This window comes from Zonotrichia leucophrys, chromosome 1, assembly GCF_028769735.1.
Source record: "Zonotrichia leucophrys gambelii isolate GWCS_2022_RI chromosome 1, RI_Zleu_2.0, whole genome shotgun sequence".
In the NCBI taxonomy this organism is placed as follows: Eukaryota; Metazoa; Chordata; class Aves; order Passeriformes; family Passerellidae; genus Zonotrichia; species Zonotrichia leucophrys.
Window position 1 is genome coordinate 65,882,517 of NC_088169.1, and position 288,358 is coordinate 66,170,874.

General features: G+C 37.5%; 2 protein-coding genes across 16 annotated transcripts; both read left to right on the top strand.

The window, feature by feature from the left end:
* The first annotated feature begins 43,044 nt into the window (after positions 1–43,044).
* On the top strand, positions 43,045–174,770 carry TRPC4 (transient receptor potential cation channel subfamily C member 4). 3 transcript variants are annotated; one of them, XM_064715684.1, is made up of 12 exons: positions 43,045–43,184; positions 43,611–43,896; positions 94,190–94,594; positions 113,673–114,191; positions 137,720–138,056; positions 149,827–149,966; positions 157,773–158,086; positions 159,814–160,009; positions 161,637–161,831; positions 170,004–170,045; positions 171,817–171,906; positions 172,195–174,766. In XM_064715684.1, the coding sequence occupies exons 3-12, from the start codon at positions 94,217–94,219 to the stop codon at positions 172,909–172,911; spliced, it is 2,928 nt and encodes a 975-aa protein (XP_064571754.1). In that variant the 5' UTR covers positions 43,045–43,184; positions 43,611–43,896; positions 94,190–94,216; the 3' UTR covers positions 172,912–174,766. The 3 variants fall into 3 exon arrangements, with proteins under 3 accessions (XP_064571754.1, XP_064571746.1, XP_064571755.1); XM_064715676.1 differs by lacking the exon at positions 43,045–43,184 and having other exon boundaries at positions 43,361–43,896; XM_064715685.1 differs by lacking the exons at positions 43,045–43,184; positions 43,611–43,896; positions 94,190–94,594; positions 113,673–114,191 and having other exon boundaries at positions 137,914–138,045; positions 172,195–174,770.
* An 18,019-nt stretch (positions 174,771–192,789) lies between these two features.
* On the top strand, positions 192,790–223,932 carry POSTN (periostin). Of its 13 annotated transcripts, none has more exons than XM_064715700.1 (24): positions 192,790–192,929; positions 194,400–194,498; positions 198,303–198,367; positions 199,588–199,745; positions 200,357–200,521; positions 201,333–201,479; positions 202,360–202,501; positions 203,085–203,297; positions 203,449–203,583; positions 205,023–205,171; positions 205,636–205,772; positions 206,554–206,684; positions 208,286–208,416; positions 208,580–208,682; positions 209,060–209,127; positions 209,717–209,762; positions 211,859–211,906; positions 215,017–215,112; positions 215,686–215,775; positions 217,332–217,409; positions 217,808–217,888; positions 220,006–220,092; positions 222,153–222,194; positions 222,698–223,932. In XM_064715700.1, exons 1-24 carry the CDS (start codon positions 192,808–192,810, stop codon positions 222,736–222,738), a joined length of 2,574 nt encoding a protein of 857 aa, XP_064571770.1. In that variant the 5' UTR covers positions 192,790–192,807; the 3' UTR covers positions 222,739–223,932. The 13 variants fall into 13 exon arrangements, with proteins under 13 accessions (XP_064571770.1, XP_064571787.1, XP_064571797.1 ...); XM_064715717.1 differs by lacking the exon at positions 220,006–220,092 and adding an exon at positions 220,409–220,428; XM_064715727.1 differs by lacking the exon at positions 220,006–220,092.
* The last annotated feature ends 64,426 nt before the right edge of the window (positions 223,933–288,358 follow it).

Below are 288,358 nucleotides of genomic sequence, written 5' to 3' on the forward strand. Positions count from 1 at the left end.
TAAAATATCCCATGGCAAATTTGTCAATAATGCTATTACAGAGAAAAAAAAAAAAAAAGGAAACAAAAAAAAGGATGAAAAATAATAAAACAAAAACAAAAACAAACAAAAAACCAAAATAAAAATAAATAAAAATAGAAAAACAGATAGGGACTCAATTCATACTCACTTTTGCAAATCAATGTGATAACATGGACCCCAATAAAAAAATAGTTTGTTTTCAAAGTATAAAGAACATGCTTACAAGGACAATTTAGAGTGAATTGTTGGAGCAAATCAGTTACTGGGCAATTAGTTTCTAAGTTTCTTCACCTTCTTAGCTGTATATATTTTCTACATAGATTAAGAGTTTTTTTCTCTTAGGGGTGTCAGGTCTGGTTTTACAGTGGTTTTTAATTAAGAACTTGTTAGTCACCATTTTCAATCACTTCCCTTTGTAAAAGTGCAAAGCAAAAGCAAAAATGAACTTGAAGTTCTTTCATTCACAGTCTTGTACACCAAAGCTGGTGTATGAAGCCAGCTGAATTTATTGCATGTAGCACATCTCTTCCCACACTTTAGTGAGTGAGCAAGGCACAGTAGAAACAGGGTGACTCATTAGTGAAGGCAGCAAACTGAAGCACATTTTGACCAGATAAAATTAATGAGAGAGAAACCCATAAAATAAATCCAGAAGTAAAACTGTTCCAAACGGATAAAATATTAGATTTTCTGATTTTTGGTCATCATGACATATGTCTCAAGGTGAATACATAAAGCAGAAGATAACAGTTTACATTCCACGCTACAGTATGTGGGGTGAGATCCAGGCACACAAATACATGTGTCTACTGTCATTTAGGCACTGTGGGGAGAGCCTGGCAACTTCCACTTGAAACTGGAGAAAGTTGTGAGCTGCCTGTAAATACCTGTCATCTTCAAGGTATCTTAAATCAAAGAGGACATCCAAACAAGTGCCAAATGCCTACAAGACAAGTCAGGCTAGTCCTAACCTTCTTTGCTGAAGTACCTATGTTGGTGTGTTTCCCTGTCTGTACATGCACACAAGTATGCAGCAAAGTGCCAGCTGAGTCCAGAAAAGGCTCTCTTTAGACTGCTGCACCATTCACACCTTCTGTAAGTCTGGACTTCTCCCATGGCAATTAATATACAAATGCTTTTTTAAAGTTGCAGAGTAAACACTTTAGGGCAAGAATATTCTCTTTTTATACTTCATAGATGACCCGGTGTTCTAAAGGGGCTGACAGGTTCTTCCAGAGAAGTGTCAAGCACCATCTGTTTTCACAGACAAGTTCCCAGTCACCACTTCCCTGTTGTTGAAATATTGTCAATCATTTGCTGAGGTCTAAGATTTTTAATAGCACTGGAGTATTTAAAGATCTGCAATTTCTTCTCTGCCAGAAAGATTTTTTTCTTTTTTTCTTTTTTTTTTTTCTTTTTTAAACAGATAACATTTCAGTAAGGAAAAAATTCACTCCTCATTACTGGACATATCTCATTCCTGCACATAACTCCTTACTCAACAAAGATCACATTCTGAATGTGTGAATGCAATGAATGTGTGCATCAAGTGGGAAGCATAAAGGGGCACTCAGCTCCTTGCCACAGGTGCTGCATTGTGTTGATAGCAGCAGGGAGATGGCAATGACTAATCAAGGATGTCAGCTCCCTTCTCCTCTCTGCTGGGAGTGAATTGGGCTCGGTCTTGCTGTTTTCCTCTGTCTCAGAGTGCTAGACAGTGTGCTTGGTTTGATGAGAGAGAGGAATTTAAAAAGCAAGGGAACTTTCTTTTGGGAAGCAGGACTGCACTTTCATAGAGTAAGGAAAAACAGAGTCAAGACTCTGCTTTTGGAGTATGAGGGCCTTTTCCTGAGGGGCAGTCTCTGAATAAGCACATGCAGACTTATATGTAAACTAATATGTTCACTTAAGAATTTCAAATGCATACTACCTTCCTTTTAATAAAAACCCTGACACACAGTCATACAAGCAAATAAGCATACAATGATTATAAATACATATTGATTTTATTTAGGAGGAATGATTTGTTCTTCTTAGAGAGAAGCACTGTACAATAATTGGCATTTCTCTAAGGCTTGCATTCTATAAAAAGCCAATTAAAAAAACCTACATGTGGAATGAAGGTAACATTTAAACTGACACTGTTATTTTATTTCACTAAACTACTGTCTCAACAGAAAAGATCTGTGTAATGATTGTATTTTTCTACAGGTTGTGAGGAATGTTGAAAATTTTGTTTTGTATTGCAGTTCTCCCTGCATCAGCCATGTTGCATGGAGTCTATTTCAAATAAGTGTTATTCACCCAGTTTAACCTAATTTCCCTGGATGGCTTGGAGCCAGATGGGCACCCACAAAAGACAGCTGAGCCAGCCTCAACTGTTCAGCATCTGTGGGATGAATTCTCTGATCACACCTTGTAAGTAATAAACAAGGCATGAATGGCAGTTTTAGAAGATATGTTTAAATTTTATGTAGCTGAAGTTATGCAATGAGAACCCCAGCCTGGGTGTCAATCTGACTCAGTTCTTTGTAGCACTCCGACTTCATAATTTCATTTATGTCTGTATTGAGTTTGCCTGACAAGATTTTGGTAGTGTGGGTTTTCACATGGGTGGCTTCAGAGAGAAGCTACCAGAAACTTCCTTCATGTCCACAGAGAGAGTGGCAGAGGTGTCCAAGACAGACCTGATGCTGGTCAATCAGTCAGTCCATCAGAGACAGTGGTGTTTACTTACTTAAGTGGAGATTGCAGAAAAGGGCTAATGATGCCCTCACAGTGCTGCTCAAACAGAGTACCTAAAAATAGAACAATTTGGCCAGCATCAGTAAATACAGGAATGGCTGACACTTTGTTAATGAACAAATAGGAAAATGATTAATGCTTCAGGAAAACCCGTTAGATCTTTTCCAAGTAGTTTGCTCTGTTAATGATCCCAGTTTGGTTAATGAAGGTAATGGATGGTGGTGTAACAAACCGTCACTTCTGTAATGATCATGACTCAGTATTGCTTGACATTTTGATTAAGAACTAAAATGATATGGTATGATATGAGACACCAAGATTGTATTAAAAATAGACATGGCATATTTCAAAACTAATGGGAATCAGTCATTGCATTTCATAGGGACTACAAGGATCCACAGGAGTTGATTCTTAGCTTTATTAAACATAAAACTCTTTCATAAGATTTATGAAACATCAGCTCTTCTGAACAACTTAGAATAAAGCCAAACAAAGCAAACTGATCAAGTATGCTGATGGCAGATATTTTTGAAAAATAGTAAATAAAAAGGAAAGGATAAGTTCCCAATAAAAAAATTGGATAGCTTCATCTGATGAGTGGAAGCAGACAACAAGCTTCTTTATTCCATCAGTGGCAGTATAATATCTGGAAAATAGGTGTCATTGAGAAAACAGGAGAACTTCTGCCTGTTGGCAATGGAGAGAACTATTGTCCCTTGAGAGGGCTCTGGAGAGATGCAGGGGCAACACTTGAACCTCTTGCAGGATATCTGTAAGACCAATATACAGATATTGGTTTTTGTGACTACATTTCCTTTGTACTGACGGGGCTGTGACTGTCACCACATCCACATATACTGGTGACAACTTATGAGGTCTGTTTGACAATCTGGAAACAGAAACCAAAAGTCATGCCTTGTAATGGCACCCTGGAAGATGAAGCTATTTAGAATATCAATCTAACTCTAGAGGAAGTGATAAAGACTTCCCTTAAGTACCTATACTGAGAGTAAAACATGGATAATGCGTACTTCAATCCAGTTGCAAAGGTTATAACTACATCCAACCCATACTGAAAATTAGAACGCGATACTCATTTTTAAAAGTGAAAGTCATCTAAAAATCTTGTTAAATGTTCCAGATGATGCTATACACAGCCAGTATTTCATTCTAGAAACTCTTAGTTGAGCTTTTTAAGCAGCAGTGAATCAATTGAGTTGGACAATGGATGCAGGCACATTTATTCTGGAAAATATTTAAAAATCTTCTTAGCATCCAGCATTCAGACACTTACCCAAGGTCATACAGAACCTGTGAAGAGGAATCAGAAACTATCTTATGATCTGCAGTACTCTCAATATACTCTTCCTTCTCACCATTTGGAGATCATTCTAATTCAATGGTGTCCCCATTACAAAAATTATGTATTTTGAAAATAAGCAACAGAAATACAAATGCAATTATTAAAGCTCTTGTTTCTGATTCATTTTCAAAGCATGTTTAAGCAGATAAAACAGACTTCAATCTGCATCGGGTTCTATGCATGATACGGTTAACTCAATTGAGGTGGGGTTGTAGAAGGTATTACTTGAAAATTAATTAGCTACATCTAACTTCAAAACCTTTAGTTTGCATGCTTTATGGCTCCAATTTTTGTTATAGACCTGCTAAGACATCCTGCCATGCAGACTATCCTATTTTACCAAGTACCTAAATTTTTTTGTGCAAACATTTCCCTGCCATAGCAACAGCCAACACCTCAGTCTCCAAAATGGTCCATGAAGCCAGGCCCAGAGCAGCACTCTTTATCTTTTACATACACTTTTTTTAGCTGCATTCTTGGCACGATGTCTTTATTTTAAATATAAGGGATTGTCATTCCTTGAAGGACAGCATGCCTTCATGTATTATATTTGACTTGGACTCAAATCCAGGCATATGACAAACATAAAATAAAATTGTATGTAGAACTCAGAGTTTGAGATTTGGGCTAAACAGGACGGTACACAAGGTCCTTGTGGCATACCATGACATGCCCTGTCAAACACATGGGCTTGGACAGATGGCTGGCACCACAGGAAACTGAGACAAGTGTGCAAAGACAATAAAATAAATGTAAAATTGAGCTTTAATGCTCTGTTTCCTCAAATCCACCTACACTTCAGATGCTCAAAAAATAAGGCCTCATACACCCTAATTATCTATTTGCCCAGATACAATCATCCATTTCACAGGATCTTTTTGGTACTTTTTTAACCTCAGCTTTACTCTTTTCATTTTTTTAAAAATGAGCCATTTTTCCTAACTGAACTTGAATGAAAACTTGAAAGAAAACTTAAGTAAGCTGTTTTAGATGTTGAGAGTTTTTTGGTAACTTCCTAACAAGTGGTAGTTAAGAAAGAAAAGACAGTGGTAAAAGAGAAGAGTGGGACAGGAACCTGTTTTTCAGGCATATATAAAATGCTCATCTGGTGTAGGTGGTAAAGATGTAGGTGGCTGAAATCTGTTAGTTATGCGGTAACCCAGCAAGAAAAGGTTACTCAGGGTCTTTCTTCATGTGGTGCAAACATAATTGCTCAGCACTTTAAAACATTACCTCAAAACATCCTAAATATTTGTGAGTGTGGGTGTTTCCTTCCCCATGAAAGTGGGTTCAAATCAGAAACATTCATCCACAGGCTTCCTGACAAGGGAGCTGGAGACATGAGAATCCATGTGTTAGCCAGAATGCCAAACAAATCAGGCTCATTAGGATGGGTCATATACATAAAAAAAAGGTCCTTATTTTTTGCTATCCCAGACCCAATCAACTGAGTAATTTTTTATTGTGGCCAGGAGGGCTTTCATAATTTAGGGCATGTTTTTTGAAATTTCAATCTAGCACAACATAATCAAAACCTACTGGCCTCATTTATTTTATCTTCAATCTAAGCCATTACGTTGCAAAAGCATTACAGAGATATAAAACTCTTTGGGATCTGGGGGCATTGTTTGAAGTGCAGGAGACTGATTGTGAACATCCCAGAGCAGAGTTCACATCAGTCCATCTTGCTTGTCAGTGATGTTTCCTCTTAAGTTCTTAAGTGTATTAGTCAAAGCAATGCTTTCAAATGTTCCAAAAATACTCAGTTCAACCAGGGGCTGAGACTTTGAATCCAGAGCCACCACCTTTGACATTCCATGATCTGTGTTACCCAAAGAGTGAGCCAGCCCTTCACTTGCCCAAGAGCACCTCTTTATAACCATATCTTTGGGAGCACAGCATGGTATGTCAACTAGTAGCTATTCTGTCCTTTCACAGACATTTCTATCTCGGCAAGAAGCACTGAGGAAGGAGATTGAATATTTCTATAATGGAAGATGGGTTTTTTGGGGGGTGATGGGTTTGGTGTTGTCTTATTTTACCAGATAAGAGATAGGATAACAGAAGTATTGTATAGTGTGTGTGCCTTTGCATCCACTCCTAAGGCACGCCTACTTGCAGGGCCCACATCCACTGCACACTTTTAACAGCTGAGAGCAGCAGCAGTGAAAGAATTAGGGAAAAAAAAAAGTTATTTTCTCTGGGAAACCAAGTTTGAAGCAGTTCCAGGATCCCTTGCACTTGGAGACTCTGATGTTAGGTGGGGCTGAGGCTTAGCCCCTCACTCGGATATGTTTTTTTCATGCCTCAGTATTTTAAAGCTGTCAGTCCTGGAATAATCTGTAGCTATGCCAGTGTCAAAACCCTGTCATTCCGTCAGACTTTTATAGGTTTAGGAACATACTGACTCCACAGTTTTAAAGCAATTAATTTTCATTTCCAAAGCAAACATGCCAAATGGCTTCACACAGACTAGAAACACTGAAAACACAAAGTTTTTTGTAGGGAAGTTCATTAAGGATCCAGATAAAAATACTTCCAACCTGACATGGTAGAAAGTAAACATTTCAGGCTCAAAAGACTAGAATTTTCTGTCAAAACAGATTTATTCTTTTTTTTTTTTTCCTACTGTCTCTAACATTTTAAGTCATAAACATGGAATAAATTCGCAACTCCGATTTGTCAGCTAGGAGCATTTCTGCAGGGCAATCAGTTTCCTGGGATATCTGTTTCAGTGGACAACATATAACTTGTAAGTAGATACTTAGAATAAGATTTGAATAACTGAGGCCATAAAGTTCTATCTGTTTATAAAATTCTTGTATTTTTGTCAGTTGCATCTGTTTCCCTTGAAATGTTGTGGGGGTTTTTTTTGGTTTTGTTTTTGGGTTTTTTTTGCTGTGTCTGAGAAGCCTATGACATGCAGCCAACAGTACTTGTGGTTTAAATATCTTCCTTAGGGTAACACATTATCCAAACTAGAATAATATGGAAGTATATCACAGCAAAAGGATCACTAATAAGTATTCAACATCGGAACAACAGGGTTTATGCAAGATTTGTTACAGAACCAGACTTCAAAGCAGCCTCCCTGTGTGCCAAATCTCCTAATGAAAACAATTGTTCATGTTACTGTATACTGTACATGATCTAAAGCCCTGAGTGTACTTCCAGAAGATTAGAAGAGAGTCAGCCATATCACGTGCTGTGTACAAAAATAGCAGTGCAAAATGACAAGTCCCTAACTCATAAGATACATGTGAATAGTTCTGACACAGCAGCAAGGATGACTTGCTCTGGGTTTGTAACCTGACCTGTCTGCCACCCCAGTGAAGACAGAGGAATTGTTACTGAAACTGCTCTTCTGACATGGAATTTTACAGAATGTTTTTAAAGCAAAGCAGCATTGATTTTGAAACTACACCCTTCAAACTGTGGCATTTACAGAGACATTTCACAAGAGTCAATGGGCATAGTTAAGGCAGCAAGAGGACCTGAGAAGCAAAACCATCCAGCTGTCCCACTGTCAGCAGGCACCAGTCTTCAAAAGCCAGACCTGCAGTGGTTTTAGTGTGATCACTGCACTTCCACACTGGCATATTTAGATTCCATATTCTCATTGGATCTCTTCCCAATCTTTATGTTGTTACAGACCAGGTTTTCATTCCCAGATTATCCTAACAACTACAGCACACAGAGCAGATTTTTATTACCAGATTATTTTAACAGCACTCTGAAAGTGCCATTTGCCTCTGTACCACTGCAAAGTAATGCAATCAGAACCTGAATTTTCTTTTTATTTTAAGCTGACAAAGGCTGTCCCTGGCAATGGTATCCTTTCCACAGACTTACATTCCCCTGTGTCTCAGTGACCATTTTTATGTCAGCCCTTGGGATTTTTTATTTGGTCTGGAAATGGTATATCCAGCAGATTTATTAGTTATCATTTTTAACTGGCCCACCTGACACTCTGCCTAAATGACTAACTCAATTCCTTGTGAAAATACAAGTTTAGGAAATGAACTCAGAAAAACTGAATCTCTAGATTTTTTAGGAGCCGAAAGTTTATACATTCATATCTCAGAACAGCCTCAAATTATCAAAGTAACCTTAAGCTGCTTTATTATTGCATATTGTTCTCATGTACAAAATAAGTCACTTGAAAAAAAGAAAGGAATTTTTTTGTAGTTGAGAGTATAAAAGACATTTCCAAGGGGATAATAGATGTTACAAATTTGAACACTTGGACAAGAAAAGTCTAGCAGGTATTGTGGATGATGATGACCTCTTCTCTAAAACCTAGGCTCAATATCTGAAAGTTTTTCTTTTCCTGATTACTTTTTACATGCATTAGTACACTGATCTTATCACTGGCTTTCACAAAAACAGGTCATGTTGACTGAAATATCAGGAAAAATGAAGATAAGTAATATAGAAAATACATTATTCTGGTGTTTGCATTGCCCGACTGGTACTTACTTGGGCCTTCAATTATTTTTTAATTATTGCTAAACGGAAAGTGCAATTTTCTGGGTCTTGATATTGTATGTCCTTTAAGAAACCTTGATTTCTAATTAAAAAACCAGTTAACAAGGAGTTTATAAAGTCTGACTGTTTAAAACTGAGTCAAGGAGGACTTTTAAGATTGAACTCTGCTGTTTCTATTGCATTGGTGACAGCTGAACTCTGCTTCAACATTTTTCAAGCCAATAAGGAGTGACCCTCTGGACAGGGTAATACTGCAGAGTGGTGATCAAATTTGGAGGCAGGTTCTCAAGACTTTTCTTCATACTGGAACAGCTGGAGATGCTGCCCAAGGAGGCAAACCTTCTGTATTCTGTCCATCTGGAACTCACAGACACACACCGGCTGGCCATAATTTCAGTATCCCTCACCAAAACAGTGCTTTTTCCAGTGAAAAAATAAGAAGTCCCAAACTTACACATCCAAATGTGGTTTAGGATCTTTTCCATTGCATTTTCTAGCTGCGTGTAAGTAATTGTCTAAAAAAATATCCCATTTTGAAATATGATTTTGAAACTCTCTGACTATAAAAATTAAAAATTTATTCTTGCTAAAAATTTACAAAGTAAAACATATTTATGGATTAAATGACATTCGAATTTGAAGTTTATTGCTAGATAATGTTCAAACCCTCTCCACAAATTTTATGTTGCTTTAGTAAAGAGCATTCATCTAGACTATAATGAAAAATATACTGTCATTAGAATTTCTCCACTGCCAGAAAACTTAAATAGAGAGAAAAAGAGAGGATTTTGAATTTCTGAAAATAAAATACTAATACACATTTTGTGCAGAGGTCTCCTGTAGTCTCTAGAAACAGCCTGGGTTGTAACTTCTAAGATATCTGTTTTAAATTGAAGAGAGTAAAACTTTGAAAAGCAACAAGTTTGAGAATGTTTAGGAATCATGGAAGCATTTATAACAGAATTTCAAATAAAATTATTTTTTAAATGGCATACCTGTGGAGTCAAAAATCTCTTTAGGCTGCAATGCAATCTTTTTGGTTTTGCTCAGATGGTTCTGGAAATTTATTTAACTAAAAAAATCCTTAGAAACACAACACAATAAAAATAAGGAAACCAGAAGAAATGAGAATGTCAGAAACAAAATAACTATGACATTTCTACGTGTCTTGAAAAATAAAAAGACCCCTTGAATGAACAATGCTACTTCTTTCAAGGTGATAATTTGCTGGGTTTTAGATCAGTATAATTTCAATTTAAGAAAGAAATGGGAGAGAACTGTATTTCTGGCTCATGGGAAATTATCAGTTGGCTTTATTTTTACCTTCTTTACACTAGAACAGGACCAAAGAAACCATTATGCCTTGTGAAGCAAAATTCTGATGGAAAAAATAAAAGTTGCCACTTTGGGCTGATAGCATTCCCTGCCCCCCCCCCCCCCACTTTAAATTTTCTCACTTCTTACTTCAGATTAATTTTTTAAAAAACACTCTGCCAGTCTGAATCATTCATAAAGCTCAGCTCCCATCATCCAGAGATTCAAGGTAAATGCTGCCTTCTTAAAATTACTCTCAGTAAAGGAAAATCTTTTGGTAAAAAGGATAGAAAGAAGACAGAGAAAAGAAGATCAAAAGGGAAGGACAGTCAATAAATAGAAATTTCCAACAACTCTTTCCAGAAGATTACACACTCTCTATTTTTGTTACTACACCTGGTGGAACAAGCCAAAGTTGCTCACCCATCTCAAAGCTGCTTTGCCTTCTACAGAATAATCTGAAATGAAGAAAGAGGTGTTTTCAAATTCTCAATTTATATTAACCTCTTCAACACCCTCAAAATGAATCTGGTGCTTTTCCTACTAATCTGTCACCCCTACATAACTGCCTGTAATAATTCTTAGCAAAATGTTTCTTCACTGAAGTACTCTGGATATTTATGTGCTGCTATGCTCTGATTTTTATTCTTTGAAATACAAGTGCTTCATGACAAAAATCAGGCTCACAAGCTTGTTGGTGGCACACAGCTCATTGTGTCCTCTGCACACAGTAACTGAAATCTTCCAGAAAAAGAGGCTTTTTGGTCTTTCATCTCTCAGCACTTCATGATGCCTTTTTTGTATCTTCTGTCCACTTCAAGGTATAAAGGCACAGAAAGCTGAGAGCCTTTGAGATCTCTGCCTATTCTTGAATCTCCAAGGAGTAATTTCTGCTGAATTCCGTGGTGTGGAAACATCAACATTTCAGTCCAAGGCAGCCTGCTGTTTCTGTGCCATCTGCCCCCCACATGATCCACCCCATTCCTCAGCTCCACGCTTTTCCAACACAATCATTGCCTGACCTGTGGCCCCAGTGAAGGAGAAGGCAGGAGTTGCTGCCTGTAATTCTGATTTCTGAGGACAGCTCCCCTCCTCCCCATTCCCTTCCTTTAACAGAAGAAACATCTGGGGATATTGAAGTTGTGGGGACCTATTGCTACTGTCTCTTGCCACCACAGCCAGCACTGCCTCAGAGTTGTTCTTTCCAAGGCGGGTATTTGACAGTGAAGTTGCAACTTGGCAGTAGTGTTGCAACTCCTTCAGTAGTGATTATCTGTCTGGGGTTTTCCCAGGAATTTTATCCTGCAGTACAGAGAAATATAAGCCCAATACCAGAGCAGAGGATTTCAGAAGTGGAGATGAAGGATGTGTCAGGGGGTTATGGGAATGGGATGATAGGAGATGGGGCCATGGAGGCACTGGAGGCCTTATGGCTATAAACATCCTCGAGCGGCCACTTACAGAAATATAGGACTGGATTTCAAGTGAAGGGGGCTACACAGAGAACAAAGTAGTCACTAATAAACTCAGGTGAGACAGAGCTGCGCACCAGGCAAGAAAGATCATGGTGTAAAAGTGTATTACCAAGCACACAAAAATGATCCTGTATGGATCCTAGAGTGAGGAAGAAGAAACTGTCAACATGGGCATCCCATTCTTCCCATCAAGGATTGTAGATGCTGAAAATTTCCTGCAATGTCCTCACTGCCAACACTAGGATGAGACCAGCAAGTTTATGACCCTGAGGAGCAGAAGAGGAGTGAACAGAAAATCAGGAAAAAGCATTGAAAATAAGAAATATCTTCACAATGATTTTAACTGAATTATTATAACTACTGGTCTCTTTCTCCATAGATGTAATATTTTCCTATCTCCAAAAATTACTCTTGGATTCACAATGATTCTTGAATTAGACTGTAATGAAATGTAATAATTTTTAAAATATTAACAATTAACTTTTGAATTAAGGTGCATTTCCTCTATTCTCCCCCCCCCAAAAAAGTATAATTCTGGGTCCATATTGCAATAAAGTGACAAAAGTCAAATCACAAAATATGCTCATATGCTCTCTTGGAAGGGAACCAGACACCCCAAGAGTCACACCATGTGCCTGAGGACATTGTCCAATGTTCCTTAAATTCTGTCAGGCTTGGTGCTGTGACTACTTCCCTGGGGAGCCTGTTCCAGCATAGGGGTCTGCAAGATATGAGCAGTGAATTCAGCTCATTCCTGGATTTCCATGCCTACCTGGATGGAGTGTAATTTCTTTTCATAGAGAAGAGTTTCAGAACCTATATTTTGAGGTTTTTTACTCTTAAAATGTCCAGGGTTTAAAGTTATCAGTAAGACTATAATTTAAAATTCTGGTGTTTCTTGAGTATGTGTAGACTCAAATAAAAAGGTTAACTCTATTAAAAGAATTAAATTTAAAGGCTATAATCCATTACTCCTTAGAGTCATCATCTACTATAGCTATAGCAATTTTTAATGTCAGAAAAAAATGGAATTTCTTGTGTAAAAGTGACCATACTGCCTTAAGGAGCAAACAGTAGTAAACCAAGGAATAAACCTAATTTTTTTCTTTCCTTGGTCACTATCAAAGGAGAAAAAAAAGGCTAAATAATGTTAATGCGGGTCTGCAAGGGACATAGCACATCAGTGGATGTCAAAGGTGGTGTGCAGCATCTATTCTATTGATCTGTGAGATAAGACATCACCAGTGATTAAGGACAACTGGTCCAGTATTGGAGTATTAATCCCAATATTACCAGTTAGATTGTGCCTGGGTCAGTGTGGTGCTCGCTGCTGAGCCAAAGGCGGCTTCTGTGGTGCTTTACCCCAGAGATACCTCGGCTGGTGGAGATTGCAGCAGGGCACTGAGCAAGTCCAGGCTTGTCAGGGACTCCGTTTACCTCAGGAGAGAGAGCTTCTGGTGATGGTGAAGAGAAAAAAGGAGAGGATTCTGCTGGAGGGTTATATCCAGATGTTTATTCCATGGTTACAGAGGTCTGAACCGGGACAACTGCTCCAACCAGAATAGAGGCCGCATGGTCTCATTAACCTTTTAAGCTCCGGGACAGGGGAAGGGGAGGGAACAGGTGAGTTACCAACCAGGTGAAAGGGGCAGGGTCTCAAGGGACTAGGGACACCTATCCAATGTCCCCCAGGCCTGAGGGACCAACCACACGACGCCTTGCTGGTATGTTAGCCTGATTGACAGGGCACACTCAGCAAGGGGCGAGGGGGAAGGGAGAAGGTATAGGCACACCTGGGAAGGGACCCGGAAGTTTAAAACAGGACATTGCAACACACCGCAACAGTCCAGTTGCAAATGAATTACATTTGCTGATTCTCTGAGCTTTTGTGTTTCAGTCTGAATTGCTGCAGGACCATTACTTTAGATTGTGACACTGAAAATTCATGCTGCAGAAGTGATCAAGTGATCCTCACTATGCTCCCTCTTTTAAGGTGTTCATCACAAGGGTAATTTTCTTACCTCCACTCCTTTTAGGCTATTCTATACTGCCTCTGGTTAAGCTTAAATCTTACAAGTGTAAAGGACAGACACATTTCCAGTGAGAAAAAAACAAACCCAGTCTCAGAAGATATGATTTTCACGCCAGATTCAAACCCATACTCATACTCAGTTCTATGAGTTCCATACTCATAAGCCCCTGTGAGTAATTTCAACTTTTCCACACAGAAAGGTAAAAACTAAATCGAGTCTTTGATTTTTAAGTAGATCTTACTTCAATAAAAGTAGGGGGAAGTTTAGGCATTTTGGCAACCTATTTGTCAGAATACATGTTAGGACATGTAAGCAAAGGCAATAACTTGTTCTGTTTCCTATGTTGTTCCTTGATCTGGGGGAGGAAAGGCTTTCAGAAAGCAAACATGACAGGCTGCCCACTGGAAGGTTGGTGCTGAAGGGAAAGCACCATCTTTTTTTTCACTGAGGAGAATGCTACAACTGGTATTTCTCAAAGTAAAATTCAACCTTTGGGCCTTTAAAATAAAAATATAAAGAAGTTCATTCCATTTTGCTTAAACAGATAACCTGCTTTTTCAGGTCTACCACTGATCCCACTGTTTTGCTCACAGGCTCAGTTTGGCTTAGCTGATGAATGGCCATTAGCATACATGACTATTTCAAGGCCTATTATGGCTCTAATTTGGCATATTTTATAGGAGATGGTCGTCTTCCTTTCATTGTCTCATACCTCATCTTCACTAGACCTCTCCAGGAGCCAAATAAATTCACCATAATGTGAAAATGGATTTCTTTTTACTCTGAAAAGGATTTCTATTCCTAAATATAATGGATTAGCTTTGCTACAAATCTTTTCTGTCATCTAGATGAATTTTTTTGGAAGGAGATGAAAATCAAAGATTTAATGCATTTGAGCTGCTGTAGCCATCAGGAAGGATGGTTTTTTATGGTGAAAATGAATAATCCTTTTTTCCCCTTTTTCAGGATTAATACTATATAGAAAAGGGGCGCTGTGAGGTGAAACAGAGCCAGTATCATATTGACAGAAATGTTTTTGCCTTTGATAAATATGGTAGGAAATCATGTAACATTATCAACATTACCCTGTGAATGAAATTCACAGAAACCTTGCCTAACTTCAGACTTTGTACATTGTAAAAAGCTATGACAGGCACAAAGGCTTTCTGATTGCAGTGCATCTGTTCCAAAGAAGAGACAATATTTCATTTATTTTAGGAGTTTGGAATGGGCTTATTTTGGTTGGTTCTTTTTTTGGCTTGGTTTCATGTTTTTTCTTTTTTTGTTGTCATTTGTTTTGTTTTGTTATGATTTTGTTTTTTCATTTCCAACTCTACGATGGGACTTTGTGCCAAAAAAAATTTGTTTGTTTTTTTAACTGCATCAGTTAGTGTAATAAAAACCATCTCTTGTGTGAAAGATTTGATGGATATAAATACTGAAGGTTACTGATACATGCATCAAAACTACACTTATGCAACTCAATAAATAATCAATACATTGGCTGAGCTAAGTTGATATAGCACTTTTTACCATTTCTTACCTCTAATTTTAAATATTCAGTGCTACAATGCATACAAAAAAGATAATTAATAACTGAATATGATATGAATTATCATTTTACAGAAAATAATTGCTCCCATATTACTCATTTTCAGATATGAAGACAATCTGCCATATGTCTAAACTAGCATCTTTGATTTTACACTGTTTAAGAATAAACTGTATTCTAAATCAGTTTTTTTAATCCTTCATGTATAATTGAAGATCAAAAAATCTGATAAACAATCTTCTGATGTTAAATTTATTCACAATGATAAATAAATGTTCTGCTTCTTCGTCTGTTCTGCCAGGAAGTGAGAAAATAAATCTGATCTAACGATGAATAATTTGAAGTATTTGCATGTTTGGAAAACTATTAAACTTAGAGAAATTGATTAATTTGCACAGTGAAAAGGAAATATTTATATTCCTTTTAGAAGCATGGATCATTTTTATTCCAGAACCTAGGAGTTTGCCATTAAAATCAGCAATAAAAAATTATTGAAAAGACTCATTTTGGGAGAAAAAGTATTTCTAAATTTACTGTATTGGGAAATGTGAGAAGTCATCATGTTTTAACTAAACTTAAATATAACTGTGGCACTGAAATCAGATTGCATGATATTATGGATGCATGAAAATGAGTTTAAGGGGTTAATAATTACATTTGGAAACAAAATAGTTACATGATGCAATTATAGTGTTAAAATACTGACTTCCTTCAAATGTCTATAAAGGAGAAGAAAACACATGTGTTCAGAAGGTTTTTTAAACATTATTATGTCTAGTGTTGTCTAATTTGATTAAGGGCTCCATTCTGGTAACCTTCCTAATGTTAATCACTTTATTAGAAGGGACTCTTCCAAGACTGAACCTTTCAGCCTGGCTGAAAGCATTAGTTTACATTTTGCAGAGCATTATGATCTAATTTTGTATTTGTCTGTATTGGTCTTAAACATTAAAACAATGCATTTTTCCATCCATATATTTGTTTTAGACACTTTGTACTCTATACTATATTTTACTCATCATTTCAATGCCTTGTATTAACATTTAAAATTAGAGTAGTGTATCTCTATGAGAAGAAAATTAAGTGCAAATGGAAATACAGATAAATCCAGCTAGAAGTTGAGTTCAAGCAAGCAAGAGATTGCAGATACTGGGGGTTTTTAAATCATGACTGTGTAATAGAAGTGAGAACCTTTCCTAATTTGGATGTGCATGCTCTGATAACATCTCACATCTCAGTCTCCAAGGCAGAGACATCCCATTATTTACTGTACTCAGAGACCACAATTCCAGGGTGTGTTGCCTCATCCATCAGTCACTAAGTACAAGAGCAATCTATGTGACTAGCAGGAGATGCTCAATTTCCTTGTGGCAGAACTTAATGTTCTAACATAAAACCAGCTTTCAAGACAAATTCAGCATTGGATCTGGACAACACCAACTTCCCACAGACAGGAAAGCATATGAATCAATGAAATTCAGATTTAAGACTACTAAATACACTGAATTCAGAGCTATCATGCTATATACCTTAGTTCATAGTGCAGAGCAGCATTATAGTAATAGTATATTGCCCTCGTGAGAACACAGCACACTGTTTGAAAAATAGATCTAGACAAATCTATAAATTTCTTTAAAGATCTGAAAAAACAGTCTAAAGAATGAAGAAAAGACTGGAAGTGTTTTGCCCACATCACAGCTTGTCTCTTACAAGCACCATTCCAGCCTACACAACAGCTGTTGAGCTTTTGCCCTTCTGAGATCTAAGTAAAACATTTCTTCTCATTTGTAGGAGAGTGGCTGCCCTTCTTTACCAGATGGTGGCAGAAAGAAGAAGTAGAGATGCACAGAGACAGAGAGAGGAAGGCCCAAATTCGCCCCATTCCTGTTAACTATTAGTGGTAGTTGTACCTAGTATTGCACGCTTTTCATCCTCCAAGTGCTTCTTTCAACAGATTTTCTTCATTAAATCAACTTTCTTAGGAAGTTTATGTTGAAGTGAAGGGAGTCGACCCATCTTAATTGATCAGCATCGAACTCTAATTTATTGATTCAACCAGGCGCATTTTATAACCGTGTTAATTAAGCTCATACATATTGCAAAACCCGAGCTCATCATTGGTCACAGATTACACATTAACCCCTCCTTTTGTTTTCAATACCTGTGGTTTGTTATTGAAACCAAGATTTGTGTTCTCACCCTGATATGAATGGTTCTCAAAACTTACTTTTACTTTCCCAAAACAGCCAAAGATAGAATGTTTACCTGTTATGAGAAAACTGCCTGAGAACTCTGCTGTTTACAGAAATGTGCCTAGGAAACAGGCTTGGTAACTGCTGCTTACAGCTGCCTTTTACTTTTCCATCAGCTGTATATTTTCATGGCCTTTTTTCCTTCAAGCCATGTTTGAGCAAAATTCTCCAACAAGTTTACCAACCAGAGGATGAAATGAGACACCACTTTACTCTCAACACTGCACTCTCAGCCCCCTCCTCTGAGAGGAACTTCCCTCAAAGGCTTCTCCTTTAAACAGGTGGACACCAACACCTGGGATTGCATCGGTTGTGCTAGGGAAGTGCATCACTGAATTTTCCTTGCCCTTCCTTCCCCAACTGCCAACAGATAGGCAGGCAACCAGGAAACTGAACTAAACTTAATGGGATATGGTTGGTTACCTTTTAAACTGGATTGACACTGAAAAAGATGAGCCTGTACGCCGTGGAAAAATTATGACAGGCTGTGTGACCTAACTTAATCTCTGTTTATGTTCAAGTACATCTATGGGGAGCAGGTATTGGATTCATGGCAACCCCCATGGCAGGGAGAAATGATGAGGAGGACTCCATGATATCAGAAGGCTAATTAATTACTTTATTATACTATATTATTCTATACTATGTTACACTACATCTAAACTGAAACTGCACAAGCACTCAACTCAACTGAGCAGAATCTCGTGCCTGTCTGCTGACCGACTGTCTGCACACGCGCTTGGCCCTGATAGGCCAAGGAAACAAAACATTAAAACTTTGGGTAAACAATCTCCATGTTGCATTCTACTTTTGCACAAGCACAGGCACAGCAAATGAGATAAGAACTGTTTTGATCATTCTCTACTCTGCTTCTCTCACTGCTTCTCAGGTTCAGAGAATGTGAATTCCACAAGCATGCTCTTACGTGACATTTCCTTACGACATTTCCCTCCAACCTGTTTTGCTAGGACTTTCAGCTTTACTGACTGGCTAGGTCCAATGTGAGCCCTGTCAGTAAGATACTGCCCTGACTAAATCTTTGTTGTCCAGGGTTGCCAGGAAAAATTAGCTGAGACTGAGACAGTGCCAGCTGGTATGAGATGCCATCAAAGCAGGGAGCAGGCTGACTCCTGCCATGGTGGGTGGCCTATAGACAATGTGCAAACCCACACCCCAGCCCTGACTGCTTTATGATGCACACACACACTGGAATTTCTTTAAGTGTTTCCTGTTCTAAGATTTCTGGTGATAAAACAGTGATTGAACAAAAGCTGTATCCATCAGGTTTGGGGTGACAGTCTAAAGATGCAGGGAAGGCAGGAAGGCAGGAAGGCAGGAAGGCAGGCAGGCAGGAAGGAAGGAAGGAAGGAAGGAAGGAAGGAAGGAAGGAAGGAACCATGCCCTGAACACCAATGAATCTCAGGGCAAAGACAATTATTTGGGATGCAGAATTCCACAACCACAGAGATTTGAGCACTTAGGACTCAGTTCATATCTACTTTTTTTGTGGAAAGCTTGGAGATAATTTTTTTTTTTTTTAATCTGGATGAGAAATGGGAATGTTTTTGAAGTCTTGAAAACTTTAATGGGCTGCGAAATACAACCGTCTTTGTTCAATAATTTGCCCAGCACAGGGCCATTGACATATGAGTATTGCCTTAGAAGATATCTTCCTGAAACCTTTTAAAGCCATTCCTTTAATTTTAAAGTTGTAAAACTCCTTGGTTTTATCTCCCAATTCAGATGTAAACAGTGCTTTTAAAATCAGAACCAGGCCAATTTGAAACATTTTGTTCTCATAGTCAGGATGGACTAAATTTAAAAGTGCTAGTGAGCCAACACCTGCTACAAATAAAAGAGAGGCTCAACTTCATGCTCCAAATTTATTTTTCACTGCATATGGGAGATGTGATAAACCTCCAATAGGCTGCTCAGCAGTTTTAAGGGGAAAACACAGATAAGCAACAATATTAGGAGAACACAGCATCATGATATGGAAAGAGTTATTCTTTCAATGGCTTATTGCTGAAGGTCAGTCTACATTTGCAAGCATTTTGAGAAGGAATTTCTTTCTACACAGCCTGATTAAATTGTAGACATAAAGAGCATAAATCTGCTTCAGAAGAAACTGAAAGTAGAGAAAGAAAAATCAAGAGGCTATAGCAATATATTTGATTTAGAGACATAGCTGATGAGATCAGACTTTTATTTGTACTTCTCAGAAACAGCAAGGGATAATGAATCATTACATTTTGTCTTCTGATGATGAAATGTACATTTACTTCTACTGTACATCCAGAATAAGATTTTAAAGCATTGTGTATGCTTTCCTGTTTTTCTCCTTGCATGAGTGAATATCTCACTAAGAGGACTGACTCCTTGTGTCAGTGACAGGCAAAAAACCATATTTTGCATTATAATTTGAAATGTCACTGTTAAATAAGTGATTTTTCCATACTCAATTATTTAAACTTTTCTGTAGTTTTAGGTTTTAATGTTACATATTGTTGTATACAGGACTCCTACAGTGTGTCACAGTCCAAAAAAAAGACAGTCTGAATAACAAATCCAGCTGCATGCAATCACACTGCTTTATTATCCTTCCTAGATCCCTTCCCGAAATGTTCTCTGCCAATATGTCTGCCAAAATGAGAAAAACTAGTTAACAGGTTTTCTATAATCACTTTCATCATGCTATTGAGTTAATATTTATTCATTGTTGTATTCTCCATATACATTTGAGTTATCTACCTGTGTTCAGGAAACCATACTCCAGTCAACTTTAATACAGGCATGATGGCACAGACATCAGTGAAATCTCTGGAAGCATAGAAAAAGTCCTGGATACATGCCTACACTGCAAGTGTATGCTGAAATCGATAGTGAACATCATTATTGCTATTGTTTTGAGCGCTAGTTCTATTGAGATGGACATTGTTATGACAAAATGAAGCATAATTTTGTGTTTTGCTCCACTGTGAATATAACCTCTGAGTTATTCTTCAAGACAGAGGTAATCAATTCCTTAGGCATCAGCAGAGAATCTAGTATTGACCTCCAGGAATCACAATACTACTAGGAGCATCACTGCTACTACTAAGAAGTACATGAAGATGTAATCTTGTAATCAAGAAAAGGTAACAATGCAAATCCACCCCAAGGGCAGCAGGGTAGTGCTGTCAGACTGGAGGGAAATTATCAATAGAGCTTTTCATTTTATTATAGTCTCCTGACAGCAGTTTCAGAAACCCCTGGAGTTGTCTCTGACAGAGAGGTTTCTGGATGGCATCTGTTAAAGCAGTATTGGAAATAACATGCATTATTTGTTTTATTGCTATTCTAACAATGGCCTTGACAACATGCAAATTACACAGTTTGCAGACCTAATAAAGCAAAGCAGATGTAGATGTATCTGTCCTTTTTCTGTTTTCTTGTTGCTTATACTTTGCAGACATGTAGTTAATGATCCCGAGCCACCAATTTTAAATTATAAGGCTCCCTCTTTGTTGGGAGCTGTTCTTCATCATTATCACTCTCTTTTGTGGAGGTCAACAAATAAAACAGATATTTGGTTTATAACTGAAGTGCTGAAGTGATACTTAATGCACTAGAAACTTAGAGTATTCCCCATCAAATAGGGAAAGCCAGACAATGACACTCCTATTTCACATTCTAAGTCCAGGACAGACTTTTTATCTTGGCTGTCCCTTTCCACCAATCATTTTCCACCAATTTTGCTATGGCCTGTTTTTTAGGAGGTTTCTAAAATCAGGCTTAGATAAAGCTTCTCAGTTAGAGTATATTAACAGATCCCCTCTAATGGAATTTTACCATGTTTTCAACTCAATTTAATCAGACACATTTTAGGTTCATATTTCACAGTGTTATTATAAATAGGCAAACATACTGGTTTCATAGGGTCATAAAAAAGCTCTCAGCATTGGCTCTTTGGTTGTAATTTTGGTTTATGGGAGCTGTTGCACAGTTTGGAAAGCTAAATATTATACTTTTCCTCCTGACTTCTAAATATCATGGCATCTCAATATGAAGAACTAATTCAAATGGAGAAATCACCTCTCAGCTACCTACAGAAATGTCTGCTTTGACATTCTACTTTGTAATGCCTGGATTTCAACTTAGATGACAATGACATGCTGTCTAAAAAATATTCTCATGCCTTCTAAAATGCATAATTAGAGCTGGATTACCACAGCTGCTATATATTTGGGCTTCATTCATTCCTGTATGGATAAAACATTCAAAAGTAGAAATTTTGTTTCAGCCGATATTGATGACAACTGTTGTTCCCCCTCATAACAACTGTTTACATTTAATTGGAAAATCAAGTGATGAAAATACTTAAAAATTTGAAAACAGACTTTTTAATACAGAAAGAGCGTGACAGCTTTTACCCCAGCCTGATAGTAGAAGCAGTTCAAATGCTTTCTGTTATTGCCATCCTCCATATGACAGATTCCCTGGCTAGAATACGTTTTTCTGTAATGCACTATTGCCTCCTGCTCCCGGGACTTCTATCTTTAGTGAATCATTGAAGGCTGAGTCTGCCTGGGGAACGCAACCAGAAGGAGAAAGTAGTGATAGCAGGAAATCACACTGTATCTTCTAGGACAGAAGCATTCCTAAATGGAAATACACATTTTCAGTGAGTTTATATGAGGTTCCTGTATGAAGAAATCAAATTTTTTTAATTAAAACTTTTCATGGAAGCGTGTCTGGTTTTAAGAAAAATAAACTTAATCAAATGTCAGTTTCCACTAGGAAGATAGAGGGCTTGGTTGTTCAGGTTTGTTTTTCAACTACAAAATGTAGATGTAGAATTCAAGGAGAAAACATGGCAGAATTGATTTGAAATTTGCTGAACTATGCAGAGGCAAAACAAGTGTAAACCATTTTTTTTTTACACTTACCTGAATCCTCTTTCCATGGCAACTTATTTCCAATACATTTCACATCCTCAGCTTCCACAAATCCTACAGGGCATGAAATCCCTTTAGCTTATTCACTATTTTAAGAGAGATAGGACTTTGCAGGTTTTTATGGTCATAACTTTCAAGTAATTGGAATTTAAAAAAGCACCCAAGACTTATTTCAAAAGACCTGCAAGAGATGTTTCATATCCATATCAATGCTTCCTACTTTCCAAATAAAAACCAAAAAACAAATCAACCCCCCCCCCCGAAAAAAAAGGACCAAAAAACCACAAATAAGCCCCAACAAAAAAAATTATAAAATGAACTTTGTATCAATTTAATTTAAGGGAGGTATTTTTAAACTGAAACAGTATGATTTTTATTGGTTTTTTTCCATTGTTTTACTTTTTCATTGTTTTCTATATTTAAAGAAACAATTAGGAACAAATTACCACACTGTTTTGTCATTAATTTGAAAATACCAAATTTCTAGTTTTAAGCCAATATTATGCAATTCACACTCATTCAAGTGATGAGTTCACAAAAAGTAATATTCTCCTGCTTTGCTAACTGAAGCTCTTACCACTGTTGCGTATTCCTCTGACTGTTAGAACACTGATTTTTCTATTAGTTAGTGGAATAAAAGCATTTTTACCAAACTGTGTAAAAGCTAGTCTGTAGTGTAGTCCTGAATCTACTTCAAGAAGATTTGTGTCAGTAAAAAAGTCTGTTAGCCTCTGTGGTCTTTGGATCAGACTCTACAGAAAGTATGGCATTGTAGATTTTCCTAGCACAAAAGTAATAGAAAAAAAAAGCTTATTTTAATAAAACACTTGTACTCAATACCTTTGCAAATACATTATTTTTATTTCAGGATAGGATGGTAGTTGATTGTATCTGAATTTGAGGGGGTTAAAATACTTGTGATCATCAACATCTGGAACAGAATGAGCCAAAACCTTCTCTAAAGGATTGGACAAGACACTTCATGCAGAAGCTGAAAAAATGGATCAGGCTTTTGCTGGTTTAGATCTGATTCTGAGGAAGTGATTAAGAATATGAAGACAGACAGCAATTCACATGAAAGAAGTTCCAGTAGAACTGTTTGTGACTGTAAACAAGGAGAAAGAAACCCCTAAACAGCAATTTTCCAAAAGTTCATGAAAATGTTGAGAGCTGAGATGGTGTTCCAAAGGACAAAATGGTTCAGGTGAGCAAGCAGATTTTGGAGGGAAGAATCATGTCAAAGGGGGGAGTTTCCTTGAACTCTTTATATTTGACATTTGATCAATCTATTGGTGCCAGGGAAGTCAAGACCCTTACACCCAACCAGAGCCCTGTTGTGGGGACCCCACTGAACAGCCCAGTGAATCACAGAGTGGTTTAATTAAATCTCTTCAGGGTCACACACCAGCAGCATCCCCACCCTTTGTGGATGTATTACCAGTTTTGTCAAGTTTGGTGTCAGTCTATTGAGAAAGTCCTAAGGCTGCACAGAAAAACCTGTTGTGAGAGAATCAAGGAAAAATGAAGTACCTAATGAAAAATACAAAGAATCCTATACAATTAAAAGGTGAACAAAAATACATAAGAAAGGCATAGGTCTCTTGGTAAGGAAGACAAACAAGAGACAGAAAGAGAAAAGAATAATAGGTAAGAAAGCAAGATACCTGAACAAAGCATGGATGGGTTGCAATTTTGTGTGACTTGGAAAAACAACCAGAAGACGTGAATATGTCTTTGAAGAGAAAATGATGATGGGTTATTCCATCTGTTGTGTTCCTTATGGTCAGGATGAGCTGTACCAACTTACTTCTCAGTAAATCTGATTTAGAAGAAATATTATTAAAATTAGTAAAAAAATCTTTCTGATTTGAGGCTAGCTAAAGCACTTAAGCAAACTGCATCACAAATTCAAATAAAACTGTGTTTTCAAGAACTAATTAAGCAAATATTTTGAAGGGTATCATCATAGTATATACTTAATTCTCTCTTAAATCTAGGATGAATTGCAGAGCTTCCTAGTCCTCCACTTTTATTGCTATATATGTATTGAGCTTCAACATTGAACTTTTTCCCAGCTACAAAACAATGACCTAAATGTCAAATTACTTATGTGGATTCATGCTAATGTAATCAGCTAGATAACTGGCGTAGCTCCTGATAAGGCATAACATGGGCAGGAAAAATAATTTAATTTTGACTTTGGGTTTGATACTAATTAAATGCAAAATATATGCACTTCTCAGTATTATGATTATTTATTCCATCTGCCTTCTAGTAGGTAAACATTCATCTTGGAGATCTGAGGGCTATTTGTATTCCTTATTCACAGTATTCAGAATGAAATGAGAACCACACCTAATTTCATAATAAGAAATAAAATAACGATTCCAATGATTTAAGATTTGTTCTTTCATTAGTCTTTTCCTTCCCTGCTGTTTTTGTCAACAGCAGAGGGGAACACCAGAGCATGGAAGAATCTGAAACTTCAACCTTTCACAGACCAAACAAAATCAAGACTGAATGACAGAGAAGTCCTGAGTGATTGTTTTGGATTTTTTAAATTATGACTCTTTGGAAATAATTAGATTTCTAAGCCACTATCGCTGATATTGAGATATACTTGTATCACCAATTCAAATATACATTCCTGTCATTTGACTGCAAATTTAGAAACAGAATATTTAAACTTACCTACCACAGTCACTAAGACGAAGTCATAATAATTATTACCAGCCTAGTAAGAACTTCTCTCTCAGTAAGTGACAGAATATAACAAGGTGTGCTTTGTTGATCTCTATTAAAGTGCATTGACTTGCCAATAGTTACTGAGAGACTTCAGGAGGTTTTATTTCTTTTCTGTGTATAAGTTGAAATAGCAGTTTTAATAAGTTATTGAAACTCTTTTGTTCCTTTTCTCTGTGCTCATGCTGGGTCCTAACCATAACCTTCCAACGCAATTTAAATAATCAAAAAAATATGACACCTGCTGCTACCAGGGGAGGACATGCCAGGGAGGCGTTGTGGTTTCCACTGGAAACCTTACAAAGCTCTCTAGTTTTATATGGGAACATAAAATATTAGCCTATGTTTTCCTTTGAGTGTAAAGAGCTTTATGAAGCAAAAACTCCCATAGTGAGCCTGAGGAGCAAAAGAAAAAATTTACATGAAGTTTAGGAAGCCATTTGACGATTGCCACACAACTCTGGTAATGAGTACTGAAGTTTTCAAGACCTTGGATGTGAACCAGTTTCTGCCAGTCCACATGTATTTTCCATTGGTATCATTAGTGTTGGAAAGAGGAGTGTGGAATTCCAGTTATTCCAGTATTTTAACACTGCACGTGTGATCCGTCTTTTTTCCCTTGGTCCTACTTTTCCTTCAGAAACTCAGATGAGCAAATTTGTAGAGGATTTTTGTTGCAAGCAAACTTAATTCATTGGCTTCTGTGTCTTCTGTCTCTAGCAAAGAACCCATTTTGTGAAAACTTGAATACCCTAATTTCTAACCATCATACAAATTCTCTTTTTCTTTGGAAAAGTGTAACACTAGTGCAATTTAGGAAAACTTTCAGATGGGGTGAATTAAGCAGCCTTCGCCTTCACCATTCTCTTGGATGAGGAGCACCATCAATGGATCCTGGATCATTACAAATTTGTTTTGATGACCCATAGTTACCTTCACAAGAAGAGGTTTAGGTTTTTCTACCATGGCTGTGCAATGTATTTCATCTTGCAACAGGCAAGATGAACACAGCTCATAGAATACTCTATGAGCTCCACAGCTCACAGGATGCTTTGGAGTATCAGAGATGGGAAAAGGACCCACACATCACGCAAATGTGAAGATAAATTCCTGCTGGTTTATGGAGTGAAAGCACCATTGTTTGAGAAACAAGCAGATGTAGGATGCATTGTTGTAAAAACTCCCATCAGTGGAACTGTTCATAGCAGTGGGATGACAGACCTGATTGGATAATTGCACTCTTCATACCACAAATATCTTTGAGGTTCAGTTAAGTGAGATTCTTCTCACCTTACTCAGTCAAATATTAGTTATGTTCTGTTTAATGACTGTTTAGCTCCTGGTTTTAATACAGACATTACTATTTTATTGGTAAGAAATGGTTTTTTTCTCAGTGAATTTTTGTATAGAAGCCTGAATTTCATTAACATGTGAAAGCAGTATATTTTTTATGAAAGGTAAAACAGAGTATTTTGTTGCTTTGTTTTGCTTCTCTCCCCCCACCTTTGTAAATGAAGGATTTCTTATTCTTCAACTAATATTGTTATATTTAGTTCTGGAATTTCTTCACCAAATATAAAATAAAAGTAATTAAAAAAAAACCAGTGCTCAGTAATGTCTCTACTTTAAATAAACAGAGCGGTGATAAGCAAATGCTTCCAAATGGAATGATGGAAATCATGCTTAATAAATTAATGTATTCCTCAATTCGTTATTTTCATATTTTTTTTAGACTAAAGGGGCAGGAGGCCAAAAAAACAGCTGCAGTCATAGATGTGTTAAGAAAATCTTTCATTTTTTTTCTTCAAAGAGAAATTAGCTTCTGCAGAGATCCTTGCCCATGGCAACAGCAAAACACGTAGCCCCAATATTTCAAAAGATACAAAGCATTTCCAGAAATCTTTAGCAAAACAGCCATGGAGATTCTTTGAATATGATCTTCATCAGCAGTCTTCAGAGCTATAGTTCTTTGCAGCACCCTGCCTGTACCAGAATGAAAAGCACCATGCTTCACCAGTCAGCAGACTAGAAACAGAGTTAACAGACCGGTGTAACTCATGCTTGGGTCAATGACAAAAATACATTCACTAGGAAACAAGCTGACCCACAAAGGGCAGGCCAGTGCCACAAGGGCAAGCAGTGTCATGTGCCTGGTGTTGCACAAGGGACTGGGGAGACCACTAAACTCTGGGCATGAGTTACCTAGAGAGAAACCATGCTCACTGTGATGTCCCCTTCAGGTTTGGCTGATTGCCTTCAAAAATTTCATTCTAAATATGTATTGAGATGCTGTCTCACAACTTCACACAGGCTTAAGTTTATGGATGATGACCCTTTGTATGTAAAAAGCTTTGAGCAAGAGGATTCCTTTCTTTTTCTTAAAAACCACCACTCAGATCTTACCTCAGCCCCTGCAGTTAACAATCTTTCACAAATGTAGGCAAAGGCCTCTTGTTACTGCTGTCAATGCTCAAAATTTTCATCACTAGAAAATTTAGAAAAGCTGATTGTTTGTTAGAAGGAAACTGAACTCAACTCTGCAATTCTACAAAACTAGGAATTATTGTACATCAAAAAACGATTAGAAAATAAAAGAAATATTAGTCCTGAGAGCAGCTCAGCTATAAAATTTAGTCTTTCTCAGTGCTGCTTACCATTTCATCCTCGAGCAAGCTGCCTGCCTGTGCCTCTGAGAAAGAACTTGTTTCTATTTCATTAGAAATACCTTTCATCATTTAAGAAATACCTTTAAAATTTTCATCATTCAAGAAATACCTTTAAAATTTTCATTACTATGGTATGTAGTTGTGTTTAATAAAACATTGACCAGAAACTCTACAGTTTTTATCCATTCTTGGTTTTGCAAGGTATCACCGGTTCCTTCTTTTCTTTTTCTCTTCCTCAGTATGTTATTTACTGTAGTTTTCACTTTTTCCCTGAAACAGCCTTGGGGCTGATATTGTCTGCCAGACAGCCCTGTTGTGTTCTATACAATTTGCCTGGGGCTAGATGATGATCACTTATTCTTTCCAAGTTTCTGTCATAATGTTTGTTCTTTGTGCTGAGCTAAATAAATTATTAAGCGTGACTGGATTATGCTCTCTACCACATTTGAGTGAAAGGCCTCAGTTCCCTCTGCTTAATACTATTAAATAATAGTATTTGTACTTAAAAGATATTGCATCAGCCTTCTCACTGTCCTCAGCAAGGCTCTAATTTAACCCAGTTGCTGACATGCTGACTGCTGCACAGCTTTCCCTGTTTATTTTATCCTCCTGTCTTTCACTGGCATTTTTAAACTGGCATTACTCCCCAAATACACAGATGATGAGACCAGAGGGTCTGAAGGAGTGCACAGGGCTCCTGCGGTGGCTCTAAGACTCTCTTACAAAGCTATGATGAATATGATAGGTAGCTTTAAAAATAAATTAATTAATATATAAATTATTTAACACAATTATGTGTAAATACTTACAATCGCCACTTATAATGTATGAACATGACACACAAAGTCTGATCTGAATTACTTTAATCTTTAAATAATTAAAAAATGAATCAATGATTATGGATGTATAAAATTTGAATATTAATCTACACAAAGTAGGATATAAAAAACCAGTTAATCATAGACCAAAATGTGCTTTAAAATGTTAGTAATTACTTTCATGTGGACAAAGATTACTTATGCAAAAATAGATCTATACAAATATCTTGCAGTGGTTATCGTTGACTCCAATATGAAATAAATGAAGTTTACTGTTGGCTCTCTAACGCCTTATAAAATCTATTTTCAGGAAAATGAGGCGTTTCCATGACTTTTTTTGAGCATATTTGTCAAGTGACTTAGTAGAATTATCCCTCCAGGAAAAAAATCTATTAAGAAATAAACAACCAGTATATTTGTTTTGAATTTCAATAAATGAGCACTAAAATATACTCTGAATCAAGAAATTTCATCACTAATCAAGTCCAAAAAAGAACAAGAGCAAATGATTGTAAAAAAATGAACATCAGTAAATATACACTGTAGAGCACATAAACATTGTTATTATAGCCAAACTGTGCTCATTCACACCATGAAAATTTATTTCTTCATCTCATATTGCTGTAATAGATCAACATATAAATAGCTTTCTTACAATAGGCACTTCCCTGTGAAGAATACAAAATTAAATGTGCAAGTGAGAGGGTCAATAAACACTCACTGGCATTTGGTGTTGCTTGTTTCATATCTAACCAGAAGGGTCTGAATAAAATGCCATAAACTGTGTGAACGCTTGATGTTCAGCGTTCAAGCTCATTCCCTTACTTTCTTAATTTAGTATATTTTGCACCATGGTTATATGGCTTTTAAAACAATAGGAGGAAAAGACATAGCAGCTTTTACATAGCAGCTGTGAAGCTCTAGCTATTTCTGCACAGTCAAAAATTTTAGCCCTTTATGGCACTCCTGGGTCTCTCTCCACATATTTGACATATAACATTAGAGCTCTTTTTTGCTGGATTTCCTTTTCTGCATGTTCCTCCCACAGCAAAACTCAGCATGGCAGGGCAGGCATGGTGGCACCTGTCCTGGCCCTCTCACCCCTCACTGCCACTGTCCCAGCATGGTCTGGGAGATTACTCTGCAAACACCCACCCATGATTGCATGTCACAGCCCTGGGTATTCATTTTACACCTCTGGTTCTCACCATACAAAAAATAGTACTGTGGCACTATTTGTATGGAAGACGGAGAGGGAGGGTGACAAATAAGAAAAAAAAATCCAAAATCGCAGAACTAAACCAAACCCCAAACAAGTAAAAAACCCAATTACCATAGTTTATGTTTGCCAATATATGCACAGATTCTGTGATTGTGCCCTCTCTTTTAAAATGCAGATGCACTCTGTGTGTCTTTATTGACATGAGATGAAACCTTTCCAAACTCCATTGTAAAGACAAAGCTATTTGTGAGCAAGACCCTTACAAGTAGTTTGATGTCACTCATGTGCTCAAGCAGATTGGGTACTAGTCTGGGAAACACATTTTTTAGTGTCTGGGTCATTCTAAATCATGGGTTGGAGGTTCCCTAATGAAGATTAATGAGAAAAATATAGAAAGTGCAAAAAAAAAAAAAAAAAGCATATCCATTTATTGCTTTTAACTGGAATAGTTCATATGAGACACCAAGACATTAGAGAAAAGGCTGCAACTGAAACACTGTCTCATTATCATGTTGAGTCATTAATCACAGTAAGGAAGACTATCTGTTTTTTCTTCAGCTTCTGTCATTTTCCGAGATGGATTTCTATTTTATTAGCCACATGCTTTTACAGGCAATAGACAGAAAATTGCCAATCATGTCCTGCTATCACTGAAGATTTATTTCTCATATGAATCTGGCAAGGTGCAGCAGATGGCAACTGAAGCCATTTCTTGCCAAGAAATAAAAAAAAATTAAAAATCTGTAGGCAATATAGAGTTAACTTCCTATGGGAGGCAATTCTGTATTAAGCTGACTTCCTCCAAACCTTCATGTGAGCTTCAGTAGCTTTGAAAAACATTTCTGAAAATATAACTGAAAAAATACTTCAAAGCAACATGTCAAACAAAGCAAAATTAATGAGCATTTTTGGAGCATACCTAGGAAGGTCAGCTGAGTTTGACTTCCAGAATTACTAGTTCTGCTTCTGCTGAAAAATTTCTTCATTTAAACAGCTTTTACATTTTTAGTACAATCCAGATAAATTGTGAGAGAGGATATGACTGCAAAGAAAAAAATGAATAATTCCTTTTAAAAAATAATTCTCCATATAATGTTTAAATCCAGAATTAAAAATCCAGGGAAGTTCAGGCATGTCACATCATTTAGTGCTCCTAACAAGGTTATTAATAAAACATTTTGGGCTTTGAAAATAGTTCCTTTCTAGCATCTTTTGGTGGAAAAACAACTACATTATGGCATACACTGCCCACAGAGCATGAGGGGATTTTTTTTAGAATTAGGAGAGGGAAATAGAGGGAAATTTGGATGAGTTCTATACATAGAAGATATTTTCTCTGCTACAGTTGTTAGGAGGGTGTTGTTTGGATGGTGGTCTGTGTGGGAGCCCCACGCTGAGCTGAGAGCTGTCTGGGAATGCTGGAGAGGGACACAAGCAGCAGATCCCTGTGCCCATGCCTGCCCTGAGGGCCCCAAAGTGACAGGCACCTGCTGCCAGCCAGGCTGGGGGCTGTGGATGGAGAAACCTACCCTGCTGCTGGCACAGCCTCTGTGGGTATGAGCTGCCATACAGGAATTCTAAGGGATCCAGAAATTATTTCAGACCCATTCAGCTGTTTGACTGTCACTTCCTGGTGCTTGGATGACTGGCAATGTTTTAGCAAGGGGGCAGAGCTACAACTATCTCTGCCATTAAGCTGATGTAAAGTCTGTCTGAACATGAGACAAAAAGGAGGCAAAGGAGAAATCTTTTGGATATCTCAGACTGCCTGCATATCAACACAAGAGACATTTGTTACCCAAACCCCACCCTTATGAAGATACAAGCAATACTTGAACTGACTTATATTAATGGAAGTGTATAACTTGGTCAGGTAACTATGAAGAACATTTATCTGATACCTTGTGAAGGCTGACCTAGAACATAGGCTCGACAGACTTAAAGAATAAAGTAGATATTTATTAGAAGGCCTCAATGGACACACTTTGGGCAGGGCAAGAGCTCAGCCAGGGCCACACCCAAGATGGACCCAAAATGGTCACAAAATGGACAATTAGTCACAAGGCCTCTCACATTTATAAGTTCTGGTCCATTAGCACATTGATGTTAATTGTCCAGTTACAGCTTTAGGTTATGAAGTCCCATCCTTCTTGTCTTTCTCTCTTCATTCTGCCGTTGTTCATGCTCTTGGGCCTGAGAGTAGAATCATTTGTTCTTGGTCCCCAGCTAGAGAAGGAATTGTTTTGTCTACCTACTCTGTGAAGACTGCTTACTATCCCGTAATATGAAGCTCCGAAGTACGCACCAAAGCGGTACAGAATCTGAAAAATATAAAGCTAAAACCTGAGGCATCATTTCTCTGTGCCTCTTGGAGCTGTCACACACTTCCTGGCTCCAGCAGCCCTTGCTCATGGCTGAAAAACTGTGTTGTTTGTCACATCAGGAAAATAATTAAGGACACTTTCTCATCATCAGTGTGGTCTTGTTTCCTGTCTATACCACAAATCAAAATCAGTGCTACCTGGCATGGGTGCTGTCTTCTCATGGGGCAGAGAAAGTGGGAAGAACAAGTGGGAGACGTATGGCTGTGCTCCATGAAAAGAATTGCTACGCCATTTCCCTCCTGTAGGAGTTCTTCAATAATGTAACCATATATTCTTTACTAAATCTGTCTATTTAAAGACAATGGTGCTGTGTTTTCCCTTTTACTCTAAGCAAATTATTTCTTTATTAAGACTAATCATGCAGCAGGCTACGTTTTAAAGATTTACTTCCTCTGAACTAAATATATTAATTTCATGAGCCATCAGACCTTGGTATATTTTCCAGATAGAAACAAGATGTTAGAGCATCATTATAATTATATTTTAAAAATTACTTTCAAATTTAACATTTTAGATTGTTGATATTGCCTGTTTTGGCAACCATTGTTTAGGAGACAAAGCATGAAAAATGTACTTTATTCATGTGTGAAGCAAGAAAGCATAGGAGTGACAGATGAAATGGTCCTTAAATTATAAAGTGATTTGACATTAAAATTAAATGATGACAAATACAAATATTTTAGCAGAGAGAAAGGTCTCTGCAGACATAGAATTATTACATGGAAGAAAATGGTCTAACAGGCACAGAATCTCAGTGATTAGAAAATCTGATTTTTTTCAAGCAATCTCATTAGTTTTAAAAAACTATTCATAAATTTTAACATGTATAATAAACCTAAAAATTCTGGAAAATCTTGACAGCCACTTGCACAAATAATACAATTACACAGAGAAGTATTTCCACCCACAAAATTATCTAAGAGAGTGGGGAGAAAAAAGATTTCTAGCAAGTCACTAAATACTACATTTTGTATTTAGGCAAAGTGATTGGGTAGCAGTGGTGAAAAGTGCATAATCTCAGTGAAAATGCCAGCATTAGATTGTATTTTAAAATGAATATGTTGCCAACCAAACTCCTGAAAGAAATTATTGGTAAAGCTTTTGGATTTTCATATTCATATTTTCCCATGTCTGTAAGTTCTTTTCCATTAAGTCCTACTGAGTAAAATTATTGTTAGATTGTATGAGTCAATATTGTCAAGAGTTGTGCTTGTTTACACAAATACACACTATTCTATTGCACAAATTATCCTAATATCACTAAATGCACTTATTTATTACCATTTTTTACACCAGAAACATGTATAACTTCAGTAGCATTGCTAATAACTTTTAAGCTCTACTTTATATTATCTGACCAGCTGTTCCAAACATTCTCTCCTCCAGAGAAACATCATGAGTAAAATTGAATGACTACTAGAAATATATCCTCATTATCTGTCTTCTGATAAATAAAATGTTTCATCCTTCTGTGTGTGTTTATCTGCATGATCATTCCACTTACCGTAGTCATAGTCATACATTTTCAGAGATTTGGTGAATTTTGGAGAATGCAATGGAGTATTTGCAAAATCTAAATACTCAAGAGTGATCTGGAACTAACTGGAGCTAGTGCAGAGAAACATTATGGAACTTACCTTGAACAAACAATTAATTTCAAAGAAATTAAATACCTATTTCAATATTTTTCAAAGAAATGAAATAGTTATTTCAAAGCAATGAAATCCTTATTTCAATATTTTTCTCTCTCCCTCTGATGTCTGAGCACCAGTGATTGTGACACTTAGAAAATGAAAGAAATTAGCTTATCGAGCAAACTTGAATTCAAGGATGCAGCTGAGATGATATAACTCAGTTTGTTTCATACACTCATGGACAGAATGTTTGTAAATTCCTCCTTCCAAATTGCAATATTGCTTACTTGTCCTTTCCCTAGAGGCCATGGCCAGTTGTGACTCTGTGGGCTGTGAGGATGAGGCTCTCTGCAGATGTTTACAGAGGGCAAAGTGCCGTGTTCAGTCTTGGTAGTGATTGAGGAGAAAATGCCTTTCCTACAGCGAGATGAGTCCCATCTGTGAGCAGCCTTTGCCTCAGCACTCTGTCTGCATCAGCTGCAGTGTGGCAATGTGTAAGAAAGTATCTCATACGGGCACTTGTACTGTAGTGTTCAACACCTGCTGATGTGTATATCACCGGAGCTCTTAGAACCTGCACAGAAGGCACCCATTAAAGCAGGATCTAAGCAACAAGTGCTGAATTATCCTGAGGCACAGAGGTTTTGGGGTCTGACTGTAATCTCTACTTTCTTGATCCCGCATAGTGGTCCCACCACAGCACTGATGGAAAGGAAATTCATCCTGTGTAGATCAATCACCCTGCCCACAGCAAGGGCAGCAGTGACCAGAGGCAGGGCACAGACAGAGCAAAGCTGTTTCCTCTCCCTCCCATGGAGCCAGTATCAAGTGATGAGAGGTTAAAGCTTTCTCTCTCCCTGTTTTTACGCACAAAATACGTACCTGCATAAAATGCCCAGAGAGATGACCTGCACCACTACCATAAAATAAATCAAACAGCTTTATGGCTATATTATTGTGACTGCAGTGCCAGAAAAAGATACTGAACCTACCTAAAGTCTTGACCAGTTTCCTTCAATAAAAAGTTCATACACACACACACACAAATTGGATGTATGTTTCGTAATAAGATTGCAGCTGACTGTTATTCGTTGACTTAGAATTTACCCTGGAATTCTATAAAGCGTGTCAGAAAATAAATAAAAGAAAGGGAAGGGTAAATTTAATTCTATGTGTGAGCCTCCCTCAAGCCTCACACAGAAGCCTAAGAGGCTGGGCACCTTGCAGGTCTGTGCCCTGACTGCAAATTGTCTCCACAGCACCATCCAGTGGCTTTTTCTTGGCTGGAAAACACCGCAGAAACCTGTGCCCCAAAACTCCACACCTCAGGGCTGAACTGTGCGGCAACACAGCCATACCCTCAGCGTGCTTGCTCTTCCCTCTGCCCTGCCCAGCTTCTGCCACTTCTCTTCAGCTAATAACTATGGACACAACACACTGGAATAACGGGGGAATAGAATGGTATCTATTTATTTTAGGATAAACAGAAGCTCGGTCTCAGAATTAATCATTAAGCATGATAATGTTCTGGAAATCTATGCAACAAATTATGTTGCATTTCTGTCACACATAATCAATGCGAAGTAAGTTTCTGTCATAGTTTAACATGACTTGGAGAATGCAATAATAGACATGTAGCTAAAGACTGCATTAAGCACTTTAAAGTCCAAGAAGCCAATTTCATACTGTGCTGTCATCACACAGACAAAAGAAAAAAAATCAGAAAGCTACCAGAGCCCTCTAAAATGGTAACAATAAAAACATGAGACAATTCTCTTTATTTTTGCTTAGCTATATAAAAACATAAAAGGTATAGCAACAGAAACTGTTGTCAACTGTTAAAGGAAAGAAACTTCAATCTTGAAACATCCTTTGATATCTTCATGATATCCTTTGCCTCTCTCAATGTCATCAACACACCATAACAGATATACATAGCCATTATTCTTATTAGTGAGTCTCAATATGCATAGCAAGTCTTATTACAAGCAATCTTTTATATATATAAATAATCCACTTCCAACACTTTACATTAATGAAAACAATTTTTAAAAAAGAGATCAGCTATTTTTATCCAGAATGCAGAATAAGTGCAGCATCCATTCTAAGCAAACTTCTTATGGTAACTGTTGCTCCTACTTACAGGGTCTTTAATGGTTTTACAGGTATTTATGATTTCTTCCTGGATCCTGAGTGCACAGTCATATTGGAGTGATAAAGAAAGAGGGCTGCCATACCATAAGGAAGAAAACTGAGTCTCAGGAAAAGCACAAAAGAAGTATTTACAAGGCAGGAAGAGAAGTGATGACTCAAGCTTGACTATCTGCCATCCCCTACTTGCTCTAGAGCCTGTCTGCAAAATGAGTGAATTTTAAATCCTCTCAGGTTCTACACACTCTCAACACAACCCACCACCAAGCTGAACTGTTGTCATTCTGCCTTTTTATGAGCCAGATCACTAATATACTGTAAAAGCCACACAATTTAAAAAACTTCTCCCTTTCTCAGATGTTAAAAGCATTACTGATGTATTTGTCTGGTGGAGAGAGAAGACTATATGTTTTTTTGAAAGCTTGGGTAATTTGTGATTTGAATTTAAAACAGAGTTCCAAGTAGAGGTTAAGGAAAAAAATATGTATGCTTTATCACAATGCTAGTTGGAAGAAAATATGGAAGTGATAAAACTACCAAAAAAAGCACCTTCAGGACGGGTTTCCTGGTGTCTTTTTAGGTCTGTGAAGCTCCTGGACAGTGGAATATCCCTCCTGCTCTTTGGGTGGGTGCAGACCTTCTGTTAGGCTGGGGTTATGCCTACTTAGACTTTTGGGGAACCCTAAAAAATCTAAAAGACTGTCTGTGGAAGGCAGTTGAATTCCTCATTTGAAGTCCACTATTTTAAACCACAGTGGACAAAAGCCAAATTCCTGCACTGGTATGCACTGGTACCCTCCTGGCTTTTACAGAACTCTGTCCAAAGGGAAGAAATCACCCTTTTCAGATGTCAAGGCCAGGACAGAATCTGTATTTGGTCTCTTAAGCTACATATGCTTCCGAAGTTGAATCACGCTGTTCAAATGGCATCTGAGAGTGCAAACAGATTGGCTGCATGTCTTTCTTAACAGCATGAAAACTCAATTTCCCAAAATACCATTGATAAAAAGGGGTACACTAAGTTTTGGAGAAAAAATATCTCATTTCAGACACTTAGAGAATCCTTAAGCAGGAAAAACCCTCACTCTTAGAAAAAGGTTCATATGTTTCAAGAGATGGATTCCACAACTTTCTACAACCAGAAGATGTGAAATCTCCCAGTATTTAAGACTTTTTATAGTTAGGAACATCCTACTTATGTGTAGTTTAGGCATTCCTTGCTAAGATGAAAAATTGATCACTATTTCTACTTCTGAGGAATATGTTAGCTGTCTCTTTAGTACTCCCCTTTTCACAACTATAAACTATATGACATAACTTCAAGGTATCTTTTCTTAGGCAGAACAAGCCCAGCTGAAATATTCCTGAAAGATCACATTACTCCATTATCCATGATGCTGACCTCTAGGCTCCCTGCAGGAGGTTTCTTTTTACACCTCTGTCAAACATGAGGTTTGAAGTTGATGCAAACTTCTGCTCACCTAGAGCAAAACAAGCTTCTCACATGTTACACTCCTGGTAATACATTCTGAATGTCTACTAGCTTTCTTGCCAATATTGCTTCCATTAAAATCATCAGACTTTTCCTACCAGTCATCTAAGTGTGTCACCACCTTCTTTTTTTGAAGTGCTGTTCTCTGCTGTTCTCTATCCTGTTATTTCAAATTCCCTTTTACCAGATTTAGAGGCCTTCATCTTGTCTTTCTCAGCTGTTTCACACCATTAAGAGAAAATAAAATCTAGGTATAAACTCTACCACTTAAAGATGTAAAACAACAGCTCCAAGAAATGTCTCCTTTTTTGTGTGTTTAAGATGTTCAATCTTCTCCACATTGATTTGAGGTAGACCAATCTTTTGAAACCTTGTTTTTGGTTTTCTTAGAGATGTTTGATGTATCTGCCTTCTCTTTAACAAATCATAAACACATTCTTGGTAATGCAATGTTGCCTTCCCTTTTCCCAGCCTTTCTTTCTTGAACAGCTTGTACTGCTCTATCAACACTCCAATCCTTTGATTTATCCTACAAAGTCTCTGTCTTGCTGATTAAGTTATAGCTTTGTTTGTGTAGCAAGACATTTCGTTCTTTCTGTTTATTCCACATACTTAAAGACACCTAAAATCCCTGGCTAGCTTCCCTGGAACCCTGCCTCTTGTTTTCTTTTCTCGATTCAAATATGCCACTTGTTTCCAAGATTTCAGGTCCTTTACCAGAATACCACCCCCATAAAAGCAGGTAAAGGTTTCAGCTCTTTCAGAAAAATGAGAAAGGGATCATTCCTTAGGTTTACTTTCTACTCTTTTTCAACAAACTTTGCTGTCTTAAGGCTTTTGCTGTGTTATTCTAAGGGTGAAGATTCAAACATCTGTGTGTCTATCATGCCGGTTTTGTTTATATGTGAGATTTGATCTCCTGTTAGAGCCTAAAGGGATGTAGTGTGGATTCAGGTGGCTGTGTATAGGTGTCCAAAACCTGTAAAATTTCACAGAATATTTGGTCTAATGTACAGAAACATACAGAAAACCTATAAGGCAATTTCCTTAGCAAGGCAATTCAGGGCAGGTCAAAAACTATCTGTTCACCTTTTGCAAGCATCTTTGGATAGTCTTAGGAACCTCAAACAGCACAAGGCACCTCTGCTTGGGGGTTTGTCCTTCCAGTAGAATGCTTAGACAGCATGGAGCTCACCCAGAAGTCAAAATGCACATTCGAAGCTGAACTTTTCTCTACAGTCCCATCACTGTGTTGAATAAATTTCCATTGGCTCTGCAGGGAGCTTAGGACACTTAGGAATTCAGATGTGTACACCTAAATTTAGATGTCTCTAGTCTGGAGCCACATCCCATTCCAGCACAGGGTTTGATTCATTAGACCTTTCCTTCCTAAAACCCTGACACTGAAAGACTGTGCCAGAAAAACCCCAAAATGTAACAGCTGAGTATTCTGACAGAAACTAAGTGCTTACTGGGAAGCATAGACATGAAAATAATCATAGAGGACAAAAATTAAATTACTTTGAAAAGCACCAAAAACTTCAGCAATGTTGTTCTACTATTCATTAAAAAATTGCAAAAGAAAGCAGTGAACCTTATTGCACCAAGTTCCACTCTCTGATGTAAGAAAAACAAGCTTGAATCATTCAAAAACTCTGGTTAGAAGAAAGGAGAAAGAGCTTGTAGCATGTCAGCAAAAATAACAGATGTGAATTCTGTGAAACTGACAAATGTAGGCAGATAAAAGAAGTTTAATTGCTTGCTTTCTACCAAAAATATGAATTGTTGAGATTCAAGTAGTAATAAAATGGGAATCTACATAGAATTCTGCATATTTCCAATGTAAACTGCAATAATAAAATTAAATAGCAATTTAACTGTCAATAAACCTAAGCCACTTTCTTCCCTGTATTAAAATACAAACCCCAAATATCTTCTTACCTGAATAACTCAAAAGTCTTGAGAAAAAGTCAGACAACAACTTGCTTGTCATGACCCGAAATTAAGGTTGAGAAAATACCAAATATTAATATTGTATATTTTTTCTAGTAGTTCAATTGTGTTTGCTTCCATTTTTTAATTTTTTCCTTTTAATGAAAACAAACAAACAAAAACAAAACTCCACCCCAAAACAACAAGCCAACCAAAGACAAACGTAAAAGAAATATACTTCAAGATTCTAGTCTGGCACAGAAAAACAGAGTGAAAGAGTCCTACAGCTGAGGTCAGTACTTGCTTGTTTAAAAGAAAGTGTTACTATTTATTCACATCTCTGAATCAATTTTTTCCTCTGCTTCCTTTGCTTGCATGTCTCTCTCTTCACTCACAACCCTTTTGCCCCACTAAACCACCACAAGAATGATATCTCTGACAATAAATGTTCCACAGAAAATGAAAGATTTTGACTGGGATTCCCCACCTTCTCTCACAGAATCCACATTCTTCTATCAGTCAATAAATAGAATCTCTCTTTCTCAAGTCTCAGAAACTTGAGTTTTGTCTAATGCTATTTAAGTACATAAATGGTAATACACTGAGTTATGTGGAAGAAAAGACTTAATAGTATGGAATGCTTGGTGTGGGTTGGCAAGAACCATTTGCTGCTTGCAGAGTGCTGTCTGGGAGAACTGCAGGGTCTGTAACAATAGAATTAATGAAATTAACTTGTTACAGATTTCATGAATTAGATTAATACAGAGAGAAAAATTATAAGCCTTATTCTGTGTACAAGTGTAGTCTCCAAAACAAACATAGAAAAAAAAATGTAACTGCAACAAGAGATACTTTTATACTCTGTGATTTTACATCATTGCTAATGAGCAATAGATTGGTAAAAGCATGTTTAAAATTAAATGTGAATAATAAGAAGTCTGAGTAAAATCTCCACTACTCCAAGTTAATAAAAAAATTCAAATAATTGTTAATAAATTGAATACAATTATTTTGAATAATTAGCATAAGATTCTTTCTTTCGCATATAAATCTCCATCTTGGAGAAAATTTCATAATCTCTTAAATGTCCATGCTTGTAAGAAAAGCTTTTATTAGCACATAAAGAAAAGGAGCTGAGACATAAAAAAACCTTTTACCTGGTACCAAATGAGAAAATATGGTTAAAATTTCTGCATTGCTTTTTCCTTTCTTCTTTAAAGATAATGAATCAAGTCAGCTTACCTGATTCGAGTAAACTTATACTGAATCACAGCTGCTGCTGTTGCTCTTAGCTGTACTCACTAATATTAGAAACTGAAATCAATTAGTATTTCCCAAATCCTCCAACTCTATCTTATTTTTCAAGCTGTCTTTAATCTTCTGTTTTTCTGCTCATGAAATAAAAGCAAGAGATATGTCCTATTGATATTTGCACAAACTGCAGAGAGAAGGGTAAATCCCAGCCTGATTGGTTTTTTGGATATATAAAATTTGGCTGAATTGAAAATTATCAGCACCTGGGCATATGTCAGTTGATGTTCTAAGGAGGATGTAACATGGGAGGTAGAAATGGAGAAGGTCCTAAGGGGAACTTATTTTGGCATGATACTATGAGCAGATTAAAGGGAGGCCCAATCATGCTTTTTATCACCCCTAAAACCTCAATACATGACATGGATTTCACAGAATGTTTAATTTTTCCCCTTTACTTCTCTCTTGTGGCCACAGTAGTTACTGCTGAGCAACATTTGGCAGCTAGCTACATGTTGGGAATAAAACGTACTAGCATACACTCAAAATGTTGCAAGGATCTTGACTCCACTGTCCTGAAACAGAGGTAAAATTCTGTTTACTTAAATCTTATCTGAGGAATACCACAGAGATTTCATCTGAACATTAGTTTAATAAGGAATTATAAGCTTGGGAAGACCCACAGGAGACTGCTAATGGGTTATGATATGTAAAATGCCAGAAAACGTAAAACACATTGATAGTGCCATGTTGTGCTCACCCCTGCAGAGCAGAAATGTCACAATATGCATAAAAGGCACAGGAAATACTGTTAATTATAGAGGTTTTTGCTTGTGAAAAATTAAATATTACACTCAAAACAGAAGTTGGCTTCTCATGATCTAATAAAGAAATTTATGGGGGAAAAAGCACTCTGCTCTGGGAAATGTCTCTGAAAGTAAGCTGTGATTACACTTCCAATCTGTAGCAACACAGAGCAGCACCAGTGCTGTTGGTAGCCTGCACGAGAGGTACAAATGTTTCAATAACATTTTGATGTGCTCACATTTCCAACTCCAATGAAATCTGATGGAGCAGCCATTGCAGGCTCTCTGGTCCTGACGTGTGCCTCTATTTACCCAGCCCTCTCTCCTTGCCTTTGTGTGGATATGCATGTATGGGTCTACACAAACATTTGCATACATCCATGTATGCTTACTAGAATGACTGGCTCAGCTTTCCAAGCAGCTGCTTTTGGTATTTGATCTGTATTTGAACTGACACGAGTTGATCTCACGTGTTCCATTGGTGTGTCTTAGATAGAGACCCGCAGAGACCTGTACTGCCTGCACTGCACACTGCCCAGTGGGATGAGGCTGCTTTCTGACCAGCTCCCCAAAGGCACTATGCTTCTGTTGAAATCCCAGCCGTGCCTAACTTGGGGCACATCTAAAATACATGTGCCAGTGGTTCACACAGCAGTCCGACACAGAGACTTGATGCTGCAACCGTGGAAGTCCCAGAGCAGAATCCATCTGGCATTTTCACTGCACAGCTTAATGCAGATTAATTGCATCACCTCTGCTGCCCGTGGAGGTCTGGTGGTCTGGTGCTCGTTCTCACAGTGCGTGCTGTGGCTGGCATTTCCTTCACACTTGCTGTGGTGACATTTTCAGGCTTGCCTGCTTTGGCAAGCGCTTCACTCCTCGGTGTTCTCCAGGGAGGCAGGTGAAATCCAGCTCCCGTCCCGGCAGCGCAGGAAGCCAAGGGGCTCCTGGCGGCTGGGCTACCTGCGCTGCGCTGCACGCCCCGTTGAGACTCGGCCCTGCCCGGTTCTGCCCTGGGCTTATTTCACCCCGCTTCTCTCTCGGAGCCCCCGGTGGAAGCTATTCATCCAAAGAGACGGGCAAAGCGCGAACCCGGTGGCACGCTGCCCCGCGGTGCCCGGCGGGACCAGCCTCCCGGGGGGCAGGAGTGAGCCGGAGTTGAGGGATGTTCGCCAGGTGGCCCCTGCGCTCATCGTGTCCAGACCCCAACGCGCGGCTGAGTCCAGGCAGACCGCAAATAACAATAACTATTGTTGTAGTTTTGTATTATTATTATATTATCCCCAAAGAAACAAACAAACAAACATGTCCAAAGACATGGATGTTCTGTTATGCATCTCTGTATTGCACGTTGTATCTTTTCCCTACTATTTCTAAGCTCATGCATTTAAGTTCTGCCACAAATTTTTATGGAAAGGAAAAGTAAAGCGAGGAACTGGGGGTCGAGCAGCCTCATTCCCTCTGCTCCTCTATTACCAGTCTTGGCCGCGGCTAGGTCCCGTTAACGTCCAGGGGCACCGGGCGAGGTGGGGCGGCGCAGGGCAGGGACCACCCGGCTGGAGGCTGCGCCGAGTGGCGGAACCAGGGCAGAGCCTTTGCTGCGCCTCGGGAAGGAGCGTCGGGCGAGCTACCTGGAGCGAACCTCGGCTTCGGGCTCGGAGCGCGCCGGGCTCGGCCCCCGCGGAGGCGGACTCACAGAGCCCCGCCGCGGCTGCATGGAGCGGCTCAGGGCTTTCCCGGATGCCGAGCGATGTAACAGCGAACTTTCCGCGGAGTCGAGGCTGCTCCTCGGTGCGTCCGCCTCCGAGCGGTCCCGAGCGGTGCGCGTTCTCAGCTGGCCGGCGAGCCCCGCTCCAGCGCCCGGCGGGCGCCTTCTCGCTCCTCCCCGTGCCCGGGGCGGCCTCCGGTGAGCCCGCGGAGCGCCCGGGGCGGCCTCGGCGTGCGCGGAGCCCCGCGGAGCCGGCGCGGTGCGCGGCGCGGCCGCAGGGGGGCGCGGGCACGGCGCGGGCACGGCGCGGCGGGGGCGGCGGCCGGGCGGGCGGGCAGGCGGGCGGGGGGCGGCGGGACAGCGCCCGCCGAGGCGCAGCCTGCGGCCGGCTGCGAGAGAGCGCAGCGGCGAGGACGGGGGGACCCGGCGTGTGCCCGTCCGCGCTCCTTCCGCCGGTATCGGGGTGCCTTTCCCCCCTCCCCGCGCCGCGCAGCCCGCGCTCCGGAGGGGACCGCCGCGTCAGGAGGAGCTGTTACTTTCTGCAGCCGGCATGAGGCTTCCCGGGGGAATAAGGAGACGCCGCGCTAAGCAACCGGGGAAGAACCTGCCTCTCATCTGTTGCAGCGGAACCCGGCGGCAGGCGCGGTCCCCCCGGCCGGAGGCGATGGGCACCCGCTGACTCGTGGCGTGCGTCCGAGAGTGCCTGTATGCCTGGCAAATATGGAGAAAATAAAGTAAAAAATGTGGATAGTGCCTGAGATGGACGGCAGCCAGTGAAACAAAACAAACACGTTCTGAAGGGATTTAATTTGCAAACGGGATTGAAAAGGGTACAACTTCCATGGGAAAATGTAACCTGTTGGAACTGCTGTCGGAAGATGCCGGCTGTCAACGCAAGCACCTAAACCAAGTAAGTTCTCATAAACTCTGACCTGTCCTCTTTCTGAGCCTTTGATTACCTTTTTGACCCTCTGCAAAAACAAGTGCCTATGTATCTAGAGTATCTAATGTAACTTTTTGCGCCGACGCAAGAAGCCTAACAAGATCGTGCCCGCCCTTGGCCCTTGGTGAGAGTCCAGAGGAGTATTAGGGTCTCTTCTTCCTCTTGTATGTAATAAAGGTATTTTTCCCTGGCAGCCGCTGCCGTGGGTAGTGGCATCCTTCGGTCGCTGGGTGACACCTGCAGCACCCCGGAGCGCCCGGGGGCCGGAGGGAGCGGCGGGGGCCGCTCCGCGGGGCAGGAGGAGGCTCCGCATCCGCACCGCGCTCCGCACTCGCTCCACGCTCGCCCCCGCGGCTGCTGCCGACGCTGAGAGCAGCACCGGGCGGGAGTTCACATGTCGCGCACACGGGTGGGTGCGGGAGCCGCGCCGCGGAGCGCCCCCGGTCCCCTCGGCGGTGGCGGCCCAGCTGCGGTGTCCCCGTGGCGGCTCTGCCCGAGGGACCTCGCTCGCCGCCGGCGCTGTCCCCAGGAACCCTCCAGGGAAAGCGGGGGTCTTGCCAGCCCCCAGGAGGGACCCGGAGAACGGCAAGGTGCAGGCGGCAGAGCTGAGCAGGGTGAAGTGGGACATGGGGCGGCTCCTGGAGCAGAGGAAGGGACTGGTGGGTTCATCCCCTTGTGGGATTTATACGGCAAGGGCCTGACGCCTGAGGTGATGGGAGAGAAGCTGTGGTCCTCTTGGGAAGAAGCAGCTGATGCTCTGGAGGTTTAAATGCCGACAAAAATTCAGCACTCTACCGAGGCACGCAGCTATAGTTGTGGCTACAGTTGTCAAAACCTACAGACTTGTTAATCTAATATTTCTCTGTTTTTACCAGAAAGCGTCATTTATGCACTTTTGTTTTACTGGACTTAGTTGCGTGACTTCCTGTTAGCATGGCAACCGAATTTTAGATTTCTCTACGCATGACTTGTGAGATGGCTCTTCCAACATTATAACACCTTTCAGGTGGAAGTAAATAAAAACACCTTCTATGATGTGTTTTTGTTACAGAGAATGAGTGCTCCACAAAAGCAAAAAAAAAGAGAAAAGTATAGGTAACAGAGATGCATGTTGGTTTCATCTGAGAAATAAGTAGTTCTAGAGAAACAGTGCACACAGAGATTTTCTTTAGAATGCAGAATAGACAGAGTGGGACATAGTTTAAGTTCTACACACTTAATATCAATATCACAGTACCTTTAAGTCCACTTTGCTTGAAATTTCAAATTTGATTGTGTTGCAGTGACATGGAACATTTCAGTGTTTATGTTACTTGCTTCACAGCCCACACCTGGATAGCTTAGCAAGGCTTTCTGTGCAAGCATACTGAATTTTCCGTAAATTAACCTCATTCACTTAAGCAATAGTTTTGTGTACAGTTAGGGAAGCCAGGCACCAGTAAGAGTGCTTTTGACCTGTTTTAGAATAGCAAAAATTCTGGAAGACCTGAATTTACTCCCACTTTTTATACAAGACTCAGAAATAAGCTTTATCCTTCAATATCAAAATAGCTGAAGCCAAACATGGTTTTCCTTTGGTGTTGCCTTCTACACTGAAAGGACTTGGTCTTGTTTGCAGGAGGATAGCATTCTTTACTGTGTGTTTTTTTTCTCTTTTTGCCTCTGTTATTCTGACTTAGGAACAGATGAGACTCTGTTTGGAAACAGGAAAACAAAAATATGTCTGTCTTTTAAATTTAACTTCAGCCACTTACTCTGACTCTATGTATAGCAGTCATTGCCCTTAAAATAGCTCCAGAAAAAAATTCCATTTCTTCTTATCTCATGCTATTTAGAGGCAAATACTGGTAGCTGAAATTTAAGTGAAATTGAGGTCACTACAGACCTGGTATAATTTGATTATCTTTCTGAGATAGCTTTGCTTATCTACTGAAAATGTTGGGTCCTAACCAATGCGATTCTACTCTTGGTGACAGTGGGCGTGCAATTTTTCAGCATGGAGAGACCACCGAGTATATATTGAAGGACACATGTAGAAAAAACAGTTAAGGGATTAGCTTTTGCCTTTTTGTGTATGTGTGTTTGTTGCCTGACTTAATTGACAAGGAAAAATGTGCATGACTGCTCCTCCAAAGACCTGAGACCTGTCTATATCAGTACACTGTTTAATCTGTCAGCTTTTTCTGGGATTTGATTCACTGGAGTGAGATGGCAAAACCAACAAGGAAAATCCTATGTGGCATCTGTGCTTGCCTCTGGTGGTGCTGGTAGTCAGTGTTAAAAGGGACTGAATTAATTTTGAAAATGATGACTAAGTCCCCTTATCTTACGGAAAGGCAGAATAGAAGCAGGAAGAAAAGACTCTGTTATAACCTGTTTAAAGAAAAAGCAGGTAAAAATAGATGGAGCATTGTTCTATTCAGACATTTAATGGCTTTATGAGTGTCAGATTTATCATTACTTTTTATATTCAGTTTTAAGTTGTGTTGGGTTATGTTCTCGTTACTTTATCAAATATAATGTTCTTAATTACTGAAGGAAGGTTGAAGGTAAAACTTTGTGTGTAAATCAATCTTCCATCACCATGTTTTGTGAAGAAACAAAATTCCAGAAACCATTTGGTTTAGAAGTCCTGAATCACTGAGAAGGATAAGCTTTATTGCACTGACACTGGTTTTAGTACAGCATAGTGTCAGTGTAACACCAGCAACAATGGTGCCAGGATCCTCATGTCCACTCTGATTTGTTGCTGGAAAAAAAAATTCTCCTGACTAAATACATATTAATTAATATCGTTTTGTTAAGCAAATGCAGGGGAAGGCTGAGCAAATTAAATCTTTCTGTAATAGATATGCATGCAGAAGTCCTTCAAAGGGGAATTACCTTTCAGTCAAATAGAATTTAAGACTGTCAAAAGAGGAGCAACTAAAAATAAGACAAATTCTCTGCACAGTGAAGTTTTCAAAGGAATTAAAAGGATTTTAGTGTGCCACAGAGACTAAAGTAACAAATAAATGACTTCACTATTATATCATGTTCTTCTTGGAGCTGTGGGCTATTTTGGTTTCATTTGAGGTTTTTCTTCTCACTTCAAATGTCTGTTTTGGTTTAACGGACATATTGACTGATGTGAGACAAAAACTAAGGAGAACCTTGGATAAAAGTTCCTTTTTTTTTACAGCTAAGGTATTTTTCAGCAAATATGGGCTGAAGTGGTACAGGAGAACTTCCTTGAATTTGAGTGAATTGTACGTTTGTCTAAGATTATGAACCAGCCAATCTAATCTCTGAAGTCTGTGACAGTTTCTGCAATTTCTTGGTCACTGAATATGTGCTTGATATATTAATTTCGAAAGCTTCTGATATACTTGTGCATGCCAGATGAACCATTGGAATGTTGTATTATCTGGTATATTTTGCAGTGGGTAGAAAGGGGAACAGTAAATGGAGAAAGACTTTTCACTGAGCTTTTCAAGGGAAGAGGTTATGGGATTCTTCTACAGATGCTTTCCAAAAATCATTGGAAACTTCTGAGGATCAATCAGCCTTTCCTCAGGAGGCAAAGGCCTCCATTCCACCACTGGTGCATGGACAGCCCCTGAGCATGTGGTGGTGCCCTTAAGCTCTTCCAGTCCTAGCTCAGCATACGCTGGTTTTCTGTTATAAACAAGATCTTTGCATGTGGTTTTGTTTTTTTGGAGTGGTTCTGATACCAGTGTTAAGGACCACAAGTACATCCTTCCTTGGCCCAGAGAATCAGAAAGCTTATGGTACCCACATTCATACCCAAGACCCTACTGGCAAAGGAAGTCCTGGGCTCCTCATGACCTTCACACTGGTATCAGAAGGTGCCAGCCAGTCTGACAAAGCACGGATCAGTTGATTGAGAGCTGGCACCTGGGGGGATTTTGTAACATGCAGGCTAAGCTGTTGTGGCTACATTTGATAACCCTGAACTGACATGGAATACCTGTTTGCCAGCTGTCAGGGTGAACCTGGAGTGTCTCCCTTTCCTGGAAAGAGAAGGGCTGAAGCGGAGAGTAAACCATCCTCTGTATTTTGTCATCTCTTTTATAACAGAACAAGCATCCTCCACAGGTGACTGTCTCTCTTTGTTAACCATGCAGGAAACGCCAAGACAAGGAACCTTCCTTCTTAAGATAGATTTGCTGAATCCCAGCTGTGCAGAGCAGGCTGTGGTAGTGCTTCATAAAGGTTGAATAAGCACAGAGGTCAGTAGATGCAGGATAAATGGTTGCTATAATCAGCCTAAAATATACCTTTTTAAAAAACCCCAAAACCGTGCATCCACATGCACATGCTCCAAGCTGCTTTACTAACTTTTATGAAATCTGTAAATAGCATGAACTCAAATCTTCTGGAAGTTTGCCAGCTGTCACCTCTGCAATCCAGTTTCCTTTCACAGAATTTTTCAAAACAAAGAGTCTTATGCAAACTCTCTTTAATAACTACTTAAATTATAACTACTTAATAACTAAAATTTTTGTCACTTTTCAGCTCTGGTGTCTCGTTGTCATGTCTGTCATAGAGAGGCAGCTGCTGCCAAAGAACCCAGAAACTCTCTCAGTGATGGTTAAGTAGTGGGGGTGATTATTAACCCAGGTCATAAAGCATGAATGGGGCATTAATGCAGCTCTGTATCCAGCCCAAAATGCATGGTGAGAAGTTGGCCTGGCCTGAGAGCCTCACTCCTCCTTACATCTCACATCTCCTAGAGAGATGGAGGCATTCTGCCAGCAAGGGCCTTCCTGCAGTTGACTCTCAATGAGATTCACTGAGAATTCAAATTCTTCTTCTAACCATCATTCTTCTTCTTCTAACCATCATTTAATTAAAGTACCCACTCACATCAGGGTACTAGGTTAGCAGTTCTAGTAGAATCAATGCTGTTCTGTGTTTGTTAAATTAATGGATAAACTTTCACCAGTGATCCTTCTGTAGTGCCCTGAAGAATACCCTGAAGATTTGAAGATGAAATCTGTACTACTCCCTAGCATACAGATGCTTTTAACTGATTAGCAGTTTGATGTCAGGGCAGAGAGTACTGGACTGAGAAGACAGAGTACCAAATTTACATTCAGTGAAAATGATATTTTCTTCTATATTTTTTTCTTCTAAAAATTCATATACTTTAAATTTATCTTTGCCAATAAGTATTGTATTCTATGCATTGATTTGCTATTCTCATTTCCATTATAAAAAGTAAACCAGACCAATTTACTTCCTTTGAGTAAGGGCATGAACAATATGATTATAGCAGAAGATGGAGGGTCATATTGTGTCTGATTTGAGATTACTCATAGTGCATTTCTATATACTAATTTCAATCAAAAATATTTTAATAGCAAATTTTGAACAGCTCTGAAAAGGGATTTTAGCAGTGAAGGCCTGTGAGTTTTTTTTTCTCCTAGGTCCCACAAATTTGATTGTAGTTGTAAACACCAACTACCTACGTTCTTTGTATAGTCACTGGAGAGACAGAAACCTCCCATAAGCAACTGATCCATCCAGTTTATACCTGAGTGGAAAGAAATCAGGTATTTGTTGTTGCTGATTGTTGTTTGATTTCACACAGGTGAAGTAAGGCAAGATGAACCTTACCCTAGTGGTGTCAAAAACCCAAACAAACAAGCTAACAGTTTCAGAGGAGACATTAAATAGACACTTGTTTTCTTCTAAGGCATCTTAAGATCTTGTTGACTTTTCTGATATTGATGCTGACATAATAACAGATGTCTGCAACATAATTTAAACGTCCTGTTGTCTGTTGTCAAAATTTTTAGGAGTTTGTGGATGGGTTGAGTAGCTGAAATACAGCTAGTTTTGCCAAGGGAAATGGGAGTGTCAGCTGGACCCTTGCAAAGGAGGAACACACAGTTCTGGGTGCTCACATCCTGCCTCCTCCAAGAGCAAGGTGACTTTTCCGGAGAGAACACATTGTATCTGTGGAGCAAGGGAAAGCAAGCACAGATTCTTTCTTCAGATACTCTCAGCATTGCCAGCACCACAGTGTACCTTAGTCCACTGAATACAGAAATTATCTCTCAGTGATGAAATAATTTTAACTGATGTTCATGTGGAAATGCTCATTATTATTAAACACTTCAAAAGCAGTCCTTCTGCTGCTCTTCAGCACTGATTACTGAATATATCCTGCCTATCTTCCACTGAAAAATAGGTGAAATATTCAATTTGTGTTTTGTTTATATTGACAACTTTTTATTTTTTAGGTTGGGAGAGGTACTGGCCATTCCTTTCTGATGATAATGATTTAAAGTTATGAGAGCTGCAGTCAATCCCTTGGATTTGTTTATGCTGGCACAGTGAATTTGTTTTTCAAATGTGGTGTGTTCTGTAGTGCATTTATACCTGCAACACCACATGAGCTTTCCCTATAGTGGCTTTAACTAGCTAGCATCTACCCTGCAGCTGGAATTTTGGCCATGAATAAAACCAAATCCATGTTGCCTACGGAACAGTTGTCTAATTTGCCTTAAGCCTCTTAGCTACAAAGCTGTCATTCCAAAGGCTGTAACTAACTGTTTGTCTTTGAATTCATCTAGACGCTGTAGCATCAGACCTCTGAGTCTGTATAGCCTTTAGAAAGAACTTGGTAACTTCACAGGGTGATTCATATGACATATCTTGAAGGAAATTAATTGCCCTCTGCAGGGAGTGCATTTCTTCCCATTTGTAATGAAGGAAAATTGGGATGACAAACCAGCCTTGGATGTCAGTGTTTTGGATTCCTGGCTTAGTGAATATGTGTCTCGGCTTTATTTTTTGCATGTTTTAAATTGGAGTACTTTATTGTGTCACATAATGATTAATAAAGTTTCCTAAGTCTAATATGAAGAATGTGTTGCACTAATTTTTTAAATCTCTTAAGGAACCTGGTACCTATGACACAGAGATCACATATTTCAACTTGATGCCATAGGCAGGTATTTGCACTAACTCCTAGTCTGTAACTACTCTTGTATTTTCTCATAGAAGGCATCATGCTTCCTACAGAGCAATTACAAAATAATATTTTGGTCTGTCCACTTACATAAAAATATTTTATTCATGGTTGTTTAACTTAGTGATAATAAATTTGAGCATATTTGTTTATGCGCTGAGGCCAGTTGTACCAAATACTGATGTGATTTGAGATGATTACATTTATTTTGCTTCAGTGTCTTTATGTAGAACTAAACTTCCACATAACTCTTTCTGTTTTTCTTTTTTTTTTTATGTATTAAAAATTTACTTTTTTTCAAAATACTTAAACCAAGCAGATTGATCAGGGGTTTGAAAGTCCCTTCTTTTCAGTATGATTTGCCCATAGAGGAGGAAAGCAGAGGTTGCTCAGTGAGCTGGGTTGTATTTCGGTTCTTGGCCACTAGTCCATCCTCAGAGCTGCACTGACTGACTGAACTAGCTTGACTGCACAAGCTAGATTTTGTAAGGATGGGTTAGGATCAAAGAAGGATTTCTCATTCATCCCCACTGTGCACTCACTTCCTAGAAACCACTCTCCTTTTGCTACTGCTTGTGCTGGCTTTAGATCAAGTGGGGACTTTTTTCCATCTGAAGAATTCCTTTGGACTAAGTGCAGACAGGATTTAGCTTTAGAGGTTTTTATAGTTTAAAAGATTCTCCAGTGCCTAGGATCTGGATTTATGTCATCTGTCTGTTCTGTCATTTTATTTTGTTAAAGAAGCATACTCTGATAGCAGGGTATTTCCTTGCTTAGCACCCTTAGTGGGGGGTTTCACCAATGTTGCCTTAATTGATGTGCTCCTGTGCATTCATCCGTGTCTCTTATTAACTTCAGATTTCCAACTCACTTGCTCAGTACATTAAGTCCCAAAGCTGTAGGTGAGCTCTGGTTGAGACTGAAGAGGATTTCATTTGGCTTTAATGGCACCAAGGTCTGTGGGAAAGAAGCAATCATCTGTTCCTGAGGAGAGGTTTGTGCCAGCAGTACCTGCGTGTGAGTCCATCGGTCTGTCTGACGAGATATGTTCAAGGAACTCTTTCTTTGGTTAGTCCTCAGAGCCTTTGAAGTTCTTCAGGGCATTGCTATTAACACCCAAGAAACAAATAATTTAGTACATAGTGTCTTGCACTACCTAAACTCCACATATCAGGATCCTTATTTTCAGAAAGAATCATTGCTGATTAGTGATTCTTCTCAGTGACAATCTACAACCAGGCTTTTGCTGAAACCAAGGTTTGCTGAATTTGGCACATTAGCAAGGGCAAGAGTAGGACTTTGAGGAGGATAGACATAAGTTGACATTCAAAACAAAAGGTAAGTGTTGCCATATCAGAGCAATTGGAAATAAAGGATGATGACGACCATGACTCTTGAGAGACATTAGCACACTCAAGTAGGTCAGCTCATGCTCATCTTCCCCATGATACTCCCAGTGACAGTTAGATAATAGACACCTTTAAGGGCTTGATTTTCTTTTGGAAACATGATGGGTTGGTTGACATGTGTACTGGGGAAACATGTCACTTTAGCCATCTTACTCCATTAGTGTTTTTTTACTGAATTGCCTACTTACTGTTATTTTAACACTCTTTACTTAAACCCATTGCTGAAAAACAAAGCCTACAATAAAAATTACCTAATCCAATCCACCACCCATGATAGCAAAGTTTTATGGCCAGAGCATGATGGATTTAATTTTAAAAAATAAGATGCTTCCTTCTGATTTAACCTTAATTTAAGAAAGTATTCAAGTGGTGTTCTACTGAAAGCAGCTTCAGAAGTGCTTCCTGTTAAGCATTGGCTTCATTCCTCTTCTCAGTATGGGACATTTTCACATTTTCCTTAATCCAGATTTAAGAGTACAATTTGAAAGTTCAGGTGAACATTTTATATATGACAACAAAGAAAAATATCAATAAAGCACAAACTAACATCTCTTTAGCAATTTCTCAGGTGTTAGAAATACATCAAATATGTTTGTACTTTGCATGTTTGCATTCTCCCTTGGAAGTATGACTTTGATTCAGATGTTCAGCTCATTGTTCAAAATATGTCCCATTCCTTTGCCATAACTCCCTGAGAAAACTCCTTTTATGACATACTTTTGTTTTACAAGCAGCTCTCATTTAGGAAGGTAATTTTGTAGCCAAAGATGCCATGTTCAAAAACTCTCTCAGCCGCTTTTGCATATTGTAAATGTTCCTAAAATCCCAAAAGATTTGTGCTTTTTCATTTATTTTTGCACTTATTTGTTGGACATAGCAACTATGTGTGCTCTTTGGTCTTAGGGAAATACTAAGATCATAAGTGAATTTAGGATGGTGGTAATGGTCAAAGTAATTCGTAATTGCACCACTCTTATGTGAAATTTTACAAAATACAAAATAAAATAATTTGCCTTCTCATCAATCCTACATATGTAAAGATGATGTAATTTTGGAAAATTTGTCCCATTAGTTTCAAGAGAATTATAGTGCTCTGGCAGCTTCTTGTTTCTTCTCAATAATTTAGGAGTTTATGAAAAATACATTGTGTTTACTTTTCCACTCTAATGCAGTCAATGCAATTACAAGTTGTGGAGAATCTAATCCAAAATCTTTTCATTGTTGAGTATTTTAGAAAAATATGTCGTCCTGAAACATTAATCTGTTTGTAATTATTGCCATGGTTGCAGTCAGCATCTGTCCTGTGTAATATCAAATTTTCTCCATTCTCTGTCTAAATACATTTTTCTGTTGTAGTTTAGAGACTCATATATATAGAATATTGATGGAGGGGGGCAGTGAATCTTTGTTTTAAATATACTTCTGTACTTGACAACATCTAAAATCTCACTGTGTCTGATTATAAGAATTCCTGAATCTTTCCGTTGCTGGGAAATTGACTTTAAGAGTGAAAATCAAGTAGGAAATGACACGTACAATTTTTAAACCAAACTTATTTTTTAATCTTTTGTAAAACATTCAGGAGCCATTCTGAACAGGATTTTATAGAATTGCCCAAAACCTATTTCTGTTTCAAGGCTAGAGCACATAAAATGAAAAAATATCAGTCTTGGAAGTCTCTACAATAAGCAGAACTCTAGTGTGCAATTATATATTCATTATATTCAAACTGTTATTCATACCTCCAGTGAATCCCGTAGATTTCACTGAACATAAGGTAACATGGGTTTAACATTTTATCTACTTATGTCAACTGTGAAACCAGACTTTGTATTATGATGGAATGATTTCCAAGATTATGGATGCTCCAATTGTATTCTCTGCCAAAATATTCACATTTATGGATCTTTACAGTTTTGTATGTATATGCATATAGAGTTTTATACACACACATAAGAGAAGAACACATGTATATTTACATGTAGAGAAAATATTTATGTGCGCTGTGTAACTGACACACATGAAAAGTTAATATTTGCTCTGGTGACTGGAAGAGAAGAGCTACCCAGAGTTCAGGAATATAGCCTGATACAGCCTAATATAGCCTATTAAAGTGTGTGTCTTGTGTGAGCACACACAGAGTTATATCAGTATCTCGTTGCCTGGGAGTATTTATCTCTCTACACTTGTTCATAAGATTTAAAAACTGAGTCCAGCTCTTGGCCAAGTATGGCTTCTTTGCCACCCCAAACAGAAACGAGCTCTTAACTTAATGGCAACCTACCAGGACATGGAAAGTTCAGAGGCAGTTACTTTTCTTGGGAATTTAGAGACTCCTAGGAAGTGGAGGCTTCTTAAAAGCCAGTGACTTCTGTTGGTGGAGCTGACAGTTCTGACACTATGCAAACTTAGACACAGCTCCTATAAAGGATTTTTTTTCTCAAGTCTGGTAGCAAATACAGCTCAACTAGGACTAATCTGTTATCTTTCATTTTGTTTATTACCCAGAAGGAATTTTTTTGGTACACTTTTATGTACAAGTTATAACTCATGCAATTAAAAGCACAGCAGTCTATTAATCAGATTAATGAAAGTCTAACAATAACATTTTAATCTGATCCTTAGGTGAACTGCACATGGCAGGGAAAGCATCTGAAATGAGGCAGAATACATTTGTGCTCCACGGTTTCTAGACCTCCTTGGAAACCTGCTTTTGAGTGTGAAGACCAAAGTGTGTATAATATTAAAAAAAAACAAAACGTAGCCTAGAGAAGCTGTGTATGCCCAATCTTTGATATCTCTTCCAACCCAAATTTTTTTATGATTCTGTGAGGTGATCCCTCAGGATCCTGCTGGATGTTTCACAGGGAGTCAGTACAGTGGCAGAAGGCTGTGTTTTGTGATCTCCTCATCTGAGTGCAAGAACCATTGTGAGGATAGAGGAGAAGGATACCATCACAGTGAAAAAGGAGGTTTCAGGGTAAGCAGTGGATATCTTTTAACCCAAGGCTGAAAACAGCATCCTGGCGTGACAGTTTTAGTTGCCCTGGGACATTCACCTGTATATGGGCCTTGTTGATTTATTCAGGAAAATAGTAACTTGAAATCCTTGAAGAACCTCTTTTGTTGGTAAAACCAGGAAACACATAACCAAGATTCCATCTTTTTTGTCTTAAACCTCTTGATCATCTCTGCCTGTCTACAAAACACCGAGTAAGTTGCCCTCTTTTTTTTGCCTGGACCTATGAAGCAGCTGCACAGGGTGGCTGAGTGTAAAAGTACTGGAGAGATCAAAGCCAGCCAATCTGTTAGACTTCTCTAGGTAACCAGGTTTGAGTTAGTCACTAACTGGTCCAAAGAAATTACTTTTCGGTTCTAGATCTCATGCATTTAAAAGAATATTTTAAAGTTTTCAGAACTGTCACACAGAAAAGTTGAATTTCTTCTGAGTCATTGATTATTGTTATCTGTCATCTGCAGATAATTTATCCAGTTCCTTTCAGTGCTAGCTGCTAACTTATGGAGTAGAACTGGAAAATTCCTTGATCAAACAAGGGTAAGTGCTAAGTGCTACCAAGACAAAATTAATGCAATGTAAGGATTTGACGTGGACGCCAGGTCAGAAATGAAGATGGCCAAAAGCTGCACACAAACTAGATTTCCAAGCTTAAGTGAAACCAGTAGCAGCTGCTCTGAAGAACAAATAAAGTCCACACTCATGTTTGCTAAGGTCCATAAAGCAGCTCATGTCTTCATTGCTTGGGTGTTGGATTTTCACAGATAAGTTTTCATAGTTCTTGCCTTTAACAGCCTGGTGCTTATCTCTTTGTTATTTTATAATCATATATTCAATTTTACTAATCATAATTATTTTCTGTGCTGTACAAAACCTCCTAAACTGTACAAGGTGTGTCCTAGTGGTGGATGATAGACAAAGCTGAGGGAATTCGGGTTTCTTCTCCAGATGTCTAAGCCTCAAATGCCAGTACAAATAAACCGAATAATCTTCTTCAGGTAAATAACTTTATTCAAGTATACAAGAGACAGTAACAACCTCTGAAAGCCATTTATAAAGCAAAAGATCCCAATTCATCATACTTTATTATCTCTGGACTACTCACACTGGATCTGTTCCTAATTAGCGGGCTGAAGCTTCAAAAATTGTAGCAACTGAAACCCTCATCTTTCCCATTTTCCTCTCTCACCTTATGGGATTTCAGTAGTGGTCCAAAACATGACTGCAATTTTGCTGTAATGCTAAAACCAAGGAGAGAACATATCCATAATATCTATTTCAAGATAGATATGATTTTTTAATTTTAAAAATATTAGAAAAAGGAAAGATGTTGCGACAGGATTAAAGATACAAACTGGATTAGAGATGCGATCAGAAAGCGATAGTAATTAACACCTGTTTGAAAGAGGGTTTAACAGCTGTTTAATTACAAAAAATTAAGAAACTGTTCAAGTAAAACACACAGAGTAGGAGGAAGTACACCTGGGAATAGAAGAGTACTGGAAAGATTTCCAAGAGGTTTTTGGAGTAGATAAAACTATGGTTTGCTGAAGGAGGAAGGGATCACTACAAATATAAGATTTAAGAGTGAATAGTACAGTAAAGCTCTATCACAGTGATTCAAAAAGGTACAAAAATCACTTTATCTGTCATTTCCTTGTGGCAGTTAGTGAAAGAGGTACTAGTAATTTGAGAAACAGCAGTTTTTAGGCTATACACTAAGTATAGCTATTGCACCTGTAGTGTAGCAGTACTGTTGTACTTACACATGTGCTAACTCTCCATTGCTTTCTGACCTATAGTATCAGGCACATTTAAACAGAAATCCTATAGTAATTAACTTATTTATCATTTCTTCAACCCCAGCCTACCTAGCTAAGTCAAAGTTTGCTTTGCCACTGACTTCAGCTGTGTTATTACTTAAACTACTGAACAGTTGTAATGCCTTTGATATTTTAGCAACAGTCAGGATTGAGAGACACTGAGTGGTGGGACAAACTGCCTTGCTGGGCTGTTGGCAGTAGAGGATGGAACATTTTACCATATACCATTTTGGAGACTTCACTAGAAAGAAATCAAAGGGGACATGATAATGTGCTTAAAATTTCCTGGGAAAGCACAGAGAAAACAAAGTATGATAATACCACTGGAGCCTTAAATAACACTATCTGAGTGACACCAACAGTCAGCTATGTAGTATTGTGGATGTAATTGCTGAACTGTAGCAGCCCTGGCAGCTTTTGAGAATCAAATGACTCATGTATTTGGGTGGTATAAGATTCTTAAGGGTATTTAATTTTCTCTAGCTGTTGAATAAGAAGCGACACAGACCAAGAGCTACACAGTGTCTTGGCAGTCAAGTAGGAGAGACTCCAAACAAAGGAAGAGTTGGAACAGATCCCTGAAAATGAATATACTGTACTGGAACAAATACATGGAGCTTGGCAATGAAAACAATCTTCTTATTTTTTTTTTCTCCAAATAAAATCAATTGAAAGTGAAAGACTACCATTTGAAGTGTCAAGTGATCTTGATAATTTGTGTATTTTTCTGTAAAAATTGTGTTGGTACTTCCTCTTGAAAATGTGTTGATTTCCTGAGTATAAGATATGTAAATCCCATTACTTGTGCGGAGTAGTACAATGAACTTGTAAACTGTAGTGGATTACAGTCTGGAAGATAATAACTTAAATGTAGAAAATAAGCTGTGTTGATGTTTTGGGAAATTTTTTCAACTCATTTGAATATAGCCACAGTCTTACTGCCTGCATCTAGATTTTTTTAAGCCCTGTAGCATGTGTTTAACAGTGGCAAAAAAAGTGTATCTATAGACAGAAGTACAGCAACAGAGTACCTTCACTTGCTGTAGGACTCAGCAGGGCCTTTCTTTGCCAAAAAACAGTTTCTCTGTGTTTTTTGATCCTCTGTGGGTTTCTGTTTCACCAAGTCATGCAATCTTCTATGTAGCCCACAGAATATTTTAGCATCTTCACAATCTTTCAGCAATGAATTCCTCAAGTAGTTGCTTGAAGTCTCATCAGCTCTTACTTTTACTTGAACCTGACTCTTATTGCCTGTCTGATTGCTTCTGGATTTCATACCTGAAAAGCCAATGAACAAATAATCCATGTCTGTCCTTTTCTTGACACCAATAATTACACAGACCTGCATTACATCTTCCATCTGTCTCCTTTCACAGAGTGAAGATTTGCACCTTATTTAGTCATTCTGCTTCTGGAAGGTCTTCTGGAGATTTAATCATTCTGCTGCTCTTGTCTGAAGGTTTTCCAGTACTACTGGCTCCTTTTTTTGAGATAAGGAGCCTAGAAGTGCACGTTCAATCCTGTATGCCACCCTGAAACTACAGACACACATTTGCATTAGTATGAGTGAAGCAAATTCTGCTTGACAGGAAATGGGCATGGTGATTAGAGAAAATTCATCTCAGCTTTTGGGAACCATGACTCCAAAGTGTTTGTCTTGTCCCTTTTTATAAAATAAGAGTTACAGAGTACTCTTTCTCTTCCTGAAGCCAACTTGGCAGAGGTAGCTGAGGCATGTAACTGGTTATAACTCATTTATGCATAGACAAGAAAGGAAGATTTATAAAATATCTTGTGTTTTGTTTATGTCAGTCTCTTTCAATGCTGGGAGCATAATTTCTATTCTGCTAATTGAAATGAAGATCAAACAGTGCTGCAAAACCTGAATCATTACCTTGTAGAAATGCTTGCTAATGCTAGTAATCAATCCTTTAGTTCCTGTACATGTGTTAAAATTCTGCTTATTACTCACTGTAGCATATGGATCTAATGGAAATTGTGGAAGAACTTTTGTTACTCACTTGGATTTTCACAGTCTCTGCCCAGCTGAACTTGTTGTTCTGAGTTTGTTAAAAATGTATCTCAGGCTGTGGAACTGTAGAATTTAAGAGAATAGGAATTTACTGAGTCGTATAATACTGAAAATAAGAGTTGGGAGACTACTCACTGAGCCATGCAGAATCCACTGTTCTTTTCTTTCTTTCTCACTCTAATTACACATATCACAAAGTAAAAATCCCTCTTTTTCTTCAGACTTGAAGTTTATAATTTAGGTGTACATGTTTCTCTTCAAGAGATCCACAGAAAATAAATCAAGAGATTCTTTAGCAAAAGGTTAACTAGTTAGTTGTATTTCCAGTTTGTCTGTTGGGAAAAGGAGTCATCATTTAATTTCATTTTTCTAACATCTACCTGAAAATTTACTATTTATAGTTATGTATTTATAATCAGGTTCCCCTGAGCTGGCAGTGACAGAAGCATAACCCAGCCATGACTTGTACAGTTCTCATTTTCACCAGAGTAATGTTTGAAAGCTCATGCCAAAGGGTGATGTCAATTCCTTAGCACTGAAAGGTGTTATCTTTGTTATTGTATATGAGCAGCCTAAGTGGAGGCAAGCCCGAGTAGGCAGAAAGCCATGATCAAGACATTTCCAAACTTTGAGGAACTATTAAACTTGAAGGTGTTTCACTGTACTATAATGGATTTTTAATTATAAACAATACAAAAATAATTTGATTCTGTCGTGTTTCTCTGTGACAGAGCATTAGAGATGATAATCTTGTAGTTCAAAATTGCCACAAAGTCTGTACCTCATGTCACTGTATAATCTGAACTGAGCACCACTTTGTGTTTCTCATTTTGTCATGTTTCTCGGTTCTTTGCTCAGCAACTGCACTGAGAAGCTTATTCTGCTCATGATATGTTTTTATATGGGATTGAAATACTCACTTGATTCCAGCAGTGCTCAGCATCTTGATCTTACTGACATAGATCACACCCTCTGACAACTTTGCAAACCCTTGGGATGTGACACATTAGCATTACTCTTTCAGCCTGCATTGGCTCACTTGTGTCCTTACCCAGGCTGCAGTCCTTCATGTGCTACCCCAGCACGGGTCCCTTCCATGGGGTGCAGTCCTACAGGAAAGGGCTGCTCCAGTGTGGGTCCCTCGCAGGGTCACAAGTCCTGCCTGGAAACCTGCTCCAGCGCAGGCTTCCCCCAAGGTGGGCACATCCACCCACCCGCCTGTGGGTCTTCTCCAGGGTGGATCTCTTGCACCCTGATGGACTTCCCAGGGCTGTGGAGCACAGCTGCTTCACCATGGTCTGCACCACTGGCTGCAGGGGCATCTCTGATCCAGCACTTGGGAGTATCTCCTCCCACTCCACTGACCTTGGTGCCTGCAGGGTTGTGCTTCTCACAGGTTGTCCAGCTGCTGTGGTGCAGCCATTCTTCCTCTCCCTAAATATATTCTCTCAGAGATGTTGCCACTCACTGATGGGCTTGGCCCTGGCCAGCAGTGGGTCCGTTTGGGACTGGCTGGCCCTGGCTCTGGTGGGCATGGGGGAAGCTTCTCACAGCTTCTCACAGAAGCAACCCCAGAGGTTTCCCCTCACCCCCATGAAATCTTGTCATGCAAACCCACTACAGCCCAAGGCTTAGCTCCCCTAAACCCATTATGCTACTTCAAAACCTGCATTTCTTACATTGCATCCTAATGTCTCTCCAATTAAAAGGTCTCAGTTCTGATTAATCAGTCTCTTCCTGTTTTTCTTGATGCCATTGTACCCACCTGCTATGGTCCAAAGCAAATGTTGTTTACCCTGAAGAATTACATTTTCTAATGACATAGTTATTATTAATAAAAGCGCATTATAACAGAGGGATCAGTCAGTGATTAGTTACATCTTACCTAGTTTTATGAACATGAATAAAGAAATATACATTCAAAATTTTTAGTTATTCATTGGCGTAAAATTAAAAGTAAGCATTTTTTCATTTTGAGGCTGCTTGGGATGAAAAAATATTTGCACATATATTTTGGATTATCAATATAAGTTATTAGCTTGTGCATTAGAATCAAGAGTGAGTCATAAAGAAACAGGGGAAAAGAGAATTCCTATCAGCCAGACTAAACAGACCTCTCTGCTTCATTAGTACTGCTAGAAGTGTGTCTAATGAAGGAACAAAGCACAGAGGCAGACATTGGAAATATATTCCCAAGCAAGGCATCTAGATATTGCAATTGCCAAGTATGGTCTGTTTGTACTCATCATAAATGTCAATGCTATGACTGGAAGAGAAGAGGGAAGAAGAGGGCAGGGAAACCAGCAGGACTCAAACAGTGGCAGACCGTGGAGTAAGTCATTCTTCCTGAAATGGATTGCTTATGTTACTGGAGATGAGCCTGTATCTCATTATCAGACTATGCACTTGCATGGTGTAAATAATGACTGCTGCTTTGGAAAAACTTCTCATACTTTATAAAAGGCCATAAAAACTGCAGATGAGTGTGGTAGGATTGCACATTTCATGTAGCTGGCAGTAACATGAAAAAATACCAAAAGGAAGAGTCATAACCCATGCTGAGTTAATGGTGGGACTCAATGATCTCATCTTCCATGAGTCTGAAATTTGGATTTTTTTGTAGTGCTTTTGGTATGTGCTCAGAAAAGTTAAGAACTGAAAGACCGTATGTATAAAAAATACTGCCAGGAGTTACTTCCAAAGCAGAGACTGTAGCAGACTTACAGCAGTGAACTCTATAGTAAGCACTGTAGTATGTGGGTGGTGCTACTTCTGCCATTTATGGGCAATAAATACTATCCACTTTTGGTTAAGAAAGAATACTTAAAATTGCAAAATGGTTGTCATAGTGTAACCAAGAAGCCAACTTTTAGAAATTGTACTGCATGGCTTGTTGCATATAGCTAAAGAATCTAATATTAGACAATTACTTTTTATGGGCAAAATTTCTAGATCTTTTAGCCCAAGGCATATTTAAATATGTGGGACAATGTTGCTTGCAGAAAAAGTTTAAAAATTTACACAGCTTTATTTGAAAATAATCACATCTGTGCTGTTCACACAGGTGATACTAAGTACCAGAACACACCTCCTAATTTTTCCTTAAAAAAAGGAATTATTTTTTAATTGAAATTATTTTCCTAAGGGAAGTGCTGGCTTATGAAATTGAAACTATCCAAGTAGTCTGGGAGAAGACATTAATTTTGTGTAAAACTTCATTTCATTAACTATTGTTACAGAAGGCCAGCATTTTTCTTGCATGGAGTTACCTCCCAATATCTGTTTATCTCTGCGTGTTTTCGCTTGAGATCCAAAATTGTTTCAAACATTTCATAAGAGCATCTGGTCTGTAATTTTGAAAATCTCTGTGTGTTTTTTGTTTAATTCATATAATGATAAAATCTCAGAATTGTTTGGTTTGGAAGGAGCCCTAAAGATCATCTTGTTCCAACCCCACTGCCATGGGGCAGGACACTTTCCAATTAGTCCAGGTTGATCTAAGCCTGGCCTTTAAGCCATCCAGGGTGGGGCATCCACAGCTTCTCTGAGCAACCTGTTCCAGTGCCTCAACCTCATTGTGAAGAATTTCTTCCTTATACCCAATCTAAACCTATGCTCCTGTAGTTTAAAGTCATTACTTCTTGTCCTGTGGCTTTCTGCCCATGTGAAAAATCACTCTCCAGCTTTCTTTCAGTACTGGAAGAGTGCAAAAAGGTCAACCCTAAGCCTCCTGTTCTCCAGGCTGAACAATCCCAACTCTCTCAGCCTGTCTTCACAGAAGAGAGCTCCACCCCTCTGATCACCTTGGTGGCCCTGCTCTGGACCTGCTCTAGCAGATCCTTGCCTTTCCTTTGCTGGGGACCCCAGAGCTGGATGCAGCACTCAGTGTAGGGTTTCAGGAGAGTGGAGTAAAGGGGCCAAAAACTACCTCCCTCATCCTGCTGGTCATCCCTTGATAAATCCAGGATTATCCCAACATAGTTCAGGCATGTGTAAATACCATACAATGTATGCCGTGTTTCAAAGCAAAATACTGCCTTCCAAAGTGGTCACACTGAGTGGTGTCATATTACCACAAACACTCATAGCTGAACAGAAGCTTCAAATTTCAATAAATAACAGTAGATATGATTTGTAGAGCTCACTTTTTTTTTTTAGTAGGTAGCCCAAGTATTTTTGACCCAGACCAGTATGTTTGTGTGCATTTTGGATGTATATAAGAGTAGGTCCAATGGCTTCATCCTAAAAGCTTTCTAATATGTGAAAGTTGATTTCCATTTGAGTTTTGAATCAGGTCAGTCTGCAGCTTCTTCATAAAGTTCAGCAAGGGCAATATGGGCATATTTTCCACCAGCTGGAATGAGAGCATCATCTCTTCTGTATACAGCTCTTGTCCCAGGTAAAATCAGTTTAACAATCCTAATTCTGTGAGTCACTGGGCAACGTGACTCACTCAGTATCACCCAATGGTATCTTGAGTTCCAGCCCGATGCTTTGCTCACCAGGTAACTGAACAGAAGTACAGCTATTCTGAAATCTTTTGTTCCCCTTCCTAAGAGTCTCTCCCAAGCATGTTATATAAGCATGTTCTCAACAGCACAGGAACAACTGTGGCTGTATATCAGTGTGAGTATCGTTCGGTGATGTGGAGCTGCTTGCAGGAGTTCTCGTATTCAGTTTCACAGTATCTGTGGCTTTTTGGCCCTTTGAATGGAGGTGAAGAGGGTATGAGCCATTCCTCTGGAAATAAAACATATTTTTCATTCCTAAACAGGTGTTTGGGACTTAGTTTATGTATGCAGTGATCTCAGAGTCTCCTCTACTTTTAATAGTTCAGGATGAATGTCTCAAGGAGGAGGAAAAAAATAAGATGTTGTAATGTGATCTGTAAGTTCAACAATTCCACAAATTTTTTTTTTTTTTTTAGAGAGGCCAAAGTTAGATTCACTGACTACGCATTTATTTCCTTTTAATTGCACTCACTGCTTGCATTTCATATGAAATTAGCTTTTATTTATATTAGAAATTGCTTTTATATGGTGGCTTACAAAAATAAGCCACACATGCACAGGAAGTAATTCTCCACTGAATACTTTATATCACTTAGCATTCAAGGATCTGAAAATGTAGTACATTTCTTGACATCTTATACATAATTTTGTACCTAAATTCTGGAATGTATTATTCAGTCTAACTGAGATCCTTGTGTAGGGCAGGGTGTGATGGTAGAAGTGAAACAGAAAGTTTGTAAGTGGATGTAGCCAACAAAATGACCTGAAATAATGGTCTCCTTGGGGTTTTTCTTCATGTAAAATGGTACAACTCCAGGCAAGATGGTAAGCCTTCCATAAGCCAAATACTTTCAATCTTTTATATGTCCTGTGCATTCACAACTTCACTTAGTAGGGCAAAGCCTAGAGAGTACTGTTAAACCCCATTAAACCTCACTGAGATTTAAGTAAGTGCTGGAGTGCTTGCTGAATCAAAGACAGTCTTCTAGGTCTGTCTGTACGACTGTTTTTGTGAAAATCTGTTTACTATTTATAGTCATATTGATGTCCCTTCTCTAAATTTAATTTATCACAGGTGCCATTTTAGACAAAAAAATCACTGGCCCTACTTATAGCAGCCATGTGCAAGCAAATGAAGAGATGGCAGAGAAGAACAAAGTAAGAGTGTTCATTTTCTGTGGTGTCCCCAGCAATGCTTCAGTTCCACTGTCCCTTGGCATTTCTCCCCAAAGTCTCATGAACACTGTCCCACAAGATTGCACTGAGGTAACTCACTCGGGCCAGAGATCTCCTGCTTGTGTGGGAGTCTCAGAATGACAACTGGAATCTGTGTGCCATTCTTACCTCAAGGATACAGGCAATAGAAGGCGCTGGCTCTTTGTGCCATGCTCCTGTTCAAAACCTGTCCTTCACTTTGACAGACATAGTTTAGATAAAATAGGAAACACACAAGCACTCTGGCAAACATTAGGCTTACTGGCCTGAAAAAGGATGTAGTTTTCTTTTTTCCCTTTTTGGGAGAAGTGGAGGAAGGAATGTTTCCCTGCTGGGAGGGGATTTCCTTTTGTTGCTTTCTCCAGTCAGTGCTTTCACCAGCTGAGGAAATCATGCTTGGTAGGACAGTCTCCTAGGGTGCCATTTGGCTTTTATGGATGAAACTCTAGTTAGGGTAGGATCAAATGCTGTTGGCATAGCTGCATAATTACTTTTTGAGGAATCCTAGGGAGATCCATAGTTGAAGAGCTTTTCATGACTTGTTTAATCTCTCACTGTTTCACTGAATCATGATCCAGCTATCTAAAACCCTGCTCCTTCACTACAGATCATTTGCAGAATTTGTCTCTGGACAGTACTGTGGCTGTTTGCTAAATTGTCGTGGGCACTGTGGTCATGGAAACTTGAAGAGATCCAAGCCTGACTGAGTAGGATGAGTAAAAGCTTTTAGCATCTGAGTTGGTAGTTGGTAGTCTTCCATGTTCCTTTATCAGGAAAAAAAATGTGCTGGTCCATCATGCAAGGTGTTCCAGACTGACGTTGTCTCCCAAGCACATCTGCTCCACTCTGCAGCACACACTGCCATGAGAGCCATTTTACCCTGTCCACCGCAGTTGGTGTCTCCTCTCTGAGCCAACCAGGAATGGTTCCCAAGTTCATTCTGACACATCAGCGCAGACATAATGAAAATTCATAAAATCATATTCCATCTAAAATCCCAGAGAGGTGGGTATTTATTCTAAGCACAGGTCTTAAATATGCAATTTTAAATTCTTCCATAACTGGTAAGTCTGGAGAATTCTGTTTTTATGTTCTCTTTCTGAAGCTGCTTTGGCACTGTCTGGACTACATAACCTTGTTTAGTGGTAGCTGTAGAATTGCTGCCTCCTGTAAGATGATGATGTGTTTCGCAAAATTTCATCTAGTGTGGCTGGTGCAGTCTTGTAATAAAATATAATTTGGTCTTCAAAGTTGGAGAAACAGATCTTCCCAGGTAATAGTTACTTTCCTCTGTTGTTGCTGCTAGTATTAAATTGTTTTTCCTGCCACTGCATGCCCAAGTGTGTCTGTAGATCTTAAATGCAACCAAATACAGCAAATAGCCTCATCAATATCTTGTAGGCTTTGAGGGTGAAGGGAGCCAAAAGGGCTATAATTCTTTGTGGAGATGTGATTTGGGAGATTCCACAGGGGTGAGGGAGGAAGAGCAGGACAGGGCCCTTTCATGGTGTAACAAGAAGCATGGGGTCTCAGAGCTGTTGATGGGAAGCTCTTGACAGATTTCCTTGTCCTCCCCTTCTCCACAAGCAAATCCATGGGTGATTCTTCATCTGAATGGTGACCGACACTTTCAGTCAAGCAAAAGCTAATATTCCCTTTCACATTTGCACTAAGGCAGGCAGCAACGACAGGACTTCAGTCCCACTCCCTGAACCATCAGCTGCCTTGGTGCCACAGTGCAAGTCAATAAAAATTCAGCCCCAGACTTCATCTGTAAAAGAGAGATAATCACTCAGTCAGGGAACAATTTCAGGTGAGGTTTGCTGTCAGTGATCTCCCTCTCTGGGGAGGGTGTGATGTCCCACTGGCTCTGCTGTAGCTGTGACAACAGTGCCATACACTTGGAGACAGACCTGAAATTAAGCATGTTTGTTGTTTCTATTTACAGCTGTTTTCTAAGATTTCTCACAGGAGCTGTGAAGCCCAGAATTGTACTTGCTGGAAAACAAAGTACTATAATTCTTTCATTATTTATCATGTTTTCATGAATAGTAACAGCAGACTGTAGAACCTTGCTGAATTTATATCTTGCAATGACTGTGCTTTGAAGTCATCACTGTCACATTACTTCAGTGTGTATATAAGTGTCACTGCCATATATCACAAACTGGAAGGTAATTTCCTGTCAATCAAGAGATTAGGAATGAAATTAAAATGAGTGCTACAGGTTTTCCCTTTGAAGCATCTAGCTTTTTCTAATGTCACTTATTAGAGCAAAGTGTTTCCAATAAGTATCGTGCAATTAAAAATATTAGAATCATACCTTTATTTGAGCTGCAATATTGGAGCAAATTAGGAAAAAATAAGGAAAATGTAGCAAGTTTTTTCAATATTTCTTGTTTTGCTCTTCTCTCTTTGCTCTGTGATTAATCCTTGATATGTAATATAAAACTGTGTCGTTCCTAATTAACTTTTACCTTTAGATAAGGTTTGACTGTAACATTCTTCGCAATAACTGTGAGAAAAACCTTCTGTCTTTTGCTGGCATGTTCTGTGAAAATACTTTTGAATTTACTGAGATTGTGTATTATTCCTGCTTTCATTTAGCTGATTTGCAATTCCCATCATCCTACTGCCTCAGCTATCCTTCAGGCAGTGAAAACCAAAGTACAACTGAGGTAAATTTTTACCAGGCAAACCAAAACCACACAACCAAATGAAAAGTAGTCTTCACACTCAGATGTCAGCAAAAACTGTGTGAAAACGTTGTTCTCAATTCAATATGCTTGGCAATTTGTGCTCTGCCTTCCTGCTGGTGAGGAATGTTTAGAGGCATTTGCACAATGCCCTTAACAACGTAGTTTAACGTTTGGTCAGCCATGGAGTGTTCAGATAGTTGGACTAAATGATTGTTGGAGATCTCTTTCAACTGAAATACTCCTATTCTATTCTATTCTATTCTATTCTATTCTATTCTATTCTATTCTATTCTATTCTACTCTACTCTAGACCTGTCCCAGTGGTTGTCTCTTTCCCCAAAAGATAAAGATATACAAAGATAGAGAAAATAATACATAAGTCTTACGGCTGTCTTACCTCACTACAAGGCTGAATGCAGCTGAAGCATATTTTTTTACCCACGTCTGTAGACAAGAAACAGGACAGACACCAAGGAAGATCAAAACCTCCTTTGTATTCTAGAAATCAAGATACCCAGGGAGGACAAGTCATGCAATGGCTTGCATGGATAGAACTACTGGGCAAGCAGAAATGCAGTTGGATGCAAGCCATGTCTGGCCAAACCTGGGCAGTATGGTCCCCAGTTCAGTCTTTGTTTCGATGTCTGGAGCCCAGGGTGTGGGAGGAGGTTGCAAATGGTTTCACTCCAGCCTCTCAGCTTGTGTGAGTGGAACAGTCCAGCACTGGCTAAATTCTCTCAAAGCATGAGGGCATCCTCTGGCCTCAATGGGTTGGAGGCTCTCCCTTCCCTTAAGAGGGTGCAGCATCACCTGTGAAAGCATTTTGCAGTGAGCAGCCCAGGATGGTCGGCAGACATTCACAGGCAGCAAGGATGGTGGCAGACCTGCACAGTTAGGGCATAGCAAGAATCAGTAAACTCTTAAATAAGGGCTGAACAAACATTTCTTGTGCTGTGGAGATCATTTAGTGATGCTGCTGTGGTGTCTTTTGCAGTGTATCTGGGTTCTTGCTAATTCTGTCTTCTGTGTGAAGGTCTTTACATGAGTGAAACAGCTACTGAGGAAATTAATCAGTGTTGCATGATTTGGCTCTTGGTCTACTTTAGGTTTCAGTTAAACATGGGCACATGGGACTTAAAAAAAAAATCTGGTTCCATTAAGGTGCAATGAACCTTGCCTGAGGATGCTTTCTGCAGATCACCTTAATCTTTTATAGCTGCCATTTGCATATTTCATATCAAGAACCCTGAATCTCTACGTGGCATTTCTCTGACTCTATCAAAAAAATATGAAGTTCTTCCTTGCAAGACCTAGTGTGGAAATATGTGAGGGACAGGAATTTCTTTTAATGTAATCTGGTTTCTATAGGAATTAATGACTAGGTCAGTGCTTTTAATGAAATCACATATACTGTATTTGTAACTTTACTTTCTGATCCAAAAATCTATTTAATGTCTCTATTCGAATCTTTTATAAGATAATTAAAATTGATTTTTGTCTTTAAATAAGTAATCTATAACAGAAATGTCATTACCCTGCATAATATATATAAAATATATTGATAAGTATCCAAATATAAATATAAAAAATATAAATACTACTCCAGTAGGAATGCCAACCTGTTGTATAGTAGAAGCATTTTCAGTGATCACATTTTTTCAAGTAGTTTATATTACAGTTTGTTCTGTGTCCATGGATTTGATATTGTGTGCTTAGAACTGAAGAGTTAAAAAAGTTTACCTCACTGCATCTGAAATCTGAAGTTAAAAAATAGTGAACATAATTAATTCTGCTAATGAGATTCTTGAGTTTTCAATCAGTGTAAATAAAAGTCAGTAAAACCAAGAGATACTAAATATAAGATAGATTAAAATTGCATCCAGCATTTAGCAGAAAAAAATTATATCAGAATTTTTTTTGGTAGATAGCTTCAGGGGGAAATTATTATTCTAGAATACTGAAATAATCATTTAGTTATCTTTGGAACAATGTCTCAGAAAGTTTTAGTTATTTGATTTTTTGTTTCATCTTAAAATTATTTAAATGCACTATTAATGTCAAAATTGCAATTTTTTAAAAAAAATTTGAATAATGAATTTATTCTCTTCCCACACTTCCATCTCTCAGCATTTTATCTTCTTGAGTTATATTGAAATAGTCTCATTTGGAACACAGTTCAATTTCAAAACTTTGGAATCCATTGTAAAATGGAATTTTCATCCTTAGCAAAGCCTCAGTTTGTCATTAAATAATGACCCCAAACTGAAAGACTTTGTTAGTATTTCACTATGCAGAATTCATCCTTTCTGTTTTTGGCATCACTACAGTCTTTATGTAGTAAGAGATGATTAGCACATTCATTAGCTGTTTGAATTGTTCATGTGATGACAGATTTTTAATGTAGTTTGAGTTATGAGTTATTGACATAAAACATGTTAAGTATGGAAGTCTGCAAAGAAGAGATGGGCCAAGTAATACTCAGACTAACCAGCTATTTCGAATATTACTTATTTCAGGCTGGCTTTCTGGGCAGCTGGAGCAAAGTTGCCACCTCTGGCACAGTCTTTCCATGTTATTAAATTTTCTTGCAAAATTACTTTGTGATAAATAATAGAAAAGATAAACAGAGTAGTGAGAGTCAAACTGAATGCAAATTGCTCTAAATTTGCATGAGATTTCAAAGAAATGGAATACCCAGGGCTCTGTGCCTCTGAGTAGAAGCTTTTCTGTACTGAGAGGAGGAGACAAAGAAAGTACCCAGGCAGCAGTCTGTTCACATTAGCTTTATTTTCTTGAACATTTCCTTGGGTTGCTTCTGTGCTGGGTAAGATAGCAGAGATTAGCTAGTACAATTTATCTCTTATACACTCTCTCATCGTTTAGAGAGGTTAAATTAAATAGCTTCTGCAGCTCTGTCTGCAGCAATATTCCGTGCCTGGAGCCACACCAAGGTGGAACAAGTAGCTACATTGGGAAATGTAAGAACAAATTATCTAGTGAAACTTTAACTTTGAAATAATATGAAGAATCATGGAATCACAGATATGATCACAGATTTAATCACAGAATCATAGAATATTCTGAGTTGGAAGTGTCCCACTGGGATCATCAAAGTCCAGATTCTGGCCCTGCGCAGGACCATCCCCAAGAGTCCTGTGCTCTCATACGCCCAAGAGCATTGTCCAAATGCTTCTTAACTCTGTCAGGCTGGTGCTGTGACCACTTCCCTGGGCAGCTTGTTCCAGTGCCCAGCCACCCTCTGGGTGAAAAACCTTTTTCTAATATCCAGCCTAAACCTCTCCTGACACTTCTTCAGGCCAATCCCTTGAGTTCTGTTACCACAGAGAAGAGATCAGTGCCTGCCCCTCCTCTTCCCCTCAATGAGGAAGTTGCAACTGCAGTGAGGTCTCCCCTCAATTTCCTCCAGGCTGAACAGACCAAGTGACCTCAGCCACTCCTCATTCAGCTTCCCCTCAAGGGCCTTCACCATCTTCAAAGCCCAAGAAGGAAAAAGAGAGAAAAAAAATACCAAGGAAGAAGTTTATTTTTATTGGCAGATTTGACAACACTGTGTCTCAGCTTTGATCTCTGCAAGCTGAAATTCTATTGATAATCATCCTTTATTTCCACAATTTCTTTTCAAGCTCAGCTGGATCCTGCTCCACACCATGAGAAGCTACATATTCATATCACAAGCTGGAGGTCATGTTTGAGTCAATAACAGCAAATAAATCCAGCAGCAAACATAGGTCTGACAAAAATATAGAGGAGAGAAGAAGATGTGTGTCCATGCACTGTTCACATGACATCTACATATACTACCTAGGCACTGGTAGGATCTCAGGTAGGGGAAGAGCTGCCCAGGCATGTGCTGGCATTCCCACCACCCAACATGAGGACAATAGTGCTTCCTGACATTAATGAAGGACTGAATCCACTCTTAGCCTACCAACACAGCTTCAGTGTCTTCATTCAGAAAGGCTACCGAGAGTGCTATTTATTTTAGATCATAATTGCTGATTTTCTCTTTATTCATACAAAGGAAATCAGCAAAGCAGAGATTATTGCTTCAACTTTAATTAGATATTTCCACACCGTCGAGCTTTCAGGTTATTGTTTTGCCAGTAACTTTACCAACCTCTGCTTCTCTTCTGTTGAAGTAGAAGTCATATATAAGTACTGGAGCATTTGGAGATGATGTACAATATGCAGTCAGTGAGTAAATCACTGATTCATTAAAAACGCCTCACAACAATCTCAAATAAAGACAAAAAGTTAAGAATTTTGGCATCATCCAGAGAGGGAAGAAAACCTTTAATTAATTAGAAGCCTTCAGTCATTCCACACATTCCACATTCTTGTTTAGCCTTGGAGAGAAGTCTTTCAAATATTTTCCTCAAATACTTAGGTCATTTAGCTGGATGAGAGAGGTCATACTCACCAGTAAATACAGCATTTAAATACACTTTTAAAAATGGTATGGCAACAGACAAGTGCTTTTGTTGGTATAGGTTACATCATCGTGGGGGGATACTGGAATTATTTTGGAAAGTCCCCTGATGCATGAGATTTAGCCCACGTCACATTCTTTATGAAGCATATTTTGTCCAGGGTGCAATATTCTGGAGGAAATTGGTGATGGTTCTGGTGCTTTCCTCCTAAACCACCATATTTTCCCTTCCTGGTACTAGAGGTTTTCTTTCTCCATGCCTTCTCCAGCCTGCAGTGAATTGCACCCTTTTTCTACTAGATTTCTGCAGCTGGTTTTCCTGGGTGCTGGCATCTGAACTTCTCAAGCTATTGTAGTGGATCACATGATTCCCCTTTCTGGAGGTCTGGATCACTCTCTGACCCCTTGCAGTCCTGAATTAGTGACATCTTTCCACATGAGCACGTTTCCTTTGTCTCAGTCTGGTCTCATCCTTATTGTAGATCAGTGATCTCAATCCACTACTGGCTATCTTGTAATTTAAACTAGCTGTTCAGTAGAATTTCATCATAAAATCAATAGTGGTGTTGTCCTGCTTTAATAGAGGTAGATGCTTCTCACAATGAATTGGCTGTCTGTGGAAGAGCTTTCTGTGCTTAAAACTAAGCAGGAAATATGCAGTGGACTAAGTACTAAGCAGCTGTTTTCACAGTTTATTGTCAAGGATACATGGCACGTGGTTGACCATGATCTTTTTTTGGATCCCCAAGGAAGAAGCTGTGATATATTAGAGGTGTTGAGGTTCTGTTACATGCTGCAAGGTTAGCTGTTTCTAAACATTTATTTTTGTAGTTTCCTATGTGTTCTTACTGTCTCTTTAAGGCAGTGGTGTGGGAATGAAATGTTTAGTGCTGAAGGATCAGATCCAAAAATAGAAAAGAAATAGTTCTGAACATAAGCAACAATCTGAAGTACAAAGCCTAATGATAAATATAATTGTTAAAAATAGGAAATGGTGGTAGAAGTACTAGTGAAGTATTTGTTTCTAGTAACAACTTATTTCTTCTGTCTCTAGTAAGATAAGTGCCCTGGACAAACTGTATGAAATGATGTGAAATTAAATGTTGTAAATTAGAGTTTCCCTCTACCAGGTTTTAAAAGCTGTAGTGCACACTCAAATGCAGTAGAAAGTCTGGAGAATTTTGCTGTCTGGTGCTCTCATGGCCAAATAATTTGCAAAAATAAAAGCAAAATTTGCAGAACCTGACATCTGGAATTTGTTTTTTCTAAGCCAGGCCAGCTGAAAGCCCTATTAATAAAAGTATGGGGCTTTAAAATCTAATTATGATTTAAAGGTTCTGTGGTGGTGGAAAGTGTCTCTTCCTAAATAATGTGTAAGAACACTTGTGATGACGTTTCATCCCCTGTGCCCTCTTTCTGGAGGGGTTGTATGTGGGGCAGACATTGATGTTTCAGTTTTCAAGGCAAAGGGTTGTGGAATGTTTTCAGTCTTGATTTAGGCCCCGGAACAAACCCTGCGGCTGCTTGGGAAGAATATTCTAAGCTGAGAAGCAAAACATTCCACGGTCCTTAACCAACTCAAAACACCGACATCTGACCCTCACAGTGGCATGAATGAAAGATTTAAAATCCAAGAATTGTACCCTTTTAGTTCTGAGTTCTCCAACGTGCCTGACATTGTCATATGGTGATGCTGTAATTTTAAGTTACATGTTGTACCAAGGACATTATGTTCACCTAACAAGAAAGGGAAAAATAAGTTTCCAGAGTCATAACATAAATGGCTACAGGGTTTTCAGTCCAAGTTGTTAACCTAAATTCATTTTATAATAGATGAAGATTAAAAGAAAGTTTTCTTGAAGAAACTATATTACAGTCTCACAAAACTGATAAAATGTGTCAAGTTTCAGAGTAACTACTTTAAAAGATGAAGTAAACAAAGACCTATTTTATTTAAGTTTTAAGTTACAAATAATTTATCAAATGTAAAAACTGGGCATGCCACACTTTTTATTTTACAAATATAATTGTTGAATTTGTTATAAAGGTTAATATTAATTCCATTGTGCAAGACAACTCTACATCTATAAATATGTGTACTATAGATCTAAATTTCCATCTATCCAAACACCATTTAATACATGATTAAACTGTCTCCTGCTGCCTTTCATAACTCATGTGCCCCACATGGAAAGAATTTGTAGGCTAAATCCATTTTCTGGATGACATACTAAAAGTCTTTCTAATTCATTTACGCACGTTTAAATCCAAACAAATCAGTGTCAGCCTCCCTTGTAGCCCACAAGGTCTCCAGGAGGAATTAATCTGATCCTAAAGAAAGTATCTAAGATGTACATATGAGAAATCTGTAGCAGCCTGCTTCTCTACACTAACTGTAAAGGAGGACTCCCCTTAGTTAATCAACTAAATTTAACTAAGACTACTGTGGACAACTAAATTTAGACACTAAACTTAGGTGGGAGGAATTCCTCCACCACAGTTTACATGCCGGTTAGAAATGATGATCTCACTGTCGTGGGCAAGGATGAAGCTGACTGTTTGTCTTGGTGCAAGTGAAGACATAGTATCAGGACAAGGGAAGCTTTCACAATTGCCCATTTTTATGTCTGTCTTGAGAAACTACTGCCCTTAGTCACTTTAATATGTTTCTCATGCATTTCACTTTCAAACTTACTGATACTCATTGCTTACTTACTGATACTGTCATCTTTTCATGGTTAGATTTTTTTTCTTTGCCTGTGTCTTCTCAATCCAGTTCAAATATCTTAACCAATAAGTTGGTTATGCTCTTTAACTTGGTGGCCCTGGGTACACTTGAGTGTGAATTAATGGCCAGAGAGCAGGAAGAGTACATAAAAATGTCTCACCTTTTTCCAGGTTTCTGGCAGAGCATGTGATACAGGGCACTTGTAGTTCTGTTTGCTTTTCCTTACATTTCCTATTACATTCCAAAGGATCTTTTACAACAGCCACTATGCTTGCTTTGTGGTTCAGGTGTAATCTTCTAGCTATTCCAACAAAATCAATTATATAAGTAAGGAGGTATGTTTTATTTGTTGGCTAGACCATGGTGGATGTTGTAATTCAGAACATCTTATTTTAGCAACATTTTTTTTTAATTTATGAGCTTGGGGTGGAGGAGTTGGAACTATTTACCAGTTGACAGAAAAAAGCATAGAACTTTGCACTTGGCAATTGATTTTTTCAAGATAGAGAGTGATGGTGTTATGGGCATGGCCATTATTTGCAGTACATTAACTTATTGCAACTTGACAGCCTTTTCCCTTTAACTTCATATTGAAAGTGTGATGAAATAGTCCTTGAAGTTTGATTATTCTGCAAAAGTCCAACTATTTAAAAAAGTCATAATATGATTCGCTTTGAAGGTTGTTTAAACAGCAGGAAATATCTCAGACCCCTTTATCTGACGTCTTTGTCTCTATTCTCCACCTGCATTTTTTAAAATACGCAAGTAGAACATCTAAGTACTATGAATGTATTTTCAGAGGAAACATCCATGATGAAGATGGTTTTAGTCCAAATGATCCTTGCAATTTAGCATATTGCCATGTCTCCTGAAGCAAGGATTTGAGAACAAAGCTCTCTCTCATGTGAGGAGCTTTTTTTAGATTTCTTTTAGTAATAATCAGAAATAGTCTGAAAATGCAGTGTAGCTCTATTTAGGCGTTTTTGGGTGGTGTGTGGAGAACATTGTCTCAAGAAAAAGAATATACAAAGCATTTTAATTCGCACTCAGCATAGTGGTAACAGTTAAGCAGATGTGCTTCTAAAAAGGCCTTGTGGTAATTAATTAAGGAACTCTCAAAATTTCCTAGATGGCAGAGGTGGTTCTGACTTGCAGATGAACATAAGCAATTGGAAATCCCTCAACTGTTGTTCTTAGAAGTCTTCTCCACATATATTTATAAAATATTTTTGTTTCATCCTGGTAGATGAAGCAATATTTCACTATCAAGGTTGACTTGCAGAATTTCTGAAGAATAGTTAAAAAGCCCATAGTATTCTACACTCGTTGGTCCATCATACATAACTGTTACAAAATTAGAAAAGCAGCCGCAGAGGTTTGTTTTCTATCAAGAAGGGGAAAAAAAAAAGAGGCAGCTGGAGACAAATCGCTCTTGACTTGTTGAGGTCAGTACAAAACATGGATAGAGTTTAAGACCTATAATTTTTAAAGTCTGTAGTATCATCCAAAATAGAATTACATTTCTTTTTTAAATTATCATGTTCTGCTTACTTGATCTGTGCTATAGAATACATCGAAAGCATCAGTCTAAATTCTTTTTAATGCATGTTCAAAATTAACATTATGCACTGGCAGAACAACATTTTGCTATGGCAAATGATAATCAAAAAGTTGATAGGGTAAAAATTACTTTGTAATTTTCAATTCATATTCTTGATTTGTAGACCATGTAATAAATTTGAACATACTCTCATTACAATCCTCTGTTGTGATTCTAACTGTCTTTGGTGCAAGGCCTGCCAGAAAGTTTCTATTTTATCTCTTGTGCCTTTATTTCTAGCCAGTCCTGAATGCAGAACTGAGCACTGGCTCTTTCAGGCTCTAAGCACTAGTTTTTGTCATCATGCTCTTGTCCCTTCTCCCTGTTGTTGTCAATTTTGAATTTCTTTTTCGATGGCAAAATTCAGAAAGAATACTGAAAACTATTATGTTTCAGAACAACATTGGGATTAGAATATATGTCTGTAAACAATCTCAGAATGCTTTGCTCAAGATTTGACCAAGTGCTCTGAACACTGAACCATTCTGTGAACATCAAGAATAACATGTCTTTCTAGTTTGAAAGCAATGATCCTAGGTAATTTAATTAAAAAATGGATTATAATGTTTTTACTTTCAAGAGAAAGACTGAGTGTCTTACTTGAAGAACAATTTCCTCTAGATCTGTGAAGAAGTGTGAGGGGGTGGGTTGGGTGTCTTTCCACAAAGAAGTGGAGTTTAAATCATAGAATCATAGAACAGTTTGGGTTGTGAGGGACTCAACACAGAGAGAACTTAAGTCATGTACTAAAATTCATGCTGTCATGTAGGTAACTGAACCCTTCCCTTGATTACGTTAGGAGTATCTTCAAAAAAAAAATTAACTTCATGTTCCATCCACTAGGATGCTTGGAAATAACTGCAATTCTGTCAAATACCAGTGGGTCAGGGGAAGCTCTCTTAGATGTTTAATGATCAGAGCAATTTATGTCAGCACAAAAGTTTCTAAACTGAGAACAAGAGATTGAATTATTGTAGATGCATCTACATTAGTCTAGTATCATAACATCAAAGTACCCTCTTCAGTGATTTTTCCCTCCTGCTTTTCCCCATCCTACCAAGCTATGTTTGGCACTGCAGAGAGGCCTGGAGCCTGTGGACTGGATTTCTCTACAAGATCCAAAGACAGATCATTGACTCCAGGTGTGTTCCTGCCACACTCCAGTTGCTAATGCTCAGCTTGCTGGACCAGGATAGAGCTCATCTGAGGTGCATCACCTGAAGGGCAGGGTTCTCAGCAAGGAGCTCTGCTCCTAATGCACTGTGATATTTGCTGAGGCAGATGCAGTCTTATCTATTCCTTTAGGAATGACAGCATGAAAAAATAATGCTCCAGCTCCAGTGTGCTGTTGTGACCCACTCAGGTTTTGCACATGCTTTTGAGGAGCACAAAGCAAGTCTCAATAAGCAGACTAGTTAGTCTGCTTAGTCTCAATAAGCCTTCCTTATTCTTTGGTTCTGTCACATCCAGATCTGTGTGGTAGCAGTTGTTTTTCTGAATATAGCTGAGACAGCAGGGCTCATGTCACACAGGCACAGGTACACCTGCTCCTGCTTCCTCTTTGGTGGTTGCTCTTGATCAGCCTTGCTTTGCAAATTAAAAGCAATGTGGCAGAGATTAGCTATTTTAGCAGTCACTCATCTGCTCTCATCAAATCAGACTGGACTTGTAGAAGTAGAGCTGGTCACCAGCCAATTCAATTCCTCACTTCTACCTTCTCACCTGACGCAAACTGAAGCTTTGCAGATAGCCTACTAACAGTGTTCTCAAGAAATCTGGCTTAATTTCCTTTATACTTCCTATTTTTGGTTTCGTCTGGTTTGGGTTTGGCAGGGCAGGATTTTTTGGAGGAAAGGAGGTTTGGTTTTCTGGGTTTTTTGGAGGCGAGATGTGGATAAAATAAGTTGATTGAAGAACTTGAAGGAAAAGGTTAGGATAAAGACTTGCTTCAGGGATGAGACCTGATATTGAAGCCATCTGATGCTTTCACCCCTGAAAATGTGACTGCAAGAAGTTGTGACTGCAGTAGAAAGATTTGCCTGTTGTCCCATAGCAAAAGGCAAATATACAGCCAGTTCACCCCAAATCTTTCTAGTTGATAGATGTCATAGATTAAAGCAACTTAGATAAGTGGTTGTCAATAAGCAGGCTGTTAGCAAAATTTGCTTAAATAGGTCAGGGTTGAGTATAATTAGAAGTAATGGGGTGTGAGATAGCAAAGTGAAATACCAGCAAAATATCTGGAAAGCATTTTGAATCGTGAAGTGTGTTGGACTGTGAAACATTCTCTCCTAAGTGCTGAAATACATGCATATGTGTCCATCATTTATGTTCTGTGCTGTTTTGCCTTTCTAATGTGATATGTTAATCATGTATCTATGAAAATTATTGGGAAATCTTGGCAACCTTTATTTAACCCTAGCAATATATATCTCTAGTAGGGCAAGTAGTGAGCCAAATGCCATAGATTGGAAATAAGCAGATGGCAGCCCAGAAGGGCTCTGACGTTTGCTCAAATGTGGAGTAACAGGGTATCAAGCTGTGGGATGATAACACCTGGTTGCCTGTTAGCACTTTGTGTCAAGGCAAAACTTTGATCGTCCCAAAAATGGAGCAGTGCCTGCAACAGCCTTATCTGTGCCAAATGATGGCTGCTAATGCTTTATATCTTTATTTTCTCTTCAGATATTGATTTAATGGGAGACATTCTTGATTTTTCTATTAGTAGCAAAAAGTGCATGGCAAACTCCGCTCAGGCAATGAGGTGAAGCTGCACAGACATCTCCCATCCATTGCTGGATGTTGCCAGCAGTCTTGAATTCTCAGTTTTTTCTGACCCTCTGACACCATGGGAAGAAGAGACGTGCTCCTTTCTGTCTCTCTGACCCTGTTCATGGCCTTTTTATAGACTGCACAGCCAGGGAGCAGTTTGACAGCAACCCCCTGGTACTGCAGCTGCCTTAAAGCAGATGGTCTGCATTCTCCCTTCCCCAGCAGACATCTAAATTCAGTGTGCTCCTGGGCTCCTCCCAGTGCGTAGCCTGGCCGATGATAGCTGCCTTAGAGGCAGCCCTTTCCCTGCCTGTCATGGCTTTCACCTGACCCAGACCATATCTGTAACCTCAGTGTATCATCTTGTGGCCCTGCAGACAATATTCAGGCGACTGGATTCTGCTCACCATATGGGATTTGTATCCAGGCCCACACAGGGTATTCATGAAGGTGTCCATGAGTGTGCTGGGTGAGAAAACAGTCTGTGACCTCTTGGAGCTGGCTGGCATGTTGATCCCTAAGGCGAGTCATAGCACTTTGCAAGTGCTGCTACTTTTACTGACTAAAGCTGTGATAAAATTGGGTAAAAGGCATGTGTCTAGTGACATCTGATATGGCAGCCTTCTGGGATTCTACCTGTGGACAAAGGAGGATATTTTCTATTTGGTCAGTTCCCAAGGATGTCTCAAGCATGTAGGATATCTTAAAGGTCATTCTCTGTTTAGAAAATTAATCTCATCCTGGTTATCCACTGGCAACAGAGGGAGTTTGAGGACTTATCTCAAATGCCAATATCTACATTTAGACATTTAACGTAGGTGTCTTAACCCTGAACTGAATGCCACCCACAGTTTTACTCTCCCAAATGAAGTAGTCTAAAGACATGAGATTGCCTAAAGGAAAAACTTGCCAAAAACTTGCCAGTAAATGATTGTCAAATATATACAGCACTTTGACACAGCTCTCATCCAAACAGTTGGTTGCTTTTCAGAAATAAACGAGAGTATACTTTTAGGGTCCACTGCTACTGGGTGTAATTCTCAATTCTATGTGATTTACCATATTCCAATGGACACATTCTGTTGCATGATCCACTGCCCATCTCTTGTTGTTTTTATGCTACAGTTTCTTTTCTATCCAGGTCCCATAAGTTATTGAGCCACTGCTAAAAATGGTAGACATTTTTCACTCTTACTGATATCTGTAAAATGCAGGATCCAGATACTCTTGTTCAGTCAAACTGAGTAATTGTTTCTGAGAAGAGTTTTATTAACCGCTGGTATTTCTACCTTGAAGTTGACCTTAGGTTTTGAGACAATTAGCTTGATTAAGTTCTCACTGACATGCCACTGTGCAATGAGCTTTGGAACTACTCTGTAAAGGCAATGTCTAAATTATACTACCCTTGAATTAGTCCCATTTGTCTTAGTATTAAAGTAAATGAGTGTGATTAGTCTAGAAACAGTTCTACTTCTGGAAAACAAATAGCTTGTTTTACCATGAGAATTGTTACTGTGAACAATATTAAAACCTCAGTCAGCTTCTCCTTACACAGCCAGCAGTAAGTGTGCACTCAAGCACATTATGTACCAATGGCAATTTAATTTTCCCCCTTGTTCTAAGCAGTGACTGTAGAGTACTGAGGGACCCATATTTCAGTAACATTCTATCCCTGATATCTGACAGTCTGAAGTTTTTGCTGCTGTAAGAAAAAAATCACTTTGAACATTTTGATTCTTAATCATTCCTAAAAGGACTCTTCTTTCTAGTCACAAAACTTAATTTTAAATTGAATTCTTTTCAGTTGTTTGTCTGACTTTTCTCCTCAGACCACTGGTAAAAGAGTATCTAGTATCAACTCTTTTTATGATGGATGGTATCATGTTAACAGTTCCTGATTATTTGTTAAGGGTTATTGCATGTCTGAAGCTGTAACTCCCAATGGAAAGAATGCCATAATTTTAGATTTCCTTGAATAGAAACTGCTGGTGTTTGTAGTGCCCAGAAGATCAGGGCACTGGCTCACTTCAGCAGTGAGCAGTGTCCAGCACAGCTGGCTGTGGGTGGCCTGGCAGGTAGTGTGAGCCCTGGGGAGCAGCATGGACCACAGGCAGCAGTGGAGGTCCCTGTGAGGACACAGCTTCAGTGGCAGGGAAGCAATGGCTGGAAGGGATGTTGCTCTAAGAACATATGTTAAGCTGTTCTTTCAGAAAAGATGTTACTGTCAGACTAGAATAACCTGTTGCTTATTTAGTTAATGCATCCCCTGTGCATGGAATTTCTAACAGAGTCGTCGTTAGATTTCCAGCACTGTTTTTGATTCCATGCATCTGCTAGAATATCAACTGTAAGTAATTTTAGACTGAAAATTAGTATTTTAAACAGTGTATTTTGCAATGATACTCTAGCAGATGCATGGAGACAATAAAATAATTACTTTCAAACCAGAACATCAGCACTGGTTACTAGAAGTACATAGCCTTGTTACTAGCCGCTGGTTTTATCTTTGGGTTATGCTCAGCTTTGTATATACTCTCATCTTTGGAAGAAAAAACTGAATTGCAATGGAAGGTCCATCACTAGCACCTGAGTTTGAACAGATTCCTACACTCAGTGTGTAACTGCAGTGTCAGCATGCTGGGGATCACAGAGAGTGTAGGATACACCTGCACAATGAGGAATAATGTTCACAGCTACCACATATCTATTTGAAGCTCAACTTCTTTGTGTAGCTTGGGGTCAGTTTCATCTCTCAGACAACCAGTTTCAAGGAAAAGTAGGTTGCCTTGCCAGTTACAGTGAATTGTACACATATACCCCTAGAATAACTGTGATCTTCTTTAATATCTCAGGACATTTAATGAGATTTCTAGTAGCTAGACGTGGTTTGATATGTTGTTATATAGAACAGCATCTGAAATGGAAAATGTGCCTCAACTCATGGTGCACTCCCTTACATGGCAGTATTTGTATTCTTACTTAAAAGGGTATTAGAGTAAAAAATAAATTTCCTGCAAAGGGACACCTTTCCAAAATAAATTTGTCTCATAATCTGCATTATTGCTGGCATAACTAGCATTATTGCTGTATCTGGCTTACAATAGTGACATACACCTGCATATCAGGAGACTTCCTGATATTTCCAATCAGGGTAGGGTCTGTCTTCCTTTTTTCTTGGGGTAGGGTCCAGTCAGGGTAGGGTCTTCCTGTCTTCCTTTGGACATTTGTATTCATTTGATTTTGACCAAAAGCAATTTCTTATTTTCAGGTATTTTCTTTTCAAAATGAACTTTCTGAACATCTTTGGTTCAGAGAATTCTTCAAATGCACATTCTCAGGCCTAGATTCATATCCGGCTGTGTCAGTCAAAAGAAAGAAATGGAGATTTGATTGAATTGCTTGCAGCAGGATTTTCCTTCTCTTTTTCTGCTAGCTCTAGAAACAGACCAAGACAAATACATTCCAACTTATGAAATTTAGTAGGCTGTCTAAATTTAGGTAAGTTGCATCGAGGTACAATTTAGGTATTAACCACATCCAGCACAACTGGATGTGGTTAACACCTAAAATGTTTACCTCTTATATTCACTAGTAAGAGACAGTTGTGGGTGTCATTCTCACTTGGGAAAAACAGTAAACAGTAAAAAACTTCTCTTTTTAGCCACCTGATAATTGCTTTTGTTTTGCCTTTTTGGAAGGAAGGAAGGAAGGAAGGAAGGAAGGAAGGAAGGAAAGGAAGGAAGGAAAGGAAGGAAGGAAGAAGGAAGGAAGGAAGGAAGGAAGGAAGGAAGGAAGGAAGGAAGGAAGGAAGGAAGGAAGGAAGGAAGGAAGGAAGGAAGGAAGGAAGGAAGGGAAGGAAGGAAGGAAGGAAGGAAGGAAGGAAGGAAGGAAGGAAGGGAGGGAAGGAAGGAAGGAAGGAAGGAAGGAAGGAAGGAAGGAAGGAAGGAAGGAAGGAAGTGGCGGAAGGAAGTGGCGGAAGGAAGGAAGGAAGTGGCGGAAGGAAGGAAGGAAGGAAGGAAGTGGCGGAAGGAAGGAAGGAAGGAAGGAAGGAAGGAAGGAAGGAAGGAAGGAAGGAAGGAAGGAAGGAAGGAAGGAAGGAAGGAAGGAAGGAAGGAAGGAAGGAAGGAAGGAAGGAAGGAAGGAAGGAAGGAAGGAAGGAAGGAAGGAAGGAAGGAAGGAAGGAAGGAAGGAAGGAAGGAAGGAAGGAAGGAAGGAAGGAAGGAAGGAAGGAAGGAAGGAAGGAAGGAAGGAAGGAAGGAAGGAAGGAAGGAAGGAAGGAAATGCTCATATTTATATTCCACCTATGTTATAAAATAAAATGGTGGTGGGTATATTTAGAACAAATTCTCCAATACAAAGTTCATGATGTTCACAGGGAACATTTGACATTCTTTACTACAAGGGGTCATGGAGTCAAAGACTTACTGACTACTAACAAACAGAGGCAAAGACCTGTGTGATACATCTAAGTAGAGAAAACTGACTAAAGCTCAAGCTCTGGGGAGGAAGATGATTACTGGAAGAAGAGAAGTTCTTATATATATGCATCATTGCAGAATTAGATGCATGCATTATGAGCTTTCTTTCGCTTTGCCCTTGAGACCAGTTATTCCACTATTGCGGGAAGCAGAGTACAAAAGGTTATTCTAATCTAGCTAAATTTGCAAATTACATGAGTGTTTATAGAATAATTTTGAAAAATGAATTTTTTTCCTTTTACCAGATTTTTTTTTTTGACTGAAAACCGCTGAGGAAAAAAAGAGCATGAGTTATCAGCAGAATAAAGGTTGATGATTATGATGTAGTCTTGAACAAGGTGTTTGTAGGTCTGGAACTTAATCAAGTAAAATATCCAAGCATGAAATGGAGAATTATTGAAATTATACAAAACAGAAAGGTCTGTCTTGGAGTAAAAAGTACACTTTGATCGCTCAAAAAAAGTGATGTGGCAAAGGAGTAGTGCAAACACAGGAGTCTGAAGGTTCAGTTCAGCTGACCACTTGGGGACATCTATTTCTAATTAATTGCCTGAGGCTGCCAGGGTTTGGGATGTGACATAAGAGCTAGAGGGGACCTGTTCCTTTTCAGGTGAGCAACTGGGGACAGATATGTGTCGGATCTCAAGATTTCAGTCCTGAGATGCTGAGCCTCCGAGACCAGCTTGGGGGTCTCGGGACTCCTGGAATGTTGCCAGAAGTGTCTGGTAGCTGGACTTTAACCCTGCACAGGAGACGACAAGGATGAGGGCTTCACAGGGTGAATGGTGAAGGGATTAGTTAATTAGAGAGTGAGACACAAGGTTTAGGATTTATGTACAGGGGGGTTTAGAGGAGTAAGATGGAGGAATTGGGGTGTGTCCTACCCTCCTTCTTCTTCCTCCTCTCCTCCATCTTCTTTGGCCACGGTGGCACCTTTCTATTGGTTATTACTAAGAGTACACCGAGTTATAAGAATAGATGGTATTGGGGAAAAATGATAAATATTGTATACGTCACAATGGGTATAAAGATAGGTGCCTGCCCCGGAGAGAGAGACAGTGTGCCCATGGCTGACTGCTGTGCAGATCTCTGTTCGGCTGAAAGAACATCTTTTAGATAAACAATTAATAAACATAAAACCAGAAAGAAGAACTGAAGCCTCTTCTCGTCTTTCGACACGCGGGCTGCCCCAAGGCCACCACGGGCCTTCCAGGCCCCTCAAACAGCCGAGATAAACCTGACAGATATGGATCCTGGGGTGTTTCAGGTGGCACCAACATGCAAGGAATAGGCCAGAGTTTTAAAGAAACATATTTATGCAGCCTGGCCAAATGAAGTCTGAAGAGGGATAGCTTTTTCTCCAACTGTGCTGGAAAAAGGATAATCCTGTCAGCAGTCCTTAACATCTGAACGTTATTCAGGACTGAGGCAATTGTCATGCTGGAGGAATGAGTCTCTGTCCACCACCACTCACAGGGCCAAGCAGGGGGATCCCAGCTATTTCTGACAAGGAGTCTGATCTTTACAGAGTCAGATTGTTGGTGTAAGTTGCCTGTGTGAGAGGCTGGATTTGGTGGCTCAGGAAGCCTTTTCCAGTTCAGGTTTTTCAGAACCAGGTAGCCATGCTGATTTTCGCTCAACCTGCCTTATGTCAGAGTTTAGATGAGGTACTTGTAGTAATCCTTAAGTTTGTGAATCTCTCATAACATCTGAGCTTCTTGATGGTTAAAATACTGTTTCAAAGGGTTTCTGATGATCAACTGTCATTTTCCTGAAATATTAATGTTACTTGCTGTTCTCTTCAGCTTTTATTTGGTTGTCTTGCCAAGGAGTATTCCTACAATGAGAATCCAAGTCAGGCTTGGTTGTGTTTAGGTGAACTTGTACACTCTGGCTTAAGATGAAGAAAGCATAACACAGGTGCTTCAAAATGAAGTTGTATACTTGCTATTTCCAGACATAAATCTGGATGATTATTTTTTAAAGTAGATGAGTAAAAACCTTGGCTCAAAGAGTGCAGAATTAATCTTCTGCCAGTTGAAAATATTGACAAGATGCATTTTGCACAGTGAAAGTTTTCTGTATCAATTATTTCCTATTTTCTTATCAGTCAAATGTATTTTTTCTGTGAATAAGATCCTGAAATTATTATATCTGGGAGCAGATTCATTATTGAGGAGAAGAGATATTATATAATCCTTCAGAAAGTTCATAAGGAAGTGTTGAGGAGATGGATTTGTTGTTCAGATTTTCAGGTGATCTATTTTTAAAGTTTTTGTGTTGTAATGCAGCGATGTACCTTCTTCTGACATTCTCCCACACAAGAATATACAAACTTCCTGAAGGGTGCTCAAAGTATTTGAGCTATTACCAGTCTCACATAATTGCTGCTGGGTCACAGATCTATAGAGCCCTGTAATAGACGTGTTTTTGTCAGCCAGGGAATCCACATGACAGATTTCTGGTGCCATCACTCCCTAGCAATGAGAGTTCTCTTACTGTTACTATTTATATTTTTCACTCTTGTTGTAATTTAGCCAGAGACTTTTAATCCTGAATTGTTATTTGGCATATGTAGAAATGACAATTTGGCCATGCAGGCAAATTTCTGGAAGGAACTGTTATTCTGGATTTTAGAAACCTTATATAATACCTTGTCAAGTTAATCATTAGGGCATGTTCTGTGCTATACATTTAAAGGTCCTGAGTGACATGAAACTGTCATTTTACGACTTCTGGCAAATAGGGCTTGTCACTTTGAAGTCTTTATTGCTACAAGGGCAGGAAGGGGTTAGTCATCACATAAGTGTACAACATCTTGAGGGAAAAAAATGCCATTATTTTTGTCAGGCTTTGGTCCAGATAGTAAATAAGTTTCACTGTTAGACAACTTAACCAACCAAATTATGCATTTGACTGATTTAAATCAAATTCTTTCCTTAGGGTTTATTACCAATGGGTGATCATCTTCTTATAGACTTGTATAAACACATTTTGTGTTGTCTAACTAACTGAATTGTGGAACATTCATTGCTATTGAGTTTAAATGTTTTGCTTTGATGTCAGTTTGATTTCAATTTAATTGAACATTATAATTCTTTTTACTTGAGTTTTTGGGTTACTATGGTAGGTGAGCTTAGATAATAAATTTTCCTGATTTTATTTTCATTCAGTCTTTTAGTAAACTTATTAAAATACACCAACTCAAGTGTCTCTAAGCAGTGTGAGGGCAGAACCACTAAGGATGTGGGTGGAAAAAGACCAATAAATTCCAAAACTTGAACAGTTTTCCCTAACTAGCCTTTATTTATTTTGGGTTTTTTTTAAGTTCAGCCTCTTTCAAGGGTCCCCACAAAATACACATACCACTCTGAGGGCAGCAGCCTGTACTAAAATGCTTATGTGAGGATATATGTATGAACACAAATCTCTTCAGAGCTGGCTCTCTATTGGTCCTAAATACTTGAAAAGTGTTTTAACTTATCCTCAGGCTGCCTTAGCTTGTATATCTGAAAATGGACCCACAGAGGAGTGTTTTTATTAGCAAGTCTTTACTAAAAGTATTTGGGCAGTCTGCCCAAACTCTCCGTTTTCTGGCCAAAGTACATGCTGCCTTGTACTTCATCATAGGAAGCATGAGAAGACATTTGGAAACATACCCAAGAACTTAGAAAAGTCACTGCTACTTGTAGCATAATTCCCACAAGTAATGTTCCTGTCCTATATTTCCCAACCTAATCTGCATCCTCTCTCCTCCTCAAGTGCACCTGCTCAGTCAGACCCTTTCTGCCCACCTCTTTTCTCAACTGATTGTGTACAGGTTTGTTCTCCCATCCTCTTCTCATTTGGAGAAAGACCACCCACCCTTTCCATGAGCAGGGACAGCCCACTCCCCGTGTCCCCTGGGAAATGTTGCCGTGCTGTGTGGCTGCTGCAGGATCACATCCACAGAGCATTGGGTCAGTGCTACTGTTGGAAATGCTGGAAGGCAGCCTTCTGTGTAGCCAGATGACACTGAAGTACTTTTATCTTGAAAACTGTTTTGGAGAGCTCCTTGAATTTACCCAGGAGGATAACACCAGCCAAGGAGACAGGAAGGTCAACTCAACTGGATGTTGCAGTCACTCATTAAGATCATTATCTGTGTTATTGCTTTCCCTGTCCTTCCCACCCTAAACTGGCTGCCTACTGCGTGTAGGCTGGACTCACATCTTTCATGCTCCATCATTTCAAAGAACAAGTTCATATCAGTCAGGGGCAAGCAGTTTTTCTCTCCTTTGCTCTGGTAGCAGGTTTAAACACGTCACTATTTCCCTCTGGGCAAGTACAAATAAAAGTTCAAGCTTCAAGGTCATTCCCACGGATCCCTGAGGACATTTGCATACTGCTAGCCATCAGCAAGAGGTAACCATGCATCTTGTATTTTTCTGAAGAGTGCCTTTTTCTTGTTTAAATAAACTGGGAAGATGAACTAACTTAATATTGTCATCTAATGATACTTCTGTGACCTAATAACGCTCTTTTTTTTCCTCACGAGTGAGCAATGAGATTTTTGCCCACAGGGTATATGAAATTAAGCTTAGTTTTAAGTGTATTTGAAGAATCAAGTTCTTGAATATCTCTTTTTTTAAGAAATATGCAGATTTGCAATACTGTATGCTTGACCCCAAATCATCCTACCCCTTTCAGATCCGGTAATAATTTCTAATGTCTCTCAATGGTCTTTTATTTCTATTTTGATATTTCTCAAACTCCAGTCTGATATTAGTCTTGTAGACTTTAAAGGTCACTGTTATAAGAATCTATCATTCTCAACTAAGATTTGGTGTAACATCAGCCCTAGAAGGTAAAAGTTTCCTCCCATTTATCATTAAGTAAACTTATAGACCATCTTTATGCTATATATGAAGTACCATACTTTAACCCCCTCCCCCCAAACAATGCTATGAAATTGCATCCTCTCTTTTACAAAAAAAACCCATCAAAGTAAGTAGTCTGTGTCACCTCATGGAAGATTTACACATTCAGTGTCTCAGACTCAGACTTTCCTAGGTTTTGATCTCTTAAGATGCTGATATAAAATGCTGGTGGTGTTTAATCCACCACATAACCATTGTACCTTAGATGCTTAAATTTGTTCTTTGTAGCTGATGTCCTGCCCTCCTGACTGTGAAGCCAGAACACCTGTAAGCAGATGACATGGCAACCTGCTTCCCATCATCCACTACAGCTGTATACTAGGTCATGTTCTTTGCTTTACTGAAACTTTGATTATAGGGTATTTTAGACCAGAGCAAAACTGAGAGGTTTAGCTCTTTTCCAAATTAACAGCCTTATAGGGAACGTGCACCATACTGAGTTATTCAGTTTATGTCCTGCATGTGTGAATCAGTGTTGAATTTTGAATTTCAAATTGCTACTTTTGCTGTTGTTAGCTTTCAAATCTTAACTGTAGTTCTAACAATGAAAAATTACTTTCAGGTAAGGACCCTACATACTGTATTTTGCCAGCTACAACAGTTATAAAACAAACAGTGCTAGAAGGCAGGCACGAGCAGTGAAACTCCATCACCTGCAGCCAAAGTTGTTCGAGCAGTCCCTGGAATCAACCCAACTGCTGGCTCAATATAATTCTAGCTTCCTACACACTTTCCAGGCACAGTGTAGGAGTTAGCCTGGCCCCAAATTATCCCCAGAAGACAGTTCTCATTCAGCTGACCTGTTTTGGGGTGAAGTATGTTTAACAGTATGGACACAGCCTATCCAGTTGACCCCAGTGCTAGAGAATGTTAAAGTTGCTGTTCAGACATTTGGTTATAAGGCAGTATCTCGACTAATGCTGGGTTCAGAAATCAAAGACTTATTTGCATTTCTTTTGTTCTTAAAATGAAACAGTCTGTTCTGGTGACTGACAGAGAAGGAACTTTATGCTTCATTTGGACTGGGATTTATCAGAGCTAGTCTTACTTTCCAAAATTCTCTTTGAACATCTTTTTTACTGTGTATCGTATAGCGTTCTGTGTCAGATTAAAGCTGGTATGTCACAGATCTATTTTAGAAGGAAAAATGTCATACTTTCATGAACCTAAAAATTGTCAGAAAATTTCCTTTGCCATGAAAAGTGCATATAAAATAGTTTCAGAAGATCAGAGAAATCAGCACGTTATTCACTTGTCATAAATGTTCTGGTTCTGAGCAGGGTGATGCCATAGTTACATGTGAAGTTTCACTTTTGCTTTTTTTTTTAATGCAAATAGTCTGAAAAACAAACTCATGAGCAGAATCAGAAGTGTGCTTTGATTATATAGAAGAAGCTATATAGGATAATGCTATATTTATCTATTTATATATACTGTAATGCTATAGTAAGTGTAACAGTGATCAGTGTTGGAAATACAATGTCTTTAGAAGGGTTCTGTCAGTGAGGATTTCAGAAGCTGCACATGTGGATACTAACAAGCGCATCTTTATCCCTCCCACTTCCCATCTGCTGAAGGAAATGTGTCCTCACTGGGGTCTCTCTCTGTCTCTGGAAGGTTTGCAGTACATCTGTGAGCAGTGATACAAGTGGCTTGTCACTGAGGCCCTTGGTGCCTGCTGGTGGCTCACTCCAATTTCCCTCTCACACCTGGTTTTGGGGTAGGGGGCAGCAAGCAAAGGAAGTGCAAGTCAGGGTCCTCTGGAAAAATAGGGAGGATATGATCATATATGTAAAGGAAGCAAATATGATCGAATAAATGCCAAGGAAATGTGATTGCAGTTTTTGTTGAGCTTTGATGGGGAAATATCTGTGTGTCTGTGGTTATAATATGCATGTATATGTACATATACACAATGATATGGCAGCAGAAAAAAAAGTCCTATTGTTTATTTAGGACTATCAAAATTAATAACATCAACTTTTCTAAGGACATATGCAATTATTAAATAATGATAGAGTGGAAATGGTAAAGGTTTGCAAAGAAGGTGGAATGTTACCATTCCTCCATGAAAAACAACATATGAAAGAAACAGTCCCATGTAATTTGAAATAGTGGTCTGTAGCAGGTGCAAACAAAACTGACTGTTAAGAAAAAAATGTTTTCTCTTTGTAATCACTATTCTATCAAAGTATTATGATTTCCTTTTTTTATCTCTTTCTCCTGCTCAGGTGCTGCTGATATTTCCATTGCACAGCAGGAAGCACCATATAAAGTTATTTTGTCTTCATTTCTTCTCTGAAGTGTTTTTGTTATGAGTCAGGTATATGAACTCTGTAGAAACTATAATTACACTTTTCCTAAGTTTGTACCATAACTTTTTTTCTTTCATTCTTCTTGCACTGGCCCTGTGTTTTTGACCTCCTGTTTCTTTAGACTTCTTCCTGCAGAGATGTTCAAAGCAATTGGAAACTTTTGTAGTGCTGCTGGTTTGTTTCTAGGTCTTACAGCTCCATGTAAATGTCATACACATGCATTTATATGTGACAGCACAGTAACAGCTGTTACACAATACTATCTACCTGTAGATAAAATGATAAACAGGTTTTTTTTGTAAACACCCATGGAACTATTATCTTTGATGTTCGTATCACCCTCCAGGACCATCCTGTATCAGCAATCAATCTCTACTTTCTAATTGCATGTAAACATAGACTTTTACTTAAAACTAAACCTTATTTATGGGTAATTATTTTCAAGAATTGGTTCAGGCAACAAATAGAGATTAGTGGGGGACAGCTATTTAAAAGAATGAAAATGTCTGTTTAATACCTAACTAAATTTAGATCTACTTCTCAAGAATCATGAAAAGCTAAACAAAAGAAGTTCCAACAAGTATTTTCCTTATGGCTTACAGTGAAGAAACAAAAGATCTTCATCAGACTTAAAATAAAAACAAAGAAACAATAAACCCCCAAATCATTCTTATTAAATCATGATAGATCCCATCTGTAGGTGAGTGTTCTCTTATTCTAGAATAAACATTTCTGATGCCCAGTTTCATTGATAGAAGTTTATTCATGGTTTTTCTCACAATAAATGTGGAGACAATGATCTTTTTATTCATGTGCTTTTAAGAGAGAGAAGCCTTTAGCATTAACCCCCCAGTTGCAGTCCCTCTGTTTTCTTCAAGGGTCTTGGGAACTCTGTATATATTAAAAAACTAGATAATGTGTGTACATTGTTGTGGGTTAACTTGACATCTGCCTGACAGATATGAAATAGAGCCTGTGTTGAAACCTAAGTCTTTGTCAGGTGGCAGCTGGAGTCAGGCAGGACATCCTTCCACATCCAGCACCCAATCTACCTGAGTTTGGGAACATGGGTATGAAACTCAAAGTGTCCGTGGCTATCCATGCAGTATGGCAGTCCACCTTTCTTACAGATACCTCCTTGTGAACTATATTTATGTCTCTTAATTTGGATCTGAACATAAAAATTTTCGCCTCCTTGAATTGAACTTGCAGTTTTGAAATGAAAGAATGAAAAGCAAAGAGATAAAATACAGTGCATTAAGAACATGATATCTGTTCCAGGGATACAGAACTGTGCAATGGATATGAGCTTTATTTTACTTAGAGTGAGATTAACAGAACATAATCCACAGGCTCGCAACCTCTAGTAGTCCAGACTGTAGGCTGATACCATTCTGTAGGGAGAACTGGGAAACATCTTGCAAAGGTTGGCAATTCCTCAGCTCCTGTATATGGATGTGGCAGAGAGTTCTCTCTCCCATATCTTCTTTACCTTTTCCTGCCTAGGTCAAGCCATGTTGATCTGCTCTTGAAAACAAAGAAAACAACTTAGTAACAGCCTTTACATATTTCTCATTGCACTGCTTAAGAAAATAGGGAGTGGATTTATTACTATGTTCCTCACAGTGTTAAGTGACTTTTTTTTTGACGAATGAAAACCTCACAATAATAAAAATATGTATTATAGCTTGCTATAGAATCTCAACAGAGATTTTATTTTAATGACTGAAGAAAGTGGAGGAAAAAGCAGTGGGTAATGCAGCTTGCATTATCAGCTGAGAAAATGACAAGAAGCTACAGTTCTTTCTTTAATAAGGTGTTCAATCTCCAATTGAAATGCTGAGGGAAATGTTTTTTTGTGGACCTTGCTCTTTGAGGTCAGTTTTTTTCTCTTCCCTCTTTCCTCTTTCCCCCTTTTTTTTCCCTTGTTTTTTCCCAGGTGGAAGATAGAACCAGAAGAAAATAACTTTTTAGAAGGAATTTTTTTTTGCAAAGTTCTCTAATAAAGTATATAGAATAAAAGCATAGATATTATATGCTTTACTATATGTAAGACTTTAGAGTGGTTTTATTGCTGCTATGTTTCAGTATTAATTCTAGTTTAGAACTTAGTAGTTCAGAATGAAAACTGTGACTCTTATCTACCAGTTCTTGGAAATTTATCTCCTATGCATATTGGTTTTCCTTTTAGGTTCTGAGTTTTAATTTATAAGTTAGTGAGCTCTGGTTAGAAAAACATTTTGTGTGAATGTTTTTCTAGTAGCATATGAGATTGAATCAAAATCTTAGTAGGGAAGCTCATCACTGAACTGTGCAGTCTGTGCCTGTCATAGAAAAGTCAGGATATTTGAGCAGGACTAGAAAGATGTAAAAGCTATATTGTCCACACACAGTCCTTAAGCAACACATAGGTTTTTGTAGGATGTCAGAGGAGATCTCTCCATTGGAATTACCTTTTACCCAATCCAAGTTAATTTCAGTGCAGTTTTTGAATTGCCTTTCCTTGTGGCCCATAAATTCTACATTCTTTATGTCCATTAGCAGTGATCCATTCTTTTCCCCAGGCTCTGTTAATCTCTCCCTAGGTCTGAGACAGCACTTGGACGATAGTACCACCTTTAACTTATCTCAAGTCCCTGCACTAGTGGTTTATCTTGCAGTCCAAGTTCAAGTTACCCACAGAGGCATATTTGAGAGGTAGAGGGAGGTTTTGGTGATCATTGGTGGTCATAGATGCCATCTTTCCCATAACTTGGGGTGATCTTTTTTTGACCATTCATATGTGTATGAGCAGTTGCTTCTCTATACAGTTTGCTGCACTGGGAATTTTTTGTCTGGATGCACCTACCAGGATGTGCTAACCAGATCTCTCCTCTGTCAGATTTGGGGTGGTTGCCATCCTGTCACTCCATTCTGTGCTTTTTCCCATGGCAAGTCTTTCTGTGGACTTTACAGTGTTTGAGACAGGCAACTGTGCTCTTAAAGTCCTTGCAGAACTGAATGAAGGGATTAAGGATGAAGTGGACCAACACTTCTGGTGGTAAACTATGTTGTACCATATAATTTCTTGTTTGCCACAGATTTATAAAAAGCAAATAAGCAAATGGTATTCTGGCAGATATGCTTTTACTTGGTAAGTTACAAATAAGCAGTATTTTGGCTTCCACTTTTGCTTACATGTTCTATTGATAAAAAATGTTTCAACATCACTTTCTAGTATGAGTTTTAAATATGTACATACAGCAAATATTAATTTGGTGCACCATACCCCAAGCTCAATTACTGATTTTATCTTCATTTTCATGTTGCAGAGACAAAGTATTAGAATGGCATAAAATATGGCCCAGTTCTACTACAAAAGAAGCGTCAATGCTCCCTACAGAGATCGAATCCCTCTTCGCATCGTGCGGGCAGAATCCGAACTGTCCCATTCAGAGAAGGCCTACCTGAATGCCGTGGAGAAAGGAGATTACGCCAGTGTAAAGAAAGCCTTGGAGGAGGCAGAAATTTATTTCAAGATCAATATTAACTGCATTGATCCCCTGGGAAGAACTGCACTCCTAATTGCAATTGAAAATGAGAACCTTGAGCTCATTGAGCTGCTCTTAAGTTTTAACGTGTATGTGGGAGATGCTCTGTTGCATGCCATACGGAAGGAGGTGGTTGGAGCCGTGGAGCTGCTGTTGAATCACAAGAAACCCAGTGGAGAGAAGCAGGTATGTGCAGGGTTTTCTGAGTTTATAATCTGGTCTAATGTAAAGGGAAGAATTGTGCAAAGGGGGTAAGAGAAAGAAAAACAAAACATCATCCTGGCACACAATACTTAAAATCAGAAAATCAATTCATTTGATGCTGAATGCATTGTATTCATCTATGTTTATGCATCATACAGTTAAAAATTGTTTTGAGTCAGAAGGACCTTCAAGTCTAGTTCCAACATCCTGCCATGGGCAGAGATATCTTTCCTTAAACAAGGTTGCTCAAAGCTCCATCCAACCTGACCTTGAACACTTCCAGGGACCTGAACTTTTCTGGGTAGCCTTATCCTGTGTCTCACCATCCTAAATGTAAAAAATGTCCTCCTTCTGTCCATTCTAAACCTACCCTCTTTGAGTTTAAAACTATTGCCTTTTTTCTTGTCACTACAGGCCTAGGTTAAAAGTCTCTCTTTGTCTTTCCCATAACTCCCCTGTGTATAATCATAATATTATTCCTGCAGATATGGCTGGGAAATCTTTAATCATTCAAAGAATCAAATAATTCCAAAGAGAATAGTAGAGTTAATATGTAGTCCCTTTGATTTAATTATGAAACTCCCATAAAAGTCAATGAATGTTTAAGCCCATCCATGTAGAGGTCATCGTATCCCAACTCAGAAAGGCAAAACTGGTGGACACGACCCAGTTGATCAGAACTTCAGTCCTGTCTCAAGTAGTCATCCATCCTATGAAGTACAGCTAAAAAAGTGCAAACATCTCTCCCTTTCTCCCTGTCTTTTCTCAAAGGAAAAAAAACATTGCATATAGTTTCATTCATGATCTGATACCTATTCTGCTTTCCCTTGAGCTGCTTTGAGACATCTCTGGGAAGTATCTAGCCTCTTGCAAATCTTTCTCATTTTAAGAAACTAGTGGAGACAGGATAACATAGCCCATGAGTTCTGATATTCCTATGACTCTTCTAGGAAGAAAAACCTTAAAAGTAGTTATACTATTGTACTCTGTTTTTATCAATTTCAGCTTTCTTGTGTTATAGGTACTCTATTAATGTATTTCAATGAATAGTATGTTGAAATTATTACAGCCCTTTTACACATAATGCATATAATATACTTAAATTACAGTATAATATACTTGCCATGGATAATTGCAGATAATAGGCAAAAAGTATAATTTTTGCTGATAAAATAGCATTAATTCTATGCTCCTTTGTTATGGAAAGAAAGATACTAGGTACTCCTGCAAATGTGTGTGCCTGCCTTTTCTTCTAGATAGTAAATGCAGAGCTCCTGTAAAATGACAACAGATTTATGTCAGAGAAAGGGAAGAAAACTATATTCACATGATGTTTGTCTTATTTCTTGATTCCTGTACTGATAGTGCAGATGAGGATACAGCGCATGGGAATTTCTCAGTGCTGTGTATGAGGAGCCTGAAGGATCATCCCAAACCAGTTAAAACCCCTGTGTGTCCATTATGCAGCCTCTACAGTGGAAGGTGCCATTGACAGGGTAGAGTTCATGCCATTTGATGGTAGCCATCCAAAGGTGTGTGTGTAATAATATACTGATGATCCCACTGGTTCATTTTTAGGAACATGGCATGCTGAAGAGGATGTAAATGCCAATGGCATTTTTGCAGTAATGCCACAATGAATTTGGTATAATAAAAAAGTACCTTTTGGCTGAGGTCAACCCTTTTTTTGCTGATTTTTTTTTCTTTGGTCCCTGATGAAAAGTTTTATTTCTGCAGAAGACAGTTAATAATAGAAAGAAAAACACCTTGCTAAATACTTCCAAGCACAAGAAACAGTTTCCCAAATGTTTAATTAGTGAAAAAGTTATGAACATTGAATTTCTGGAAAAAACCTGATATGATTCACAAGTAAATGAATTAGCTCTCACTATTTTTTTCTTTATATTCATGAGATAATATCCTATGTATGATGCATAGCTAATTTCAGCTTCAGTTCATACAAAAATGTAGCTATATTTGTAAAACGAAATAATTTTAAGCATAGAATTCATTATATAATTCAAGTTCTCATTGTCAATGTCAGAAATCTAGAAGAAAATGTCCTCTGTATCAACAGAAAGCTAAAATTCTTCAGGACTGCTGAAATGTATCTTTTAAAAGAACTGGTTATCCTCCAAACTTTAATGCTTTAAACATTTTAAGCATTGCAAAAAAAAGGGGGGAAATGTAACAATGTGTTAATTCTGACCAGGAATCAATTCATTTAGTTAAAGTAATCTGGTTTTGCATTTTTAGAAAAGTTTTATAATCAACATCTCCAAATTAGAGATGCCACTGATATCTAATTTACACTTTCTTCTAAAAGAAACAACAAAAAAAAAAAAAAGAAGAAAAACCAAACAAAAAACCCACCATAACAAAACAAACTCAAAATAACCCACTCCAATAACAAAAAACCCTAACAAAACCCCAATAAAACAAACAAACAAACCCCACCCCCAAACCCCCAAACTATAAAACAATGTTCAGATCTCGTTAAAGTTAAATCTAAACTCTGTACTCTGTTGATCATTCAGCTGCTGGCTCTGCCTAATAGCCGCACGTGATGGGCTCAGCATTTCCACGACCACGCAGGTTATAATGGTTTTAGCCTAATTAACAATGTATGGATACATCTGTTGCCACCGGTGACTACAGATGAGGCATGTAGGTTTAACAGTTCTGAATTGTCTTTGGACTCCTTCTGCTTCTCAGTTTTTGAGAGAAGTTTTTGCACTATACATTAATCCAATACAAGAAAGGGTTTTTTTGCCACTTGCATTATATTCATTATATTTCTATACTCTTTTAGCTGTACCAGCTGCCAGAGCACAAGTAAAAGAGAATAGCACAAATTAATGTGAATGAGTTGAGGAAACTTGTCCAAGTACTTTTAAATTACCATTCTTCAAAGCCATATGTCCTGAATTATCTGCCAAGTCACTTGTTGCTTACCCTGATGGATAGCTGAATGCCAAATTAAGAGGGGGGAAAAAAAGTTGTTCTTTTAAATTTAGTATCTGCAGAAAACGTTTTTGTCTTGTTAAATTGCATGCAGCATCCACAGATGGGCTGGGGGCTAGGCAGCATAAAAAATTAATACCTTTATCTAAATCATAGTGTGCTCTACTGCTTATGGAACTCAGGCATTGATCATTAGCTGGGGGGTTGACCATCTAAATATTTGTGTGTATTCAGGGAAGACTGAAGCAGAGGTGCAGCTGCCTTCTAAGGATGCTGCAAATCACATAAGTGAAGCTGAAATCTCAGTTACTAGACTTGAATCCATGTGGCATTGTATTAGCTGACAGACTTGCTTTAGGACTTGGAAACCTGACTGCAGTGCTTACAGCATTGTCTGACTAGCAGCAGAAAGCACATGACAGTGCTTTTATGCCTTCTGTTCACTATTGTATGTCAGTCTTGTGATACTTGAGGGTGTTTTTAATGGGTGGACACTGTAGGGATAGATCTGCAGATGTATGAACAAAATATTGAGCTAATGCCAGGCTGGCATTTGCACATACAAGGGAATTGCTAGAGGAAGAAAAGCTTTTGGATAAGGGGAGATGTGATCACTGTGATATGTGCCTGGCTCACATGCAGAGAAAAGTAGAAATCACTGGCACAGTGCTGGGAGTAGGAAGCTGAAAATAAACTATATCCACATGCTGCAACACTCAGAGACCTTTTGCTCTCCCAGGACAAGCAGTAAAGTCACATCATAAACTACTTTATGCAAAAGCCCTGCCTCTACTTACTCAGCCAAAGTCAAGTCAGGAAGCCAGGCTTCAGCTTGTCAATGTGTCAGCCTTTAAAAATGCAAGTCCATGGCATATACAACTTATTTTTGTTGGGTTTCATGGATTTTCCTGGCAATTTCTCAATGGCCCAAGAAAGGGTGAGTTCAGTCTATTGTCTAAATATTTGGGAAAAAATATTTATTAAAAGAGACAAAAACCCAGACCTTTTAAACTTTAAGATTCCAAGAGAGACTTTAAGTTTCATAGAGACATTTCTGAAGGACTGAAAGATTCAGCATTTAGGTTACCATTTTCTCTTTAGACAGACTGTGAGCAGCCCTTCCTCATCAGCATGGAGGGGCCTCTAGTCTCTCTGGTCATGGTAGACTTTAGGTATGATATGTTCTAGCCTTTATCTGTAGGGAAAGAACTGAAAGGAAGGAAGGAACCTTTTGTGGCAGAGGTAACCAGAGCAAGCTGTGTGTTTGTGCTGTTACAAGGAATGGCATCTGGAAGAGATAGGTGAGGTGAGAATTCATGTGTAAGAAGATGGCAAATGCTGAGATATTTATGTGCTGTTCAGTGTGCTAGCAGCCATTGTAAATTCTTGAACAGGTGGAGTTATCAGGTGATTGATTGGTAGGAAAGCTTGCTATTGTGGGACTTTTTGGGAGGTAGGGAGAGAAATGGCATTGTTTTACTGTCAAAGGCTAAAGTTATATTTTATCAATCTTGACTCATGTATCTGATTGATAATTATTTGGAGTGTGGGAAGGTAGAAGAGGACAAGAATACAAGTTGTCTTTCGCTTGGAGCTACTGATGTAATTCTCATCAGAAAAAAAAACAGTGACTGATCTTATGCCAAAATGTGTCTCAACATCTGATTTTTTTTTTTAATCATTTGCTAAGTAGTTCTGGAGAGAATGAAAGACTAAGAGATCAGCCAGGATGAGGGAATGGTCCTGTGTGAGGAAGTGTCAAGGATGTTGTACAGTGTAGTTTCTAGGCCAGTGGAACAGACTCCTCTGTGGATGTTCAGGCACTCACCTAAGCTATCTGGGAAGGGATATGGACAACAAGGCTAGACAGCTTTGCAGGCAAAGTGCCTTCAGTCTGGCAGCATTCCCAGAAACAGAGAAAAAGTCTAAAAGGGAAAAGTCAGGAAGCAGCATGAAAGTAGCACAGAGCCTGAAGAGTCATTTTCCATTCCTGAAATCCTGGCAGCTTAGATGCTGCTCTTCTGACAGAGCTCCTATCAGGCCTGACAGAGCTCCTATCTCCTAGGAGATTCCCTGCATGCGGCCACATCACCCACTCTGTTCCTTTAATGTCTCTCAGTATCTTTGGACTTCTTGAAGTTACCCTTTGAGGAGGCCCAGTGTCCTGAGATGAAGCCAATGCTCTGCTTTGGAGCCGCATTTTTAACCCAGCTTCAGTCTCAGTCTCCCTTAATGTGTGCAGAGCATTTAGGCAGCTTTGGCCCATTGTTTTCTTTCCAAGTCTCATGGAATATCATTTTCCCAGTCCTGCATTGCCACACAGCCCAGTGGTGTGTATGTGGAAAAGTTCCTATGTCAGGGTAGTACTTCTTCCTGGTGACAGTGGGCCCCCTTGGAGAAGACAGGAATGTATACAGGTTGTAGGCCCAACATGACTGCAATAGACTTTACATAAATGTTAAACCTGACATTTTTTTAAATTCTCTTTCAAATTTTCCCCTAGTAACTGAACTGGGAGTTGTATTGGTCAAGAGGAGACAGAAAGAAAGATTTTATGATCACTACATGATGCCTGGTAGTTTGCTAATCTAAACCTCTTTTTCCATTGACTTCGCAAAATACCAGTCACAATCTCTTGTGGGGTAGTCTTTGTCTGTTGAGATTTAAGCATCATTTTTGTTTTGAAAATGTCTCCCACAGAAGTTTATGAACGAAATGTCTTTTTCGAATGTTGTGATTAATGACAGTCTAGCTAGTAATGAGTATGGAGGAGGCGTTGCAGAGATTCTTTGTCGGGCTGAAAGTACACATTCTTGAAGTGGAACGTGAGGGCAAAATGTTGTTTCTTTCCACTGCTAGCTGCCTGAGTGGGTAGCTGAGTGTTTTTTTCCCAGTGGTGTCTGATTAGTTAGAATTTTCTGACATATTGATAGACAGATGAATGGGAGAGGCTGTGTAGGGGATATTTCGTTTATAGATAAAACTGGTCAGTCTTTCATATAACCTTTTGGGCACATGGAAACAGCATGTAGCACAGGTGCACAGTAAGGGTCAAGCTGACTAATTGCATATGAGATGGAGATAAGAATTTACAGAAGTTTTGTTCTTGGGTTTGAATAAGGTTGCCGGCTGTTTTCAAGTTCAAAAAAAGTTGCACATAAATGCCATTATGTCTTGGCAATAAACCCAAACTGTCTGTGTTTATATGTATCAGAGGTAAGGTGGGTGGATGAGTAGAAAAACCTGTGACAATTACTAAGGAAATACTCCAGAAGCTGGTGTGCCTGTGCCATCCAACAGAGCTGCTAGCAATTTCAATATTGAGGTAGGCAATGTGTTCTACAATATGCACCCATCACCTTGTAACAAATTCTAAATCATCATATTCCATGGCAATACCAAAAGACAAATTACAAAATATGGGGAAACATGACAGTTTCTTGACCTGTACATAATGATGAGCCAATTTTTGTTGGCAACATAAAGAAAAATTCTGACTATCAGGATCCTTTTAGGTAGGTTCCTGGAAGGTAGTGTTATTGAGAATTACTTTTCCCAGCTATTAATCTATTCCTCTGGTTTAGCAGTTTGCAGAAATCTAGAGAATTTTGGTGATAACAAATACAGATTTATTTTAAAGACAGCTGGTGAACCAAGCTTCCACCTAAACTTGAAGTGTTGCAGATTCAGAAATACTGAGTACTTTTATGTCATTACTTGCTGACATTTTCATATTTCTTGTTTGAAGCTCATGCTAGAAATGAAAGTACTTTCCTACCATGAGGAGATGAGTGCAGATTATCAAAACTGTTTGAAAGTCTAGAATAAATCAAACCCTTTAGAAAAAAAGAAACTCCAAATCTTTAGAAAGGTAATTAAAAAATAAGGTCTGCATAAAAGTCAGATTTTTCTTCAAGAAGTCACATTTTCTGTGCTGATTTCTTTTTCCAAATTTTCATGTTTTTTGAGCCCCTCTTTACAGCACTCAGCCAAACTTACAATCAGAATAGGGACAGAACACAAATTAAAATAAAAGATGTCCAAAATTTCTGCCTTCTACAGTCAGTGGTCCTGTACTGTCATCTTCACAAGCCTCCATGCCAGGCATCCTTTTCATCAAACCCACCTGTCTTCACTTCCTGAAAACTCATCAACTCCAAAGATTGCAGTTAAAATCTAAATATTTTAACAGTCTTTCAGTGCCTGAAAAAATGTTAAGAATCAGCTTTGAGGCCAGTAGTATAAACTTGTTAAGAGTGAGAGGTTCAACCAACACAACCTTTTTTGATTGAGGTAGTCTTGTCTTCTAAGGCCTAGAAATCCCTATTGCCAATTATTTGTACATTTGGTGATGTAATTTAACTTAGGAAGTTGACAAATTTATAAGCATTAAAGGAGCAATATAAAAAAAAAAAATCCAGTATCTTTTCTGCTTAGAGCAGCCACTCAGGGAACAGTTAATATTTTGGCCCTGGATATTTTGGCCCCAGACTGAGATCTGTGCTCTGTATAAATATGTGCTATATAAAAATATGTGTATATATAAAAAACGTGTATGTAAGGGGATGGAAATCAGCCCCCCATTTGGATGCCTGAAGCTGAAGGCAAGGCAGCAGTGGAGCTCAGTCTGTGCAGAGGTGTGTCCTCCCTGCCCCTGCCTGTGCTGCAAAGGAGGGACATCCTCCAGTAGGTCTCATGTCATGTCTGTGTAGGTCTCCCTCATTCTCTAGAGTGTCTCAAGCAGTAAAATGCTGTTTGAATCAGTCCATTTACTGCTTACATATCAGCCAGATAGGTGAGCTCCCAGTTAGGTCAGTGATGAGCAAGAGGATTTCCTGACCGAATACCAAGTGTCTGCTGTAAGCTAAGAAAAAGACTTCTCTGGACTCCACTCACTACATCAACCAGGGGCCCAGCCCAGTAGCTCACAAGTAGTGGGTAAGTGAAGTATGGAGCATCTTAGAATATCTCTAAGACATGTTGTGGCCTTGCAGTTATGTCACAGAGCCTGTGGGCAAGTGAGGTGAGCCCTAGCTTTTCCTGGGTATAATAGAAGTTCAAAAACAATTCAGATATAGAGCTACCATTAGGTGTTTAAATACAACGACAAATACTCTCCTGTATATTCTTCTGCAACATATCCTTTTTCTGACAATGCCCAGTGCAGAAACACAGGAAATATTTTAGGAACAGGACCACCTACTGCTGAAAACAGCTCAAGGCACAGCAGTTTCTGATGGACAGAAGCCTCCAGGCAATCCAACACTGAACAATGGTCCACTGAAGAATATTTTCAAAGAGCCACCATTTTAGAGTTCTGTCTATGAGGAGCCACTATGCTCAAATGCATTTACCTTGAACTTGCCTGTGGAGATACTTCTTAAATAATGCAAGAATAGAATTTGACAGACTTTTTCAAAGTGAGCATTAGTCTTTGGGAATCAGGCATGCAATCATACATAATAATCTATAAAACAAATGACTTTTCAAACCTTCAGCCATGGGAAAACACTAGGAAAATTTAGAAAGCACACCTCTGTCAAGAACCTTGTTCATATATAGTCTTCCACGCCCCACCATTATCTTTCCTTGTGTCACAGGGCATCTCTTGTCAAATTTCTCTATGAGCAGTGAAATTTGTGAAATCTAATTTTCATCCAATTATATACCTCATGATGTAATTTCCTCTTTTTGATGTTACAAGCATTCATCAAAGCTTTTGCAGAGGCTGATACACTCATAATATCCTGGTTTTGTATGAATTCTCTGGTGCCTAGTAACATACCTGCATTTACACTTCATAATTTTCTTTAGTTCTCAAACATACATATCTTTTGGGAAACTTGCAGGAATTTAGTATTTCTAGTATTTCTTTATGTCAACACCCAGCTGGAGCAATCCAACAAATTCAAAAGTCACAATGGACTGACAAAGCCCATTAATGTGATAACAGGGTCTGACTTGTCTTGGGAGACTACCAATTTAGCTTGTCAATTTACTGACTGTTTTCTGGATAGAGGATATGTTTGTCACATACTGCACTGACAGAAGTGTTTTAATTGTACTTGTGCCTGTACCAGGATTCATATCTTCCATATCTTCACCCCAGATTGGCAGGAGGCAAAATTAGTTCCCCTTTCAACTCAGCTACTAAAACACTATAGAGAATTGGTAATAAAATATTATCTAAGTTTGCAGGCTTGTCAGAGTCTGTGAGGCCTTCTGGCAAGATAAAAAAAAAAAGAAAGAAACCTGAAATATCTACCCTCAAAGTGTATCTGTTCATATTTTGTACTGCTAAGATACAGCTGAATATTTGCAGAAAATGCAAAAGTCTACCATCATTTTATTTGCTACCAACTCATTTTATGACAATTACTGTAAGTACAAGCCCTCTGGCTGATAAGATTAAATTTCTCTTCCCTGATCCTTGCTCATTTAGACCTTTGCTTATTAAGTCTTTGCTTACTACCATGCCCTGAATTTAGCAAAAATATCCTTACATACAATCAAAAGAAAAAAAAAAAAACCTAACATTTCCATATCCTAAAGCACATTAAGAATACTCTTTATGCACGGATACACCATGTGAGTAAGATCTGAACAGATCAAGGTCCAGCCAACTGGTGAACTGAAGAGGAACACAAAACTAAGATAAGCCTAAGTTGAAACAAGGAGTATTAAGGGGTTTGAACCAATCCAATCCCCTTGCCATCAGTTTCAAAGGTTTCCTTCTAGCAATGTGCCCTTAAGTACCTCTGACTAACTCTTCTGCCCCTGGTCTCTCACTGGAGGGCAGGTGTAGGGCAGGATATAATAATGCACATCTCTCCCATTTCTCCTTTGACCTCTTTGCAGGGGGATTCAAAAGGAATATTTTTATTTCTAGGAATCTTCTCTTGTTTACTTACAGGTTTCCAAAACCTCTTAAGCGGGAGGATTGTTCAATTGATTCTTGTATGCAAGGAGGATTTTAACATGTCTATTGTTAAGGAATTTAATCCAGCTGCCAGCTGAGAATATCATCAACCTGTAATAAAATTCAGTTTTCAATCTTTTCCCTCTCAAGTACATCTTTCATTCCCAGAACATCCTAGCATAGTTGTGGAGCCTCTGTATACTTCAGAAAAAATGTTCTGTTTTGCATCTGTGAAATATGGGAAATTTACAGTATGGTTCAAAATGTAGAGCTACTGCTAAATAACTGACGACTGAAAAACATACTGGGAATAATGTACTTGTGAACGGCTTATTGTGAAGTTCCTCTGCATCCTCTTAAGATACAGGTTTCTTTGTCTCTGCCAAAATCTTTTGTATTCCTGTCTCTTATTTTTTTTTTAAATAGAGAAAACATTTTTTGTGTCTCATGAATTTTCCTATTCCTCGCTTTGTTCTTTGTGAGCACAACCCTTTTAATTTTCTCAAATATTAAATTTACTTCCCAGCCATGAAGATAGCACAAATTACTTTGCAGTGTTAAATAATTGCAATCAGCTGCAAAGACATTTAGCTAATTCCCACCCTCTGAGACACTTGTAACTCCTGAACAGTTTGTTGATACCAAGGGAGGCCACCAATCTGTGATTGTCTTTTCTGGAAAAGCTCTTTTTCAGAAACTGTCTTTATAATTCTATACCCAGTGGGACAGCTTCTCTTGTGTCTAGATCTAGGAAGCTCAGGGATAAACAAAGGATTCTGCTTAGATTCTGAGAACTCCTTTGTTCTGACATTTCTCTGAAAACCTCACTGTTGAAGCAAGCCAATTTCTTTCCACCTCTCTAGCTGACTATTGGAGCGATTCTGAGACAAGAAAAATGAACAGGGAAAAGCAAGAGCTTCTCCACATTTTAATAATCGGACCAGAGACAGTTTCTCAGGAAATGAAATATCAGACCTAAGGTTCATTAAAATAATTTTGTATTTATGAACCATTTTGTGCTTGGGAAAATTATTTATGCATCCATTTAATAAATTCAAATGAGAAGGCCCTCCCCCTATATCTGATTTGAACATTCAGGACATTTCAGTATTGACTTTAGTCATCATGCAAACTCTGAGAGGTATATATGAGTTATATCATGATGGACATAAATAATTCAAGTTCCCCTTTAATCCTTTCCATAATAAGATCTTTCTCCTTTCTCAGCTCTCATGTTTTTTCCAAACCATTTTACTTCTCTTCTTTCACTGTCCCTTGAGTGAAAACAACTTTTTCTTGTCACTCCTCATTATGAGCAGTCAAGCAATGCTGAGAAATACTAGAAACACTCCTTTACCTGTTTAAAAGTTTTATGTGGGGAGAGCAAGTGTAAGTTCCATAGCTGAAAACAAATTCTAAATATCCTTGCAGTCTTCTATTGAGTGTCTATTTTCAAGCAATTTCCCACCCTTCCTCAAGCTACTGGCGTTGACTGGTGAAACAGCACATCCATTCACTCATAATGCTCACAGGAAGACATTAATTGGAAATGAGCAGTTTGATGTACAGGCAGTATTTTGGAACAGAGTTCTTTCAGAGATACAGGGAGGACAAATAAAAAACAACTTGAAAAAAAAAAGAGAGAAAAATAAAGTACTGAAGTCCTTTGACATCAGTTCCACCCAACAACTTCATGTCCAAACCTATCAAATCCAATATCTTTTCCTCTGCTTCTGTCTGGAAACTGCTATCAATTAATTTTACAGTATTCCCTTTCCATTCCATATTCTCTTTTTTCAAATAAAAGAAATCTATAGTTTTTTACAGCAGGGACTGTCCTGAAGAAATTAGTCAAACATTCTGCTTGTAAGCACCTGGAAGAAAATATAGACATGAATTACAGTCTACCAAGATTTGTCAGGAACAAAGCTTGTCATAACAATATAATTATCATTCATCACCAGATAGCAAGTTCTTTATGTTGGGGAAAATCAGCACATATCATATAGCTCGAGATTTGTAAGATTTCATAAGCTGTCAATCAAAGGACAGTCTAAGAAAACCACACTCACAGAAGTTGTGCACAGTATTTGGTGAAACAGGACATATGGAGGGGTGAAATGAGCAGTCCTGCAGGGGTCTATCCCTATCAGTGCAATTTTTCATGACATTTTAGATGAAATAGAGGCCCTGTTAATTCTGTAGACAACTGCCAATATGGGGGGATCTCAAGGCTTTTGCAGGACACAATTACCATTCAGGTTTTGGCAAGCAAGTCATTATTTCTGTGAAAAATAAAAGAGTTCAGTAAGAAAAAAATGTAAGGTTCTAAGTGGAGCAGAAATAATCAACCAAGTATGTCTTGGAATTGAAAACAATTAAGATAACAGTTCTGCAGGGAATATTAAAACAAGACTAGCACAAAAAGACTGGACAATACCATTTTACTGTTCAAAAGTCAGAATCACATCTGATGACATCAGAATGAGCACAGGTCATAGAATTGTAGAATCACAGAATGGCCTGAGCTGGAAGGGACCTTAAAGGGTGGGAAGCTGGAAGGCACCGATCCCATTTCAGGCCCCATAGGGAAAGTCTAAATGAAAACTTGGAAAACAGAAAGCAAAGAAATGAAGTATTCTCTGTATTCACATTTCATAGAACAAGAATTTATGGGCTTAAACTGCACAAAGGTAGAGCATATGAAGTATCAGAAACATTCTGAGGAAATGGTGTGACATATCCACCCACCACTGCAGAGCTTCAGAAACAGATTGGTCAAATTCTTTTCCTTAATGTGTTATATTAATGCTTTTTGTGCAATGTGGCTGTCATGGAGACTGGAAGTGATCAGTCCATGATGTGACACTTGTGACACACAAATTGGTTCAGATGTAGTAAGGTGAGCATGAGCAAGCATTAGAAAACTCACATCTTTGGGGTAGGTTAAGTGTAGCTGATAAAAAAAAAAAAAAACACATCCAAGGTTTTGTAAACTCAGCTTGAGCCTGGAAAAAAATGGATGAAAATAACTCAAACTTGTACATTTAACTGTTCAAAATTCACAGACTTGTAAAAAGGGAAGTACTGAGGCCTCCTTAAATGTGACAGGGATTCTGTGTTACTACAAAAATCCCTGTTCCAGTAATGTTCCAGCAAAGCTGAAAGTAAATTTTCAGCAAAATAAATGGACATGGTATTACATAAAACACTATTCTAAGTGGGAGGAAGAGATCCTTTGCTAACAGTGATTCATATTACCAAATGAGGGCATTTAGGCCTGAGCCTTGGAAATATGTTAAGACGTGATGTACATTGAGAAGGGTTTACACAGAGGCAAGAATGTTGCCTTTCCCCCCTTACCAGGAGGAGACAGACTAAAAGCAAGCTCCTAAGGTAACACATTCAGCATTAACTGTTCATGCCCTCTTTTCACACATCCTGGAGAACTGGCCAAAATGATGAATGGAGTACTTTTGAAAAAGACCTGTCTTGTATCCCAGCAGTGCAGGTTAGGAGGCACAAGCCCTGGCTAGCTGACGGTCAGTACCAGCATGAGCACAGCAATCAAATTTTGAGCTAGTTAGCACATGGCTTGTGTCTGAAGAATGTGTTATGTTGAGCTCCATGCTAAGGGGAGTGTTTATGTTACCCAATTTCAGCTATATAAAATTAGATATATATATATTCTGGCATGACATGGAATATAATATTTTCACAGGAAAATATTGGGAACATTTCGTAAAATTAATAGTTAAAATTTTCATAATCACATAGTATAATCAAAATAATTTAAACTGGAAAAAAGTGGGATTGAACCTTCTTGTTAGATCATAGGAAATACTGGAATAAAGGAACTTTTTAAGATAGACAAGAAACAAAAATCTGTAATACTTTGGTAAAAAATGTCCACACAAAAGTATCTGATTTTTAATTATTATTTTTTGCTATACCTGCCTGGCTTTAATTCACAACTGGAATTACATTAGACTCCAGAGGAAAGAAATCTGGAAGTCAAGCATTAAGCATCTTGACAGTCCTGCGGTAAAATGTGCATATGAAAATGTTAAAGAACAGAATTTGTAGTTAAATCTTATGAAAGTATACACATCCACATATATTGAATATGAAAGTATGCATTATGAAAGTATGCATTCTTAAGAAGTTACCATATTACTAAAATATATGCATTTAGTCCTTAGACTGTTATTTAGTTATTAGTCAGCTTTCAGTGCCTAAGACCCTCTTTTTTACTTGTTATGTGTCTGTTTCCTACAAAAAAGAAAAAAACTAGACATTTAAAACTAGAATTTTAACTAATGAAAGATAACACTTAGCAGATTAACAGTGTGGCAGTTATCATTAGGAAAGGTGATGAGTTCAAGGACAATAAAGAGGTAGAACCCTTCTCAGGGAGGCCAGGGAAGTTGCCTCTGGAAGGCAGACAATGACAGTGTACCAGATGGGTGTCACATCGGTAGTGTCACACACCCTGCTTGAAAAGGTGAGCTGTCCCTGAGCTCACCTTGGGCACTTGCACCCACTTGCCTGCCTTACATCCTTGATGTACAACTGCCTGATATGCAGCTGTACACTTCCCAGTGAGCACCCTGGGGTGGGAAAAAGCACTTTGAGACAATCAGGAGCCACCACTGCACTCCTGCTGTTTGTGTGTCTTGTGAGGATAGTTTCAACATGAGTCTCAGGACCCCTCTGGTGCTGTGACAGCTGATTTCAAGTTATCCTGACATGATATCTGTAAGTTATTCAGTATATCTGGATGTGTATTGGTGACTTAGTCCATGGTAAAGGAGTTGCAGTAGGAGGAATTTTTGAACCCTTCCCAGGGGAACTGCTTCCATTTATTTAACCTGGATGTATTTCAGGTGATACAATAATGATACAATAATAGCAAACCAAAGAGAAGAATTCAACAAACCAGAATGTAAAGCATGGAACCATGTATGCATAGGGATAACTCATGTGCTGTGGGCTGTACAGAAATGTACAGTTAAGCATTTTCAAGATGTTTGACTGATGATGGGTATAGAGAATTAGTGTTAAAGCAGCTGAAACTTTGATGACACACTTAAATAATACTGATTTCTTTATTTAACCTGTACTGCATGACATATGTATTCATCTTATCTGTCATATATTCTTTTTGCCTTTGCTTTAGGTTTTTCCTCCAATCATGCTGTCATGATGGACATGACTCAGAAATTTATTCCCCTAACTGCCTAAAACCAAGTGGGATTTTCTTTTATTATCAAACACAAGACAAAATAATTGCAAATAAATAAACAAGGACAAGAGTCAGGGAACCTATCTGTTTGCCCAAGCAAATAGATTTCCATAGATTCTGAGCTCTTGCACCTAAACAGCAGGTAAATGGACTGTAGTTTTCAGTCTTTCTGTTGAGATATTGCAGTAATGAGAGCTATTATGAGAAATCTAGATGGAGAAAAAGATACACATAGAGTTTATGTTTTTTGTTTTCCAACTGACTGTTATATTTTTCTGTTTCCTGGATGTCTCAGAGATCATCAACAGTCGGTCTCTCCTTTCATGTCACGGAGGGCAAGAAAACATCTCAGTCCTAACTGGCATTAATTTAACCTAGATTCCTCTTCCTGTCATAGCAAAAGGGCTTGTCTTCACACAGACCATACATGGAATATAAACATATTGAAGAGGACCATTCCACTTGGTATCTAAAAGAATTGTTAGATATCCAAACCAGGCTGACTCATTCCCACTTACAGTGAGTGCAGGGAAAAGAAATGCTACAAAAAAATCTCATGCCCTTGAGCACTGAAGTGTTCAGACTTTGAACTATCCTTTATTTTCTGTTCAGATTTTTGGGGTTTTTTTTGTCTAATAATCACATAGACATTCATAACAAATATATATATGTTCAGCTCTGTAAATAGTGTTGAAGTAGAAATTCTTCACAAAGTGTAAGAAGGCAAAAATTGACTTCACCAAGTTTAAGCAGCCCCAAACTTAGCATGCTACTCCAAAATGTATGATTAGTTACACTACTGCTGAGCCTTGAGAAGTCACAATGACTGAAAAACCTAGTACCTTTCCATCCTCCAGGATTTAAGGAAGACTCAAATGTTTTCTGTGAGTGTTCTGTCAAGGCTTCCAGTAGTGTGGCTAATATCAGTGTGTGCTGGTTATTTGGCTTGGTTCTCTTTAAAGGGAATTATTTTTAGTAGTTTGAAAGTAAAATTCATTGTAAGTCTGATAACTTAAGAGCAAGTACTCTGTATCAGCCATTATATGTTGAAATTTTCTGAATGCCATGAGAGTGCTCATTACTTCAAAGATAAGTTCAAAGGATAAGTTCAGATGTGGGAATAATTTGCTTCAGATGAGGGAATAATTTGACTTTATTTTTTCGATATTATCTCTTTCATTTAAATTAGTACAAAATCTTAAAATTTTGTAATTTTAAGGGAAAGGATCAAGGGTTAAAGTCATGATGTAACTAAAGTGGATGTTTTAGGATTTGCCATTAAGTTTAAATGTTTCTGTAAGTTATGGCTGAAAAGATTTAATAAATACTTCTGTATTTGGGTAAATTCTGATGTGATGAATTCCAAAATGTGTGCATTGGCCATGAATCTGAGTTAGCTTAAGATGAAAGGTTTTGATAAGCTATGAGAAAAAGCAAGCAGCTTGAAAGGAAATGGACCCCATGTACAAGTCAGTCACTGTAATACCATGTCGTTTGAAGCTGTGTCTTAGTTTTTCAGAGCTTGGAGCTGATGGTATGTTTAGGACAGCCCTCAGTTCTGGCAGGGCTTGAAGCAAATGTTACTTCAGTACTGTCAGAAAGTAAAAAACTAGCAACATGTGAAGTGACAGAGTTCTACTCTGAGCAGTCAGTGAGTTTGAAGTTACAGCTTTCTGACCTTGAGTTTTCTCCCCTTGCAGCTCTCTTCTTCGCTCTCTGGTACCCTAAACCTGAGGCCAAGAGGCAGTCTCACTGCTTGTAGCAGACACTGTCAGAACACAACACATGCCTCTCTGTAAACCTTTTTCAGCTCTATGATCACCCAACATTTCATTTCTACTAATGCAAAGCTTGAATCTCTACAACTGTTTTCATGCTGTTCTAGTCTCAAAATCACTGGCCAAACTACTAATTTAGAGAACATAACAAGTGTGTTTGTGTGCACACAGTGCTCTCTTTTTTCCTATATAATATGACAAGGCAAATCTAAGACTGCAATAACCTGTGAGAATTGTGGGAGGAAACAGGTCTCACTTCCCCCACTGATACCAAAGACAGGAGAGAAAACATACATGGATTTCAAGCCCAGTTCACACTGGACAGGAATAATGATGTGGTTGGGGCACCTGGGCATCCTCAGGTGGGCTCTGTGCAGTGTCCAGCCAGGAGGGGACACATGTCCCAGAGGTACCCTGGAAGAGACCTGACAGAACATCATGGGCAGAGCCACAGTGTTCTCTGGGAAGTCATATGTCCATAGTTGTGGTTCTGGGGCTGAGACCAGGAGCAGCACACAGAGCTTTTGTTTTTTCTTGTACCCAAGTGTTCCCTCCATCCATATATACTTCAGTATGTTCTCAATTGGGTTCCTTACTTCATGAGTAATATGTAACCAGTGTTTCTCTACACATGCTATGCTGTTTGTACCTCAGAATAAAGCAAGCAGAAGTGAAGTTGTACAGAAGCTACTTGGCTCAGAACCCCTGGTTGTAAGCACCCACCTCTGAGGATAGCTGCACCCTCTGCATGGGGTCATGAGGGTGGATGTGCCATCTCAGTCAGCCCACAGTCCTGTGCTAAAACAAACTCAGTGCCAGCCTGACTCAATGCCAAGCCATGTCTGAGTGCATGAGAGGGGAGAAAAGGGATTTCTACCTGTTGACTCCACATACCTTCTCAGAATCTGGCACAGCGACTTAAGGTCAGCAATATGCTATGGCCAGGCAGGTTTTGCTTCCCTAGGGATGTGTGATTACAATCCTGAATGCCAGATCTCCAGTCTTGACTTTCCACTCCCATTTTACCCTCCCACTCCACTTGTGCTTCTTCCACCTGGCAGTGAGGTCATGGTGCTGTTATGAGACTTGCATCAAAATTTTTTCCTCCCTGCGATGGCCATCTGTTTCTCTAGCCTTCAGATAACTTTGGGTCAAATGTTTTCCTTTTCTCTTCCTCCTGAAAGAACATCCCTCAGAGCGCCTCGCCGTGGTGCTCTGTGGATTGTGTTTGTACTTGGTTATTGAGCTGTGGACAAAAGTCAGTCTGTAAGTGATGATGCCAGTATCATTTTTTTGATTGGCATTGGCTAATTACACTCACATTCTTAGTCATACTAATTGAACAAATTGTCTTGACCGGGGAAAGACTTTAGAATCTGGTAGTGTAAAATAAAGAGACAAGCTTAAAATTAAAAACCCTACAGTCTTCTGATAAAGATGACAGAAAAAACCAGAAATGCATATCAGAAGAGGCTTTAAAAATGGTCTCTGGGAACCTTTTTTTTACTAACTCCCCTGTTTTTCTATAAACAGAACATGTTTCTTTGTGCAGGTGAATGTAGAACTGAGCTTAAGACATTAAGCTCTTTGCAGCAAGTCTGTTTGTCTACACAGCCTTATTTTCAACAGAAAATTCTCTTTAAGAAAATGCATATTTTCTTCTCATTTACTCATTTTCTTCTCATTTACTTGACCATTTTATTTTCTAAATCTAACTTCCTGTGTCCTTGTCATTGCTTTCTTCAGAGATTCACAGTTATGCCCCCCATGCATTTTCTTCCCTATGAAACTGAGATAAACCAGTGAGAGAGAAGAAAAAGTTTCCATCTTGCTCACCTCAAGGGGCTGGGGAGGAGCATTTGTGTCTAACTTGTCCTTGTTTATCTAATAATTTGCTCCAATAAATCATTGTCCATGGGTTGTTTATGTATAAGCAGGTTCTGTGAAGGATCACACCCTGTTTATAGCAATTCATTAATTGGTAAGATACTATCTTAGCTAATTGAATTGTTATATTTAAAGAGTTTCCTTCAACTCTGGACAGAAATAAAGATCCAGAAGTAAGTGTATTACCCGGCAAACCATTTCTAGCCTAATTTTCTACAACTCTAGTTCAATGAGTGGGCCCGTAAGAGTTTTTGCCTTCTTTCACAGGTGCCACCAGTGCTTCTGGACAAGCAGTTTTCAGAATTTACGCCGGATATCACGCCTATTATTCTGGCTGCCCACACCAACAATTACGAAATCATAAAGCTCCTGGTGCAGAAGGGGGTGTCTGTGCCCAGGCCGCACGAGGTGCGCTGTAACTGTGTGGAATGTGTCTCAAGCTCAGATGTGGACAGCCTCCGCCACTCTCGCTCCAGACTCAATATCTACAAGGCTCTGGCGAGCCCATCATTGATTGCTTTGTCCAGTGAGGATCCTTTCCTTACCGCTTTTCAGCTGAGCTGGGAGCTGCAGGAACTGAGTAAAGTCGAAAATGAGTTTAAGTCAGAGTATGAGGAACTGTCACGGCAGTGCAAGCAATTTGCAAAAGATCTTCTGGATCAGACACGGAGTTCCAGGGAATTGGAAATTATTCTTAATTACAGAGATGATAATAGCTTGATAGAAGAACAAAGTGGTAATGATCTTGCAAGATTGAAACTGGCAATTAAGTACCGTCAAAAAGAGGTGAGTATGCTGGAGAATATTTGAGTGTATTCAGTAGTAGTAATGTGATAGATAAGAGCCTGAAATACATCCTTTTAACTGAGACAAATTTTTGCTTATCTTTTTTTTGTTCTACTAGGTTTCTGTTCTTTTTATAGTTTTAATTAGATGAATTTGAATAGTTGTTACAGTTTGATAGTATCAGAATTCAAAATGTTCTCTTCTAGCACAAATTCTATTAAACTCCTTTTCTTTTACACCTGAATAGACATAGTCTTCAGTAGTTGTGCACTGAAGGGCTCTTCAGTAATAGAGTGAGAAATATATAAAGCATAATTTAGATTAACTTGGACTGTGTCTGAAAGAAAAAGCCAGCTGTGTTTAAACACACTCTAGAGGTACCTCTGTAGAGATGTTTCTTCAAAAAGTAGCTATTACAGATACTGAAGCTGAAGTTTCATAGCCATGCATGATTCCCAAAAATGTTGACATTCAGATTCTCTTTTCATAAAAAATTCAAATTGAAATACCTTGGTATTGGTGTCCATGGCAGTTAAAAGTTCATACATTTGCTTCACCAATGTGTACGTTCATTTGGAATCAGAGGATGTCTGCATATATTTTTTAAAGTAGTCTGGTTCTTTTGTGTGTGCAAAAGCAAAAGAAGCAAGACACAAAAATAAGTTAGGAAGACAGTTCCCATGACATTTCCAAACCTTCACCTAATCCCTGCATATCATCATGTCAGAATATGTTGTATTATCTTATTGGGAAACAGTACATACCAAGTCAGCTGAGCTATGGAAGTTTATAGGCAAGACAAATGTATTCAGTATTTGTTCATATTCATTACAGAAAATGCTTAAAAAACTTCTGTGTCAAATCTTATCACTGCTAAATCTCTGTTCTGCAAAATATAATAGTAAATGTGTTACTAAATATGTTAGAAAGGTTTGAAGAAATAATATCCAAACATTTAATGATTCTTTTGTTCATTTGAAACATAGTTTAGTAATCCTAAGAAGCTACTGTGAAGGTACTCTAACTTCATAAGTCTTTTAATAAGCATTTTTTCCCTCAGAAAATGTATTGCATAATTTTATGATCTATAGTATAATGTTTCAGGCAACATATTCACTGCCTTCATAAATTATTTTCAGATTGTACTTTGCCAGATTTAACAACCATTATTTCTATTTCTTTAAACGCCAGTCCTGTCTTACAGTCATATAAGAAGCTGAAGCTTGGACTTCTGTTTTCGCAAGGATTTATACATGGAAATAAAATTCTGACCTCTCACTGTTTGTTTAGTTTTTTTTTTTAACCATAACACAAAACTTGAATTTTTTTTCATTTGAGATAGAGTGATAGGCATATGTAGGGTGAAATGTTTTTTATAGTTGCATCTGATTGCTGTGCCTAATCAGGTTGCAAAAATACAGCTGATTACATAATTGATTCTTCATAGTAGAAAACATTAGGCCATACTGATTTAGTGAAACAATTCCAAATCAGTGATCTGTTCTATTTTACATGTCGGAACTCAGTACAGTACTTGGGGCAGCAATTAACAACCAGCTACCCGAGATTTACACACATTTTTCATTTCTGCAAATATTTTCCACTATCCCTACCATTTGATTCTCTCTGAAGTAAAATCAAGGTTTACTAAATGTGTTCCACAATGTTTTCCATACTGGTTGCTGAAGCAAACAGCAGCCTCTGTAACTGTTCATCTGTTTTATTTCTGATTATTACTACAGTATTCTGGTAGGTGCAGCTCTTAGTTCAAGAAACTTACCTCAGGCATAGCAATTGCTTGGATTCTATCTGTCCTGGTCCATACAGATCATGATAAAAATACATCATCAGGTTCTTTCTATTTCTTGTGTTAAGGATGTTACAGGAGACACAGCCTCCGGCAGAATCCAACAGCCTCCAGGGTCAGGGGATTCTTTCAGCTTGGGCACTGGAACCCAGCCAGGAGCTCTTGATAGTACAGTGTTTTAGGCAATATATTCTCTGCTTTTATAAATTATTTTCAGATGGTACTGTGCCAGACTTAATGATGACTACTTCTGTTGCTTTAAATGCCTCTCCTGCAACAAAACAGAAAAACAGATAAGAATGTATTGTCCTTTCCCTCTTATCTTACAACCCATCCCTAAAATCTCAGCCTTTACTCATGCTGTTTCCAAAGAACATTCTAATGCCATACTGGGGCTGAGGTCAGAGCTCCACAAGTGAGCAATCAGGTCTGGTTGTCCAGAATGTCCAATCTCAGTCCAAAAATTGCAGCTAAAAGTGACAAAATAATGAGGCATGTGTCCTTTTACACCATTATTATGGTTAAGTGGTCAGGAGTTAAGTACTACTTTTTTCCTTTAAAGTTGAAAATAATACCAAAAATTATTAGCAGAGATTCCTTTTGGCATTTTAAGCAAGCAAACATATTAGAACTAAGTCCTGTAAAGGGGTGTGGTAGTCTTTGGGTAACATACCTTGGTTTAATCTCAAGACACTGGATGGTGTAGAACAGCAGATTTAGGGTACTTCTGGAAACAAGCAAGTGGATGGTGAAGAATTTTCATTGTGTAAAGAAATGAAAATTGACAAACATGAGTAAAGAAAATTACTAATCTCAGAGTTTTTGAGGACTTTCCAAAATGACATGATGCTTGAAATGTAGATTTAGAAATGCCTTGTAATGAACAGAGAAAGTCCCTTGAAATTCAGATGATTAGGCAGTGCTTTGTGTAGTGCTCTGCAAGCTCCTAGTGTAATCCCATTTGTGGAAATTGAGAATGTACATTCATTTTTAGAGCTCTCCATGTTCTCCATTTTGCTGCTGAAGTGGGCCTTCCACAAACCAAGAACATTATGCTAATTGGATTTGAGGTTCTCCACAGTGAAAATTGCTCATCTCTGCATTTCCATTCCTTTCACACTTGCCATAATACTGTGATTCTCATTCATGTGGTGTCCAAAGGCATCTCAGTGATATCGATTCTCATTCCATGGAGTCAGGTCAGAGGTAACACAGTATATTAGCAACAAAGAAACTTCCCTGATAAAATCATCAGTATTCTTTATTAATAACTAATGAGGTTGAAAGATTTATTGTCTCAAGTTTACCTTGCAGGATGGTGTCTGGCAAGACTGTGGATAATATCTGTTCGGAGTTATGGGGCAGAACCAGGAAAGTATCTGCCAGAACGTGGGGTTTTGTAGCATAGCCCGTGGGACAGAACATCCAAGTGCTATTTTTTTTCTGTTCATTTTGCACCACTGGTGCCATTTTGCTGTAAGAAAAGAAGCTTGTGGTGCCTGTTTCTGACACCTACACTTGCCTGGGCTACAAACTACAGCAAACAAAGAAGGTTCCCTGATGTCACACAGCCACCCTGCACTGCGCACAGACATTTTGTTGTCCAATTACCTGTTTGATATTGTCTCAAGTAAGGGAGAGTTTGGTTTTATGAAGGTTGCCACAAGTTCATTGTGGTAGATTCTAAGCACACAATGAGCAGTGAGAAATAAGTTTCCCTGGTTTCTGAACCAAATGAAAATGTTACCTGAATTAACTGCAGCTCCACATAAGGATGTAGAAGGCAAATCCCAATGCCTCTATGTGGTTCACACGCAAATCTGAGTTCAAATTAATTGCAAATCTCTGGTGTAGCAATTCAATCAAGTAGAAGAGAATAGTAGCTCTCTTTATTGATTAGTAACAAGTCATCTTTTCACTCATTGTAAAATGTGTGTTTTCTTGTTGTATATATTCAGAGTTTTCAAAAGAGATACCCGAGCAAAAATCCAGTTTTTCTCACTATTCAGTTAACTTTGTTTTAGCTTTGGTTCTGTTTAGCTATTAAGCATATAACTACAAAAATTTGAAAAAGTGCTTACTACAATGCTTACTAATTTTCCCTTACATGTGAAATAAAGGGGAGATTAATAGGCTGGAACAATATCATCTTGTTTCACTGTAAATTTAACCAATGCAATTTAAATACTTATACTAGTCTTTTATATCTCTGTTTCATTTTTGCTTCATGAGAAATGTCCCATTTCTTTTAAGCTATGGCTGTATAAGCTCAAACACAGTAACAGGATGAGGTTATAATTATTGGTAGTATTGCCTCATTTTGCTTTGTTATTAGACGTTCTCATATCAAAACAGAAGAAATAGGAAATTTTAAATATGTAACTGTTGAGCATTTCTCTCTCACTTCTTGAATGCGCACTGGCTGGTTTGGTTTGGGTTCACTTTTTTATTTTGTTTATCTTTTCTATTCTTAGGTTATGCTGATCGTCTTTCACTTCCTCAACAAATACACAATCTCTGGTAAATTTGTAAATAGGATATAAAGAGGTTAAATTCTGCTCATTTCAAATTAGCAGCCTGGAAAGATTTTAATAAGCTTTTTTCTGCTTTTATCTTAAAAAACCTGAAGTAAATGTGTGGTTTATCTAGCTTCCATCCAGGGTTATGTGTCATGTTGAGACATATCTAAAGAAGTCAGAACTGAGTTTCCAAAGTTTTTCTAGTCCTGAATTAACTTTTTTTAAAGGTTTGATTAAAAAAATTCTAAATTTTACTTTCTCTCCCGGTTTACTAGACATGCAGCTGCTTAATTACTAAAACTCTCCCAAATATCTCTAGCTGGACCTCTAGATGCTCTCTCTTCCCAGGGGTAGGACCTGTTTTTTCTGAGCTGTGAGCAGCTGCAGAATGTGTACTAGCAAAGGTGAGTGAAAAAGGGAGTGGGTTCAACAATTTGATGTATTTAAAGAATTAACAAGTGTTCAGGCCTTATTAGAAAGAATTTCAGGGAAATCAGCTTCAAACTAAATTAAATACTAAATACAATAATATGATATTCAGATTTCCTGCATCAATTCAATGTTTCTAGGAAAGTGATGCTGAAAGATAAAAAAAAAGTTGTTTGGTTTTGATAATAAAAACCATCTGTTTGCTTCTGCTCAAAAGAGGACTTTTTAAAAAGGAATCATCAGTTCTTCCTAGTTTTTTATGCAAAATACAGCCTCAGTGAAATGAAAATGTTTCACAATAATGCCAAAATTCAATGAAATTTTCAATGAAAACATGCCTAGTCATTTCAAATCTATTATTTCATGTCAGTGTCTAAACGCTTCATTTCCATGAAATAAAGAATTTTGTTTGTCTGCAGTTACTTGTAAATCCACTTGGACTTTGACATGTTTGCCAATTAAATTCTTATAGCTAATATCATCCATATAACATTATTACAGAAACCAGCGTAGGCATGATAGAAAGCAAGAATTACTGATTTTCAAAACTGTTTTAGCAATTCCTGGAGAAAAATAATTTTAAAATACTGAAATGAAAAGCTGCTATGTTCTTAATAATGTTTTTAATGTTTAAATTATAGTGAATTGCTCATAAAAGTCTTTCAGATGCAAAAACATGAACTACTGACTCTGTAAGCAGGAATGACTTTGGAAAAACAACATCTTAAGGATTGTTCTGTGTTTAAAATTAGCCCACACCTGAAACGTAAGCAGAAACACAGTGGCCATGTGTAGCAAGTCACTGTGTATATGAGTATTTGTCAAAAGGCTGAAAAGGTGCACTCAGAAGTCTCCATGTAAAAAATAACAAAACCTCACAAAAGCCAGACTCTGATAATATTTGGACATTTTTGACACCAAAGGAAGACATGTTTAGTCTATGAATTGCATAACTGAGAGGAGTGATATATACACGTTTGGGTCCATGTCTCCACAAGACCCATTTCTGCAGCCTCTCAGCTATAGCACTCCAAAAATTTGACAAACATTTTTCCATGCCAGAGTCAGGTACTCTAAACTAGGTCATATGTTTGCTTTGTAAATCATGTAAAAGTCTCCATATTTATAGATAAGAAGTCCACGGATTGTTAAATAGTATGAATTAGGTGAGTAGATTATCTGCTACACATACAAAGCCTTCTTCTAGTTAGTTATAGAATCATTTCAGTTGGAAAAAAAAACTTTAATTCCAACAATTAACCCAGCACTGCTGAGTCCACCACTAAACTATGTCCCTCAGTGTCACATATACATGTCTTCTGAATACTTCCAGGGATAGTGACTCAACCATTTCTCTGAGCATCCTGTTCCAGTTCTTGACTAGCCTTTTGGTGAAGAAATTTTTTCCCAACCTCCAATCTAAACCTCCCCAGTGCAATTTGAGGTAATTCCCTCTCATTCTATCACTCATTACTTAGAAGAAGAGACCGACCTCCACCTTACCACAACCTCCTACTCTGCAGGCTAAACAACCCCAGTTCCCTCAGCCACCCCTCATGAGACTTAGATTCCACACCCTTCTCCTTCTCCGTTTTCCCTCTCTGGACACGCTGCAGCACCTCAATGTCCTTCTTGTAGTGAGGGGCTCAAAACTGAACACAGGATTAGAGTCCTCATCAGTGCTGAGTACGGGGGAGTCAATCACAGCCCTGATCCTGCTGGCCACACTATTGCTGATACGGGCCAGAGCCTTCCTGGCCACTTGGGCACTCACATGGCTCGTGTTCAAATTGTTCAATTGCTGTTGAACATCACCCCAAGGTCCTTTTCCACTGGGCAGTTTCCCACCACTCTGTCCCCAGCCTGTAGCACTGCCTGTGGTTGTCATGACACATGTGCAAGACCTAGCACTTGGCCCTGTTGAGCCACATGCCTTGGCTTCAATCCATTGATCCAGCTTTTACAGATCCTGCAGAACCTTCCTGTTCTCCAGGAGAACAACACTCCTTCTTAGCTTGGTGTCTTCTGCAAACTGACTGAGGGTGCAGTTAATACCCTCATCCAGATCATTGATAAACATACTAAACAGGCCTGGCCCCAACACTGAGCACTGGGGTCACCACTGGTGACCAGCTACCAACTGGACGTAATTCAATTCACCACCATTCTCTGGGCCCAGTCATCCAAACAGTTTTTTAAGTATTCCCATCCAGGCCATAACCTTCCAGTTTCTCCTGCAGGAGCACTGTGGGAAATGGTGTCAAAGGCTTTACTGAAGTCCAGGTGGCCAATATCAACAGCCTTCCCTCATTCTGGTCACCTTGTTATAGAAGAAAGTCACACAGTCAAGCAGGACTAAATGAGATGTAGGTGTCCCTGTGGAAGATGTATTTACTGCTGCTAGGAAAAAATGTTCCTAAATCACAGGTCACATCTGCTTAATACAGTGGTGAAACAGTTTTCCTAGAATATATGAAAAAATTCCATATAGAGTCAATAGACAGAGGTATGCACAGAGGGAGATCCTGTCTGTTCAAGATAAGACGTCTAAGTTCATTCCAGAGACATCTCTCTTTGCTTCTGTGGCTGGATAAGGAAACAGTGTGCTTCATTTAGAAGAATTACTTCACTAGGCATTGAAAATGTATAAGCAAGTTAGACAATTTACTGCATCAACTGCAATTTCTACCCTGTGGTAACAGAGACTTTGAATTCTGTAGGCACAGAGCCCACATAAGGGGAAATTAATTTCAGCAGTAAGTAATTAATGATGTCTCAGGAGTCCTCAATAACCTTTAAATACTATATGCTACACACAGGTTGCAACCTTCTCATTACAGTTCTAGTTAAACTATTAATGAACTAAGATCAGCGACTTTTTATTTCAAACACATGATGGTAGTAATTAACTCAAAGACAAAACTTTCTGTTAATGAAGTACAGTGGAAATCTCTCATTTCAATTGCTTTTCTGCATCTTCATTATAAGAAATGTTGCTGGGATATCTGTGTCAAACAGGAAAAACCAGTAGCGCAAACCCCTAAGCAGCAGTGCACAACCCTTCTGTTGAGACTGGCAGCAGCAGAAGTTGGTTTGAACGAGTCCCTGCTGATGCACCTTCAAGCTTCCCTACAAACCTGGGATAGACTGAGGACCATGGCACAAAGTGTGCTGTCCTTCTGTCCAAAAACTAACTAATCCATTCCCATGCTAGGTTTAACTAGCTTAAAATAAGAGTTACTGAGGCACATTTGAACATGCTGACACTGAAGCTTCTACATGCTGTTGCAGTGACATTTTTTTCCATTGTCTGGCTCTCTCCATTGAGTGTTTATTGAACAATAAAACAAGACAGCCAAAGCAAACTTATTTTAGGTCTATCTGCTCATTCTTTTAATCTATCTTCTCTTTGTTCCACCAGATGTCCGCAGAGGAATCTTCACTTCCTTCTTTACTCCTTCCTTCACTTAGTGTAAACCTTAGCTATCAAGATAAAATAGCAAAGGGTGTCTTCATCCATTGCCTCCATCAATATGTGCACCCATTGTCAAGCAAAAGGTTTATGAGAAAAAAAATGCTTCTTAGATGAACTCACTCTTGCGCCTCCAAAGAGATCTGGTCTATATATATATTATTCAGTTGAGCAGAGAATATTGATTTCTAAACTTTCCAGCTCCAGGAACTAAAGTAGAAAAATGAGGAGAAATGCTCAATATGGCAGTGGTTTGACAAAGTGAAACTTGCATTCTGAAAGTTATATAGGGTTTAATTTTGAGTGCTGGCATTTGAACTTCTAGGGTATTTTTCAAAGAGAAAGGAAAATGTTTACACAAAACTATCAACAAGTCCTCCTTGCAGAGATACTTGGCTTTCTTCTGTAAATAATAGGATGATATTCTCCAGGGTTGGTTCTTGAGATCCTATTTTACAGAAATAAGATAGTTTAAGAAAAGATTTCAAGAAATTGAAAACTCTTTTATTATGGAGAAAATAGTCTCACATGTCGGTGAGCACTTGCAAACTAGAAAGGACTTGATAAGGAAGGATTTTGCAGAATGTTTCAGAGAACAGTGAAAAGCCAAGGTGAATACATATGAATAGGAGAAGAAAGAAATCCAAAGTTGAACATCACCTTCTATGTTATTACGTTATTATATCAAATCAAGGCTTTTGTTCTTTGAGTGTGTTTCATTCCTGAGTAGTATTGGATAAATGTGAGGGTCTTTAACATCTGTGGGAGAGAGAGACCAATGCAGATCTTCAGAAAGTAGAAATTACTGAGGGTCTACAGAGTACAACATGCCTGTGCTCTGTTCAAGTACAAGGTCTGGCTTGTTAGGTTTTTCAGGTGGATGGAGAGGATGTTTTACTCTGCCTGCTGAGCATATCAGGGTAATGGAGTTGTTTAAATTAGAGGTTGTTCTAAATAGCTGACCTTAAGGGCTTTATTAGCAGCTTATTAGCAGCTCACAAAAATACATGACTCGGTTACATGCCATTTGACATTAAGACAAGCTGAAAGTGTAACATCATGTAAAACAGTTTGACACATTATTTATAAAATTAGGTAACGTGTTTGTTTTTGCCTTCTTAATAGCACACAGAAAGAAACTAGAAAAAGCCATTCCTGTAGTGTGCTTGTGCTGTGAGTTTCTGACTCATTCCACATAACCTCATGTTTTTAACTACAGTACCTATGTCAGCAGCCCAGCCTTGGGTTCCTTCATCATTGATGGGAAGAGACAGACATTTCCAGGCAACTCAGGCCATCTGAGAACAAAATAATTTTTGTCACTACCTGTCTTGCTTGCAATTATTTTAGAGGTGACAAAGGACAACTAGATGTGTTATACAGGCTAAAAAGAATGACATATAATTTCTAGAAGATAACGAACAGTGACTATTTTTTTAAGTCCTGATATTCTGTTTCTTTGAGACCCCAAAAAAGCCTTTAAGATGAAATGGTGAACCTGTTTACAGGAATCTGTTTACTTCTAGTGCATTGTATGATCTAAGGGTCTGCCTGGAGATGTAAGCATGATGCAAAGCTGCATTTCAGAGTTTTGTTATGAGGGAAAGATCCTCAATTTTACATAAAGATGCTGAAGATCAGATGGAAAGTTTTGCAAGAGAGAACTGTAAGAGCTATGACAGCCTGCAAGATTGCACTTGTGTTAAGACACTTCTTCATCATTATTTCCAAAGCTGAAACCTCTAGTGAATTTATTCAAAATCAGTCAAAATGCTGAAATAAAGGATAAAGCTTTTATATACAGTGAAAAAAATACTTTCTTTCAATGCATATGGCCTTATTCTCAATAAAAATGTGTTGGTCAAATCACATTAAAAGTAAGTAGCATAATAACACTTAAATGAAGAGAAATAATTGTTTTCATAATAGATTAAGGTTATATCTTCCTAACCTGGCTATAAAAAAAAAACAAAAAAAAACCTTGTTCTGTACTAAACGTTGACAAAAGTAGCCTGGCAAGAGGAGCACTTTTTCTTTTCAGACTGATCTTTCCAGGTATGATCTGCAAATTACAGTGCACGAATGATGGTCAAACAAGACCTTATCAATATTAAGGCTATATTGGTTTGAGGTTGTCCTGCTCTTCTGGCGCAACTTTCAGCCAGAGCAAACATACCTGTTGTATTTTCATCCCAATGACAAGTAAGCACCACACAACTGCTTGCTCACTCTCCCCCAGTGGCATGGGGGTGAGAATCAGAAGAGTAAAATTAAGAAAACTCGAGGGTTAAGATAAAGGCAGTTTAATAAATAAAGCAGAAGCCACTCGTGCATGCAAAGCAAAAGAAGGAGCTCGCTCCCCGCTGGAGGTCACTTCTAGACTGGGTTTTCTGTGATCTGATGGCAGGAGCTGAGGGACATACACACTGTAGCCAGTGTGCTGGGAGGTCTCTGTCACTGAATGTACAGAGGATGACACATACTTACCTCTCTTCTCCTGTGGTGTTAAGGAATCTGGCAACCTTAGTCTTTCTCATATGTGTTTGCCAGTATATAACCTGGCATCTCTGCTGAAAGCCTAAAGAAAAAACCTAAATAGATTTTAAGGGTTCAGAAACAGTATTTTTGTTCTTATTAATATTGCAGCAGTACTCCAGGGATATTTAACTTCCCAAATAGCTCAATGAGTTTGAAGTAATCAAGCACTAGGAATTTTCAGGTGACTGAGGAAGGAAAAGGGCGGATCACTATAAAATTATTTATTACATCAGAAGATAGAATGACCCAAGTGTTCAGTTTGCAGATATTCTTTTCACAGGAAAAAAACACAGATACCTATATTAGAAAAAAAAAAAGTAGTGAAATCAACATAATTAATCAGTGAACTATTTAGCAAATTTATACTATTCTTCATAGACCGACTTTTCAACAGATATGCTTATTCACTGCAAAACAATTAGGTGAAGATTATTATCCTGTAATTTTCAAAAATAAAATTAAGGAAAAGAAGTTCCCTTCCTTACTGCTTTCCTTCCTTTACAAATGCAATCAATGTAAATTGACCCATCGTAACACTGCCAATATAAATATTCTGCCAATAAAAACATAAATATTATTCTCTTAGACTTGAGTCCTTTGGCTTCTATCCTCCCTCAGTTTTCATGGAAAAGCTGGGGTTTATAACAAGCTTAGCAAGCTCAGTACTTCAGAGAAAGAAAGATATTTTCCCCAAGAAGTACTGCCATTAAGTATTTTTTTTCTAAAGAGGAGGTGAGGTTTTACCATTGTGAGCTGTCAAGGTTGAATTGGGGAGTTTGTGTATCAGATCCCTAGTTGAAGTTTCTAAAATTCCCCAGATTAAAACACTGGTGTTGGATTATCTTTGAAGTTCTAGAATGAAGCAATAAAGGAGCTTGCAGTTAAATCTTAGAGAATGTTGCAGCTGTTTCCCTGCCCAATTACAATATAGTTCAGTTTACAATATAGTTCAGTTATGAAGTATGGAGTTTTTTGGCTGCCATTCCTCTCAGCCTCTCACTGAAGCATTTGTATGCTGAAGAAATCACCTTTTTTTTTTTTTTTTTGTGCTGATAGAGGCTGGATTTGGGAGAGCTATGGATTCTGTCAGGGTTGGTACTAATTGGCACAGAGTGGGCAGAAGTAAGTAATAAAGAGACACTGGAGTCTCACCACCGCAACCTCAGCAAGTAGGTATTTTGGGTGTAAATTTAAAAGCGTTCTCTGGTACAGAAGATGTTTTGATCCTGACTATAGTGTTTGATGGTATTACTAAGAGATCTTTACAGGTGCAGGCTGGATTTTGTGGAGAAAAAGATGACGGATGATAATATTAGCTCAAGATATTCCTATCTCAGAAGTGGCCTCTATGGAGGCCAGAATGGCCTCTGTGGACCACAGCAGAAGTCTTCAACCCAGCTGATTTTGTTAAATCTTGTATGTAATATATAGGATCATAAGAGTACACGTGTGATCTAAATTTAAATTGCATGTCACATAGGAGCTTCAGGGGTTTTTGTATGTTTACTTGGGCGTTTTCCTCTCTGTACTCACTTATTTCTTATTATACAATAAGTTTCTTTATTCTTACTTGTATCACTGACTCTCAAATAAATTTCATTTTAAAGAATCACGCTTTCATGTATATGATCGGGAAACATCATAGAAGAGTGAAAAAAAAAGCAAAAGAAAATATTTCTTCAGAGTGCTAGTATCTTTCACAAAGATTAAAGAGCATCTCTTTCTTAGAAATGTACCCTTTATGACTTGCTAGAGCAGAGGCCAGGGCATGTGACATACAGGCAGTGACAACAGCCTATGAAGTATATTTCTCTGGCAGTGAAGAAATTGCCTTTGATTTGTCGCTGAAGAATGTAGCCTCAGACCTTCAGGGACTGAAAGAAACTTTGTTTATATCCTTCCACATATACTTCTTCGACCTCCAGCTTTTAATAAATGGCCATTTTCTTCCAAACTTTAAAAGAAAATACATTCCTTTACCTGGTAGTACAAGCCAATGTATTAGGCCCTATCTCCACAAGAGAATGCTATGGAATCTGGCCAAACAAAAACATCCCCCGAGTTACCAAGTTACTAGAAGCATGCAAAATTTTTAGAAACACCAGTCTAACACAGAAATGTATAATGTAAAAATCAATAAAATATTGAGTGAGGAACTGGTCTTTGAAAGGTTGTCTGTAATGCTAAATGCAAGCAGACCATAGCTTGATGGGATGACTGAGTGATGCTAAGGGATTTCTATTCAGGCTTCAAAAAGTTGCAGATTTGCCTTACACAGACATGTCTGGAGAAATAAAAAATGGTGCCAGGCAAGAGATAGTAGGTAGTGGCGATGACTGGGGTCAAATGCTCAGTCTCAGACTGATTTTTTCAGTGTAGATGATGCCTGAACATCCTTAAAAGTGATGCTTATATAATTCTCAATTAAAATTGGCTCTTTATTGATTCCTTCCTCACTCTGATTCTTCACTGTGAAAGAAACCAGCAGTGTTCAAACATCTTTACAGCAACAGTGAGAGTAACTCCAGGTTTTTGAGATCCCAAACTCTAATGTTTTGCCACAAATTGCAGAGGTTCATAAGAGGAAAGAACTATCCAAGACAGTACTTATTTATCCAGGCTGGCAGATGCTGGATACACAGATTTTCATTAATGGCTGTAGTAGATATCTTCCTGTTACATTAAAGTGCAGTATTTCATAGGTCTGTTCCCAAGAGAAGGTAATTTCCTTCAACTGCAACCTATTGTTAGGTATAAAAGAGCTTTTGGAAAGCAAGACTTTAGAGCAAGCAATTATACTCCCCTGAAATACTTTCTAAAATTAATATTTTGTGTTTAAACTGCAGAAGCTGCACATGGCTGCACTTGACTGATAAAACTGATGTATCTGTTAGAGACTCTCATGCATTTCTCCTGAAAATGGTCTCAGAATAATGCTCATTGAGCATGCTTGCCAAAGACCTTTTATTTCAGTTTAGTCTTTGTGAAGGAACTGGGTGATTAATCTGATTTCTCAGCTCTCAACATTCTTAGATAAAAACACAGCCAAGTTAAACAAGAGGAACCTAAAGATAAAGAGCATTAAAGTATTTGAAGAGAAAGAAAAGCAGATTAGGTGACTATATACATTCTGTTCCTAAGTATTTGTGAAACTGCAAAGTCAGATCTGCACATTAATAGAGAACTTTCAACAGAAAAATACTCTGTTTATTTCTCTATCTAGCTTGAATGCTTTTGAAGTCAGTCTGTGTTATTATTTTTTCCTTTCTCCCTCTAATTTTATATTCAGTCAGCCTTCAAATGAGTGTTATGCTTTCCAGGAACTGGATTCCCAGTGATTTTGGGGAACTTTGGCCCCTTCAGTTCCACGCAAGCTTCACATCATAAAGAGTCACTTCTAAAGAAACTGGGAAACCTCGGAGTTCAACTTTCTTATCTCTTGGCTAGAACAGTATAAGCATGGAGTCAAGAACAGTTATGCTTAATATCCATTTTTCACATGAGGATGCAGGATGGCACCTCGTAAAGCTAAGCTAGCAGAGTTAAATCTAAATTTGCCTGGCGCTAATGGGAGGTGATTACCATTGTTTTTTACAGAATATATTTAATAGTGCAACAAAATATCACTGATCCAAGGTTTCTCTTCGCAGAAGCAGTCATAAAGCCTGAAAATGAAGAAAAGAAGGCATTGAAATTTTTGTGTTCAGGTTTCTTTCAAATAAGTCAATACCCTGCTCCAATCTGAAAGGACAGTCAACAAAGGAAAGTGGAACTAAGAATAACTCTCTGCCTTTTTTTGACCTCTGCAACAAGCTGAGCAAATGAGGAATAGGGCAGTCTCCAGTGATGCCAATAGAAATTCTCACATGAGCAGGCAATTCCGAGAAGACTCTAGCTGTTCTGGTTGTTTTCCTACCCATCCCTCACTCAAAGCTTTTCTTAGCTAATTTTTCTCCAATTAAACTCTCACTGTGTTCTGTGCTTTAGTTGCTTTCATCATATTTGCAGCTCCCTCATGAATTTTGAAAGGTTGGTTTCTTAATTTGCAACTTTTCCTTCCGGTGATATGGCAGCTATGGATGTAGACAAAGTGGTAGAATGTTCTGGATGTGGGGGAACTCACTAATCATGTAGTGGAACTGTAACTATCTTGGATCCTAACCCCTTCTGGCTGACCAGCTAAGGCTTGGAGGCCTTACCAATACAGGACACAAAATCAACTTGAATGTAAGAAAAGTGGAGTCACAGAATGACTTGGACTGGAAACAAGCTTTGATTGCTAATTGCTCACTGGTCCAGAGGTTTGGGTTTTTGTTTTTTTCCTTTTACATTCCCTGTGTTGGTATATGAAGTTTTTTTAGAATACATATTGATTTTGGTCTTGTAGAATGAACTTGAACTTCTGAGTTTATAAACAAAATGTGTTTATTGTCTCAGTTTATTCAGTGTTCGAATGAATACTGAGAGAATGATCAGCCACTATTTCTATTCTCTTGAGAAGTAATGTATTTTTTAGAAACTATTGGTACAGACAGGAGACTTGGTGTCAGAGGTGTATGAAGAGTGCCTTGGGAGTAATAGGATTGAAATGATAGTGACTTAATCAAATATGTGCCCAGTCATATTTATCTTCTTGTTTACTGGTGTCCCTAGGCGTTTTCTGCAAAGTTACGCACTAGACCATGAATTCTAGCTTGCACTGTTGCACAGGGTTATTCTGTCTCAAATGTAAGACTTTACTAAGAAATATCAGTTTTATTATTTGCTTGCTATGCATGGAAATACACCAGCTAGGTGTGCAAGAACAGAGATTCAGTTTAACAGAAGTTCAAATTTTATTTTCTCTTCAGAAACTTACAGTGCTTCTGTAATTTTTTTCCCCTACAAAAAATGTCTTGAATTATGGTGGTTCTAACACTTTCCCAGTGTGGGAGCTAGAAGTATTATACCAACATCATAATTTTGAAGTTTTAAGCTATTTTACACAATCATCCCAAAGCTCAATAACTGATTCATTTTCCTTTACCACTGGGAAGTCTAACAAAGCTATTCATGCACAGCTGGTTCCTAACAACTGCATTCTAGTTTTAGTTGCCATTGCCTTTTCTAAGCAATTAATCAGAATCACTGCAATTATAGATAAGTCTTGGCTTATTTAATAGATTTTTAATAGGTTTTTTTCTGTACTGATTCATTTTACTGAGGAGTCATGAATCAAAGTAGGAGTTTCTGCTTGTGTTGATGTAGCAAATGAGAAATTTTAAATGCTCAAAGCTGCAATGTCATTAATCCTTTTAGAAAAGCATTTCAATTTTTCCTTTTCTATTTTCCTTTTGTTTCCTTCCTCCTCATATTTGAAGTTACAAAATAGAAAAATTCAAATAAAAACCCCTGGAATTGTATTTTGTTCTTGGTGAGAGGAAAGTAAACTCTGGATTTTATGATGAAGGCATCCGTGCTGTGAATTTTCTCTGTCACAGGGATCTGATGTGACTCAGGTTGCCCTGATCATATGCAAGGTGCTGTCATCTGGTGCTCTGATCCCAAGTGTCCTGGTTTTGGCTGGGACAGAGTTAATGTTCCTCTTAGCATCTGGTGCAGTGCTGTGTTTTGGGTTTAGTATGACCATAATGTTGATTACACTCTGATGTTCTGGTTGTTGCTGAGCATGCTCATGCTAAGCCAAGGACATCTCAGTGTCCCGTGCTCTGCCAGTGGCCTGGTGCACGAGAGGCTGGGAGGAAGCATGGCCAGGACAGGTGACCCAAACTGGCCAAAAAGACATTCCATACCTTAGGATGTCATGCCCAGCATATAAACTGGGGGAGGCTGCTTAGGTGGGGCCAATCTGTGCTCTGGGATGGGCTGGGCAGCACTCAGCTGTGGGTGGGTAACCGCATTGTGCATCACCTGTCTCTCTTGGGTTTTATTCCCCTGTCTCTTTTTCTTTATCGTTATTATTGTTATTGTTTTTCATATTAATTTTGTTCAACTGTTCTTATTTCAACCCATGTTTTTTACTTTTTTCCAATCTTTTCCCCCACCCCACTGAGAGGAATTGGGTGGTGAGTGAGCAGCTCTGTGGTATTTTGTTGCCAGCCAGGGGTTAAACCATGACACAGAGTGAGCTCACTGGCACCCTTAAGGACACAGCTGCAGATAGAGCTGAGTAAAAGCTGACCAGTGGTTTGCATCCAGCAGGAGTCGTGGTTATTGAGATGGTCTGCTCCAGCTGGCACAACATTTAGATGGGATGGACCTGAGAATAGGATTTGGTGCAGGAATCAGGGTTTCTGGCCTGAGGCAGAAAACTCTCAGTATAACTGTACCCAAAGGAATCCAGAACACGGTCCCTAGCTTTTGGAAAGGAAAATGTAGAGCTCATCTAGTCAATAACATTAAAGCATTTAAATTGCAATTAAATGTTGTTTGTCTTAATGAAGCAGTCCTCACAGAGTAAGCACTGAAATTCTCAATTACAGCCTTTGGGGGAAGATACAGAAAAGAATATGCAGTGACATTTCTAAAAGGAGAAACAATCTACCAAATTTAGGAATCTTCTTAGGGAGGTTGGGACTTGAATCTGTCATTAGTGCCAATGCTTTTCACAACCAATAGATAGAAAATACTGACCTGTGAATTTGAAGTTTAACTAAATAGAAGAGTTAACTTTTCATTAAATATTTGTGAAAATTTGTAAAATATTAGAAGTAAAGTATTCTAGAAAAAGAAAAAGCAGTTGAGCTTGAGTCTTGTCAAATGGGATCACAGTCATTGGGAAGTGTGTGTGACAAAGCAGCAGACCCCAGAGCAAACCTTTCCTACCAGTGTGTCTGTAATGGCACTGCAGCACAGCACAACAGAGAATCTGGCTATGGCTTCAAAAAAGTATTAATAAGAAAGTCTGTGATAAATGTTTTCAGCTGTTTCTTCCTCAAAAAAAGTCATTAATATCATTCATCTTTTAGAGAGTGCTATCAGAGATAGTTCTTTTTGCTACATCATAACTCCCTTGTATATGTCAGAAAGGAAACAAATTTTCTTTGACAGCTTTCATTTCTAGATGACAAATTACATCCTGTTTTATATAACATACTCAGCCACCTATTGATGTCAGAATGAGAATTGAATTTGGACTCAGATTTTGTTAGATTGCTTTTATAAATGTAAAAATGAGCACCTTGTTACAAGTGGAAGTTTTTTATATCTTTTTGTATTTCATAATACAATGAAATAAATACTTGTAGGTAACATTGTGGTACAGTAAAGAGCTAACAACATATTCTGATGATACATTATTTATAAAATTATTTCTTTAAGGACCATATAGAATTAATAGTATCAGTTGTGTTATTTCTTCATAATTTCATTGACTGAGAGATGTATTCTAGAAAAAACAGATTTAATCAGAAGTGAAAATTAAATTCTGTGTTATGTAAATGCTTGGATAACACTAGAATCAGGCTGTGTTATTATTTATACCAGATTATTTTTGTTGGTGCTGTGAATTTCTGTTTTTCAGTGGTCTCAGGGAAGAGCCAATTTCCAGCATGACAACTGAGAAAGTGAATACCAGAACATTTTCATATGGGCAGACTCTATGAAGGAGCTAAAGATGTGAAATCAGGAATAATCATGTAGCAAAATCCCTTGTGTAATTACAAACTGCTGGAAGCCATCATAATGTGAAAATATAAACTTGCTGATTGCTAATTATGTGGAAACAATATCAAAGTCAAATCACATAATACTGACAGTACAAAAGATACTCAAGAATAGTAAAAGAATACCTCCAATCTCTCCAATTAAGGAAGAAAATTATACTACAGTGAAAATATTTTGGCATAGGCGATGCAGAACTGGCAAATTAATGTCACAGAGTATTTCTATTTCTGCTAGTCACAAAATACTTGTGCAAAATAGTTTTTAATTTTTTTATCTCCAAGTTCATCAAGGGACTTCCATGTCTATTTAGCATTAGTATGTGATCATCTTATATGTAATGCCATCCATTTATACGGGAATTGTTCTATGCTGGAGCATGTCTTTCTTCCATCCCCTTTTACTTGTCCTTTCTAATGGAAAAGTTTCTAATAGTTATAGTATAAATGTGAATTGACCAGAGAATTTTGTCATTAAGACCTTTTCCTTATTTTTTTAATGTAGCGAAGGGCTTTTCAGTGAATAAATTAGGAGTATAATAAGAATTTGGAATTGGTAATAAAATATATTCATCACAGATTAAATTGTTTGATCTATTTAACTGTTACCCGTGAGTAATGTCTCTGAGACAGGCTACATGGGCAGCATTTCCACTGTGAGTCCCAGGAGGGTTTCCCTGCCTGCAATCCCTGTATGCTCTCAAGTATTTACTTATGAAGCGTGAAAACAGCGCCTTCCTCTCATTTCCCCTGGTCCTCCACAAGGACCAGAAGGGACAAACTCACCTTTCCTGTGCAGCTGAAGAACAAGACTGTAGGGCTCACCACTGAGCACACTTCTCTTCCATCAGAGTATAACTTTTCCCTGTTCAAACCCTTCCTTCATTTTTTTAGTTAATGTAATAAATGTAGGTATAACTACTGATCGTATTTCATAGCATATGAAGACAATCTCTTGACCACAAAAACGAAATCTGTGAGAATTAGTTTGGACATTTTTAATTATGTCATACAGTTAATTGATAAATTAAACTTTAAAAGAAACTTCAGCAAGAGACTTAGGATAATTTTCCAAATATCCAAAAAAATACTTTGGAATGGTTCATAGTTAATATTATATGGCAAATGAAGCTCAGAACAAAAAAGAAAAGTCTTCAGTGAAGAGCCAGATATTTTTGTTGTTTCAGGACATTGCTGACCAACCTTGCCAGTGTGTTGTTAAAACACACCAGCATGAATATTTAGACCTTTCAGAAATGCATTATATCATCTGTGGATAAACAAACTGTGTTGTGTTTTCTGTTATAAACCTTTGCCTGTGGCACTAGAACTGCTTCCAAATGCAATATGGCTCTTTAAATGCAGACATAGTATTTTTTATGCTTGCTCCATACCATACCGTTAGTTGTTTCTTATGTATTTTGTGTCAAGAAAGTAATTGAAAGCACATTACCAAGTCTGCTTCCTCTGACTCCAGCCATACCAAATGCATGGTCTGTGCAAGTTTTCTTCTGTATTTAGAGGAGCCAACCAGTGCTAGAATTCTCTTGTCATATTTTCAAGAACAGTTATTGCTGATTTCTTATGAAATTATTACTTAAAAAATCATCTCTTCAGTGTCTGGGATTTGAAAATTTTCTGCACTTACTAAAAAAATTCCTGTGCCTCAGAACACCATCCTTGACACATTGTACCTTAACCACACAGTCCCAACACCATAAAATCTAATACGGGTATTAGAGGATAAGGCATTTTTTAAAGCCTGCTCAGAAATGCTTTCTCTATTAATTCTGACATTAATATGTAATTAGTATGTTAATATGCAATTAGCACTTGCATATTAATCCGTTTAAAGATTAGAACTAAGCAATGCAGTGCCCACCCCATTGTGGAGCATTCTCCAGATGGTGCATTCAGCAAGAATCTCCTCATGGCATGAGGTAACTCTGCATCAGTTCTGGTCTGCCCAGTCCCAGGGCAGCCCAGTGTTTGGACATTGGAAAAACTCCTGCCTTTTACTTAATTTTCTCTACATTGAAACAGGAAAATTAATTCCTTTTTAGACGTGCTTGGCAAGGAGTAGGTCCCCTATATCTGTCACCAGGCTTTGGTAGCCACTGGCAGCTGTTCCTTCACATAGCTCCCAACACTGTGAGAGTGGCCAAGGGTGTTTAGAAAGGGGGCACAGGCAAGACTTAGGCACTGATGACTTCAGGTGAGGGGATTTGTAATTTCTTTCATAATGTCTTCCCATTCTTTGGTAATGGAAAGACATTATGAAGAGGAGTAAGCAAACATGGACCTGGCACTCTATGGGGCAAAAAGAGAAAAACATTTTTTAAGGAATGACTCACACTTTTTCACTAGTCAAGCAAAACACCTATCTATATCTACTTAAGCTAATTAAGTTTAAAAAATGTTTTAGGGAAAATAAACTTGGCAAAAGCATAACTTTGAAATCATCTGCTCTGACCACATACACTATTATTCTAGACATTTTTACCTTGAAAGAAACAACCTGAAACCTTGAGAATGCATTTGTCTAAAGGAGGAATATATTCTGTTGCCCTTCTTTAGGGCTATTTCAAGATCCTTACAGTAGGAGTAAATTTTCTTATCTTTCACAACAGACAGAGGCAGCTTCACTGCTGGTGTCTGGTAGGCAAATTTGTCTCTACTAAGACTCTGACATTTCATTAATGTACACCAGGTTTGAATATGGCTGAGGTAATGATTTCTGACAAGATCCAGACATATATAGAAAAATGCATGCTGACTCTCATCTCTTTCCAATCTAAAGAGCATTTTTTACTAGTAGTAATCCCAGTGATTTTACAAACAGTTTGAGGAGTTACCTGTTTTTCATCCCCAAAGGAACTTGGTTCCTGTGGTTATAAGTATTACCAAGATGATGTAAGTTCCTAAAATAGGTGCATTTGATTCGAGTTCAAATCTGAAAATATTTAGTGAAAAAATACAATTTTGTAATAAGAGAAAAAAGGTTCTACATAGCTTTACAAAGTATTCAGCTAATGATTTAATCCACAGTGTGTATGTAATACACTCATATGTGTGTGAGTGTATTGGGTTTGTATGACAAGATTTTGATAGCTGGGCTGTTTAAGTGAGATGCTGCCAGAAGATTCCCCCCTTTCTCCCATGTTCAATACCAGATACTCCAAGATGAACATGCTTCTGGACAAAGTTGAGCTCATCACTGGTGATGGTAGTGCCTCTGGGATAGCAGATCTAAGGAGAGGAAAGAAGTTAGTGCACAGGAAGAATTTCAGACATGGTACAAGAGACTGTGTGAGCAACACAACTCTGCACCCAGGTCAGCGGAGAAGGAAGGGGAGGAGGTGTTCCAGGCACCAGAGCAGAGACTCCTCTGCAGCTGGTGAGGAAGACCATGGTATGGCAGTCTGTCCATGGAGGCCCATGGTGGAGCAGAGATCCACCTGCACCCCTGGGTAACTCCACACGGGAACATGTGGATGCATGAAGGACGCTGTGACCCACTGGGAATCCTGCACTGGACCGACCTCCACCGTGGTCCTGTGGAGAGGGGGGGAGTCCAAGCTGGAGCAGGTTTGCTGGCAGGACTTATGACTCCATGGAGAACCCATGGCGCAGTCTGCTTCTGAGGAACTGCACCCCATGGAAGGGATCCAAGCTGCAGCAGCTCATGAAGAACTGAAGCCCATGGGAAGGAGTCATGTCAAAAGTTGTGGAGAACTGTCTCACGTGGGATGAGCCCCACAGTGGAGTACGGCAAGAGTGCGAGAAGTCCTCCCCCTGAGGAGAAAGGAGTGGCAGAGACAATGTGAGGAACTGGCCACAGCCCCCTGCCCATCTCCCTGCACCATGTGGGGGTAGAGACAGAGAATTCAGGAGTGAAAATGAGCCTAGGAAAAAAAAAGGGGTGAAAGAAAGCTGGTTTTAATATTTGATATTATTTCTGATTTTTCTACTTTGGTTCGATGGGTAATAAATTCATTGCTCCAATTTGAGTCTATTTTGCCCATGATGGTAATTGGTAAATGGTCTCTCCCTGCAAGCCTTTCCTTTCATCTTCTCTCTTTCCCCTCTCCAGCTGAGGAGTGGAGTGATAGGGCAGGTTTGCTGGGCACCAGGCATCCAGCCAGCATCAAACCACCAGAGTAACAGGAGGAAAATGCTTATTTTCTTTCCTTTTTTTTTTTTTTTTAGTGCAGCTCTGGCCCTCTTTGATACATATCTTGCTTCTATTCTATGCCTTTTATATCAACTCTTGTCTGCTGCTCCTCTGTCACCCTTATAAAAGAAAACAATGGGGAAGTAGGGACCAGTGATCAAAGAAAAGTATGACAAAAAAACCTTGATATATACTTCTTTGAAAAGCTATCTGAAAAATACTAAATATTTACTTGTTTTGGGGTGTTTTGGTGAAATTCAGTTTTAAGGATCATATTCCAAAAAATCATATAAAATCTCATAATGGTAACAGAAAGTATCACACAGGATAGGAGTGTATCCTGACAAGGGTTAGTGACACACTGGGGAATGCTAGTGCTTAGTTCACATTGTGTAAACATTTTGTAATGCATCTGTAAGTTTTGTCAGTATTAAAGCATGTAAACCTGATTTTTAGAGAATTAGCAGGGAACATAATGAGAACAGTTTGTTCATGGCTGTGGAATTCAGTTTCATTGTTTGCAGACCTCAGTTGTGTTCCTTGGTTTCTACCTCATGTTCTGTGAATTCTCCACAAATGTTGCTGAATAAATAAGAAGTATCTGTAAACTTGCTTTTCAGTTTCAAGTCAGGTTTTGAAGTCCATGTGTTTAGCTATCTGTTGTCTCCTTGTGTACCCAACCAATGCAGAAGTGAAGCTTTATTGGGAAAAGTAAATGTTTGTTTCTGTGCACTAACTATACTTTTGGCATTGAAGGAAAGGCAGGCTGACCCAGCCCTGTCTTACTGGTACAATCCACATGAGTGAGATTGCACAGGCCGTGGATTTATTTTAATGTTTTTAATCTCTATCTACTAAAGATACATAGAATGAAAAATCTTCACAGAGATAGCAAGAAACTAACTCTCTTCCTTTCTTCTCTCTGTAGTTTGTTGCTCAGCCCAACTGCCAGCAGCTGCTCGCATCCCGCTGGTACGACGAGTTCCCTGGATGGCGGAGGCGACACTGGGCAGTGAAGATGTTGACATGTGTTGTGATAGGACTCCTTTTCCCAGTCTTCTCTGTGTGCTACCTGATAGCTCCCAAAAGCCCATTGGGGCTGTTCATCAGAAAGCCATTTATCAAATTTATCTGCCATACAGCATCGTACTTGACTTTTCTGTTCCTGCTGCTGCTTGCCTCTCAGCACATCGACAGGTCAGACCTCAGCATGCAGGGACCCCCTCCAACCATCGTCGAGTGGATGATTTTACCGTGGGTCCTGGGTAAATGTATTACTAAAGAAAATACAGTGAAAAGCATTTTGAGCACTGTGGTTTTGCCAGGTGTTCCTGAGGCAGGATGCAGCAGAGTTCTGTCATGAATTATTAACCTACCAAAGTAGGCAGATGGTGCAGCTCCTCCAGTGCTTAGCAAGAGTAGTTGACAGTGTGGACAAGCAGTAGAGTTTGAAAATCCAGAGTGATAGATTACAGTGAGAAGAAACAAAAGATATTAAGGATTCCTTCCTGTGATTATGCAGTGCCCTGAAATATATATATTCTTTTTCTCTCCAGACCAGAAATTGTCCTGGTTCTTGTGTCTATTTTTTAATGTGCTAATCTGCTTTTAAAAAGAATGCCTTTACTACAAGAAATATTTTTCATTTAGGGAAATGAGGCATAATTTAATTTCTTTAGTGTTATTACTCACCTTAGTCACCTACAGTATGCTTCTTTCTAAATGACAGATGCACCTATTGCAAATAGTGCTGATCAGCATTTTCAAGTGAGTATTTTCATTAAAATATGCACACAGAATATTTTTTTAGTGCAAGAATTTGTCACTCAATTCAAACCAAATATCCTATGCCAGAAAGAATAGGAAAATCCTGTAGCATTTTTATAATAGAAAAAAAAAAACTTACCTCTCTATCCTTACAGTTTACAATGAAAAAATTTGGGGTGGGATTATTGAAAGCCTGCTTTGTGTGGGCCATGTCATCCTTAAAAGTGTTCCTTCCTGTGATCCTAGTATTATCCTAGGTGCGCCCTAACTTTGCCTGTCTACCCTGCTAGATGGTAATTTCTCTCAGTGTGCTGTGGTCTCTCCTCTTTTTCTTAGTTTTAGAATCAACACAAGTTGGACCACGTCAGGGCAAATATATTTGTCTAAAATAAAATTATAGAAGGAAAGACTCAGCAATCTTGACTGCAAGAATTTAGGTTTGGTATATTCATTAAAATTGTCATCACATACCTGCACAAAGGTATGCAGGTACCTGCACAAAAATTTCTGAAACTTTGGTGGGATTTTGATACCATTGCTTCTCCCAGAGCTTCTCATTAAGGTACTGTGTATCTTGCATTTTTTCCAAACATGTGGGTTTCTTTAGAGCAACATCACTGTCAAGGCTTTTGGCCCCATTGATCATATATCATTTACTACACAGTGTTGAATTTGTAATACACTAGTTGGTTGTGCCTGTTATTCTGGAGAACAACAATTCAGTGGCTTTTCCTCTGCATGTACCTTGGAAGAGCTCTGTGGGAAGCACAAGGCAGGTGTACATCTGCTTTTCATTTATAAAAACTAGCATGCAGGACTGAAAAGCCTGTCTATGCTCATTTGTCAGGCACCTGTCAGAAGGACCTGCCTTCCACAGGTGAACTGCTTTTTGGGATTTTCCCCATGATAGCCCAGCAGTGCTCACCACCAGCCTTCTCTGTGAGGTGTGTTTTCCTTGGCTGGGTAAATATTTTTAATATATTTTAAAAAAGCCAAAATCTGATATTATTGCAAAGAAATTATTCAATCTGGGAGGTTGTCTAGACTGATACTTCTTACAGACACGTCAGACTAAGTTCTGTAAGCAAGATTCACGTTTAAATATTAAAAGAAAATTTCCACCAGTTAATTTTCCCAGTATTTTACCATCAAGAAATGAGAAACTGATATAAAACCTATTGTCTTTATACGTTGCCTCCTTAGAAATAAATGCTGCAATGCTGAGGAGGAGCAGGAGACTCAGGAGTGCTGTGCCATGCCCAGAGGAGATATTCGTACCTTTTCTTTCTGGCCTTCCAAAGTAGCAAGTGGTCAGGATCTACTCACAGTATCCTGAGGATAAAGGATAATAAGAAAAAATGCACAGCTGACGCAGAGACCTTGACATGCCAAAGTGGATTTTGTCATTAACCTGTCTTTTAATAGAGCTGAAAGAAAGAGGCACAATTTGAGAAGGGCAAGAGCTACTTTCTGTAGTAAAGGCGATTCAAAAATTTTAGTGACCAGCTCCTCTCCAAAAAACACTCAGTGGGAAGAGGAAGAACCTCTAATGCCCTCAACCTCTGACATGGTTGTTTACTTAGGAAGACATTTATATAACTCAGCATCTCAAAGCACTTGTTTGAAGAAGCCATTAACCCTGAGAATTATGGTGTTTACGATAACTATCACTTCTGAAAGCAACATTAATATTTTCAGCATAGACTCATATGGCTGGGTTATGCTGGTGCTGAACAAACTCTTCATCCACAAGCAGTACAGATCAAGTCAAGGGAGCCACTTCCATAAACAAGAGTTCATGAGCATGGATGAAGATCAATATCTTGACACCATTGGTTAAATAGGTTGTAGTCAGTCTAGACTGTGCTGTTCAGAAAAGCCATGCCTTCCAAAATCTCGTGCATCCAAATTGATGCATTTTGCACACTGATCTCTAGTGTTTCCAAACTAGCAGTTTCCTGTTCCACTTTCACATTTTCTGTGTTCAACTTTCAGGTTTTAATTGCTGTAGTGCCTTAGCCCCGTCAAATAATGAGGCCTCAGATTCACCCATCATAATTTAAGGCAATTCATTTGGCACCTGATTTCCCCGTACCACTGAAGGAGACACACATCTCCATAGGACATTCCAGCTCACAGCATGTGATGAACGTCTGTTTCAGCTTTTTTGTTTGTATATTTAGGTCTTTTTCATGTTGTGTTTTTCTGTTTGGTTGCTTTTTGTTGAGGGGGTTGTTTTTTGTTCATTTTGTTTTGATGGATTTTTGTTTGGTTGGTTTTTTCAGTGGTGGTGGTTGTTTTTCTAAAGGAATTAATCTCAGCCAAACCCTGTTATTTTCCTATTCACATACATAAAAACTGTAGTCTAGTCATCTTTTTAATAAACTTAGTTTTTTTCTTAAGTTCCTGTCAATAAGCTAAGATTTGTTTCCAGGCTGCAATTTAGTTTGTCGTCTAATCTCTTCAAACCATAAAATTATGCAGTAACCTTAAAAAGAGTAAATGAAGCACTCTTCAGGGGAGACTATAGCTGAGGTACATACAGATACTTTAGCATTTTCTGGATGTAAACAAAAAAAAAAATTATTTTTTAACTAAAAACTAGTGTGGCTCTATGGTTATAGCTCTTCTCTGGAACCTGCAACATGAGCTGCAGAAAGTACTTTCTTGAGAAAGGATATCCTGCAGCAGCAACTACATATCAAAACTATTAATATTTTAAACAGTATAACTTTTTTTGTTTTTCTTAGTTCAAATAGCTCTGGTTGTAGTTTGCATTTTAATTCAATCTCTCTTAATATTCAGAGAGGAGGAAGAGGTCACTGTTGCAGGTTTGTTGTCAACATGAAATCCAGGACGCAAATATTTTATGCAACTTAAGAAGTTTCAAGACTGTCCATAGTAACCTGAGCTCTCTGGTGAGCAAATAGTAATTAGCATTTGCCAGCTACTATGTAATAGAAGGCTAAATGTGCATAATTAGCACATAATTAAAAGTGTCACTAGAGTAGGAAGCTCAGAGGGAAAACTTGTATTGGGCTACATTTCCATGGAGACTATCGACTTTACATTTTAAAAGTCTCTTGAGGAAACTTCTGCATTAATTTTGTCTTTTTCATGATTAGATGATTACACAAGTGGTGCTCCAGTATGTGGTGATTATCTGTGGAACAGTAAGTCAGTGTTACAAGGCTGTCATAACCTTAAGAAGTAGTTGTGGAAAAAATTCTCAGTAAGAAGAGTCAGAATCTCCTGTCTTTGCACTTGAACAAATAAGAAACAGGCTTTGGCTCATAAAGAAAATTAATTGTCATTTTATTACTGGCTGTTGGTTCGCACTACAGAAACATAGGCCTGTTTAATATACTTGAGAGTCCATCACCATTGGAAAAATGAGCAGGAAAATGAAGAGCATCATCTTGGGAAAAAAAACAAGGAGGAACAGCTTTTTCTATCATCATATTCCCACAAAATTGCTGTGTCCTCTGAGCATGATAGCAGTGATTCAGAGGGGAAATCCAGCAAGACCCTACTTCACCCTCAGTGTGCCTTGACTGCTGCTCATGTAAGGATGATGTTGATCCCTGCACATTTGTCATAGGTGTTATTCTGCCCTAAACCATGGCCTCAAACCTAGCAGTGACTGTACTAAGTGTCCTCACAGTGGGCATTTGCTTCACTAGCAAATGCTACGAAATTCAGGGGAGAAAGGCATGAACTAGAAAAATTTAGAGTTCAGTAGTTGTGGTTAAAACGCTCCCTGCCAGTTTTTCAGGGTGACTGTAGCAAAGGAAATTTTTTAGGCAACTTCTTTGGATGAGTTTTTTGCTCTTTTATGGTCATATTTAAATGCTCATTTTAATTGCATTGTTCAAAAGCCTGCCTGGAGCAGGAATATAGCCCTACTGTATCTCTTGAACAACATGTTCCCCATGCTTTCTGTCAGAATGGTTTATACTATTGGAGTACATGAATCTATAGAGAATGTGGATGTTTGGGAACTGTGCAAAATTGCAAACATTTGTGGTTAGCAAACTGCTGGTGGGATGTATGGGAATGTACAGTCTTGTCAGTCCTTGACACAGTGTACATTCAAACTGATGTTATAGCAAGACACTTCAAAATAACTGATCATAGAGGGGGCAAGTACAGTGTGCATCATCTTCTAAATTAGGTCAAGAAAGTGTTGCGTAAAAAATTAAACATTTAGTATGAACTGACATATTTGAGAGAGCAGATATAGAGAGTAATATGGCTGGCAAGATGAAACAGCACATAACCAGTAGTGACATATATAGCACAGAGCAGAAAAACAACCCCAGACAAAGCAGGAACACAACTTCTTTTTAAAGAAGGATAATGCACATAATGACCACAAAAGGCTATTAAGTCCAAACTACTGCTAAACACAGGCTAACTGCAAAGACAGGTCACATTGTTCAGGTTCCTGTACAGTCAGAGCTTTAATTTCCCCAGGGTAAGTATTTCACAGTCTCTCTATCACAGTGCCTGTGTCTAACAACTGGTGGACTTTTTTCCTGATACTATTAGCAATATCCCATGCCCCAACATGCAACCATCACTCATCCTTACAATGTACATCTCTAGAACAAGTCTGGCTCCAGCTCTTTGGAGCCAGCAATTTATCAGCGGATGAAAACAGCATTACAGAATCACAGAATATTCTGAGTTGGACGGGACCCACAAGGACCATCTCCTAAGTGAATGGCCTATACAGGGATCAAGCTTACAACCTTGGCAGTATTAGTACCATGCTCTAACGTTTTCCTTGGGAAGTACTTTTAATGGTGCCTCTGGCCATGTCATTCTCACTTTTTTACCTGATCTGACCCAGGACCCACTGCACAGTTCTTCACCTCACAAACAGGTATTTACCCATGGGAAAGCCAGAGGTGTGTGTTTGATTTTGCCCATGTTCTCTTGAAATAGTTGTACTCTGTTAATTAATATGCCCCAGAGAGTGGAAGCCCCTGAATTATGCCAGGGTGCCTCTTGTTACCTTCATATACCTTCAGCAGAGATCAGTTCATCAGCCCAGGTGTAAAACAGAAGAGTTTATCAATCCTCACCAATACTCACTGAATTCCCTGGAAGGATTTTCCTTTGCTTCACTGAGCTTTATATCATTAGCTGCTTGTCTCACTTCTTGTATCTGTGAAAAACTCTGCATCACATCACATAGCAGAGCAAAGTTGGTTTTGTCAGTTAAATGGTTTCACAGCCCAGCAAAAATATGTTCTCCGAGAAACATGCTAAAAGGCAGTTGTTGATCTTGGCATGCAAAGATTGACCCCGAGGAACCTCTTGCTTCCCATCACTTAATGGTAAGGAACAGAAATAGCACAGAGCAACCAACCTTTTGTGGGAAAGGTAAGGCCAAAGTTAGTAAGGGATCCACAAAACTTTTTGAGCCCAAACATAGTTCAGGATGTTGCCTTTCATATCTCTCTGACAAATTTTGATGTTATTGTTCACAGTGAGAGTTTAACCAAAATTATGATTATAAACCACAAAAGGCAGTGTTTCAGAGATGGCATAAATCTTTGTGAATTTCCACAGTTGCTGGAAATTTTTTTTTGCCGTTGCTCAAGTTTCAGTACAACATAGGAATTTAGACAGGCTGTGTCGAAGTTTTTTTCTTAGAACCTAAAACAGCTTTGAATGGATTTCAGAGGGAAGTTATTTCTTTGTTGTTTGTTTCTTCTGCATGAGACTGGGATGTGTTCCTTAAGAGTAAAATTACAGCTCTAGGTAGCTATAAAGGATCAAACAGGATAGAGGCAAAATGTTTTCTAAGCAGAAGTTGTCTGCCAACACTAAAACATACTTTGTTTAACCCAAGGCTTCATCCAAAGGAACAGAATTTTTGTAACAGTATTGAGCTGCTGCCCTGCTCAAAGTTGCAAGGTTTGCCATCAGTTTTAATTTATGAAAAGAAAAGCAAGTCCACTCTTTTGAAAAGATATTTCAGAATCTAATATCCAAAGATTTCAAGACTGGAAATACAGCTTCAAAATCAAAATATATATATAAAAGTCGAAAATAAAAGCAAATCTTATCAGTGTAAATTTATTGTTCTATCTGCACATTTATCATATGCAGTATGTGATACCTGTTACTAAATTCGTAAGGATTTTTTAAAAGTGCTATAAGAACTTTAATGAAAGATGTTATTTTTCTAAGAACATTTTTATTTCAGTGCTTTTTGTTTTTCTAAGATGTATTTTCATTTTGTTGCTTTGAATAGAACTTATGATATGTGGGGTTTACTTCGGAAGAAACAACTTTTCTCATTAATGTTCAGAAAATTTTGCTGCAAAAAAATGTTTAACTCACAAATTCATTTTATTTCTCCAAATTCATTTTATCTGATCAATTTTAGTTCCTTTCTTGCTTCAGGCAAACTGGACTTCATTCAAATGGTTGCAGTTGATCAGCTTGCATGTATAACAATTCACCATAGTTTACAAAACCTCTCCATGGTGTCTGGCATTCCCAGGGCCCTATGTGGTCTGTGGGATTCCTGCCCTGAACTTATCTGTTTCATCCCATTAAAACCATGAGCATTTATAAAATTTTTCTCTGTCATCTCAGGCTGTTTCAAAATATCTATGCTGTTATTTCTCTTTTACTGCTCCAATATGTGGGTATAAACAATGCAGCAAGTATTTGAAAGTCTTACCCTCAACTTTTTAATTAAAATCCTTGATTAATGAGGTGGAAGAGATGCATGATGTTTATAATTTCCTTGCAAGTGGCAATAAATGATAACAGCATGGTATGGATAGGTGAGGATCTAAGAGGCAGGTGTTAAATCTGGCTGATGTGAAGAGATGGGAAAGACACAGTTGGAGCAAGGAGTCAGAATATAGCAAAGAATATTCAGCTAAAATAGTGAAATCTGCTCTGAGTGGAATTATTTCAGCTAAATGCAGGCATCTGGAAGTTAGACATCTGTTTTAATTAAGCCTGATCCTCCATGGCTTCCTTTTCAGCCAGTGGGAAGACTGACCCACCTGCAGATGACAGGATTATTGCCTTGGAGATTCCTGTTTCCTCCCAGGGAGCTGAAAGAGGGCCTTGGGCAAGCAACTTGTCCCCAGCCTGACTGCCTAAAAGGCTCTTGTTTTAGATCTGCTCCCTGTCTTTGACTGGTTTCTCTTAGCAGTTTTTCCCCAATACCTGTGTGCAGGCTGGCAGTGTCCCCTCTGTTTTGTCGAGGTGTCAGCTTCCTTGCTGCTGAAAGTGTAGCTCTGACATGAACTCTGTCAGTTTGCAGCAGTGTTGCTGCTTTGGAACATTAATAATCAGGCAGTGCCTGGACTCTCTATCTCTTTCCTACCTGTAGCAGTGCCTCTACTAGACAGTCTTGTCACTGCATATCTTCTCCTCTGTCATGTCAGGTCGTGTTTGGAAATGCCCTAAAGCCTCCTTTCATAATAAAATCAGGTACTATCCAGCTATCCATTAATCTTTCAAGTAGAAAAGTGTACAAGGTCACCGAAATAATTCTGCTCTGATCTCTGGATGTATTTTTCTAAAAAAAAATACACCCAAGAAAAAAAAACCCTATAGGTTTTCCAAGTCTTTTCCTGATTCTCCCAGTGAATATCAGAGAAGAAAATTGGCATGTTGTGTCAGAGCCTGTGGACATAGGGGTGGTCTGACTTCTTCCCCTCAGACACTTCTTACTTGTAAAAGGATACAATTCTGATCTACAAAAAATTTCAAGACCTCTGGCTGCTGTAAATTAAACCTAAACAGCCCAGCTGGGAATCCCTGAGTTTTGTTGTTCAGAACACTTTCATCATGTAAGCTCACCAGGCCTTAGAGACATCTTCAGCCTTGCGTAAAGGCTCTGGGATTTCAGTGTACACTTTTCTAGGACAGCCCTTGAGGCACACTTGGGAGGATTTAGAGAACTCTAGAGTGTCCAGTTCTTCCAGCACTCATTGCTCCAGATGAGCCCTGCTAAGAATCCCTAACCATGGAGACCCGGTAGCTGCAAACACTCTGATCACAGCTGTCATGGTGAGGTTGCCCTGCAATTGTGAATTTGAGCAATCAACCTTAGGACTTGGTACCAAGATTTGCTTTCAAAAATACATGTGTGGGCAGCTCTCCTGTGCATATGTGGGCTGTGTGTCTTTCACAAACATAGAATCCATCTGTCCATCAGCATAGCTTCAAGTTCTCTGGAGTCACGTAGCGTCTCAGTAACTGTATTTATATATTGAGTTTGTACTTAGATGCTTTGGCTGGCAAGAAGAGCAAGCTATCACATCTCTCTTACAGCCAGCAAAAATATGGGATTCACAGTTTTCCATTACTATTTGCTTAAAAAGAACATGCATCAGAATGAACATAAAAGTTGTCTTGAACCAAAAAATAATTAGAACCACCACCTTTGCAACATCAAAGTATACTCAGAACTTTCAGCTGCCAAATGACTTCCAAATTGCTGGTTGCTTGGATTAATTGTGCTTCTAATTCAAAATGATCAAATTTACAACAGCCATATATTCTCTTCCCTATTTTATAATAGGTCAGTATTTCTCTGTTAATGTCAACTTTAAAATTACATTTCATTTTCTGAAGCCCAGGAAGTGCTTGGAAAAACAGTCTGGCTTTTCACTCACAAAACAGATCAAGTGCAGCAGCATTAGTCAGCATTTCTTTTTCAATCTGTACATAATCCCATTATATTTTAGGCAGTGCCATCAAAGCATACAATGCTGAGCAACAGGCTTACAGAGAACTGCCCTGCTGCAGTCTGTGTCAGTTCATATCTTTGCCTGGTGGTGAACCATAGAATATCTTGGCAGAAGACTTCAATTAACCTAAAGCCTCTTGTTAAAGCATTCATCTTATTTTGCATCCCAACCTATTACTGCTGTCTTTTCAAAGAGTATTTTAAAGCCAATCTTTAACTCTGATAAGTCACAAAAAAGTTTATTTCATTCTATGAATGTGTGTATTGATTTCTGCAAAGCCTTTTTATTTCGGAATCTTCTGTCAATGCAGCTGTTTGCTTTATGAGCCATGGCAGTCTTGCCAATGTCAAGATCCTGCAACTTTTAAGTAAAAATTCCTTAAATGAAAAAGAGCAAGGCACTGTTCTGTGACACTGAGACTTAGGGGCCATATCTGTGTTACACAGACTTTGGCTTGGAGCCTGGAGCCAGGTCTTCTCCTGCTGTATGATTTTTATGTGCTATAAAGCAGGTGGAGCAGCAGTGATTCAGAGCAATGTCTGTAATGTGGAGGGGATATAGCAGCACACAAAGTAGCTGCTTTTATGACCTGATGATGGTTTGGTCTTAGCAAGTTATGCCCAAAAGGCAGTGGAAGAGCAAGCAGGGACATTTTCAAGTTCATGGACTGTGTGGTGAAGGTTGGAGAGGACTGTGGAGAGAAGGGGGAGGCAGATCTGCATGTCACGAGTGACCAGGTCTTTAAGAGTAAGTGATTAAGTCATTTCACTGGCTGAAATGGGCAGGCACGTAGGAACCTGCCCTGGGAGCCTTGTGCAAGTGTGTTGCCTTTGTGATGCCCTTGGGCAGCTACAGCAGTGTAGCAGGACAGAGCAGTGTGCTGTTAGAGGATATTGACCCCTGCCGTGCCATCATGTTCAGCTGTTCTCTCGCTGTTTGGCTGCACAATTGATTGCATAGTTAAAATAAGTGTTCACTTTGTAACAGTGCTATATTTTCTGGGTTGGTTTTATCTGATACTACAGATAGAGTTGCAGTCAGCCTGTCTAGTCTGTGGTAGGCAGTAAAATAGGCCTATTCCACTTTCCTGTCTGCATGTTCCCAGCGACATCCTTCCTCAGAGTGTGTTTTCCCAGGTCTGCAGAATGCTGAAACGGTGATGGTGGCATGGCTGAAAATTAATCCTGTAAAAATAAAAATTGCTGGTTCAGTCAGGTGATTCAGGTACTCCTGAGGCTTGTGATTATTTGTGATGGCACACAGAAAAAAGATGGGACCATGTGTCTGAGGTTTGAGGGTGAAGTTAGTGAGGAAGGAGACTTTTCCTTTTGAAAGCAAGCAGGAGACAGAAACACTAAGCCAATACACTGGAAAATTAATTTGTAATAATTCAAAAACTTACCTGGCACAAACAAAAGTAGGCCAGAGATTACTTCATACAGATCATGCTTGAGAAAAATCACAAGTGTTCCATCCAGTCAGCCAGAAGACCCACTGCAAGAAAATGTTACGGTTTAAGGAGAATTAAGCTCATAGTAAGGAAATGCAGAACTCTATAGGCCCCTGCACAAAATCTGTTTACCATTTTCTAAAACAGTCGGTGAAAAAAAGACATGTTAAATTTACTGTTACTCGACACCAATATGTGAGAGATTGGCATTATTTCTGCCCCTCTAATGAGCACAAAGTAAGGAATTCCTACAAGAAAATAATTAACTGTGAAAAATTAAAAGTTGCAATGGTATTGTTATCAAAAAATCTCTAGACAATAACATGAAATGTGCATCTAAATGTACTGTGTTGTCTTATTATACAGTAATGTGGAGTATCTTCTTCAGAGGGGTTTTAATATTTATAGCATTAAAAAGAGTCTCCACACAGTTGTCTCTGAAGCGGTTAAACCAAGTTCATGTTAGACAACTTGCAAGATTTTCCACTTGGATTGAATATTTGTGTTTCACTGTGTCTAGCACAACATGTGCTCTGCACACCTGAAAACAGTTTCAATTGCTTCATGTCCAAAAGGAAGGTGTCAACAAAAGACTTTCTTCTGGAGACACTACTCTCTTATATGGAAAAGGGAGACTTTAGCTCAGCATTGACAATAACAATAGAAATTCTCTTCCTTATTATGTGGGTTCCAAATAAAATAAATTGTGTTGGATTGACCTGCAGTCATAAATTTCCCAGAAATACATTGCATCAGTTGCCAAGGACTGAGTTTACACTGGTAGCTTATTTTAAGACTCTTTTTATACTTTTTAGGATACAATGAGAAAGTGATTGAAGAAAACCAAAGAAATTGTCACTGCAGAAGCAGATTTTTTTGTGGGGGTTTTGTGTGACAAATTAATTCTGGAAATAGCAAAAAGATGAAATTTTACCTATCTGGATGTGTAAATTAGAGCACTTATCCACCTGCCCTTTACACTAGATGTAAGGAAAATCAATCTATCATGAGTTAAGTGTCTAGAATAGTCACAGCCTTTTAAAACTTAATATTCATGCCTAATGAATTATGTTTTATTTTCAGGTTTTATCTGGGGTGAAATTAAACAGATGTGGGATGGTGGACTACAGGACTACATTCACGATTGGTGGAATCTCATGGATTTTGTAATGAACTCCTTGTACTTGGCAACAATCTCCTTGAAAATCGTTGCATTTTCAAAGGTAAACTGTAAAAAAAAATCAGCGACATTTCAAAGATAAATTAAATCAGGCTTCAATCTTTTATCTGTGTTTGGAGGTCCTGAGGCTTAGCAATTCCAGAGTTGTATGATGTGCTCTGTGAATCTTCTGCAGCAATGACAGGAAACTAGACAAGTATAAGAGCAAACAAAATACTGGGTTTTATGCTTTTTTCTCCTTGGCCTGTGCAATCTTTTTTTATTTTGTCCTGTACTGTCATACTGTTAAATTCTTGAGAAATGAAAATTATCTGTTATCTTTTATAATGCTTGCATTTTATGTTAATCTTTGACTTTTTTAGTGGGAAATTATTACCCCTAAGACAATTTTACACAACTACTGCCAAAATATGTAGTCAAAATTGGTGGGGGGAACTAAAGAGCAAGATTTTCATTTCGTTTGAAAATTTATTATAAGTCATTTGAGGCTGTGTGTTCATTTTTACGTTCTTTTCATGGACTTGTTATGAAAAGTCTTATATTTCCACTCTTTTAAGTATCTTCCAGCAAAACAGCCCTTCTTTCCAAAGTCATAGAACATGTTGTGAACATTTTGTCTGTATTCCACATGAATAAATAATATCACAGAGATTCCTCATAAAATGAGATATTTTGAGCCAAAAATTATCTATAGCGCAAGGAAACAATATATGAAAGGAAATATAAGGATTTCTTAGCATTTGTCATAGAGTTCTTACCACATCCAAGTAGAGATAATCCCATTTTTACTGGCCGCTGGGATCAGCATTGTACTTCAGCTTTTTCAAGTTCCCCGCCGCCAGCAATAATTTATAGTTGCAATAGTACTACTCTGTCTGCATGGAAGGAGAGCCCCTCCTCTGCCAAGATGCTTCTGACTGGGACAAGGAGAGAGCCATCAAGTAGCCAGTGATGACTTCCTCTCCTCAAACAGCAGCTGTTCTTGCTGCAGCCCTGCCACAGGCATAGAGGAGCTCAGGAACTCTAATTTATATCATCTTGTAGTTCCGTGTGCCAGCCAGTCAGGAGCAGGGATGAACAAAGACCCGACCCTGGTCATATGTTGGCACATCAGCCTTCTTTGACGAAAGGTTTCTGACATGCTGGATCTGTGGCTGCAAACCTTTGGAAGTCTTCTCACTCGGAGAAATTTGGAGCCTGAAAGAGGAAGGTGTTCCAAAGAGTGGTGAACTGTCATTTAAAAGCTGATGAAATGCCTTTTTACACACAAAGATGCTTTATAATAAAATGACTAGAAAATAAATAGTCATTTCACTGTCCCTTGAAATAAAGCTCAGAGTTCATTTAAAATAGATCTTTCCAAAGCATTGGAGATGGCCAATTATTTACTTCAGAGTAATATTGATTAGAAGACATTATAATCCTTTCATTTCCAAAATAGCTTCTGCTTACAGTAATCAGATTCCAAGGTGACAGTATCTGGGGTAATGTGCATCCATTACTCCCCAAATTAGTGTGTACGTTTTAATCATAGTGAATACAATGCTTACAAAAGCTGTGCTAGGCAACTGGAACACATGATAACCCATGATAATAAACAGAGGAATATAAGTGTTATTTAATACCCTGCCACATTCCTTCAAATGCCTACAACAGAATTCTTTGCCACTATGCCAGATGAGATTGAGAGGATGCCAAATGTAACCAGTATATTTTAATGTAAAGCCTTCATTTTCTTTTCCTAAGCATTGTGAGTCAGGTTTTTCTAAGTTACAGCTCTTCTGTCTTTATTGAAGCAAATATATAAGGTCAGTTATTCTATCTTCTATGGATCAGTTCCAGCCACCCAAGAAAACATTTTAACCAACTCCCTTGAATGAAATTATGAGCGTCTCCTGTGTGATAAATATTTCCAGAGTAAAATACAGTGTTTATTGCCCATTTAAGGCTCTTACTGATGCAGTAGTTAAGTAGATGGATATTATCTAGAGTAGCTGATGGGGTAATGTAAAATTCGCCAAAGCTTATAATTTCAGGATGAGAGACTGCTAAGATAACTCAAAGTAACTGGTTTCGTTGCCAGTATTCAAATATAATAAGGACATCTTATAATTTTCAATGGCCTGTGGTTTATTGTCCCTGTATCAACATGTTAGGTCTTCCTAAATTATCCAGTGTATCCATTGAAAATGCTCTCTCCTCCATAAAAATATCATAATCTATAGTACATTGTTCTATTTTTTTAAAGTACAAGATGACAGATTTTAAGCAACACATTTGTTTTTATGAAGGGTTTTTAGGTATTTTTAAGAAAAAATGGTTCCTTTTATGTTTTCTGCATATAATATATTTTGTTTTGATATGTAAGGGTGAGTGCAGTGCTAACATGTGTGCAGAATCTTCTTGCTTTCTCTTAAATATTTGTTAAACTTGAGCATTGGATCTAGTGCTGCTTGTTTCCAATTCTGCTAAAAATCACATACAATCTCATATTGCTGATAACATGCCTCAGCCTCTGATGTGAAGATCTAGTAGAGAAACAAATTCCTATTCAGGGCAAGAACTCTGAAAAGTAGCTAAAGTACATTATTTATCTAAACATTAACTGGCTTAATGATCACTGTGTCAGGTCTACTTTTTTCAGGAGTAAATTAGATTGTATATCTCTCCTGCCACTAGTTCTGCAGAAACTAACACATTGTTAAATGTTTGCATTGTAAAATTGTTTTGATTGGTATTTTATCAGATTCACAGACTAAATGTCCATTTACACAGGCAGATTAACACCTCTCCACCCCTGAGAAATTATGGACCTTATTCCTCAGTGTAATTACAATTCTAAAGCTCTCTGCTAGGCCACCCTGCCCCCTTCCTACTGCTGCTTGAAATTCCACATAATGAATGCAAAGATTGCCACATACATTTTAAAATAGGAAGAGTTCACATTTACATATGACTTTTCAGGAGTATTTAAAGTACTTTTCCTGAAATGAATATTATGTAATTTGTCTCTTTGTGTCCAGAAACAAGAGGGTCATCTTAGACTGAGGTCCAACAGCCCATTAAACATTCAGGTAGCCTGATAAACATGTCTCTTTGATCTCTTGTGGTGCTTCCAAGAGATCAAGAGTTCATGCCTTTTGCTTTAATGGGAAAACAGTGATCATCCAGCAGTTTTTTCTCACAAATGGTTCAGATATTGAATTTGCATTTTAGTTCCTTTGACTAAGGATCAGGGATTATTACCTTGTATTCCCTGGCTGACTCTGCAAAAGCATCATATATTTACCTTGAAACTCTACTGTTTATGTGTTGCTCAATTTGTTTTCTGCTCTTCTTAATTTTCCATTGATGTGCCATGTAAATTTTCTTAAACCACAGAGCCAATAATGGGTGTTATTTATTCAAATTAAGTGATGGTTGGCTTTGCTGTATGTCAAAAGGTTGTCTTTGCATTTCCAGGGGGGTTAGAAATTCATCAGGGTCACCAAATAGAGGACTGCAGAGTATCAACACCATGATTTACAGCAAACTCAGTGTTGCAATATTTTCTCTTACCATTTTCCACTCCTTAGAACAATATTAATTTATTTATCCTGTGTAGAACAGAAGACCTTCAACAAACATGAGTGAGAAAAAAATACTTCAATTCTATGTGGTTTGACTCTAAGATCCATTTTTTTTCTTTTTCACTATTCCTGGTTTTAGTATATCTAGTCTTTTTGCCACTCTTCTGTATTTTCCTTTTCACATGAAAGCTGCTTTGTTCTGCAGGGTTTTTTTTCAATATTTCTAGATTCCTTTTCAGCATCCTCTGCTCTGGTTAGTGTATTCAATAGGGGTTTGTTGTTAGAGACCTCTTATACTCATTATTTTCTTTATATTGTTTGCTGTCTTCTTGCAGTTAGTATATTTCACAGACAATTTCCAAACTTATCTCTCAGGCCTTCACCTTTCTCACTTTTTTCTGCCAAGTATTTACAGTCTTTTAAATTATGTTTCTTCAACACTGAAATAACAGCCATCACTCTCCGCTTACGACAGTGACACCTCTTGAATTCTATCCAAACATGCAGGAAGCACTTGGGCCCAGAAAAGGAAGAGTCAGTTACATTGAAACATCACAGCTGTGCCTTTGATTTCCCTTTTACAAATTAAAGGTCATTTGATCTTTTCTGAATGTTCGAACAAATCAGTTTTGTGTCTTTACCCAGGACATCATAGGCAAGGTCCCTTTTTCCTCGCCTTTCTGCTGAACATCATTTCTTTTAGAAAATGTGACATTGGACACATCTTGCCAGATTACAGCCATAAGACAGTCTATCCCCTTCCCCAACAATCAATGAGGAGAAAATGAGAAACTTATGTGGGGTATTTGCTTTCCCACTACTCTAGAAATGCTCATTTCTCTTTGCTGACTGTAAGAGTAGATGCCAGAGTGCAGATATGGCTATCCACACCTGACTTGTTAAACTTGATTCTTCTTGTCTTGGTATATCATGTGCTATACTTGCTCAGTGTCCTGTAGTTCCATGTGTTTCTCTGAAGGGTATTTTCTTCAATTTCTCCCAACTCCCTCACATCTCTAATTTCCCTCTAATTACCTGCCCAAGTAGTGGCAGGTAGAATCCGCCACTACTTGCCCTCACCTAAAATATGTCTGCAGTTTGATGCTTTTGATTCTCTACCAAAAACTCCATCTCTTCCCAGTTTCTTGAATGTTCTTCACATTTCTCCATGACTGTATTTTACTTTATTGCCCCAAGACAGCTTGTGTACTTTTCCCTAATTTGAGTATCTACTGCACTGTCCAGCACCAACCTTTGCTTGTACAGACAATTATTCCTAGTTTTTTAAAAGGTTCAGGTTTTCAGCTGTGAGGGTTTTAACATGCCATGAGAATTTGCAGTAATGTGCTGTAAAATATTATTCAAAGAAAGCCATTATAGGAATCATGCTGAGGAATTTTCATCTCTCTTCTCAAACACACTGAAAATAATTTATTCTGCTTGTTATTCTTGTTTTATCTCTTAGGTGTTGTCCCCAGTAACCAAATTCTGTTTTCTACTGCCTGTTTTTTATCACTGAACTTGAATCAATCAGAACTGGATTAAAGAGCCCTAGTGCATGGGGTAGATGAGCATAATCATTAGGGAGGGGATAGTCTAATGAAGAGAATACTGATCTATGATTCTAGCATAGAAATTCAGGTCTAGATTTAATTCATTGCACTGTAGAGAAAAAAATGTCACAGGTAAACAAAATGTAAGGCTGAGTAATTCTTAGTTCTTTAATGGGCTGTTTTTCAGTTTTTCAGTTCTCATCCCCAAATCCAAAAACGAAGCTGCTATGGCTGCTTGTATATGAGTAAATGGCATTGTGCCAGGGATTGCTGTCAGGCACTGGGACAGTTTCACATGCAACACCAGTTGGTTAGAGAAACCCTGGTGTGGGGCCTGTGCCAACTGTTAGTGTCCAAAGCAATGCCCAGTTCCCCTTCACAGTTTGGATTGTAGAATCACAGAATCATAGGATGAAATGGGTTGGAAAGGACCTTTAAAGGTCATGTAGTCCAGTGCCTCTGCAATAAGCACGAGCATCTCCAACTGGATCAGGCAACTCAGAGCTTCATCCAGCCTGACCTTGAGTGTTTCCAGGAATGGGTTATCTACCACTTCTCTGGGCAACCTGTTCCAGTGTTTCACCACCCTCACCATAAAAAATTTCTTCCATATATCTAGTCCAAATCTGCCCTTTTTCAGTTTAAAACCATTAGCTCATTGCTATTACTACAGGCCCTTTTAAAAAGTCTATCTCCATCTTTGCTATGACGCCCTTTTAGGTACTGGAAGGCCACAAGATCTCCCCAAAGTCACCTTTTCTCCACACTGAACACCCACAACTCTCTCAGCCTTTCCTCAGAAGAGAGGTGCTCCAGCTCTGTGACCATTTTCACTGTATGCCTCTGGACCAGCTCCAACAGTCCATGCCTTTCCTGTACAGAGGATGCTGCAGCTGGATACAGCACTCTGGGTGCCATCTCACCAGAGTGGAGTAGAGGGACAGAAACCTCTCCCTTGGCCTTCTGGCCCCACTTCTTGTATAGCCCAGGACATGGTTGGATTTCTGGCCTGTGAGCACTCATCTACCAGCACCTCAACTCCATCTCCTCCAAATCCTTTCACTCCCCAGACCGTCTTGATACTGGGAGCTGCCCTGACCCAGGTGCAGTGCCTTTCACTTGGTCATGTTAAACCCCTTGGTGTTCCCATGGGGCCCCTTCTTGAGCTTGTCCCGGTCTGTCTGAATGACATCCTGTCCTCTAGGCATGTCAACCACACCACTCAGCTTGGTCTCTCTGTAGACATGCTGAATGTGCACTCAATCTTTTGGTCTGTGTCATTAATGAAGATGTTCAACAGTCTCGGTACAGATCCCTGAGGGATGCTACTTGTCACTGACATCCATTTGGACATCAAGATGTTGATCATCTCTCTATGTATGCACTCATCCAGCCAGTTCTTTATCCACTGAACAGCCCACCTAACAAATTCATCTCTCTCCAGTTTAGAAAGAAGGTTGTTGCTAGGGACCATGTAAAAAGCCTTACACAAGTCCAGACAAATGACATCTGCAACCCTTCCCTTGTCCACTGATGTAGTCACTCCATCATGGAGCACCACTTGGTTGGTCAGGAAGGACTTCCCCTTGGTGAAACTGTGCTGGTGCTTTAAATTGTGTCCCTGTCCTCCATGTGCCTTAGCACAGCTTCTAGGAGGATCTGCTCCATGCCCTTTCCAAGCACAGAGGGGAGGCTGAAAGGTTGGCTGTTCCCAAAGTTTTAATTTCTCCCCTTTTTAAAAATGGGTGCAATGTTTTCCTCTTTCCAGTCTGGGAACTTCACCTGACTGACAAAACTTTTCAAATATGATGGAGAGTGACTTGGAAACTACAACAGCCAGTTTCTGTAGGATTCTGGGATGCATCTGATCAGGTCCTACAGACTTAACATATGTTACTCGGGCGTTTCTGAACCACTCTGACAGTGATCACTTTCTTTGTAGGGTGAGTGTGGTGAAATGCTGTGATGCCTGTTTATGTTGTGTCATCTGGCCCCAGTGACACATGAAGTCCCTTTCCTTACTGCTCAGGGCATGCCCAGCAGCTCTGAAGGTGCATGTGCATGGTCTAGAATAGGTAAATACAGATAACACCATAGTCCCCCTTTGAAATCTGCTTTATATTATATTATCCCCTTTTTAGAGGGCTTCCTAGCATAGATTCTCTCATCTGATATGTTCTTTAAAACAGATTAATTAGTTCAAATAAATAATAATGAGTCTGCTATAGTAGTTAATCTTCAGTTCAAATTTCTTTCATCTTCAAGAATATTTTTTTTTGGTAGAGCATGAACAGAAGTCACACTTTCAAGGGTCAGACTCTTTGATAATAAGACACATAAGCAGTTTGCCATGGTTCATTAATAAACATCTTTTTCATCATTGGTCCAGTATTAGTGATTAATTGATATACTTACTTGGTGATTGAATGTTTTCTTCCTACTTGCCAGAGCTTTTGTGGGTTTCTATCCATCACTGTCAGCCCTGCACTTTCCTTCAAAGAAATAATTTACCTGCTTGTACAGCTGGAAATTTCTACAATTCTAAAAAGCAAGGTGCTCAAAACTGTTCCTTTTGCAGTGTCAGAATTTTTAAACTGTGAAAATTTTCGCTACTGTGAAAATTTATTGTGATATCTGCAAATTAATTGAGCAGCTTATAAAGAAACTGACATGCTTGTTTATGCATCAAAATAGAGAAGTAATTTCTTGCCTTCTGCTTGTTTTCAGTACAGTGGGTTAGTTCCACGGGAGAGCTGGGACATGTGGCACCCAACCCTGGTGGCTGAGGCCCTGTTTGCAATTGCAAACATCTTCAGCTCCCTGCGCTTGATCTCATTATTCACTGCAAATTCTCACCTGGGACCTCTGCAGATATCTCTAGGAAGAATGTTGCTGGACATTTTGAAGTTTCTCTTCATATACTGCCTTGTGCTGCTCGCTTTTGCAAATGGATTGAACCAGCTGTACTTCTATTATGAGACAAATGAACCTGGCAACTGCAAAGGAATACGATGTGAAAAGCAGAATAATGCATTTTCAACGTAAGTAGCTATTTACTTCTATCCTCCTCCTCCCCCAAATATTTTAATGACTTAGATACTGTCTACAGAAAAGAACTTCTGTTTTCTGTTGGTATTGAAGTGGTGTCCTGACAAACACATCTAATATTACCCTAATAATAAAAAAAAACTTAACATTTCATCACTCTAATAATGTTCACCTCATACCCCAGTGAAGTCTGTGCAATTCAAGATATCTCAAAAGATATGAGGTAAAATAGAGATAAGAGGAAGATAAATGAGATCAAAAGTTGCATAAAGTCACCAGTTCAGATCTTGCTCATCCAGGCATCTGTCACTATGCATTTCTTCCATGTCTACTTGTGGGCATTAAATAAGTCTGGTGTTCTAAAACCTGAAGATTCCTTCCAAATGTGATAGGCTGTAAAAAAAAAACATGCAGTCCCAGATTCTACTGACTCTACTCCAAACAATCAAATTTCTAATTTCTATTATAAACTGTTTTTTTTTCTTTCACTTGAAAATCTTACTTCAAATTTTTCACTTGAAAATTTTACTTCATTATAGTTTTTAGTTCATCTACAGAACCAAAACATTGCCAAATGAACACTAATTCTCTTGTCTTTCACCTTTCAACCTACATCAAACTACTGCTATAAATATCTATTTAACTATTAACTTCTGTGTATCTAGGCTTTTTTAAAAATATATTTATTATCAATGGCTTCCTTCTTAGAGAAAATAACTTTATAAAAATAGCAGCCTTTATATCATCTTAATCAAGTAATTTTCCTCAGGCACAGCCTATTTATGTTTTATATTAATAACACTTATGCAGGTCTAACCTTTATGTGATCTGAACAGAAAAGCACACAGAAATTTTTCAGAGCTCAGCATTGAGGGAAGCAATATTCATCTGGGAAATAGCGAGGAGTACTGGGACTAGTGTCAGAAGGTGGATGTCATGTCAAAATTTGATGCTTTACGTGCTCCATACTTTCAAGGAGCAATCTAACCAGGACCATTCTTATGACACTACAGCGTAGCTGAACACAGAACAAAAACGGAAAATTTTTGATGTATCTAGCTGCAGAGGATTATTTTTTTTAAAGTTCATCATTGTGACTAGCTTCCTAGATGTTGTACAAACTTCTCCAAGGGAATATCATTTGCTTTAAGTATAAAAACACAAATTTCTTTTGAGAGCAGCATGATTTTTTTTTGTGTTTCCCTTCTTTATAAAACAAAACCTATGCTAATGATAATAATGCCTTTCTAATTATTCAACTCTTTTCACCTCAGTTGCTCTCAACAAATCAGAATTGCATAATGTGAGGATACCATACTTCTTTCAACAGCCTGGAGAGACACAATAATTACTTTTACAATCATACTTGAATTATTTTGGATCCTTATTCTACCCCTTATAGTTAAAGCAAAGGGTCAAAAGAAGGTGTCCAACATGACATCTCTGAAACTATATTTATCTCTCTGTAGTTTGAACAAAATCAGCCTTTTGCTTGCAAGCTTATTTATAGACTCTGTATTGTATGTCTAGAAGCCCAGATTTGAAAGACTAGGCCATTCTTTCACTAGTTAGCTGTTCCCTCTATGTTGGCTATATTGTGATAAATGTCATTCATCTCAGTCAAGTCAAGAACTTTTGTGTGCTTTGGGAGAAATTGAACAACCTGAGAACTAAATGTGTAGTTATTATACAGCTATTCCTTCTGGGTTTTGTTTTTCAGGTTATTTGAAACGCTGCAGTCATTATTCTGGTCTATATTTGGACTCATCAATCTCTATGTGACCAATGTGAAAGCAAGGCATGAATTCACTGAATTTGTTGGGGCCACCATGTTTGGTACCTATAATGTAATATCTCTGGTTGTTCTACTCAACATGCTAATAGCCATGATGAATAACTCTTACCAACTCATTGCTGTAAGTTGTTTCTTATTTTAGATAATTTCTAATATATACCCTCTCTCGGTTCCTACATTCAATTTTTCTGGCAGTAAAACACTTCACAGGCAGGACATTGGGACAAATATTGCAATTGGATCTGATTCTTTTGCATTGTTCTGGAATGACAGGAAACCAGACCCAAGCTGGACTGGTTAAAGTGAAATTTCCCCTCAACAACAAATGGGGAAGAGGTGAAGAAACCAGCTCTTGGGTTGAGAGGGCTGTCCTGATGTTTCTGGCAAGTGATGTCAGCTATAGCCCTGCCCAAGCTGCACTGTGCAGGACTTCTTCTTAGAAAAAGACTGCCCAGGATTGTTCTGTTGCTGCTTCATTTTTAATACATTATATTTATTAGCATTTGAAAGACTGCTATTTTATTTTTTTATCTGACACGGACATACAGTTAACAGAATGTTCCAAGGACACTAGCTATTCAAACTAAAGGTCATGTCTTCTCATTCAACTTCCTTTGAGAATGCAGGGCTTTCTCAGTCCTGCTTCCTCCTTCAATGAAAACTGTCTTTGTCATTACCAGAGCGATTGGCATAGTTTTATTTCTAAAGTGTCTATTAAGGAGACTAAGAAAAAAAACCACTGATTCATCATATCATAATTCAAATATGGTCATGCAGAAAGCAAACAAAAGAAAGCTTCACAGTCTTAAGATTATAAATATGCCTTTTTTCCAATCTGGAAATTACAAGTGTTTCCACAAAAGAAAAACTGACCACCTGTGTTTGTATAACTTTAGTTGTCAGAGTTTAGTGAACCAGATCACAACATAGGACCACTCACTAAAACTTAGTGCTTACTTTTCTTGCTACAAGTTGTAAATTATTGCTTTTGTTACGGTATGACCAGGACTAGACCTGTAGCTGAGGTTCTTGGCTATCCAAATCTAACATTAGTGATCTAAACTTCTTGTTCAGCTGCTAGAATTTAGATATCTTTCCATGGCCTTCAGCTTTCATTTTCCTAAAAATTTCAGGATTTTACAATGTTATATAGGTTCCAAAATAAATGAAATTTCAAATAAAGTTTAAAACCCACCCCCCAACCTATTCCAAACATTGAATTCTGAAGTAGTAAGAAAAAGAAGATACTTGACTCAATAGTTTTAGTAGCCTCATGATTTGTTGGATAACCTATTTGGGAATTTTGGGGACTGGTAATTTCTAAGAAAATGCATGAGCCTTGCTGAATTGTTGCAGCAGCTGCAGAGCAGCATAATTAGACTGATCTATGCAGAATAATGGTGAACTGCTTTTACAACAAACTGCTTCTTCCAGAAATGTAGTATTTCTCTGCTTGTAATTACCTTTTCTGTTTTTTGAGAGACTTTCAATAATTTAACAGCTTGTAACAGGGAAAGAAGTGCTTATAAGTAGATACATACTTTACATATCGAACATCTTACTGAGGTAAAGCAGCTTAGCTTTGCTTTGTGTTAAAGAGGTACTGTCAAAAGATGGCAGTATTTTAAAAAGACAATTCATTAGGATTTCATTTGTTCTAGCTTTAATTTTTTCAGATTTTTTATGGGTTTAGTTCACCTCCTTAATTACAGCAATATCTATGTCGATGATGTGTTTCTTGTGTTCAGGATCATGCAGACATTGAGTGGAAGTTTGCTCGAACAAAACTCTGGATGAGTTATTTTGAAGAAGGAGGAACTCTGCCCACTCCTTTTAATGTCATACCAAGCCCAAAGTCTTTGTGGTATCTGATCAAATGGTTATGGAGACACCTTTGCAAGAAAAAAATTAGAAGAAAGCCTGAAAGTTTTGGAACAATAGGGGTAAGTTGTGTGGCTTACTCTGCCTATAGTCCTCCTCTTTGCTATATAGATGACTTTTTCTCAGCTTTACAGAGTGTCTGACCTGTCAAGTAATGTGCATATGAGTTGGACAATTATTCTAGCAGAGAATGTTTACTTTTTACATTCATGTCAATGTATTTGAAGAGAAAGCATCATCATATCCCTGTACAATAAATTGTGAGCCATGACTGTGCTTAATTTACAGATAGTTCAAGAAAGATTAAGAGCAATAAAAAATACAAGAGATCAAATGTCTATACTTGTCTGTCAGTGTCAGAATTGTTGGTTGCTAATCCCTAGCTCAAGTTTCACAGGTCAGGGATAATTGAATACCATGAACCAGAGACTTATGTATGAAGTATTCATCATGGGATATTCTCTGTGTCTCTGTCTCTCTACATGGAATGAAATGAGTTTGCCATAAAAGTATTTTTACCAAAAGCTGTTCCCATTAAAAAAAATTTTCAAAGGGGACAGCATTTACTTGGACTTGTTTTCTTGAATTTAAAGGTAGAGCTATTTCAGAATCCCATTCTGAAATCATACCATATTCTGATACTGCTGATTAGCAGTGACATTTCTAGGGAAAAAAAAAAAAAGAGGGGAAAGACACACAAGGCGACCAAGAATAGTTCTGCACCTGGGTTCAGCAGATGCCTGTGTAATATCTCAGCTACTTACTTTCTCTGGTAGATGCAGTTGGTAAAGCAGATTTGAACTTTTCCCCCTTAACTTCATCTACTTGAGATACCTCTGTCAGTGACACACTTTTTCCATAATGTCACTGCAAATATTCAGGCAACATCCTAACTCACCAACAGCTAATTTTCTCTAGTTAGGTTTCTTCATTTCCCATGAGCGAGTCAGTACCTCAGTAACTAGGCTGAATTTAGCCAGCTCCAGCATGAAGAATACTGTTTGGGATAAGATGTGGGTAATGGCATTTTCTTTATACCATAGTGATTTGATGCATATCAATGTTTCAAGTCTGTCAGAACTCAGATAGCCAAGCATTAAGTGGGAATATGGGAGACAAATGTGGGTAAGGGGGAAAAGAAAGGGGTGTGGTCCTTGTGCTATTGATTCTTATGAAAAAAATTCCATCCATTTCAAAGAAGTATGATACAATTATTTGATGGACCGTTTCTATATCAACCATTTCTTTGTAATTCTTCCCTATTTCTTGATAAGTGAATAATAAGTTTTTCCTACCTATTCTGCTGTCATATCCTGAAATGCAGTTTAATCTCTAGAAGTACTTGGAGGAACAAGTTCATATGCATGTACAGATATATGGTAAAGAGGAAAAGTAACATAATAAATAATAATTAATTATTATATATATTATAATATATAATATATATAATAATTAATATAATAATTATATATATTATAAAACTAATTCAGAATTACTATGCTGATAAATTGATTTCGTCCTCTTTGTAGAAAGTTTCAAATCAGGCTTATTGCAGTATACTGTTGGCCAGTATCTAAATTGTGAAAGCAAAACTGTTTCATTTTGATGTCATACTTGTACATATAGGAAAGAAACAGCCAGGAAAAAAATCTAATAAACATGAGGGTGATATTGAATCAAACCAGTAATGGATGACAAGAAGTACGCTGAAAAAAAATTTAAGTTAAGAAAGACTAACAATGATTCATATAGAAATTCTAAAGAGAACATTAACTAGCATGCATGGTGAATAATCTTAAGAGTAAAACATCTCTGTGTAATATAGGAAGTGAAAAAAGTAAATGCAGAGACCAACAGAAGGAGAAACTATGAGATGTTGTTAGAAAGAAAAAGTCAAGAGAGAGAGTGATGTGTGTGGGAGAGTGGGCAATGCTTCTAGGCATTTGTTAAACATTTGGTAGGGATGATTAGCTAGTGTAAACTGAGAGAATGATATTAAAATTAATGGTATGATGCCAGTGTATAGCAGAGGGTTGCTTAACACAATATTTCTGTTCGACTGAGACAGAGACAGAAAAACCTTATACAGCCCAGCTAAACTTTCAGGACAATATTTCTTGTCAGACCTTCCATCGGGGATAAGGAAATTTTTTTTTTTTCTTACCCTCTCAAACTGCAGATTTGGGAGTAAACTCATTCCTGGACAAGTGGAATAATAAAGATACAGGGTGCTCCCAACTCTATGCTGAATGGCATGATGAGGAAGAGGATTCAGAAAGATCATGTCTACTTCCTGCACCTACCTCCTGCTAGGGTACATAAATACCACCTTCAATAAACCCACATCTTAGATTTGGGAAAACTGCTACAGCAAAGGGTCAAAGGGTAGGGAGTCTATGCAAGGAGTCTTGAGAATTTTTCCAAATATTTGGAAAAATATATTTCCAAAAGACACATTTCCAAAGAATTTTCTTTTAGTTTTTAAGTTAAAATCCCCCAAAATCTCTAAACATCAGAGCTTTTAATTAATATATTTCAGTTTCAAATAAGCTTTTGTTGGGAAAGACTTTTTAGCTTCAGGATGAAATTTCTGTTTGAAGAAAGGAGCAGGTGCCATTTAAAATAAATATCTTGGGCTGAGGAGACCCAGATTTACTTCTGTTCTCCAGTGGATATCTAATTATTTACCCCAAGCATAAAAGCTATGACAACAGAAATTTCCTTCTCAAGATCTTTAAGATACTGCAGGGGCTAAGGTGCTCTCTTGGGAGAAGAGAAGGAACTGAACCAAGCTTCCTTATGATTTGAATGTGAACCACCAATTACTGAACTGTTTCGGATGGAGGACATTCGTCAGGGAGAGATGTGGGACATTTTTAGTTGATTCCTGTGTTTTATTTTTTTTTTATTATTTGAAAGTGGAATCCCTAAAGCATGTGGGACAGTAGGGCCATATACATCACTGCTTTCCCCTGCAGAATAGACATTCTTAGTTGAATCTTAGATTCTTAGTTGAACTATTCTTAGTTGAATTAGAGCTGAAACCCCTCTGAAGCAGAGAGCTTCCCAGCAGAGCCATCATGGCAACCACACCTCCAGCTCCCTGAAAAAAGTGAGTGGCTGTGGCTGACCAGGCAGATTCAGTCCACCATAGGGGCATCTCATAAAACTACAAAGTTTTTAGCTAATTCCTCAGCGTAACACAAGCCCCATTAGTTTTATGTAAATTTGGAACATTTTGCAATTTCCAGACCCAGTTATTCACCCAAGCTCCAAAATGGAGTATGATATATGCATATGCACTCTGTGCTCTTATTTCCACATTGGATAGATGCAAACCACCAGATAGGTGCTGTTAACCGGACATCCTCCAAGAATTAAATCACCCGTCAACAAATGGGGACACCAGAGTGATCTCATCATTTGTCCTGAGGGAGAGCCCTTCTTTCTGGTTCTGACAAACTTCCCATACCCACAGCTCGGCCTTGATTTCTTAGAACTTTTTCCATTGTCCCAACAAGCTACAACACAAATTAAATTTAGGACCTCTATGCCCTTTCAACCAAAAGTTAATGAAGAGTTTTCTTTGCCTTTTGTTCAAGGATCTCATAGGACTTCAGCTCAGTTGTATCTGCTCTGTAATAACTTTGGCCTCTGAGCTACAAGATAAGCTTTGTTGAGATACTCCTTTTCACTGAGTCCTGCATTATAAATTCTGTCTCCTTCTCTACAACCAAGTCTGAAAAAGTAAAAAAATGCTATAACATGATTTTCTTATATTTGCTATATGGATGGATGGATGCCACATTGTCTGTAAGGTAGAGCTCAGATTTCAAAACATTCTGTTCTGAAATCTCTAAATGTTAACTTTCCTATTAGGAAGCACTAATCAGTAGTGACGTACTATGGTGTTTTCCAGTAGAAAAAGCAATAATGTGCATCCAAAGAGCGAGTCAGTGCTAGAGGATACAAAATAGATAATAGACAGAAAGGAGCTGGCAAGGATTATACATGATCTCTGCAAAAAGTCCTCAATAACAAAAAGCCAGGAATCATGAACTAGGACTGAGTCAAGGATCAAATTAAATGTATCAAGAATCCACTGTAAAACTTACATATGTTTACAGTTGAGAGTTCAGTATATGCAGGCAGAATGTGTAAAGAAAGGGTTGAGGGTCAGGACAGTTTGCAGCTCACATTGTAGTGAAATGATTTATCTGGCCCATAGGAAGAGAAATGCGACTAAAAATAAGCAGGACATGGTTGCTTGGGAGGATCATCTACATTGCTGTTTATAACATAACTATCATGGGCAAGAATACGGTCTGTGGCATTGTGAGGTGCCTCTGAAAAAAAGGCAATTAATTTGCTTCTCCTTGGATGTCAGTTCTGTGGTTCTGCTGTCCTTTGTTGTAGAGGGACAGCTGAAGCAGTGGGTGGTGAAGTCAGGGGGAGGTTTTTCAAGGGAGAGGCTTTTTCTCCAAAGCAGCACAGTGCCCAGCCATGCTGATGGCAGCTTCTCTAGCCACAGCTTCAGCTGAAGGAAGGCCAGGGAGGTACATGTGATTTACTGATATTTCAGCTCCGCTGTGAATCAGACAGAGCTCCTCTACCACTCAGAGTTCAGCACATTTTTTTATTCTATCATTTTGACATATCCCAGGTATGCAGCATTTTCTTCAGCTATTATCAGTTATCTCCTACACTTAAAATTCTGAAATAAGTGCATGCTTGTGTGCTGCTTTTCACATATATCTATATCATCTATATCTATATCTGAATCAGTTCTATTAATTTTGTTAGCTTACCTTTGCAAAAGCCAGATTGGTAATATAATTCTATTAATTAGGCTGAGGTTTTCCTGACTGCACAAGGCTTATGGCTTATGGCTGATGCTGTTGGCCATCTGTATTTCAGAAAAAAAAGATATATAGGAAAAGAAATCCTAGTCCCACCAGAACAAACAGTACTGCTTTCCTCAAATTACTTTCTACTTTACATCTGATCAGTCACCAAAAAGTGTTTCATCTATAATTTTAAGTATTTCAGAAATGAAAATTGAGATTGGCCAGAATTGCCAGAGATAGCTTCAGTAATTTTTTTTTTTGCATTTGATGTTTAGATAAACAGTTGCCTCTTTTCTTGCTATACAGAATTTTATGCCATTTTCTGAGCAACCTACACAATTTTATTATCATTTGTCACAGAAAATCTCCTTTTCCCTTCTCCTATTCTTTTTTCACCTAGTGGAAAATGATGCAATTTCTAAGTCAGTGTAAGAATTTTGTATTTTCTCTGTAATGTCTGTTATTGAAAGTTGAGCAAAGAAATAATGCCTTCCATCTGGTGTGGAAATCAATAATCTGGAGTGTTTCTTGTATAGCCAAGAATAATTTCATGGAGAATCTTCTCTGTCAACACAGATAAGTTCTAATCCTTTAAAGGTGATGCTTCTAGTCAAGATGAGGAATATATCCCACAGCTTCAGACAATATTTCCATTTTCTTTATCACTTAGCAGTTTAAGGTCAAGTGCAGGCATTGGATTTGTATTCCTGCATTGTAAAATATATTTTAATAAAACACATCAAAATAAGTAATACAATTTTATTAAATTTTTGTCTGCTAAAGAGATCTTTTTTTCCAAGCAGTGTAAATTGCTAGCAATGGCATAAACAGGAGAATCAGAATAATTACCACTACTAGTGGAGCTACTATTAAAGCTTCCTAAAGGATATTAGTGCCCCCTTTTGGAAAGTGACAACAGCATCCCCTTTAATTTCATTGTTGTATTCAACATGCATAACTGAGTTTCCAACCATTACTATTTTTAGTAAAATTAAACTTTCATCCTTTTGCCAGTCATAGTTTTCAATTTCTTCATGCACACAGAAAAATGGTTACTTGAAACAAATTTTGAACCATAAATTAGACAATAACTGGGTTGAGAAAAGCAGGCCAGCTAGAGAACTAAATAAGTACAATATAAATGTTAATGACATTTTATTTCTAGTGAATAGACTGGTTTTCAGATGTGTTTAGGCAAAGATTCATTCTGCTTTCAAAAGGAAGCAAAATATGATTAGGAGGTGGAGATGGAACCTAAACATTTAAATGAGAGATAGAGAACTGTTTGGTGATAATAAATTTGATAGGTTATGTGTAATTCCCTGTGGAGAAGGTATGTAGATGTGCATGCAAACATACAATTAAATTAATTTTCTTGCAGCTTCTTGGTGGTATGGATTGAAAACAATTAAGTGCAGTAGAACTGTTCTGACACATTATCACATAAATCTTTTCACATAGTTATCCCAAATTGTACTTGTTGGCATTACATTAAGGGGGAAAGCCACAGCCTCTGTTTCTGGGAGTTTCCAAATTGGCTGCAAAAAAAGGATAAATGGTATCTAGATAGCTCTTGTTACAGATACAGAGTTGAATTTATGCATTTATTTCACATTTCACTGAATGTGAAATAAAGCAGAATAGACAGCAGCTGCAGGAAGTATTGTGCAAGAAAAGAATCAGCATTTTATATTTAGGAGTTATTCACTTTACCTGAAGTGTGTTTCAATTACACCCTAAATTGTTTTTCCTTTCACCTGTGAGTCAGATCTGTTGTTGAGACCTCTCCTAGCCATGGACTCCCTTAGTGATCTCTCAGCAGAATGAAACATCTCCATCGTGTGGCCAACTACAAGAAAGCTGAATTTATTTTTTTTTTTCTAAAAACCGGCTAAGTTCGGGTGCTGTGAGGGTATGAGCCTTCCCACGGCTGCACTGTCTCCTCTGGCCCTGGTGACGGGCAGGCTCACCCATCCCTCCATCCTTAAACACAAGGAATATTCATTTTCTCTTTTACAAGGCATAGATGGAGAAACACAGTCTGGAAAAATACTGAAGAAAGCATTCTCATGTACAAAGCCCTACCCCACAGTGGCTCTTCAGACTGATTAGGAAATAATGATTTTCCCCCTTTCTATTAGTTTTTGCTAGTCCAGCCACGAAGCCACTGCGTCTCTCAAATTAATTGCAAACAAGAAATCAACCCTGAAGTGTAAACTGACTCCAAGTACAGAGAGAAGGTTCATCATTTCTTTAAGTTAAAAAAAAAAGATTAAATTACTTGCTGTGCCTGCCTTACTATGCAACTGATGTCAATTTTAACAAGTCCCTTGGATATCCTATCCCCCTATTTTAAGCTTCTGTCAAGTGTTCTGTTTTGTAGAGATTCAGTCAGTGATCAGACACATTATTTTCTTGTCAGTAGCAGATATAAGAGTCTAAGTTAAAGCTGTGTTTTTTTCACCAATTAGGAATAATTATTGTAAAGGATGGGGATATGCTACTTACTATGCAATTGAGGACAAAAGGAAGTCAAGGGAATAAATAAATCTGGCCTTTTTTCCCTGTCTTCTTCTGGGCAGCCCTTAGATTTGGCAGTTTAATTTAATTCCCCTGCTTGAAACCTGGGCAATTCTTTCATCTTATCACACTTCTTTTGCTGCTCCTCTTCAGAGTTACTGTCCTTTTACCCTCCCTCCTTATCAACACCATACTGTGTTGAAAGCTGTTTCTTTCTTCCATACAGCTCTCTATGACTAAGTGGTTTTAACAGAGAACTAAGGGGGAGCTTTTCTCATTAACACAGTTTTATAGTGCAGGTTTTGATTAGCTTTACCTTAAATGAGACATTAGGAGCCATAGCAAGTGTCTTGCTTACACAAGGACTTTACAATCCCACCATGTTGATGATTTTCCATGCAGAATTTCCCTTCGGTAACTCATGTCCATTGACTCCCATTCTTTCACTGTGCACCTCCAAGAAAAATCTAACTTGACATGAGTCAACCTTCTTTCAATTCAGTAAAATATGTTTCAGTCTGTGCAAGTGAGTGACATGATCCATTATTCCACTTCCTTCTCAGATCATTGACCTTGGGACTGTGCAACCTGTGACCTGGCTGCCCCACCATATCCATGCTGATGCAGGAATAAAAGCATTTTGACAAAAATGTAGAAAATCCACTTTGCCTTCCCCACAGCAGCCTTTCTCTTTCTATAAAAGCAAATTATAGCCTTTGTTGAAATACTGTCGTTTTTCAACAGATTTTGAACCTCTTCTCTCAGCTTGCTAGATACTGTATAATGCACAGGCCTTCTGTTTTCTATGCTTAAATATTTTACTTCCCCACAGAGATGAATATTTTTTTATTCTTTTCTATTTTTCAGAGACGTGCAGCTGACAATTTGCGGAGACATCATCAATACCAGGTACAGGCCTATGTTTATTCTTTGGGCACTTGTTTTTCTATGACTTTAGAATGTCTTCACGAGGAAAGAAAAATATGGAAGAATTTCATGAGAAAGTGGAAAAGGAAAATAAATGGGAAAAACCATACAATCTGTACTTATTTCCTCTTCAGCAAACAAGCTTAGTATTTTTGATGTTCAAACAAAAGAGATTCAGAATACAAATATCTTCTTTTTGGAGCAAAAGGATATTTTCTAGAGCAATAACATGCTATCCAGTATTTTGCCCAGTGTAACATGGATTGCCTTTAAAAAAAGCAAACTCCTGCCTGCCAGGAATCATCAGGACCATATGTACAGTGAACTGACATGCTCCATCAGAACCTGCTCTTCATCTCTCCAGCTTTAATTCCATATTAATAACTTCCTTAATAACCCCTCTGCCTAGATACTCTGTATGTAAGCAATTATTTTTCATCCTTCTTTTTTTCAGTTTCTACTTTTTTAGATTATTATTTCACAATGAATAATTTTCATCTTTATTTTGAATTTTTGTTGTGTAAAAGTTAAACAAGGTGAGAGCTGTAGGCTTGGTAGTTAATGAATCCCATATGGGAAATAACTAGGTAAGCTGGGACTTTTCCAACCTGAGGAAGAGGAAGCTGTGGGAAGTACAACAGGGATCTATAGAATCATGAGGAAGGCGAGCACAGAGCAGCAGTTTGCCATTTATCTGTAAACTCAATACCACACATGTACTACACCGCATAAGTGAGGCTGTATAGAAGGCCTTTCGAGGAAAGTGATTTTTCTCCTCCAGCCCTCACCTGTGGGACTGTATCTAGAGCAGCATGTCATGGCTGGGCCCCATACTACAAGGGAGATGTTAACAAACTGGAAGGGATCCAGCAAGGGGGCACCAAAGGTTAGAGGACTGTCATATAAGCAGCTCAGATTTCAGCCTGGAGTGAGTTAGGAGAAGTATACCTGCTGCCTTAAATATCATAGTGGATGGTTAGAGAGAAGGAGCCAGATTTTTCTTTGAGGTACAATGCAAAAGACAAAATGGACACAAGTTGAAGGAAGGGTAATTCTGTATGGTAAGGAGAATTGTCTTCACAGTGAGGGTAGTAAAGAACTGGAAAATGTTGCTCAGGGAGGCTGCAGTATCTCCACCCATGGAGATATTCAGCACTTGACTGGGCATGGCCCTGAGATGACTCAGACTGCCTCCAGGTATCTATTTCAACCTAAATAATTTCTAGAATTCTTAGAAGACAACAATGGAAGTTCCCAGACTGAAGGTTAAGAATAAAACCCCGAAATAGAATCTTACTCCATACTGTGGATTTCACTGGCAGAGAATTTTTGAATACTGGAAGTTTACATTAGTTCAAAATGCATAAGAAAGCCTGTCACAGCCAATTAAACCTAGAACTATCATTGCTGTTCAGAGAGTCACTGTGTCTCACAGCACAGGAGGCTTGAGAGAGAATAGCTGGAAATAAAGTTGTACAACCACACCAGACTTGCTCTCTTCATGAGGCATCAGCAACTACTCGCTGCCAGGCTGGATATTACTGGCAGGAAACATACCTTGGGTCAAACCCAACATATCCCTTCTCAGGATAATAAGCATTAATAGTTTCCATCAAATAGCAAAACAAATTTTCAAACAGGTTTGTATAGTTTTTGTCATATTTCTAAAGCATGAAAAAGCCCAAGCAGAGCCTGTGAGTGTATATTTACTAAGTAATACCAAGAAAGCTAATACAATGCTTTATATTTTTAGGAAGTTATGAGAAATCTGGTTAAAAGGTATGTTGCAGCAATGATAAGAGATGCCAAAACTGAGGAAGGATTGACAGAAGAAAATTTTAAGGTATGTGTTTATTTTTATCTTTATAGGTGTTTAAATAACTTAGTAAGATATTTTAAAACTATGAAGCATATTTCTTACACTCAGTTATTCAGGTAGCATATAACTTGCTTCCTAGAGCAAGATCTTCAGCCTTGAAGATGCCAGGTATCCCAACATTGAGAGAGTAAAGTTTATTACTGACCCAAACATAAGCCCTTTTTTCCCCCTTTTTTTTTCTCTTTTTATTTCAAAAGAAAAGTCAAATTAGCTTTGATGTTCTGACATTTCATCTTTTTTCCTAATTTTTAGGAGTTAAAACAAGATATTTCCAGCTTTCGCTTTGAAGTCCTGGGTTTATTAAAAGGAAGCAAGCTGTCTAATTTGCAGACTGGGAAGATGAGCAAAGACACTGCCTCTCTGTCAGAAAATGAAGAAAATAGCGAGAGTGAAGGAAACAAGAAAGGAAAGAAGAAACCCTTCAGCCTTTTTGACATAACAACAATGATTCACCCACGATCAGCCAATATCGCCTCCGAAGGACATAGTGTAAGCAATGGCTCAGCAATGATGGTGTCAGAGTCCACTCAGGAGAAACAAAAGCGGGTGAATTTTGTAACAGACATAAAAAATTTTGGGTTGTTTCACAGACGATCAAAAACAAACTCTGTGGAGCAGAGTAAAAATAAAATATACACCGTTTCTGAAGAAGTTTCCCGCCAACAGGCAGAAGAACAATGTGAGAAAACTGATGAACTGGAAGAGGGAGAATTGATCATGAACTGTGAATTAAACTTCCGAAATCATGGCAAAAAATGTGTGTTAGCTGAGTCACAAAATACCAGTGAGTCTTTGGATTCACACGAAGAGGGGAGTATTTGTCCTTCAGAAACAGAGAAAATGGAATTACAGAGCTCAGAACCTGCCACTCCACAGGATCAGCTGGGCAAGGCTTTGGACATTAGCATTGACTCTGATGGGAAACAGGAAACAATTGTTCAGGGGGACTATGTGATAACAAGGTTGTGATGCTTACAGGAGGAAGCATTTACAAATATATATATTTTGCATAGTGCTTTTGGGGGGGAATGTTTTAAGAACTATATTAGCTAATGCAGAATTACACTTTATAGTACTCAACTGTGGCACATGATCTTGTAACATAGTAGTCAAGAGAAAGAAAATATAAGGACCTTCTGTTTTGTAGCCTGCTTTAGCTTTCACGATTTGTTTTACATTTTTTAATAAATGGAAGCATCTTGTATTCTTGTACTGTTGCAATAACCCACAGAAACTTTTTAGCTATCTTTTTCAATTACAACAAATGGAATTTCTCTCATATGATAGTTGACTCCTATGATAAATATTTTTCTATGCAAATAAAAAGTAGCTTAAGAGACTTGTAAGCTTTTATTTAACTTTGTAGGTTCTTAAAAGATTCTGTGCGCCATAATAATCATATGTGGCTCCTGCCAGCATAATTCATGTCAAGCTATTAGAATCATTTGTTTAAATTGCTAGAAACTTGTGTCAAAATCTATACAGAATCAGAAGATAAATTATATTCTTTTATTTATTGAAGGAATATGAATACCTGTAAATTATGAAAAATAGGTCTATTTGATTATTTAATTACAACTTTTCCCTCACAGCAAGAGGAGTGTGACTGTCCTGATTCCATTGTTAGAAATGCATTTGCAAGTTTTGAAGACTGTAGAAATGTTTCTTAGAGGAAAAGAAATATCTGTGGCCTACTAAAAACTGATGATGGATTACTCCCCAAGAAGCCTTTATCACCACAGCTACTGCTTCTTCAACCGTCTATTTTTCCTCATGTGGACAACCTATGCACTTTAATATTCAGCTGCTTATTAGCTTCTGCCTTTACAACACACTTGGATTTGATAAGGGAAAGATACTTCAGGAATAAAAAAGCATACAGTGATTCCCCTGAGTACTTGAATAAATATGGCAATTTGTTGAGAAGTTTTAGAAGGCATGCCTTAAGGGAGTTTCTTTGACAATTTTACGGTTTGGGGGAACCTGATTGGGTGTTTTATAATAGATACTAAATGTATAAAGAAAACCTAATCGTATTTTTCATAACTGATAAGTGACTCACTATCTTAGTTAAAACTAGTATTTTTAAAATTAAACATTGTGGGGTTTTTTTAATCATTGGCTGGTGTTCTACATTATTAAAAATGTCATTTTACAACTGGCATAAGACTAACCACCCCTAGCTTTCAACACCATTCTTTCCCCCACGGAATATACTACAAAAGTGTTGTTATTTCACTCTTAACTTCCTCAGCCCTGCCATGGTAGATTTTGTAATTCATATTAGGATGTATTAAGGAACTTCCAGATGCATAGAGTGAATTTACATTTCTGATGGAATCTATCTCATGTAAACCTGTAGGGCCTGACCTAAAGCCGTGTCATTCTGGATCTAAATTGTCCTGGTACTGAATTGTGTCTTAGAAATCCAGACAAACCCCTCTCATCTCTATACTTCAAGGTGAGTTTTCCATCTCTGCTTTACATATGTGCTACTCTTTCTGATGTCACATACTGAAAGCTTCTTTCCTCCACATCTGTTTGTGTCATGGCAGATACAGTTAAACCAAAATGGAAAATATGAGTCATAATTGGAAAATAGTTTGTACAGCTTTGCAGCAATGTGTTCAAATCATATTTGTTTGGTTAGTTTCCATCTTGGCCTCTTGACTGCTCTGTAGACCCTCTCTCCTTCACATCTCTCTCCTTGTCCACCTTTAGATTGTAAGCTCCTTGGGGCAGAGCCTGCAGCTTTTCTGTCTGGAAAGCACCTGAATTATTACAAGTATAAAAAGAAATAAATAATAATAATAATAATAATGGTGGAATACCCTCATATCATTTGTATTAGGTTAACTCTTTTAGAGAGTTCTTTTTTTACTGTAACATTTTTGCCAAAGATGCCATAAGGCAAATGTGTCACATCGTCACAAAATTTTCTACATGCCAGTTAACAGTCCTTCCCAGCTACTGCATTCAATTTCTCATTCCTCATCATGGTTTGTAATGCTTTTGAGTCCTAAGCTTACTCCCTTTACACTAGCCAAATTCAAAACAGACAGTGCTTGCTCAAAAGAGCTTTCAACACATTCCAGCCACATGGTTTCACTCCAGACAGAAAGTGCCTGAGCACGGTATTTGTATTGCAAACATCACCATTATCAGAACAATTTAACTACAACAGGTCTAAGAGTTGTGCCTATTATTCTGGCATCATAAGAGCCTGTTTCAGCTGTGCATAAAGTTCCCAACACAGTAAAGTGAAATATCAGCCACACCATCACATCATGATCCCACTGTGCTGGGCATCAGTCTAAGCCATGGATACATGACAGAGCAGCAGAGACAGCGCAGGTGGGCAGGATATTAAACCACGGGGACACAATTTATTGCATAGCAAGAGGCTATTGCTGCCTTCATTTTTTTCTTACATCCAAATACTGAGACATCAGTCTAATAAATAAAGCATACTTAAAATCAACATTTGCTCTATTTTTATGCTATTCTTAGGCATTGAAGCTTGACAGTAATAATGACCTGATGTAATTAGGACCTGATGGAACTTAAAAGTAATGCCAAATAAGCACCTCATTCTGTGACAACAGATGAGTCCAAAATATATCCAAAACTAAAATGGTGATGGACTTCTGCTGCTTTGCAGGCAGCCAAAAAAACCCCCTTTCTCACTGGATGCCTCTGAGAGGACACCTGTGCCAAGAAAGATCAAGATATGCACAGAGCAAAGCTCGTAATGCCACAGCAGAGGCATCATTAAGCTTTGCAAAGCTGAGCATATTTTCTCCCCCAAAAGAAAGTAATAAATAAAATGTTCTACCCTACCTGTCCCTTCCTGCAGCTTCCATTAGCATCAATATAGGAGGAATACAAATGGACGAGGATATGAACCCCTATAAAACACAGTTTTTTGAAGCAGAACTTAAAATCGTTAAATGTTTCATGCAGCTAGAAAACTAAGTACAAAAGGGTTTAATACCAGTATTAGGTTGCTTAAAATGTTGAGAAAACATTTTTTAAATTTTTTATCTTTTTATTTTTGTAAGGAAAAAACCTGACTGCCCTTTATTCTTCAGCTTTTTTTTTTTTTTTTTTTGCTTCATTTCTTCAGCTCCTGGAGAAACGGAGCACAGACAGCCCAGCAGGACTTTGCCACTTTGGCATAGCTGGACAGGAGGCAGCTTGAATACATTCAAGACAGTGCTCCACGTTGATTCACAGTCAGAGGCCAGGTGCTGCATGCTTACCTTCAAGACAAAATTGCAATATCTCCTTCTGACTCTGCATGCTTCTGTGGCCCTCAAGGGCACTGCAGAAGTGAGAACATCAGAGGATTCAGACTATGGGGTCCTGTGGGCCAGCTGCAGGCTGCAGCTATATTTGTATGTGGTACAATATTACCAGAGATCAAGCCTCTGCCAGGAGTAACCACAGCTCTGCAGTTGGTTTTAATCTCATTTTCTTCTTTCCTAGATTGAGACCATTACATTGAGTGGTATGAGCTAAACATATCACACAGCACTTTCTTTTTGATAGATCAGAATTTAATGAGAACTTCTACGGCTTTCTCAATACAAGTTGTTTTTGTAAATAAATAGTACCTCGTTCCAGGAGAATGCATATCTATAGTTATAGCTGTTGGGAGCTGTAAAAGGTGAAATTTCTGGTATTTGGGCACTCAAAATTCTTCAAAAGTGTATTTGATGCAAGAACTTCTTCCTTAATGGCATCCTTTGACTGATCTTTGAGGGGGAAAATTTTTTCTTAGCTTCCTCACAGGAATAAAGCATAGAAAAAAGACACAAAGAAATTATTATATGTTCTTCTTAAATTCTATATGTATATTGCAAGCTATAACACTCCAATTACTGTCAAAACCTCAGATGAATATTTCATCATAGTCTGAGAAGCGGCATGAAAGAGAAAAGAAGCAAATCATGTCTAATTATTGTGAAGAGGCAATGAACTTTTGAATACAGTTCAAAACATTTAGTATCAAGTATTCTTTTGAGAATATAGCAGTACAAGTTGGATAACAACATAATCCATCTTCATTTTAAGGTCTCTTAAGAGACACCAAAAGCTTTAGTGAATAGGGTAACCTCACAAAAATCATAATACTGGTAAATAGTAATAGTAAATAATAGTGCTGGTGATGATAGTGGTAGTTAATGCAGTAGTGTTTGTAAAGGTGCATAAAGTGTTTGTAAAGGTAACAATAGCAATACTATATATTTATCCCTGGGAAGATGGAACTCCCTACTCAAATTTGCCTGTTTCCCATATCAAGCAACCATTTGATAACACGAGTAAACTGTCCTTGGGCACATCTGTCTTCCAACATAGTCACTCTAATCTCTGTTGAGAAAATCTTACTTTGTGTTTAAACTCTTCCCCTCGCTGAAGTTTTAATTATGGACCCTACATTCGCTGCAGCATGAGCAGATTAGAGATCCTTTGAGACAGTTTATGGCTAAGTAGTTGGATATACTCCAAAATAAATTGCTGCAGTTAAGGATGAATTTCAATCCTCCAGATATGAAAAGAAGTTGAACTCATTGAACTACATCAAACCAAGTTCAGTAACCACTGCTTTAACACTTGATTAGTTGCTTTGTTTGTAGAAGTGTAAAGAATGAAACAGAGGTCATTTCTCATTAATATCAAAAGAGCAAAAACAGCTGCAACTTCAACCATCATGACTTTAGAGCCACAAGAGAACTACATCATACAATTTCATCACAAGTGCCTCCAACATGTAATTCTCTTCCTAAATTAATCATAGTCTCTGCTGTTGCTAAATATAGCTATGAAACGTTTACACATATGAATAGTTTCAACTGTTCACATTTGTACTTTTGGGTAGCTGCTATCTTTTAGTTATATAATATTTTTCTGACTACTGATGAGTTTGCTTTGACTGTACTCATCCCCCTTCAGCCTTGGGTTTCTTTGTAGTCTAAACCACATGCTATTTTCATTTCAATTAAACTTTCTGCTCTCTTTAATTGACTGTGACATTCACAACCGAGTGCTATGCAGCAGTAGGTGTTGCACTGCTCATTACTGCTGTGACCTTTTCATTCTGGCCTTTAGCTCTTTGTAACCTACTACTTTTCTACCATGGTACCACATTGGTACACTCAAGGGCCAATGAAACTTTCAATTTCAGACACTTAATATCAGGATAATTGTCTTTGATAGAGATTCTTGCCGCTTTTTTACATTTAAGAGGGAGTTCTATGACTGGAAACCTGTTTGCAATAGCTGATAGTTGAAATGAACACAAGTTCAGCATGGTGCTTCTTCAGAATCTTTTCTCTCACTTTTCTTTGACAATGCAGTTGAGGATGTCCTTGTTCAAAAGGATGTCTCCTGATGGCAGCATCCTCAGTGTTGCATTCTAAGAGTATGAGAGCCGTGCTTGCAGCGGAAAGAGAGGAAATGTTCAAGATGTAAAACAGGTGTTTCCAGAAAGGCTGGTTCCAGTCTGAAGGTTACTAAGAGAACTTACAAAATATTCCACGGCATGGAGTCAAGAGATAATTCATAAGAGCTGGCATACTTTTATTCAATGGAGCTGAAAAAGCAGGAATAGCCCCATCTATACTTGCTTTCTATGCTCAGCTTTTAAATTCACAATAAAATTATTCCATAAATATTTAAACAGGCAATAAAAGTCCATGGTTAGTGAGCAAGATAAAATAATGTTCTAGGAATCCATGTGTTTTACTTTAACAGGCTAGTAAAAAGACCTTTTTTTCTCCTGTAATAGCAAATCTTTGAGGATTGAAATACTGTATTCCTGAACTCCAGTCCCCATTTAAAAAAAAAAAAAACCAAACAAACCAAAACCCTTCAACCCCCCCCCAAAAAAAACCCAAAATCACAGAGATTTTCCAGTTTTTAGAGATTCATGAGGTTTTGTAGTTAATTAGTACCCTAAGAACATCTGAAAGCATTGAGCTAACTTTTCATAAATATAATGGACAGCACTGACTGCTCCTTAAATGTGGCCAAGTGAGAATGTCAGCTGCAAAACAACTCATTCTGGTTAATGACTTATGCTTTTAGCATACAAAATGGAGTTTACCAGACGGGTGATGCATCATTTTCTGAAAGTGTCAACTTGTCTCGTATACAATAAGCATTCAAAGATATTCAGAAAAACTCAGAAAGTTCTACACAGATGCTCATTAGTGCAATAATTTTTATTCCTCTTTCTTCTGCATGTCTTCCCTATCTGATACTTTGTTTTTACAGAGAATGTGTAACTCCTCTAATAAAAATAAATGTCTTACATTTTTCTGCTACCTATTTCTAAAAGTAGAAATTAAGACCAAATAATCAAATGTCACCTTTGACCTTATGTCCATAGGATTAAAAGATAGTTTACTAAGGAATATTAGAAATAGTTTTATTTGGGTTAATTATGTGTGAAACTTAGATATCTTTTTTCCAGCCATATCCAAAATGAATGCAGCTAGAAAAGCATGGAAATATTCTTTAACTGTGACTAATTTAACAGAATCCAATTCTACATCAAGAAAAAGAAGCAGAGAAAAGAAAATTGAAAGAGACATATTTTTATAAAGTCAGAGTAACGAACATCCGCATTCTTAGTTCCCTTCACTTTTATTGAGTAAAATTAGAGGGATCTTTTTTTCTCCTTTTTATTTTTTTTTTAAATTATACAGTTGCTTCTGTGGGTGCTTTGCAAGACACCCAGAATTTTATTTATTAATTATTAAGAATTTCATTAGCTGAGAGATGTAAATCAGGAGAGATTATGAGAGACCTCATCTGAGGACTGGTTCTACTGATGTTATTTTTACATGACTGTAACTTCCCAAGATCTAAATCTCTCTATTTCCCAAGTGAATTTATTGTCCTTGAATTGTGCAGCTCTGATCTGAAATCAGATCCACATGGAAGAAGCATGAGGATTTCAGCCACAGAGAAATGTGCTCTGCTGATTTTAACAGTCTATAGTAATGATTTGTTTACCCAGTCATAGATATGATATAGAGCCCTTGACAGTCACGTCTAAACAATAGTAACAATAACACAAAAAATATAATAGCACATAAATATAAAATACAAGTAAGGAAGTATTTCAATAGTTAAGACTGTCTAAAACAGAACAAACACTTTTAGAGTTTGTTCTGTTTTAGAACCCAAAACATCGGTCTGAACACCCAGAGTTTTAGGAAGTCAAACTCTAACCCAAATCTGGCTCATATTTCCCCAGAGAAATAAATACTGAGAAAGTTTATTCATTAAGGACCATGTATGGTGGGGAAAGAGCACTTCATTTTGGAAGCTACTTCTTTCCTTGCTTGTTTGTTTGTTTTCTATTTCTGCAGAACATGAATAACTTCTGAAAACTTAAATATTCCCACACACTCACACTGGAGCTGATGAAGAGAGAACCAGATGTATGATACTGAGCCAAGATTTACCCAGCATGGTCAAGAGAAGTAAGTGATGAAAGACCAAATAAAAGCAATTATAAACCTGAAACAAGATGCTAGTACTGCAAAAGAAAAAATTCTTTACAATAAACCAGAAAAGAAACAATTTCCATGGGAAATCTATTTCCCACACAAAGACAGTGTTAAATATAATTTAAAGTATTTTCATTAGTCACCTGGAATTTTATTATTGATCTTCTGTGACATTGTCACCACTGCCAAGGGAGCATAACACTATTGACTTACCTGATGATTCTGTCAAAATCACAGAATCACAGGAGGAACGAGGTTGGAAAAGACCTTTGAGATCATCAAGTCCAACCTATGACCTAACTTAACACCTGCTCATCAACTAAACCATGGCACTAAGTGCCACGTTCAGTCTTTTTTTAAGCACATCTAGGGATGGCGACTCCAGCACCTCCCTGGGCAGACAATTCCATTGCCCAGTCACGTCTTCAGTGAAGAAATTTGGTGAGTATTGCTGGAAAAACCCAAAACCAACCAAACCCCAACATAAAATAAAAAACCCCACTAGCAGGAGGATGACTAACCCGGCCTGCATGAGCTGCTGCTGCTGCAAAAAAAGATGTGCCATGCTCTCAAAGACATGCCACATGCTTCCTACCCACTCCAGATCACCAAAACCCCTAGAGCCACCTTGTCATCACAGCTCTGATGGCCAGAGGAGACCCCTCCCTGCCCCTGAATGGGTGATAGGAGAAAGGGAACCACCTGCTCAGCTCCCTTTTAATTGCACCTGTGATGGCCACTGAGAGCCCCTCCCTATACCCCAAAAACAGCCAATTTGGCAAGGCTTTGCCTGTTTTCCTGCACTTCATGTCATCCCATGCCGTTTTAATGTTTTGACTTGTGTCCAGGACTTTTTGCACATGTTTAATTTGTTCACTTTCTTTGCCTGACTTTTCCTTTGATTTGGTTTCTTCATTTGGGCATTTTGGTAAGTAAAATTTTAGCAAGTTTCAGTCATTTTCACTACTCATAATTTACTCTCAGTACATTTGGTTACGGTCAAGCCACTTCTAAATTTTCTGCTATTTTTGCACTTGCATTTTAATTGATAATACTTCCTTTCCAGACCATATCTGAAAGTTTCATCTCTGTGCTCAAAATTTCATTTCCTTGCCTGAAAGGAAATTCTTTATTTCCTGAAAGCAAAAAAAATCCCAATGAGAATAAATGCAGAAAGGCTTGGTTCATTTCCTCGCACTTCAAATCAGTCCATTTTCTTTTCTTGCTTTCACTTAATTCCAGGTCGCTTTTATATTTTTACCATTTCATTAATTCACATTTATCCCTGTCACTTTCTTTAGATTTTCCCCTGATATTAGGGATTTAGAATAAATTATTTTGGCAAATTTTGGTCTGTTTTAGTACCCCTAAGTCATCTAAGTACAGTTGGTTGTAGTCAGTGCATTTCAAATTTTCTGGATTTTTTTTTCAATTTCATGTTTGATTGACCATGTATTCTTTCTGGAGTGTTTGTTCAATTGTCCTCTGATTTCAAGATTTCATTCCCTTTCCTGAAAGGAAGAGGTTCCTTTCAGGAAAGGGAATGAAATCTTGAAATTTCAATGACAATCACTTCAGCAAGCTTTGGTCCATATTTCTGCACTTCATGTCATCTATTGACATTTCTTGTTTTCATGTCATATCAGTTTTTTAATTTTTTAGAAGTTTATTTCTTCAGTTCCTTCTCTTTCTCTCTGTTTCCCTTTCTTCCCAGATTTTAATGATTCAAAAGGTAATAATTTTGGCAAGTTTTGGTCTATTTCACTGCACCTCATTTCAACTCAGTACATTTGTTATAGTCTTTTTTTTTGGAATTTTCAATTTTCTGGAATTTTCAATTTCGTTTTTGATTGACCATATCTCCTTTCTGGAGTGTTTGTTCAACTTTGTCCTCTGATTTCAATAAGGATCAATTGGGCAAGCTTCAATTGATATTCCTGCACTTCACGTCAACCCATTTGCTTTCCTTGTTTTCACTTTGTATCAGAATTTTTTTTTTTCTGGAGAATTTTTTTTTCTCTTTAAGCATTTCATTGCATCAATTTCTTCTCTTGTATTTTCATTTCACTTTGTTCCCTGATTTGGGGATTTCAGTCTAGTGAATTTTGGTAAGCTTCGGTTCTTTTTTCAGTGCACCTCATTTCACCATGCTTGTAGTCACTCAATTTCCAAAGTTTCTTTTTTTTTATTATACATCCTTTCCAGAGCATTTGTGAGACTTGCTTCTCCATTTTCAAGATTTCATTTCCTTTCATGAAAGGAAGTTCTTAATTTCATGAAAGGAGAGGAACTCTTCTGATGGGAAAATAAATAAAGAAATGTTTGAGAACTAAATATGCACCATATCTTGATTGATATATTTACTGAAATACACGGACCTGTTTTCTTTTTCATTTCATAAGCTATACAGCTCCAGGGCAGCTGCTGAAAAGATCCCTCATGAGAACCTCTGTACTGAGAAATTAAAATGAATCAAAATCTTATGGAGCAGAAAAACCCTTAAGACATCTTGCTATTTATCTAAACAAATCCACTCTTGCCTTCAAATGCAAATAATTAAAAGAAAGACTAAACTTTTATCAGGAGAATCAGATTTTTCTTATGGTATCAAACAATTTTTTTAGGCAAGTAATACTACAAAAATTTTGACAGTTCACTATGAATGTTCAAGAAGAAAAAAGGATGTGCAATATATGCCAGCCTTTACCTTGCTGAAAAGGTATTTAAGGCCTGGGGTTTGTCTGCTGCCAAACTTTGGAGCCAGCTGGAAATAGCTGTGATTGGCAGAAGGCAGCCCCTGGCTGCTCTGGCTCTGCCCAGCCTGCAGGTCCATAATCAGATGTCCACTGTTATTTGATCACTTCTGCCCAAGGATGCTCCTTCTGGAGATGAAGGGCAGCAATGTGCTGTGTAGGAGCTTAGTTATCCAACACCCAGTTCTCTTAAACCTCCACCTGAACTATTGGCTGTGGAGGGGGGTTGTGCAGACAGGCATTGGACATTGGAAGTGCCATTCAGTGTGTATTTCCAAGAACCAGAGCAAAGTCAGAAGCTATTGCTGGTGGCACCTTCAGCAATGAGGAGTTTCCTAAGCTCAGCATGCACAAGAGCCAAGTACACACGGCTTCAGATGCTGGGTCGTGCTGTCTGCCACATTTCTTATGTCTATACCCAATTCAAGACTTCAGGGATTTTTTGCCTCCAGCTTGGATGTTATCAGCCAGGACTTCAAGGCAAGTCTGAGTAGGGCATCAATGTGAATGTGCAGTTGCTCTGCAATGGCAAAAACCTCACATGTAGTCACAGCTCTCATTAAATGTTATCAGTATGTTTAAAAGTCTGCTATCAACTTTAAATACAATATGGACTGATTATAATTCATTCTGAGAGCCTCATTCTCAATTGTATGTCTTTTCTTTACTCTGGAAGTCTTACAGGCATCCCTAAAATGCATGTAGGTTTATTTCCTTGCCACTTCAGTGATCCTTATTCTGCCAGAGGGAGCTATATGAAACAGAAGGAGGACTTAAGTGCCTTTTAGCAATGCTGTGACAAAGGTCAAAGCACTTGGAAGCACTGCTAAAAATGACAGAGTAAAGCATTATGCTTTTCAATGTTAAGCTCCATGCCTACACCATCTGTTAGAAAGAAAGATCAGTCTTAATATCCCCAGGGCTGTTCTCCTACGTTTTGCTTGTTATGCTCTTTAATTCCAAGATTTAATTACAGATGAGAGAATTATCATACCTAAATTAAAGCCTGTGAGAGCAGAACATAGGAAGAAACTCTAAATTAGTCTAGACACACTAGTACTAAAAAAGAAACCTTGGAAATGATAATTACTCATGCTAGAATTATCTAGTATTGCTCAAGCTGGAACTGGGGATTATTATTCACTTTGAAGTAACATAAGACATAATATTGACCAAGTATTGCTCCATATATCTTCTGTGACATGTTCATATCAAGGAATGATTGTGTCAAACATAGATGTTTGGAAAACAGCAACATGCCTCATTCCAAGGGGCAGGAGGGTACATGATGCATATCACATGTTCTCTTTGATTGAGGTAATCCTTATATTTTTCAGGCTTTACCAAAATCATATAGCTGAATAGAAAAATTTTCCTCTAAAATGGAAAAAAAAAAGCAAAACCACCCAGAAATTCAGTCTAAGATAACCTCTCCCCAGATTAGACATTTTTTCTGTGCTGTGTTCTTGACAAACATACCACTTGGACAAAGGTTTGACCCCATATCAGGGCATCCTGTATTCCATAAGTTCTCTTTCAGTCTCTCAAGGTGAAACTTTGGCCATGCATATTGTAGTCCTAATCCTTACTTTGTAATAGATAACCTTTTCAGAGAAGTTCTAGGGACAGGCTTTCAAAATTTAAATAAATTTAAAGATGCACAGAGTTTTAGCTGGCATTCTCCCCATGTGTGAGAATGCATCCTCCAATTTGCTCAATAACTTTATGAAATTTGTTACTCAGTGATCTATAAATGGGATGTCTGTTGAAAGTTAGTGGAATATGTTAATTTTTATTTTGTCCCTTATCAGTTTTAACTAGACTCATAAACGGATTTCTCTTTGTATTAGTAGAGTCTAAAAACCTTATCTTTTCCACATCATAAACACTAAGCAAAAGTTATCAGTCTGAGTTTTATGCAAACTGTAGGCACTGGTTATTTGCTTGGATAGCCTCAGGATCATTCAGACACATAGTATTTTAATTTCCTGATATTGACGCTCTACAGCACTCAGGAGCTATGAAGTGAGAAAAATTGCAGTACAGGTATTTAAGGAGCTGGCTGCCATGTGTCTAATAGTTTATTAGATATCACTTCATTAAAAAGCAGCACGTTTAGTGAAGTTAAAATTTATTTAATGATCTGACAGATTGGTACCATCTGTAGCATGTAATTTATCAGTATAGTCTGTACTGCAAAATGTATACAACAATGTATACAACCAACCACTCAAACAATCTAGTATAAATTTTTATGTATGATTGAAAAGGAAAATCCATTCCTAAAAAAAGAAAAAAGGTCTCTTTTTGTCTCCTTTTGCAATAATTATCTTCAGGGAAGATACAGCATCCAAAATTTATTGTACAGTATTTGGGCATATACTTTATTATTTTTCATGATATGAGAAATCATAAAACTTATCTTTTTCCAGATACAGAATAATCAAACAGTAATTCTGTTCATCTGCATAAGAAATCCAGTTATTTTATACACAGATCTTTCCATGAGCTTTAATTAACCTGATTTTTAATTTGCTACACCTCTGATCTTCCAATGACATGGATGCTTCTTTTATTCCATGGTTTTTACTTCTAAAAGCCAGTGTTACAGTCTAGCTCCTATTAATTGATCTTTAATGTGGCCAGAGCTCATCTGATAATGAAATGCTTGCTTGTAATAAATGCTGCCTGCTAAACAAGTGAGCTGTGTGACTGAAAGATGCATCAGACAAGGTCAGAGTTTTACTATTGCCCTTTTTCTCTCCTGTTTATGTGTTAATGCCAGATCACACCAATGAGCTGTGTCATTTAATTATAATTTCTAGTGTTCTACAAACACCACAAAATAAGTAAGACTCACTCAAAGTCTTGTCCTTACAACATGAAAAGTGACCACTCAAGTGATTACTCTTGGTTCTTCACAATACATTCATGCATTAGCTATAGAAGTGAGGCTGATTTCAAAAGACAGATCTGTAATCAATAAGCTTATGTTGTGGAGCTATGGGCTGTTCATTGTAATTGTGGTAAAAAAAATACGTTCCCTTATTTTGATTCAGCTTGATTCTGAATACAATAAACCCTCCCCTCAGTCACTAAGATAACTAAGTTGTTTCAAAAGCCACTGGATTGTACTACTATGGTAACTCACTGAACCAGTGAAATAATAATTCTATGTCTGACATTACACATAAATGTTTGATTTTCTCTCCAAAATACAGTACTGATATCCTTAATCTTTTTCTCAAATATCTACTCATGTCAAAGAGAAAATCAATTTTCTCTAACCTTGCAGAATTAGATCTACTGATTTATCAAGTGAGATTATATTCTGCTTGATTTTATTTCATTAATTTTGCCTTCCAAGTCATGATCTTTAAACCGAACATTAATAATAAAAATCAGAGTAGGTGTCACTTCTTATGAAAAGTCAGGTATTCTAGAAAGGACCTAAAATAAAACTGATGTGCAAAAAACTGTGTCCAGATGCTCATAGTGCACATCAAATCTCACTGTGCATGCTTTGAAAATTCTGAAATGTAATAAATGTGCTCACATGACTTAATGAATTGAAATCTAAATTTGAAAGTCATATCCATCTACTAAGGCAACGCTTTTTCTTTAAATGTGAATCTACATGAAATCCACTTAAAAACAGGTTTGATTTTCTTCAAGCTGGTTTGTACGATCTGCTTTAGAAAGGTGACACTCACATTTTCACACTGTCTTAGCCCTTCAGAAGACAACCTGCGTACTTTAAAATATTCATGGTGAAAACATTCACATGTTTTTTTCACAAAAACATTTAAGTTTTGACCTTGTCACATTGTATATGAAAAATAAAATCTGGCCACATTTGAGGTCTTATTCATTGTCCTTTGTTTTAGGTACAGTGCAGGGTCTCACTGGTATAAGACAATGCCTCAGCAATGAGTTCTTATTAGTAGAGCTATTTATTGATTATATTAAGTGAGCTCATAATTTTTAAAAGTTAAAACATTAAATACTTCAATTCCAGGAAGAATTATTTTGTTTCCTAGAAAAGTTAACATGTCTTAAACTTCTCCAACTCAAAGAATCTACTTTTTCATAGTGAATATTTACATGGAGAATCCTTGATTTGGAACCCATCCTGTGGGGCTTTCCCCCCCCATTTTTACAATACTGTAATCACACATTAAGAAGGTCCAAAAATTCGTGTCATGCACTATAGCCGTTTGTAGGAAAGAGACACCAGACTATTGCCCAGTCTCCAGACAGGATATTTAGGAATGTAGTTGCCAGAAGGAAGGCAATGTGTCTTGTCATGTCTAGAACTGGTTCTCTGACTTTCAATTCAGCTCTGTGCAGTAAACAAACTTGAATGTCAGACAAATAGAGAGCCTGATATTTTACACCATGTGGGAAAATCCCTCCCAGGATTACACCAGAGTCAAATCCTTCCCTGCTCAGTTTGAAGGGGAGCTGTGCCTTTCCAGTAGCTCTTGAAACTCAAGACTTCAAACTTTTTATAGTCATCTCTGTTTTATAGTAATCTCTGTAAATATAATTATATTAATTTTTGAGGTTTTTTCAATTATTAAACTGAAAAAAGAAACTTTTATCTATTTTAATATTTACCATTATTTTATCAGAGATCAATCTTGCACTTGCTTTCTCATCCCTTCCATTTAAAAAAAATCTGAACAAGAAGTAATTTTAGATTTTGTTAACAATATTAATGTTTCTGTTTCCCAAAATCTCTGAGAATCTGATAATTCTCAAAAAACTTCATATAGTTGCTTAGATCACTTTTCTCTTCCCACATTGAGCTGACACTACTACATTCTTCAATTGACAATATCTTGGTATGTCATGTGCACTTAAAAAAAAAATCAATAATGAAAAATAATTTTTATGTCAAATCCATTGCCCTTCCGTACATACATATAGAAGCTCAAACTGAGGGATTTAAGCTTTGAAGTTTCACTACACCTCAGTTTTTATAATTCTTATTTTCACATATTCCAGAATGCTGTCTTTCTTGTGTTTAACCTGATAAAACCTTAAAGTATTTGTTTCTCTTCGAGCTACTCCTAAGTTTACACTTAGAGGAAAGCAAAAGTTGCTCTTTTATTATTGCAGTGCTATTGATCAAAGGCCTAATTTAAAAGATCTCTTTCATCATAAATGGTGGTTATTCCCATGGTTTTTGCACCTCACACCCACCATACCACCACATCCATAAATTCCAGCATCTTTCTTACACTTTTGATTCATGCCTTTGTATGTTCTAGGTTTCAAAGTTTGGCTGTTGCAGGAAAGGCTCATGGCATTCAGGATTATACAGCCTGTAAACAGCAAGAAGCTTAGAATTTTGCCTTATCTTGACAACAGCCATCACAAAATTCAAACCAGATGAAACAGCGACCATTTGTGTAGTATATATATATCCTGGGGATATGAGCACTACTTAGTGTTCATGACAATACAGGCACTGCAATAAATGACCTTTTGATTAATTAGAAATGTGATAAATTATACCTGCACTAGAGTAGTTTAAGTAACCTTTGAAATTTTTAAAAGCTTTCCAGCAGAGTAAATAAGCATTTAATTGGGCCATTTAGGATGCATATTACTGACAATTTGCTGTCATTTCAACCTCAACCAAAAAAAAGAAATTGTTCATGAGGTAACTTCACTAACTAAATAAACTGGATGGCACTGGAAAACTCACAGGCTTTTTCTTTGTTTGCTTTCCTGTGCTTTTTCCTTTAAGCAGTAAAGAACAGGGAGTGTTGACACAGTCTAGTTCATCGTCATACCATCTAATTCTGGGCTAACCTTGAAAATTTAGTGGTGCCCAACACAAACACCCTTGTAGCTTCTATCTTGTCTTTGGGACCCTCTGGTACATTCTGCTGCTGCCTGAATGACTTCTGAACTCCTATTGATCGGCTCCCCCAGCTCTTATCTCGGTGTTGCACTGACACTTGCCATGCCCTTTACAGCACAACTTGGATTTTATTGCAGGCTGCCCTGTCAGATGTGCTCATTCTCTAAGGAAGAAAACAATTGCTTGCCAATGCCAAGAGCATCACCTGCTGTTGGATGAGAAATCAGCAGTCCTTTTTCCTGAGGAGTAAGGTTAATCCCTACTTAATTTTTCAGGGTAACTGAGCTGAATATGCAGATCAGGACTGAGGAATCAGACCATATAACTCATGCTTTACTGCTACATTTTATAAAATTTTGCCATGTGGACATTGCAGTTTATGTGTTGGGATTTCTAGTGTCACTTTGACACAGAGAAAGCAGAATATTTTGAGTTTGGGTCTGTATATTTTTCTCAAATAGCATAAGAAGGATTAGTCCATACAACGAAAAACTTCTGAAAGACTGATTAAAAGCAATCCTTCCCAGGGTTTACAAATCACCATTAAATATAATTTCCTAAAGAAAAACAGATCCATAAATTGATATAAAAGATACTTTAAGTCTGAGTTTAGAATAACATCTAGGAACATTACACTTTAAATTACATCACTATGCATAAAAATGATAGAAATAAATTCATCATCAAGAAACTGGAGTATGTACATGATATTTTATAATTTAGGAATATTTCTTCTTCCATCAAAATTTGACTATAAAATAGCACTTTCTAAGAGATCAGATTGATTTTACAGCTCCTGTTTACTTGCTTAAAACCAGATACTTACAGTTTCCTGAGGATATACGAAGATCAATCTTTCCTTAAAATATAGAAGGAATCAAAGTATTGGTTAGTATCTACAGCTCTGAATCACCAGAATGACAACTTTGAGTCTTCCTTTCTTCCTTTCTCCATTTCTTCTCTTCTAAATTCAGATGGCTATGAGCTATTTCTACACCTAGCAATGCTTTCTGTGATTTAATTCCCATGTACGTTTATATATACATGCTGTGTCACAGACTCCCTGGGTGAAATAACACTCATGGGGAAAAAAGCAGGAAGCTATTTTGATAAACTCCTTTGTGCTGCTAAAATTTGGAAAGATAATGTATAGAATAAGTTTAGTTATTGAAAAAAACATGGAAATATAAGGAGAAAAAGTATTTGACAATGTGTGCCACATAAAATTTAAACTTTAAAACAAAAATAATTTCAATTCAGGAGCAGAATTCTTTTTGTTAATTCCTGCAGTAAATGACCAGAGAGAACTAAGTCCAGAATTAATACTGGCTTCTTTTGAACCATATTGCTATCATGTTGAGATTTCATTTTTATGGATTGGGTACAAATTGCTAATAGACAGATGTTTCTGTTGCTTCAATTTGATGCAAAAGAAGTTATTCACAACCCTAAATACTTTAATACAAAGAATTTGTATCAAATAGTTAAACTAATCCTCTTTAGGAATTATAAAATTAATTGATTCTCATACAATAAATTCATAGTGTGAACAATTAACACAGGTTTCAGAAAATTACTTTACATATTTCTCTCCACTAGAGGTCTCTAGAGAAATGCAATAAACTCTTCAGAACAGTAGATACCTTAGATTTTGCTTCTTGACAATATTTGCATGTCCTGGAAGAAGAAAATCAGCATGTGTTCTTTTCTTATTCCAGGTATTTCTTTGGATATACTCTTTCTGTTTTAGGTAATAATTATTCCTATTACTGTGATAGCAATTCAAATCCATTCAATGTTTTAATCAATTTTATAGTTAGATATTTAACATTTATAATTAGAACTTCAACATCACATCACTTAGGAAATATAATAGCACAAAGCATTTAGCAGAAGGAAGGAAAAAAACTAAGGTGGCAGCATGGTTTACCTCTGCATTTACTATTTTTGGCTAATGCTTACCTCATTAGATATAGTATAATGATGTCACCAGGCTTGTTATTAAGTGTTGGACTATAGCCTACTGTACTCGATGCAGAGAACAAACGGGATTCTCTGAGATTTGAGGTAGGGTCACTAATCAGAAAACTGGAAAACTGGAAAGAAAAATGGTTGCCCTCTCAGACTGCTCCATCATTAGCTGTGGTGGATAGCTCTGTAAACAAGAGCTCAATGCATACAGCAGCATTAATTGCTAGTTTTTTTTGGCGCTACATTGTACGTGTGGAAGAGAAGAGCGTGAGCCATGCTGAGATCTCAGAGATGAGGGATGGACTCCTGACAAGACAGGTTACTGGGACAGTTCTGGGACTTTCTGGAGTTTTCCAAGTTAATTTTAGAGTGTATCTTCTGATTTTTTTTCACCTTTAAATTGAGAACTGCAAAGACTACTTAGCTAACGCAAATTAGCAGCTTGAAATATCACAGCTAGGCACTTAAGAGGTGATATTTCTCAGAGTATTTCTTTCTACGAAGACCAGAAAGAAATTAAAAGCTCTGAGAGGAATAAGAGCAGAGTACTGATATCCTCCTAAGGTTTGTACTATGAAATCAGAGAGTTGACCCATCACCTCCATCAGTGGATTTGTCACTGAGGTTTCAGGCATGGAGTTCATACATCAAGAGCTGCTGACACTTCCATGAGCTATCTTGACTTTTTGCAAGTTGGGTATATAGAGGTCATGATAGAACAGAAGCCCACATACCATTTAACCAAATTTCTCTGCTCTTAATCTTAGAAACCATGAAGTGTTATGCAAACACATCTATATAAATAGCAGAATTTTTTCCTTGGCATGAAAATTTCAAACTTCTGGATTGCAGTCAACACACCAGTTGCCCCTGGAGCCTTAAGACTATCCCTTCATAGGAGACTGGAGCCTGTCACTTCTGCCTCAGTTTCCTCAGTTACAGCTCAGAATGAGATTTTCCATTTCCATTACATTTTCCAAGAGGCTTTGAAGGACTGACTAATAAGTACAGAAAGGTACACATGCAAATGTTCAGATACTCTGTGATTTTGACATGATAAGTAATCATATATTACATAAAGCTCTGAATGAAAGCATTATGTAACAGTACTTGTTATCATTAGAATTAAATTGAATATTTAAATTAATACTGCATTTGATTGAGTGACTACTTCATAATCAGAATATGTGTTAATACAGCTTTTTTTTTTTCAGGACAAAAATGCTATTTCAGGTTATTGGCAAGTGTATTTGTAACTTTCATCGACTTCACTACTTAAACAGCTCATAGCTGATAACTGTGAGGACATGGAAAACAAAGGAAAGCAATGCAGTTCTTATGGGAACAGACAACATCTTCCTCTGGGTTTGAATAAAACCACAGCAGTGATCATGACCTCTGGATGCCTCAGTGCTATAAATACTAAACCATAAGTCAAAGTCTAAACTTCTCAAACTCTCTCTGTTGTTGTGTCAGCAGAATAAAATGTTAAGCCTTCTGTAATAAGGAAAAAATTAATCAATTGGGGATTAAAAGAAATTATTTATATGGTTAATTAGGGTACTGATTTAGGTTACTGAGGTTGGCAGCAGAAGCTGTTTGCTGTTCTAAGGGGGGTGGTACAAAGTTTCAGGTTGATCCTCTGGTTCCCTCCCACCACCTTCTAGCATGTATATAAATTGTCAGCTCTCCAGACCCTTTGCCAGTTCTCTCTAGACTTGCCAGAAGCAACAGAGGACTAAAGATGAAGATCTTTTTCTTATTCACCTTTTTGCCTTTTTTGTTGTCTGCTTTTGAACAAGCAGCTGCTTCTGCTCACTATGACAAGATTTTAACTCACAGTCGAATAAGGGCACGCGACCAGGGGTAAGTAACTGGCTTTTATTTCTAATTTAAAAGGAAGCTTGTTAATCTTCATTCTCCCCTTTCTTCTAGCATTATATTACATGTCATTTTTCACTATGAATTTTTACTGTCCTTCAAGTAGAATTTTCTTTTAAAATTCATTTTACAAGAATTGTTAAAGAATAAAAAGCTTTACACAGAGTTTTAAAAGGAGACAGAATACTGTTAAACTTCATAAAATGGAAAGAAATCTAAAATCACCACTTCCCAATGTATAAAATGTGATTCAAAATCACCAAAATTAATTTCAGTTTGTAAGTATTGTAATGGGAGATCAGAAATTTTTTATGTGTTTTCAAACTTTTGCAGAGTTGATAGCTATCCACAGTGTTTGCTCTCTTTATTCCATCCTAATGAAAACCATTAACTATTTAAATGTTTTCTAATGTGGGAATATATACTGGGAATCCTTTGTGAAACTTCTGTTCCCACTAGAGCAATGCAGCAAGCTGCTCAGCAGGGCTTCCAAAAGGCAACGCTTGCAAGCCAGGCTGCTTGGAGACATGGAAATAATTTAAACAGCTGGTGTCAGGAAAGCACATGTGCCTAAAGATATTTTCCTCTAGACTTCTTAAGCAAAAAGCATTCTGTGAATAAGAATTGTTTACCATCCTATCTTCCCACTGCCTGCTACACACACGTGTTTTTCAATTTTTTTTAGCTTTTCAAATAAAGAAGCTCACTAGCTTCCCAGTGATGTAAAGGATATATTCTAACTTCTGAGCTGATTAATTTTTTTAATTGCAGAAGTATAAAAATAAGGGATGAAATGCCCTTGCTCTATGGAATTTGACCATAAGAAATTCATCTTTGTACACCACCATGCCAAGGAACACGCATTCCTCCTCTGAAGCCTGTGACTCCTTTTATTTACATGCCAATTTACCCTTTGGTCCCCAGTAATTCCCAGAATGTTTATTTAGGTGCCTGCGGTACTCAAAATGGTTGGTAATCAAAATAGCTGATTGATTTACAGAGGACAGGGCTTCCTTCTAAAGAACAAGGAACTTTTCTTCCCGATCTCCCCATGACCTGCAGCTGCACAGATGTGTAAAAGACAAAAACTTTAATGAAAAGAGCATCATGGTGTTCACTGGTCCCCGGTGTTTGGTAATTCACTTCACAGGGGGAAGGGAAAATGGATATCGAGATTTGTCTGGGCACAGCTGGTGATCACTGCCCATCAGACACACAGGGTCAAACCAGAGTGAAGGGGAAGCTCCTGTCGCTGCAGGGAGGGTGGACTTGCCAAGGAATCCAGCTGGGCAGCCCCAAGAACTTGCACTGTGGCTACTTCAAAACACACCTGTCCTGGGAAATGAAGTCAGATGTTAATTTGTTACTCAACAGGAAAAATATTTTCTACTCTTTCATGTAAAATTTTTCATGTATGAAAACTTCTTTTTACCATGTTTCTCACTGCACCCATAGCCCAAATGTCTGTGCTCTTCAGCAAGTTATGGGAACAAAAAAGAAATACTTCAGCACTTGCAGAAACTGGTACCAGCAATCCATCTGTGGAAAGAAAGCGTAAGTATGCTCTGCTTCCAAACTGTTCTCTATTGACTGAGCTAATAAAACGTACGATTAGAAAACTCTTCTCACAGACAAACTGTTCATAGTTTATGTCAGAATCTTTACTTCTCCTCCAGGTGGCATTGCAATACTGACTTCCCCTTTCCTTCTCTGGGCACACTGCAAGTCATCCAAAATACTTCACCTTTTCAGTAAAGTCTGCCATACTACTGACAACTTTGGCACTAAATTTTATTCTACCGCAGACACATTGGGAAGAAAGGTATTTCCTGAAAATGGTTAGAGTGGAACTTGAATATTCTCACAGGCAGTTTTGGAAAGCAACCTACTTCTGTGGTTTTATTCCTAGATAGATGTCATGTCTTCCTATGAAATAAAGTCTGCTCTCAGAATGAATCTGAGGGAATTCATTACTTTTCAGAGCTCCAGAAGCAGTGATGGATAACTTCATGCATTAGGAAAAGTAGTTTGAAACAATAGGCAGTTTAGACTCATCAAACTGAAGTCACATCTAGACTTTGTTCTCCTCATGACCAGAATTTGGAGGAATGTTAGCTGTAAAATATTTCAGAAATCCTGTGCAAGGCCTCAAGAAGTCTAATACAGCCAACCAGAGTAAGACACTGAGCAGTGGGGCTGGGTGGGTTTGGTCATGACAGTGTACACAAAATTATCACCGGCTCTTCCCCTTCCTTTTTGACCCCTCTACCATTGTACAAGCACTCACAGAGCAGGGCTAGGTGAGAAAAAGAATCTGTGTGAGAATATGTTGAGTCATAGAACTCCTGAGGGTTGTTTAAGGGGTTTCTGTGGTTATAGTAAAGCAACTGTTGTAACTTAGTCTTAGCCATTAATGAGTTTTATCCTCTGCATACTAAACCCAGAAACACAGACAAAACTAAGAGACTTCTCCAATAAGAATGCTAATCCAAACGACAACAGCTCATCTCATGTCAATATCTCCATGTTAAAAAGTCCTCCCTAACTTATGTCTATAAAATCTTGAAAGTTTTTATTATGTTCAATTCCCATTTACAATGGAAGTGTAACATACAAATTTCCTAAATCAGCATTTGTTGGAACAAAAGTCTTTCCACTGTTTCTCAGCAGTATTTTATCTCCATGCCAGCAAGAAGTAGAAACAGATGAGTCACAGAGCTGATTTGAATAAACTGAAAACTGGCTCTATTAGCCAAGAACAACAAGGATTAAGGTAGTGCTGTTCTGTCTTTTTCCTTTGGAATATACTCCTTTGGATGAGGTCAGGACAATGTTGTACTTAAAAAAACACCCAAAAATCAACAAACAAACAAACCAAAACAAAAACAACAACAACAACAAAGAACAAAGACAAAGAAACAAATCCCACCAAAACCTCAAGAATACATAATTGGTTTCTTAGCTGAATAATTGATTTCTTCCTTCTTTTGGCCACAGGCTTATATTGAACCAGTAGGGATGCACATGAGGATAATTTCTGGTCTGGTCTGGTCTGAGGTGGCATTTCCCCTGTGTGCTCTGCCTACACACAGGTGGTACTGAGGAACTGCGTCTTGCACCAAATTTTATCTGGTTCTGACTTTCGTGAGGGATGATGCTTCATATAAACCTCTTTTCTCCCATCCCATCTTTCTTACATTTTGAGCACAGCTAAATAACCTTCTAACTGCAGAAAACTGTAAAGGAATATGAATAATGTAAGTAGGAACTTGTTAACTGAAAAGAAGCCTGGGCTGTACATAACAAGATACGTGGTAAAAAAAGTCACTGATCTTGTAATGCTTGGCTGAAGAAGCATTTTCTTCTTACCTATGTTCTTCAGCCAATTTTCTGTCTTTTATTAATTGTATCATTGTTGGATGTAGTATGAGGATTATCTTGCCATGTCTTAATCTATGCTTATAACTCAGCTGCTTCTTTCCTTTTTCCAAATGCTAATTAAACTGCAATTTTTCATAGCTTCCCATGGGATGAGGGGGAAATATTTTCTATTCCAAGGGAGGAAAAAAATATTTTCTCATGACAAAGCAGTTCACACAATTAGGAGAACATTTTAATTCCTATTTTGCTACATTTTTTTTAACAGATAATCAGATTATTATGTTTTTGTTATTAGCTTCTGGCAAGGATGCAAGAAGGACTAAGAGTAAAAGGTTTATCATTAGATTAAAAATCTGTAGCCCATGCTATCCATGCATTCCCAAGAAACACTCTTTAATGAATTGCTTTACAGGAAGAGATGTACTAAAAGAACTGTACAAATACTTTCAATAAATGGCTTCACAGTTGAAAATATGCACCTAGCAGAAGGATGAATATGTCACGTACATTTATGCCTATGAAGGAATGGACAAAAAATATTTTCATAGCATAGAGAAATAAAAGACAGTGTTTAAAAAAGAAATAATTTTCACCACCTCTATCAGATTGCTGTCTTTTATGGAATGATAATCCTCACTTTTCCAAATCATGCTGTTCATTATAATTTTTCTTCCAGTCTACTTTATTTTAAAATCTCTTTAAGTAGTTTGGATGTTGAAGATATTAAGTCCAACTTTTCATTTGAGTATGCTGTTCATTTTAATGTGATTGTGATTAACTTTTTGTCAGCTTTAAATTATGAAACATGAGAAAAATGTACTCAGCTGTCATCAAAGATTCTGCAAATTGAAAATGAACTGTTGTGGTTAAAGGCCCAGTAAAAAGCTTCAAGGAATGAGTGTTCAGAACTTTTGAAATGCCAACATCAGCCACATCTATGAAAATCAATATATTGTGTAAAACAGTAATGTCATTATGTTGTACCATATGATGTACATTGTAAGATAATTTGAAAAATAACATCTAAAGTTTTATGTATTAAATTTCTTCCAAGGAGCCAAAATTACTTCAGTGATAACTTTAGTGAATTTGCATTTTCCTGTAAAAGAGGAGGATTTTTCAAACAGGTCAATGATAGAATTCTTATTTCTGTTTAAAATTAAGAAGACACTATATCTATAAGAAACAATGTTAAAATGAACATTATATTATAGAATCATCATTCAGCCCTGTTTTTCTGTTATGTGTAGCTTATGTGTATTTGAGAATTAGAGTATTGTTATTTAACATTTCCTGGGCCTTGGCAATGCTAAAGTCTCTATGTGCTGTGATGACAAACTTTTTAAACCCTGGGTTTGTTTTCTTGTATTCTGGTTTGCATCCTTACTTAGTACATTCACTTGTGAACTTTCCCTTGAGTCCATCCATCCATTTCTTAGTGACTTCTTTCTCTGGAACCAGTTTTATGTCCATCCATCCTGTTCTTAGTGACTTCCTTCTCTGGATCCAGTTTTATGCCTGTTCTTAATTAGTTCTCTCCTTCATTCCTGAGCTTCTTCAAATTCTTCCTTGGAAAACAGAGGCTCTCTTATCCCACTTTTTATCTCCATACAATGCACAGAACCTTCTCTGAAATACTTGTCAATTCCTATAACCAGTATGTAGGTGACCTCATGTAATTCTGTCATTTTAATTTCTATTTTGTTAATTTAAATTTGTCTTTTTCCTTCACAAACCTGTGACCAGGATTTTATTTTAATGATGTCAGTCATTCTTTAAATTCAAAAACTTTACATTCAGTAAAATATGACCAATTTGTAATCAATACAAAAAGGGCTGAATGGCAAAAAAACGCTGAAATGCTGGAGATTATGTTCTAGCAATGAAAAATTGATAATAGAAATAAAATTAGACTTAGCTAAAATTAGTTTATTTCTCCTGTATATTATTTAATGGTGCATTTGTCTGAATCCACAGAACTGTCCTATATGAGTGCTGTCCTGGCTATATGAAGATGGATGGTACAAGAGGATGCCCTGCAGGTATAAGCTTATTTTCTTATAGATAAATTGGCATATGGAAAGAATTAAAATTACAGCAGAGTTTCAAGGGTGATCAGCATGAGAGATGATTGCCTCTTTTTAAGAAGCACAGCCTAAGAATGTACAGCTTCATTTGCATGCAGCAAGCACAATTCAAAATTACCTAGCGCTGAATTTGATCATAAAGTTTACGTTGAAATTCCCAACTCCTTCCAGATTCTGGATTGGTGAGAATTGATAGTGTCTTCAGTTCCCGAAGCTGCCAAAGAAGAGCTTGAATTCCTATTCCCATCAGATCCAAGACTAGTCTGAAGCATATCAATATGGTCAGAAAGCCAGGACCCAGGGTGGAGCATATCTAAATTTTGTATTTTCCTTTTTCTGAAAAACTTGAATCTAATTACCTAAAGAGTCTTATAGCCTTTATCAAAGGAGGAGTGAAAATGAAGACAGAAATTCTTCATCTCCCCTATTTATGCCGTTCTGCTTTGTAAAAACAAAACAAATTGCAGCAGAAAAGAGTAGTATGAGAAGAAATACATTTCATCGTTTTTGATGCCTGTAACTGAGATAATCCTTTTGTGTTCAATAATGCAGAGTTCAGTTTGTTCAGATAAACTAATCTCCCTTCAGATGCTGATACTAGGATCACGCATTAGAATCACCAGTTCTTCTCAATAACCATAAAAAGAGCCAAGAACTATTAGATTGTATGCAAATATCTCACTTGTAGATGCCTAAAATTGACAGAGATGAATGCTGTTCTCATGTAGCCATGTTTTAACTGTGAGACTATAGCCATTCTTACTCGCTGGATGAATCAGTATAGGCATAAACCAGACACTGGAAGAAGAGTAAGAGGCCTCACAGAAAGAATTCTGGTCCATCATGACTGAATGAACCCACTAAACTGATGTTTTTGTGGGATAGCCTCCCTCCTTCATGTTGGGTTGACACAAAATACAATAGATCTAAAGGAAACTTTACAATATTCAGTATTGTTTGATCTAATTTTTCATTAAGAAAATCACAAAAAGCAGCAGCAAGCAGATGTGCTAAGATGATTTTTGAGTATTTTGACAATGAAATTTTTAACCTAAACATATTTTTTAATTCTGACTTAAACAGTTTCAGAACTATTATGCGTCCAAAAGACAGAAAGAAAATTGGTTGTGATAAACTGAAGAGTTTACAGTGTTCTTTCCTCGTGTTTATTTTAGTTGCTCCAATTGATCATGTATATGGTACCCTTGGTATTGTGGGAGCTACCACCACACAGCGCTACTCTGACATGTCAAAGCTGAGACAAGAGATTGAGGGACGAGGATCTTTCACTTTCTTTGCACCAAGCAATGAAGCCTGGGACCAGTTAGATTCAGTAAGTGTGTGTGTGTCTGTGTGCACGTGAGCGAGTTAAACATTTTAGCTGAAGCAGCTAGTGTGGGACAATTAGATTGGAAACAATGTCGAGTTTTAGACATACAAGGACATAATACAGGTAATAATGAAATAATCTACATGTTTAATGTACATTTCTGAAGCTAGAGAAGCTGGGTTTACTTTCAGGAGTACTAAGCAACTGTAATTGCTTCTTTCTTAAGCACTTGCATGACGCATATTAGTATTGTTAATTTATTTAACATAGTTTCCTAGGGAATCTCCTAGGAATTTCAGCAGCTGCATGATGTATGGCTGTACACTGTCAGAAATTCAGGTGTCCTTCTTTTAGTAATGATTTTAGTTGAATAAACATTGAATTAAAGATCCTCCGATGATTTGACTGTGATGAAGACTCATCTTCCATTTGTGAGCAAATCAGACTTAAAGATGATTTAAGTAGAGTCAGATTTATAGGCATCAAAGTCGTCTTCCCCAACTGATGCTGAGTATATGTTGAAAGCACATACTAAGGTAAAACAATACATACATTTTTCTGAGTGGCAGGAGGTTTTGAAGCTTGTAATTAATTAAATTCCTTTTCATCTTCAGGAAACCCACAGGAATTTGGTTGACAATGTAAATATTGAACTGTATAATTCTCTCCACCACCACATGTTAAACAAGCGCATGTTGACAAAAGATCTTAAGAATGGCATGACCCTGGTGTCTATGTATAATGGCCAGAAATTGTTTATTAACCATTATCCCAATGGGGTAAGTCAATTCTCTTTTTTCCCCCTTATACATTTATTTACTTGATGTGTTTATTTCCTTATATAACTAAGAAAATATATTATCAAAAATTTACCATACACCAAGTCAGCTGCCACTGACAAAAATAAATATTCTCTTGAAGAATTTTTGTCTGCTCTGTAGACTAATCACTAAGATAGGATGAGTAAAGATTGTGATGTTTCAAAATCAAAGTGCCAAAGAAAATGAACTTTCTTCATACAAGACAAAGTCTTTTGTGTTCAAAATACATTATCATAATACATTTGACAGAAAAATTTACTAATAATTTTTTTTTTATAAATAATATTAAAGCAGTTCTTTTATTTGAATTTGAGTCCATGGTAGGAGAATTGAAAGTTGTAGGAAGCACACATCCATTATTTGCCTAGGCAAAAAAAAAATTATAAATGCTAGAAACCTCCCAGTTAAGTCACTCATCTTTGTTGTCTTAAATGCATCAAAATATTTATTTGTCTACAGGTGTTATTGCTAAAAAGAACCAGTACAATCAACATATTAGCCAGATAAGAAATCAGAATAATTGCAGTAAGAAATTAAACATGAATATGAAATCAATGTCACCTGAATAAAACTGCTGCCATCTTTCCAGAAGCTTAGTCAAACTTTCAAATCTTAAAAGACTTTACTTCATATTTTGAAAAAAAAAATTGGAATTACAGCAGTGAATACACAATTTACAGTACCTACATTGCCAGTCTGTGAGAGTCAGGTTCCAAGATTGTGATCAAATTAGTGTTTAATCTTCTACTACTTGATTCTTCGAATATAGGTTGTTACAGTTAACTGCGCCAGGATCATCCATGGCAACCAAATTGCTACCAATGGTGTTGTCCACGTCATTGATCGTGTCCTGACTTCTGTGGCAAATACCATTCAAGATTTCATTGAATTTGAGGATGAGCTTTCATCATTTAGAGTAAGTGGACAAAAATAAAAACTCTTCTGTTTATTTAAGGAGGGGTTTTTTTATTCCTTTTTTATTTGTTTACAATACCTGGAAGTAAGAGGCGTTAGCTCAGTAAGAGGAAAAAGAAATTAATTAAATTAAGAGCTTCAGGTAATATTGCAAACCTAGCAATTTTAAAAGGCAACATCAATAGGATGGAATGTGCCCTTGTACCTAAAAAGTGTCTTCTCTTCAAGCACTGAGAAAACGAAATGTGAGCATGAAGTCACAGAGTCTGGTGCTAGATAAATAAGAACAATTTCAAAATGGATAAATAAAAATGGTAAAGACACCAAATAAATTTCAGAACCCAACTCATACAGTCAGTAGATACACATAAGAAGGATTTTTCTTGCATAGAGGAAGCATGATTAAAAATTGTCCAAGTTTCTAATTTTTCCATCTTCTGAAAAATGTGTCTGCACAGTGTAATGGGATTTCATGCTGCATATTTTAAAAAATATACCATTTCTTTGCAGATAACTGTTGTTCTTTTCCATCTTCCATTTCCTTAATAAATACAAAAAGGTATTTTAAATCGAGAGGCATGAAGGTGGAGAAGATCCTCTGAATCCCTCAAATCGAGTTCATGACAGTTACAGGCAGCCACAATATTTAATATCTTTAAAAAAACTTAATATAAAAACCAGTACTTTCTGGTTTTCAGTTTAAAAACATTCCTCTGTAGATTATTTTTTTCATCTTTCTATGACATTCATTATCTCTCTTTTTAAAACACTGATCTCAGTCTAGCATCCAATTATCTGCAGGCATGAGGTAAAATTAGGCAAATAATGTATTTTGGTAATATTTCAAATAATCTGCATTAAAAGAAAAAATTATATTTTAGGCTCCTGCCATTACATCAGGTGTCATGGATATTCTTGGAAGACCTGGTCATTACACAATCTTTGCTCCTACTAATGAAGCTTTTGAGAAACTTCCAAGGGGAGTTTTAGAAAGAATCATGAGTGACAAGGTGGCCTCTGAAGGTATTTAAACTTTTTTGCAAATGAGAAATATGTATGAGTTGATCAGGAGGCAGAAAATGCATTATCCTTATAGCTCTGGAATGAAGTACCTCTGCTTTCATGTGTGTAGGAGGAGTTATTTCTTCTGTCTCTAACTTTTCCACTTGCCTAAGGATAGAAAGTCATTGAAAACTTAATCTCCAAAACAGTTTAAAGGGAACTGTGAAAATATAAGCACATTGACTTTCTAATAGTTCAGCTGCATAGGTCTGATAGACATTCCTGTCCCTAGAAATCCAGGGCTATCTGAATATTGAATTCTCCATACCTTTGCATAGGCTATGGAGTTTTGTACTCATAGGTCCTTTTGGACCATATCATATGCAGTGACAAGCAGATTGTAGCATAACCAATACATTTTTAATAATATAAGGGATGCCAAATAGTTTTAATCAAAAATGTGATTTAGAGACCTACAGTATCATTAAATTTAAATAAAGTATCCGTGAGTGAAATTAATTTAAAATAGTGTATGTAAATTATACATATATGTATATGTGTCCAAACACCTACATCTGTTAAATTCCTGCTCTTTTCTCTGCAGCTCTTGTGAAGTTCCATATATTAAATACTCTCCAGTGCTCTGAAGCCATCACAGGGGGAGCTGTCTATGAAACCTTGGAAGGAAACACTGTTGAAGTTGGATGTGATGGTGAAAGTCTGACTGTGAATGGAGTGAAAATGGTGAAACGCAAAGATATTGTGAGAAGCAATGGCGTTATCCACCTCATTGATCAAGTGCTAATTCCTGATTCTGGTCAGTGATGTGCATGGAAAACTGAAGATATTTTCAATAACCTTATCCAGATTCCCTCAGATATATAGTTCTGGATAAGCATGGAGAATCCAAAACAGGAATAGGAAGATATTGTGTGTTCAAATGCCTTTTCTTAATTCTTTATTTGCAGCCAAACAAGTCATTGAGCTTGGGGGTGCTCAGCAGACTACATTTACGGACCTGGTGGCACAGCTAGGGCTGGCATCTTCTCTAAGGCCAGAAGGCCAGTACACTCTCCTGGCACCTCTGAATGGTGCTTTCTCAGGTTAGTAGCCTTAAAAGATTGTCAAAATAAACAAGTATATATATGACAGTTTTCCAAATAACCCCCAGTACTTGTTCTAAGTCTCACTGCAAGAGCATTATAGAGAAGTAGAACGACTTCATCCTTTCAGATTTCTACCTTGTAGAAATACAAAACAAGCCTAACTACCACACTGTACAGCTTGTTTTCACTCATATCATTTGCTAATGAAAATAGTAGCACTAACATAAGATACAAAATATACACAGAAAGATTGTAGGAATGGAAAGATATTAATAAACTGCCAGTTTCCTTAGTCTTACATTACTTCCATTAGATTCAAAACTTATTTATTCTCAGAAAATGTATGCAGTAGTTTCATTCCAGCCAACAGCTAAGTACCACACATTCACTTGATCACTCCACTCTTTCCCCCAGTCTGGGATGGGGAGGATAATCAGGGGGAAAAAATGTAATAAAACCTCATAGACTTAGATAAGAACAATTTGATAACTTTAACAAAGTAAAATGATAATATTAATAATATTAATAGAATATTAATAAATACTAATATTAATACGAATACTAATACTACTAATAATAATAATAATTTTTTAAAGTATGATTAAAGCCTAAGAGAAACAGGTGATGCATGATACAATTACCCTGACCTATGCCCAGCCATTGACTGACACCTTCCAGGTTCCCTCAGTTTATATACTGAGCAAAACATTCTATGCTATGGAATATCCCTCTGGCACGTTTGAGTTACCTATCCTGGACATGATCCTTCCAGCCTCTCGTGCACTGGCCACTCACAGAGCATGAGACACTGAGATGGCCTTGGCTCGAGGTGAGCGCTGCTCAGCAACAACCAAAATATCAGTGTGTTATCAACATTATACTCATACTAAACCCAAAAGACAGCACTGTGAAAATATACCTGCTGGGAGGAAATTTTACTCTATCCCAGTTAAACTCAGGAAATACAAGAAAGTTATTATTTCTCAGTACATCAAAGCAGAGGGAGACTGATGTAAATATACTGTAAAACAGATGTTTGTATATTTGTAGAGGTGACTGCATGGATATCTTGCCTTCTCTCAAAGAATTAGATTGTAGTCTTACTACTAAGGAAGCAAATTTGGGTAGATTTTAGGTGCACATGTGGAAAGGACTAGTTCTAATACAAAATACAGCAGTAATTCAGAAGATGGAGCAGGCCCACCTCTAAACCATCAGACATATTAGTTATAGTAATTAATCATGGCTGTGTCAGTAGTTCTTGACTGAATTTGAGGAATGGTCAAAACAACTTGTCTTCTGTATACACAGACCTGTCCATGCTTTAATTCAAGCATTTCAAAGAAAGATTCAGTATTTCCAGATTCTTTTGACTATATTTGGATGAAAACTCAATATATAAATTACTATACATGAATATCTAATTTGCTTTGTAGATGACACCTTAAGGCTGGATCAACGTCTTCTTAAAAGAATCCTGCAGAATCACATTATAAAAGTGAAAGTTGGGCTCAATGAACTGTACAATGGACAAGAGCTGGAAACAATTGGAGGAAAACTACTTAGAGTCTTCGTGTATCGCACAGTAAGTGAATGAGTCTTTCTAAAAATATTCCTCCAACTACGAAAATGGAAGTTAATAGAAGGCAAAGCTGAATGAAACCCCGACATTTACCATTATGACTATCTATCAAAAATCCTTCAACTTTTAATATAGCAAAAAATAAAAATCTGATCTTAATCTGAGCTTTGTCTGTGTGGAGAGCTCTGGGAAAATGCAACAAAATTTAAAAGTGGGTGTTTAGTTAGTTACAAATTTTTAAAACTTGTTTTTAAAACTAATTAAAAACATTCTCAAGGGAAAACACACACAAAAATCAAGTGTTAGAATATTTGCACCATGATATTTTATTATAGATTTGGCAATTTCTGCTTACTCAAGCAATGCCAAATTTCCTGTCAAGACCACACAATTTGACTGTAGGAAATACATATGGTTGTTATTTTTCGCATTGTGTAAACAGCTACATTTGTTTCTCTTTCAATAAGGCTGTATGTATTGAAAATTCATGCATGGTCAGAGGAAGCAAAGAAGGAAGAAATGGTTTTATTCACATCTTCAGACAGATCATCAGTCCAGCAGAAAAGACTTTGCATGAAATGCTGAGAAACGATAAGCGTTTTAGGTGAGTAGCAATACTGACAGAACTGAGGTTTTCCTGCAGAGGGTATATACAGCACAGCTGGTCTGAGAAAAAGTTTTGGACTGTGAGCATGTGAGTTGTTGGGGCTTTGAGAGCGGGGATGGCAGAGAAGGGTTTGTTAACTACACAAATAAAATAAAAGGAAAGAAAAATATGGGGGAAGAGAAATTTCTCCAGCTGTATGCTGAAAAGGCTTCCACACTCAATGCTAGAATGCTTTTATGGCACAAAGGGTTGTAAGACACTAGAATGAGAGGAGTAACAGGACAGAAGGAATTGAGTGATACATTTGGAGCTATAAATGCAATGGTCTCTGGAGTTTAAATTAATGAAAGATACAATTCCATATGGGTGCAGCAGGATTTCATACCTTTACAGTACTTATTTCTGTCCCTTTCCTGCAAGAATCTCAATACTCCTAGAGCAAGAACAATCCTTTGCATCCTCCTTTTATCTGTTCAATCTGCAAGGGTTTGTATTCAACAAATCCTCTTCTGATCCCGGTTGCAGTTTTTTTTGGTTTTTTTTCATATAATTTTTCCTCTGTCTGCTACTCTTAAGACTGCTTTTTCCTTTTGGTTTTTTTTCTTTTTTTTTTTTTTTCTCATTTTCCTCTTCCACTATCTTTATTTCCGGGAAATAGTGAAAGTGTTTGAAAATTGAAACAGTATTGGAAATAAAAATGGGAGAACTAAGTTCCTGGACCCAATTATATCACATTTCAAAAAAACGTATTTGTGGTTTGTCTGTTTGCTGTAAACAGCATTTTCCTCAGTCTGGTGAAAGCTGCAGATTTGGATGATGTTCTGTCACAACCTGGACAGTGGACTCTGTTCGTCCCAACTAATGATGCCTTTAAAGGTTTGACTGATGATGACAAGGACATACTGATAAGTAAGTGACCAAAAAACCCCTGGAATTACGAACAAATTAAAATTTATTGGAAAGCAAACTAATGCACCTCTCACACAAAAGCTGTCTGCTGAAGCAGTTTACCTTTTGCATAGAGCATGTCATAGGAATCTGCTTAATTATTTCCTTCTTGGAGAAATGTCCTTCCTTCTTAGAGAAAATGTCTTTCTGGAAAATAACTCCAACCTGACATTTAAATTTAAATTTCACTCCTCAATATCTTATTCCATAGTGCAGCTTCCTTCCATTATTTTTGTCTTCAATTCAGAACTTGAGGTTGTCCAAGTCCAATGCCATATTGGACTAATTCTGTAGTTAACAAGACAATTTTATTTGCTTTTCTGCATTTCCAGGGGCTTAATGCACCATTTTTTTTCTATCATTGTGACTTAGTTACTTAATGCTTTCCTTGGCCCTCATATTTTTTCTTTCTTTTACAGCAGAGTTTTTTTGTTTGTTTGTTTGTTTTGTTTTTTTTGGTGTCAAATTGTTTTTTAGAATTCTGTCTTGGTTTTCTTTTAAGTTATTATGTTGCTTTGTCCATAAAGATTAAACCTTAAACTATATAGCTTTTCAACAAATATAATACTTTGTTTATCTATAAGGCATACTTTGAAATACTTTGTTTATCTATAAGAAAGATACAAACCAAGGATTATTTTCACCAGTAACTATAGTGGCATAATTACAAAAGTAATCTGATAGTTTTTACAAAAATCTTTGGAGTGGCCATTTTCAGGCTTTTTATGGAACTTAATTTTACCCATGAATGGCCCAGTGACAAAATATCAGTCCTAATTTTACTAGGAAGAAGAAGACAATTAATTGCATTTCAGTAGTGAAGCAAATTGCAGTAGTGACAGTGATCAGAGCAAAACACAGGGAAAAACCAGAAAATTTTCACTGAAAGAGATATCAGGAAAAGAATATAATCAGACAAGAATCCCATTGCAGTTTCACCAAGGCTGGAACTCCTAATAACAACTACTATCAGTATGTAATTCTAGAATTAATGGTCAATATTCCATGTAAAGGCAAACAGGTGTGTTTTAAAGTTTCTTTGCTGGATACCCTGTCCCCTTGGCATGTTATGGTTTTTCTGCATCCCATCCTGTGACTCTCAACCTCCATAGACTCAGACAGCCCTATCAGGATATTAACTTGAGACAGTCTTGAAAATATTGGAATTTTTTTTCCTTTTCATCCCACATGAATGTTAAACTTTGAAATATGTAAATCTTCCCTAAAATAGGATGGTTTCCCCTTGCCTGACTTCTTCAAGCTGCTTCTGTCCTCTATAAGAATAGACTAACTCAGCACTGCTAACTGCTCCATTGACCCCTTTTATGTTTTTTGTAGATTTCTCATAGGATCTTTGTGATTATGTTCTGAGTACCTTTTTATCATATAGTTGGGCTTTTTTCCTTTGTCATCATTTTAACAAATTCAAATTGTATGTGTTCATGGTACTTTCATACATATTATGTTTAGTTCTAGCTCAAGTATATGTGAATCCTTAGCATTTCCACAAAGAACAACCCTCTACCATTTAATTTTATTGCAACATTTTTATTTTTACATAGGGGACAAAAATGCTCTCAGGAATATTCTTCTTTACCACTTGACACAAGGAGTTTTTATTGGAAGTGGCTTTGAGCCTGGTGTAACAAATATTCTTAAAACCATCCAAGGAGGCAAACTCTACTTGAAAACAGTTAAGTATAGAAAATCTCTCTCTGCTACTGCCTTGTAACAGAGATTTGATATTCCATGTCTATCCACATTATAGAATGGCATTTCTCCAAATGGTACAATAGGATTTGGTGTTGTTTTCTAATGTCCCTGATAACTTGGGTTCTCTTTTGATCCTTTACCAGGTTAATGATACTCTTCTGGTTAATGAACTGAAATCAAGAGAATCTGATCTCATGGCAACAAATGGTGTCATTCATGTCATTGACAAACTCCTATATCCAGCAGGTGAATATTATTTCATGAAATTTGTACCCAGTCTTTTAAATCTGTTTACATGCTCAGTAACTGTAATAACTTTAAAAAAGTAATCAATTTAAAGATACAATTCCTATGTGGAATTTGAAACAGAAAATTTACCTCAGTGGTCATTTTGTGGAAGAACCTTGGTTAAAAACTTAGCAAGACTTTGAAATTTTATGAAAGTAAAGTTTATGACAGGCAAGACTAGCCAAAGACTACCTTTTCTGCTGATATGGAATAATTTATATTGAGTACAAGCTTGTGTGAGTGTTTGAGAATGACTGCATCTCCTGATCATTGTAAATCAAAGTAAAATGCACACAGTTGCATATTTCCTCTTATGTGCCTTCTTCTTTTGTCAGAACTGCCTGTTGGAAATGATCAGCTGCTCACCATACTGAAGAAGTTGATTAAATACATTCAAATTAAGGTATTCTTTTAGTAATTATTCCTCTGTCTTTCTGGCATTATCTATGAAACTGAGCACATTATAAGTCATATATGATTCTCTGGTCCTTTCTTTCTTCAGCAGACAACACATCCAGTAGCTCCCAGTTACCCAAATATAATTATGAATGATATCCTGCACTCAACAGTTATGTTTTTCAATGCCAGATTATTGTAGAATATTTGCATTTGGATAACAGCAGTGTGAATTGGCCCAAATCTGCTCTTTAGTTAACTTTTTCACTCTTGGAAAACAAATCACTTATTTGAAAAAATACTGAGTGACTAAATTCTTATGCCATTAAAGACAGGAGCATCAATAGCCTGTGAAGAAAAGTAGACATCCTTGTCTATCTCAGCTACCCTCTTGAGATTGCATTCTCCCTCAACAATGAATGAGAGAACCTAGACAAATATTCCTAGACTTTTACTAGGAAGAAAAGGTCAATGAATCAGTGAATTGACCTTACTAGGTCAATGAAGCAATGAATCCTACCCACACTCACTAGGAAACTGTAAGGCAAATGCTACTTTTAAAAATTTTTAAATAAATTGCTTTTCTGTTTTTATAGTTTGTTCGTGACAGTACCTTCAAAGAGATTCCACTGACATTTTACAGTAAGTTCATTTTAAATACTTCCAGATGAGTTGAATATTGCTTTTTAAGTGGTGCCAGTTCCAATTTGGAATTGTGCATCTCTTTTTCAATAAAGAAGAAAGCAATTTCTGGGAAAGTAAGATGTGCCAATGAAGAAAAGGAAGGGAAAGACTCAAAGTAGAATGTTTCTGGCTGCTGTGCTACTGTATTTTTCCCTTTCCAGATGTGTGACTGGAAAGTAACCCTGAAGTAAGCTGTTTAAACTCTTGGGGTAGACAAGATACATATGGAAAAGATTGTTTTTCAGCTTTTTGCCAAGGTTCAGTGCTCGGTGCATAACAGAGTTGTATCTCTCTCTAAGATGTAGCATTGTACTGTACTCTCCAGGATGCAGCATTGTTTTTGTGCTGAGATACTTTTTTTTTCCATAAATATTTCCAGAGGGACAGAGTGTACCTCTTGACCCTGTTTCCCATATGTGCAAATATGAGGCTTGAATGGGAGACAGTTGTTCAGAATATTATCTCTTTAGGGAGTATATGTAAAAAAATACCCCTTTTAGCTCCCTCACAGCCTTTCTCAGGATGTGCATTTACTTTCTTATTATAGAGTATGTGTTGAAACGAGCTGTTGGAAGACAAAGTTCCTACTGTAACCTTGTGAGGCAAGATGAATTTAGACAAATTATTAAATTCTGATGGAGTCCTACCCATATCTCACTGTATAAAGTGAAACCATCCCATCAGACTTTTGAAAATTGAGAATGGACATTCTGAAGTTAAAACCCCTTGGAACAAAAAATAGAGTAATTCACCTTGATGACAAGTTGAATATGAGTCAACAGTGCCCCAGCAGCCAAAGTAGCCAACCGTGTCCTGGGGTGCATCAGGCCCGGCTTCGCCAGCCCGACAAGGGAGGGGAATTGTCCCACTCTGCTCTGCACTGGGGCTGCCCCACCTCGAGTGCTGGGACAGTTTTGGGAGCCAGTTGTGGGCCCAGTGTCCAGAGAAGGCTGATGAAGATGATGAAAGGTCTTGAGGTCAAGACTTTGAGGAGTTGATGAGGTCATTTGGCTTGTTAATTTTGGATAAGAGAACGTAGAGGGGTAACCTCGTTGCTGAGCAGTGACCCCATCTCAACCCATGCCTTTCCCAAGAAGGGCAGTGGAGAGAGTGTGCTGGTCTGCTTTATGGTGACCAATGACAGGACACGAGGAAATGGAATGGAGTTGCCTTGGGAAATTTCAAATGGGATGTTAGGAAAAGGTTCTTTACCCATTGGGTAGTCAGTCAATGTAACACGATCCTCAGGAAAGTGGTCACAGCACCAAGCCTGACAGAGTTTAAGGAGCTTCTGGATAGCATCCTTGGTCATATGGCTTGGTCTTCCTTCTCCTTGGAGAAGAAGGACTTTATGATCCCTATGCATCTCTTCCAACTTGAGATATTCTATGATTCTACCTCCCAAGGCCAGTGAGAGTAGCACAGGAAGCAGTGCCTGCAAAAATTAAGCTAGAGAGGTCAATGTGGGCACCTAGAAAGCTGTAGCTGTAGATTCAGTTGAGTGAAAGACTGGGAAGGCTGGAACCCCTATCAAGTGTGGGCTTCTCCAGTGGATGGGTATGAATCAAATCACTATCAGAGGCATTCAATGAATTCTTGAGTCTGTCCTGGGTGGACAACTTGATCTTTCAAGGAGAAGTGTTCTGTGACACTCTACCTATAGTTCTGAATGTTTCCTGTGTGTGCCTGATCAACTCCCACATGAAAAGGACAATATTTAGGCATAAGGCATGTCAGGGAATTGTGCAAAATTTTGTGTGGGTAATTGTACAAGCCCTCTCTATTCTGTACCATACATCATCACGTGTACTATGACACATGGGTTTCATAAAAGGCAAATATCAGTAGATTCTCTCTGCAGGTGACCTGAGTTGATCACCATTTCATAACCAGGACCAAGATTCATACTCTAGATCCTTTTCCATTGCTCTTCCACCCATTAATATCTATGATTTTATCCACATCCTCATGAACAGACCAAATCTAACAGATGATTGCCTCAAAGATATTGTAAGAATGGAATGCACTGTATATTCCATTTTCTATATTTTCAGAAATTAACATAATTGAAAGCAACGTCCAGCCTATCATCACAAAGGAAGGTAAATGAGGCATGTGGTATATATATTTCTGCATATGTTGATATACATATTCAGAATATATCTTGAATATATTTTTTAACGGGATGCATTTTATACCCAGCAACTCCAGGATGCTAAGTACTTTGCTGGAAAAGCAAAGATACAAATATTGCAATTAGAACTGACTGAAATATTTTGTACAAAAAGATTATCCATGGTTTTTCTCCCCAAATGAGTTTTCTCCTTTTTCTATGGGTATTTAAAAATATCTTTAATAATATTTTTTTAAACCATTTATTTTATCATCTTTTTTTTCAGTTAAGACATTTCCTTTTTTCTAATAAAAACAGATATTTTAAAGTAGATATGCTTCTTACACTTTGAAGAAAAAAATTGGTTAATTTTGCTATAATTTTCAATCAGTTCTAACTACCAATATCTGTTGGATGCCTGAAAATATCTACCCAATTTTTAGCTTTTTTTATTTCTCCATACAGAAGCATGACTTAAAGATTAGTGATGGGACTGAAAAGAAAAAAATGTGAGGATGGAACTGCTAAAATCACTTGTGATTTATAACTTAAGTAAAGCTGATGAGATCCTGTTTCATATTGAAATAAAAATGCTGAAAGGGAATTTGTTTTCTCTCCACTGAGAAGGGCAGTTGAAAATGTCATGCAAAGAATTTTATCCAGACTGCTGAATCAGTGTTTCTGGGAGGATTTCCTTCCAGAAGAAGTGACAAATGCTTACTTTCTCAGGAGCATGTCTGTGCTTCATAACATGTAGGATTAGAGGCCATTTAACATATATGCTGATCTTTGTTGCCTAGTCTCCATCATTAAATCAGATCCACAGTGCAATATAAATGGATGGATTACTTCATATGGTGATTCATCCAAGCTATTTTAGAAATCTTGCTATGGTGAGGCTGAATCACTCTCTGAAAGTACCTCTTCTGCTCTGTTAAACCCAGAAATAGAGTATATAGTTTAGGTGATTTACAGGATGTTTAGAAGTTGAAAATTACCTGAAATAAAATTGTCTTTTAAAGAAAAAAATGAAAAATTGAAATATTTTAGAAATATTTAATGAAACATTAAAAATATGAGCACTTGTATAGTCAAATTTAGAACTAAATTTTAGTCACCAGATAGAGAAAAAATAAAAGTTAGTGAGTATTGAAGGGCTACTCCTTTCCATTTCCAGTACAGTATTTCTGCTTTGGGACACACTCCAGGAAAAGATCTCTGGCCAGTGCAGCCTTTCTGCTGACAATTGCTTCAGATATAGACCAAATAAAACAAATTCTGCCACTTCTGAGCTTTCTCACTAACAGTAATGTGTGGCAGATGCTGTCAGAACCACGTAAATCCACAACAGTCTGTAGATAAAAGCTGGCAAAGTTAAATGCTAATTTTGTCCAGCAGTTCTATTAGATCATGATGCAAGGGCAATTTTCACTAAAAAATAATTACATCTCTCCCCACCAAGTTTAGAGGGGAATGTGTGCCTTTTCCTGTCTTAGTGTTTTCTGCTTGTGTTGTTCTTCCATTTTTTTGTACTTGGGCATGTATGGGATCAAAAAGATTAAATAGATGTAGAGTTAAATCTGACTGAAACCCAAATTTTAACAGATAAAATATACAAAGGATTGATCCTAGACTAGACAATATAGTTGGCTATGCCTTCACCTTTTCGTTTGCATACATCTGCTGTATCAATCACATGAAAAGGTACAGTATTGAGAAATGTAAAAATTAGGCATTTATAAATATTAATAAATACAACTTTTACATTATTTCATTTATATTCATCACTTTTATCAATGTAAATTGCTATTTAATAGATTCTCAGCATGCAAAAAATTCCTCCAGGTTTAAAAGAGAAGCAGGGAATGAGTCTTGTAAGACAGTTACTTTAAAATATTTATAAATATTTTGCATTCAGACCTGATAAAAATAAAAGAAGTGAGGGCTCGTTCATCTGTTTATAACTCAGAGTAAATTAATAGAAGTCTATAATAACAAGGAATCTTTATGACTCTATCATATAATTTCGTCTGAATTATTTATTTCTAAATTTTAATTGATGCAATAATTTGCTACTGAAAAACAACCCAAAACATTTTTGGTTTTCATTATTGAAGGTTGCCTATATTGACTGTTTGCAACAATTAACAGGAGGCACACATCTTTAAAAGCTGTTGTTAAATCCTGATCAGTAATTATGGAAAAAAATAATCAATGAAAAATCAACTTCTACAAAAATCCATATAAAGATATTTAAGAGATTTTTAAGGAAAGTAAAAAAGATGGATTATGCTAAGTTTCTGTCTCTGACTAAGGGGTAAAGAAAGTTTGTTTTAAAGCAACTTCTTAAGTAAAAGGAGTCCCACAACACTCATTAGAGAGTGCTAATTGATGATATGTTCCTAATTTATCTAGTATCTTCTGCTTTAGCATGTCAGGCAGAGATACATTTGGATCAGTGAAATCAAAATTACCTCACCCATGATAATGATAGCCAGTAATACTGATAAATATCCTCACAGCCATTCCAGCTGATCTCAAAGGTTTGCTTTTTGCTTGCTTGGTTTTTTTAAGCTGCGTAACCACTGGCCAAGTCTTAAATAAAAAGGAAAACAAAGCCATGTAAAAAAACCTCAAAGCAAAGAATAAAAGAAACTCCAAAGCAACAAATAATAAAAATAACTAGAAAACTAAAACTTTGTAGATTGCATGCTGACCACTAGTGGAGCAATAGCTGTAAGATATCTGCAAAGATGTAGAGTAACCTTCTTAACAATATATATAGAAAAAGACTTCTTTTCTGCTGCTGATGATCTGGTTTATTGCCTGGAACTTGTCAACAAATGTTAAAGATATCATATACACAAAATAAATAAAGAGTAAGTGTACGACAGGATCTTTGTTTAAGATCTTCTGTAAGAAAATACAAGACTGTAAATGTTGCCACAAATAATCTCTCAGATTTAAACTGCCCTCTATAACAATAATATGGTTTATCTAGGGTAAGGGGAGAAAATGCAAGCTTCATCTCACCCCCATGGAATACTACAAGTATTTTATGACTATTTGTAACTTGTTGTTTTTTTTCCTATGTCACAGACCCATCTATCACACAGCTCACTAAATTAATTGAAGGGGAACCTGAGTTCAAAATAGTCAGGGAAGGGGAGACAATAACTAAAGTGATTCATGGAGGTTGGTATGCTTTCAGCAACTCAATTTGCATTAGCATTCTCTACTCCCCGTCAGTTTATACTTTACCTAGGTGATTCATGTTAGACAGCTGTTCTGTTTTAACAAGAACATTGTGAAGTGCTGCAATTTTATTGCATCATATATTTTAAAATTCTCATGCATTTCAAAAAATTGAGGTTTTTTTCCCCTACTTGTGTTCCATAGATTCAGTCAAGACAGTTTAGAGTACTCTGCATGCTGACAAATATCTCAGTCAAGAATTGTTTGCTCATTGCTGTCCTGAAATTAAATATGTAGTAGCTGATTCTGTAATTAAAAGGCAATTTTGTCAGAAACTTTGCCTTCTCTTTGCTAAGGGCATTGAGATGTTCACATGTAGGATGGTTTTAAAGGAAAAATCATTCAATCATCCTAAACTTTGAGTAGATTTAGTTCCTTATCTCTGAACATTTCTATTTTTCATAAAATATTCTATGGTATTTCCTTCCGTGCTTCAGTCAGTTTCCACATCTCAAAAAGAACACTTGAAAGTTCATCACTTGATTAATGCCTTGAATTTAAAAATCCTTGTAGAACCAATTATTAAAACATACACCAAAATCATTGATGGACGACCTGTGGAAGTGACAGAGAAAAAAGTAACAGAAGAAAGAATTATTCAAGGTAAATTAAGCTGAGACATTAATTCTTAGTAAAATTCACCTTTGCATACAAAAGTAACATATCTAAAGTTCTATCCTAGTGCCTAAACTGCATTTCCTTGACAGATTGAGTTTTCCCTAATACTTCCCACTGTCTCTTTAAAGCTGGCCATGTGTCCTACACACACATATACATAAATGGCAACAATATTTTAACAGCATGCAAAACTATGGAGATTTGCCTTCTATTTTTGTTTTTATTTTCATATTTTGGTAAGTGTCTACTTCTGCTAGCTTCTTGCTACCATTTCAGAATAAGACTGCTTTTATTGCATTTTTGTACTCTGCTTTGCTTCAGAAGGAAATCTTTTTCTTTTTCTTTTTTCTGAACTTCTGGACTATATACCTCCAGGAAGGTTTCATTTTACCAAACATAAATGTTTAATGTGTAGATGCCTACTTTTGCATGTCATCCCAGCTCTCTTGACAGCGATTTCAGAAAATGATCTCTATTTCTCTGTAAAGTAGCAACTAGACCTGACATCCACAAGTTATTCACTTGGATAAAGCTGATGTAAGATAAAATCAATATGTACCTGCATCCCTGGATTTTCTCACACAAAAGCTCCCAAATTCCTTGGCCAATTTCAATTGTATTTGACCTATTACAAAGCTATTTCTTTAAACATCCTAGAAACTGATAAGTGGAGTGAGGCATATTTAGGCATAGTAGGTGATACATGGAGTTCTCTGTAGACACTTTTTGATCACCTTGTTTAAATATCAGTTTGAATGCTGCCATTAAAATTCTGTCTGCTAGAGAGCTGGTAAGGAAAAGACACTGTTATAACAACATTTTGACTTAGCTGCAAGTCTTAATAATCAGTTTATTTAGAAAATATCGGGGTTCAACCAAAGTAATTTGAGAAAGGCAGAAATAAAAAATCAGGCTAAAGTTATTATCATACAACTTTTTACTACAATGAAAATAACTGAATGACAGGCATTAGTGATTTATGAATAAACCTGGGACTATTTTCTGGCAAAAAATTGTAGGGGAGACAAATAAAATATAATTTTCTCAATTCTCAGATTCAAGTTTCACTAACGTGAAATGGTAAATAGAATGTAAAATGCCAGAATTTCGGACCTGTATATCATTTTCAATCTGTAGAAACTGATAAAGAATCTCAAATATTAAGTCTTCAAATTATTCATAGCAATAATAAAAGCAAAAATGTCTATTTGCAACAGTCAATTCAGACTAATAATGGACTGCAGAAATATCTGATGATCTAATACAACAGAGTTTAAAATTGTATCTTACTCTAAGAGTGTAAGCAGGTAATTTTTCTAATTATGACCAATTTGCCTAATTACTTTCAGGACTAGTCCTAACTACTGTTTTTAATGCTCATTCAGTTTAATTTCAGAAATGGTAAAAAATAAAGTTACCACATAAGAAGACTACAGCATGTTAACTATGGAATCACCATAGGAATGAAATAGGAAAATATAATTTATAGGACAACCCTGTTATATCTAATAAAAGCCACTATCTTATAAAATTTCTTCCAGGACCTGAAATAAAATATACCAGAATTACTGCAGGAGGTTCAGACAATGAAGAGAAGTTAAAGAAAATCCTTGAAGAAGGTTAGTATGCTTGTTTTATTTCATTTCTTTAACATATATATATCTATATGTAACTTAAGTAATTACTGAGTGGATATTCCATGTTTAAAGAATTTATGTTCATTCTGCAAAATCTTACCCAGAGATTAACTCTCAGAACACTTCAAATGTAAAATTCTGATTTGAGTCCTTGATCTTCATATTTCAGTCAGCTCTAGAGCTGAAGCTGCCTGGGTCTAATATACAGCATGTTACGTTTGTCATATATTATGGTGTTTCCAGTGTTTATGCAAAATTTTATAACATAACATGGATTTTTAAATTCAGAACAATGTTATGACATGATTATATATGCTCTTTTGGGATTGCCAAATGTTTTCTGTAAATCAACTTTTTTGCCATAACCTGTATCCTATCAGAGGTTACCAAAGTGACCAAATTTATTGAAGGTGATGGTCATTTACTGGAAGATGAAGAAATCAAAAGACTTCTGCAGGGAGGTAATTCAGAGAATTATAACTAACAATTTTGCAACAGGTTATGATAACTGAACCCCTTTCAGATACGTTGAAATTAACATTTTAAAGACTGATGTAATAGAAGTGGAATTTTAATAGAAAAAAATAGAACACTATAATCTAGTGCCAGATATCTGTGAAATGTCAGTACGAACCAAAGCTTGATTAATCAAATTTTTCATGCCATTGATCACAGGAAAAAAAATATATTTTGTTTTTTTCAGTCTTTAAAAGGTTACTGAATTAAAACCTGTGGGAGCAATGAAGATTTATTCAATATTTTTTAGCAAATTTAAATCTGTGAAAAACACTATGAAATAGAACATATTGTAACTGGCCAAATTTACCTTACTTATCAGTTCTTCAGAAATGAATGTTCATTGCCCTCAAGTTAATAATTAAAGGCATGTTTAACATCTTCTTTAAATGCTTACAGGTGATGGATATCCAGACATTAACTTTAATTCTCTTCAAATACAGAATTCCAAGGAATGGTTATCTTTCCTTCTTGCTCTCTTCATTCTAACAGTTTTGGCAGTACATAACCAGTAGCTGTAGAAAATAGTGAAAGAACTTCTGCTTATGAAATTAATCTTTATCTATGAATTTGGAATGTTCTCTGCTTAACGTAGATTAGAGAAACTATCTATAATAGCAATGGGTAATATAAAAAGAATTTAAGTGATACGGCTTTTGTAAATGTTAGTTTAATCCTGAGTCAGAAGCTCAAAAATATGGACAGATGCTTCTCTTGACATAAATTAATTAATATTAATTAATATTCTCTTGACATAAAGTAATTAATCAATTTAATTTTATGTTCACTTTTCAGTAAGTTACAAAGCTGTATTCCAGTAAAGTAACTTGCAGCCCCATTTAGTTCACTGAACTAAATCACCTTGTCTTTCAAAAGCACGATTGTGTAGATGTGACTTAAACTTCAGTCAAGTAAAAAATTTCCTGTTGGCTGAACAGCTGAACAGCTGACCACCAAATTTAAATATGCTAGTTGATAACATAGCTAGTCTTAGAGAAAAGCCAAGATATGGCTATGACCGTAATTCTGTCTGTTTCAAACATCTGAATCTTAGTTTTACAAACATAAGCCAGAATTCACCTATAATGTTGGACAGAAACTTCCACAGGGTTTTTCAATTTGTCCTATGTATCCCAGCTATGTGAAAAGCTTTGCTCTCTGGAGATGCCCATTTCTGGATTGACTATTTAAAAGAAAAGCAGAAAATTAAAAAATTTCAGTAAGAAATTTCCTGTATATACTGCACTATTGACTGCTTTAAACCAGTCAACAGGAATCAGAATCAAATTTTATCTGTAGAATTCTGGTCAGATACCAGAATTGAACAATTATAACTGTTCTTGTAATCACCTTCAGATACAGAGGTTTACAATTAGATAGGTGTAATCTGTAAAGGTGCATCTTAGAGCAGATAGGTGTATGGAAAAGAGATAGTTTCTTTCTAGGAAATTTGAAGACAATATAATCTCTTGAATTCTTGCTCTTTCCCTTGCTATTATATGTTAGTTTGCATAAGCATCCTGCTTTACAGAATGGACCAAGTAGGTAGATTTGTCTTTTTCTTTAATTTGATTTTCCTCTATCTTTTCCATTATTTATCCAGTCAGTTACCCTTGGCTGCCATGATAATACCTTACTTTACATTTAGTCAATAAAAGCAGACACATATGCTGCTTTAGGGTTGTTGGTGATAATGCTTTATGGCCCTCTTGTCTACATAAAATTATTTTTTACTGAAAATTTCCTAATCATTTGAATTTGAGTACTGACACAAAAATATGTATTATCACTGTCTAAATAAAGGAATGATTTCATATGGGCTTTAATCCTGCTCATGAAACATCCAGAACTGCTTAAAATTAGTAGTCATTGCTGAAGCAGAACTTTAAACCAAGATTGCAATGAATGACTCACCACTAGAAGTAACATGCTTTATGCCATGAATAGCATGGTAGCCTGCAACACCTATGCCCAAAAATGACATTTTTTCCACTGAGGGCTCCCTGCACATGGAAAAATGCTATGCCAGATTTAACTCATTTGTTTTTGATGCTTACCATAGCTGGAACTGAGTACACCAAGGTTACTAAAGTAATTGAGGGAGAGCCACAGATTATCGAGAGAGAAATCAAGAAAGTTCATCTGGAAGGTTAGTTTGTCAAAAATTCAGTATCACTTAGACCTGCTTTGTCCAAAGTGATGATTCCAGGTGAGGTTTTACAGTATCTATTCATAAAAATTATTAGGTCTGAAGCCAGAATTTTAGCAAGAAGTGTTTTATAGTTGTTTTGGAAAACAATTCATTAACTGATGTTGCAAAGAAAAATGCTGAGGCTTATCTTGTGGCTAAAAGTAACTAAAAGATTTGACAAGCATAGTAGACAAGAGGAAATGCCTAACCACAAAGCTTAGGTAAAACATTTGAAGGAACATGAGCCATAAAAAATTTGCTTTTCTTTAAGCAGCACATACAGAAGAAGACCACGTGAGTTGCTTTTAACTTGAGTTATTTCTTGTCAGTGCAAATGTGATCTGTTGTTGCCAGGGTTTCTCAGTGTTGTGAAGGAGTGGGTGGGGTGCAGGGAATATTACCTCTGGGGCTGAGTAAATATCTCACAGGGTCTTGGAATTTCTCTACCTTTGTCCTGTTGTTAACTGAGGGAAGCTCTTGATTTCAAAAACCAGAGTGGAATAAAAGTCCAAAAGGAGCCAAATAGAATTCACTCTGCCTTTGTACCAGCAATTTGTTCTTTGACTATAAGAACCACTGTTTAATGATTTTCATTCAAAGCTAAGAAGTAATTTGCTTAGGGTTTCTTTTGTATTTATTTTTGTATTTCATTTGCCTTTTTCTAATTCTAATAATGCAGAATAGGTTCTTCTGTCAGCCTTTGAAATAAATATGTAGGAGAAAAATATGTCTTTTGGGCAATGAAATTAAATAATTGTGTTTCTGCCTTTTTAATGTTGAAGTCTGTGCCAAGTAATGAAGGTTTATACAAAGTGCTTGTTCAGCTTCAGTGCTGAGTATTACAAGGCATGCTGGGGAGTCTCCTATTGCCTGAAAATGACAGATGGGTGTGATCTTCAAATACAAGGCTTATCTGAAAGCATAATTGTACAGGCAGCCCCTAAGTATGGAAAACATCCTTTGGATGAACCATATCCTGTCCTTGTCAGGGCAGTGCAGAGCTTGGAATTTTCTGCCATGGTGATGCAGATACCCAGTGTTTAGTCTCAGCTGAAATGAGGTCAAGCCTTCATTTCAGGGCTTTCATGCGTTTATATACCCTGTACATCAGGATGAAAAGAGAACTGGCTGCAGTTTGTTAAGTGAATATATAAGTACTTCATGGTTGTAAAGAAGGAAAAATTACTGAAGTAACATTTCTGTGATGTTAACAGAAGAACTATTTCTTCTGCTTGTGACGTGTTCTCCCTCTCAATGAGGAGACATCTGGTTAAAAAAAGTCTCAAGATTTAATAAGAAAAAGGAAAGCAAGTCCACAGTTTCACTGAATAAGTGAAATAAAAAGGATACATCTAATGGGGGTGGTACCTATCCAGTAGTCCTTGCTCTGCACCATCTTTTAAAGCAGAAGCCTGAGAAAAGTAACTAAACCCTAAATGTGGAATCGTACTGTGGACTCACAATGCAGTTATAAATCAAGGCCTAAACACAGCTGGATATGTGGCCAATATCCACATTATCCTGTAATGGTTCCAAGCATTTAGCTTTTGAATAATTCCTGTCATGTCAATGCAACAGACCTGGGCATCCACTCCCAAAAGCGGAGACTGAGTCCTGTGCTTAACCTGAGCTTGCACTTCACGGACACAGTGTCACATGGTGTTCCATGAGTGGAGGGCGTAGGCAAAGTGCCCTGGCACCTGCCTACACCATGTAACCACCTGTAAAAGATCAGTGTGGAAAATGGATTCATTCATATGTTTAAAATGCAAAAATACTTTTAAAATGTTACTAAGATTTAGTGGAGGACTGCACATGAGGGAAATATGGGAGTTGTATTGTAAGCATTCATATTTCAGTTGATCAAGCCAACATGCTTCTGGAACAAAATTCATAATTTACTGAAAACTTTAAAGAAAAAACTTCAAAATTCAGCAATGAGTTTCCAATATTTCTAATGAGTTCTAATTCAAAGTCTCCAGCAAATAAATTCTGACTGCAATATTTCTGTTTTTTAGAAGCACCTGTACGGAAAGCACAACCAACGAGGAGGGCACAAGGTAAAAAAAGCCATACATTTAATCATTATACCACACATCAAATATTATTTCTGTTGTCTTAAGAGTTAGGACGGGGGAAAAAAAGACTCTTAAAAATACAGATTTCAAAAGAAAAAGCTGTATGTTTAAAAATGCCCTGACAAAATCTGGAGTTGCTAATTATTTTTTCTGATATCTGAAAACAATCTAGATTGTTTGCTTTAGTGAAAGAGTGTTTCAGATGAGATTAATGCCATCAAAGTGAAGTCTTAGCGATGAGAAATTGACACTCTGGGATTCTCCACTGCAAGATTTATAACTCTCAGAATCTATGTTATTTTGATTAATGAAGAAGCTGAAAGATCAGTTTAATTTCAGAGCTGCCAGCACAAGGAGACATATTGAGTTCCAGGCTTCATCTTTCCTTTTCACATGTCTGTTTCAAAAGTAAATACAGTATAAAGTCTTACTATATTACATATAATTACAGGTAATAACTAAAGGTTTTTTTCCCTACTTTGCAGGAGGAGGAGCAAGAAGGAAGACAAGACTAGATCATTCCTAAAAGCTTGCCAAGACAGAATTCACAGAATTACAAATTAACAACGTGGTCTTTGAGAGGAACTCTTTGGATTTTTTTTTATGAGAACATTAGAAAATGACGTTGTTTTGTGACATAAGGTAAACTGAACCATGAATCCACAAAAAGATGTGAAGCTGCAGATGCTCACTGCCAGCACAGTGCTCACTAGGAGAAATCCATTGGAGGTGCTTTTACTGCTCTTGATAGTATGCACTATTGAGGGTGGGATCCTGCAAACCCAAAAACTTCTGTTAGAACCAGGATTTTTTCTTCCACTGGTTAATAAGTGTTTGCAGGATTTGATTAAAAATGAGCAGGGAACAATACAGAGTGTATTTTTTTATTATTATTATTTCCACTAAATAAGAAATATAAGTGAAATTAGATGATTTCTAGAAAAAAGAAAAAAATCACCTCAGGTGACTTTTATAGTAATCTAAGGAAATATGAGATGTTAACATAGCACTTTTGGTTCAGTAGTATTGTATGCTTTTATAAGTCAAAATTCATCATGTGTTTAAATTTGTAATACCAGTAATGTTACCTTTTCTAAGCAAACAAATATGCCTTATATTAAATGTATCATGGGTTTTTTTGTCCTACACTGCATATCCAAATACCTGCTAGTAACTTGGCTAATGGAAGCTCTTCAAAAAAGGAAAAAAACAAACATTATGAGCTTCTTGCAATGTATTAGTGATCATGTTGACTTCTTTATTTATAAGAAATCACATTCCCATTAAAGGAATCCTATAACAATAAATATATTGAGATTCTTGAGTGTTTTCCCATTTTCCCCTAAATGTGTCTTTTGATTATTAAAGTGGATTATAAAAGTGATAAATAAAATGCATGCAAGCAGTTAACTCAGCATGGAAAAAAGTCTTCAAAAAATGAGGCCAGGTCTGAAAGCTTTTGTATCAAAACATGCTTTGCTAATGTCTGGTACTAAAGTGGAGTTTTCTGTAAATTATGTCAATTTTATCACTCTAATTTTGTACTCATAGAAATTGTCTGCCTTTATCAAGTAAAGGTGAAAGACAATTATTCATAGAGTAGAAAAAACTTGTTCAAAGTTCCTTAATTTTGCAGACCAAAATATCGGAGGCATTGTCTAACATGTTTTTCTACTTCTGTTTTGAAACAAATACTCAATAAAGAATTTGGCTGAACTGTGTTTGTTTTCATTTGTAAATGTTCTTTAATGGCACAGCAAATTTGAAATATTTTAAAGATTTTAAATTTAACTTGTAATTGCAAAATATGCTTTCACAGAAGTAAACTAATGCTTCCCCTTCTTACTTAGCACATGCTAATGGACCTAAACTGCACCATTCTCCTTAAACAATGAAACACTTTCCCTAATTCCACAGTGACATTCCTTAAACACTGCTCTTTGAAAAGCACAACTATCTGAGAATGACATTGATAAGTTGTGCAGCCTTCCTGGGCCATCAGACATGTCACTAAGGTTACCTCAGTATCTGCTATGATAGTGCTTTAATGGAGGGACAGCTTTTAACCTGGCAAGGGCCAGATAGCTTTTAGGTCAACATCAGAGCTCTTAGGACTATCTAAAAGGTGAAGCCGTCACCTTTCCCTGGGACATTTGATTGTCATTAAATCATTGGGTTTAAACTTCTTCCTTCAATGCTGGGCTATCATGAGCTATCAGTCGAGTAAGATGTTAATTGACAGGAACTATTTTAGCGGAAGAATGTGTCTGTGTTCTCTCCTCAAAAAGATTGGGAGATAAGAAAGAAAATGGAATGGAAATGACAGGTAAAGAATGGACAGAAAAAAGGAAGAAAGTAAAAGGTAGCAAAAAATTGATTAAGACCTATCCTGTGGTAGGTCTTTACCTTTTCAGGATTTTATCTTTTGAATTAGGAATAAAAAGGATTTTACCTTTTCAATTAGGAATAAATTTGTGAATTTGTGGCATACCATAACTTTAGTTTTCTGCTTTGATAACATTTTAAACATCTAGTATTCACTAAAATACATTTCATACTTCATTCTTCAATAGATCTATTAATAATAAGTAAAATATAATATAATAGTAATATATAATGCAACGCAAGTTAAATACAACAGTATACTAAGGGCACTCCTCCATGAAAACTTGTTTCCCTGATAGATCATCCCACTCAGTCCTTCTCAGACCACAGTAGATATCTGCCCAGCTACAATGAACAGTGACATTTCTTTTAGTAGAGTGGCTTTTTCTACCTATCTGAACTGGAATCTTTCCACAACCCAATGCAGAAAGAAAAACAACATGTTCTTTTTATTTGCTTTTCATATGCTTAGCCATTTCTGTGTCAACACAGGCAAGTCTTTTACCAATGAGCAGATTTGGAGAACTTACTTCTCCTGCCCTCCTTCTTATTTCCCCTCACCTCAGAGCAACTTAAATTAATGTAATGTGATTTAACAGGGGATTAGCATACTACCAAGTTAGAATTCTCTTTAGCAATAGAGCACTCATTTTACTTTGTGTTTCGTTATAGTCTCTCAGGTATTAAAAAACAGCAATGTCCAGGTGAGTTGGTGATGAAATTCTCAAAGCACTTCTGCTTCCTTTGATATCCTTATGAAAACTAATTCAGAAGAATTTTGAACTGTCAGTGTTTCCAAATCTTTCAGTTTTGCCAGCAGAAAGTGCACATAAATAATCTACAAGATCACAAAATATGAAAGATGATCTAAGTAAAATAAAATGAATAGTTTGATTCCTTTATAAAGACAATGGTGTGAAATCTGAAAAAAAAAATGAGACGAAAGGTTTTTTTACCATTTCCAGTTTGACAACTGAAAATGTGCTTATCAAGTGACCATCTCCAACGTAAATGTAGGATGCTCTTTTCATGTCATTTGTCTCTCAGAAGACCTGGAATAACAAAACTAAATTCAAGAATTCCACTTTTGTCCACAAAGTACTCTAATAAAATAGTGGGTAGGGATAGTTGTCCTTTGAGATCAGTTGTATTGTATTTAATTCTTTTACTGTCTAAAGTTCAGATCCAATACACACTAATCCCAGATGGAAGGTCTGAGTATGTATACCAAAGCCTAAGCACAACTCAGATGGAGGAAGAGCTGATTCCTTTAAGTACTGAGCTCCAGAATTCTCAGTGACAGCATAAGATATGTAACTGGATCATGTGGGATTTTTTAAGATGTATAGTGGCACAGAGCTTCATGTTCCATTAAAAGAAGATTTGCCTCCACTTCTCTTCTGCATGTGTCAAGATTTCAAAGGTTCTCATTGTGTCTCCTTCCTCCAAAGGTATGGTTTTTATAGCATCTCAAGAAAATGTAAGCCTCTCAATACTGCCAAGGGTTGTTTTACAGTTCATCATTAATCTTTTTTAACATATGGAAAAAAAATTATATTCATTATATACATGTTTTTTTTTTAACCAAGACTAATTAAAACATTCAGTGATAGACACAAAAGATTAGCTACAGATTCTATATGGGGAGAATAATTCTGTGTGGTACAAGTAATTAGGATCAGAATGACAATATCTCATTAGGAGCCCAGCATGTTACTGACTGAGAAGCAGAAGCAGTTTCTATTCAGGAGACATTTCAGCCTCCTTTACAGCCGTACTAATGTCATGCTAGATTAAAATTCTTCCTTCCTTGCTGTTTTAACTAGCGCCCTTTAAATACCACAGACATCAAGCTTTCTTTAATGGATATTTTCCTTGCTAAACAAAAGTAACCTCTATGATAGAATGTGCAAGTCAGAGGAATGGCATCAGCACTTAAACTTTGGATCATAATGCTCGTCAGCCCTCATGTGTCAGGTTGCATTCTTGCTTCACTTTCTGATCTGATGCATCTCCTGTCTGCTCTGATTTCTTGACTTTTGATTTTATCTTTCATCTATACTACTGAGTAAAAACATAACTAGAGATTTTGGATGTGTATTTAGATCCAGTGGCACATTCATTCACACTACCATCACTTTGTCCTCAGCATCTTTTACCACCTAGTCCGATGACTGATGCTGGTGCAGCCTTTGCACTTAAACTTGGTAAACCTCATGAGATTCTCACGTTTGAGGTTCACGTTTGTCCAGGTTCTCTGGTTGGCATCCCATCCTTCTGTTGTGTCACTTGCTCTGCACAGTCATCTGAAAACTTGCTGAGGGAAATGCCACTAAGAAATAGAAGAGGTCACGGCATGCTGGATGTTTAAGATAGGAGAAGCGCTGCTTTCTGCATGCCTGCTTTATATTACTTCATTTCAGGATGCCTCCTGCTGATACATTTAAGGGCTGTTTTAATCATGTCAGGCATTTATACCTCTACAATTGCTAGTCCAATTGTATTTTAATGTTGTTCTTAGTGAAATACCTAACAGTTTTTCCAGCAGCCATATTTTTCACACGGAACAGCTGTATTTCTAACCAGTGGAAGATGTGGCCTGAGTCAAGAGCACATTGAAGCCATGTGATGTGACTGTAGCACTAAACAGAATTAAAGCAACACATTTGTTAGTTGATAAAAATCCATCACTGCAAAGAATACTGGCAAGAGACAGGGATGTTTTCAGGGGCATAGACAGGAGTGATTTGGGATATGATTTACAGAAGTTTACCCCAGTCTCTTCAGGTTGCTGACTATAGAGAAAATGACCTATTAAGGTTGTCAGTGTCCCCACAATCCCCCAAAGAGATCAGATGCCTGCCTGTTGCTCTGTCACCATGGTCCACAGTAAATCCAGGTAGACAGATCCATCTGTCTACAGACACCTAGGTCCATTTGTCTGGAGGACCTAGCAGGACTTGTTTTCTGTCTTCTATGAAGACCACAATTACAAAGTGCCTGTATGGTGGTTGGAGATATAGATGGAGTGGTGAGGAGACTGCTGAGCCCTCTTGTTCCATCTCTAGAAAAAAATAAGCAATTGAGACATAACTGGGAAAGTCTGTTCTTTCCAGGGAGGGAAGAAGGATAACTCGTTTCTGGATCCTAGCTGGACAGAGACAGGAAATACAGTAAGTACAAGTTTTAAAGAGGAGTGCTGGCAGACAACTTTTCAAAATAAGAATATTGCTGCTGTTTTGGGGGTTTTATTTTGAATTTTCATATGAAATTGGATAGGGATGAGGTTATCTTTGGAAAAGCTTATCCTATAATGCCAAGAATCAAGGAATATTACATATAACCAGTGCAAGACCCTTGCCTTCTGTACAAACCTGCAGAAGCCCTAGGAGCATTGCCAAGATAATGGATCTTCATGTGTGTAAAAAAATCACCAACTCTTTTGGAACAATACCTGAATGTACACTCTCCTTCACCTCCAGTCCTCAGAAAGGACTCCAAAAAGCATGAGCCAGAGATATGTCATGCAACAATCCAAACAGAAGCAAGTCTGGAACAAAACAGTTGCATATCAAATGTGTATTTTTTATTTCTCCAGCTAGAGATCAGAGACATTACAGATGGAAAAGCTGTATTAGATCAAGTTATCAGCCTACTTGCCAAGCCTGGGTTGTTTCCCACTATTATAGTCCGTAATGCTTTACCCAGATATGTGGTACCTTCCCACAGTCATTTTCTCATAATGTCTTCAGAGCCACTTTCCTATATTTTGTTTCCCTTTCTGGCTTACCTGCCATCAAATAAGGCAAACATACTCCATCAAGTAGTTCTTCAGCAGAAATGACAACTGTTTTAGCTATACCAAGTATGAACATCCCTGTTAATGTGACAATAATCCTCTCACTCATATTTTCCTGAAACATCTGTACAATTGAAAAACTCTTTTGGTTTTGAAATAACTACTGACTTTAACTTAGTTTGTGGTTGATCTCATAGGTCTGTGACTTTTTTTTTTTTGCTATCATATGATGCCATATAAGTTCAGGATGCGTGGTTCATGAAATCACAGAACCACATGTTTAAGGTTAGAAGGGACCTCTGGAGGTCATCTGGTCCAAACCCGCTACTCCAGTGAGACCAAATAGAGCTCTAAAAATTATTTAGAGACTCAGTCACAGTTGTGAATGATTTCTTATGAACTAGAAATGCCTCTAAGTATTTCCCTCCTTGTCCCAAAATCAAATTATTTTTTCAACACCATGTAATGAAAAATTATTTTGTGTAATTGTTGATGCTCCTCATGAATCAAGACAAGTTACGTCAGTAGGAGTGTGACAGCAGATAATTAGAAATTCAGAATTCTTTTCAGTTTCATCATTGAAAATCCTACTGGTCTGAAAGTCTTCATCCACTGGCAGCCATGATACCAGGGCTGTGCCCATGAATCAGGAAACAATTTCAATTCATTTGGCTCTTGGCATGCAGGCCCCGAGTTCCAAAGTTCAGAAAGCCAGAATTATCTGTGAGCAGGAGCACAGATAACTGACATAACAAGAGAAAATCAGGCTGTATTAGCTGATCATAGACAGAAAATAAGCTATCTGTGCATCTTCAGTTTGTTCGATGGGAATCTTCAGAATGTGCCCATCTCATCTGTCCATATAAGCCATACACAGTACACAGCCACTGTTATTTTACCATGTCTATAGTTTTGCACATTTTTTAATTGGGTACTCAACTGGAAATGTCAAAATTTGCAGCCCAGCTATATAGCATGGTTTAAATTACCTTAGTACAACAACCAGTCACGCTGAACTGCCATGTGAAAAAAGGTCTTCTAAATTTTATATAACAAGCAGAGTCAGATGCTACCTATGAGCCTGTGGCTTAGCAGTACTAAAGTAGCCAACCATGCCATTAATTATGGACTGTCCTCCTGCTCAAATGGCAGTTCAATTATAAATTCTGTTTTAATCATTAAATAAGTTTAATCATTAAAATGCCATACACTGACACTTCTAGCACTAAGATCCTAGACCAATTGCTAAACAACTCTTTTGGATAAGTTGTTTTCACCTTGTCCAAAATTCCACACTGCCATATAATCAAATTGGAGGTTATGATCTAACTCTTTGTGGTTTCTGTGTGAATGTTATTAAAAATATTTTTGCAGTGAAAAATTACCACATAAGTAGTAATGAATGCTGAAGATAAAAAACAGACTTTTTTTACGTTCATTCCTGGACTCTCTTTTATTCATTCATGGGTGATGAGGCACTATTAGAAGCCAGTCTGGCTTCACTCTCTGCTCTGGTTACCATACCTTCCCCTCAGGGAAACCACAATGTGGAGGGAAAATCCTTGTATGACCCAGGCTCAGCTGAGTATCAGGGTGATGGCAGGTCATGCACAAGCCCTGTACTTTAGAAGTACTCTCAGGTAACACAAGATCATCATGATCAAGTAAACACACCTCTCCCCTAGTTAGATATACCTCTATGTTCATTTCTTGGTACTATTTAATGTGGTAAACTGACTTCTGCAATATAATTGTTCAGTTTTCCTTCTATGATACCACTATTTATTTTTATTCTCCTTGTCATTTCAACAATCTACAGGAAAATAAGAGATTTTTTTCGGGGCAATGGCTATAACTGCAACAATCTTTCATCTACACAAGCTTTTCATCGGGGCTGAAATTGAAGCATTCATTAATTGATCCAGTACCAGATGTAAAGGTCAAATTGTATGGTGAATTTGAGATATGCAGAATATATCACTGGGACACAGATTTTAACAGCTGTTTCATCAGAAACAGTTGGTGGATAAAATCTGGGAGGAGATGTCACCTCTGCAGACAATAGTGGGAGTTTTGTCAATTTCAGTGGAGGTAGGATTACATCATAATATTTTTCCTTTCTTTTGGTACTGTCTCTCCACTTATAATTTATTAAATTACCTAATGAGAAGGAGTTGTGATTCTGAATCTGAGTAAAACTTTTAAACACATGGTGTCAGTGCCTTGGTACATGAGACAGTCTTGCTTCCAGCACTTGCTAAGTGCAACAAAGGGAGTTGTGAGTGAGAGGTCCTGAAGTGTGGGTGGTTTGGATCGACATTCCCCTCTTCTTGGACTTTGAAACTAAAGCAGGTGCTAAGCCTGTCATCTGCTCTACAGCAAATAGACAGATTGTGGTTCTTGGTATCTCAGTATCCAGGGAAAGGAAAATGTACAGTTATGACTATCACCTAGATGAAGCTGCAGATGTTGTTGGCCTTCAAATACCAGTGTGCAGAATGGAACACCTGGGTTATGGTCTAAGATGCTGCTAGTTAAAACCCAGCTTGATGAAAATTACTCATATTCAGGATTTTTCAAGGGAATAACTGACAGAAACAGAAGTTTAACTGTGCAACCTGGTTTACTGATGTTGCATCTAAGAAAGAAGGAGTCTGTTTTGGACAATGGCATTCTGGAGCTCTCTGAAACAGGCCCAGCTACGTCACTCATAGAATTATTTTTCCACCTAACCCCATCATCCTTTTTGTCACATCAGATATCCATAGCAGTTTGACAGTAACTAATTTCCAAGTTTTAAAACATATTTTTAACCTGTTTAAGTGAGCACACAATATTTACATCAGACAACACACATGGAAATTTACCAGTTTGTAAATACTGGATGCAACCTCTCCATGGAAGATCACTGTACATTGTTCTGCCAGGCTGCAGCACAGACTTCACATTACTTCTGACACTCTGGACAGGCACAGATCAAAGAATTGCAGGGTTGAGAAAGGTTTGGATTCATGCATTTGGGTGGGTCCAAAGGAAGCTGACTGGGAACAGCATGGGTACAATCACTGTCTTCCGTGATGATGCTGGAGCAGATTCATTCCCTTATGCATGGATACCAGCTATCAGCAGTCAGAAAGCTACAGGCTCAGAAAACATTGGTGTTCACCCTTGATAAAAGAGCAGCCACAAGGCTGTTCAAGCAATTATACAAAGCAGCAAAGACCTCCCTGGTTAAACATTTCTCTCTATTACAGCTTTCAACACAATAGATGTTTGTTCTGGCACTTTTCACTTATACTTATACAGCCTTATTTCTGCTGATAAAATTAAGAAATGCTTTGCTTTGGAGAACGTCATGCATATGCCTGAACTGGGGAACCCATGAGAGCTTTCCAGACCTGGGGGCACATTTGGGGCATCATCCCACCAGCTCAGGTTTTCCAACAGAAGAACACCCAAGTACATGTGCACAAGGGCAGTGAGGTGCTGAATTCCGTAAGCCAGTGTGGACAAGCAAGGAGACAAGAATTTAAGAGCAAAAATTGGAATCCACACATTAAAATTCTTTTCCACCCACAAAATCAGGAAAGGAAGGGTCTCAGGAGTAAGACACAGCTGAAGTTAGATAACCAGAGCCTGATCTCAAGTTAGGTGGATCCTATGAGTCCTCAGCAGAAGAGATGAAGACATGATGTTCACTTGATTACTGGGATATTTCCAAGCACCATAATGTAGTCAGCCCAACACTCAGTAGAGACCAAACAGATCATCTGCTACAGCCTTGCCACACAGGAATGTTCCAACATAATAACAGAAAACTCTGGCATAATATTTACCCTAGCTTACATTTTTGATTATTTGGTTTTGTTTGATGTAGGTTTGGGGTTTTGGGGTTTTTTTTTTTGTTTTTTTTTTGTTTTGTTTTGGCTTGGTTTTTTTTCCCAGGGTAGATTTTTAATACTGCAACAAAAGTAAAGGAAATAGAAACTATGGCTGTGATCCCATCCTTTATGGCAGGTTATATTATGGGATGTAAGTCCCATTGCTAGAGCTGCACCTACTTCCCCAAGCTTCCCTTGGGAAAGATTTACATTCCCTCTATCCAGCTCAATCTCAGTCTCAATATTTTTAGATTGCTCCTATCATTATGTTTTTTGTCAGTAGTTAGTTGATACTCAATGCACAAGCAGTTTCAGCTGAAAATGCACTGATGGTGGTGCTGGCCGAAATGTCAATTCTCAGTGATTTGCAGATGGATTTGCACAACCATTCCCCAAAATGTTCTATTTCCACAAGATGGTGGAAGTGCAAGTGCTGGTGCAGCCACCCTGGGCATTCTCTGCCTCCATACACAGACACCCTGGAAGACAAGAAAGTCTCTGACACTTTATCTTCTGGCAAAAAGGCTTTCTGCCATGTGAAAATCTGTGCAAGAGGGAAGCTCATGATAGTGAATTCAGTCTCCTTTTCAGTAAGTACAAAAACACTTGAGTTATCCAGGGCATATTTCATGTTTCTAAATTGGGAATTTGCTTTGTTTCACTCAGCCTGAGTGAGTGCTCTTCACCCAAAAAAGGAAGAGTCATTGTAATGAACGTAAGCCTGATGCATAGCGTGCACAGTATTTGGCTATCTTCATTAAAGTCTTTTAAGGTATCCAGAGTTAGAATTAATCTTTGGTATTTAGACTTCATTGTCAAAACATTTAGGCAGTCTCAACTTTTAACTAGCTGTAAAAATGTAAAAATATTTGAGGGAGTGCTTATAATTTTTAATTAGATTAAGAAATATAGCCAACACATAATAAAATATATACACATAATAATCAGTTATAAAAAAGAAATATTATTTCTGCTAATTCTAGTTAAGAGTATAACCTTAAGTATAATAATAATAATAATAATAATAATTTCAAAGCCTCAAAAAATTCTTAGAGGTCACTGATACAACTACTTCATACACACATTACATGAGGAAAAAATATGACTATGTCTGGTTTCTGCATTGTCTTATCTCATTAAAGAGGAAAAGTGTAAAAGAGACTGCTTGCCTTGTTATTTAAAGGAAATGATGAACCATTCAAAATAAGTGAGGTCTTCATACTAAGAAAGCATATGCCACATATAAGGGAAAAGAACCTGTGTTTACACTCATCCAAGAAAGTTTCTATCATATTTATATAGAAAAAAATGTTATTTTTCTCCTTTTCTCAGATAATATCTTTCAAGTGGGACTTTTATGATGAAGTTGATCAGTTCTTCCTTTCTATAAAATATAAACAGCATGAAAATTAATATTTTTTATAAAATCACAAGATTAATAGTAATAGTAATAGTAATAGTAATAGTAATATTAGGAAGCAATAGCAACAGTAATACTAATACTATTGCTATTACCAATAAAAACCTCCCAACTCTTAGGAATCAAAGACTGACAGCTGGGATCTCTGGAGCTTCCTGCGGCCATTGAAGTGTCTCATTTCCATACTTTCCCACAACTGTCTATTTTCATCTTGTCCATAAGATGTGCAGAAAATAGTGTCCCTTCGGGTTCCTTTCCCTTGTCACTGCAGAAGACAGAAAATTCTACAGCAGGCAGAATCATTCATTATAAAGGACTACACACAGTGTCTGGCAGCGGAATGTGCAGTAAAGTAGCCACTGAGAAGGCATCAAAAATTGATGATGGAAATGGATTTTGTTTCAATATTTTCTGGATTGTATGAATGTCTATGTTCCTGGCCTTGGCTCAAGAACACACTCATGTGAGGTACCTGTGCTCACTTCCCAGGAGAGATTGTCATGGGAGCTTTTTAGCCAACATATTTTGGGCTTCTGCAGAATTAAAATTTTTTTTTCTCTCCAAAGAAATTGAAACTTTTAATGAGAAAATTCATTTTTGCTCTGCATTTTAGACAACTAAGTTTTCACCATATGTGGCACAATTTTACACTTTGATAGAACTGTTCTGTTTAATGAAACCCTTTCCATCTTTACACGCCTTTGGGAAATTGATAACAGCCCTGTTGCTACATGCCACAAAAGGAATTTGAAAGCAATGACTTGGTTTCAAATGATTATAATTTAACATTTTAGAATTATACATTCTAAAACCTTGCACTGAACTGCACTGAAGTGTTTTCTGGAATTGTTTATACATTGTCAGAGAACACAACAGGACTAAAAGGTTTCTGGTTAAGTATTTATCTGCCTAAAAGTTGGAATTCATGGAGCCATTATGAGCTGTATATTTGTTTTGGTGGGATTTTTTCTTAGGTTTTTTTTCAATTATTAACATGAATTTACATGCATTTCAGTGCCTAAAATTCAGTTATGCAGTTTCAGAAAAGAGACGAAAATATGTCAGTGACCTAAAGATTCTTACTGCTTCAAGCTTTTCCTTCATTACTTCTTATTTAGGAATTTTACCTAAATCAGTTATTAAGTGTTCCTTATCACAAGAGATCAAAGAGACAGAACATGTCTTAACTATTTTAACAATAAAGGTGTTTGAATTGAAGCAAGCAATTTGCTTCTCCAGGCAGGCCTAAACCAGTGTAATTCTTCTGATATGAATTCAAACATTTCATTATTCTCAAAGAGAGTAGGTTTTGATTAGATATCGGGAGCTGGATGGAGCTCTGAGCTCTGTCCCTGTCCATGGCAGAGGGGTTATAACTAGATGACTTTTAAGGTCCCTTCCAAATCAGGCCATTCTATAATTCTATGATTCTATGATTATTCAGAGGAAAAAAACATGGGAGAAAGCCACAGGCGCTAGGACTCATAAGTCATACATCCACAGAGCATTTTCCTTGCCTTTACACTTGTAACTTCTAGGGTAAGTGACATAAAACATCTGTGCACATCTTTCTGGGGACTACATGCTTCTGCTATGCGATGGGATGAGTACCTTCAGCTGCTCTTTAAACACCATCTGGGTCCTTTAAAAGCTCTCATTACTTCACATACTTTCATCATCATCTTTTAGCTTCTTGAAAAGACGAATCTGGCAGTTTTCAGCAGGTTTTGGTTTCCTCTGTGTGTGTGTATTTTGCTGGCTTAAAGATACAGGGCAAATATATTATGATAGATAATAACACTGCAATTTAATGCTTTGTTGCATTTGTTCTGCCTCTTCTGGGTTTCATGGCTCCCTAAGTCATGAAAATTGCTTACTGAGATGTTATTTTGGGGTTTTGTCCAATAATTGCATTTAAAAGCATTTTCCCTGTTTGTTGCCATGTGTTATTTCATGCCAATAAATCCTTCACTGTTTAGGATTTTCATTTTAACTCTTAACATTCTTATGAATAATTTTGTTTACCCCTTGGGTTTCTATTCTTTTCTCAAAGACAATTCCCAATGTGGTTTAAAAAACCACAACAGAACACATGGGCTGTAGCTGAAGCTCTGAACGTCTAAGTTAAATAACTGCAGAGCAGTATTTTGCTCCCATGATTTGGATAGTGACAAGTAACAGTGTGGTTAAATGAAATATTAAAATGTGAAAAATTACCTAAAAGAGCTGGCACTATCATAGAGGGAAATAAAGAGATCAACACAAGTACAAATTATACCTAATCTTGAAAAAATAGGAAATGCAGTAAGAAAGTAATTTCAGAACACTGAAAGGGAAAACCACCATCCAGCTTGATGCTTTCTGGAATCCCTTGCAATAGTGCTCTCCAGGCAAGTCAGACCAGTTGCTCACAAAATTAACTCCAGTGACAAGGAGCAAAGGTCTTTCTCTAGAGTGGAATGAAAAACAAAACAAAACAAAACAAAACAAAAAACTTGAAGAATTGAATGGTTTTTAATTGGTTGCATCTGATGAATACTACTCTGGGAGATAAAATAAATTGGCCTAACCTCAGAATAAAAAGAGATTATTTTAAATATTTATTTCTTACTGGATACAAGGAAAGGGAAACATTAAAAAAACCCATTTCCACAAGTCTCTTGCAAGTTATATAATGTTCTGAAAGCAATTTGCTGATGTTACACATATAGCTTAGAAAAACCTCTAAGACAGCGTGTTATGTAGAATTTTTTATTGACATGCCTTTGAAATAATCTGCATTCATTCAGTCTCAGACTTAGTGTTTTTCTTTTGCAATTAGGCATTATATGGGCAGCTTGTTGACCATGTGAAAATATGCTGATTGTGTCAAAGGCTGGTCTTAGGATGCACCCATTAGATCTTACACATCCTTTGTAAAGGCCAGCATTTATTCTAAAACTAAAGCTCTTCCAAAAGCTGTATTTATCCAAATGTCTATTAGTTTACAGACACAGGTTGTAAATTTCACAAAGTATAATATTTCTTACACATTTTCTGGCAGTTTTACTCTCAGCTGTGGAAAATCTAAATAGAGCACCTGACAGCAGTCAAGTATTTCCTCTTTTGGTGCCAATCTAAAATTCAGAAGTGAGGAAATAAAACTCAAGTCTTAAAAGTGCTGAAGAATTTTCAATTTAATTTTGCTACTGGAGAAAGAGAATGGGCACTTGATATTTGTCTGGCATTCTGGTCCAGACACTAATGGTGATGGGTATAGTCTATCCTGTGAAGAGAAGTGCTCTTCCACTCAGAAAGGTCAGCTGGACATTGCTGGTGGACATTTCTGCCAGCTAAACCTCAGGGGGTTTATTTTAGTTTTTTTCTAAGGATGTCACCTCGTTTGAGGTTAACTGAAGCTCTCGTGGATTTGTTTATACTAATTCTGGTAATTCCCTGAGAACCAGGGGAAGCTGGAGCAGTTCCCTTTGGTGGCCAGGGAGCCTGGTGTTATTTCAGTCATGCTCTCTGTACAGCCATTACTCAGTCCTTCAGCAATTCGGCATTGACACAGATGTGGTCAAGCAAAGCTGACGCAAATCGTTACACAAACAGTATCATTGTTGCATTTAGCTGTAGCAGAAGATTTATAGCTTCACATAATCCCATAAATCACACAAAGAGCCTGGAGTTTCTCAGATCCAAGGAAGAGGTTTCAGCCGCAGCACTTGCAGAGCCAGAGGACCCGGTGAGTAAAACAGCAGGTGTGAACTTCAGCGGATCCCTCGCTCCTGCCCCGGGTGGGCAGCTGCCTTCTCCCATTTATCTGCGGAAACACCACAGGCAGGATGGGCAATGTCTTCCAGACTGAGGAGCCTGCTCACCCATGTCCCCCATGTCCGGCTTAAAACAAAGGTTGCAAGTTATGTCTCTCAATGGGATAAACATAAAATCAGTCTGAGGCCTCCTGGTCCAGACAGATCCCTTCTCCCCCTCTAGGGTCCAATGTCATAACTTCTCATCCCAGAGCCAGAAACCAGTGTTTTCAGCTTTGCAGCACTGAGTACCGCAGAATTTTTTTTCAGTTTTGGTACCTAAGTCCTTTTCAGATCACCTGACAATTTCTCAGCTGAAGAGCAGGGAAATGTCTTAAAAGCCAATGTCCACCTTATAAACTAAAATTTAAGTGGTACACTCCCAGCTCAGGCTGTTGAAGAAAATGAAAGAAATAAAAGAGATAAATATGTAACCTGAATTTCTTCACTACTGGTTTGGATTCTGGTTCATGTGAGGCCCATCAGGCTAAATTTTCTTAACTGAAACTGTGCTGGTTATTAAGAAAGCATAAACTGCAATAAAGATCAAAAAACTGTTTTCAGAAATATTGGTTGCCTTCTAAAAAAAAGAACCAAAAAATCTCAGGTGATCTATTGTAATTCTCAGTCCAACAATTCCATCTCATTTATTCCATACTAGATAGAGTGTGTTGAGATATAAAAAGCATCATGAGTCATTTGTCCTACTGCTGTTTAGGATTCTTCAGGAACATTTTGATCTGTTATCTCCATGTGTTTTTAGTTTGAGCAGTTAATCTTTGCATCACTGATTTGATCTTAAGGCTTCAAAGGAACAAAATTAATGAAGATAAATTGATGTTTAATTGAAGGAGGAAAATATATTCAGAAGAATAAAAAATATGATAGCAAAACTTTGTTATTTTACTTTTATTAATCATGTATGTTAACCCATATAAAGCTCACAGAATTATTTTGATTAAAAATGGAAGAAATATTTATCTCAGCATTTTTGGATCTTTCAGTTGGTGTTTTAAAATGAAATTTCAGAACAAAATTGATGAAATCGGATGAAATGTGAATGAATTACATCTAAAAATAATGAAATGTTTTCTTATCAGATATCTCTTGATAAACCTTGACTTGCTATTTCAAGTTTTTTCATTTGGCAAAGAAAATAAGAAGATATGTGTTTTATATTGATTTTTTTCCTTTTAAAATTTTCAACATAGATTGCTAGCCAGACGTTAATCATTAGGACAGATGTAACTGCATTTTTATAATATCTTTTGAGAATACACCCAATTACACAAACTTATAGAAATCTGAATGCTATAAAATTATATTATGATTTTTTTGTCCAATAGTTATTGGGAAAAAAATCAAGTTATGTTACTCTAGGACAGTAAGTACAGTTTTATATACTATAGCCACTCAGTCACTCAGCCAAGAATTCATTAGTGGTCCCATCATAGTCTAATTTACACTTCACCTACAAAATGAGCAAATCTCTGGATGCAAAGCCATGTAAATGCATTTTGAGTACACTGATCTCAGCTCTGCATCAAAGGTTTCAGAGAGAGTTGTCAAAGACAATGATATTTCATAGTAATTTCACTAAAGGACACAATCCTTTCTCATTAGAAATTATCTACAAAAAATATTTAACTTATGATTCATAAAATCACATCATTGAATTTTCCAGAAGGTTTTTAAATCAAGATTTATAATTCAACATTTATGTCTAGATTGAAAAATTCAAAGGCAAAAACTTTAAAAATATCCTAACTTTTCATAAGGTAGTATTTTTACAAATATTATGACATTTCCTATGTACTACTAGCAAGGAAATAAATTCCTTTCCCATTTAAACAGTGATAAAAATAGCATTTTCCCTTTTCCAAATACCATCAAAAGAGAACGAACTAATGACAGTGTAATGAACAATATTTGTGTTACTGGCATTGCCTGCCAGCCTTTTCTGAAACATTGGTAATGTAACTCAGAAGTCTCTATGCTGGCTCACACTGTACCTGTAACACTGAACTCCTGATCAGCAACCATCTTTTTCATAAGTGTTCACTTGTGGAAAATGGTCCTGGAACAGAAACTTGGCCCCTTTATCCTTTTTCATTCCTACCTCCACTCTAAGTTCCTGCTACGTATTGGAGGCTGCTAAAATGCACAGTAATGCTCTGCTTTACAAATTGACAAATATTCCCCAGCTTTTTGACATTCTGAGTTGATCAAAAGATGCCTCAGTCTTGGCAAGGTAATTGTCCCATAGCTGACTCTGCTGTGATCCAGTAACAGTATCTAAACACCCAAACAGTATTCTAAACACCCAAAAGACCCAGCACATCTGAGTCAATGTGAGACATCACACCAAATTCCTTCCAAAATACTGCAGCTTTTACTTAACAATTGGCATCACCAGCAGGTCAGGGGAGGTGAACCTTCTCTCCTTGGAACAAGTGAGACAAATCTGAACTAGTTCAGTGCTGGGCTCCTCAGTACAAAAGAGACATGGATATACTGGAGACAGTCCAGCAAAGAGCCAAGAAGATGATGAAGGGACTGAAACATCTTTTCTCTGAAGAAAGACTGAGAGAGTTGGGGCAGTTCAGCCTGGAGAAGAGAATATTTCCTACTGTGAATGCAAGTTGTTCCTGTTTAACTCTAGGTATCTTGCATTGACAAGTTCAGAAAATAAAAACATACATTTGGAGAGAGCTCAGGTGTCTGGAGGTGTCACACCTGTGTGAGCTTACCAGGATTGCCAGTCCACTGTAAACTGCTGCATGACTTTATAGAATATAAAAATATTCATTCAGTATTTCCATCACACAAAGGCATTGCTAATCTTCAGCAGGTCTAGCAAAGCAGCAAGCTAGTGAAACAACAAGTTTTTCACATTTCTTTTCTTCCTTTTATCACCCTCAGTCATATTTAACAAGTTCACCAATTGGAAATCTGCTCCTTCAGCTGTGGTCTCTTTTACCTACACTACAGTAAGCTTCAGATGTTCTAATCATAACTCCATGTAAGAATGAGGTCAGAAGATTTTTCTGGTAACTTTTCACTCAGAACAACCTTCAGACAGCCCATTGCAGAGAAGCAAGATCCGTGCTTTCCCAGAAATCAAAGAAGTTCCATGCCATTTCTTTACACAGCTGTGCTCAGGGCTCCCATTCCTTGGAGTGCATCACTGAAAGCAAACTCTGAGAGGTAACAGCTTGTACCCAGCACATCACTGACGTACACATTCAGCAAAGTCATGCAAACAGAGCATGGGGCTGGCTTTGGATATTAACAAGCCACCTCTTCCCTCCCTGTTATAACTTTCTCACAGTCTCAAACCATGACCTGTCACCATTTTCATTAAGCATGACTATACATCCTTAGTATACACTAATTCGCTCTTCCCTAGCCATTAATCAAAGAAATGCTATAAATTAGCCTGCAAAAGAAAATTAACTCCCAGGGGAAATTCCAAGTTGCACCAATGTAAATGTTACAGGGCCTCGGGAGGTTAAGGGAATTTTTGTGTGAAACTGAGAGAACTTGGCTTACTTATTCTGCTTTACAGTATGCTGATAACTTTCACACAGTAAGATACCCATTAAACCACCAGGCCAAATAGCTTCCTAGCCTGGAGACTGGCTAAAATCCAGGAAAATGCTTATGCACTTAATATGACACTTAAATGGAATTTAGTTTCATAAATCCCAAGCTGTGATGGAGAAAAAGCCATTTCAATACTCCGATCACCTAAAGCTAAAAGTATGCAGGTTCTGTAAAAGAATTTGTGCTTTTACTTTGAAGATTGTAGATATCTGGATTCATAGCCCCAGAAACACTTCAGAGCTCAGTAAACTATAGACTCAGACACCTATCCTATCACTCATTTGAAATCCACATGTCCATCTGCTTCTTAAGCTGACAGATATACCTGATCTGTTAGGTCTGATAATTATGAATGTGTTCTGGCTAAAAGATTTTAAGGTGGAATACTGACATTTCTTTTTTGAAAAACTGTAGAAGGAAGCAAGGAAGATTATGACGGTGGCAGCCATCTCTTACCTAGCAACTGTCCTCACTGAGGAAAGACCTAGATTTCACCTCAGTCTGCAGAGGTGAAATATATATATTTATATCAGCAGCTTTTATCAGACTTTCTCTGCTAGGGTGAGGCAATTTGCACCTGTCCTTCTGAAGCTTTTCCGTCTTAAAGTTCACAGGGTGATGGAAAGAGAGCAGGCAAAACAAAATACTTTGGTCCAGTCTGCGAGTGTAACACCCCACTGGGCTGGGTGTATTTTCCAGGTATTCAGCATAACCTGGAAAAAATAAAGGAGTGGTTGTGAAAAATCTTCCCTTCCCAGTTGAATGCAGTGCTGATCTACACAGCTCCTCCCAATGCTCGTGGAGTACAGCAGCTCCTCAAGCCTTTCTTGCAAAATACTAAGTTTTCAAAAAAGAAGGAGGAAGGGGGAATAAATCATGAGTCATTATACTTTACAGAATATTCTGTACCCTTGTGCTTAAGGCCTCTGTTTAGAAAAGTAAGCATGGGATGGTGTATTTGTGTGATCTGCCCTGCAGTGGTGACCCCTGGAAGCCCTGCAGTGCGAGGCCAGGGCTGCGCCTGCCAGAAAGCTGACGAGTGCTCTCCAAAGGCACTGAGCTCCAACTGAGACAGAGCACTTGCTTGGACTCAGTCCAGTGTGTTAATTTATGAACTGAAAAGGGTCTGAGAATCCACTCCATAAATCCCAAACTAGTAGTAGAATATTCATATGTGCAAGCTACACACAAAATAAACTTCTAAAATTAAGTGCATTAGACCCAGTTTCTTTCATACACAAAATTCACAAAGCATGCTAATTTCATTAATCCTATTTAGTTTTCTCATACCCAGTCACAGGGATTTCCCTTTTACTGGTATGGAATTCAGTGGTAGGAATGTGTCCTTGCTGCTTTCCCATTCTTTGGCAGCCTACCTGGCTCCACTGCCACAGAAGTGCTTAGATAGCCAAGAAGCAAAGGAGCACCTCTTCCACGTACATCAACACAGAGAGGGATGTTATCTTCCACCACCCATACCATGCCCTCAAAAGCAGTTGCTGTACTCGTAGGAGGTAATTTTCCTGAGCTTTATGACCAACGTTGTAATTGAATTTTGTAAGGCAGAGATGCCAGGGCAAAGTACCCTCAGTTTCCCTGACAATATTTTGTCACATTGCTTCTTTCATTATGGTATCCAGACTCTAGGAGGTGTTGGGTCACCTCACTACACCTCAGAATGTTATTACTGTTACAAAGTTATAGATGTTTTGATGATAAGATTTTTGATAAAATTTTCAGGAAACACATTCCACTTCCTTAGATGTATGTCAAAATTTCTCGTTCAATCTGATCTCTGAATTTTAACAATATTTAATAAATAATAAAATTAGATCATTTCATGTCACAAACAGCTGCCATTGCCTAACTGCAGCAACACTGCACCAGAATAAGATAAGCAGAACCCTGGATAAAAAGTTCAAATTGTTTTGGATGTTTATGGAGTGACTATCCCCTTCTGGAGAATACCTGGACATTTAGAGGTTTGAAATTATTACTTGTATGACTGCATCCAAAAAAAAAAGGTCTATCTCTGCATACAGATGATTTTAGAATGAGAAAGATCAATTGATCTTTCATTATTATCTTTCATAATATTATAGGCCTCATGTAGCAGAAAGATGACTGATATGAAACTGCATCTAATAAAAACAGCAGCAACAACAAGCAGTGACCTGGTAACTGTGTAGGATATAAGGAAAAGAGGGGTACTGGAACAATGTGGAACATTTTTAATGAGTCTTGTGGAAGTTGATTCCTAAGTCAAAAACAGATGCAGAAAGAAATAAGGAAGTTCTGGAGATTGAATGGTGTCTTTGTTGATAAAAAAAATATATATATATGAAACATCAGTCCTAAATGTGGATATAGTTAAAGACAACTAAACTACTAGAATATATAAAAGATAGAAAAATTAAATGAACACAATATTTGTTGCGCAAAGCAAAACCAGATGGCAGGTTGTACTTGGGTTAAATTATGATTTATTTGTTTTCTGTTGGAAGACTTGCATTGCTTTGGGGGCAACGTACCAGTGGGAAATCAGAGGGAGTCTATATTTTAAACTTATATCTAATAAAGGAAGGATAAGAAATGTTCAACTCAGTTTTAAGAAGAAAGGTGTTCCTCATAGTATTATAGCAGAAATATTTCTAATTTAAAAAAGGACAAAAAAACTTATGAAAGATAGAATTATTGAAGACTTATGCTGTGTGTGTTTGAGGAACTACATTCCAGAAGAATATTCTAAAAGGATTATTAGAAGTAAATGAAGAATGATTTCACTGTGACTACAGCAAGTGTGTGGAACCCACAGGCAGACAGCTTATACAAAGCAGAAACACGAAATAGCTCATGGCCTTGGACACTGAATCAAAGTGTTATGATTTGATCAGTCTTACGTGTAACAACACTGTGTATGCTTCCCACACAATTTATTCTAGAGGTATTTCAAACTATATCCACTGGGATTAAAGAATGGCCTGTTGGTTGCACAGTTGTGGATATTTGGGCACAGGCCAGATTCAGTGTGGCAGTGTCAGATTCAGCAGATCTGTGGCACTGTCCCACTGCAGCCCAGCTGGCCTGTCGGGCTGAAGTACCCTCTGATCAGAGGCAGCTTGTGTTTACCCAGCCACAGCCTGGCACACCATGCAGATATATCCCAAGCACCCAGAGATGCAGACAAGCGTGCCCAGGGATTTTGAGTGTGCCCAGACACCCACCTGCTGGTGGAGAGAGCTCAGATGAAAAGCACTCTGGAAAATGGCACAACATGGTATCAAACAAGTTCGAGTGTCAGAAAATCCTAGCAATCTTTGGAGTCTTTGGAGTGTATCAGAAGAGTTGGCTTGCTTGCTCTTCAGACAATGGTTAAGAGGCTGTCCCTTTGAGACATACCCCTGGGGAGTTCCCTCCCTGCTCTCAGGCAAGCGATGCAGCCAGAGAAGAGGATCAAAAGCTTGGGGTCCTTGCTCTGTTCCTAGCTCCCATTTCATGCTCCATTCCAAAAAGCTGTAAAACATGATGTTACTTTCTGTAATGATAATGACAACTGGCATTGTATTTGTATTGTCTTTGGAGTTATAGCCACCAAATAGCATCATTTTCTGGAGCTACTATGATTACGTTAAAAAATTTCTCCAAATTTTCACCTTTTCATCTTTGCCATACACCACTGTGTATGAGTGTATTTCGGGAACACATAGCAGATGTTCACATACTAGTGTGATCCTATTTAGCTTAATTTAAAAATATTTTAAGGTTTATGACCTCCTTTTTGCTGGCTTTGAGCTTATTACCTGTCTTGCCTTTTAGTTTTCTTGAAGAGAAGAGTAAAGATGCTGTAACACTTTGGGAGACACATGAGGAAGCAGGAAAACACATAGTAAAATAAAAAATGTTTGGCTCATGAACAATGCAGCAACAGAAGTTTGCACAGCACAGTTATGTCAGTGAAAATTTTACATAAAATAATAAAAATTGCTGTCCCTAAGTCCCAGTTTTGGTGTGATGTACTTTCAGCAAATCCTGATTAATGTAGATAATGCAGACTCTGAGAAAACAAGATTATTAATGATAATGACAGGGGCTTTTTAAATTAACTTTTATTTTAAAATTTACTGCAGCTTCAAATACTTCAAAGACTTGCTTTTTCTGAGCTGCATCTGTGAAACAGTGCTACCTTCCCATCTTCTTGTACAGTCCTTGGTCTTTACTATTTTTTCTTACTGTAATCTACATGGTGAATTTTTTGCCTAGTTCTGCACTCACAGCCTGGAAACCCTTTTATGATTTCATTTGCAGAAGGTTTGTTGGACAAAGTTTCATAGTATCATGTGCAGCCTCCCATTAGTGACAAGGATTAACTGGATAAAGGCTTCTCCTGCAGCCTGGCAATAGCATCAGGCCACTCTTGATTAGGAAGATACACTCTCCAGTTGAAATTGCTGGTTTACCATAGTTAAATAAAGCCATATGTCTAACTAATGTGAACAACATCCACCCCCAGACCTCTAATGACAGGACAAAACAGAACATGAAGAGTGTAATATATATAATTACATTGTGCCACCATATTTGCCATTGTGCCTTTCAGCCACTGAAATAATTCTCTTCTTTCTCATGGTAGATGGTAAAGGAAAACCAACTCATGGTATTGTTTGACTTTTGGTCTCTATAAGTATTTTGACACAGTTGTGCTGAAATTTCTACAGGCAAGCCAAGGAAATGTGGAATAGAGGAAATCATCACAAGGTGTACACATGTTTGAAGAGTGATTCTCAAAGCCATTAGCCATTATTTTTCCTGAAGTGCTTGCTACATTTCTCTTAGGATCCCATAAATATATTTACTGGGTTTGGTTAATAACTTCCCAAAATACTAGGAAAAGAATAGAATATTTCTATAAAGTTATGGGTTACACCAAACTGAGAGGCTGGAAAACACATTGAAGGAATTAGATACATGACTAGGCAGAAGAGTGGCAGATTAGGATGCGGAAGATCACTAACATTTTAAAAAATGAGTAACATATATGATTCTCCTATTAAAAAAAAATAGACAGATTTTATGATCCAATAAAAAGTACAGAGTAATAAGACATTCCGGAAAAATTAATGGCTAATTGGTTTTTAAAAAGCAAACAAAGTATGAGAAAACTGAGAAGGAACTAGGTTCTTTCTTTGTGGAGAGAAAGACAAAGTGGGAGCAGCTGGAGGGAGAGGGAGCAAAGAAAGACACAGTAATGTCAGTGCAAGGGTGCCAAGCAGTTCTACCAGCAGTCAGAGCCACAGGATAGATTTAGGAAAGGACTTGGTAATTCTCAGGGGAGCAAAGGCCTGTAGCTGGCTATCTGCAGAGATCATGGAATCCATTTCATGGAGGTAGCAAAGGCCTGCCTGGTCCTTCTTTAGCACAACAGGCAGACCAAAACAGTTTCATTTTCTTCTTTTATTTTCTGAACTGTGTGCCCTAAAAGCAAAAAAAGATAAATATACTAATGAGACAAAAATTATGCCTGGATCAATCAAGAGGTTTCTTTAATGTATTTGAATCTGCCATTACTCTAAATGCCCTGGAACTTCTATGGATATTGTAACAGACTTTCTGTCCATGCCCACCTTTAAAAAGCTGGGGACTGTGCTGCTCTCCCAGCCATACAAGTAGCACACAATCTGCTGCTCCTCATGCTCTCCCTCTTTGGCACCCTTTCTCTTGGTGCATCCTCAAGCTCAAGATGTGCTGCTGACAAAAGCATCAAAGACATGAGAAAACAAACAAGGGCTGGAATAAAGCCACAGGGGCCACAACAGCCTGTCCTACAAGATGAAGTCACTGTCAGGGAATGAATGTACTTTAAGCTGGGTTGTGAAACCACCTTCTGACTTCCTGTTCCTTTTGAGTGCAATCATAGAGCAGATCACGCCGCTCTGGGATTCAGTTTACACAGAAGTGATATTGAAATCCTACACCAGACTTTTTCACCTCCCTGTGCCATCTGTGTCTGCTAATTGCTTTGTTGCGATGCCAATGTTCTAGTTTGTCTCATTTCATTTATTTGCCCTCAACAGATTTTCCTCTTGTTTGAATATCTAAAAAAAGCCAGCAGAAAATCATTTTTTGTGTCAATGTTGATAACTGCCTGTGTTGAAACTTTGTGAGGATTTTCTATTTATAATATTTGTCTATTTTTATTTGTATTTCTCTATTTCTATTTTACTAGTGAATTAGTAATCTCAGTAAATAAACTTGTACTGTGAAATAATGAATAGGATATTAATTAGGTAGATGTATTCTAAATGCATGCCCCTGGTACTTTTTACTTAGCAGCCTTATACAAAAAAAATAGTAAAGCACTGTTTTAATTGAATATTAAATACATAAGTTATTTTTTTACTACTACTGCCATTGTATAGCCAACCTCAGAAGATGCATATCTCTGATTTCTAAAATGATAATTAAAATCTTCATTTCATCCAGGATTAGAAATTAGCAGGATTTTGTCCTGTAATGTGCAAAAATACTAAACTTTGGAGAATAACCACTTGAAAGAATACTCAATCCCCACATTTCAGAGGAAGGCTATTTATTTTTCATTGTAAGACCAATCAAATATTTATTTTTCCTTCTCTCAAATGAATTTTGTTGGTGGATAACTTAGTTCAGTCACACAAGTTGTCAATTCAATATTCAGCCCAAGGGACATAAACATCTGGAGAGGGAATGGAAATAAATTGTGAAATAAATAAATAAATATGAAAAAGGAAAGAGATTTCCTTCTCCTGCTGAAGAGAATTCCCTTTTTAAAAAAGCCTGAAGGAGGTTTACATTTGCATCCATTCCTGCCTACTCTCTCTCAGACCATGCCTTAAATGAACTGTTTGTATCTCTAAGTGTTGGGGCAGAAACCTCTACCTGAGGTCTGTGAAGAAGGTTCAGATGGCTGGAAGCTCAAAAGGAGGAAGGCAAATCAGCAAAAATGGCAATCAGCAGATAAAGCGCTTATCAATGCACCAAAAAGTGCCCTATTGCAAAGTACAACAAAGAGATTTGTAGAAATGTTTTCCTTTTTTCTTTAACTTGTGCTTCAATCACTGGGCTCATCCTGTATTCTGTGACTGTGAGAAGCTTCTATGGAAATTGCCTGGCAGAAATTTCACATGTATGGAAATATCATCTACGCACAAGCAGTATTTCTCTAAGTTTATGAAAACGTTACTATTCTAAGGTTAAGAATGTCCCTGCTCGAAAATGATTGATAAGTCATTCTGCCTATGAATCCAGTAAAGATATTGTATCCCACTCCTACAACAAACAGTAGGAGAGGGATCATCTAAGATGCATAGATTGCCAGGGTCTAAAGAGCATAGCAAAAACCAAAAGGGTTCCAAAAAACCAAGTTCTCTAAGTTTTATTAACAAACTACACACTTGGCATGGAAATTCATATGTGTTTTGTGCCTATCTTCTAATAGTAGGAGAAATAAAAGAATAAAAAGTTGGAGGCAAGAAGCAGAGTGGGAAAGAGATATCAGATAGTGAGACAGGAGAGGAAAGAGTATCACCAGTCCTGGGTCCATTGATTCAGTCAACAGGGTGTCCAGGGTCCTGAGGGTGAACCTTGGGATTAGGTTTTTGCTCTTCATGTAAATGAGTGAACATGAGCAGTCCATTCCTCTGGACCTTTTTGTCCATGGACTGTCTTTCAGTGGTGTCGATCCTGCCTACTAGATTGACTTCTGGTGTTCAGTGCAGCCCCACTTCTTGACCCCACCTCTGCACTTGCACTGTCCTGGTTCAGTGCCCATGAACCAGGAGAGAGAATGTGGCCCCAAAAAGGTGCTGCCATACCTCTGTACAGCCCCCCTGTCCAGCCACATCCTGTTCTAAGCTGTCCACTTGATTGGCCATTTGAGGCATAGCAATGCATTAACTCCGTACTGCCCAGGTTTCTACAAGCATGCATGAATATAGCCTGTTGCCAAGGATGTTTGCAGAGTCAGTCCAAGCCCATTGGGATGCTGGTCTATGCTGAAACCTGAACTATTATATTTTTTCCAGGCTTTAATTTACTAAAGCTAGCACAAAATGCAACCACATCTCCATTTGATACGTAGACATGGCCTCCAGAGTAGATTGATTGGTCTAATTTCAGTCCTTTAATAAATACACACCCACTTACATATTATGAGAAAATAAATATGCATCTAGAGTCAATTTTGTAGATGATAAAACCTACTGAAGAGTAGAAAAAGCAGAATCATCAGAGGAGAAAAGTAATAATCTTCTTCTTAAGAGAAATAAATTATATGAACCTTCAGAGAAGGCAGGCTAATCTCTAATTTCAAAATAGGCAATTTGGAGGGGCTTATGAACTGCTGTTTTCAGAAGACAACTGAATCATCTGCAATGCTGATTTGCTCAAAGTAGTATTACAACTTAAAACTAATTTGTGCCCTAATATTTTTATTGTACCATCTCACTGAAAAGTGACTATATACAAATAATCAGCTACATCATTAAACTTGTGTTGCTTCAGTTATTTGTGACATTCTCTTCAATAAAGCATCACACAGTGCATGAACAGTCCTCAGGAGCTCATGAGTGGGGCAGGGCAGGTTTTGATTATTTTTCTTTAGTGACTCATGCAATAAAAAATCTGGGTTAATATATGGTGCACCATAAAAATTATCTGTGGTTTTGAAAAATGTTTTAAATCTTCTCTATCTAAAGAGGTTTAAAATGATATCTGAATATTCCATTTTTTACTAAGGCACATGATCTGTTTTGAACATTTTATAAGGATTTGTCATGGTTGACAACAAGTTAATGTAAATAAAATGTACATCGATCTATAAGAAATGTACATTAATTCAATAATGCCATGATTATTTCTATGTCATAGCCTTCTCTTGATACAGCTTCAAGGTAGCCAATTGAAAGTTTAGGACAAAATAATGAAGAAAGAAGAAGAAAGATAAAAATAATTTTTCCTAACTTGTTCTTACATAAGGATGCAATGAATTAGAAGAGAAAGCCAGAGAATTTCAGACTAAATATTCAGAGATATTCCCGCCTCACCCTCTGGAACTGTGCAGTGCTTTAGATTGCAGAAATAGGAAAGAGAGGAAGGTACATTTCTCCCTCAACCTAACCACAGACGTGTCTCAGCTCAATAGGATTAAAGGCAATTTCCTGACTGTCTCTTGAGGAACTTGGAGGTGTTTTATTTATGGCTAAATACCCGACTTAGGGATGTGCCTAACAGATACGTTTTTGCCTTGAACTAATAAAGAAGAGTGTTTTCCATTTAGTACCTCCAGACTGTTTCTCCAGCCATCTGGCAACTACTCCTGTACATACTTAACATTCTACTTTCTTGATTTTATGAAAGGAACTATTTGCATAATAGATTTCAAAGTAGAAATATTTTAATGTGCAAATACTGTTTCAAAAAGTATTTCAAAAGCTCATGTGTAAAAAAAAAGTACCATTGAAATGCAAGGTCCAAGGTTTTACAGACAGAATTTTTTAAAAAATACTCATATTCATTTCCACAGACTACAATTCTTCAGCATAATGAAGACCTCATGGATTTCAGATACACAGCATGCCAGCAATAAGGCAGGACACAAATTTTATTGTACAAATTGCATTTCAAAAGCTCAGGTGTAGATCAAAAACTGCTAGAAAACTGTTCAATAGAGTAGAATTTACAGGAAGTTTTCCCAAGTGTCATATTTATTCATATGGACTACAGTAACATCAAGATTTCCAAAATTATTAAGACCAATTATTATAACGGGTACTGAAAAAGATGTTCAGATATTGCCAGAGAAATCAGGCAATTGGAAGTGAAATAATATAGTGCAGGACCATAGAAATGTTGCCTGGAAGAGATCTCTAGGCATGGCACAATCCAATCTCCTGCTTAAAATGGGATTGTAGCCCAGACCATGCCAGGTCAGTCAGGGTTTTGTATAAATTCTTGAAAATCTCTGACAACAGAGATTCTACATCCCTCCTGAAATGAACATATTTCTTTATGTTTAATATGAATTTTGTGTGTTGCAATTTGCCACCATTTTCCCTTACTTAAGATAATAAATGAAGTAATTGGCACTACCAAAAATTAAGCTTCACAGCTTTTTCTCTGCATATTGAGCAAACTTCCTGCACTGAGTGCTGATTGAAACATGGCAAAGCATCATGGTTTCTTGAAACTGGATTTCTGCTGGAAGATATTCCAAGTCTCACTGGAGAAAATCAAAAATTTTAAAGATTACACCTGAAATTGAAAGATGAAATAGTGGACTTAATGATCCTTACAGATCCCTTCAATTTTGAGATATTCTGTATAGAGATGGCTCTGCCCATCAATATGTGTCTCCCTCTCGTTAGACACTTTAAGCTTTTCATTTTTGAGCTTTTTTGCAGCAGAGTATAAATGGTAGATAGTTTTCCAGCACCCACACAATACATCAAGAAACTGGGGCCAGGATTAGAAAATTTATATATCCAGCAAGCCCTCCTAACTATTCTACTAATTCCTGTCATACCATATTAAAAAGTATACAATTTCAGCCCACTAATTCTAGCAAGACTGAAGGGTCACAAGTCAAAGCATGTTTCACCTTTAGATTCAGATTATAGATCCAAGTGTGGCTCTCTAAACATGAAGTTCAGGCTCCTCTTCACCTCTTTGCAGTTGTTTTGGTGCACTGAAGAGGTCCACAAGCTCTTGGTGTAGTCAGTGGAGGCTATGGGACTGAATTGTGGAAACAAAGGTTTCCAGGCCATGTCAGCTGAGAGTGCATCCTGCCAGGCCCTTCCAGGCAGACATTCCTTTCCCTTCCTAGGAGCCAGAGCCTGAGTAACAACTCCACTCAACAGCAGTACCTGCTTCATTGCTCCCTGGTTCCTCCTGCTTCTCCCCCTCCCTCACTCATGTCTGCCCTGCAGCTGCTCCTGTATTGCTGCAACGGCCTATGCAGCTGCTCAGTGACTCAGGCTGGGAAAATGAGACACATTCTAAAAACAAAACAAACCAAAACCCTTGGTGTTTTCTTTGTCAGATTATTTTTAATCCAGCCCATGGATTATACAGACAATGAGAACTGAAATCCAGCACCACACCATGGACACAGCCCCTGGTAGATTTCATTTTATACAAAATGTTGCTCCCTCACAAAACTGCCATCAGCGGATGCCATCTCAAAACTAGACGGAGTTATTCCCTATCTTCTAAAAAAGAGCATCATGACTGTCAAACATTCTTCCATCACATGAATCTCCTGGCTGACTTCTTGCAAACATTCATCAGTCTGAGCTGAAACTCCTTCATAAAACATCAAAGAATCTGAGACAATTTTCTGAGAGGAGCAGAACATGGAGGCAACACAGTATCCAACTCTGAGGACTTATTGGACTGAAAAGCACACAGCAAATTTTTACCCAATTCAGTAATAAAAATCGTCAAAAAATGAAAATAAAAGTCTTTGGCTTTTTTCACCCCATGTTGAAGGAATTAAAATTGTTGTTTAAATTAAGCTTTCTACCAGCTTGTTTGCTGTACTAGGATTTCTGGTCTTCCTAGTTCTGTGGACTGTAAAGCAAAAGTTGATTCCAGGCCCACTGAAGCAAGTGGCAAAACACCAGATGACAGGAATTTTAGCAAAGAGACCTTGGATAACACTTGAGGTTTGTTTGCCATATTTGCTCCCAAATACATTTTCGCACTTGAAAATATCTCAAAATCTACTTCATAAATGTTGCTTAGAGAAGCAGTAAAATTCCAATCCAAAAATAAGGCAATACCTAAATAACTCATTTTTCCTGTGTGTGTCAAAACCAGGATAAACAAATGTTAACTGTAACCAATTTGTACCTTTTACCCTAAGAGGGGGTGGTTCCTATGCCACATGTGAGCTATCAGAACAGTTTCCAGCAAAACAGAATACTTCAGCTTTTTCAGTCTTGATTCGTGTTCAAAAGCTCCTAAAAGAGAAAATTCATTTAGTCCCTGACTGCATGTGTACTCAAGCTGCAATGAATCAAGAAAGTATACATAGAAAGAAACTAAGCAAAACTAGCAAAGACTAACCTTCACTGAATATTATTTAAAACCAGCAGTTGATGGCATGGTCTTTGCAGTGAAATAATGCATTCTGCAAGCACCCATCAGTCAATTACTCATACCTCTCATTCACTGCCAAACAAAAGAAAACAAATTAGGACTTTTTCAGACTTAGACTTAAATATTCACTACCTATATTAAGTTTATAAAGGTGCATGTATGACATGCTTTGAGCTGTCCAGATCCTGGGATAGTATTAGTTGAAATACTTCCATTGCAGTCAGCAGGACCATGCAATTTACAGGGACTTAGTGAGCATCTTCTAATTTGCAACAACTTTATGCATTTGAGATATCTGGAGGTCTAACTGTGTAATTGGGTGCTAATTTAAAGAATTAATTTTATTCTTTGTTATCTCAGAATTCACAGGAAGAGAGAGATACTCTGCCTGCTTACAGAAAACAGGAGTTGAAACTTTATTCCATAGCAAGTGTAAAGGCCTTTTAGACGACAGAGCAATAAAAAATTTAGATTGCTAATTCCAGAGCAGTAAATGGAGCATGATCCACAATCCCTGGTATTGATACTACTCCAGTGGTATGGAATCACAACTGAACGAATTGTTAAGGCTGTCCCAAACTGGAAAAGTCACTAGACCCATGCTGCTTCTCAAACCACAAGTTTTGGACTACCTGGGTGACTTGGGCTGACCTAAGCCAAAAGCCCCACAAGAAGCATTGTAATAACAGAGTGTGACAAGCACATGTGTCCCACATGCTTCTGTAGTGTTTATTTGCCAGAAGACAGATTTCCAATGCTTATTCAACAAATTTTGATACAATGCATCTATTTAAAAAAAAAAATTGAGTATTTTGTTTTAATGAATGTTGTTGAAATGTCAAAATCAAACATTTTTCCACAGGCTGAAGTAAAATTCAATTCCTTCACTTCCATAATGTTTTTTTAGCACTGAGGAAAACAATGTTCATAGCACATCATAGACTGAAAGTTCAGAGATGTATTTTGCTCAGGACATGCCCACACTGGATCTGCAAAACCTTGGATGTGCAAATGTTGGGGGAAAATTTTAAAAATGTATTATTTCATAGTTTTGAATTTTAAAAGTGAACATGAATTGTCATTTACTATTTGCAGGACTGTCTGAGTAAGTTAAATGTGAAATTTCAAAAGCAGTATTATGTTTCTATCTTTCCTACAAAGAATTAAAATAGATTAATGCCTTATATTGTTACCTCAAAGATTATTCAAACACTGTTTTACAAAGAAAATATTGAAGTAGCTTCAGTTCACTCTAATAACTGTGATTATTTTTAGCCCCTTTTTCTGTTTTGTAGCAGTCTTCTAAGTGTTTTTAAAAAACACCATCTTCATCATAGCTCTTTTTAAATTCAAAATTCAAAAATATATCTTCCAAAACCCAACATTAACTTACAAATATTTCCATTGTTTTGTGCAATCCTGCAGCTCATCAGATAACATTCTGCTAATTCCCTAATTATTATCAGGCCTGTTCCAGTACTGGCTTTTTAAAGAGCCTTAGGAAAAAAATATGAAAACAATTATTCAGGAAAATATTTAGCAAAATGCTGAAAAGAATTTTAGAATTTTCTTACTAGTGGATGACTCCAGTTAACAGAAATGCTTTTTAAATTTTGATACTGCAGATTAATGTAAATCTGCGCTGAAATCCAAGGAAGTTTCAGAGTCAGAAGGCACAAGGAAATGCTGTATATTGAGACTGAATTCAGCCTCATAGAGCATCACCGAGTGGTGTTGCTCAGGACTTTCCAGGAAGCTGTAAAATGTCACCTTGCAAGCAGACAGTTATTGCCCCCTTTTATTTGTCACAGAAAATACCCTTTTTGGCTGTCACAGAACCTCCTCCTTCTGGAGGCAAAAACTCCGCTGTTACCCAGCCTGTCCAAATTCATGGTTCATTCAATTTGTGTAGTTTTACTCCACCTCATTTTGTATAAAAAGCAACTATGTCTCATTCCTGCCTTCATGCTCCTATGTAAGCCAAGTTACTTTGTCTGCTCTTTGCATAAGCTGTCCATGCCTCTAGCACCACTAATGGCCCTTTGCTAAACTGTTGTAATTTAAGCTCATTTGCTTTAAAAGACATTAGCCAGACCTGACCACAGGACACGAAATGTGACCTGCTTAGTGCTTCACAGTGCATGACATTAACACTGCTGACTAAGTCAGAGGTTGCTGATGGATCATTGAACATTTAAACCCTTTACTGTACTCTGAAAACTTCCAAACTCCCACATTAGAAATTCTTGTTACTGGTTTATGTGCATGTGAACTTTCATTTTAGCCACAGTTTCTTTCCAAATGTTGCAGTTTCGACATCCTCCCAAAGAATTCTTTTACAAGGAATATGTCTCCTGCATATGTTTTCTAACATTTGTTTGCCAATGGAAACAGAGAAAGGTGAGCCATAAGAAAGTGGCCTTGAAATCTCAAAATGCTGTGTGGTTATCTTCTCTTCAGCCAGCTCATCACCTACCTCAAAATTCCTGTGCTTATCCACATCATTTCCACCCAACTAGGAATTTTTCAAGAAACACCCTATTTAATGTGTTGAAGAAATCCAGACAGATACTTAGATATTATATTTTCTTGCCCAGAAAATAAGCTGTCATATCAGAGAGAGTTCTCAGATTAGTTTGGCACATACAACTCTGGTAAATGTGCATTGCCCTTTATGACACTCTCCTTTAACATTCATGTTTTAATTACTCTTCGTTTCAAGATGTTTCCTAAATCTTTTCATGCTGCTGAGAAAGAAATAACCCATGGCAGCAAATGCAACTGCCTGGATCTTTTCCTTACCTTTTCTGTTTTATGAGCATTACTACTGCTTTTAAATCTAATATATAGCTCTCTCTCCCTATGTCTGCTATATGTGCCTGCAGCCAGACAGAAACTTTATAAGAACCTTCACTGCAAATCCTGGAGCTGACATTCCCCAGGGAAATGAATGGGGTGGGCTTCAGTACAGCCCCTTTTCACATCACTTCCCATGCCCTTCACACTTTCATTCCTTTCTCCAAAGTTATCCTCCCAGTTAATGTTATACTTCCTCTCAAAAACGGAGTCAAATATTCAGCTGATCTGGGGGTTGACACTAATTTACTTTTCTGTCTATTACCATTGTGTCAGGGGAAATGGTCGACCATTTTTATTGTAAGGGGACCTCCTGGTCTGTATTTTAACAGTTTCGTAAAGTTTAATTGGCGATTATATTTTTGCACTTCTCAATTTATGCTATGATATCCTGACTTCAAAGATTCATACCCACATTTCTTGTAAATCCTCTCCTTTTTCCTGATACATCTCTTGACAAGGTTAGCTGTCCAGTCACATTTTCTTGCCAGATTTCATCCTTGCTCAGTGCTCATCTAAAATTAAGAACATTAGCTTTATCAGTTCAGGTGACACCATTCTTCTAGGTCTGCTGTTTTAAAATTCAAAGATGTGTAATGTCATTGAGCTAATTCTCCACTGAATTAAACTTTAGGCTCAACTGAAGTTGGATAAACTCACAACTACATTTCCTTTAAGCAAATCAAAACTATAATATAGTTGTGTACCCTAGTTCAGTAGTAACCTGGGTGGTTTGTCAAGGAATGATGGCATTAGGAAACTAAAGCTAATGACCAATAAGTTCAAGCTTTAAAAACTAGAGCTTTCCAAATTCAGCCATCTACCTCTTGATAAATGCTAAATTACAAAAGATTTCCTGTCTTCAGTTTTAAGTTTAATCCTTGTTTTCAGAAGGTGTGGGTAACTATCCACTGATGAGGTTAGATTACTTGATTTCAGCTGTGACCTGCTTGCTACTCTACATTTGTCGTAAGTCACCAGCGCACAGTTTAAGAAGTCACAGGCTGCCGCTGAACTGACAGTGCTTGCTCCTAACTGAGAGCAAGTATCCTGGCTAGTGCCTCAAAGTTTGAATAGTAGAGGAAAAATTATTTTCTTCATTCATTTACAAGCTAGATTTCAAGTTAAATGCAGTAGTGAAATGTGTCTTCAATTAATGGATTTCCTTTTATTTAAGAAGTATGGGTACATAGCTACTTAAGACACAAAGATTTTTCAGACAAGTAAGCAAATTTAAAACCATTACAGACATGAAACAGACCTTTCTTTCTTTCTACTTTAGACAAGTAATAATGTGGTAAAAATTGGCTTCAACTGAAAGAACTGAAAAAAGTGAAGTGCAACCAGTAACTTTTTATTTTAAGACAATGACTTATGTTTCATAAATATAATTTCATTGTTATAGGATGCCCACTACCATCTATGCCTGTATTTCCATTAAGGGCAATTTTGAGGTTTAAAAAATTTCAGGAGACATCGTTTTAAAGTGTCTACCCTAATTTTTCCCCACATGATGTCTTTTGGAGCTGTTGCTTGACCAACACACCTGAGAAAACGTTTTACTGCTGAAATGAATAGCAGTAATGTACATTCATGTTCAAGTAAAGGATATATAAAACGTTGTTTTAAGAGTCACAGTTGTTTCATTGTAATGAATTTAACAGACAGCAAAGCTTTTCTAACAGTACCATTTAAAAAAAATTACCACAGACAATGGTTAATGTTATTTGTCTAACTAAGGCAACTTTTTAATTGTGTCTTTTCATTAGCACCTAGATATTTTTTCCTCCAATTTCTAAGAATGAAAGAATGTTTCCAATCATGTCTCTTTCTCTAAGAAAAGTGATATTTGACTTTTTGTGTAATTCTTTTTCATTTGTATTAGAGGAAAATGAGAACTGTCTGAAAGAAATAAAGATTTGATTTTTCCATTTCAGTTTTCTTCCCTAAAATCACTTTGGGGAACAGATGTATATATTTTTTATTTATTTAATAACACAAAATTAATATGTTTAAAATAATTTAATTTCATGGATTTATGAGATTAAGACTTGTGACCAAAAATCTGCAGGAATATGGATCAGTCTTTCTGAACTCTGAACTGAGTGAGGCCTGTCTGTGCTTGCACAATGATGATAAAAAGCTGTTTCACATATCTTGTAGTACATACAGCTGAGAAAGAGTGAGACAGGGCCCCACTTCCTGCAATAGCTTGAATTTTTAGCTGGAGAAAAGTCCCTGTAATGGGGAAGTGATGAAAGTTTGAAATCCCATTGGAAATCACACATGGTTCTTAGCTGCTTCTGAAAATATCAGTGGAATAAAGAATGGGAGACAAGAGGGAGAGCACAGCCTAACCTGAGAATCAGACTCACCATCTTCTGGGGAAGCCATGGAGTATCCAGGCATGTCCAGGCACCCATTTCTGTAGCATCTTAGAACCATCTCTAACTCAGGCAGGAACATGGCTTCTTTTGTTTGGGTAGCCAGTCTTTACAATTTACATTCATCCTTACCCCAGTGACAAGTTTCTCCTGTGACCATGAGAATACTTTTATTTGTACTTGCTGCTGTGCTGGCAAAACCATGACACATAATTTCTGTCATTGCCCTGACTGATTAAGAGCTCTGGGTATACATTTTGATGGAGATTAACATCCCTTCATGTGTTGAACAAAGTTGAACTCTCATGAGGTATATGAGGAGACCACATTCCTGCAGATCAGATTCTCAAAAGTAAACACAACTTAAAACCACATTATTCCAAAGAATAATTTACTGGAATAGATTTTGTATTATGCAGTCTTTAGGAGCAGGAGCATTTTTGGTTTGGCTCTAAATATCTACCCACACATCAAAGTTTGGAAATTTCAAACAGTAATAAAGTGTCTTTGATGTGCAGATGGTATTTTAATTGCCAAAACAAACAAATAAAATGCATGGCTTAAAGCCACTCCTACTCTATGTGGGAGATCACTGCTGACAGGTCACTGGACATGCCATGGACCAGAAGATGAATGTGTTGTCCCACCAGGCCTTAGAGAGCATTTGTCTAAGGCAGTATTAAGATACTACATGCAAAGTATGTGCTTATGTTTTCCATTTATGTATCAGTCCTCATGAAAATACAGGTCTCCAGACTAATTAATAATTTTCTATAAGTGCAATAGCAATATCTAAGCAGCGAATGATTAAATGTAGACCACCATTTTGTCTTTTTATGACACTATTCATATTGTTTTTGTTATTTGCAGGGATTGTAAATCAGGGAAAGTGTTTGCTGAATTCAGGAACATTAACTAAACATAGGCAGTAATACCAGTATTGGAGAGAACAGACACAGAATTTGAAATACTGTTCACAAATTGGCAACATGCTCAGAAAATTTAAACTGAAATTAAGTAAATGCACTTTGGGAAAGAAGACTCAGACACATGAAATATATATTGGGAACAAATTCCATGTTTATATGAATTCAAAAAAGCATAAGAGATAGGATTCAACCACCAAAACTGAGCACCCATGTTGTTACAAGAAAACATCATGTATATATGTACAGTCTGAAAAGGACATGTCGAAGAATCATTCTTTTCAAAGCAGAAAGAATGCTAGACTTGAGATAAAACATAATCGAGAGTGCAAGATTGCATAAAACATGTAAATTAATTGTGGAAGGTAATTGCAAATGTTTAGAAGAGAGCAGAGTAAGTGGTCTGAAAAGATCGGTCTGCATGGAAATGTTGTAGAACTACAATTGTAAAAGGAGAAAGAATAATGACTACTGAAATACATGCATAGTTTTTTTGAAGACAGAAGGAATAAAATATTTTAACATTACTGTAACAAATACAACACTTAATGGCTTTAAGTTATGAGACAAGCTGAACACTAGGTAATACTGGAAATGCAGGGTATTGATTTTCCTTAGAAAAAGAAACCACACATGGTGCCTTTTTATTCTTTTTTTTTTTTAATACCAAGAAAATCATCCATGTCCATGAGGTGGTAAATTATTTGCTCATCGCCATCAATAATCTGTTTCTGACCTCATAACACACAGTAACTACTTGGTTTCTTGACTGAAGAACATGTGCAAGGCCAGTCAGATGTTTTTCTTCAGTATCTCTGCATTTCTGTGTGGGAGAGGCCACAGACAATATATTAATACAACTCTGTCATCTCTAATATCCTCTTATTTTTTCCTGGAACAGAGATTACTTCATTTGTCAAATCAAGAAAAATTTCTAGTTGTGGGGACTTTAAAGATATATTATGCATAATTTAGGACAGGTTCAAAACCACATAAACCCTTCAGCTTGGGAATTAAGAGCCTTATTCAGACAAGAAAGAGAGAGAGGGAAGGTGAGGCATGTATAAGCTTTGAGTATGAGCCCCTAGATGTCAAAGTCTAATACTAACTCTTAATGTAATCTGTCCTGCAATGAAACTACACTGGCACATACTTTACAACTCAGTGAAGCCAAATCAGGAACTGCTCATCAATTTTTCAGCTGGTTTCCAGCTTCCTGAGGCCTCACCAATCTGCCTACCTTCAGTGCCTGTGCACTGGAGGAGTAAGGAATAAATGGCTATGGGCAAGGGAAAAGGGGTGAAACCCTCCTGGGGCTATGCTGTGCATTTATGACCTTAGAGAGCTTGAGCTGGCTTTGCCTGTGCAGCATATTTCTTTGCATGTCACTCAGGGCTATATAAGCAGAGCTGGTTAATGAACTGTAATTTTCACTGGAATGAAGACTGTATTCAGCTGGGAGGAAAAATTGCTTTGTCTTCAGCTGGATCATTTTCTTAATCCACTTCAGAAAACTGCCCTCGAAACATTTTATTCTGAGGTTGTGCAAAGCATGACCGAGGGATGGAAGGTACTGCTTAACCAGGTATTGTCACCAAAGAAATACATGTGGAAACACGGCCTTTGTAAAGTCAACAAAAAAAAAAAAAACCAAAACCAAAAAACAAAAAACCAACAACCACCACTACACCCAGTATGCAGCATAAATAGCACACAAAGCCTTGCAAATAACTAATGATACCATGAGCAACTTCTAAGCAAGTCCTCCCACTGCATGAATCTGCTGGCAATCCTCACTGCTACCTATTTTTGCTCCTGTTATTGTGCATATTTTGCTAATTAATCAGAACAAAAGGGTCGTTCTTGTAATCAGATCTAATGTTCACTCTCAGCAGCAGATTATTTGAAAATCATCAGCAGCCAGGATATACAGGCTATACAGGTGCATATTTAGGGTTTTTAGAGCACACAGGGACAAGGTTTTAGGGATTTTTAAAGTACTTCAAAACCATTAATCAACAGAGTAAATGGAGGAGTGAGGCTCCAAAGTGTCAGTCCTTCATTTAATAATTTACTGTTTTCCTGTTACTGTTGAAACAAAAATCTCTTCTATATAACCAGAAGGGTTATATAACCCTTATATAACTAAAAAAAAAAATTTGTTTGGCTAGACCCACTTCATCTCTGTGTTAGCTACATTAGTGCTGTATGCCCTTCTTTCTCCTCGCTCCTCTTTTATCATCAGCCCTCAAGAGTGTGACCACTGAAATCTGCAAAATAACTACAGTATGATAGAACTGCTGAATATGACTAATGTCAACCACATCCTATTTTTGAATATTTCTTTTCCTTCTTTTTCAGTTGCCCTACATTGCTTGTGAGCACATAAGACTCTTACAGATAATGCTTCTGCTTCCTTCATGCTGTTCCTACTCCTCTTTGGGACAAGCATCAAAATGTTTCACTCTAAAGTGTGTGGGTAAGTCTTATTGTCTAAGGCAAAAGTGTATGGCAAGCAGAAGGCCTTATTTAGGAAATATGTCCCCTACTATGTATTTCTATAGCATCTGGTTTTAGAATTCATGCTAAGTCCAACCTGCAGTGTTTGCAATTAAGTTTCTTCATGAGCCCACTGAGGCCTCAGAGGAGACAAACCTGGAGGTGAGGGCAGGACGTGCCTTAAAAAAGCTGAAGATTTACTGTCCTATGAATGGCTGACAAATCTCTATGTGGCTTGCAGGAAAAAAAAAGAAATTACAGTTTGTATATTTTGGGAAGCAGCAAGGATAAAATATAAGCTGAGCAGCTCCATAAATCCTATTCTAACATGCAGTATTGCTCCAGGAGGTACTATGACTCTAGCCATGGTCACTGCAGAGATGGATGCTGGGGCCTTGAAAACAGCACACAGCCCTCTCCAGAAAGGGCTGTGACACTAAAGGTGGAGCACAAACACCTCCCAAGGACACTCTCAAGGTGTCCTGCCTCCTTTGGTTATGCTCTTGTTGCCTGTGAAAGTCCTGAACCCTTTCCCATGTGTGCATGTGCAGCCTCATAAGGAAAACAAAATCTGTTTGTCACGAACAGTGAAAAACATGCAGTTGCACTTTTCTGCCAGCATTAAGTTTGCTTTTAGACTAACTCTGAAATTGAAATCTAAATCAAAGTTTCAACAGGCATGTTTTGAGGAGTGCTGTAAAGAAGGGAGTTTTTTGGACACATTTGTAAATCTCTAAGATAAATAGCAGTACCTTCAGGAAAGCTGGATACAGACTTCTGCTTCTTGGCTGACCCAGAGAAGCAGTAATGATTTTTTTTTTTTTTTAAACTAACTCAAAACATGCACATTTCAGTGAAAAAGTGAAGTAACATGCAACAACTTTTCAAAAGAAGCTAGAAAGTTGCTGATTTGTGATTTCTGTTGTTTTAAGCATATTTCATGTCATAACATTAGTGATACTCTGAGTAAATAGACAAAGCAACTGAAGAGATACAAACAAGTCATTCCTTCTCTGCATAAACATGCTTCATGACATGATTGGTAGTGAAACCACAATCTGTACCCAGTTCAGGGTGAATTCAGTGTTTCCTTATTATATAAGCTCCTGGAGCTTTTACAAGCTTGGAGAAATTCCCATTTAGGTCATTCAGCTTTCCAGATATATTTTTTTTCTAATATATAACACAACCTACTAATTAATGCACTCTGTGGTAAAAAGAAATACACATATATACTATATATATATACATATATATATATATATATATATATATATACATATACATATATACACAGACATACATATACAGTCTACACTACTTCATGCCCTACCAGTTATCAATGAGTGGAAAAGTGTTTCACATGCACATTGCTCCTTGGTTGTATATGAAGTGCAGAATCTTTTCTAGCATAACAGGTTAGTTGAATGATTTTTTTTTTTTTCTGACAAAAGCAGATTTGGATATAATGTTCACCACAGCAGACATTCAGGGTGGAGCAGCTTTTCCCCAACCCAGCACACGCCTCTCCAAGCACACAATTCCTCTGTCAATCTGTGTACTTTCTTCGAAGCTCATTTTGCATGAAGTGGCCCTCCTGAGCTGTGGGTGTTCTCTTGCATAGCTGCTATGAATGAAATCATTGAAATTACACTGGGAACTATTTTTGCAACTTTTGGCAACAAAGTGGGAGTTTCAAAATGTAAACTGGCCTAACAAAGTATTTTATAAACTCATAGAACTATATTACCAGCCCTAAAGGGGATAAAAAAATTCTCCCAGTTTCCAGGAATTTTCAGGGACATTGTAAACATTTGTTTCCACTTAGATAATCATAAAAACTAGTTTTAATGAAAAATTATCAAGAATAGATAGAGATAGAGATAGAAATAGAAATATCTATGTCTATGTAGATAGATATGTAGCATTTTAGGCATATTAAAGACAGTAACTGAAAAATTATATTATTTGTTTTCTAGAATTGTCTGTGTCTTTCCATACATCATTAGAACTAATTGGAATAGAGAAAAAGATTGTGGGGAAAAAGTTGTGAAATATGCCATTTTGAAAATGTGAAACAAATGAATAAATGTGTCTAATGGGCATGCATAAATTTCCCTTCTGACAGAATGACAATGACATTGAGAGGTGTCAAAATCCAAGAACACCTTTTCATTAAACTTCACTATGATAGCATCTCAGTTTTGTTCAAGTCAGTGTGGACAGTTGCTTTATGGTAAGGAAGCACAGAAGGAAAGAAAATTGTGATATCTCTCCCTAATCCTGGAGTTACCTCTTGCTCTCCCACAAATACGCGGAGAGCTCAAACAGCAAGACTGCACTAGAGAGTTAATATTCAGGTTGACAGAGGCAGGTGATTGAAGTTTAAAAGTTTTCTTACCTCACTTTAGTAATACAGACCTTATATCTCCAAATTCAGCAAAAATTGGACAAAGGAAGTTCTTCATAATGAGACACCATACCAGTACAGGTATTATTTAACTTAACATTGGTAGAAATACAACTTGAAAAAAATACAAGGCTGGATTCTGCTGCTCTGTATCAATTAATCTCTACCCAGAAGACCACAACATTATCCAGCCAAAGCGCTGATCATGCTGCCAAGTTTTCACTGGCCTTGGGGAGGTATTTGCAGTGTTGATTTCTGTTTACATAGTTATGATATTCCATGGTTTTTGTTTAGAGAGGGGTTAGAGTCTAGCCAAGGGTCTTGTGGCATCAGCTGAAGAGTATTCCTCAGTTCTAGGGTCATATCAGGTGCAGGGAGAAAAGAAGGTATATGAACAAGTAGGAGACTAGGACAGGCAAGAGTAATCCTGAGGATTTTTCTGGGAAAGGACGATGTCATTGGAAGAGAAGTAGAAGTCATGGAAACTGGTCTTGTGCAAAAGCTGTGTAAAAACTGTGTGACCTTTACCCATAAAAGGGGACCTTTAAAATTGGTGATAGAGAAGAATCTTGTAAGTGACAATCCAGAGAGATGGGTCAGGAAAACCATATTTTAACCTGTATTCAGAAATGGTTGATGTCAAAAGACACAAAGAAAGAACATTTCTTAGTGGCATAGTGTACCAGTGAACTGGTTCTGAAATCAGGAAGTGTTAAGATCTGTCCAGTTTTCTGAGCCGGATATATTTCTCTAATTTTCTTTGCAAGACTACAGCTTAATCTGTCTGCTTGCAAAATACTGGGTCTGCCTTTAATGTTTCCATTGAGAAATGAATCAGATGTGGTTTAGTCAGTTGTGACAGGTATATAATTTTATTTCCAAAATTCAGTATGTATTTTTCCTCAGTAGAAGGTGATACAAAGTATAGAGTGTGCCTCTAGGAACGTGTGCTTGTACCTGAATTCCTCAAATAATGTTCTAGAAAAATAATTAAATCAACTGTGGTACATTTTTGCAGCAGTTAATGACTGCCATATGTGAGTATCATGAATAGCAAATTTGGAGACATGTGTACACGTAGAACTTCTATAATGGAAAAAGAATGGGAAAAGATGACTTAAGTCAACTTCTGGGCCAGAGGAGAGCAAACAAAGATGTTGATTCTTCTGCACTAATTCATATTTTATTTCTTTCTTGTTATTTTACTTGAAGATATCAAAGTTCTTGGCATGTGGAAAATAAATTGAATGTACAGACTTTTTCTTACCTAAAAACGTGTCAAACGCCATGTGGGCACGTCTCAGTTCTTCCTCTTGTAAATCCAACAACTTTCAAAGCACCCTTAAATGAGCAGCTCACTCAAGGACTTTTGTGTATACAGCAAGAAGTTATACCCAGAATGCATCCTCAAATCCTGTGAAGGGTATTAACTCACTTGGAAAGGACATGTTCCCCTGATGGAAAGGGCACATTTGCACACCTCTTTTGCAGCATACCAGAAAATGGGGCAGAAACAAGCACCGAAGAAAATCTCATTTTATATTGAATCACCTTATGATTTGGAGGTTTTCTTAAGAAATAAGCCTGTGCTAGCTACAGCAGAATGCTTTATTTCGTGGGGCTTTGAATTCCTGCTACAGGGAATAGAGCCTGGTTCTAGACCTGTTGTTCTACAGATGTGTTTCTTGCTAGGAACCCAGATGTGGGGTGGCAGAGAAAGAGTGCAGAGGCCTTTGGATGGCCATCCTTCTCTGACCATCAGCATGGCTACAGGTGACACTGCCAGCGCAAATGTGGTCATACCAAAAGTGGCTACAGAGCTCTCAGGGCCAGAGAGATGGGGATGGGAGCTGAGCTGAGGTTCTTCTTTCTCCTGCCAGCTGCAGGCCAAACCTACAGAGTCACAGCCTTCTGAACATGGATGATCTGTGGCAGACCTTTCCACAACTGAAATTATTTTAAAATTCTACACCTGACACCAAGAAGGATTTGCCTTCTGGACAGATCATGCCTTTCCCCCCTCATCCCAGTATATCAAGAGTGTATAATGCAGAAATGAACACTCCCTACGTGATTTCTCAATGATTTATGAAGTAAAGGGACTTATGTCTTATCAATATCATCAAGAAATTGATTATTAAAAATCATGAATGAAGTACAGAGGCATTGATATTAGATGAACTATACAGCTGCCACTTGATAGAGGCCTTCTCTTAGCAATTTTCCATCTTTGTTTTCAGGACTAATACTTCCTTGCCTTGCTAGCAGCTTTGTGTCTTTAAGCAAATAAGTGCTCCTACTTCTAAATTCCTTTGACACAATCACTTTTATCAGCTGCTGATGTAAAGAAAAATAGTCTTCACCTTAAAATAATAGAAAAAATATGAGATAAATGAATCTAATAAACATTCACATGAGTTTTAAATGGATCATTACCATGCTTTAATTTTAATTAACAGTCTTGAGGTTTCATTTTATTTTCAGTGGAAGAATGACCTCATATATTTGAGCAGGTCAGAAAAATCCATCCTCTGTCAATATGAAACACCATATTTTTACATACTTCAAGTTTTGATGGAAAATTGCATTAACCAGAGAAAATCAGCTATGTACCCTTTTCAGAAAAGATCAGGTTTTCCATGTACTAGTATAGTTTATGTCCAAGGGTGCATTCCAGTAAACCAGAAAATAAATCAGGATCCATAAACTGTTAAGAACTAAAAATAACATCCTTCTTAAACAATGGCCATGTCAAAGCTAATAAAATTGACTCTGTATTTTTCTAAAGAAATATGTCAATACTATTTATCCCCTTCAAACATATGTTGAGGCTTGGTGTTGTGGAGGAAAGGAAAAATTCATTAAAGGTCTGTACAAGCCCAGATAAGAAGATAAGCAGAAACACATAAACAAGACAGTCACCTGAGAACCATATTTAGAGTTATAATGCTTATAGAAAGTTGGAAGGAAAAATGTGAAAGTTTTTGAAAGATTAGGAAAGCAAAACTGTGGTTAGTTGTAACTCCAGCCATCCATAGTGCCTGTGACCTGAGTGAACCTTTGTCATGATTTAACCCTAGCCAGCAACTAAGCCATTCACTCCTGATTTCAGCAGAATAGGGGAAAAAACCAGAAGGGTAAAAACTGGATAACTCACGGGTTGAGACAAAGACAGTTTAATACACAAAGCAAAAGCCATTCACACAAGCAAAGCGAAACAAGGAGTTAATTCACCACTTGCCATGGGCACATAGATGCTCATCCATCTCCAGGAGAGCAGGGCCCCATCACGTGTAATAAGCATGTGGGAGGAAAAATTCCATCATTCAAAACATTCCCTTCTACTTCCCACAGCTTTATACACTGAGCATGATGCCATAAGATATGTCTTTGGTCAGTTGGGATCAGCAGCCAAAGCTGTGTCCCATCCCAGCTTCCAGTGCACCCCAGCCCACTCGCTGATGGGGTGGAGTGAGAGGCAGAAAGAGCCTTGACAAGGTGTAAGCCCTTCTTAGTAATAATTAAAACATCCTCCTGTTTTCAGCACTATTTTTAGAACAAATCCAAACCACAACTCCATCCCAGCTACTGTGAAGGAAATTAGCTCTATCCCAGAAAAAAAACATGTAAAATCTTCAAAACATGAATCAAAGATAACTGAAATAATCACATTTTTTACATTTGGCCAAACATCTAGCACTGAGTGGGATGGCACTTCAAGTATATCCATGCCATCAGAGCACAGACAGCTGAATTACTAACCTTTGTAAGGAACTTTAAATCCCGCCATGGATAATGAAACATTTTCTCACAGTCCTGCTTCAATACTTATTACAGTCATCTCGTTTACAGAATTCTTTTGGGCTCTCTTTGATAGACAGATTTTCGTACTCTGAAGTATATTGCTGCATCAGATTGAAAAGCAGGTGGGAAAAAGTTGGAAACATGATTTCTGGATACTGTCACATCCTGTTAGTCAATGTGGGGAAGGGATAGGAAGAGGGCTGATATATCTTTCAGGGTAGAGGTTTTGCCTTTTGTTTTCAGGTGTAATTTCCCCATAGAACTGACCATAACACAGAAGATTACAATGTTTTGTCTTTAACTATTTGTTATTTGTTGTCTTGAGGTACAAAATGAAAGCAGTTGTTGCAGCCAAGCACCAGCACCAAGTTGATGGGCTCTTTCCCTTTAAGACGGAAAACAGCTGGTATACAAAACAAACGGGGCATTTCTGGTACTAAGAAAAAAAAGTGTGATTCTTTCTTGTTCAATTTAAATGAGTTTTCACTTAATGTATTTTTCATGCATAAAAATGGAGTTCAGACAAGGCTGAACTTTTTATACAATATCACCAATAGCTATAGACAAACTACTCATCTGTCTGCTTGTACAGAAGAAAATTACCTAATATGCTCAGCATTGTAATTCTACTTGATGGTTTATGCACAAAGAAAATGTACAATCCCCGTGGTTCCATAGCAACCCTCCATCAACATCCTCAGATTAACTGAAGCTGTGCTGAGTTTTACCTTTAAGAGGGTCTGGATGAGATGTTTAATTAATCATAATATCAAAGACTGCCAATTAATCACACTTGAAAAAGTAATCTCATTTCTGTAGAAGAAGTGACTAAGATGCAGATCCAGCCCTAACAAAGAGGGGTTTATTTCAGTGAGTTCCAAATAAAAACCAGCCATTTCTCCAGTAGAGTAATTATGCAAAATAAAATTTCCCATTGTAGTCTATATAGAAATCTCAATTTTTTTTTTATTAACTCCATACAAGAAGTTCTTTGAAGCGAGCTTTAAAGCTGGAAAATATTGGAATTAGGCCCACACAATTCACACTCCATAGAAGGGTTATTAATCAGAGATTTTTAAGCAAATTCCCTTCAATTAACATAAGACTTACTTTGGTGGTTGTTTCCTTGAGCCAGCCATTGCCAAATCCCTTTCCAGCATCCATATGGAAAAGGTTTTATTATTCAGCTGAGTTTTAGGCAAACTTTTTTTAGGAATTATTTTATTGTCCTAGTGAAATTACAGTTTTTATAATTCTGATTTTTCTTGTTCCCTTCCCTGGCCAAATATACACTTATAAAGCAAAGGTAACTGTCTTGTGATATATAAAACTCATATGTCAGACTTCCAGTACCTTAAGAGATCCTAAAAAAGATCTGGAGAGGGTCTTTTGATAAGAAGAAATAAATGTGATAGGAAAAGGCATAATGGTTTTAAACTGAAAGAGGATATATTTAGGTTAGCTATAGAAAGTGAGTTGGTTTTTTTCACTATGAGGGTGGTAAAACACCGGGAGAGGTTGCCCAGAGCAGTAGTAGATGGTCCATCCCTGGAAATAGGTAAGGTCAGCTTGGACTGGGGCTCTGAGCAACCTTTGATATCCTTGTTTATTGCAGTTGAAGATGTCTCTGCTCATTGCAGAGGACTTGGAGGAGAGGAATTTTAAAGGTCCTTTCCAACTGAAACTATTCTATGATCCTTTCTGCTCTTCCAGAGCATTTTCCTTCCCTTTTCCAGTCAGGTTCTTCTCAAGATTGTCTAATCAAGAACTGGAAAATCACTGCTGCTTTTCCTCAGCCTGTGATAAAGCCTTGTTTGTGGTACAGTATTGTGTAACCACTCTCTTTTACGATGCTGGAGCAGTGGAAGTGTGATTACAATGGAAATCATCAACAAGCCTCACTGAGTAAATGCCAAGTGATCACAGGCAAGTACAGCTAGGTTTTCATCAGGAATTAAATTTAATCTTTAATGTACATGTTGTTCAGTTTACTACATCTATATACAAATACTCACATATTTTTGGCAATAAGAAAGGCTATTTCCAGGCTCTCCATTCACTGCAGAGGAAATGTAAATAAAGTTTACAGCAAAATCCTATTGAACTGCCAAAAATCCAGAGTAGTTTCTTTTAAAAACCTTTCCTAAGTGCTAAAAAAGACCCACTGTATTGCTTTTCCATTGGCATAACCACTTACTCAAATTATTCCACTGTGTTCAATCACAATGCATTTCCACAGCAGAATGCTAGGGCGCTGAATGATTCATTTCTGCTCCTAGCTCACCACCCTGTTTTAACACTCCTTTCTTTTTTCTCTGTTGCATAGTAGTGATAGAGAAAAGTTAAAGCATGTGGCAAGGTGAGGAAGTGCCTGAAACCGAAGTGAGCATGTACTGAATAACATGGTGGTGAAGTCAACCAGCAAAACTTACTGAAATCAGTGAGATTATTTCCACTCATTTCCATGGGCATTGGGCAAATCCTTTAACAGCTGTCTAAGCCAGTCTGGCAGGAGATATGCATCAAGGACTTTTAACAATGCTAGTAAATGGTATCTTCAGCTACAATATGTTCTTCCCAAAATAAAATGTTTCAGCTCAAGTTTTCCACCTAACCAGAAGGTGATATCCAAAATACATTTCTACAGTTGTAAGAACATGTGAACAAATCCATTACATATGATCAATGAAATTTTTCAGACAAGTTCAAATTGTTGAGGTTCCAAACTTATTTTAGACCATCTTTCTGCTAGTTTAACTGAAAGTAAATATGGAAATAAAGACCAGCAGTCTGTTGAATACAGACTTTATTTCAAAGTATATAAGTACTCTGGCATTTGGCATTACTTCAACATGGCTTAGGGCAAGCAGCCACTCTGCAAACTTAAAGACATTCTGTGAATTTAAGCTATAATTTTGGAAAGAGCTTGCTGCTTATCCATTGAGAAAGTGAAATACTGTTTTTTTCCAATGTGCTGTTCATTTACTGGAAAACAGCTCTCTCTCATAAAGCCAGAAATGCTCTGTATTCTTATTTCCCAAAAGTAGAATGGTACATTGAAAAGCAAAATAGGCAACATCTGCAACTCACAGATGGAAGAAAAGAGAACATTGCCTGTAGTATCCAATACAAATATCTGCAATAAACACCCCACAAAAGGCTTAACTGGAGAATAACACGAGCATTCCAGTGCAATACTTTGACTTTTGGTATTCCATGGTTCACGTGAAAAGGACATGACTTTATTGCAGTGCATCTCAGGTTTTCAGATGACTGATTATAATAAAAAGCTAACAATTAGCATGGAAAACCAGCCTCAGAGTTGTATTTTTCCAATAATTAAAGATTATGCAAGGTTTCTGTTTAACAATTTGTGTTTACAAATTACTCCAAGTTGCAGAAAGACTTGGACTTTGTTTGCAGAGAGTTTAAAACCATGATTTTTTAAAATTGCTTCCATTATTATAATTAAGCAATGAATGACTTCTACTCCACTCTGTTTTCCCAAGGGTAAAATACAGATGACAGTACCATCATTTTCTCTACTTTCAAGAATTGGTTTAAAAACTAGTCAAGAGGGTTTTCATTCCTTTCCAAACAACTGATTTTTTGGTATTACATATTATGTCTTTTGATAGCCTTGTACTCCTACTTTTGCCACCATGTAACTGGTATAACTTGGCTTCAAAGAGGTTAAGAGACCCTAATTGCTTTATAAATTCCCATTAGAGTAAGAAGCTCAGAAAACTTGGATCAGCATGAGTTCACTTGTCCCCAGTGTACAGAGTCCATTGCTTTTGGGCCTGTACATTCCACTTGTTTTACCAAAGGAAATAAATCCCATAATTTTTCTCTTTGATCATCAGGAAAGACATATTAGCTAAAAATTGTAGCATAAGCTCTTTTTCCTTCTAGTCTTATCCTTCTAGTCCTTCTAGTCTAACAAGGCCATTCAATTTTCTAGTTTTGACACTGATGAAAATGAAGAATTTGCTGTTGCCAATGTTTTCTAACACTCACTTGGGCACATTTCTATCACACTGCCACTAGGGGTTATCTGAATAAAAAATTCTCGCAACAATTAGTTTTAGTTAGCATTGCAGGCTTCCTCTGTCTCTGCTGGAAGCAACTCACAAGGTATTCATCATCTTATGTAAAATGGACAGTCCTTATTTATATCCTTTTACTGGCGAACAAGCTAAGGGAACAATAACACCAGCTACCCATAAACCCACGGTTAGAAACACATCTATGATGACTAAAACATCTCATAATTCAAAATCTTTATTTTTAAAGAAAAAAAAATTGACCTTTTTCTCCTAAACAGAAACAAGTTTTGAAAAAAAAAATCATATTTAGACTTAGAAAATTAAGAAAATTATATATATATATATATATCAAAATCATAATTGAATTATATTTTTTCAGGCATTTTCTCAAAATATGCTCTTTCTTTAAATACTATGATACAAATATTTTTTGGAAGAAGAATTGGGGTGGTTTTTATAAACCAATGCAAGCTCACCAGAAGCATATGTTCTCAAAATGTTGCATTAAATCTCTACAAAAGAGCAACAAATTGGTTATAAAATTGGTTGTAAGAACTTTTCTTATTAATATTGCTAGCGAATTCATGGAAGCTTTAGCAGTTAATAAGGAGAATTTTTTTTTTTTTTTTTTTTTTTTGTGGGAGATTTGCTTATTTCTCCAGTCTATAACTTAAGAAGAAATAAAAGAGTAAATTTAATTACAAATATTCTCCTGCTTTGGGGTAATGCCCTCTCTTCATGCTTTCATTTACAGGAAGCATTTTTGTGAGAGGTGGGGGATCATTTCCAGAATCTTTTTACATTATTGCTTTACAAACTATGGTGCATCTTCAAGTGTTTGATGCCTAAGGATCATTTCACGTGTTCTGCAAAAATGAAAATGTAAATATTATTCTCAAACACTTCTGAAGATTACCAGGAATAGTTACTTGGAGTTCTGTCCCCTTTCTAAATTATTCCTTCCATCATCATACTGAGGTGGTTAAATTTTGTGTTGTGAGACATATGGCTCCAATATCACAGGTGAAATGCAATTAATGTTGTGTGAAAGTAAATTTTGCAGTTTTGATTCTTTGAGCAACTTTATAAAAATAAATTTAGATGATTCATTGATTCCTTATCTCTTTCTTTTTCCTTTGGATTTTCCTTTGGATAGGGGAACTATCCACATGGGGACTCCACTGAACTGAAACTGATATAATTTTATGAAATATTTATTTCTTCCCCAAAACACCTTATTGTACTAAAACTAAAGAGCATTAAAGATGACCCATCTGAATCCAGCTTTGCTCTCCTCATCAAATTATCAGCTAGGTTTTCTGCACCCATTCATGTATATTCTTACAATTTCAGATTTTCCTGAAATTAGGTGATAATATAATTTTTCTTTCATTTTAGATTTCAATAAAAAAGCATAAATTCTAATGGCTCTAAAAATAAATAGGAAAAGTAACACCAAAGGGAAATAAGAGTAACTAGTGGGGAAAAAAGCAAATAGTACCTCATTTTTTTATCCTATGAAATGTCTTCTCTTCAGTAATTGAACTCTACATTAGTACTGTTATTTGTTCTTTCCCTGCTTTTAGAAGCCTGGATCTAATTAGAATACCCAGTTGAAAATTAGCTAATATTTGTGTTGGTGATTTATCAAATTAAATGGTTATTTTGTCTGCACTTAACTTTTTAAACAATTTACTGCCCTGTGAAATTGCTTTTTAGGTGTCATTGAATTACTTAGGGATTTATCAAAGAATGTTTCTAATTTTGCTGGTTGGAGGAGAGTAGATTTAAATTTTGTGTTTTGCAAATCATTTCAATTTAAACAGGGAAATCCTCAAGTAGGAAAATATATGATCCATCCAGTCCTCAGACAAAATATTTTTATGACAGTTCATACCTGTCCCAGTTGTCCCTAACATTCAGTGATTCTGTGTGCTACCACAGAAATTCCATCCCTCTGCCAAGCCATTTCACAGACCCAAGGATAAACCTCCAGCTTGTGCTTCAAATGAGCAACAGGTTCAAATTAAGCATACTATAACCTCTGCCATGAAGTAAAGAAAAAGGAAGGAAAATAAACACCCTGATTCCATAGGTGTCTGAAGTACACCTAGAACTTCTTACAAACAACAGTTTTCTTGCTGAAAGTCGGATCCAGAAGCTTGGCTATTTTACATGGACTAATCACAGGAATCCATCTCCTGGCCTCATTTATGACACAGAAATTAGACAGCCACTCTTACACCCACATTTTCTTAAATCCTTCTGAAATCATACTAAAGATGTGAATTGCATCAGGAACATATGACAAAACATAATTTAGTTCTGCTTCCACCACCATTCACATTGAATATCTATCAGTTTCCTCCAAAAGCCATTTCTGAATTTAAGAAGGACAAGAATGCAGTACTCAGCATGGATCAATAAAGTACATTTAAACAAAAGAAAAAACAAAACCAAAACTTGCATTAAATTAATCTTTTTCTAAATCTGGAACTTGCTTTTTTATATTTAAATTATCAAGTCCAAAACAAAACCAGCAGTCTATGATTTTAAAGAAAATATCAAACTGCATAGCTAGAGACTTTACCAATGCATTTGTTTTCCTTATTGCATTGTTCTCTGATATCCATTCATATGCTGTCATGAAAATCTTTGCATCATTCAGGAATTTTTATATTCTTGTAATTATGAACTGGTAGATATAATTAGAGGTGTGTGCTTTGGAAGTGGGAGAGAAATAAATTTTAAAAACATAAAAATTTACCACACATCTCACAGCAATTGAAAACTATAATTAAGGGTTATGTGATATGGTCAGGCTGGTATACAACATAAAAAAGGCATCTCAGGCTACTGATTAGAATGGTAGAAAAACCAGTATTAAGTGTAATTAAGGTTGGCTTATTTCTTTTTCAACATGCATTTGCATGACATAAACTTTACTAGTACCTACCGTCACAAAAGTTATAATATGGAAAGAAAAGTGTAATTATAAAGGGCTATTACCAAAATTTTAATTGTGGTCTGTCATGTTTTCAGGAGTAATGAAATGCAGGATATCTTACTTACTCTTTCTTAATACATCGAGTTTTCATCCTTGCATTAAATTATGATCAAATAGTCTGAATTGGCTATGAATTTGACTTGAGTGATTCTTCTGTCATTATAAGAGGGTTTTGCTTCATCTCTCCTTGTATATACATATCCAAATGATATATATATAGGCCATGGTTTGTTTGGCTTTTTTTCACATTCCATATAAAAAAGAATCCACAATGAGGGAAATTGCTAAAAAACTGTTCACATGTTATTGCAATAGAAAAAAGGAGCAAAAGTTATTCATAATAAATCAAATAAATAATCAACAGGCATCCGAAGATTGATTTTTCCTGCAAAATTCTGGTTTGTAACCACGTACTTGTACCTCTCCTCTGTATATTGGCATATTGTATCAGAACTTGGTAGAAGTAAAATTTTGCTCTGTGTTACATAACACATGTTACTAAAGAATTTTTAAAAGAGTTGCAAAACAGCACCATTTTTCCATGCTTTTTGATGGTCATTTTTTCATGCTTTTTTGCAAAGTATCTTTTTATCACAATGTCTCAGGTAGCAGCTGCTTCAAGTATTGTGAGGTCAACACTTTGCCACAGTATGGGACCAGGTGGTTGACATACTAAATGGCAGGCAGATTCTTCCATACAACAGGAATATTACTGAGGACTGGAGTTCTCCAAACTATTTTCCTTTTCTGTCAACATTTTCAGGCTTGCCTTGAGTTTAAACACATTCAAGTCCTTACTTCATTGAGTCAGTGAGGGGATTAAATAGCAGAGCTCCTTTAGCCAACAGACAAATAATACACTTACAACAAACAAGTTTCTGCAGCAGAAGTGTCACTGGGGGGGTACCTAATTAACTCAGGATTAAAACAAATCAACATGTGTTAGGCTTAACATACCACTCGAGGTAAAAGAGCAAGGGAGCAATATGAGAAGCTGATTCATGAGCAGATGGCTTAGGGCTGGACCTCCAATTCCAGCACTACCTTCAGACAAAGGAATTCTCTTCTGGCAGAGCAACAGGTCTCATCAACACACAGACAGCGTAGACAAGCACTGAGAGGAAACAGCTCTGAAACTTATGACCTCTCAAAGCACTGGACCCATAGGGTCACAGGCAATTGAATTTTTGCTATTTTTTCACAGAGTTGTATCCTTAGAGTTTCCCTACAAAACAGCCAGTATAGGAGCTCTAAATCATGGCATTAAGCTTAATCCAAACAGTTTGTTCTAGCTAGACTTGGGAATAGGCATATCATTTCATCATCCTTACTAACTTCCTCCAGAAACATGGAAAACAAAACTGAGTACAAGGTTTGGTACTCGCTAACTGGTATTATCACAATGTAATAACTGACTGATCTAAACCAGAATATTTCAAGGATTGTAGAAAATATCTGGTTTGGCCCTGTTTTTCAAGTAAGTTTATGAACTATGTTTTTCTCAGACATGCAGTTGTTCAGTTACATTTTAAATAGAATATAATAGAAGATCAACACTGCTTTGGGAGTAAACTTGTGCCAAAACAGCTGAAGAGTGTGCACGCTGAACAGCAAAGAGAGAAATGTAAAATCTTAAAAATGGCTTCAGTACAACAGTACAACCATAAACACAACAGCAATTCCAAAGATAGTCATGTATGCATGAATGGGACAGTGTGGCTGAAGGGCTGTCCCACTTCCATCAGCCTTTAAGTCAAGTGGGGAGGTAGGCTTGTGTTACCTCTGCTCATGCTAGCACAAAACAAGATCAAATGCTCTTCTCCCCATAAACCTACCCCTCAATGTGTGTAGGAGTTTTGCGAGTAAGTTATCCTGGAGAAATCACAGAGACCAAAAGGCAAAGAGATCTGTGTCGAGATAAAAGAGCAGTGTCTTGTTTCTTACCTCTCTGTGGACAGTCATGGCAACTTAATCTGCCTTCTCTTTTTCAGGGTCTGATGAAAAGGGTTTCCAAGTGTTCGACTTTGTAATACAAACAGTGGTGTGACTTTTTTCTATAGACCCAGTATTTGCTTAAACCTAGGGTCCTCAAACCCTGAAAAAATAAATAGAATTTGCACAGAAGACAGATTAAAACATTCTCTCATTATTTCAGTAACTGACACGCTAAAGTAAAAATAAAATTTAACAATGTAAGAAAAGGTCAATGGCACCAACAAATAACTTGCTATCACAAATAACCTCAGTGTCATGTCTCAGTAGGCACCTGTGCACTGTCCATAAGCATGAACACACAAGGAGGTTAGTGAAGGAAAAGAACCCTTCTGCTCCAAAAGGGAAAATGTTTGGCAGAAGCATCACCTCCTGAAACAACCATTTCAGTTCGTGCAAATACAGAAATGTTACTTCTGGCTACACTCTCAAGGATGGGGTTGGAGTCTTTTTCTTCCAGAACAAATTACTGTGGAGTAACACTGAGTACAAAGTTTGTACATGGACACCTCTATCCTGTGTTCAAGGCTTTAGAAATACTGGACTAATAAAAGGTATTGCCTTTCCTCTGTAAAGTTAAATTCGAATTTGTTTAGCAAAACTAAGATGTCTTGCCCAGCTTCATTTTTTATGCTTCCTCAGTAGTCAGTGGAATGATTCACCTCCTCTCATCTTTCTGAAATACTTTGCCCTGGAGGAAATGTGTCCTTCTACATTCACCAATAGACAAAACAATTAGTTTAGAGTAGCCTTTTTAACAGTTGGAAAAATGAAGGGAAATCAGACAATTTACACAGATAGCTGTAGTATTAGAGGATGTAAACAGACCTTTCTAATTTAATATTTATCAGTCTAGTCTGCACTGTCGTAAGCGATGAATAGTAAAGGTAACAGCTTATACCCACTAGTTACTCCTGAATAAAGACTGAAAAGATTCACTAATGATAAACCTTCAAATGTATCAGCCTGGATGTAACTTTATAGTAAACTTGAAACCTGTAGGAAAGCTTGTGGCAAAGGCTCTCCTGCTTCCATTCATTACTGATGAAAGACTATAATGATTGCGAAAACATTTGCTATGCTAATAAATAGGTGTAGTGATGGAAAAATCACAACCTAATCTGATTCCCATTAAAAATTATCTCTTAAAAAACAAAAACAACAGCTTTTCTGTGTCCTAGTCAGCTTAATGTTTTAACTGATGAAGTTATATCCATTCATCATTCATCATGATTTTATAAACATTTGATTAAAAAGCATAATAGTACACCTACAAAATAAATCAGAAGACATGTACCATTGAAGCCAAGCTCCGTTTTCCTTGCAAATATGTGCATATGCTAATAACCATAATCAGTCACATATGTCAGGGTATACCTAAATAATGCATATTTTCCACATTGCACAATTTCAGCGAAGGGCTTTTTACATGAAATATAAAGCACAAGGACTTGGACCAAGCTCAATCTTTACATGTCTGTGAGATCACCACTGGGGTGATCTCCATGGAAAGGGGGATATTCAGATTTTCTAGTAATCAGGTATTTCCTTTCTAGAGCTAGATCCTGGTTCTAGTTATATGGGAACAAGTGAGGAACACTTGCACCAAAGAATATATCTTCATTTTTGTCTGGTTAGGAATGTTTTCAGCTTGATTGCATAGTTTCTGTATCACAGAACAACCAAAACCCTTGAAATGTACTGATTACACATATTTAGCACAACCCAAAACCAGGCAGGATCTCAGTGATCAGGCCAGTCACCAGATATTTGGGAAGACTAATTCAAAGTTATGGTATCTCTAAATAATGCAAGGAATATTCAGGATTTAGGTAATATAGAGAAACTCCAAAAGGAAAGTGCCCTCCTTGACAGTAGGTGATTCGTTATTTAAACCTGAGATATTTAAAATAAGAATATTGATTTTACCACTAATATGCTTTGTGTCTGCTTAATGCCTTTATATTGCAGCTCAGAAAGCTTTCCCATTTCTTTCATGGAAACCCACCCACTAATAACTCAAACATTATAGTATGAATTAAATTAATCAGGTAAGTTAATTAGAAGTTGAACTTTGCTGTAGATGATAAGAACAAGAATAAGAATAAGAATAAGAATAAGAATAAGAATAAGAATAAGAATAAGAATAAGAATAAGAATAAGAATAACATGGTCATCATCGTATCACCGTCTGCCCAACAGTGGCAACATCCTTGCCCATTCAGCAGCTGAGCTCAGGTTCAGGTAAGCAGGGAGGGTTGCACCACTACAATGTACTCTGTGACTGAAGTCAGCTTCTCTGGGTCCTTACTGGTGCCATTCACACAGAGTGTGCAGATCTGACATGCAAGCAGACAAAGCAAGGACGTCTCCTTGTTGAAATTTAGAAAATACTGCAAATATACAACAAAATATTGTTCCTGCCAGCATGCTCTGGAGCTGGACCAGCAGCCAGGGGAGTATCAACAAGTACAGAAGGTATGGCCTCCAGGATCATGTTTCCCTCCTGAGGGTAGGACTAGACTGTTCCCTAGGATTTCCAGACTCACCAAAGCAGTATTCAACCACCTGAAGGAAGCAGAATAGGACCCCTTCTCACAATATGTTTGGAGACAGTAAATCCATTTTCAAAGTGTTTTATGCTTGAATTTAAGGGTAAAATGGGACATGGAAGCATTTAACTCCCACGTAGCTTACTCAAGCAGTGGAAGATTTTTTCCCTCACAATTTTACACCTCTATAAAGCACAGTCCAAGTGTATCCCCAGAAATGTCTACAAATGTGTGGCCAGGGATTTATGAAACTTGGAATTTTCCCAGGTGAGACACTGAATCTGTGTTGTTAGATAAAAAAGCTGGAAAGGTGTAAATATCATCCTTGATATAAATTGCAATCAGCACTGCTTATGCAAGAGACCAAATTATGAGTTCAATTTTGCTTTCCTAGTAAAAACTGTCTTTCTGAAAACACAGTTGATGTATCACTTCAGGTGTGAAAAACATTACATTCATCAAGCCAAGTCTGAGGGGATTTTTTGTCCCAACAGACCCATAATCTGATAAGCATCCTCTTTATTTTTTCTTTTCTGAGAAAGAAAAAAAAAGACATAAAAACATTCCTTTTCAAAGTAAGCTAAGACATATTTCCTTTAAACTGCTTTTGTCTAAGTATCAATATTGCAACTCTATTTTTCATTATCAAAATTTGGCCCTTCATTTCTAGAAGAGGGTGTATGTATCAGATATATTTTTTTCATGATTTAATACTTCATAAAATCTCAACTTGCACATGGCAGTGAGAATGGGAAATCAGTAGGAGGGTGTGTGTATCTTCACATTGGAATAAAGTTACGGTTTCTTTTTCCTAACATTTTTCTTTTGAATTGTCACTCAGAGTAGGAGCTCACAGTTCCAAACTCATCTCATGACCTCTTGGAAAATATAGAGGGATAAAAGATATTATTATATTGTGAATCTTCCCTCTTTCTCCTCCAAGAGGTATGAAACAATCCTGAGTTTCCCGCAGAGATGACTCCATGACATGTGCTGACCATATGGTGACTTGTAGATGTGGCAGAAATTAAGCATTTAGCCCAGCCTAACAGGTACATACGAATGGACAAAAAAAATCTCATCTTGCCAAGCTGGAAATTACGGGCAGCTTAGCACACTCTGTGATTCCAGACTTCTGCAGGGATATAAATGTTAATTTAGAGAGAGGTCCTGTAAAGTCATCTCTTCCCTGTGTCTGTTAAAGATGAATCAATCTACAGAAAGACACAACACTCAGTAAAAAGAGTGCAATAAGCAGTTCAATATCTAGTTTTGCAGTCTTTGCATAGGAATATAATAAAAAAGTGCTCTTGAGGTTTTTCTGTTGTATGATATTTGCAAGTTGTCCGGACAGACCAGTGCTGTCAGGCTGGACATGTCTTTTTTTCACTCTACTTATTCATAGTGATGAAGTCCACCTTTTTTTTTAGTCTTTGATGTAGTGAGAATGAAGAACGAATTAAAAATCTGTTATGCCCTTTCCTTGAAACTGACATGTTTTAGAAAGCTCCCTGTGCTACAGCATTAGATAAAGAAGAACATAGAAGATTAGGTTAAACGACCAGTTGAAAATTTTTATTCAAATATTTATCAAATAGAGAAATATCCATCTGAAACATCCCACCTTGTTCATCCATGCAGGTCTCTTGGTATCTTTGCCTGGCTTACAGGTTTTGAAGCCTGGCTGGAAAAGTTGTGGATGCCCCATTCCTGGAATAGTCAAACTTTCAGTGGAGATTTGAGCAACCTGATCTAGTGAAAGTTATCCCTGCCCAAGGTAGGGCTTGCACTAAGTAATCTTTAAAATTTCCTTTCAAACGACTGAAACTTTTGATGATTCTATATTTGTATAGTTTGTTATAGTCTACCTTGTGCTTAATTCAGCCTTGAGACAGGAATCTGAGCTAGTCAGAGGAGAAGGGATTCACTTCATGTTGTCCTTTTCAATTTCAGGACAAGAGCTACAGAGATTTATCTGGTTACTTGTGAGACTTTCTGTCACTGCCACTACATGGTTTGACTGAAAGGTCAAATGAACTATGAATTTAAAATCTATATCTATACCTAACCTACTTTTCCAGTTCTGAAACACACATACAGTCCTTTAGCCTATATTCATTCATGGGAATGGAGCCAAGCAGTAAAAGTTCCCAAGGAATACAGGTAGAAAATATGAAAGAATGTTTTAAGTCAGAGATCTATTCTTGTGTTTGAATCTCACCAGGGACTCTGATGAAAGTGAGTGAGAAAAATATTTTAATTTTCTTTTCACTACAAAATATGGAACAAAGATATTTCTTTTTGTTGTAATATATTGTTCAATAACAATATATTTCCTTCATTTAGATGTTTTTTTGTTTTAACTTTTTTGGTCTTCCCTTGTAATATGAGATACCTGGCTGGATTTACCACCTCAACAGTACTATACCTTTTTAACAACCCTGTGAATATCTCTTAGCAAGCTTTCCTTGTTTGTTCTGTAATCTGCTGCTTTGTTAAATCCTTGTTCTAATTTTAACAGACTCAAAATTTCAGTGCTATACCAATTCCTAGATTAGAATCATTAACTAAGGATTATCTCAATTAATATTAATTTCACTTAACTCTAGTTATCTTTAAGTAAATGTGTGAACTAGTTAAGAATTTAGGGTCACTCTGCAAGCAACTGAGATAAATTTTCTGGAATATGACTTGTGTTGCTCTGAAGCAATGCACATAACACTTGTTTTTCTTTTCATAGGCAAAGAAAAATATCCTGGATCTATGTTTTCTTTCTGCTGGAATATGACTTGTGTTGCTCTGAAGCAATGCACATAACACTTGTTTTTCTTTTCATAGGCAAAGAAAAATATCCTGGATCTATGTTTTCTTTCTGCTGACTAATGTAAGAACATAAATATTTACCCTAGATAGGAATTTAACATTTAGAGTAGATTTTAGAATACACTGAATAAGGTTATCTCTACATTGACTAGAGACAGAAAAATGTTTTTCCTTAATTGCACAGTAAAAATACTCAGCATCTGAAATACCTTGTCTTGGCCACTCCCTGGAGCAAGTTAGAAGTCTAGTTGAACAGTTAGCCTGGTCAACTTAACAAAGTTTATGTACATACAATCAAGAAAATTTTGTACTGTGATTTTTCTACAGTTTCCTGTAGAACTGAGTAACTGTTACTCAGCATATATAGAAATATAATATCTTAAATTCATAAGGAATCAAAAATAGATAAAAGTACTCACCACTGGTTGGGCTGAAATTTAGGTCCACTTTCCCTTCAGCCACAGTAAGTGAGGAAATGAGACAGACACATTGATTCTGATAAGGTGCAGGCAGCGTTTGCCTAATGTAGAGATTCACTGGACAGAGCACCAGCCAGCCAAACTCCACAGCTGGAAGGAAAATGTGCCCTCGAGTGTGTGGTTACATCTGCAAGCACAGCACCTGCCTCCTTTCTACTTATATTATCCCCAGTATTAAGGAAAGCCGTTAAGTTATTAAGATTTTAGAGGATTAAAAAAATAAGAGAGTAATACATGGATGAAATGGGTGAAACTTAACATTCATGGTATCTCCCAGAATGCAAACCATTTGGCATAATTAGGCAAGGAGCAAAATTATTACCCTGTAGTATGGTCTGAATTTATATATTCAAAAAAACCAGTCTGTTCTGAAAAAAGGATGGTATTTACCACTTCTAAAGAATAGTTCAGGTCAACATGTTAGAAAACAAATTATCTGACAAGCACCACATCAGAAAGGAGAATAAGGCTGGACTGGGAAATATGTCTTGCCAAGAATAACAAACCCACTATTATTACATATTGACTGAAAATTATTAAGTGAATAATAAAATTGTCCTTGTTAGATAGAACAAACCAGAAGGCTTCCTCCCAGAAATGTAAATGATCATTGTGGCACCACTTCAGTATTCCATTTCTAAATGTAGACCTCAGCACCCCATCAGACCTCTGTTTGAAAAGAAAAATTTAAAAGTATATTCTAATGAAAGAGATACTGATGACAACAAGAATCTTTTACATAGAAAGCATAAGATATTCAGACAGAGAAAGAAAAGTTAATCTGAACCTTGAAGGACAACAGAGATATTTTAAGACTGATATTTTAAGATATTTTTCGATATCAGAGGACCCAAAGGTGTAACACCTATGAACAGAGTTCCTTCGGATAAGCAGTTGGAGTTGTACTTCACTAGGCATAATTATGTGGCCCACAGCCATAAGATGAACATGAGAATTTTATGCTCTGAGCTTTGTCTTTTTGTACTTAAGCAATCAGCTGCATTTCTCAACACCTCCCCACAGAGCTGTAAGCAATCTCTCACCTGCCCCACATAAGATGAAGGGAACAAGCCCTCACAACTGCTTTATTTCATCAAAGGAGCCTCTAGAGAAATTTCATCTCTCAGTAAATAATTTAGGAAGTTTAATGTATGACTGTTTTATTTTTTTACTTTTTTTTACTTCCTGGAAAATTTCCAGAACATCTTTTAATCAGGCTAATGTTTAAATTGTTCCCTGCTTATTTTCTCCAAAACCTTAGAAATGCTGCCAACTTTTCCACAGGGGTCTTGCAAGATTCAATGAAAGCACCTAGTTTAGACATGGCCGGAGCTTTTCAGCTTTATTTTTTCTGGCTTAAAAAATTAACAATTCTGGACTATTGCTATTTGTTTGAGTTGTACACAACAATAACAAACTTCAAGTTCTTCCAGTTCTTCCAGCAGACTACACAGAAGACTGTGTTGTCTGTAGGTTTCTGTGCTTCATAGATGTATACCATATCTTATGGTGACAGACAGACCCTGCAAACTTCCAGGGAATATCTTTATCACACAACTTTTAAAAAAGTTTCATTGCTATAGAGGGATTAGAAAGATCAGTTGATGGAAAACAGCTTATACATCTACAGTAATTGTTACATTTAGATCAACAAAATCTATTCATATTTCTGTTTCTCTACAAGCATAGTGAGTGCAGAGGAATTCTGAGAAATTCAATAATGCAACTGTGAAAATGTACAAATAATTTTAGAGAAACTAAAAATTTCTTTCTCTTTTTGACAAAAGACTTTATTTTAAGCCTATATTTTTACAGATTAACTAAATTTACAAGAGAAGAGAAAAAGAAAAGCAAAAGGAAGAAGAAAAAAGAAAAAGGAAAAAGGTTTAAAGGTAAAAAAAAGAGAAAGACTTAAATGGAAACAGATTGATTACTATCAATAGGAAGATTTATATGTACTTGTAGAGTTAAATTTCAAGTAGCACTTGCACCAAGGATAAAAACAAAGGCCTAATATGTAATAATGAACAGAAGAAAGGACAATTTTCTAAGGTAAGCAAATATCACAGTGTGTCACAGCATAGCTATGAGCTAGCTAAAACATGCTATTTGATTAGTATAAATTATCTGTTGTATTCTGTTTGCCACTGTAGGCAATTTGCAATAATTTGGCACACTAGACAAAAGCAAAATTTTTTGCCGTCCAGAAAAAATCAAACCAAAAATTCAGTAACAAAGCTTTCATATTTCCTGTTGAGCCCAAAGACTCAATTTAAGCTTTTTTTTTTTCTGTACCTAAAGTAATTAATGAGTGATTGTTAATAAAACCTTTACTGTAATGTCAAGGTTTAAATCCCATACCTTAACCAAAGCAGCTATAATAAGGAAAGCAGAAGAGAAGCTATGAGGCCACATAGTGTATAAATGTTTGTAAGAAGGCAAATGAAAAAAATCTCCTTGACGCCCATGAGAGTGACAAAGTGTTTCTAGTTAACTCTTCAGCATATGAAACTTCTCTTCATTTTTGAGAATGAAACTTTGAAATGAAACTTTGCTTCATTATCATGCAAAGTATTGTTATGTGTAAAAATACAAATGTTGATTTTATTTCCAGACGTGGCTACAAACAGCAGCCAGTGAAGAGATTGCTACAGGTCAGCCTCTCTCAAAATGGTGTGAAAAGTAAATTACATTCCAACCATGAGTCTGCAAACCTTCCCAATGTGCACACTTCCCCTTCACATTCCTGTTATTTTTTTCTCCAGTCCACACGGTCATTACTTTGTGCTCAAGCTGTTCTTAATGCCTCCATTAAATTATTAAATAATTTTTTAAGTATGCTGAAATATGTTTTATTTCATTTTCAAAAGTGTCATTAGAAATAAATTTTAGATGATTGATGAAGGTATGATTAGAACTGTCTTAACTAGAAAAGGCCAGACTTCTATTCCTTGGAGACTTTATTACTCTGTATTTGAGTCTGGCCTGAATGACATCAGTCTAATAATTTGAACTGAAAAACAGTATTCTAAGAAATTCCATGTTTCCAAATTTCCATCTGCATTCAAGTCAATTTAGATAGGAGACATATGTCTAATAAACACAGCTTGCTAGGGCACCTGGAATTTAACTAAACAGTAATCTTACTGCATGTCTTAATTAAGAAGCAATTTTTGAGTAAAGCACTGTGTCATGTACTTTTTTTGCACTTGCAAAATTGTGCAGGACCATCTGTCATTTTTGCAGTGTTTCAGGTTAAGTGTTTGACTCTGCATTAAAAAGGACAATTTAAAAAATTAACACTTTGAAGAGACTGCAAGTCTGCTGCCACTTGCCTCAGTGAAAAAAATATTATTTACATTCTTTTGCACTATGCTGAGGACAATTCAGTCAGAGGACATAGTTCACTGCCTTACCAAGGTTACAGTTCCTGTATTTATGATCAGAAGTGTGAATTCTGACAAATCCTAGTCAGGTTCTCAGGAGGCAAGTGGAAAATATGCCTGTCTGATGGCACACACAGTCAAGATCAAAGCCTAGACCAGTATCCTTCTCACTCTAAACTGATCCCAAGATATACTTAGTTGGCAATGAATCCACTGCTCCTTACAAGTCTCATATCTCTTCTCATTAGAAGTATTATTTCTACTGAAAATTATTTTCAGGCCATAGTAGATAAGACTGGGTGGGTGTCATACATACAAAGTTGTAATTCACAGCAATTTGAAAGAAAATTGAGAGAGTCTAGGTAGCTTGCAATGCTGGATATGGAATCTCATCCCTTCATGGATAGAATGTCAGAATATGACACAAAACAACAGCTTTTCAAATGCATTGCACTAGAATTCAGAAACAAAATTATGAAGAAACTGGAGATGCGATAATCTTATTACATCAGCCTTATCGAAGGAGGCAAACACAAAACTTGCAGATCTCCAACATCACCATCTGGTCCATCCAGGTGTACACTTATATATCACCCTCACAGTGATTATATAAAGATGCCACCAGTACCCTGCAGCAAGGAACACACCACAGGTTCATGCACTAAATACAGTTCACAAGCTAAAAAAGGAAGGTCATTTCCACTTGTGGAAGGCATTTTTCCCTATTTTATATGGAGATTTCCCAAAGATGCTTAAATCTGTTGGGTCATATTTCTGTACTTCTCATGATAGGCTAAGGACAGCGGGGAGTGCAGCTCCAGGCTAATAAGTGTTTGGCAGCTCACAAAGGTGTGTCCCATTCCTCTTGGTCAGAAGGACCACAAGGGCCGCAAGGATGCAGGGGAGAAAACAGGGAAGACAATTCCTCTGGGGTTCCAAAGAAGTCTTCTCTCCTCAAATATAAATTAATCAAATAAACATGTGGCTTTGGCATCTGTGAGATGCTTTCCTGAAGTCTAAATGGCACGTCCAGCTGATGACTCTATGTTGAAATGAGTCACCCTGATCACTCCAACACCATCCAAAGCACTTGGAATATGACTAGAAGCAAGGACCAGTATTTTGGATGGTGTTACTTATGACAAGAATTTGGGAACAGTCTGCATCCAGATAGAATTTGAATCAAACAGTACATTATTTATTTTTACTGCTGCCTGACACTGTCTGTTTCTCAAAAATCAACTTTATTAGAATCAGCTTCAGTCAGAAAAATTCTGCAGAACAAAACTACCTCATAGCATAAAAATGTTTGTATTAGCACGAATTTTCTTTGGCTGTTAAGATCTGCAAAATATCTTTAGATACAAGAGAAAAAGGAGATAATATCTACTTATTCTTCACCACTACCAAAAACATTTTCATTGTAGACATTTTGACTGAAAGGTGATTTAGTCAGAGACATCGGTCGCAGTCGTTAACAAAAACAAAACTCAACAAAATTGGTATGGAATTTTGTGTAGTTGTGACAAGCTAATCATATACTTAAGACGTGGTCTGTAGGAGAGATTTGTAAAAGCTCTGTTTTTATTAACCCAATTCATGTGTTATGGTTTTCAAATTCATTAGTTCTTCATGTAAAGGCCCCAGATGGCAGCTTGCACTAGATAATAACTAGTAATAACATGCAATAAAATTCACAACTGACTCATATTGAGCCTGCTATCCACCAGCACCTCCAGATCCCTGTCTGTCAGGCTTCTCTCCAGATATCCGTCTTCCAGATTACACTTGTGTCTGGCATCACTCCATTCCAGGTGCAGAATCCGGCATTTGTTCTTGTTAAATTTCATCCCATTAACGATTTCCCAATGCTCCCAAATATTTGATCCCTCTGCAGCCGCTTGTCTGTCTAGAGAGTGAACAGCATCTCCCAGTTTGGTATCACCAGCAAACTTCTTA

Coding starts and splice junctions, on each gene's coding strand:
- TRPC4 (XM_064715684.1), top strand. CDS start 94,217: ATGGCCCAGTTCTACTACAAAAGAAGCGTCAATGCTCCCTACAGAGAT. Junction 160,010..161,636: donor ACTCTTACCAACTCATTGCT/GTAAGTTGTTTC, acceptor TCTTGTGTTCAG/GATCATGCAGACATTGAGTG. Junction 170,046..171,816: donor GGAGACATCATCAATACCAG/GTACAGGCCTAT, acceptor TTATATTTTTAG/GAAGTTATGAGAAATCTGGT.
- POSTN (XM_064715700.1), top strand. CDS start 192,808: ATGAAGATCTTTTTCTTATTCACCTTTTTGCCTTTTTTGTTGTCTGCT. Junction 203,298..203,448: donor AGTGCTAATTCCTGATTCTG/GTCAGTGATGTG, acceptor CTTTATTTGCAG/CCAAACAAGTCATTGAGCTT. Junction 215,776..217,331: donor AGAAGAAAGAATTATTCAAG/GTAAATTAAGCT, acceptor AATTTCTTCCAG/GACCTGAAATAAAATATACC.